This window comes from Coregonus clupeaformis, chromosome 40, assembly GCF_020615455.1.
Source record: "Coregonus clupeaformis isolate EN_2021a chromosome 40, ASM2061545v1, whole genome shotgun sequence".
Classification (NCBI taxonomy): domain Eukaryota; kingdom Metazoa; phylum Chordata; class Actinopteri; order Salmoniformes; family Salmonidae; genus Coregonus; species Coregonus clupeaformis.
In genome coordinates this window covers 20,790,703-21,079,060 of record NC_059231.1, presented here as the reverse complement: position 1 = coordinate 21,079,060, position 288,358 = coordinate 20,790,703, and the positions used below count along the sequence as shown (strand labels likewise).

General features: G+C 44.6%; 6 protein-coding genes across 8 annotated transcripts in view; 3 read left to right on the top strand and 3 right to left on the bottom strand.

Annotated features, from left to right (window-relative positions):
- Nucleotides 1-63,718, top strand: part of LOC121554949 (calcium/calmodulin-dependent 3',5'-cyclic nucleotide phosphodiesterase 1A-like) — a 97,354-nt gene extending 33,636 nt beyond the window's left edge. For both annotated transcript variants that reach the window (XM_041868657.2, XM_041868658.2), the window contains 14 exons: nt 46,778-46,891; nt 51,270-51,452; nt 53,200-53,266; nt 53,848-53,964; nt 56,833-56,973; nt 57,087-57,187; nt 58,648-58,773; nt 60,751-60,852; nt 61,284-61,404; nt 61,688-61,769; nt 62,033-62,153; nt 62,496-62,689; nt 62,829-63,101; nt 63,514-63,718. In XM_041868657.2, the coding sequence (XP_041724591.2) occupies nt 46,778-46,891; nt 51,270-51,452; nt 53,200-53,266; nt 53,848-53,964; nt 56,833-56,973; nt 57,087-57,187; nt 58,648-58,773; nt 60,751-60,852; nt 61,284-61,404; nt 61,688-61,769; nt 62,033-62,153; nt 62,496-62,689; nt 62,829-63,101; nt 63,514-63,569 (1,798 nt within the window). In that variant the 3' untranslated portion in view covers nt 63,570-63,718. The remainder of the gene's footprint in view (nt 1-46,777; nt 46,892-51,269; nt 51,453-53,199; nt 53,267-53,847; nt 53,965-56,832; nt 56,974-57,086; nt 57,188-58,647; nt 58,774-60,750; nt 60,853-61,283; nt 61,405-61,687; nt 61,770-62,032; nt 62,154-62,495; nt 62,690-62,828; nt 63,102-63,513) is intronic.
- Nucleotides 63,719-64,012: 294 nt separating this feature from the next.
- Nucleotides 64,013-86,895, bottom strand: LOC121554950 (protein phosphatase 1 regulatory subunit 1A). The gene is made up of 6 exons (XM_041868660.2): nt 86,445-86,895; nt 85,617-85,683; nt 75,853-75,884; nt 75,434-75,500; nt 74,449-74,637; nt 64,013-64,962 (listed from the first exon to the last, which is right to left on the bottom strand). The coding sequence occupies exons 1-6, from the start codon at nt 86,523-86,525 to the stop codon at nt 64,823-64,825; spliced, it is 576 nt and encodes a 191-aa protein (XP_041724594.1). The 5' UTR covers nt 86,526-86,895; the 3' UTR covers nt 64,013-64,822.
- Nucleotides 86,896-92,789: 5,894 nt separating this feature from the next.
- LOC121554819 (protein ITPRID2) lies at nt 92,790-135,639 on the bottom strand. Of its 2 annotated transcripts, none has more exons than XM_041868503.2 (18): nt 135,522-135,639; nt 116,153-116,427; nt 115,832-115,874; nt 112,749-112,798; nt 112,016-112,069; nt 109,497-109,539; nt 109,244-109,342; nt 108,716-108,924; nt 105,235-105,917; nt 104,368-104,422; nt 98,847-100,807; nt 98,550-98,624; nt 98,309-98,436; nt 98,055-98,199; nt 97,710-97,775; nt 96,948-97,400; nt 94,608-94,727; nt 92,790-94,479 (listed from the first exon to the last, which is right to left on the bottom strand). In XM_041868503.2, the coding sequence occupies exons 2-17, from the start codon at nt 116,358-116,360 to the stop codon at nt 94,620-94,622; spliced, it is 4,380 nt and encodes a 1,459-aa protein (XP_041724437.2). In that variant the 5' UTR covers nt 116,361-116,427; nt 135,522-135,639; the 3' UTR covers nt 92,790-94,479; nt 94,608-94,619. The 2 variants fall into 2 exon arrangements, with proteins under 2 accessions (XP_041724437.2, XP_041724438.2); XM_041868504.2 differs by lacking the exon at nt 135,522-135,639 and adding an exon at nt 116,909-117,006.
- Nucleotides 135,640-145,649: 10,010 nt separating this feature from the next.
- LOC121555064 (neurogenic differentiation factor 1-like) lies at nt 145,650-148,744 on the top strand. Its single transcript, XM_041868840.1, has 2 exons — nt 145,650-145,822; nt 146,474-148,744. Exon 2 carries the CDS (start codon nt 146,483-146,485, stop codon nt 147,548-147,550), a length of 1,068 nt encoding a protein of 355 aa, XP_041724774.1. The 5' UTR covers nt 145,650-145,822; nt 146,474-146,482; the 3' UTR covers nt 147,551-148,744.
- Nucleotides 148,745-154,566: 5,822 nt separating this feature from the next.
- cerkl (ceramide kinase-like) lies at nt 154,567-223,922 on the top strand. Its single transcript, XM_041868913.2, has 13 exons — nt 154,567-155,122; nt 165,547-165,780; nt 186,528-186,659; nt 193,869-193,932; nt 210,665-210,807; nt 215,279-215,353; nt 218,205-218,382; nt 218,797-218,865; nt 219,119-219,144; nt 219,252-219,360; nt 221,319-221,415; nt 222,622-222,821; nt 223,300-223,922. Exons 1-13 carry the CDS (start codon nt 154,780-154,782, stop codon nt 223,379-223,381), a joined length of 1,752 nt encoding a protein of 583 aa, XP_041724847.1. The 5' UTR covers nt 154,567-154,779; the 3' UTR covers nt 223,382-223,922.
- On the bottom strand, nt 223,719-258,844 carry LOC121555107 (integrin alpha-4). Its single transcript, XM_041868911.2, has 28 exons — nt 258,043-258,844; nt 257,570-257,685; nt 257,188-257,282; nt 255,222-255,351; nt 254,558-254,625; nt 253,948-254,077; nt 252,331-252,416; nt 251,343-251,405; nt 248,936-249,073; nt 247,514-247,622; nt 246,764-246,858; nt 245,187-245,277; nt 243,844-243,889; nt 243,328-243,482; nt 242,356-242,510; nt 237,131-237,283; nt 236,579-236,655; nt 235,363-235,513; nt 235,067-235,165; nt 233,785-233,861; nt 231,400-231,489; nt 231,204-231,291; nt 230,799-230,906; nt 230,167-230,292; nt 229,748-229,873; nt 229,523-229,621; nt 225,843-225,962; nt 223,719-225,713 (listed from the first exon to the last, which is right to left on the bottom strand). Exons 1-28 carry the CDS (start codon nt 258,216-258,218, stop codon nt 225,621-225,623), a joined length of 3,060 nt encoding a protein of 1,019 aa, XP_041724845.1. The 5' UTR covers nt 258,219-258,844; the 3' UTR covers nt 223,719-225,620.
- Between the last annotated feature and the right edge of the window lie 29,514 nt (nt 258,845-288,358).

Here is a 288,358-nt window from a genome sequence, read left to right as displayed (position 1 = left end):
CTAGTAGGCTCACGGCTTGCTATGGTGTTGTGAATGGGGCTAGAGGAAGGGCTTGAACCGCGTGCTTCGGCTGAAAGGATCGCAGGTTCAATCCCAGTGCTAGACACACGTTTTATTTTTTCTGTTTGAACCTTATCCCAAACCTTAATCCTTACCTTAACCAGTCGGAATTAATGCCTACACTTAACCATCAAGTTGTTTATGCATAAGCGTAATTTTTTTTCTGTTTTAACAACCTTAACCCTGACATGGGGGTGAAGTGCTGCTGGAGTGCAGAAGAGCGGCGCTCCATCACTTTTTTCAATTTGAGAATACACAGAGCTGGTAAAACAATTTATGGAAAATTAATTTGGATAAATTCTATTTAATTATCACAAAAATTCCATGAAATACGATAGAATGACAAGCCAAATAAATATGTATAGCAGCCTAGCCCTAGAGGGTAAATGGTGCTTTCTTAGCTGTTTTCTCTCTGGCATAAAAAAGCTTGATTTTATGGCTATTTTAAAATGGATTTCCTGCAATTCTATGTAATAATGATTTATGTTCACTACTTGGTCAATTGATTTGATAGCATGTTTAATCTATGCAAATTAATTTTATGAATTGAAAGTTCACCTCTCCGGTTTCTTTTATTCTGTAATAGGGAATATTGTAGCCATGTATTCAAGCTAACCAAATCAACGTTTATTTATGATACAGCGTGTAAGCTCCAAAATACAATAAAATACCTAACTCGCAATAAAGGTGTCTTCACAAACAGTGCAATGACATTCATCTAGATGTATGTATTTACATTTAGGTTATAGCCTACAAATAGCTATACCATGTAGTCGTAGGTCTATTAGGCTATAGGCTACTGCTAATTATTGTTGTTTGTTCCTAGACTGGCCGAATGGCAGAGCTATCCTTCCGCTATCCTTCAGCACCACAAGTTGGTTCAACTTCTTTAACATCAGTGTGCGATCATGGCGCTGTCCTTTCAGCACCACGAAGGGCACTCCAATCGCTTAAAATGACATCTCATCAAGATCTGTTGCCTATGCCTAATAGTCCTACCCATCACTTATTATTATTATTATTATTATTATTATTATTACAAATAGAAGATTATCACTTCTCACAATGGTGCTCCTTCAGTAAAGTTAGATCAAAGCTGAATCAATGTCTCACAAGATCACATAATGATTCATTAGCATTTTACATAACAGAAACAAATATAATACCATAGCATAGTAGGACTATAACATTACTGTTACACCGGAAACCCCTCCTCATTTCTAATGAGATTTTAGGATGAAGCTGAATAGTAATAATATATATATCATGCACCAAAACTCAACAGAGTTGAAAACAAACAGATTGAAACAAAATATAAGAAAGGCTAATAGTTCGTTAACACCATCTGCTCTAATTCGCTCACGAAACAGTAATTCAAGAGATCAATCAAATGATTGGCATGAAGATTCAGTTTGGACGTTTCACCGGTACAACGTGAAGAATTATCATTCACCACTGAAAGTGATGATGGCCTATTTTGAAATGAGGTAACCTATGCCTAACTTGGTGTTTGAGGGTATTAAAAATATAACATTTTGTTTAGACAATATGTATGGGCATAGGCAGAATCATTTTATGCATATTCTATAATTATAGACTATTCAGTTGGCTACATCTGTCGGTACAAACTTTGATTGAATAAATTATGATGTCAGTAACTAGTTTCCATCCAATTTGCGACAGACTTTCTTGCATATACATTAAATTCCCATGTACGGAATGAAAAATACAAGTTAAATGGGTTTCCATCGCATTTCCAACTCTACTGATGGTTTTATCACAAACACTGTTGCGTCATATAGCAAATGTGCCCACTCCGGTCTTGGCACATGCACTCTAGCCAACAGCTCCCAGGCATAGTGCGGGATGGCTACTTACATTATGAGATTATTATGGATAAGAGCGATATTATTTGTCAAACGGCAACCAAGCATCGATCATCATGTCACCAGAATAAGACCCTCGATATGTATTGGAGAGGAGCACCAAGCTCAGCACCTTGCACATTCACCACCCTGTGAAGTTCATCATCATTTTTTTCATCTGTAGCCTAATAAACTGCATGCTTACCCGAGTCGTAGTGGGAGGACCACACAACATATCATCGTGTGACTAAAAGTCTACTTCGATATGAGTTTATTATGTCAATATTTGCGCATAAAGGTGTTTCCACCACCATTTCTCGCATAATTATAGACACAAAAAGATCCGACCATGTCGAACGAACAAATTGTCTATTGGCATTTACACTGAACAAAAATATAAATGCAACATGCAACAATTTCAAAGATTTTACTCAGTTACAGTTCATAGAAAGAAATCAGTCAATTGAAATAAATGCATTAGGCCCTAATTTATAGATTTCACATAACTGGGAATACAGATATGCATCAGTTGGTCACAGATACCTTAAAAAAAAGGGTAGGGAAGTGGATCAGAAAACCAGTCAGTGGTGGGACCCCCATTTTCCTGATGTAGCTTGACACATCTCCTTCGCATAGATTTGATCATGTTGTTGATTGTGGCCTGTGGAATGTTGTCCCACTCCTATTCAAGGGCAGTGTGAAGTTGTTGGATATTGGAGGGAACTGGAACACACTGTCGTACACATCAATCCAGAGCATCCCAAACATGCTCAGTGGGAAGAACTGGGACATTTTCAGCTTCCAGGAATTGTGTACAGATCCTTGCAACATGGGGCCGTGCATTATCATGCTGAAACATGAGGTAATGACGGCAGATAAATGGCACGACAATGGGCCTCAGGATCTCATCATGGTATCTCTGTGCATTCAAATTACCATCGATAAAATGCAGTTGTGTTCGTTGTCCGTAGCTTAGGCCAGCCCATACCATAACCCCACTGCCACCATGGGGCACTCTGTTCACAACGTTGACATCAGCAAACCACTCTCCCACACAACGTCATACACTCTGTCTGCTATCTGCCCGGTACAGTTGAAACCGGGATTCATCCGTGAAGAGCACCCTTCTCCAGCGTGCCAGTGGCCATCGAAGGTGAGCATTTGCTCACTGAAGTCTGTTACGATGCCGAACTGCAGTCAGGTCAAGACCCCGGTGAGGACGACGAGCACGTAGATGAGCTTCCCTTAAACAGTTTCTGACAGTTTGTACAGAAGTTCTTTGGTTGTGCAAACCCATAGTTTCATCAACTGTCCGGGTGGTTGGTCTCAGACGATCCCGCAGGTGAAGAAGCCGGATGTGGAGGTCCTGGGTTGGCGTGGTTACAAGTGGTCTGCGGTTGTGAGGCCAGTTGGACGTACTGCCAAATTCTCTATAACAACGTTGGAGGCGGCTTATGGTAGAGAAATGAACATTAAATTATCTGGCAACAGCTCTGGTGGACATTCCTGCAGTCAGCATGTCAGTTGCACGCCCCCTCAAAACTTGACACATCTGTGGCATTGCGTTGTGTGACAAAACTGCACATTTGAGAGGCCTTTTATTGTCCCCAGCACAAGCTGCACCTGTGTAATGATCATGCTGTTTAATCAGCATCTTGATATGCCACACCTGTCAGGTGGATGGATTATCTTGGCAAAGGAGAAATGCTCATTAACAGGGATGTAAACAAACTTGTGGACAAAATGAGAGAAAAAAGCTTTTTGTGCATAAGGAAACTTTCTGGGATCTTTTATTTCAGCTCATGAAACATGGGACCAACACTTTACATGTTGTGTTTATATTTTTGTTCAGTGTATAAAATGATATCTGCATCAGCCCGGTCATGACTGTTTTCTTGTGTCAGGTAAATCATCCGCATGAAATAGTTGGATGGAAACGTGGTAATTTACATTTTGTTTTTGCGCTCCCTCACCTTAAAAAATAGCATTACACCACTGCCCTACTTTCACTTCACCCAAACATTCAGTGCCTTCAGAAAGTATTCACACCCCTTGACTTTTTCCACATTTTGTTGTGTTACAGCCTGAATTTAACATGGATTAAATGGAAATGGTGTGTCACTGGCCTACACACAATACACCATATTTTCAAAGTGGAATTATGTTTTTCGAAATGTTTACAAATTAATAAAAAATTAAAAGCTAAAATGTCTTGACTAAACAAGTATTCAATGCCTTGTTTATGGCAAGCATAAATAAGATCAGGATTAAAAATGTGCTTAACAAGTCACATAATAAGTTGCATGGACTTGCTCTGTGTGCAATAATAGTGTTTAACACTTTGGATGGTGTATCAATAAACCCAGTCACTACCAACATACAGGTGTCCTTCCTAACTCAGTTGCCGGAGAGGAAAGAAACCGCTCAGGAATTTCACCATGAAGTCAATGATGACTTTAAAACAGTTACAGAGTTTAATGGCTGTGATAGGAGGAAACTGAGGATGGATCATCAACATTGTAGGTACTCCACAATACTAACCTAATTGACAGAGTGAAAAGAAGGAAGCTTGTACAGAATACAAATATTCTAAAACATGCATCCTGTTTGCAACAAGGCACTAAAGTAATACTGCAAAAATTGTGGCAAAGCAATTAACTTTTTGTCCTGAATGCAAAGTGTTATGTTTCGGGGAAATCCAATATAACAAATTACTGAGGACCACTCTCCACATTTTCAAGGATAGTGGTGGCTGCATCATGTTATGGGTATGCTTGTAATCCTTGAGGATTGGATTTTCAGGATTAAAATAAATGGAATGGTGCTAAGCACAGGCAAAATCCTAGAGGAAAACCTGGGAGATTAATTCCGCAGGACAATATCATAAAACACAAGGCCAAATCTACACTGGAGTTGCTTATCAAGAAGACAGTGTATGTTCCTGAGTGGCCGAGTTAGAGATTTGACTTAAATCTGCTTGAAAATCTATGGAAATACCTGAAAATGGTTGTATAGCAATGAGCAACAACCAATTTGACAGAGCTAAAAATATATATATATAAACAGTGGGGAGAACAAGTATTTGATATACTGCCAATTTTGCAGGTTTTCCTACTTACAAAGCATGTAGAGGTCTGTAATTTTTATCATAGGTACACATCAACTGTGAGAGACGGAATCTAAAACAAAAATCCAGAAAATCACATTGTATGATTTTTAAGTAATTAATTTGCATTTTATTGCATGACATAAGTATTGGATCACCTACCAACCAGTAAGAATTCCGGCTCTCACAGAACTGTTCATTTTTCTTTAAGAACCCTCCTGTTCTCCACTCATTACCTGCATTAACTGCACCTGTTTGAACTTGTTACCTGTATAAAAGACACCTGTCCACACATTCAATCAAACAGACTCCAACCTCTCCACAATGGCCAAGACCAGAGAGCTGTGTAAGGACATCAGGGATAAAATTGTAGACCTGCACAAGGCTGGGATGAGCTACAGGACAATAGGCAAGCAGCTTGGTGAGAAGGCAACAACTGTTGGCGCAATTATTAGAAAATGGAAGAAGTTCAAGATGACGGTCAATCACCCTCGGTCTGGGGCTCCATGCAAGATCTCACCTCGTGGGGCATCAATGATCATGAGGAAGGTGAGGGATCAGCCCAGAACTACACGGCAGGACCTGGTCAATGACCTGAAGAGAGCTGGGACCACAGTCTCAAAGAAAACCATTAGTAACACACTACGCCGTCATGGATTAAAATCCTACAGCGCACGCAAGGTCCCCCTGCTCAAGCCAGCGCATGTCCAGGCCCATCTGAAGTTTGCCAATGACCATCTGGATGATCCAGAGGAGGAATGGCAGAAGGTCATGTGGTCTGATGAGACAAAAATAGAGCTTTTTGGTCTAAACTCCACTCGCCGTGTTTGGAGGAAGAAGAAGGATGAGTACAACCTCAAGAACAACATCCCAACCGTGAAGCATGGAGGTGGAAACATAATTCTTTGGGGATGCTTTTCTGCAAAGGGGACAGGACGACTGCAGCGTATTGAGGGGAGGATGGATGGGGCCATGTATCGCGAGATCTTGGCCAACAACCTCCTTCCCTCAGTAAGAGCATTGAAGATGGGTCGTGGCTGGTTCTTCCAGCATGACAATGACCCGAAACACACAGCCAGGGCAACTAAGGAGTGGCTCCATAAGAAGCATCTTAAGGTCCTGGAGTGGCCTAGCCAGTCTCCAGAGCTGAACCCAATAGAAAATCTTTGGAGGGAGCTGAAAGTCCGTATTGCCCAGCGACAGCCCCGAAACCTGAAGGATCTGGAGAAGGTCTGTATGGAGGAGTGGGCCAAAATCCCTGCTGCAGTGTGTGCAAACCTGGTCAAGACCTACAGGAAACGTATGATCTCTGTAATTGCAAACAAAGGTTTCTGTACCAAATATTAAGTTCTGCTTTTCTGATGTATCAAATACTTATGTCATGCAATAAAATGCAAATTAATTACTTAAAAATCATACAATGTGATTTTCTGGATTTTTGTTCTAGATTCCGTCTCTCACAGTTGAAGTGTACCTATGATAAAAATTACAGACCTCCTACATGCTTTGTAAGTAGGAAAACCTGCAAAATCGGCAGTGTATCAAATACTTGTTCTCCCCACTGTATATATTGTACAATCCAGGTGTGCAAAGCTCTTAGAGACTTACCCATAATTACTCACAGCTGTAATCGCTGCCAAAGGTGATTCTAACATGTATTGACTCAGGGGTTTGAATACTTATGTAAATAAATTTTTTCTGTATTTCATTTTCAATAAATTTGCTAACATTTCTAAAACCATGTTTTCACTTTGTTATTATGGGGTATTGTGTGTAGATGGGTGAGACAAAACATATATTTAATCCATTTGAATTCAGGCTGTAACACAACAAAATGTGGAATAAATCAAGGGGTATGAATACTTTCTGAAGGCACTGTACATTTATCCCCCCTCGGACAAACATTGAATACTTCAAATCAAATCAAATCAAATTGTATTGGTCACATGCGCCGAATACAACAGGTGCAGACATTACAGTGAAATGCTTACTTACAGCCCTTAACCAACAGTGCATTTATTTTAAACAAAAAAAGTAAGAATAAAACAACAACAAAAAAAGTGTTGAGAAAAAAAGAGCAGAAGTAAAATAAAGTGACAGTAGGGAGGCTATATATACAGGGGGGTACCGTTGCAGAGTCAATGTGCGGGGGGCACCGACTAGTTGAGGTAGTTGAGGTAATATGTACATGTGGGTAGAGTTAAAGTGACTATGCATAAATACTTAACAGAGTAGCAGCAGCGTAAAAAGGATGGGGTGGGGGCAGTGCAAATAGTCCGGGTAGCCATGATTAGCTGTTCAGGAGTCTTATGGCTTGGGGGTAGAAGCTGTTGAGAAGTCTTTTGGACCTAGACTTGGCACTCCGGTACCGCTTGCCGTGCGGTAGCAGAGAGAACACTCTATGACTAGGGTGGCTGGAGTCTTTGACAATTTTGAGGGCCTTCCTCTGACACCGCCTGGTATAGAGGTCCTGGATGGCAGGAAGCTTTGCCCCAGTGATGTACTGGGCCGTACGCACTACCCTCTGTAGTGCCTTGCGGTCGGAGGCCAGGCAGTTGCCATACCAGGCGGTGATGCAACCAGTCAGGATGCTCTCGATGGTGCAGCTGTATAATTTTTTGAGGATCTGAGGACCCATGCCAAATCTTTTTAGTCTCCTGAGGGGGAATAGGCTTTGTCGTGCCCTCTTCACGACTGTCTTGGTGTGTTTGGACCATGATAGTTCGTTGGTGATGTGGACACCAAGGAACTTGAAGCTCTCAACCTGTTCCACTACAGCCCCGTCGATGAGAATGGGGGCGTGCTCAGTCCTCTTTTTTTTCCTGTAGTCCACAATCATCTCCTTTGTCTTGGTCACGTTGAGGGAGAGGTTGTTGTCCTGGCACCACACGGCCAGATCTCTGACCTCCTCCCTATAGGCTGTCTCATCGTTGTCGGTGATCAGGCCTACCACTGTTGTGTCGTCGGCAAACTTAATGATGGTGTTGGAGTCGTGCCTGGCCATGCAGTCATGGGTGAACAGAGAGTACAGGAGGGGACTGAGCACGCACCCCTGAGGGGCCCCGTGTTGAGGATCAGTGTGGCAGATGTGTTGTTACCTACCCTTACCACCTGGGGGCGGCCCGTCAGGAAGTCCAGGATCCAGTTGCAGAGGGAGGTGTTTAGTCCCAGGATCCTTAGCTTAGTGATGAGCTTAGAGGGCACTATGGTGTTGAATGCTGAGCTGTAGTCAATGAATAGCATTCTCACGTAGGTGTTCCTCTTGTCCAGGTGGGAAAGGGCAGTGTGGAGTGCGATAGAGATTGCATCATCTGTGGATCTGTTGGGGCGGTATGCAAATTGGAGTGGGTCTAGGGTTTCTGGGATTATGCTGTTGATGTGAGCCATGACCAGTCTTTCAAAGCACTTCATGGCTACAGACGTCAGTGCTATGGGTCGGTAGTCATTTAGGCAGGTTATCTTAGAGTTCTTGGGCACGGGGACTATGGTGGTCTGCTTGAAACATGTTGGTATTACAGACTCAGTCAGGGACATGTTGAAAATGTCAGTGAAGACACTTGCCAGTTGGTCAGCACATGCTCGGAGTACACGTCCTGGTAATCCGTCTGGCCCTGCGGCCTTGTGAATGTTGACCTGCTTAAAAGTCTTACTCACATCGGCTACGGAGAGCGTGATCACATAGTCATCCGGAACAGCTGGTGCTCTCATGCATGCTTCAGTGTTGCTTGCCTCGAAGCGAGCATAGAAGTGGTTTAGCTCGTCTGGTAGGCTTGTGTCACTGGGCAGCTCGCGGCTGTGCTTCCCTTTGTAGTCTGTAATAGTTTTCAAGCCCTGCCACATCCGACGAGCGTCAGAGCCAGTGTAGTATGATTCAATCTTAGAGCTGTATTGACTCTTTGCCTGTTTGATGGTTCGTCGGAGGGCATAGCGGGATTTCTTATAAGCGTCCGGGTTAGAGTCCCGTTCCTTGAAAGCGGCAGCTCTACCCTTTAGCTCAGTGCGGATGTTTCCTGTAATCCATGGCTTCTGGTTGGGGTATGTACGTACGGTCACTGTGGGGACGACATCATCGATGCACTTATTGATGAAGCCAGTGACTGATGTGGTGTACTCCTCAATGCTGTCTGAAGAATCCCGGAACATGTTCCAGTCTGTGCTAGCAAAACAGTCCTGTAGCTTAGCATCTGCGTCATCTGACCACTTTTTTATTAACCGAATCACTGGTGCTTAATTAAGACTGAGATCTTGTTGCTCTCTGCTCTCACAGTCACCCAAGGCACATCAATATTTAGCAGCCACTTCACTTCATAAACTGCTGTTTTAAAGATGTGTTAAAGCACTTGTTTCTCAGGGGTAGGAAGTGTTCTCACATTGTTGAGAATGAATCTGCACTGAGTCTGACAGTCTGAAATTCCCAAGTCCATCTACTTTACGTCATGGACTGTATAGACAAATTATTATCATTTTCCAACAATGCAGTTCAAGAAATAGAGCTAAGAAAATCTTTACTAAATAAACTAAAGTAAAAAAAAAAAAAAAAAAGTAACACAATAAAATAACAATAACGTGGCTATATACAGGGGGTACCGGTACCGAGTCAATGTGCGGGGGTACAGGTTAGTGAAGGTAATTTGTACATGTAGGTAGGGGTAAAGTGACTATACATAGATAATAAACAGCGAGTAGCAGCAGTGTAAAAACAAAAGTGTGTGTGGGGAGGGGGGGTCAATGTAAATAGTCCTGGTGGCCATTTGATTAATTGTTCAGCAGTCTTATGGCTTGGTGATAGAAGCTGTTAAGGAGCCTTTTGGACCTAGACTTGGCGCTCCGGTACCGCTTGCCATGCGGTAGAAGAGAGAACAGTCTATGACTTGGGTGACTGGAGTCTTTGACAGTTTTTTGGCCTTTACTCTGACACCGCCTAGTAATTAGGTCCTGGATGGCAGGAGGCTTGGCCCCAGTGATGTACTGGGCCGTACACACTACCCTCTGTAGCGCCTTACGGTCGGATGCCGAGTAGTTGCCATACCAGGTGGGGATGCAACCGGTCAGGATGCTCTCGATGGTGCAGCTGTGGACACCAAGGAACTTGAAATCTCGACCCACTCCACTACAGCCCCGTTGATGTGAATGGTTGCGTGTTCGGCCCTCCTTTTCCTGTAGTCCACAATCAGCTCCTTTGTCTTGCTCACATTGAGGGAGAGGTTGTTTTCCTGGCACCATACTGCCAGGTCTCTGACCTCCTCCCTATAGGCTGTCTCATCGTTGTCGGTGATCAGGCATACCGCTGTTGTGTCGTCAGCAAACTTAATAATGGTGTTGGAGTCGTGCTTGGCCACGCAGTCGTGGGTGAACAAGAGGTACAGGAGGGGACTAAGCACGCACCCCTGGGGGGCCCCCGTGTTGAGGATCAGCGTGGCAGATGTGTTGTTGCCTACCCTTACCACCTGGGGGCGTCCCGTCAGGAAGTCCAGGATCCAGTTGCAGAGGGAGGTGTTTAGTCCCAGGGTCCTTAGCTTAGTGATGAGCTTTGTGGGCACTATGGTGTTGAATGCTGAGCTTTAGTCAATGAACTGCATTCTCACATAGGTGTTCCTTTTGTCCAGGTGGGAAAGGGCAGTGTGGAGTGCGATTGCGTCATCTGTGGATCTGTTGAGGCGGTATGCAAATTAGAGTGTGTCTAGGGTTTCCGGGATGATGGTGTTGATGTGAGCCATGACCAGCCTTTCAAAGCACTTCATGGCTACCGACGTGAGTGCTATGGGGCGGTAGTCATTTAGGCAGGTTACCATCGCTTTCTTGGGCACAGGGACTATGGTGGTCTGCTTCAAACATGTAGGTATTACAGACTCGGTCAGGGAGAGGTTAAAAATGTCAGTGAAGACACTTGTCAGTTGGTCCGTGCATGCTCGGAGTTCACGTCCTGGTAATCCGTCTGGCCCTGTGGCCTTGTGAATGTTGACCTGTTTAAATGTCTTGCTCACATTGGCTACGGAGAGCTTGATCACACAGTCGTCTGGAACAGCTGGTGCTCTCATGCATGCTTCAGTGTTGCTTGTCTCGAAGTGAGCATAAAATAAATGTAGCTCATCTGGTAGGCTTGCATCACTTAGCAGCTCGCGGCTGGGTTTCCCTTTGTAGTCCATAATAGTTTGCAAACCCTGCCACATCCGACGAGCGTCAGAGCCGGTGTAGTAGGATTCAATCTTAGTCCTGTATTGACGCTTTGCCTGTTTGATGGTTTGTCTGAGGGCATAGCGGGATTTCTTATAAGTGTCCGGATTAGTGTCCCGCTCCTTGAAAGCGGCAGCTCTAGCCTTTAGCTCGGTGCGGATGTTGCCTGTAATCCATGGCTTCTGGTTGGGATATGTACGTACAGTCATTGTAGGGATGACGTCGTCGATGCACTTATTGATGAAGCCGGTGACTGAGGTGGTATACTCCTCAATGCCATTGGATGAATCCCGGAACAAATTCCAGTCTGTGCTAGCAAAACAGTCCTGTAGCATAGCATCCGGGTCATCTGACCACTTCCGTATTGAGCAAGTCACTGGTACTTCCTGCTTTAGTGGTGGCTGCATCATGTTATGGGTATGCTTGTAAGCGTTAAGGTCTGGGGAGTTTTTCAGGATAAAAAATAAACGGAGTGGAGCTAAGCACTGGAAAAATCCTAGAGGAAAACCTGGTTCAGTCTGCTTTCTACCAGACACTGGGAGATTAATTCAGCTTTCAGCAGGACAATAACCTAAAACACAAGGCCAAATATACATTTGAGTTGCTTACCAAGACGACATTAAATGTTCCTTAAATGGGCTTAAATCTATGGCAAGACTTGAAAATGGCTGTCTAGCAATGATCAACAACCAACTTGACAGAGCTTGAAGAATTTGATAAAGAATAATGTGCAAATATTGTACAGTCCAGGTTTGCAAAGCTCTGAGGCTTACCTAGAAAGACTCACAGCTGTAATTGTAGTGTGTCATTTCAATCATTTGTGCGGTATTAAAAAAGATTCAGTCATGTAAAATGATGTAGAATTGCATGAAATGCGTTTATAAAAAGGCCACATTTTCCTGGACCCTAGGCTACAAAACAAATCCCTATGTGTGCAACTTCTGCAAGCTTCTCTACACTACTGCTCTATGCCACTACACAAAAGCGATGATAATGTATCCAATGCTTTATTATAAAGGAGATTTGCTTTTCATGTGTTCCGGTACCTCAGAGCCCCCCAGGTCACCCCCCTATCGCGCTCACATTTTGTTCTGGCATCGCCCGATTTTTCAAATTAAGCACTGGTTGCAACTGTAAAACAACATTAATAATTTTATTGAATTACTCTAACTTTGTTATGAGTTCCTTCATTTAGCCAGGGACAGAGCAGAGACTGCTATAATTCTTTGTAGATTTTAGCTAAGACAAAGAACGAACAGTTTCCTTCTATGGTTAGAAAAGTTCAGGCTCCAGTTTTCATGGTTTATTTCTGTACTAAAACTAGCACGCATGAAGCACATGTTGCTTGGCTATTGTATAACAGAAAACAGCTGACTGGTTGTCATTAGGCCTTTTGTATCATCTGGGTTTGAAGCAAAGCACCAAAGTATATTGGGTAATTCTTTTTATCATGTCATAACGGCAACTTCTGACCTTGTACTTTTATTGCCAGCTGTGAGTTTCTGTATGATTTGTTTGGTGTAACTCCTGGACTCTTGGAAAGCTGATCTATATGGTTTGTTTGGTGTAACTCCTGGACTCTTGAAAAGCTGATCTGTATGGTTTGTTTGGTATAAATCCTGGACTCTTGGACAGCTGATCTGTATGGTTTGTTGTAGCTGCACTGCACCATTGGGAATGATAAGAACTTCTGACATGCTTTGTTTCGTATTAATATTCCCCCTATTTAAAGTAGTGATGTATGCTGTGGCTGTGGCATTGCATGCCAAATAATATCCACATAAATTAACTTCCCTGTCTGTCTCAATGTGCTACAGTCGGACCAATTAGGAGATGTGTGTGTGGTGTTATGATATAATTCACATCAGCTGTCAGGACTACAGATGGTTATGATCAGAGAGAGAGTGAGAGGCCTCTGACAATTCCCCTAGAAAGAGCATCATCTGTTTTTCATATGGCCGTATATGTGTGTGTGTGTGTGTGTCAACTCTGAAACCATTGACCTTATGGCCTGCTCTTCAACTTACAGTACAGCACTCAGAATAGTCATCTGCTATGATGGGAGTATGGGGAACTGCTGGTTGTGTGTGGGTGGTTGACGTGTGATACTGTGGTGACGTGGGACTTGTGTCAAGCTTCACAGTAGGTTATTCCTCTCTCAGATGGTACAGTACACTTCTCCTGTTAGTCTTTCAAGTCCTCACAGTCAATGTTTGTCTTAATATTTTTCACATCCCATTATATCAAGTGTATTTGTTTATTTCCAGTAAAGTGTATGGAGTCTTAGCCCTCCTATCACATGTAGAACAGAAGGATGATAACACAACGGGAGGGGAGAGAACTAGTGATGTTATGTTTGATACCGGAGGTCCGGGGCATGCATTGAAATCGCTAAGCAGTTTACTTCAAAGCATTGTGCCGATGCCCGTATCAGAAGCACGTGATCAATGACGTCCAAATCTTTGTTTCGTCGAACAACCACCTGATTGGTTTGGTATTGGTTTTGGTACAAGACAAAAAGGCTGCGCAGCGCACGTGCAACGGTGTGTGAGGACGTGATCTATAATAATTTGGCTGCTCTAAATTCTTTTGACCAGCAGGTGCCACTAGTGTACACTGAATTGATCAAAGACTTGAGTAATTAACCTATTTTGGACACAATTGACTGGAAAGCCTCAATGCTTCAGGAAGCTTCGTTTACCCATCACCAGGGAGAGCAGGATGTGAACAGAGGTGAGGGAGTAGGAGGGGATTTATTCTTCATTAACCTCCTGTCTCCTGACTACATGCTCTCTGTTGCCTTGTGATCAGAGCCATGCATGGTTCTCTCTCTCAGACATCGCTATACACACTAATAAATGTTTTTCATACAAATCAAATCAAATCAAATTGTATTGGCCACATGTGCCGAATACAACAGATGCAGACATTACAGTGAAATGCTTACTTACAGCCCTTAACCAACAGTGCATTTATTTTTAATAAAAAAAAGTAGAATAAAACAACAAAAAAGTGTTGAGAAAAAAAGAGCAGAAATAAAATAACAGTAGGGAGGCTATATATACAGGGGGGTACCGGTGCAGAGTCAATGTGCGGGGGCACCGGCTAGTTGAGGTAGTTGAAGTAATATGTACATGTGGGTAGAGTTAAAGTGACTATGCATAAATAATTAACAGTGTAGCAGCAGCGTAAAAAGATGGGGTGGGGGGGCAGTGCAAATAGTCCGGGTAGCCATGATTAGCTATTCAAGAGTCTTATGGCTTGGGGGTAGAAGCTGTTGAGAAGTGTCCGGTACCGCTTGCCGTGCGGTAGCAGAGAGAACAGTCTATGACTAGGGTGGCTGGAGTCTTTGACAATTTTGAGTGGTCTGCTATGGTGGTCTGCTTGAAATATTACAGACTCAGTCAGGGACATGTTGAAAATGTCAGTGAAGACACTTGCCAGTTGGTCAGCACATGCTCGGAGTACACGTCCTGGTAATCCGTCTGGCCCTGCGGCCTTGTGAATGTTGACCTGCTTAAAAGTCTTACTCACATCGGCTACGGAGAGCGTGATCACATAGTTATCCGAAACAGCTGGTGCTCTCATGCATGCTTCAGTGTTGCTTGCCTCGAAGCGAGCATAGAAGTGGTTTAGCTCGTCTGGAAGTCTTGTGTCACTGGGCAGCTCGCGGCTGTGCTTCCCTTTGTAGTCTGTAATAGTTTTCAAGCCCTGCCACATCCGACGAGCGTCAGAGCCAGTGTAGTACGATTCAATCTTAGTCCTGTATTGACTCTTTGCCTGTTTGATGGTTCGTCGGAGGGCATAGCGGGATTTTTTATAAGCGTCCGGGTTAGAGTCCCGCTCCTTGAAAGCGGCAGCTCTACCCTTTAGCTCAGTGCGGATGTTTCCTGTAATCCATGGCTTCTGGTTGGGGTATGTACGTACGGTCACTGTGGGGACGACATCATCGATGCACTTATTGATGAAGCCAGTGACTGATGTGGTGTACTCCTCAATGCTATCTGAAGAATCCCGGAACATGTTCCAGTCTGTGCTAGCAAAACAGTCCTGTAGCTTAGCATCTGCGTCATCTGACCACTTTTTTATTAACCTAGTCATTGGTGCTTCCTGCTTTAGTTTTTGCTTATAAGCAGGAATCAGGAGGATAGAGTTATGGTCAGATTTGCCAAATGGAGGTCGAGGGAGAGCTTTGTATGCATCTCTGTGTGTGGAGTAAAGGTGGTCTAGAGTTTTTTTTCCTCTGGTTGCACATTTAACATGCTGGTAGAAATTAGGTAGAACGGATTTAAGTTTCCCTGCATTAAAGTCCCCGGCCACTAGGAGCGCTGCCTCTGGATGAGCGTTTTCCTGTTGACTGATGGCCTTTATACAGCTCATTCAGTGCAATCTTAATGCCAGCATTGGTTTGTGGTGGTAAATAGACAGCTATGAAAAATATAGATGAAAACTCTCTTGGTAAATAGTGTGGTCTACAGCTTATCATAAGATACTCTACCTCAGGCGAGCAAAACCTCGAGACTTCCTTAGTATTTGATTTTGTGCACCAGCTGTTGTTTACAAATATACACAGACCGCCACCCCTTGTCTTACCGGAGTCAGCCGTTCTATCCTGCCGATGTAGCGTATAGCCCGCTAGCTGTATGAAATCCATGTCGTCGTTCAGCCACGACTCGGTGAAACATAAGATATTACAGTTTTTAATGTCCCGTTGGTAGGATAACCGTAATCTTAGATCATCCAATTTATTCTCCAATGATTGAAGATTGGCTAATAGGATTGATGGGAGCAGCAGTTTACTCACTCGCCGTCGGATCCTTACAAGGCACCCCGACCTACGTCCACGATATCTCCGTCTCTTCCTCATGCGAATGACGGGGATTTGGGCCTTGTAGGTGTCTGTAGGATATCCTTCGCGGCCGCCTCGTTGAAGAAAAAATCTTCGTCCAATACGAGGTGAGTAATCACTGTCCTGATATCCAGAAGCTCTTTTTGGTTATAAGAGACGATGGCAGAAACATTATGTACAAAATAAATTACAAATAACGTGGAAAAACACACATTATAGTACAATTGGTTAGAGGGCTGTAAAACGGCAGCCATCTTCTCCGGCGCCATCATCAGTGCCAAATAAGGGTTCTTTAGCTTGTACAAAAGCCGAAGAACATAGGCACATCCAGGTACTTTTTGCAGGTGCTGGTGTTATAGGTGAACTCATGAAAAATAAAAAGGAAAACGCTGCACACTGCTGCTCATGCTCCCAGGTGATTTCAACCGTTAGGTCTTCATCAGGCATCCATATCCCAGATGGAGGTGGAAGGTCGTGTATATGGGGGCAATGCTTAGGGACATTACTTCCGGAAATAGGAAGTAAAAAGATATACTACAGGTTCAATGTATCGAAATATAGTATATACACAATATTCAATTATTGTAAAGAAAAAAACGTCACAATAGTTTGGACATTTTGGAACTATGAAAACGGTTTTATGTCGAATTCCTCATTAACCATAGCAGATCCCTTTTTGGTGCCATATAGAACACTTTTTTAAAGGTTTTATAACGAATCATGATCATAAGGTTCTAAATGGATCCTTGATGATGCTATAAAGAACCCTTTCCTAAGGTTCTACAAAGAACCATTAAAAAAAGGTTATATAATGATGCGGTAAAGAGGTCAATCGAACTCGATCAAAACAATGGAATTGCCATGGAAACGCGTGGGGGAAGGGGCCATGGGGGAAAGAAAGCGAGTCTCCCCATTGCCCCCCAGCAAAATGAGTCTACATGTAGGCTAATGTTTATATGTGTATTTCACACTATGTTGAGGTATAATGTATAATGCTTGTACATTATACCTCAACATAGGGACTAAAAAGGGACAACTTCTAAATGTTATGGCAGCGAAAACAGCCAAAAATATCTAAATCGGACTTAAGTAACCACATTGTGGGCCTGTTACAATACATCTTAGTCATTTAGCAGACGCTCTTATCCAGAGCGACTTACAGTTTTAGTGAGTGCATACATTTTTCATACTGGCCCCCCCCGTGGGAATCGAACCCACAACCCTGGCGTTGCGAGCGCCATCCTCTACCAACTTAGCTACAGGAGGCCAATACATAAATCATGATGGATTTGACAAATATACACAATGTTAGAACAGATTTGTTGAATGTACGCCTATCTGGTGAATGGAACATCTGCGTTCCATTGACTCCTTTACCACATCTATGGCACCAAAAAGGGTTCTGCTATGGTTACAACCTTTTTTGGCGCTATATAGAACCCTTTTTATTGGTTCTTTAAAGAACCATTCTCAATCACAAAGGTTCTACAAAGAACCTTTTGAAGAACCATACAGGGTTTTGTCTTCTAGTTAGGGACGGATCGAAATGTACAGAATGGTTACCTGGAGGAATATGGGGGAGGGTCATGCTTTTTTAATATCAGTCAAGGGGAGGCTTTAGTATAAAAAATTAAAAAATCTAGTCCAGGGGAAGGTCATGTAATTTGTAATTGATGAAATTTCAATATTCCTCAGTGTTTTAAATTAGTTGCTTATTAGGCTATACAGTGAGCTCCAGAAGTATTGGGACAGTGGCAGTTTTGTTGTTGTTTTGGCTCTGTACTGCAGCACTTTGGATTTGAAATGATACAATGATTATGAGGTTAAAGTGCAGACTGACAGCTTTATTTGAGGGTTATGTTCATCCATATTGGTTGAACAGTTTAGAAATTACAGCACTTTTTGTACATAGCTCTTCATTTTAGGGACCAAAAGTATTGGGACAAAAAGTTAAGTATTCGGTTCTATATTCATAGCATGCAATGACTACATCAAGCTTGTGACTTTACACATTTGTTGGATGCATTTGCTGTTTGTTTTTGTTGTGTTTCAGATTATTTTGTGACCAATAGAAATGAATGGTAAATAATGTATTGTGTCATTGGAGTCACTTTTATTGTAAATAAGAATAGAATATGTTTATTCTACAGTAATGTGGATGCTACCATGATTATGGATAATCCTGAATGAATCGTGAATAATGATGAGTAAGAAAGTTACAGAGGCATAAATATCATACCCCCCCAAAATGCAAACCCCTGTTATTGTGATAGTTTAGCATGTCTTGGGGGTATGATATTTGTGCGCAGACTAGACTATAGCCTAAGTTCTGTTCAGTTTGAGAAGGAGAGCACGAAGATGAGAAAGAGGACCGGAGGTCAACTTTGATAATTGATTTGATTAAAAACAATATGTTTCCTGCCCTGATGTATTTATCAGAGTTATTGACCTCACAATAAGCCAGATTCAAGTAACTTACATTGTGGTGCTGAAACTTGAAGCAGCAGCCGCAGCACAATCAATCGGAAATGGAAAGCTCATGGTGCTGAAAGTAGGCAAATTCAAGTAGGCATAATTAATTTAAACCGTCTTCATTTTAATTAGACTTGACTAACAACAAGAGGGCTTTGTGTTAGAGCGTATTTCTTCCTATTTAAGAAATAAGAGGTAGGCCTACCTGTTTGACAGACGAAATTAGGCTATAGGCTGCTACAGTGGGGGAAAAAAGTATTTAGTCAGCCACCAATTGTGCAAGTTCTCCCACTTAAAAAGATGAGAGAGGCCTGTAATTTTCATCATAGGTACACGTCAACTATGACAGACAAAATGAGAAAAAAAATCCAGAAAATCACATTGTAGGATTTTTAATGAATTTATTTGCAAATTATGGTGGAAAATAAGTATTTGGTCAATAACAAAAGTTTCTCAATACTTTGTTATATATCCTTTGTTGGCAATGACACAGGTCAAACGTTTTCTGTAAGTCTTCACAAGGTTTTCACACACTGTTGCTGGTATTTTGGCCCATTCCTCCATGCAGATCTCCTCTAGAGCAGTGATGTTTTGGGGCTGTCGCTGGGCAACACAGACTTTCAACTCCCTCCAAAGATGTTCTATGGGGTTGAGATCTGGAGACTGGCTAGGCCACTCCAGGACCTTGAAATGCTTCTTACGAAGCCACTCCTTCGTTGCCCGGGCAGTGTGTTTGGGATCATTGTCATGCTGAAAGACCCAGCCACGTTTCATCTTCAATGCCCTTGCTGATGGAAGGAGGTTTTCACTCAAAATCTCACGATACATGGCCCCATTCATTCTTTCCTTTCTTTCCTTTATTCGTCCTGGTCCCTTTGCAGAAAAACAGCCCCAAAGCATGATGTTTCCACCCCCATGCTTCACAGTAGGTATGGTGTTCTTTGGATGCAACTCAGCATTCTTTGTCCTCCAAACACGACGAGTTGAGTTTTTACCAAAAAGTTCTATTTTGGTTTCATCTGACCATATGACATTCTCCCAATCCTCTTCTGGATCATCCAAATGCACTCTAGCAAACTTCAGACGGGCCTGGACATGTACTGGCTTAAGCAGGGGGACACGTCTGGCACTGCAGGATTTGAGTCCCTGGCGGCGTAGTGTGTTACTGATGGTAGGCTTTGTTACTTTGGTCCCAGCTCTCTGCAGGTCATTCACTAGGTCCCCCGTGTGGTTCTGGGATTTTTGCTCACCGTTCTTGTGATCATTTTGACCCCACGGGGTGAGATCTTGCGTGGAGCCCCAGATTGAGGGAGATTGTCAGTGGTCTTGTATGTCTTCCATTTCCTAATAATTGCTCCCACAGTTGATTTCTTCAAACCAAGCTGCTTACCTATTGCAGATTCAGTCTTCCCAGCCTGGTGCAGGTCTACAATTTTGTTTCTGGTGTCCTTTGACAGCTCTTTGGTCTTGGCCATAGTGGAGTTTGGAGTGTGACTGTTTGAGGTTGTGGACAGGTGTATTTTATACTGATAACAAGTTCAAACAGGTGCCATTAATACAGGTAATGAGTGGAGGACAGAGGAGCCTCTTAAAGAAGAAGTTACAGGTCTGTGAGAGCCAGAAATCTTGCTTGTTTGTAGGTGACCAAATACTTATTTTCCACCATAATTTGCAAATAAATTCATAAAAAATCCTACAATGTGATTTTCTAGAAAAAAAAATCTCAATTTGTCTGTCATAGTTGACGTGTACCTATGATGAAAATTACAGGCCTCTCTCATCTTTTTAAGTGGGAGAACTTGCACAATTGGTGGCTGACTAAATACTTTTTTCCCCCACTGTATATCCATAGATTTCCTCCACCCACCATGCACTCTTTAAATAGGTTACCCGCGTGTCAGTGAAGGGCTGTTAAGTTAAAACCAAGACTTGAATTGAAGGGGTATGAGAGGGTATGCCATAGGCCTACCTTTTATTAAAGAAAATGTCAAAAAGCACAGGCCTAGCCCTTGTTAGCTTAAGATTTTGAAGAAAATTAAACTTATTTGATTATATAAAGTGATCTATAACAGCGCTTTGGTCCGCAATGCTTTATGCTAGAAACAAGCTGTAAAATACCCGGGAAAGACATGACTGCGATACATATTTTTATATCGTTGTTTAGTTTCTTTGACATTCAGATGCTGACTTTGCATGGGAAGTAATCTAATTCTGTCACTGTCAATTGATGAAGCTATTCACTTTCTGTACAATAGAAGATGTTTAAACCCAGACAGCTTTTAAAGAAACACTTGTGACCTGCGCTCATTGGGTTAAGTCACGGAAGAAGAGTAGCCAGCAGTTAAAGCTTACATTTTTCTGGGGGTGGAAAGGTAGGCCTAACTTTTGAAAGTACCATGATGCTCAGATTCCAAATGACATCTCAGATTTAATTATTTGGAAACAGGGACAGTTTAGTTGCTAACAAGACACACTGATTTGGCATTGGAGAAATATAATAAGATGAACACATAGGTCTATCTCTCAATAAGATGAACACATAGGTCTATCTCTCAATAAGATGAACACATACAGTGGGGAGAACAAGTATTTGATACACTGCCGATTTTGCAGGTTTTCCTACTTACAAAGCATGTAGAGGTCTGTAATTTGTATCATAGGTACACTTCAACTGTGAGAGACGGAATCTAAAAAATAAAAAAAAATCCAGAAAATCACATTGTATGATTTTTAAGTAATTAATTTTGCATTTTATTGCATGACATACAGTGAGGGAAAAAAGTATTTGATCCCCTGCTGATTTTGTACGTTTGCCCACTGACAAAGAAATGATCAGTCTATAATTTTAATGGTAGGTTTATTTGAACAGTGAGAGACAGAATAACAACAAAAAAATCCAGAAAAACGCATGTCAAAATTGTTATAAATTGATTTGCATTTTAATGAGGGAAATAAGTATTTGACCCCCTCTCAATCAGAAAGATTTATGGCTCCCAGGTGTCTTTTATACAGGTAACGAGCTGAGATTAGGAGAACACTCTTAAAGGGAGTGCTCCTAATCTCAGCTTGTTACCTGTATAAAAGACACCTGTCCACAGAAGCAATCAATCAATCAGATTACAAACTCTCCACCATGGCCAAGACCAAAGAGCTCTCCAAGGATGTCAGGGACAAGATTGTAGACCTACACAAGGCTGGAATGGGCTACAAGACCATCGCCAAGCAGCTTGGTGAGAAGGTGACAACAGTTGGTGCGATTATTCGCAAATGGAAGAAACACAAAAGAACTGTCAATCTCCCTCGGCCTGGGGCTCCATGCAAGATCTCACCTCGTGGAGTTGCAATGATCATGAGAACGGTGAGGAATCAGCCCAGAACTACACGGGAGGATCTTGTCAATGATCTCAAGGCAGCTGGGACCATAGTCACCAAGAAAACAATTGGTAACACACTACGCCGTGAAGGACTGAAATCCTGCAGCGCCTGCAAGGTCCCCCTGCTCAAGAAAGCACATATACAGGGCAGTCTGAAGTTTGCAAATGAACATCTGAATGATTCAGAGGAGAACTGGGTGAAAGTGTTGTGGTCAGATGAGACCAAAATCGAGCTCTTTGGCATCAACTCAACTCGCCGTGTTTGGAGGAGGAGGAATGCTGCCTATGACCCCAAGAACACCATCCCCACCGTCAAACATGGAGGTGGAAACATTATGCTTTGGGGGTGTTTTTCTGCTAAGGGGACAGGACAACTTCACCGCATCAAAGGGACGATGGACGGGGCCATGTACTGTCAAATGTTGGGTGAGAACCTCCTTCCCTCAGCCAGGGCATTGAAAATGGGTCGTGGATGGGTATTCCAGCATGACAATGACCCAAAACACATGGCCAAGGCAACAAAGGAGTGGCTCAAGAAGAAGCACATTAATGTCCTGGAGTGGCCTAGCCAGTCTCCAGACCTTAATCCCATAGAAAATCTGTGGAGGGAGCTGAAGGTTCGAGTTGCCAAACGCCAACCTCGAAACCTTAATGACTTGGAGAATATCTGCAAAGAGGAGTGGGACAAAATTCCTCCTGAGATGTGTGCAAACCTGGTGGCTAACTACAAGAAACGTCTGACCTCTGTGATTGCCAACAAGGGTTTTGCCACCAAGTACTAAGTCATGTTTTGCAGAGGGGTCAAATACTTATTTCCCTCATTAAAATGCAAATCAATTTATAACATTTTTGACATGCGTTTTTCTGGATTTTTTTGTTGTTATTCTGTCTCTCACTGTTCAAATAAACCTACCATTAAAATTATAGACTGATCATTTCTTTGTCAGTGGGCAAACGTACAAAGTCAGCAGGGGATCAAATACTTTTTTCCCTCACTGTAAGTATTTGATCACCTACCAATGGCCAAGACCAGAGAGCTGTGTAAGGACATCAGGGATAAAATTGTAGACCTGCACAAGGCTGGGATGGGCTACAGGACAATAGGCAAGGTGAGAAGGCAACAACTGTTGGCGCAATTATTAGAAAATGGAAGAAGTTCAAGTTGACGGTCAATTACCCTCGGTCTGGGGCTCCATGCAAGATCTCACCTCGTGGGGCATCAATGATCATGAGGAACGTGAGGGATCAGCCCAGAACTACACGGCAGGACCTGGTCAATGACCTGAAGAGAGCTGGGACCACAGTCTCAAAGAAAACCATTAGTAACACACTATGCCGTCATGGATTAAAATCCTGCAGCGCACACAAGGTCCCCCTGCTCAAGCCAGCGCATGTCCAGGCCCGTCTGAAGTTTGCCAATGACCATCTGGATGATCCAGAGGAGGAATGGGAGAAGGTCATGTGGTCTGATGAGACAAAAATAGAGCTTTTTGGTCTAAACTCCACTCGCCGTGTTTGGAGGAAGAAGGATGAGTACAACCCCAAGAACACCATCCCAACCGTGAAGCATGGAGGTGGAAACATCATTCTTTGGGGATGCTTTTCTGCAAAGGGGACAGGACGACTGCAGCGTATTGAGGGGAGGATGGATGGGGCCATGTATTGCGAGATCTTAGCCATCAACCTCCTTCCCTCAGTAAGAGCATTGAAGATGGGTCGTGGCTGGGTCTTCCAGCATGACAACGACCCGAAACACACAGCCAGGGCAACTAAAGAGTGGCTCCGTAAGAAGCATCTCAAGGTCCTGGAGTGGCCTAGCCAGTCTCCAGACCTGAACCCAATAGAAAATCTTTGGAGGGAGCTGAAAGTCCGTATTGCCCAGCGACAGCCCCGAAACCTGAAGGATCTGGAGAAGGTCTGTATGGAGGAGTGGGCCAAAATCCCTGCTGCAGTTTGTGCAAACCTGCTCAAGACCTACAGGAATCGTATGATCTCTGTAATTGCAAACAAAGGTTTCTGTACCAAATATTAAGTTCTGCTTTTCTGATGTATCAAATACTTATGTCATGCAATAAAATGCAAATTAATTACTTAAAAATCACACAATGTGATTTTCTGGATTTTTTTTTTTTTAGATTCCGCCTCTCACAGTTGAAGTGTATTTATGGTCAAAATTACAGACCTCTACATGCTTTGTAAGTAGGAAAACCTGCAAAATCGGCAGTGTATCAAATACTTGTTCTCCCCACTGTAGGTATATCTCTCAATAAGATGAACACAGGTCTATTTCTCAATAAGATGAACACATAGGTCTATCTCTCAATAAGATGAACACATAGGTATATCTCTCAATAAGATGAACACAGGTCTATCTCTCAATAAGATGAACACATAGTACATATTTAAAAAACATTCCGCTATTATGTAAAATTACGTAGAATTGCATGACATTTTTAAAAAATGCATTTTTTTTCTTGGACCTGCAAATAAGATGATAGATTCATGCAATGCTTTCATTATAAATGAGCTCTTTCCACCCGTCCTCTTGTCCACTAACCCACAACCTTCTGGTCACTAGTTTTTTTTTCAAGCGAAGGCAATCCATTTTAATTTCAGAGATCTGATTTTCTCCATGTAGCCCTTATTATAAATATCATTCACTCCATTAGCTATATTATATTGTTAATTTCATAGGTGTTATTATTGTGTTAATTGACGAGTTGAATCAGGCGAGCTACCTCTGGAACACCTGGGGGTCCCTGAGAAGAGAATTGAGAACCACTGATTTAGTCAACAGTTCTCAATTGACACAAGGCCTTACTCGAGTCTTTCACAAGACACCATCACTGACCATAGTCATATATATATATAACATGTAATAGCATAACACAACTGATTAGATTAACTGGAATGACATTTACAGTTGCACATAAAGAGCTGTGTGCAAACCAAGTGTAACGATCCCGGCAGTCTGAGTCGGGTCCTGTCTGGTGACTAGTTTTTCCTGTTCGTGATCTCCAGTTTCCCGAGGGTTCGGGAACGCTCCGGGGAGCTCTCTTGTTTTCCGCACCTGCATCCCATCAGCAATCTGCACACCTGGTCCTGATCATCACCCTTCTTAGGCTCTGGCCAAACATCCAGTTCCTGCCGGATCGTTAGCCATGAACAGTAGGTTTATCAGAGTATCAGTCCTAGAGCTTCTAGCGTTAGTTTTGTTGTTTTGTACCTTGTTGGTTTATTGTTGACTTACCTCCGTTTTTGTTCCATCTCCAGTCACTCGTCCGAACCCTCACCCTACCTCTGCCTGATGGTCGGCGGCTGCCGAGCCATCATTGGACCAACAACTGCACCCTCAACAACTCATCCACGCCGCCCGCTCTGTTCCCTGGATTATCCTGCACCTTTGTTGAATCTGTAATAAACCCTCACCTTCGTTCAACTCTCCTTGTCCTGGTCTGCTTCTGGGTTCTGTCTGAGGGAACCGTGACAGAACGATCCGGCCAGTAATGAACCCAGCGGACCTGGACTCTGTTCGCCATGCCATTACCCATCAGGAGAAGATGTTGGGCCATCATAGCACGGTACTACAGGAGATCGCGTTGTCAGTTCGGAACCTTTCTACCGGTCTGACGGAGGTCCAGAACCAACGCAAGTTTCCGGTGGAGGATCCACTACCGGTTTCACCCATCTCGCCTGCCGCTTCTGGAGCTGTGTCCTTCCGTGAGCCCGAGGTTCCGACGCCGGATAGATATGAGGGGAGCTGGGAAGATGCCGTTCCTTCCTTATGCAGTGTGGATTAGTGTTCGATCTACAGCCCTACTCTTATGCCACAGACAAGGCTAGGATAGCCTTTGTGATTGCGTTGCTGCGTGGTCGAGCGCTGGAGTGGGCTTCAGCCGTTTGGGAACGACAAGACCCCTGCATGGCTTCATACCAGGGGTTCACGGCCGAGATGAGGAAGCTCTTCGACCATTCCGTCCGAGGAAGGGACGCAGCTAGGCGCCTGTTTTCGCTTCACCAAGGAACTCGCAGCGTGGCCGACTTCGTGATCGAGTTCAAGACGTTGGCGGTGGAGAGTGGGTGGAACGAGGAGTCTCTGCAAGCGGCCTTTTACCAGGGTCTGTCGGAGCAGCTCAAGGATGAGTTGATCTCCTATCCGGAGCCTAGTGACCTGGACAGCTTGGTAGCCTTGTCTATTCGGGTGGATAATCGAGTCCGAGAGCGAAGGAGGGAGAAGCAATGGGGTCCGTCCAATCGATCAGCTTCTCAGTTCCCAGTCGGGTCGGGTGGTGGACCAGAACACGTCGATCATTCTCCACCACAATGGATTAGTGGAGAGGTCCTCTCTCCCGATTCTGAACCCATGCAAGTGGGGCGGCACGGGTTAACCAAGGAGGAGCGTCAACATAGACGTAAGACCAACTGCTGCCTCTACTGTGGTAGCTCGGGACATTACATCTCCACTTGTTCCCGGCGGTCGTCAAACTGCCCGGCTCGCTAAAGTTGGGAGGACTTTTAGCGAGCCAGTTTCAACCTCTCAGTACCTCTGTCAGACCCCGTTTCCCGGCTACCCTTGTGAACAGGAATCAGAGCTTAGCGCTTAACGCTTTTATCGATTCAGGTGCCGATGGAAGCTTTCTTGATGCCGAGTTGGTGGAACAGCTGGGGCTTTCCAAGGAGCAATTGCCGGAAGCCATTGAAGCGACCACTCTGAACGGCAGTAGTCTGGCACGTATCACGATGAGGACTGAACCGGTTAAGATGCGGTTGTCGGGGAATCATTCTGAGATGATTTCATTCTTCATTCTGCCGTCTTCCCATGTTCCTCTGGTCCTTGGATACCCCTGGCTGAAGGAACACAATCCCACGTTCGATTGGGTGACGGGCAAGGTAACGAGTTGGAGCCTTGATTGTCATGCTAACTGTCTCAAGACTGCCTGCCCCCATTCGGTTCCCAGTCAGGTGATTGAGGCTAAACCCCCAGATTTGTCCCTGGTTCCCGAGACATATCACGATTTGGGGGAAGTTTTCAGTAAGCAGAAGGCTCTGTCACTCCCTCCCCACCGACCATATGATTGTGCCATCAACCTGGTTCCTGGAGCTGTCTACCCCAAGGGAAGGTTATACAGTATCTCCCGACCTGAACGTGAGGCGTTGGAGACCTACATCAAGGAGTCCCTAGCTGCTGGTCTCGTTCGTCCCTCGTCATCACCCCCTGGGGGCAGGATTCTTCTTTGTGGGTAAGAAGGATGGCTCTCTTCGACCGTGTATTGATTATCGGGGGTTGAATGACATCACGGTCAAGAACAAGTATCCCCTGCCCTTGATGAGTTCTGCCTTCGACTCCTTACAGGGTGCTACGGTGTTCACCAAGCTAGACCTACGCAATGCGTATCACCTGGTCCGGATCAGAGAGGGGGACGAGTGGTTGACGGGTTTCAATACACCGATGGGTCACTCGAGTATCAGGTGATGCCGTTTGGACTGACCAATGCTCCAGCGGTATTCCAGAGTATGGTGAACGACGTCCTGAGAGATATGATCGGTCTCTTTGTGTTTGTTTACCTGGATGACATTCTGATCTTCTCGAAGGAACCTTCCGACCACGTCCAGCATGTCCGGCAGGTTCTGCAGCGATTGTTGGAGAATCGCCTGTTCGTGAAGGCCGAGAAGTGCGAGTTTCACGCCCACACGACATCCTTTCTCGGGTACATCATCTCCAGGGGAGAGATTAGGATGGACCAGGAGAAGGTTAGAGCGGTTCTGGAATGGGCCCAGCCCGGCACGAGATTGCAGCTCCAGAGATTTTTGGGGTTTGCGAATTTCTACCGCAGATTCATCCGGGATTACAGCCGTGTGGCCGCTCCATTAACTGCCTTGACTTCCAGTATCAGGACCTTCAAGTGGAATCCGGAGGCGGATCGAGCGTTTCTGGATTTGAAGAGGCGATTCACCAACGCACCGATTCTCTCTCAACCGGACACGGCCCGTCAGTTCGTCGTTGAAGTGGGACGCGTCTGATGTGGGAGTTGGCGCCATCCTGTCGCAGCGATGCTCCACGGACAGTAAACTCCATCCCTGCGCCTACTACTCGTCGCCTTTCGCCTGCGGAGAGGAATTACGATGTGGGTAACCGGGAGCTTCTCGCGGTGAAACTTGCCTTGGAGGAGTGGCGCCACTGGTTGGAGGGGGCGGAGCAACCGTTTATTGTCTGGACTGACCACAAGAATCTTGCTTACGTGCAATCGGCTAAACGTCTCAACTCCCGGCCAGGCCAGGTGGGCGTTGTTTTTCGGACGATTCAAGTTTGTCCTGACGTTCCGACCTGGATCTAAGAACGGCAAGGCGGACGCCTTGTCCCGGATGTTCTCCAAGACGGAGGAGAGTGGGTCCAAGACCGAGACAATTCTCCCCCGGAACTGCGTCGTGGGAGCAGTTATGTGGAAGATTGAGGAGGAGGTGCTGGCGGCCCTTCGGACTCAGCCCGGTCCCGGTAACGGTCCACCCGGGTCGGTTGTTTGTGCCTGAGTCGGTTCGTCCTGCTGTCCTCAAATGGTCCCACGCCAGTAAGATGGCTTGTCACCCTGGCGTGGCTCGGACAATGGCGTTTCTTCGCAGACGTTTTTGGTGGCCTGCCATGGCCGAGGATACTCGGGGTTTTGTTGCTGCCTGTCCAGTGTGTGCGCAGAATAAGAGTACCAATCGGCCCAGCTCTGGACTACTTCACCCCCTTCCTATTCCCCGGCGACCATGGTCGCATCTGGCCCTGGACTTCGTCACTGGGTTGCCCGCTTCTGAGGGGAACACGGTCGTTCTGACTATCGTGGACAGATTCAGCAAGTTCGCCCACTTTGTGCCTATTGCTAAGCTTCCCTCTGCCTCGGAGACGTCCGAGATCCTGGTGAGGGAGGTTTTCAGGGTCCACGGTTTGCCCAGTGATATCGTTTCCGACCGTGGCCCTCAGTTTACCTCTGCTGTCTGGAAGTCCTTCTGTTTGGCCATTGGAGCTACAGTCAGTCTCACATCTGGTTTTCACCCCCAATCCAATGGTCAGGCGGAGAGAGCCAACCAGAAGATGGAATCCACGCTACGCTGTCTGGTCTCTTCCAACCCCACCTCCTGGGTCTCTCAGTTGCCTTGGGTTGAGTATGCCCACAATACTCTCCCCTACATCTGCCACTGGGATGTCTCCCTTCCAGTGCCTGTATGGCTACCAACCTCCCTTGTTCCCTTCTCAGGAGAAGGAGCTCTCAGTGCCTTCTGTTCAGGCCCATATTCGTCGCTGCCACCGGACCTGGCATCGGGCCAGAAAGGCACTCCTTAGAGTTTCGGACCGGTATCAGCTCCAGGCGAATCGTCGCCGGATCCCCGCTCCCACCTACACCATCGGAGATAGGGTCTGGTTGGCCACACGGGATCTTCCTTTACGGACTGAGTCTAGGAAGTTGTTACCGAAGTTCATTGGTCCGTTTGTGGTGGAGAAGGTGATCAATCCAGTGGCAGTTCGACTCAAACTACCGAGGACGCTCAGAGTCCATCCCACCTTTCATGTCTCCTGCCTCAAGCCTGTCTTCCTCAGTCCTCTGTTGCCTCCTCCGCCTCCTCCTCCTCCTCCTCGGATGATCGGAGGTGGTCCTGCCTACACGGTGCGTCGCATCATGGATTCCAGACGGCGGGGCCGGGGTTTCCAGTATCTCGTGGACTGGGAGGGGTATGGTCCTGAAGAGAGGAGTTGGATTCCGCGGCGACAGGTCCTAGATGCTGACCTCATCAGTGATTTCTACCGCCTCCATCCTGGCGCTCCGGGAGGTCCGCCCGGTGGCGTCTGTCGGAGGGGGGTACTGTAACGATCCCGGCAGTCTGAGTCGGGTCCTGTCTGGTGACTAGTTTTTCCTGTTCGTGATCTCCAGTTTCCCGAGGGTTCGGGAACGCTCCGGGGAGCTCTCTTGTTTTCCGCACCTGCATCCCATCAGCAATCTGCACACCTGGTCCTGATCATCACCCTTCTTAGGCTCTGGCCAAACATCCAGTTCCTGCCGGATCGTTAGCCATGAACAGTAGGTTTATCAGAGTATCAGTCCTAGAGCTTCTAGCGTTAGTTTTGTTGTTTTGTACCTTGTTGGTTTATTGTTGACTTACCTCCGTTTTTGTTCCATCTCCAGTCACTCGTCCGGAACCCTCACCCTACCTCTGCCTGATGGTCGGCGGCTGCCGAGCCATCATTGGACCAACAACTGCACCCTCAACAACTCATCCACGCCGCCCGCTCTGTTCCCTGGATTATCCTGCACCTTTGTTGAATCTGTAATAAACCCTCACCTTCGTTCAACTCTCCTTGTCCTGGTCTGCTTCTGGGTTCTGTCTGAGGGAACCGTGACACCAAGCCCCCAAATATTCTAATGAGCCTCCGCACCTACATTTTAATTATCACTAAAAACCCTTTTGTGAACTGCAAAGAACCATTGAAGGGCTCAAAGGGTTATTTGAGTCAGTATTGTTCCACATAGAACCATCCCCATTCCCAAAGAATCCTTGAGGGACAATGTAGTGCATTGTCTTCCGACAGATGGCATCATTCTAACCCAATGCGTTACACCTGGCATAGAGTCTGTCCTTGCAATATCATGACGCTTCATCAATGTGCAATCGAGGTCTAACTGTTAAATATAAATGGACTGATTTCCCTCCCACCACCCTGTCTCTTCATAGAGAAGATGTGCTTACAGCACATCACTCTATGATTTATCATGCAGCACCGAGGAGACTCATGTAATTAACCTCCTCTCAGCACTGCTGTAGCTTCATTTCTCTTGTTTATCACACCATGCTCACTTCAAGAGTGAGAGCTGTGCCTGTTTTCCCCTCAGTTGAATCTAGCATTTTGGACTAATTTGTCACACCATTCCCAGGACAACTAATACATCACCATCCACCAGAGAAGGTGGAACCAGGGATGGTGGAACTACGGAACCTTTGTTGGCCCTGTGAGAAGCTGAAATCTCTGCAGACTAGTAGGGTGAGATGTCCAACAGAGATACTGTTCAGAGTGAAGGATTGTGCGTGTGTGTGTGTGTCTGTTCTTCCAAACAAGGATTACAAAAAGACCTAAGAAACCCATTTAGGGACCACGCTAGAGGATTTTAAGTGGGAACCCAAGATGCCAGTTTACAATCGAGAATCAACCAGCAACTCATTATATGGGTGATATGATCTACAGTGAAGTTATGAAGTCTGGCGAGCCAGAGAAAAAGACCTGTTTGTTTAGTTAGAACTGCCAGGCTCCCACTACACTACAGTGATGTCTGCCTTGAACAGACCCAGTGTCAGTGGAGGCCTGCAGATCTGTAGAAAGCAGAGAGCAGGCCAGGCTCAGACCAGTGCTAACATAACACAGCGAGGGCCCGTTCTCACCAAGTGTGTTTATAGGCCAGTGAATGGCCGGTTTTTAAGAGCTTGAGAATCTGAACTGGAACGCCACGAGTACTGGAATTATTCACGTCTCAGAATGAGAGAACCTTGAATGGTAAGCCAGTTGTAAAACTCACAAGCTTGTTTCCCTTACAAAGTTGTTTTCACAGAGAGAAAAGGTCAATATTGCACAATCAGCAAAAACATTCCAAAGTTGAATGTATTTGGTTTTTATTCTGTTTTTTTAATGGATCAACACATTAAATGACACATTGAGTCATTTTCTGTCTTGGTAATGGCCAGTATCAGAAAGGGATGTAATTGTTATTGCCATCAATCAATCAATCAATCAAATGTATTTATAAAGCCCTTTTTACATCAGCAGATGTCACAAAGTGCTATACAGAAACCCAGCCTAAAACCCCAAACAGAAAGCAATGCAGATGTAGAAGCACGGTGGCTAGGAAAAACTCCCTAGAAAGGCAGAAACCTAGGAAGAAACCTAGAGAGGAACCAGGCTCTGAGGGGTGGCCAGTCCCCTTCTGGCTGTGCCGGGTGGAGGTTATAACAGTACATGGCCATTAAGGCCAGATTTTTCTCCAAGATGTTCATAGATGACCAGCAGGGTCAAATAATAATCACACTGGTTGCAATAGGTCAGTACATCAGGAGTAAATGTCACTTGGCTTTTCATAGCCAGGCATTTAGAAGTTGAAATAGCAGGTGCGGTAGAGAGAGAGAGTTGAAAACAGCAGGTCTGGGACAAGGTAGCACGTCCGGTGAACAGGTCAGGGTTCCATAGCTGCAGGCAGAACAGTTGAAACTGGAGCAGCAGCAAGACCAGGTGGACTGGGGACAGCAAGGAGTCATCAGGCCAGGTAGTCCTGAGTCATGGTCCTAGGGCTCAGGTCCTCCGGGAGGGGAGAGAGAGAGAATTAGAGGGAGCATACTTAAATTCACACAGGACACCAGATAAGACAGGAGAATAACACCAGATATACCAGACTGACCCTAGCCCCCCGGCACATAGACTATTGCAGCATAGATACTGGAGGCTGAGACAGGGGGGGTCGTAAGACACTGTGGCCCCGTCCGACGATACCCCCGGACAGGGCCAACCAGGCAGGATATAACCACACCCACTTTGCCAAAGCACAGCCCCCACACCACCAGAGGGATATCAACAGACCACCAACCTACTACCCTGAGACAAGGATGAGTACAGCCCACGAAGAGCTCCTCCACTGCACGAGCCCGAGGGGGCGACAAACCGGACAGGAAGATCACGTCAGTGACTCAACCCACTCAAGTGACGCACCCCTCCTAGGGACGGCATGGAAAGCACCAGTAAGCCAGTGACTCAGCCCCCTTAATAGGGTCAGAGGCAGAGAATCCCAATGGAGAGACGGGAACCGGCCAGGCAGAGACAGCAAGGGCGATTTGTCGCTCAAGTGCCTTTCCGTTAAACTTCGCACCCCTGGGCCAGACTATACTCAATCATAAGACATACTGAAGAGATGAGTCTTCAGTAAAGACTTAAAGGTCGAGACCGAGTCTGCGTCTCTCACATGGATAGGCAGACCATTCCATAACAATTGAGCTCTATAGGAGAAAGCCTTGCCTCCAACTGTTCGGTTAGTTATTCTAGGAACAATAAGGAGGCCTGTGTCTTGTGACCGTAGCGTACGTGTAGGTATGTACGGCAGGACCAAATCGGAGAGATAAGTAGGAGCAAGTCCATGTAATGCTTTGTAAGTTAGCAGTAAAACCTTGAAATCAGCCCTAGCCTTATCAGTAATATGATCAGATCTTTTGGTTCTAGTCAAGATTCTAGCAGCCGTGTTTAGCACTAACTGAAGTTTATTTAGTGCTTTATCCGGGTAGCCGGAGAGTAGAGCATTGCAGTATTCTAATATAGAAGTGACAAAAGCATGGATTAGCTTTTCTGCATCATTTTTGGACAAAAAGTTTCAGATTTTTGCAATGTTACGAAGATGGAAAAAAGCTGTCCTTGAAATATTCTTGATATGTTCGTCAAAAGAGAGCTCAAGGTCCAGAGTAACGCCGAGGTCCTTCACAGTTTTTTTTTTAGACGACTGTACAACCATCAAGATTAATTGTCAGATCAAACAGAAGATCTCTTTGTTTCTTGGGACCTAGAACTAGCATCTCTGTTTTGTCAGAGTTTAAAAGAGAAAAATGTTCCGCCATCCACTTCCTTATGTCTGAAACACAGGCTTCCAGTGTAGGCAATTTTGGGGCTTCACCATGTTTCATCGAAATGTACAGCTGTGTGTCGTCCACATAGCAATGAAAGTTAACATTGCGTTTCCGAATGACATCACCAAGAGGTAAAATATATAGTGAAAACAATAGTGGTCCTAAAACGGAACCTAGAGGAACACCGAAACTAACAATTGATTTGTCAGAGGACAAACCATCTACAGAGACAAACTGATATCTTTCCGACCGATAAGATCTAAACCAGGCAAGAACTTGTCCGTGTAGACCAATTTAAGGTTTCCAATCTCTCCAAAAGAATGTGGTGATCGATGGTGTCAAAGCAGCACTAAGGTCTAGGAGCACGAGGACAGATGCAGAGCCTTGGTCTGACGCCATTAAAATATAATTTACCACCTTCACGAGTGCAGTCTCAGTGCTATGATGGGGTCTAAAACCAGACGGAAGCTTTTTGTATACATTATTTGTCTTCATGAAGACAGTGCATTGCTGCACAACAGCTTTTTGAAAAAAAATTGAGAGGAATGGGAGATTTGATATAGGCCAATCGTTTTTTTTACATTTTCTGGGTCAAGGTTTGGCTTTTTCAAGAGAGGCTTTATTTCTGCCACTTTTAGTGAGTTTGGTACACATCCAGTGGATAGGGAGCCATTTATTATGTTCAATATAGGAGGGCCAAGCACAGGAAGTAGCTCTTTCAGTAGTTTAGTTGGAATAGGGTCCAGTATGCAGCTTGAAGGTTTAGAGGACATGACTATTTTCATGAATGTGTCAAGAGATATAGGATTTAAAAACTTGAGTGTCTCCATTGATCCTAGTTCCTGGCAGTTTTGTGCAGACTCAGGACAGCTGAGCTTTGGAGAAATACGCAGATTCAAAGAGGAGTCTGTAATTTGCTTTCTAATGATCTGTGAGACCATGTTGATTACAATCTGAAAGCATGGGAAGTAGTTTATTGAGGAGCCATTAAAGACAACAACCCAAACACAGTGGGCCCTGGTCAAAAGTAGTGCACTAAATAGGGAATAGGGTGCCATTTGGGACACAGGCAGGATTTCTTGGCAACATGAAAAGCATTCTTGTTTGGCCTCTGTATGCCTGATGCACCACCAGGGTACAGACCTGTTTATGTGTCTAGATACAGTGGCTTGCGAAAGTATTCACCCCCCTTGGCATTTTTCCTATTTTGTTGCCTTACAACCTGGAATTTAAATGGATTTCTGGGGGGGTTGTATCATTTGATTTACACAACATGCCTACCACTTTGAAGATGCAAAATAGTTTTGTTTGTTAAACAAACAAGAAATAAGACAAAAAAACAGAAAACTTGAGCATGCATAACTATTCACCCCCCCCCAAAGTCAATACTTTGTAGAGCCACCTTTTGCAGAAATTACAGCTGCAAGTCTCTTGGGGTATGTCTCTATAAGCTTGGCACATCTAGCCACTGGGGTTTTTGTCCATTATTCAAGGCAAAACTGCTCCAGCTCCTTCAAGTTGGTTGGGTTCCACTGGTGTACAGCAATCTTTAAGTCATACCACAGATTCTCAATTGATTGAGGTCTGGGCTTTGACTAGGCCATTCCAAGACATTTAAATGTTTCCCCTTAAGCCACTCGAGTGTTGCTTAAGCAGTATGCTTAGGGTCATTGTCCTGCTGGAAGGTGAACCTCCGTCCCAGTCTCAAATCTCTGGAAGACTGAAACAGGTTTCCCTCAAGAATTTCCCTGTATTTAGTGCCATCCATCATTCCTTCAATTCTGACCAGTTTCCCAGTCCCTGCCGATGAAAAACATCCCCACAGCATGATGCTGCCACCACCATGGTTCACTGTGGGGATGGTGTTCTCGGGGTGATGAGAGGTGTTGGGTTTGCGCCAGACATAGCGTTTTCCTTGATGGCCAAAAAGCTAAATTTTAGTCTCATCTGACCAGAGTACCTTCTTCCATATGTTTGGGGAGTCTCACACGTCTTTTGGCGAACACCAAACGTGTTTGCTTATTTCTTTTTTTAAACAATGGCTTTTTTCTTGCCACTCTTCCGTAAAGCCCAGCTCTGTGGAGTGTATGGCTTAAAGTGGTCCTATGGACAGATACTCTAATCTCCGCTGTGGAGCTTTGCAGCTCCTTCAGGGTTTGTTGCCTCTGATTAATGCCCTCCTTGCCTGCTACGTGGGTTTTGGTGGGCGGCCCTCTCTTGGCAGGTTTGTTGCGGTGCCATATTCTTTCAATTTTTTAATAATGGATTTAATGGCGTGCCATGTGATGTTCAAAGTTTCTGATATTTTTTTATAACCCAACCGTGATCTGTACTTCTCCACAACTTTGTCCCTGACCTGTTTGGAGAGCTCCTTGGTCTTCATGGTGCCGCTTGCTTGGTGGTGCCCCTTGCTTAGTGGTGTTGCAAACTCTGGGGCCTTTCAGAACAGATGTGTATATATACTGAGATCATGTGACAGATCATGTGACACTTAGATTGCACACAGGTGGACTATATTTAACTAATTATGTGACTTCTGAAGGTAATTGGTTGCACCAGATCTTATTTAGGGGCTTCATAGCAAAGGGGGTGAATAAATATGCACGCACCACTTTTCCGATATTTATTTTTTAGAAATTTTTTAAACAAGTTAATTTTTTCATTTCACTTCACACCAATTTGGACTATTTGGTGTATTGCCATTACATGAAATCCAAATAAAAACCAATTTAAATTACAGGTTGTAATGCAACAAAATAGGAAAAACGCGAAGGGGGATGAATACTTTTGCAAGGCACTGTAAATGATGAACAAAACCAGTCTAGTTCACAGTCAGATAACATGCTGCCAATAGCCTGGCCCCTTTTTCTTTTTTCATACTTGAAAGGGAATCTTTTATTTCCAGAGAGGTAATCATCCTCCGCTGTTTCTTGGAAATGGGCCATTATCGGGTCGCAAAGTAGCCCTCTGGGTGCCATCTTTAGGGGTGAGGAATGTTGGATCAGACTGTCTGAGAGGTTGGCAGAGCAGGCAGCAGAGCAGAGCAGGGTGCTCCAGCCCCAGCCCCAGCCCTGTCACCGTGCCCTCTGGGGCCCCAGCCCTGTCACCATGCCCTCTCGGGCCCCAGCACTGTCACCATGTCCTCTGGGGCCCTAGGGACGGCAGTAGCCCCCTCCAAGTAGAAGGGCACAGCTAACTCATGGGAAAATGCTCTCTCGTAAACCCCTTTTCAATGTCACCACCACTCCCAGCACCAGCACCACCCCTCCCCCCGTTGAACTGCTCCTGTTACCATCACTTCATTCGTTTTCACTGGAGGAAATGGAGCCACATTCTCTATCAAAAGGCCTGATGTTATCCAATGACTGTATAAATAAGGGGTGTCATCTGATAGGCAGAACTCTCTGTAGAGTGTAGATTCTATACTATGTAAAGGCTGGCCAGTCCCGGTTGTTTTGAATGAGGCTGGAGGTAATGTGTCCCTAAGGAGGGAGTCCAAAAGCAGATATCTCCACTCAAGTCGATCCTGGTAGTTTTGAGTCTTTCACCCATGTGTCCTGCCACCTGGAGCATTAAGGCTAGAGGTAGTGTGTCCCTGAGGAGGGACGTCCCAGAACAGGGATCTTCACTCTGGGGCTAGGTCTGACATGTCCAGTCGGATGCAGCTAAAATCAGACATCCCCTCCCCCCTTTGGGTTGTGAAGGCAGTATAGTTTCACATAATACCTATTTTAACTGACCCTGGCTCATTTGAACTTGGTCCATTTTCATTCTTTAAAAACCCCACACAGGTCCCCTGCCTTCACAACCCAAAGGGGGGAGGGGATGTCTGATTTTAGCTGCATCCGACTGGACATGTCAGACCTAGCCCCAGAGTGGAGATCCCTGTTCTGGGACGCCCTCCTCAGGGACACACTACCTCAAGCCTCAATGCTCCAGGTTGCAGGACACCTGGGTGAAAGACTCAAAACTACCAGGATCGACTTGAGTGGAGATTTGACCAGGGCCCATAGGGCTGTGGTTAAGTGTAGTGCATTATGTAGGGAATATGGTGTCATTTGGGATGGACCCTATCTGAGTGTTTAAAAAAATCAGACTGTACTGCGTCATCTGAGAGACTTCCAAATGTCCTAAGCTCTCCCTTCCAAATGTCAAACAAAGATTGCCAGAGCTCATGTGAACTCAGATAAGCAACCCAGTTGTTGAGAAAGATATGACTTATACAACTGAACTTGCTGTAACATGCATTTGACCTGTCTTTAGTCCCTTAATCTCAATACTGCTGCTACTTATGTGGTGTTTCAGCTATTGATATACTGCCACTTTCGTCCGAATCTTATGTCAATATGCCAACATATAGGCTACCGAAACATGCTGAAGTCTCATGAAAGCGAGAATAATTTTAGTTTACTACTTCCAAAGGCAAGGTTGTGTTATTGTGACCCAGATAGATCCACCAATCAGGGCCTCTATGTATATGTACAGTACCAGTCAAAAGTTTGGACACACCTACTCATTCAAGGGTTTTTCTTTATTTTTACGATTTTTTACATTGTAGAATAATAGTGAAGACATCAAAACTATGAAATAACACATATGGAATCATGTAGTAACCAAAAAAGTGTTAAACAAATGACAATATATTTTATATTTGATATTCTTCAAACAGCCACCCTTTGCCTTGATGACAGCTTTGCACACGCTTGGCATTCTCTCAACCAGGAATGCATTTCAATTAACAGGTGTGCCTTGTTAAAAGTTAATTTGTGGAATTTCTTTCCTTCTTAATGCGTTTGAGCCAATCAGTTGTGTTGTGAAAAAGTAGGGGGGGTATACAGAAGATAGCCCTATTTGGTAAAAGACCAAGTTCATATTATGGCAAGAACAGCTCAAATAAGCAAAGAGAAAAAACATGAAAAAAAATTACTTTAAGACATGAAGGTCAGTCAATACTGAACATTTCAAGAACTTTGAAAGTTTCTTCAAGTGCAGTCGCAGAAACCATCAAACGCTATGATGAAACGGGCTCTCATGAGGACCGCCACAGGAATGGAAGACCCAGAGTTACCTCTGCTGCAGAGGATAAGTTCATTAGAGTTACCAGCCTCAGAAATTGCAGCCCAAATAAATGCTTCACAGAGTTCAAGTAGCAGACACATCTATAATAATAATAATATAATATGCCATTTAGCAGACGCTTTTATCCAAAGCGACTTACAGTCATGTGTGCATACATTTTTACATATGGGTGGTCCCGGGGATCGAACCCACTACCCTGGCGTTACAAGCGCCATGCTCTACCAGCTGAGCTACAGAGGAGTATGCATCTCAACATCAACTGTTCAGAGGGGACTGTGTGAATCAGGCCTTCATGGTCGAATTGCTGCAAAGAGACCACTACTAAAGGACACCAATAAGAAGAAGAGACCTGCTTGGGCCAAGAAACACAAGCAATGGACATTAGACCGGTGGAAATTTGTCCTTTGGTCTGGAGTCCAAATTTGAGATTTTTGGTTAAAACCGCTGTGTCTTTGTGAGACGCAGTGTGGGTGACCGGATTATCTCCGCATGTGTAGTTCCCACCATGAAGCATGGAGGAGGAGGTGTTATGGTGTGGGGGTGCTTTGCTGGTGACACTGTCTGTGATTTATTTAGAATTCAAGGCACACGTAACCAGCATGGCTACCACAGCATTCTGCGGCGATACGCCATCCCATCTGGTTTGGGCTTAGTGGGACTATCATTTGTTTTTCAACAGGACAATGACCCAACACACCTCCAGGCTATTTTACCAAGAAGGAGAGTGATGCAGTGCTGCATCAGATGACCTGGCCTCCACAATCCCCCGACCTCAACCCAATTGAGATGGTTTGGGATGAGTCGGACGGCAGAGTGAAGGAAAAGCAGCCAACAAGTGCTCAGCATATGTGGGAACTCCTTCAAGACTGTTGGAAAAGCATTCCAGGTGTAGCTGGTTGAGAGAATGCCAAGAGTGTACAAAGCTGTCATCAAGGCAATTTCATAGTTTTGATGTCTTCACTATTATTATACAATGTAGAAAATTGTAAAAATAAAGAAAATCCCTTGAATGAGTAGGTGTGTCCAAACATTTGACTGGTACTGTGTCTGCTGTGTGATTGGTCTGGTCCAGTGTGTGTGAGATGGAAGCCATCAGGCCAGTGCCATGGAGCGTGACAGAGGAAAAGGTCATATGATTGATAAAGCTACGGATTGAAACACTGTGGGTGGGAACAGCCCTGTTGTTACTCCCCAACCCATTACCCATGAACTATTTCTGTGGTTTCAAACTGTGGCCTAAACGCGGTGTTTGTGACCTATTCACAAAGAGTTTCCAAGTAGGTGTGCTGAAATAGGAGCAGTTTGGCCTTTAAATCATAATAAGTAAGATTACATGGACAGGGGGGACCTGCCCTAGATCAGCACTCCTACTCTGAGACATTTTGAATACAAAAAGGTCTGTGGGAGCCTGCTGCTGCTGAGTGTCTGTGTGATAAGTGAGCTGGGGAGGCGGTAGTTTTTAGGGGCTGTTGCCAACTCTCACCCTGGCTGCATCTCACTTTCATCCTAAGTGTACCAGATACACTATATCAGTCTAAATATCACAGTACACTCTTAGAAAAAAGGGTTCCAAAAGGGTTATTTGCGGAGGGATTTGGTTCTACCAAGAACCGTTTTGATCTGAAGAACCCTTTTTGGAAGACAGGTTTTTTCTAAGGCAAAGGGTTCTACCTAGAACCTTTAACATCTTAAGAACCGTTTTCGGAAGAAAGGTTTCTTTGATGATTATTTGGAAGGCAAGAAGGGTTCTACGTAGAACCATATATCATATTTCCCAGCATGCGCTATTGCAGGGTCATTTTCAGAATTGTTTGTTTTAATATCTGTGTTTTTGCATTGATTGGTTAATAAATGTTATGCTACACAAAGATAAATAGCATAACATTTTCTAAACTAATCCAATAATTTAGTAGTTGGACTTATTGCACCCGTTACTGAGATGGTTGTTCCAGTTTAGATGATTGAGGTAGTCTCAGTATTCATTTTTCCCTACCCTGGCAGTCATTCTGAATGCAGGTTGCGGGTGATTAAAAAATTCCACTTGTTGGATATCGTAACTCATTGCAAGCTAGTATAATGTGACTTGCAGGCCTGACGTGGCCTGTACACCAGGAGTTTCCCAACACCACTGTGTTAGGATATACAGTTGAAGTCGGAAGTTTACATACACCTTAGCCAAATACATTTAAACACAGTTTTTTTTTTTTTTTCCTGTCTTAGGTCAGTTAGGATCACCACTTTATTTTAAGAATAAAAAAATAAATAAAAAATCTTTCATCACATTCCCAGTGGGTCAGAAGTTTACATACACTCAATTAGTATTTGGTAGCATTGCCTTTCAATTGTTTAACTTGGGTCAAACTCTTCGGGTAGCCTTCCACAAGCTTCCCACAATAAGTTGGGTGAATTTTGGCCCATTCCTCCTGACAGAGCTGGTGTATTTTATTTTCTATAGGATTGAGGTCAGGGCTTTGTGATGGCCACTCCAATACCTTGACTTTGTTGTCCTTAAGACATTTTGGCACAACTTTGGAAGTATGCTTGGGGTCATTGTCCATTTGGAAGACCCATTTGCGACCAAGCTTTAACTTCCTGACTGATGTCTTGAGATGTTGCTTCAATATATTCACATAATTTTCCTTCCTCATGATGCCATCTATTTTGTGAAGTGCACCAGTCCCTCCTGCAGCAAAGCACCCCCACAGGATGATGCTGCCACCCCCGTGCTTCACGGTTGGGATGGTGTTCTTCGGCTTGAAAGCATCCCCTTTTTTCTCCAAACATAACGATGGTCATTATGGCCAAACAGTTATATTTTTCTTTCATCAAACCATAGGACATTTCTCCAAAAAGTACGATCTTTGTCCCTATGTGCAGCTGCAAACCGTAATCTGTCTTTTTTATGGTGGTTTTGGAGCAGTGGCTTCTTCCTTGCTGAGCGGCCTTTCAGGTTATGTCGATATAGGACTCGTTTTACTGTGGATATAGATACTTTTGTACCTGTTTCCTCCAGCATCTTCACAAGGTCCTTTGCTGTTGTTCTGGAATTGATTTGCACTTTTCGCACCAAAGTACGTTCATCTCTAGGAGACAGAACGCGTCTCTTTCCTGAGCTGTAATACGGCTGTGTGGTCCCATGGTGTTTGTACAGATGAACGTGGTACCTTCAGGCATTTGAAAATTGCTCCCAAGGATGAACCAGACTTGTGGAGGTCTATAGGGCGGCAGGTAGCTTAGTGGGTAAGAGTGTAGTGCCAGTAACCGAAAGGTCGCTGGTTCCAATCCCCGAGCCGACTAGGTGAAAAATCTGTCGATGTGCCCTTAAGCAAGGCACTTAACCCTAATTGCTCATGTAAGTCGCTCTGGATAAGAGCGTCTGCTAAAATGTACAATTATTTTTCTGAGGTCTTGGCTGATTTCTTTTGATTTTCCCATGATGTCAAGCAAAGAGGCACCGAGTTTGAAGGTAGGCCTTGAAATAGATTCACAGGTACACCTGCAATTGACTCAAATGATGTCAATTAGCCTATCAGAAGCTTCTAAAGCATGACATAATTTTCTGGAATTTTCCAAGCTGTTTAAAGGCACAGCGTATATAAACTTAGTGTATATAAACTTCTGACCCACTGGAATTGTGATACAGTGAATTATAAGTGAAATAATCTGTCTGTAAACAATTGTTGGAAAAATTACTTGTGTCATGCACAAAGTAGATGTCCTAACCGACTTGCCAAAACTATAGTTTGTTAACAAGAAATTTGTGGAGTGGTTGAAAAACAAGTTTTAATGTCTCCAACCTAAGTGTATGTAAACTTCCAACTTCAACTATAACTAGGCCCTCAAAGTAAGGCCTTATGATATACTGTATGTAATGTATTGTCATAAAGAAATACATTTTAAAGGATAATAAGGCTGGTGGAACTGTTCATAGAGGGTTCTAGGAAGAACTCTCCAAAGATAAGAGTCCTGGGTAGAATCTTTCATAGAGGGTTCTAAACAGAACCCTTTGTAGATGGTTCTAGGTAGAACCATATACAGGGGGTTCTATGAAGAACCCTACATAGAGGGTTATAGGTAGAACCCTCTGCAAAGGGTTCTATCTATCAACAAAAAGGGTTCCCCTATCGGACAAACCGATGAACCCTAGATGGTTCTACTTAGCACCTTTTTTTCTAAGAGTGTAGATGTAATAACACAGGCAGTTGACAATGTGGAAGAGATAGCTCTCTGCAGCTTGATTATGCAAGGCAAATGTTTACTTTAGGCATCCTCACTAGAGTCATGTATTGAAATATTTTGATATTACAGACCATTATTAGGTGCAACAGGTGTCACTATTATTTACGATCTCCAACACATCAATGTAGGCTGAGCCTCTCGTAGGTGTTTGTCTTGTTTTAGACTACAGAACAAGCCAGTGCTGGGGCTGGCAGTTTGACAATGGTAGTCAGTCAGAGCTTCAATTAAATCTCAACATAATAGAACAGTGTAGGCTTGGCACTTGGCTCACTCATCTACATTGGCAGAGTGGTATCCTACAGTTCCCCCTTTGAAGACATAAGAAGAAGGAAGGACTAAAAAGAAGGAAGGAAGAAGAAGGACTAGAAAAGGAAAATAAGCCGGCAGTAAAGGCAGGATGAAGTCCAAGGCTTATCACAGTCTCTCCACTACATGTAGGGTACATTCTGCTCACTTTGTACCAGAGATGGTGTTCCCCTGCCCACGTTGTAGGCAGAAACATGGGTTGTTTTCTGTACTATTTTGTGTGTGTGTGTTTTCTGTACAGTATTCTGGCTTTCAGTCAGTTGATCCTGTTGCTCAATACTTTTAACAGCTTGTGTTTTAGGATGATGTGTTATTATAAACCACATGTCTATTGGTTCTGAATCCTCCACTATTATTCACATAATAACAGAGTCCTTAAAACAGACTGGAAGGAGTTGATTTGATCTCAGATTGAAAACAGATAGGGTATGGTGATGCTCCTCTTATGGGATGTTAGGTTGTGTCCCAAATGGCAGCCTATTCCCTATACAGTGCACTATATGGGGAGTAGGGTGCCATTTGGGACATACCCTAAGTCATTTTGCTGAGGGTTGGTTTGTTGGTTAGTTGTGGGTCTGAGTTTTGGAGACTGTGTGTGCCCAATGAGGCGAGGCATGGCTCTGTGTCAATCCCCTGTTGTTTTTAATGAGGCACTAGTCCCGTGGTAAATATTTAAAGATGTATGCGAGCAGAACCAAAGGCTTCACAGACGCCACTCTCTTTCTGGGCTTTGTTGATCAGACGGTCGGCGGAGTTCAATGGTGCTAGTTCTTTGGATGGTTTCACACACACACACTGGGAGAGACACACACACAGGCAGACACACACACACCAGCCCAGATATTTTCTGCTGTGGCTGGATGAGTGATCCTGACTGTTCTTCCTACTTACAGTAAATACACTTTCCCTCTCTGCCTTCTGTGCCTTTGCAGTTCATGAATAAAAAAACAGATATTAGTTTAGTCCTTGAAATACTGCAGGATTATGAGAACTGCTTCCCTTGCAGAACGTTAATGGCAGTTTCAAGGACATTGGCTTTGTGTGTTTTCTCTAAAATGTCAGTGTACATACTGAAAGATTTAGTTGTTGGCCTTGCATTGTAAAGTTAGACAATGTGATTCTGTGCTGAACCATCTAAAATAGAATGATTTGATTGGATTATGTGGTAGAGTATTCATTATTATCAAATGTCTGTCATGGCTGACCTGTTTTACTACTGCTGCTGTCTGCACAATATAACAGATAAATGACTGTAATATTTATACTGTCTCAAATTCACACCATTGGTCTTTTACCTAACCCAGTGTCTGTCACGATCGTCATAATGAGTAGACCAAGGCGCAGCGTGATATGCGTACATCTTCTTTAATAGAGTACTAGCAACACGATACAAAATACAAAACAACAAAACGAAACGTGAAGTCCTCGGTCATGAACACAAACCAACACGGAACAAGATCCCACAAAACACAAGTGCACAACAGGCTGCCTAAGAATGGTTCCCAATCAGAGACAACAAGCAACAGCTGATTCTCGTTGCCTCTGATTGAGAACCACCCCGGCCAACTTAGAAAACACATGAACTAGAAACAGAACATAGAACACAAAACATAGACCCTACACACCCTGGCTCAACATATAAGAGTCCCCAGAGCCAGGGCGTGACAGTACCCAACAGGGGAGGGGCCGGGTGGGCATTCCGCCTCGGAGGCGGATCCGGCTCCGGGCGTGACCACCACCCTCTAACAACCCCCCCGTAGCGCCCCTGGTCTGGTCCCGCTGACTGGAGCTGGACTGGACATCGGTGGAGCGGATTGCTTAGGCTCCGGTGTGGAGCAGCTGACCGGTACCTGACCAGGCACCGGTGAAACAGGCACGGGCTGTGCCGGACTGACGACGCGCACCACAGGCTTGGTGCGGGGAGCAGGGACGGGCCGGACCGGGCTGGCAACGCGCACCACAGGCTTGGTGCGGGGAGCAGGAATGGGACGGACCGGGCTGACGAAGCGCACCACTGGCTTGGTGCGGGGAGCAGGAACAGGCCGGGCCGGGCTGACGACGCGCACCATTTGCTTGGTGCGGGGAGCAGGAATGGGCCGGACCGGGCTGACGAAGCGCACCACTGGCTTGGTGCGGGGAGCAGGAACAGGCCGGGCTGACGACGCGCACCATAGGCTTGGTGCGGGGAGCAGGAACAGGCCGGGCCGGGTTGGCGACGCGCACCATTGGCTTGGTGCGGGGAGCAGGAACGGGCCGGGCCGGGCTGGCGACGCGCACCTTTGGCTTGGTGCGGGGAGCAGGAATGGGCCGGGCCGGGCTGGCGACGCGCACCATTGGCTTGGTGCGAGGGGCAGGAACAGGCCGGACCGGGCTGGCGACGCGCACCATTGGCTTGGTGCGAGGGGCAGGAACAGGCCGGGCCGGGCTGGCGACGCGCACCATTGGCTTGGTGCGAGGGGCAGGAACAGGCCGGGCCGGGCTGGCGACGCGCACCATTGGCTTGGTGCGGGGGGCAGGAACAGGCCGGACCGGGCTGGCGACGCGCACCACAGGCTTGGTGCGAGGGGCAGGAACAGGCCGGGCCGGGCTAGCGACGCGCACCACAGGCTTGGTGCGAGGGGCAGGAACAGGCCGGGCCGGGCTGGGAACACACACCACTGGCCTTGTGTGGGGATCAGGAACGGGCCGGACCGGACTGGTAACGCACCTCTACCTCTCGCCGTGCCTCTACACTCTCCTTCCCTCTACTGACCAATGGCCCCCGTAACCTGGTGGCCTTCTCTCCTCGTCCACAAACTCGCCCTTTATCTGCCTCCAGCAGCCCCGTCGTCCATGCCGTGTGCCCCCCCAAAAAATATTATTGGGGGTGCCTCTTGCCTGTCCGACGACGGCCCGGTTGGCGCCGCTTCTCCTCTCCTGCCTGGGTCTCCCCCTTCATCGCCCTCCGGTAACGGACGGCCTCCTCCTCCGTGATCTGCCCCCAACCGAGGAGGACATCCACTAACGTTACCTCCGGCGTTTGCTCCTGGACACGCTGCTTGGTCCTGTATGGGTGGGATCTTCTGTCACGATCGTCATAATGAGTAGACCAAGGCGCAGCGTGATATGCGTACATCTTCTTTAATAGAGTACTAGCAACACGATACAAAATACAAAACAACAAAACGAAACGTGAAGTCCTCGGTCATGAACACAAACCAACACGGAACAAGATCCCACAAAACACAAGTGCACAACAGGCTGCCTAAGAATGGTTCCCAATCAGAGACAACAAGCAACAGCTGATTCTCGTTGCCTCTGATTGAGAACCACCCCGGCCAACCTAGAAAACACATGAACTAGAAACAGAACATAGAACACAAAACATAGACCCTACACACCCTGGCTCAACATATAAGAGTCCCCAGAGCCAGGGCGTGACAGTGTCATATAGGCTAGTATTAAAGCCGACTGTCAGTTGATATAGAATCTGATGTAGGCCTATAGAATAAGTGGACTATTTGACACATAATGTAATGGCACTATTGAGTTGTATTGACATACTCTTCTCCATACTGTACGTATTATCCAGTGTTCATCAGCTCATATATGAAGATGAAATGTGAATCCACCTTGCTCTTTGCAGATTGAGATGCCTGGTGAAGCAGCTGGACAAGGGAGAAGTGAACGTGGTGGACCTGAGGAAGAATATAGAGTATGCAGCCTCTGTTCTAGAGGCAGTCTATATCGATGAAACCAGGTGGGTGCATTTCAATTAAATTCCATTCCATGCATGACTACATCAAGTATATTGCACTCTCTGCACCGCTGAAGGTACAGGAAAGAACTGCGCAAATACAACTCACACTATTATTATTATTATTATTATTATTTATTATTATTAATTATTATGAAGTTACAGGAAAGAACGGCACTAATACAACTCTCAGAAAATGTGTGCGTGCGCGCGCATATGTGTGGTGAAGGCAGAGACAGGGAGAGAACGTCGGGGGGGAACGTCTGTCTTCAAAAGGGATGAAAGATAAACTGAAAGGAGAGCTGATCCACTCCCTGCTTTACTTCTTCAACTCCATATGTGAAGCTTTCCATCTCTCCATGGAGGAGACTATTAAACTCGATTCTAACTGAGCCCCACCCCCCTCAGTCTGGGCTGTTGTGGCTGTAGTTGTTGATGCAGACTGCAGTGTGTCAGCTCAGCTGTGCTCTCCAACGATACGCAGGTGTTTGCATAGCCTGTAGACTGATTGCATGCAGGCATGTTAACAGAGCTCATGTTCAACATCTCTCTCTCTCTACTTCTGTCTTTCTCTCTCTTACCCCCTCTCTCTTTCTACCTCTGTCTTTCTTACTTTCCCTCCCTCTCTCTCTCTCTCTGTCTCTCTCTCTCTACCTCTGTCTTTCTCTTGCTCGCCCTCTCTCTTTCCCTCTCTCTCTCTCTCTCTCTCTCTCTACCTCTTTAGTCTTTCTCTCGCTCGCTCTCTCTCTCTCTCCCTCTCTGTCTTTCTCTCGCTCGCCCTCTCTCTCTCTCTCTCTCCCTCTCTGTCTTTCCCTCGCTCGCCCTCTCTCTCTCTCTCTCTCTCTCTCTGAGGCCCCAAGTCTATCTCCCTCACTTTAGTATTCATTAACAAGGCTTTGGTCCTCAGTGCTAGAACTCTCTTCAATCACCACAATACAAGGCATGTTTGCCAGAAAGCACTGCTACAGTCCCAGAAGATTGATCCAAACAAAATAATGAAGTCGTTCTTTGTGTGCATCCCAAATGACGTTTACTCTTTTTCTTTTTTACAGTCGCTCAGTTTTACAATTTCAGAATAATTACTTGCAGAAGGAAGTCCTGTCCTGCACCCGTATCACCATTCTATACACCTCATTTCCTTACATTAGCATCTAATCTAATGTTGGCACTATAATCACATCATGAAAAATATCTGCCTCTCTTTTCCTTCATTGGCCACATTTTCATGAAGACTGAAGATCTGTTTTCCGGTTAATAAATGGCTATTTTCCTCAGTAAAACAAGATGACTCACTGTGAGAAAGGAAGAAGGGAAACAAAACAAACTGCAGTGGAAAGAGAACCTGTCAGTTAACACTTCATTCAGTTAGAACTCCATTCAGCCTTCAGAAAGACATTTACTGGAGATCACATAGCTCCATACCAGGACAGGTAAACAGACATTTACAAGACCCAATATACCTGGCCTCTCAACTCATTACATTACAGTCACCAATGGAAAAACATTAACATATTTTAAGGCGTGTCTTGTAAGAGGCTATATTTGTTGCACCCATGAGTGAGAATGCTGTATTCCCCACAGAATACGGTAATATACTGTATTTTAGGAATTCTACAAACCTTTTCCTAAAACTCTACAGTAACTTACTGGCCAATTGTTGCCAGTAAGTGACTGTAATTAAGATTATAGTACCATACTGCAGTTTTGGAGGGCCAAAAACCTTTTGAACACTAGTGGGTGCATGGTATTGTTGTTTCTCACTCATTAACATATTTTGAGGTGTGTCTTGTAAGAGGCTATATTTTTAGCAGCCATTAGTTAAGAGTCCTGTATCAATTTATGTGATATGTGGTGGTAGTTCCATAACAATTAAATGTATATAGGGAACAGATCAGACTGGTAGTGGGTCTTAATTGGTTTTAATGTTTGAATATTTACCCCTATCCATTTGATCTGTTTTGCCCTGTAATCGTCCAGTTTAGAAGTCTTTGTTTAGGCCTCTAGAAGTGCAAGTGATATAAAACACCTAGTATTTATTAATATCCAAATGCCTACAGACAACCTGCTTTCTCTAATCCCTTGTAATTACAGTAAAATAATGTATAAATAATTTTCTTACAGTTTAGTAGTCACTTTTACTGTATTGAACTGTGTTTCATTCCTCTGGCGTCAAGTTACCATGAATATCTCAGTATTGTATTGGCACCATCCAGTGATGGTCAGAGATATCATAAGATATCTTGTTGTAATTACAATTATTTTGAAGACCAATGTATCCTTTGCTACAACAACATTTTCAGTAATAGTTACAGAATGTTTTTACTTGCTTTGACTATGATGTTTTTTTTTAATCAACCTTGGTTGAATGCACTGACTGTAAGTTGATAAGGACAAGAGCTCCCGCTAAATGACCTAAATGGTAATGAATATGGTACAGATTGGTTTCCCACACCCTAAGGTGTAAAACAAGGAGACGCCTTATCACTGACTCTGTTATGTTTATTCATGATTTGGCAAAAGACATCAAATCAAACTGTATTGGTCATACGCGCCGAATACAACAGGTGTAGACTTTACAGTGAAATGCTTACTTACGAGCCCATTGCCAACAGTGCAGAGTTAAAAAGTAAGACAAAAAGGAAATAGTAACACAATAAAAACAATAACGAGGCTATATACAAGGAGTACCAGTACCGAGTCAATGTGCAGGGGTACAAGGTAGTTGAGGGAATTGAGGTAATATATTATGTACAGTGCATTCGGAAAGTATTCAAACCCCTTGACTTTTTCCACATTTTGTTACGTTATAGCCTTATTGTAAAATAGATTAAATAAAACATTTTCCCCATCAATCTACACACAATACCCCATAATGACAAAGCGAAAATAATTTATTACAGATAAAAAACTGAAATACCTTATTTACATAAGTATTCAGAGCCTTTGCCATGAGACTCTAAATTTAGCTCAGGTGCATCCTGTTTCCACTGATCATCCTTGAGATGTTTCTACAACTTGGTAAATTCAATTGATTGGACATGATTTGGAAAGGCACAAACCTGTCTATACAAGGTCCCACAGTTGACACTGCATGTCAAAGCAAAAACCAAGCCATGAGGTCGAAGGAATTGTCCGTAGCGCTCCGAGGCAGGATTGTGTCGAGGTTGTGTTTTTGGCAGCATTGAAGGTCCCCAAGAACACAGTGGCTTCCATCATTCTTAAAGTTTGGAACCACCAAGACTCGTCCTAGAGCTGGCTGCCCGGCCAAACTGAGCAATCGGGGGGAGAAGGGCCTTGGTCAGGGAGGTGACCAAGAACCCGATGGTCACGCTGACAGAGCTCCAGTGTCCTTCTGTGGAGATAGGATAACCTTCCAGAAGGACAACCAAACTCTGCATTCCACAGTAAGAACATCATACCAAAGGTCAAGCATGGTAGTGGTGGTGTGATGGTTTGGGGATGCTTTGCTGCCTCAGGACCTGGACGACTTGCCTTAATAGAAGGAACCATGAATTCTGCTCTGTATCAGAGAATTCTACAGGAGAATGTCAGACCATCCGTCTGTGAGCTGAAGCTGAAGCGCAGCTGGGTCATGCAGCAAGACAATGATCCAAAACACACAATCAAGTCTACATGAAAATTGCTCAAAAGCAACAAATTGGATGTTTTGGAATGGCCTAGTCAAAGTCCAGACCTAATCCCAATTGAGATGTTGTGGCAGGACTTGAAACGAGCAGTTCATGCTTGAAAACCCACACGTCATTGAGTTAAAGCAGTTCTGCATGGAAGAGTGGGCCAAAATTCCTCCACAGCGACGTGAGAGACTGATCAACAACTACAGGAAGCATTTGGTTGGAGACATTGCAGCTAAAGGTGGCACAACCAGTTATTGAGTGTAAGGGGGCAATTACTTTTTCACACAGGGGAATTGGGTGTTGCATAACTTTGTTTATGAAATAAATATGTAATTGTTGTGTTATTTGTTCACTTATGTTCCCTTTATCTAATATTAGGTTTTGGTTGAAGGTCTGATAACATTCAGTATCACAAATATGCAAAAGTAGAGAAAATTAGAAAGGGGGCAAATACTTTTTCATAGCACTGTATGTATACAGATTGTGTGTAGGTCAGTCTCACACTGTAATCTTCTCTTTGTGCCAGACCGGTTCAAACGCCTTCCGTTTAATTTTTCTGGATTTATTTGTATTATTTTTACTGCTCTCTAGGGTTATTATTATTGCTTGGATAACCTTATTTACTATTATGTATTGCTTTCTTTTCATTCTTTATGAGGTATAGGATAGTATGGTGCTGGTACATTTGTGTAACGTGTTCCAAGTGCCCTGGAGTGTGACTCTGTCCCTTGATGTCCCCCTCCCAGACGTCTTCTGGACACTGAGGATGAGCTCAGTGACATCCAGGCGGACTCTGTGCCCATGGAGGTGCGTGATTGGCTGGCCTCGACCTTCACCAGGAAGATGGGTGTGGTCAGGAGGCGACCCGAGGAGAAACCACGATTCAGGAGCATCGTCCATGCCGTGCAGGCTGGCATCTTCGTCGAGAGGTACACACACATGTTTGTTTTACTGTCCTTGTGGGGACGAAATAATTGATTCCCATTCAAAATCCTGTTTTCCTTAACTTAACCTTAAACCCCATAAACCTACTGTAACTTGTAGCCCTAATAGTAACTCTAACCCCTAAGCCTAAAATAGCCCTTTTCCTTGTTTTACTATTCCTTGTGGGGACTTCTGGTCCCCACAAGGATAGTAAAACCAAACACACACACAAACACACGCTCTCTTCTTCGTTGAGAGGTTGTACTTTCATGAGGCATGGGAAAATAAACCTATAAGAGAATTACAGTAGGATATTTATATTGATAAGTATACAGAGACATGTAAGTACAGATAAGTACAAAAACAACATACCATCAAACCATCAACACTTTATTAGAAGCTCCTATGAATTGCTTCAGAGGTAGTGTTGTTTCTTAAAAGGAAAACACAACTGTCATTCTGCCTTTTAACAGAAAATGGTTATTATTAAAAACCTGCTTATTTCCACTAAGTGGGCACAAACATAAATGGTGGCTTTTAGCTGTAGTGTTGCTCTTAGAAGGAAAGAATAACTGACATTCTGCCAGTCAATAGATATGGACATTAGTGAAATGTGCATACTCTTTCTTGAGCATAACTGCCTACTTACAGTGGGCACCAACATGAATATATAAACATAATATTCAGCAAAGTGTCTCAATCTCCTTAAGAGCTGCTGCTAGGGCCTGTGTCTCACTCTTATTCCCATGGCAACTACCAGGCTATTTCAATGTGCCATAGACACCTGTTGGAAACAATCCTCTATCTTTATCTCCTGGAGCTGAATATTACAAAATGAAAGCCACAATGCAGGTATTTGAGATTTCATGCTCGGTTCGACAGTTGGAATTTGTATTTCTTAGTTTATTTCTCAAATTAGTCAAACTTAATAGGTTAATGCTTAATGCGTTTTGATGGTTTCTTCTTTAGTGGCCAACAGTATAATTTGAGTTATAAAATGTGTGTTGTAATTCCATATGTTAAGAATGTTGTAAGATCTGTCCGTCAGACAGTATGGTCTCTTCAGCCCAGATTCTCCTGTGAAAAACAGGTCTATGATTTCAAAAATTCTCAGAGAAGAGGAGAGAGGAGAATACAGTCAATACCCAGCATGCCAGATTCCTCTTCTTCTTCTTTATTATGAACTACACGTAGGTTGAGTTCCAAATTGTACCCTGTTCCCTATATAGTGCACTACTTTTGACCAAGGCCCATAGAGAATAAGGTGCCATTTGGGACACAACCCTCTTCTCTTTAATTAGCTTGGCTGGGTTCAGACATGTCGCACCTTTCTTTGTTGCTGTTTCCAAAGCCCAAATACAGTCTTTCTTTGGCGTTATTTAACAGCCCTGTCTCATCCCTCCTCCTCACCCCTTTCAACACTTTAGATTTTTAAAATGTAACTACTGTTGATCCCACCGTTACTGGTTATTGTTGAAAACTGAGGTATTGTGGCTTTATGAGACTGTAGCATTTTTATACCGTAATGGGTAGTATACAATTGAAATCATCAGCCATTGTTTGTTGTCCCTGTGTGTACAGTTTTCTATGTATACAAAGTAAATGTATAGGAGCTGCCACAGCAGGCAAAACTGACTGAAATGAAATATTTACAACCACTAATCATTCGAACATTGTTTCAACCCGATTTGCCCGCTGGGCATATTGCAGTTCTATTGTCTAACCACCTAATGATTGTGTATCTGTCTTCAGGATGTACAGACGGACGTCTAACATGGCTGGGCTGACGTACCCTCCAGCTGCCATCACTACTCTGAAGGTGCTTGATTCATCATATTACCATTATTATGCCTACTATACCGCAGGGGTAGGCAAGCCGATTTTTGTCAGAGCAGATGGTCGGGGGCTGAAGTATAATTCTAATCACATTTTGTACACTACAAATTTACCATGAGTAAGCCCAAGAAGAGATTGAATTTTTAAATAACAATCATTTCATACCTTGATTACATTGAGACATGATCACGTCTTTCACTTTATATGTGGGCATATTTGGGAACAGATTTCCTCAATTACAATGATTTTAGCTGAATTCCTGGTGATTTTATATAATTTTTTGAGATGGGAATGATGACATTTTAAAACATTACAGGGATAATAAACTGTGTCATATCATTCATAATGATTACAGAATACAGGCTTTATTACAGCTGTACAAGATGTACCTGACTTTACAGCTGTTTAGACTTTATCATAACATCATCCTATTCTGACATCCATAGAGATGATGTCAGAATGTGTTATTGTGTATAAGTAATATGTTTTATTTTATAGAACCCAATGTGTGTTCTATTTAATTATTTGCTGTCATCATCCCTGACATCATCTGATTGTTTACAGGATGTAGATAACTGGTCCTTTGATGTGTTTGCGCTCCACGAGGCCAGCAGTGAACACGCATTAAAGTTCCTGGTGTACGAACTCCTCACCCGCTATGATCTGATCAATCGCTTCAGGGTTAGTCTCTCTTCAGTCTCTCTCTTGAACGTTAACATCAGGGTGTGTGTGTGTGTGAGTGCATCTATCTGTGTGTGTGTGAGCGATTGAACCGAGGTTTTGTAAACTTTTAAACCAGTAATTCTGAAAGTAGCGCTCAAGAGCCAAAAAGGGTCCCTGAAATGTGGGTATGTGCATGTGTCTGTTTGTGCATGCATGTGTGAGTGTGTTGGTATCGTGTGTGTGTGTGTGTGTTTGTGAGTGCATGCGTGCGTTGGTATCGTGTGTGCGTGTGTGTGTTTGTGAGTGCATGCGTGCGTTGGTATCGTGTGTGTGTGCATGTCTCTCTCAGTCCTCTGTTCTACACCACAGGCCTCTGGGTGCCTCATGAAGACATGGTTTAACACTCCAACCTGACACTGTTCTGTTCTCTGTTCTCATCTCTGTTTGGTTTTAGATGAGAGATTGTACATGTCCTCTGTTAGATGAGTGGTGAGAATATCACCAACACTAACTGTTACTGTGCTTTGATCCCAATGTGAGGATGATCTTTTAATATGATCATATGGTTGGACTTTACTTGAACCCTCTTTCATAACGGCTACATAACACTACATAAACCTACATGACACTACATGACATAACTAAGAGCAGGGCCCAGAACACACAGCAGGGCCTGAGACACACAGTAATCTTATGTAGCCGTAATGTGTTACAGATCATACAACAGTGGCCCTCTATTCCAAGTCATATTGTTTGTAGCCCCACCTTCCAAGTGAATCCATCAATACCCGATCAAGACATATTTACATCTCTGTCACTTCAGCCCTGTCACCTACAGATAGTCACCTATAGATAGGTCATGTTGCACTGCTCAGACGTTGCTAGCATCAAACAATAGTTAATCGACTGTGCCGTCGAGCACCAGATTGCTATAACATATGATGTGGTTAGCTGATACGTAAAATACCTATCCAGGTGTTGTAAGATCTGGCATGTGTCAGCTACGTCTGAGCAGGGGAACAGGACCATTGTCACCCATATATAGTCACCTATAGATAGTCACCTATAGATAGTCACCCATATATAGTCACCTATAGATAGTCACCTATAGATAGTCACCTACAGATAGTCACCTATAGATAGTCACCTATAGATAGTCACCTACAGATAGTCACCTATAGATAGTCACCTACAGATAGTCACCTATATATAGTCACCTATAGATAGTCACCTATAGATAGTCACCTATAGATAGTCACCTACAGATAGTCACCTACTGTATATATATATATATATATATATATATATATATATATATTCACTTACTGTATATATAGTCATCCATATATAGTCACCTACAGATAGTCACCTATAGATAGTCACCTACAGATAGTAACCTACAGATAGTCACCTATAGATAGTCACCTACAGATAGTAACCTACAGATAGTCACCAAATATAGTAACCTACAGATAGTAACCTACAGATAGTCACCTATATATTGTCACCTACAGATAGTCACCTACAGATAGTCACCTACAGATAGTCACCTATAGATAGTCACCTATAGATAGTCACCTACAGATAGTCACCTACAGATAGTCACCTATAGATAGTCACCTATAGATAGTCACCTACAGATAGTCACGTGTGGGTTGTGTACTTCACAGCCATACTGTCATACTGTTCCTAGAATTCAATGTGACAGTTAGGCTTTAAATGGACATTAAAATATCTGGAGGAGCTCAGCTCTTTCATTGTGAATGTGAACGTGTGTAATGCATGATGCTCATATTTGGATTTAGGAAGAGTAGTGTTCTGGGCCATGCTCTGCTCTTAGTCTGATTAAACAATAGGAGTTAAGCTTGCACACAAGCAACAGTACATGTACACGAAGCCCCCACACGTGTATCTCTTTATCTCTCCAGCTTCATTGTAGGAAAGATAACTCCAGCACACATAACAATTTGGACAATAAACAATGTGCAGATGTAATCCAATATATTGCAGGAGTGTGCAGAAGTTATCTTTTCTGTAATGAAGTCTGCTCTGGGGATGTAATTCCCTGCACTATAAATTTGAAAAGTATAGTGATGTGTGTGATAACATTTCACTTCTGTCGCTCCAGTTGCCTGGAACTCACTGTGTTAGTGGTTGTCTGTGGTGAAACTGGCCCTCCCTGACCCAGCACGGAGCCCTTCACCTTCCTGTTGTTCATCTAGCTGAAACTTTGAGCTCTGGCTTCAGTTTCTGTCTTTTTAAAATGGTGATCTTTGATTAAAAGGCAGAACATACTTGATTTTTGAAATAATTTTTGGGGGGAGTGTGTCCCATCCTTATCATTTATCAGGCAGGCCTAACCTCCCTGTTCTTCCCCAGATTCCAGTGTCATCTCTGGTGTATTAACCTCCCTGTTCTAACCCAGATCCCAGTGTCATCTCTGGTGTCTTAACCCCCCTGTTCTAACCCAGATACCAGTGTCATCTCTGGTGTCTTAACCCCCCTGTTCTAACCCAGATACCAGTGTCATCTCTGGTGTCTTAACCTCCCTGTTCTTCACCAGATTCCAGTGTCATCTCTAGTGTCTTAACCTCCCTGTTCTAACCCAGATACCAGTGTCATCTCTGGTGTCTTAACCCCCCTGTTCTAACCCAGATACCAGTGTAATCTCTGGTGTCTTAACCTCCCTGTTCTTCACCAGATTCCAGTGTCATCTCTAGTGTCTTAACCTCCCTGTTCTAACCCAGATACCAGTGTCATCTCTGGTGTCTTAACCTCCCTGTTCTAACCCAGATACCAGTGTCATCTCTGGTGTCTTAACCTCCCTGTTCTAACCCAGATACCAGTGTCATCTCTGGTGTCTTAACCTCCCCTGTTCTAACCCAGATACCAGTGTCATCTCTGGTGTCATTCGTAGAGGCTCTAGAGGTAGGCTACAGCAAACACAGAAACCCCTACCACAACCTGATCCACGCTGCTGACGTCACACAGACAGCACACTATCTGATGCTCCACACTGGCATTATGGTGAGTCTCTCACACACACACGTTTGTGCAATGAATTGTCCCCCAGCAACATAGACAGATCAAAGGACAGGTTCTGATTGTGTTTCTTGTTACAATCTCTCTCTCACTCACAGCACTGGCTCACTGAACTGGACATCCTAGCCATGGTGTTTGCTGCAGCTATCCATGACTTTGAACACACTGGGACAACCAACAACTTTCACATTCAGACCAGGTGTGTGTGTCCGTATTCTACTGTCAGTAGATCTTTTCATTCCTGAAGTTTGACACAACAACCCTTAGCTAATGCTGACCAGACCACACGCGCGCATGTTGATTTTGTCTACCCACACCAGACGCGATCAGGACACACACTTTGAAATATCAAAACAAACTCTGAACCAACTATATTAACTTCGGGATAGGTCGAAAACCATTAAACATGTATGGCAATTTAGCTAGCTAGCTTGCTGTTGCTAGCTAATTTGTCCTGGGATATAAACATTGGGTTGTTATTTTACCTGAAATGCGCAAGGTCCTCTACTCTGACAATTAATCCACAGATAAAAGGATAAACCGAGTGAGTTTCTAGTTCTCTCCTCCTTCAGGCTTCTTCTTCTTCTTTGGAATTTATATGGCAGTTGGCAACCAACTTTATGGTGCATTACTACAACCAACTGGACTGGAGCGTAGACATCAGTTCATCTTTCAATCACCCACGTGGGTAGATGCTCCTAAAAACCAATGAGGAGATGGGAGAGGCAGGACTTGCAGCGTGTTGAGCGTCACAAATAGAACTGAGTTCTATTTTAGCGCCTGGCCACGCAGACGCTCGTTGACGCACATGAACAGTGTGGGTGCAATAATTGAATAACATGTATGTGTACATTTATTTTGCAACACGAGCGGTGTGGTCAGCATGTTAACTACTGTACCACTGGTGATCGACCTTATAGACTGAGTGATAACTCAACAATAATTATTTATTGTAATTTCCATTCATTCCATTTGATTCCATCCTACCAATACCAATGTTAAACTGAAGATGTCCCTGTATTGTACTTTTAGTACATCACTTGCCTCCCAGACAGACAGACAGACTCTGTATTGCTCTGACCCTGACTAATGAATGCCAATGGTAAAGGCACCCATTTAAAGAATCCATTAAAGTGAAGTGTACAATAAGAATACTCAATATTGCAGCATTGACCTCAGTGATAAGGGATAGCAACAAAAGAGAGAGTGAGCGTGAGCGTGAAAGAGAGAGAGAGCGATTAAACCCTTCATTTAGTTTAAACCTCTGCATGGCTTTCTAGTCTAATAACAATTGATCAGAAAGGCCTCTGGTGTGTTAGACGTGAGGGTTGTTGTGTGGTGAGATGGAAAATGAAGGTATTGTTCAAACTCCCCCTCTGTGATTATGTGTTCTAATCTCCAGACTGAAATGAGGTTTCTCAACAGGAAAATCTGGAATTCTCAAATCGCTACCATCTCAAATCGCTACCATCGCTATCGTATCATAATCACTATCGTCATTTCAAACCTGGTTGGAATTAAAGTCGCTTCAACCTGGGTACTGTTTCCATACAAGTTGGCTACCTGGTAAAGTAATCCAGCCTGGGAAGCCCCATGTGGCACAATGAATAATCACACCTTCTCTTCCCTTTCTTCTGCTCCTTCTCTTCCTCTATCCAGGTCAGAGGTGGCCATCCTGTACAACGACCGGTCAGTCCTGGAGAACCACCATGTCAGTGCTGCCTACAGACTTATGCAAGAAGATGAGATGAACATACTGGTCAACCTGTCAAAAGATGACTGGCGGTGAGTTAAGAAAGACTGCTCACATCCTCAGTCTTTGGGGTTTTAGGCTGGGTTTCTGTACTTTGTGACAACTGCTGATGTAAAAAGGGCTTTATAAAATGCATTTGATTAATTGATTGAGATCAACACTTCAAAGAACACAGGGGCTAGAACTGTAACATAACCTGGATACTTAGCCTTGATTCTAGGTTTGGATACGAATGTAGTGTGGTGTATGTCAATGCAAGACTATTATAAAACCTGGATGATAGATAGAATATGTCACATTCAATCAAACTACATGATCAAAAGTATGTGTACACCTGCTCATCGAACATCTAATTCCAAAATCATGGGCATTAATATGGAGTTGGTCCCCCTTTTGCTGCTATAACAGCCTCCACTCTTCTGGGAAGGCTTTCCACTAGATGTTGGAACATTGCTGCGGGGACTTGCTTCCATTCAGCCACAAGAACATTAGTGAGGTCAGGCACCGCTGTTGAGCGATTAGGCCTGGCTCGCAGTTGGCGTTCCAATTCATCCCAAAGGTGTTCAATGGGGTTGAGGTCAGGGCTCTGTGCAGGCCAGTCAAGATCTCGACAAACCATTTCTGTATGGACCTCACTTTGTGCACGGGGCATTGTCATGCTGCAACAGGGAAGGGCCTTCCCCAAACTGTTGCCACAAAGTTAGAAGCACAGAATTGACTAGAATGTCATTGTATGCTGTAGCGTTAAGATTTTCCTTCGCTGGAACTATGGCACCTAGCCTGAACCATGAAAAACAACCCCAGACCATTATTCCTCCTCCACCAAACTTTACAGTTGGCACAATGCATTCGAGCAGGTAGCGTTCTCCTGGCATCCGTCAAACCCAGATTCGTCCATCGAACTGCCAGATGGTGAAGCGTGATTCACTGCTCCAGAGTCCAATGGGGCGAGCTTTACACCACTCCAGCCAACGCTTGGCATTCACATGGTGATCTTAGGCTTGTGTACGGCTGCTCGGCCATGGAAACCCATTTCATGAAGCTCCCAACGAGCAGTTCTTGTGCTGACGTTGCTTCCAGAGGCCGTTTGGAACTCGGTAGTGAATGTTGCAACCGAGACAGACGATTTTTACGCACTACACGCTTCAGCACTCAGTGGTCCCGTTCTGTGAGCTTGTGTGGCCTACCACTTTGCGTCTGAGCCATTGTTGCGCCTAGACGTTTCCACTTCACAATAACAGCACTTACAGTTGACCGGGGCAGCTCTAGCAGGGCAGAAATTTGACGAACTGACTTGTTGGAAAGGGAGCATCCTATGACGGTGCCACGTTGAAAGTCACTGAGCTCTTCAGTAACGCCATTCTAATGCCAATGTTTCTATGGAGATTGCATGGCTGTGTGCTCGATTTTATACACCTGTCAGCAGCGGGTGTGGCTGAAATAGCCGAATTCACTCATTTGAAGGGGTGTCCACATACTTTTGGTCATGTAATGTATGACCTTTATATGGCACATCTGCCCTGGCCGACTCAGCAAGTAGAGCTCTTGAGGGAGTTATAGGAAAAACAAAAACACTCAAAGATATTGGTTATGCCAGCCTAAAACCCCAAAGAGCAAGCGATGCAGATGTATAAGCACGGTGGCTAGGAAAAACTCCCTAGAAATACAGGAACCTAGGAAGAAACCTGGAGAGAAACCAGGCTCTGAGGGGTGGTTAGTCATCTTCCGGCTGTGATTCAGTGATTATGGAAAGTCCCACAGCTCACCCCGATCAGTAGGTACTGTATGAAAATGATATGCTAATGACTGAGGTTTGTCGGAAGAAGCGGTGCAAGACATCACACTGTGTTCTTGTCCTGGAGAATGCAAGAACAGCTGGAGTGGAGGCTAGGTGGAAACTGACCCTGTTCTCCTGTGTGTGTTTCCAGAGAGCTACGGATCCTGTTGATTGAGTACAGACATGTCCTGCCATTTTTCTTTAACCTAACTCTAACCTGTCTGTCTGTCAGAGAACTGCGGACCCTGGTGATTGAGATGGTGATGAGTACAGACATGTCCTGCCATTTCCAGCAGATCAAAACCATGAGGAATGCCCTGCAGCAGCCCGAGGGGTGAGTGGACTGTCTCAGGACCCTGACCTATGACCCCTGAACCCTTAGCCCTGACCCCTAAACCCTAACCTCTAACCCCAGCTCTCTGGACCATGCCTTTCATCTCAATCCTTTATGTGTCCCTGTATGATGTCCCTGTGAGTGTGTGTGTGTGTCCCTGTATGATGTCCCTGTGTGTGTGTGTGTGTGTGTGTGTGTGTGTGTGTGTGTGTGTGTGTGTGTGTGTGTGTGTGTGTGTGTGTGTGTGCGCGCGTCTGTCTGTCTGTCTTGAGTGTATCTGATGTACTGTTGTCTGTGTGGTTGATTGACAGAGTAGACCAGGCTAAAGCCCTACTGTATCTCTGATGCTGTCTGTCTGTCTGTCTGTCTGTCTGTCTTAGTGTATCAGTGTCTCAGTATTTGTGTTAGCTGATCTACTGTTGTTTCTACAGAGTAGACAAGGCTAAAGCCCTGTCTCTGATGCTGCATGCAGCTGACATCAGCCACCCAGCCAAGGCCTGGAAGCTGCACTACCGATGGACACAGGCCCTGATGGAGGAGTTCTTCAGACAGGTACAGTACAAACATAGTCCTACCTTACAGTCCCTGACAGATACTATGGGAGAGGGAAACTTGACCACTGTATTATGGATGTATCCCACTTCTGACACCTGTATTGCTAAGGATATGGGATACCATTCCAATAGCTTTAGGAATATATTCACTTGGATCAACTGGATATGTTACACAGAGCACTATGGGTATTGTAGTGAATCATGTTACATTATACAGTAGAGCCGCTCCTGCCCTTCTGCATTGATATGGTTATGAAGGCTGGTATTGTTGTTTCTTACAGGGCGATAAGGAGGTTGAGTTAGGGCTGCCATTCTCTCCTCTGTGTGATCGAAAAACGACCATGATTGCCCAGTCACAAATAGGTGAGCGTCACACCCTATTATTGTCCTCCCTGTGAGCTGTTTCATATAGCTCTGATGGGTTTGTGTCCTCAGACAGTCCATAGCTCAAATGCGCCGCCATGTGGACATTTGAGAAACTATCAGATATTTTTCCCTTGCTACGATAAAGCATGGGAATCTTCACTGTCTGTCATCATAAATTACATTTGCTGTAACATCACAGACAGTTTTTTCTCCTGTTTCTCTGAAAAGTACAATCATCAGTTTCTCTGTCTGTCTCCCAGGGTTCATTGACTTCATAGTAGAACCCACGTTCTCTGTGTTGGTGGACACGACAGAGAAGATCATTACACCTCTCATAGAGGATACCTTAAAGTCACACGACACTGGCGTCCGCAGGTCAAGGTGAGACACATTCCCAATATTATAAACTCTGGAAAATCACAGTTTTCGCAGCTTACAGTTTTCCCAGTTTAGCATGTCTGATGTATTCAAAATGCCTACCAGTATCACCAGTACCACTCACACTCAGAATTTCTCTATCTTCTATATCTATGGTCGATCTAAGCTGTGGAATAAGCAACCAAGTATAACTCCAGTGTTTTCTGTTCTATACAATATGTCCATATTAGGACAGCCTCACAAAGACTTGGTGTCAGAGTCATTCTGACTTACGGCGTCAACATATATTTGACAGAATGGACGTAATTTGACAGAGTTTCTGTTTTATGTTGCTTGTTGGTTCAGTTTGACAGGTAGTGGGTCGGTGACGGTGGTGGAGTCAGTCCAGAGACACAGTGGTCGAGGGTCCAGCCAGGGGGTTGACCAGGGGCTCACTACAGACTATAGCCTGACTGGCATCGACCTGAAACGGGTCAGACACACACTGGCAGAGGTCATCCAACACAACAAAGACCGATGGAAGGAGCTCTCTGTACAAGGTATAGTTGTCTTGTTGTTGTTGTTGTTGTTATTGTTGCTCTTCTTCTTCAGTCACCTGAATACCTATCCTTCTTTCAGTGTACTATGACATGACATTACATGTTCATTCCCTTTGCTTGTGTTATCTCGTTTCCTCAGAGTTGGCGAGGAAAGAGCGAGCTGAGTTGACTCCTGACCCAGAGGAGGAGTCCCTGATGAACACAGAGGTTACGTTGACTCACACCAGGCCTGAGAGACACAGCCAGGAGCTCCAATCAGAGCCATTCAATGAACTGATGAACAACACAAACAATAACTCTTCCCAGGAGGACTCAGAGCTGGACCACAGTCCTCACAGACCTCTGTCCATGTCTGAGGATAAAGAGACAACATCACCTGGTTCCATCTCTCCTGAACACCTACCATGGAACGGTAGGAATGTTAGCTAACGATATGATACGGTATAATATGATATGATACAATATGATATCATATGATACTATATACGATATGATATACGACACAATATACGATAGAATGTACAATACAACAATGCAACATAATGTAGTGGAATGTAACATAACGCAACACAACAAAATGCAATACAATACAACACAATACAAAACAGCACAATAGCACAGTGAAACCAACAGTCATGCCTTTTAACTATGCTGTTGTCCTGTCAGTAGGCTATAGCTATGTGGTATTTTTCTCGTCTCTATAATTGTATTGTCAGTCACGGCCATCTGTAACCAAATGTCGAAGAGATAGCTGCAGAGTGGAGGGTTGTCAAGGTTACAACTGAGTGATGCTGTGTTGTCATGGTAACTGTTGTTGCTTGCAGGAGAAGGCCCTGGGCCAGTCCTTGAGGAGGGGGAGGAGTCTCTTCAGAGCCCTTGATTTTGATAGGCTACCCAACAACGCTGCCACTTCCTGATTCAATAGGCATTATATTTGTTTGTTTTGTTTTTTTATTGTAAATTTGTTCTGATTGATTTTATTGTTATTTATTAAAGATAGGGGTCTTCATGCTCCACTTTGCACCGCAAGTAGTTTTTGTCTATTTTCATTCTGTCTTTATGAACTTCCTTCTCTTTCAGATGGGTCTGCACAGTACACACTCACTATATTAGACTGCAAGCGTGAGAATAGGACAATCACGATAGTGTTCTCTGTTGATCTCATGAGACACACATTTTACTCGAGGTAATATTGGTACGTTGGCCACTAATGTGCCTTAATATTACCCACTTGGGAGTGCTGTTGCATTCCTTTCCCCTTGTAATGCTGTTTACATACAGTTACACTCCCTTTATTGACACAAGAAATACACTGACTACATGTATGGGTAAAATGTTTTATTTTTTGTTATGGAATCTTCACATAATTAATTTGCTGAGATAACAATTAGCCTACTAAAATAATGCTGCTTGCCATTCAGAAGAGAGGGTTTGGCAATAGGTGTTATATTAAGTGTCCATGAGGCTTTAGAAATGACATTTGTTTGTCATTTTTATACAATAATGAAGGATGAAGAAACATACAGGTTTCGCCAAGTGTTGATAAAATGAGTAACTTTATTAGGACTTAAGACAACCCAGAACTCCAGAGAAGCCCCTTGTTTGCAGGACGTCTTTGTTCGTACCTCAGAGTCCTGTAGTACACAAGTCTGTTACACTGTATGTACAAAAGCCCAGTTTCAGTATAAAATATTACAAAAATATATGTGAAATATCAGATATCAGCAAGTGTTTTTACATTATGAGATGACAATGTGAGAAGCCCAAAATATAAGAAAATAAAAACTAAAATCTGTATATTTCCAGTGAACGTTCACTGCATATCAGTCAGTATTGCTGTTTATGTTCCCCACATATACTCTCTTATTACAATATCTAACGATAATCAACCATACATAACCATACATAACCAAGACTTAAAAGAAGAGTTTGAGATGCAGTGCAGAGAAATTAAATTGTCCTTTCTTGACCTCAACAATGAAGGCTGAATAAAATGGATTATCAGATTAGAAATGATAACCTGATCAAGTTTAGCTCAATTTCTAACCAAGAGTTCTTAACCCAGTCATGTGTATGAACTTTGAACCATCAGAAACATGGTTCTACAGTTTGTGTTCCTCTTCACTTTGGATCCTAGTTATTCTGCTTGTCTTCCTCCTCCTCCTCTTCCTCCTCTTTCTCTTTCTCCTCCTCCTCTTCCTCCTCCCCCTCCTCTTTCTCTTCCTCCTCCTCAGGGAAGGATACTTTTGATTTGCTCTTGAGCAGCTTGACCCCTGGGAATTGGACAGACAGAGTGCTGGAGGGTCATGGGTAATGTGGCAGACTTTGTGTCTGCAGTCACATCAGAGAGATCAATAAGAAACACCCTCAGTATGTTCTAACAGCTACTAGCTCTTCACACTGTGCCATGATCTACAAGTCTAAACTACCATAATAGCTGTCTGTGGAGTCCCCTTGCTGTCAAAGGGTGAAATTACATGTCCGTCAGTGTTGGGGCTGTAGTGAGGACTGGTAAGTGTTTCAGAGGATGATGCTGTGTTGTTGTGGGTAAGCATGATGCTGTTTGTGTCAGCATAGAGGTCAACTGTCATCTGTCCTGTGACCAGACCATCTGTTAGTTCAGGTTACCAGAGTGCTCCCTGCTGCTACAATCAACAGCTCATGTTTCAGAGAGCTTTTCTCACTCAGTGAAGACCACTCTTATGACTCAATATTCTTTCTGACTCATATCCGCTGACTACAATCTACATCAGTGGTGTAGTGGAGGGTAAACGCAAGTAAACACAGTTAAGAGACCTTTTTCTTCACGGAAAAAGCATTGAAAATATAGGGAGCGTTGCTTTTTTCATTGCGACCGGTGATTAGAGTTTACCCACCCCAATACATCACTGATCAACATCAACACACAAGCCGCTGTCTCAAGAAAATACAGTACATAGTGTGTGACTCACTAGACTTGTGTCACACCCTGGCTCTGGGACTCTATTTGTTGAGCCAGGGTGTGTTTATTCTATGTGTTATATTTCTTTGTTGGGGGTTCTAGTTTGTCATTTTCTATGTTGGCCTGAGTGACTCCCAATCAGAGGCAACGAGTGTCAGCTGTTTGCTGGTTGTCTCTGATTGGGAGCCATATTTAAACTGTCGGTTTTCCTTTGTGTTTTGTGGGTTCTTGTTTCTAGTTGGTTGTGTTTAACCGTGTACTGTCACGTTACCGTCTTTTGTTGTTTTGATCACGTTTCGCTAATAAATGAGTATGTTTGCCTGCAACGCTGCGCCTTGGTCTACTCCTTACCCTGACGGTCGTGACAGAAGAACCCACCATAAAAGGACCAAGCAGCGTGTCCAGGAGCAGGCAGACTGGACATGGGAGGAAGCGCCAGGTAAAGAGATGGAGAGGTTGGCGATGGCCCAGGTAGGCAAATCGTGGTCCTGGTAGGACATGCTCGGGGGCAAGGGACCTTGGGGTAGGATTAAGGCCCTGGCGAGAGAGGAGCAGCGGCGTCAGCAGTGTCATCGTCGGAAGGACGAGAGGCAACCCCAAAAAAAATTTATGGGGGGCACACGGCATGGGCGGCTGGGCAGCAGGAGGCTGCCACAGGGCGATTTGGAGAGGAGGCCACCGGGTTTGGGGGGCCAGAAGGCAGGTTGGCGGAGCCTGGATGGAGAGCGGAACCAACTTCCCGTGCTCAGGCATGGCAGCATGGGACGGGGCAGGTTCTGCGGTATGCGGAGCGGCGTACTGTGCCACGAGTGGTCCGGCATAGTCCTGTACGTCCTGTGCGAGCACCCGCACGTGTCGTGCGAAGGTGGGTATGCAGCCAGGACGGAGTGTGCCGGCTCAACGCTCGTGGTCTCCAATGCCTCTCCGCGGTCCCGGATATCCTGCTCCAGTGTCACGTGCTGTTATGCCAGTACGGGTACACAGCCCTGTACGTCCTGTGCGGATGCCACACACAGAGTGTGTGAGGGTAGGCATTCAGCCAGGACGGGTGGTGGCCGCTCTTCACTCCAGGTCTCCTATCCGTCTCCACAGCCCGGTTCGGCCTGTCCCTGCTCCACGCACCAAGCCTACGGTGTGCGTCGCCAGCCCAGCCCGGCCTGTCCATGCTCCAAGCACCAAGCCTACGGGGTGCGTCGCCAGCCCAGCCCGGCCTGTCCCTGCTCCACGCACCAAGCCTACGGTGTGCGTCGCCAGCCCGGCCCGGCCTGTTCCTGCCACTCGCACCAAACCTACGGTGCGCGTCGCCAGCCCGGCCCGGCCTGTTCCTGCCACTCGCACCAAGCCAGGGGTGCGAGTCGCCAGCCCGGCCCGGCCTGTTCCTGCCACTCGCACCAAGCCAGGGGTGCGAGTCGCCAGCCCGGCCCGGCCTGTTCCTGCCACTCGCACCAAGCCAGGGGTGCGAGTCGTCAGCCTGGTCCAGCCTGTTCCTGCCACTCGCACCAAGCCAGGGGTGCGAGTCGTCAGCCTGGTCCAGAACGTTCCTGCTACTCGCACCAAGCCAGGGGTGCGAGTCGTCAGCCTGGTCCAGCCCGTTCCTGCTACTCGCACCAAGCCAGGGGAGCGAGTCGTCAGTCCGGTGAGGCCCGTTCCGGCTCCACGCACCAAGCCAGGGGTGCGAGTCGTCAGTCCGGTGAGGCCCGTTCCGGCTCCACGCACAAAGCCAGGGGTGCGAGTCGTCAGCCCGGTCCGGCCAGTTGCTACTCCACGCACCAAGCCAGGGGTGCGCATCGTCAGCCCGGTCCGGTCCATTCCTGCTCCACGCACCAAGCCAGGGGTGTGTACCGTCAGCCCGGTTCGGCCAGGTGCTACTCCACGCACCAAGCCAGGGGTGCGCATCGTCAGCCCGGTCCGGTCCGTTCCTGCTCCACGCACCAAGCCAGGGGTGCGTGTCGTCAGTCCGGCTCCGGCCAGCGGGGCTAGACCGGACCAGGGGCGCTATGGGGGTTGATTGGAGGGTGGTGGGCAAGGCCGGAGCCAGAACCGCCGCCGAGGAGGTATGCCCACCCAGCCCTCCCCTGTTTAGCTCTTATTGAGGCGCGGTCGCAGTCCGCGCCTTTAGGGGAGTACTGTCACACCCTGGCTCTGGGACTCTATTTGTTGAGCCAGGGTGTGTTTATTCTATGTGTTATATTTCTTTGTTGGGGGTTCTAGTTTGTCATTTTCTATGTTGGCCTGAGTGACTCCCAATCAGAGGCAACGAGTGTCAGCTGTTTGCTGGTTGTCTCTGATTGGGAGCCATATTTAAACTGTCGGTTTTCCTTTGTGTTTTGTGGGTTCTTGTTTCTAGTTGGTTGTGTTTAACCGTGTACTGTCACGTTACCGTCTTTTGTTGTTTTGATCACGTTTCGCTAATAAATGAGTATGTTTGCCTGCAACGCTGCGCCTTGGTCTACTCCTTACCCTGACGGTCGTGACAACTTGACAATATGAACTCGTTCACCCACACCTCCTAAACAACAGTGGTGAGCTACATCTGTTGCTAAGCATTTTACAAATAAAACAACATTGTCTTTTCATGCCTACTTGACTAGAGGACTGGCCTGGTCCTAGATCGTTGAGGTGTTCAGGTGGCAAGGCAGCACATAGGCCCAGATTCCGACTCCCAGTTAAGCACACCGTAAATGGAACGTTATTCCCTTTTTATGGCTTTTCATTCTATGTGTATTCTGACCTTGAATTTAAGCATGAGAATAGCATGAGATTCACCCACTATTCGTTTGAGGTGGAGCTCGAATAAATGAAGGTGGAGGTGTGTCTACAGCAGTGAAGGCTGGTGGGGGGAGCTATAGGAGGATGGGCTCATTGTAATGTCTGGATTTGAATAAATGGGAAGGTATCAAACATGAAACTCATGTTTGACTCCGTTCCATTTATGTCATTCCAGCCATTACACTAAGCATGTCCTCCTATAGCTCCTCCAACCAGCCAACTCTGGTCTACAGATGAGCCATATTCTGTCCTTGACTTACAGTGCCTTCGGAAAGTATTCAGACCCCTTGACGTTTTCCACATTTTGTTACGTTACAGCCTTATTCTAAAATTGATTAAATATGTGTGTTTTTTTCCCCAGCAATCTACACACAATAACCCATAATGACAAAGTGACAAAAAAGGTTTTTAGAAATGTTTGCAAATGTATTAACTTGAAAACAGAAATACCTTATTTACATAAGTATTCAGACCCTTTGCTATGAGACTCGAAATTGAGCTCAGGTGCATCCTGTTTCCATTGATCACTTCATTGGAGTCCACCTGTGGTAAATTCAATTGATTGGACATTATTTGAAAAGGCACACACCTGTCTATATATGGTTGACAGTGCATGTCAGAGCAAAAACCAAGCCATGAGGTCGAAGGAATTGTCCGTAGAGCTCCGAGACAGGATTGTGTTGAGCCACAGATCTGGGGAAGGGTACCAAAAAAGTTCTGCAGCATTGAAGTTCCCCAAGAACACAGAGGCCTCCATCATTCTTAAAGTTTGGAACCACCAAGACTCTTCCTAGAGCTGGCTGCCCGGCCAAACTGAGCAATCGGGGGAGAAGGGAGTTGGTCAGGGAGGTGACCAAGAACCCAATGGTCATTCTGACAGAGCTCTAGAGTTCCTCTGTGGAGATGGGAGAACCTTCCAGAAGGACAACCATCTCTGCAGCACTCCACCAATCAGGCCTTTATGGTAGAGTGGCCAGACGGAAGCCACTCCTCAGTAAAAGGCACATGACAGCCCACTTGGAGTTTGCCAAAAGGCACTTAAAGACTCTCAGACCATGAGAAACAAGATTCTCTGGTCTGATGAAACCAAGATTGAACTCTTTGGCCTGAATGCCAAGCGTCACGTCTGGAGGAAACCTGGCACCATCCCTACGGCGAAGCATGGGGGTGGCAGCATAATGGTGTGGGGATGTTTTTCAGTGGCAGGGACTGGGAGACTAGCTAGTATCGAGGCAAAGATGAACTGAGCTAAGTACAGAGAAATCCTTGATGAAAACCTGCTCCAGAGCACTCAGGACCTCAGACTGGGGCGAAGGTTCACCTTCCAACAGTACAACGACCCTAAGCACACAGCCAAGACAACGCAGGAGTGGCTTTGGGACAAGTGTCTGAATGTCCTTGAGTGGCCCAGCCAGAGCCCAGACTTGAACCCAATCAAACATCTCTGGAGAAACCTGAAAATAGCTGTGCAGCAACGCTCCCCATCCAACCTGACAGTACTTGAGAGGTTCTGCAGAGAAGAATGGGAGAAACGGCCTGTGAGGAGTGCTACGCAAACAAGCATAACACAGCATTAAAAAAACGGAAGTCAGGGAAACCGGAAAGAGGTATCCTGCACGTTTCCAAGTTAAAAGTCTCCATTCTCTATTACTCCTCAGTTGAGTTTACTTCACATTTAGGTAGCTAATGTAATGGATTTGTTTGCCAGCGCAAGTCTAGATAGCACTAGCTGTATTATGTCTACAACAGTGCAGTTTCAGTCCGCTAGGTGTATCTCTACAGCATGGGCGTATCTCTGGGTGACGTGGACATCCCCATGCATGCACCTTATCAAAATATGACTAATTCAATATTACATCATCCCATTCTCTGGGCTCTGTCTGCAATCTTAACCAGTAGTACATACCAGGAATAATGAAACATAGAATAATAATAGATGTTTGGTGAATCTATGAATTATGTATGAACACTGGAGTCTGCCACTCAAAATATTTTTTAGAGAATATTTTAATTTTTGATTTTGATTTTTGATTTCACCTTTATTTAACCAGGTAAGCCAGTTGAGAACAAGTTCTCATTTACAACTGCGACCTGGCCAAGATAAAGCAAAGCAGTGTGATAAAAACAACAACACAGAGTTACATATGGGGTAAACAAAACATAAAGTCCAAAATACAAAAAGAAAATATATATACAGTGTGTGCGAATGTAGTAAGTTATGGAGGTAAGGCAATAAATAGGCCATAGTGCAAAATAGTTACAATTTCGTATTAACACTGGAATGATTGATGTGCAAAAGATGATGCGCAAATAGATATACTGGGGTGCAAATTAGCAAAATAAATAACAATATGGGGATGAGGTAGTTGGGTGGGCTAATTTCAGAATGGCTGTGTACAGGTGCAGTGATTGGTAAGCTGCTCTGACAACTGATGCTTAAATTTAGTGAGGGAGATAAGAGTCTCCAGCTTCAGAGATTTTTGCAGTTTGTTCCAGTCATTGGCAGCAGAGAACTGGAAGGAATGGCGGCCAAAGGAGGTGTTGGCTTTGGGGGTGACCAGTGAGATATACCTGCTGGAGCGCAGACTACGGGTGGGTGTTGCTATGGTGACCAGTGAGCTATGGTAAGACAGGGATTTGCCTAGCAGTAATTTATAGATGACCTGGAGCCAGTGGGTTTGGTGACAAATATGTGGTGAGGGCCAGCCATCAAGAGCGTACAGGTCACAATGGTGGGTAGTATATGGGGCTTTGGTGACAAAACGGATGGCACTGTGATAGACTACATCCAATTTGCTGATTAGAGTGTTGGAGGCTATTTTGTATATGACATAGCCAAAGTCAAGGATCGGTAGGATAGTCAGTTTTAGTTTTACGAGGGCATGTTTGGCAGCATGAGTGAACGAGGCTTTGTTGCGAAATAGGAAGCCGATTCTAGATCTAACTTTTGATTGGAGATGCTTAATGGGAGTCTGGAAGGAGAGTTTACAGTCTAACCAGACACCTAGGTATTTGTAGTTGTCCACATACTCTAGGTCAGACCCGCCGAGAGTAGTGATTCTAGTCAGGTGGGCGGGTGCAAGCAGCGTTCGGTTGAAGAGCATGCATTTAGTTTTACTAGTGTTTAAGAGCAGTTGGAGGCTACGGAAAGAGTGTTGTATGGCGTTGAAGCTCGTTTGGAGGTTTGTTAACACTGTGTCCAATGAAGGGCCAGATGTATACAAAATGGTGTCGTCCGCATAGAGGTGGATCTGAGAGTCACCAGCAGCAAGAGCAACATCATTGATATACACAGAGAATAGTCGGCCCGAGAATTGAACCATGTGGCACCCCCATAGAGATGGCCAGAGGTCCAGACAACAGGCCCTCCGATTTGACACATTGAACTCTATCTGAGAAGTAGTTGGTGAACCAGTCGAGGCAGTCATTTGAGAAACCAAGGCTATTTAGTCTGCCAATAAGAATGCGGTGGTTGACAGAGTCGAAAGCCTTGGCCAGGTCGATGAAGACGGCTGCGCAGTACTGTCTTTTATCGATCGCGGTTATAATATCATTTAGGACCTTGAGCGTGGCTGAGGTGCACCCATGACCAGCTCGGAAACCGGATTGCATAGCGGAGAAGGTACGGTGGGATTCGAAATGGTCGGTGATCTGTTTGTTAACTTGGCTTTCAAATACTTTCGAAAAGGCAGGGCAGGATGGATATAGGTCTGTAACAGTTTGGATCTAGAGTGTCACCCCCTTTGAAGAGGGGGATGACCACGGCAGCTTTCCAATCTCTGGGGATCTCAGACATTACGAAAGAGAGGTTGAACAGGCTAGAAATAGGGTTTGCGACAATTTCGGCGGATAATGTTAGAAAGAAAGGGTCCAGATTGTCTAGCCCAGCTGATTTGTAGGGGTCCAGAATTTTCAGCTCTTTCAGAACATCAGCTGTCTGAATTTGTGTGAAGGAGAAGCGGGGGGGGGCATGGGCAAGTTGTAGCGGAGGGTGCAGAGCTGGTGGACAGGGTAGTGGTAGCCAGGTGGAAAGCATGGCCAGCCGTAGCAAAATGCTTGTTGAAATTCTTGATTATTGTAGATTTATCGGTGGTGACAGTGTTTCCTAGCCTCAGTGCAGTGGGCAGTTGGGAGGAGGTGCTCATATTTTCCATGGACTTTACAGTGTCCCAAAACTTTTTGGAGTTAGTGCTACAGGATGCAAATTTCTGTTTGAAAAAGCTAGCCTTTGCTTTCCTAACTGATTGTGTATATTGGTTCCTGACTTCCCTGAAAAGTTTCATATCGTGGGGGCTGTTCGATGCTAATGCAGTACGCCACAGGATGTTTTTGTGCTGGTCAAGGGCAGTCAAGTCTGAGGAGAACCAGGAGCTATATCTGTTGATATTGATATTTATTTCATCCCTCAAAATCTTGCCAAAGCATATTCTGCAGGGTGGGTTAATATGAATTTATATGAATCTGAACATGAACATATGGACTTTGAAATGAACAAGGGAGAGGTTAAACGTAGGCTAAGTCTGGCATAAGCTTATTGCCACACTTTACAATAACTCTGTTGCAGTGGTCTTAGGTAGTCTCCGTATAGGCTATTCCCTCCATCGCGACACTGCTGCCCAGTTGAAGAGCTTGTGATCTCCATACGCCTTCGGAAAAGCACCGCTCAGCCTCAGAAGATGCCCTTCTGGAGGCATGCATGCAGCCATAGGCCTACATTAGGGTATAATGACTATTTGCCTACTAGCCAAATAAATTGCAGAGCAGGCATGATGCGTGCAACTCGTCATTTCAACATATTTGAACATTTAATTCATCCTTCAGTCAGTCAGTATGTCATCCATTCAGTCATTTGTCTGAGTTGCAATAGGAACTAAATCAAAGAGAATAGAACAATCTTATCCAGTTGTATATTGAAATCCATGTGTGTATTCAAAATTATCTAAATTCTCCACAGTTCTTTAGCCTATCACTTTATTAATTCAAAGTTTAATTTAGGCCTATCCAAATAAAAAATAGGCCTTCAACTTGTAGGCATTGCAATTTAGGCTATCATTTTGGGTACTAGTGTCTTGCGGAATAATTTTAGAACTCTATTTGTGTTTTATAACTATTTTTATTATAGGTCTCCCCTTAAAAAGAGACCCTAACTCACAGGCCTCTAAATATAGTCTCTAAATAAAATTTTTACAAAATATTTGAAGAAGCACAGGCAGTGGCTGATAGGGAAAGCAGATCTGGCTATAGATAGTCTTGACCATTTGGGACCCCTCGGCTATTTCGCTCAGGACAGGTTATAGCCAAGACTTAATCAATATTTTGTTTTGTCTCATTTATTGATATGGATATAGCCTCTGCGTGATGGGGTTGTGCAATGCAAATGCTTATAACAAGCCTACATACAGAGTGGAATTCACTAATACAACAGTCAAAATGCCTAATATAAGGATTCATTAGGTTACATGATCACCACAGTAGCCCCACGCGGCTATAAAAATAAATTATGCAATTATATGGTAATTAAATAACACAACAGCATGGCATATTTAGATAGCGGAATAGGCCTAAATCATAAATACTTTATATTTTGCAGCTCAGGCAGTTATTCTAGACAAGGCTCTTCTGTATCTTTATCATTCTCACACAAGTCATTTGCTGAAGGCCCAAGCCTATACTACACCATCTACTGGTATAACGTCGTTATTGAATGCAGTTCTAAAACAAGCTCTAGACTTTTATTTTGTAAATGAAACCGGAAGCTGCAAAGCAACTATAACGTCTGGGCTAGAGTTGCTTGACTGACTAGCTAACTTCGACTAGCTACATTCGGTTCATGTCCTTTGCAGATGCCACATTACTGCCAAAAGTTTGTACATATAAAAAAAGATATGTAACCGAGTAAAGTGTGATGTAAAGTAACATAGGTTTACGTTTTATTTCACGCATGGCTTTTCTTACGATGCTAACAATTTACATACGATCCTAACGATATGTACGTTCAACCTTTTGGCAGCTATCTCGCTCCATAGGTGTGGAGTGGTGATGGCCCTACCTGGAGTCAAGGGAGGCTGGTGTTGGTAGGGGGTGTCTTTGCGCCTCGGTGTGTCTGCCAGTCGTGGCAGGTCCTCTGATAGCTCCTCTGCTAGGGCCAGTGTGTCTGTGTGGGACTGGGGTAGTCTGCTAGGAGGCAGGCTATCTCTGTCCTCACCGTGGCCTCTACAGCAGTCTGTGGGCTCTCTGCCTGTGGAGGACACACACAGTACATTATAGACGCCCAATGAACAGAATTATAATGGTGTACTTCACTTAATTTGTACGGAAATTGGTCTCCTACTCTGCTCTTAACCATTGTGTTTTCTATTTTTTTAGAGATTTTTTTTGGGAACACAGAATGTTGTTTTGTGTTTCCATAATTGCATTAATTACCAGTATAATCTGTAGCACTATGCCTTCCAGCCATGTACAAAACTGGACAGATTATTTTACTGGACCATATTCAGCATGCAACTAAATTCAAGGCCATCCAGCCTGAGGTGTTCGGCCATGTTGGATATATTCTAATCCACACACTAATTAACAAGCCAGGTTTGTGAAGAACATTGATTATTTCAGCAATATTTGTTGTGGTATAAAATTGGACCATAAATAGGCTGCTGTGCTCAAATTAGTTGTTATCCTCTGTCCATATTGTCCTTGTTGCACTGTCTGAATAACGACTATCTATTTTAGAGACATGCAGTAGGATGGTGTACCTCTCTCTTTGCACTGTCTATCACTGCAGCTAAAGTAGGATTGTGTAGCTTCCCTGGTCAGTCAATCAATATCTAATGTAGATGTACAGTGCTACCTCCTGTATGAGTCCGCATTTGACTAGCTCTGTCACACACTTCAGGAGTCTCTGTGTAGATATAATGCTGACTACAGACGTTTCATCAGTGTTTCCTACACTCTCCAGAATAAAAGGGAGAGTATGAACCAATCGCACTTACATCCCCTCATGTTATGGCAGTTTGTGTGAACAAGGTACTGTACTGTACCTTTCATGGTGGGTGGAGTGTAGACGCTATGTTTCCTCTGAGCAGGAGACGACTCTGCACTCTGGACCTGGTGGTGTAGAGGGATGAAGGGATGGAGGGAGAAGGGAGAAGGTGTAGAGGAGGAATGGTGCGGGTGGAAAATAACAGCATGAGAACCAACAAGGCAGAGCCAGAGATCCCATTTCACTGACGCTATTTCAGGAATCCAGGCCATCTCAGGTAATCAATGACAACTGCATCAGAAATGCCTCCTGAATCATAGACAACAGCTAGGGATAAGGTTTTTGCAATCTGGCTATACTGTCCATATCCAAACATGCAACATTTAAATAAAAGTTGATTTCATAGGAAATTATATTTGTGACTTGACATTAATTTTAAACAGAGCAGCCGGGTGAGAGTGAGTGTGTGTAACCTACCTCTCCTTGATGACTCGTCATCTGCTTGTCATCTGTGGGAGAGAAAAGCAGACAGTTAGTGATGTGCTGACTCCAGGCTATCTGTGTGTTGAGGCTCTGCACACACACACACACACACAGCGTGTTGCGTTTCTTATGGCCCGTTGTATGTGACATGATTGATTATAGACTAAGACCCTTGGAGAGAGATGGAGAGAGATGGAGAGAGATAAGATGGTCACCATGAGGCTGATAATTTATGGTTCAGTGTCCAGATCACTGCTGACTTCAGGCTCTGGTGACTCATCCACTCTATTCCTCTCCACCTCCATTGACATTTCTCTGAATTGAAATTGATCTGAGATCTCCAGCAAGCAGAGGGTGATTCATAGGGTGTCATTGAGACAGTTCTGATGATGGGTTTTATCACCATGAACATGAAAGCTGGAACTTAAAATCAATAACTAACCAGTGGTGTAAAGTACTTAAGTAAAAATACTTTAAAGTACTACTTAGGTAGTTTTTTGGGGTATCTGTACTCTACTTTACTATTTATATTTTTGACAACTTTTACTTTTACTTCACTACATTCCTAAAGAAAATATTGTACTTTTTACTCCATACATTTTCCCTGACAACCCAAAATACTCGTTACATTTTGAATGCTTAGCAGGACAGTTCAATGGTGAAATTCACGCACTTATCAAGAGAACAATCAATCAATCAATTTTATTTTATATAGCCCTTCTTACATCAGCTAATATCTCGAAGTGCTTTACAGAAACCCAGCCTAAAACCCCAAACAGCTAGTAATGCAGGTGTAGAAGCACGGTGGCTAGGAAAAACTCCCTAGAAAGGCCAAAACCTAGGGGTGGCCAGTCCTCTTCTGGCTGTGCCGGGTGGAGATTATAACAGAACCATGCCAAGATGTTCAAAAATGTTCATAAGTGACAAGCATGGTCAAATAATAATCAGGAATAAATCTCAGTTGGCTTTTCATAGCCGATCATTAAGAGTTGAAAACAGCAGGTCTGGGACAGGTAGGGGTTCCATAACCGCAGGCAGAACAGTTGAAACTGGAATAGCAGCAAGGCCAGGCGGACTGGGGACAGCAAGGAGTCACCACGGCCGGTAGTCCCGACGTATGGTCCTAGGGCTCAGGTCTCTCAGTTGGCTTTTCATAGCCGATCATTAAGAGTTGAAAACAGCAGGTCTGGGACAGGTAGGGGTTTCGTAACCGCAGGCAGAACAGTTGAAACTGGAATAGCAGCAAGGCCAGGCGGACTAGGGACAGCAAGGTGTCAGCATGCCCGGTAGTCCTGACGTATGGTCCTAGGGCTCAGGTTCTCAGAGAGAAAGAGAGAACGAGAGAATTAGAGAGAGCATACTTAAATTCACACAGGACACTGGATAAGACAGGAGAAGTACTCCAGGTATAACCAACTAACCCCAGCCCCCCGACACATAAACTACTGCAGCATAAATACTGGAGGCTGAGACAGGAGCGGTCCGGAGACACTGTGGCCCCATCCGAAGAAACCCCGGACAGGGCCAAACAGGAAGGATATAACCCCACCCACTCTGCCAAAGCACAGCCCCGCACCACCAGAGGGATATCCTCAACCACCAACTTACAATCCTGAGACAAGGCCGAGTATAGCCCACAGAGGTCTCCACCACAGCACAAACCAAGGGGGGCGCCAACTCCAGACAGGAAGATCACGTCAGTAACTCAACCCACTCAAGTGACGCACCCCTCCTAGGGACGGCATGAAAGAGGACCAGCAAGCCAGTGACTCAGCCCCTGTAACAGGGTTAGAGGCAGAGAACCCCAGTGGAGAGAGGGGAACCGGCCTGGCAGAGACAGCAAGGGCTGTTCGTTGCTCCAGAGCCTTTCCGTTCACCTTCACACTCCTGGGCCAGACCACACTCAATCATATGACCTACTGAAGAGATAAGTCTTCAGTAAAGACTTAAAGGTTGAGACCGAGTCTGCGTCTCTCACATGGGTAGGCAAACTGTTCCATAAAAATGGAGATCTATAGGAGAAAGCCCTGCCTCCCGCTGTTTGCTTAGAAATTCTAGGGACAATTAGGAGGCCTGCGTCTTGTGACCGTAGCGTACGTATTGGTATGTACGGCAGGACCAACTCGGAAAGATAGGTAGGAGCAAGCCCATGTAACGCTTTATAGGTTAACAGTAAAACCTTGAAATCAGAACACATGGTCAACCCTATTGCCTATGGTCCGGCGGACTCACTAAACACAAATGCATCTTTAGTAAATAATGTCTGAGTGTTGGAATGTGCCCCTGGCTATCTGTAAAAAAAATATGTTTTAAATGTTCCGCTATTCCGCTATCTAAATATAAAGGAATTTGAAATGATTTATACTTTTACTTCTACTTTTGATACTTAAGTATATTTTAGCAATTACATTTACTTTTGATGCTTAAGTATATTTAAAACCAAATACTTTTAGACTTTTACTCAAGTAGTATTTTACTGGGTCACTTTTACTTGAGTAACTTTCTATTAAGGTATCTATACTTTTACTCAAGTATGACAATTGGGTACTTTTTCCACAACTGTAACTAACTGACCATTTTGTTGAATAAACAACACTGGACCATTGACAAAACCTTCTAGCCTATGTTTGCTGAGGTGAACACAAGGTCATGGACAGCACAAACATTTGAAACACACATGACCACGTTTATAAATGAATTGGACTGCATCACAGACAAGCCTATGAAGTTACAATTACCTTCAGAAGTCACATAATTAGTTAAATAAAGTCCACCTGTGTGCAATCTAAGTGTCACATGATCAGTCACATGATCTCACTATATATACACCTGTTCTGAAAGGCCCCAGAATCTGCAACACCACTAAGCAAGGGGCACCACCAAGCAAGCGACACCATGAAGACCAAGGAGCTCTCCAAACAGGTCAGGGACAAAGTTGTGGAGAAGTACAGATCAGGGATGGGTTATAAAAAAACATCAGAAACTTTGAACATCCCACGGAGCACCATTAAATCCATTATAAAAAAATTGAAAGAATATGGCACCACAACAAACCTGCCAAGAGAGGGTCGCCCACCAAAACTCACGGACCAGGCAAGGAGGGCATTAATCAGAGAGGCAACAAAGAGACCAAAGATAGCCCTGAAGGAGCTGCAAAGCTCCACAGCGGAGATTGGAGTATCTGTCCATAGGACCACTTTAAGCCGTACACTCCACAGAGCTGGGCTTTACGGAAGAGTGGCCAGAAAAAAAGCCATTGCTTAAAGAAAAAAATAAGCAAACACGTTTGGTGTTCGCCAAAAGACATGTGGGAGACTCCCCAAACATATAGATGAAGGTACTCTGTTCAGATGAGACTAAAATTGAGCTTTTCGGCCATCAAGGAAAATGCTATGTCTGGCGCAAACCCAACACCTCTTATCACCCCGAGACCACCATCCCCACAGTGAAGCATGGTGATGGCAGCATCATGCTGTGGGGATGTTTGTCATTGGCAGGGACTGGGAAACTGGTCAGAATTGAAGGAATGATGGGTGGCACTAAATACAGGGAAATTCTTGAGGGAAACCTGTTTCAGTCTTCGAGAGATTTGAGACTGGGACAGAGGTTCACCTTCCAGCAGGACAATGACCCTAAGCATACTGCTAAAGCAATACTTTAGTGGTTTAAGGGGAAACATTTAATTGTCTTGGAATGGCCTAGTCAAAGCCCAGACCTTAATCCAATTGAGAATCTGTGGTATGACTTAAAGATTGCTGTACACCAGCAGAACCCATCCAACTTGAAGGAGCTGGAGCCGTTTTGCCTTGAAGAACGGGAAAAAATCCCAGTGGCTAGATGTGCTAAGCTTATTGAGACATACCCCAAGAGACTTGCAGCTGTAATTGCTGCAAAAGGTGGCTCTACAAAGTATTGACTTTGGGGGGGTGAATAGTTATGCACGCTCAAGGTTTCTGTTTTTTTTAAATGTTGCATCTTCAAAGTGGTAGGCATGTTGTGTAAATCAAATGATACAAACCCCCCAAAAATCAATTTTTATTCCAGGTTGTAAGGCAACAAAATAGGAAAAATGCCAAGGGGGTGAATAATTTCGCAAGCCACTACAGGTGGATAGAGGGATGGAGGAAAGGAGAGATGCAGGGATAGAACCAGGCTCATGAAGGGAACAGAACTGTCCCATTGGCAGCAGTTACCTAAGTGTGCCATAAAACACAGACCTGGAACTAAGGAGGAAGAAATCCATGGATAAAAAGAAAGACAACCTGGGTCTGTGATGCAACACACACACACACCGATGCCATTCTGACAATGTAACGCCTCTAATCTGGCTCCTGGATGCAGGGCCCGAGCCTGGCTTCTGTCAGACTATTTCATTGCCACCCAGTAGATTTGTGTTAGATGGTTTGTCACTGAGACAGTAGCGTCCCAAATGGCACCCTATTTCCTATGAAGTGCACTACTTTTGACCAGAGCCCATAGGGTCAAAGGTAGTGCACTATATAGGACCCTCAAACTCAACTCTGGAACTCGAAGCCAGTTCCACTGCTTTTTTAAATTGTTCTCCTCTAATCAGGGACTGATTTAGATGGGACACCAGGTGGGTGCAATTAATTATCACGTAGAACAGAAAACCAGCAGGCTCCAGACCTCGAAGGGTAAGAGTTGAATACCCTCTGATATAGGGAATAGGGTGACATTTGTGACGCAGACAAGAACACCCCCTACTCTCTGCCAGGAACTCTCTCTGAGGAGAATATGGGCCAGCACACCCTCCATCAATTAACAGTACCAACCCTTTCCCTTTCTCAGTACAATGGGGTAGAAACAACCTGTACATTTACTGTACATGCACGCACAGCTTTTCTATCAGCTTTGAAGTGTAAAACATACACCAGTGTTTTATTACAGACAGCTCATGTACTCTCTGTTACAGACACATCTCTTGTTTGGTCCTTCTAGTCTCTTCTCACTGTCTCAGGGTCATCCACAGCTGTGCCTGGGGGGCTTTCTTTGACACAGATCCTCCAGTCTTACTCTATGGTGACCTTTCCAAAAGTAGTGGGGAGGACCAGAGTGTGGACAAGGCAGCTTGTTTTGCTGTGACTGTGCTGCAGTCTGCTAGGGTATGGGCTGTGACTGTGGCTAGGTAGCAGGCTGTGCTGGAGGCTGAGATGTAAGCTGTGGCTGTGCCACAGGGAAGGTATTTGTGCTGATGTCACATCGTGACCCTCTATCCTTCATCACACACACAATGTTCTGGATTTCTCACTCAAGGTTAGATTCCACTCTCACTGTTTCAGGATGACGCAACACATACACAACATTCACCTTGCTGTGCACAGGCTTGCCTTTCTTTTTGACACTCTTCTGGTTACTCCCATTCACTAGGGCTGACAACACCCTCCATCTATCCTTCTATTAACCTCCATCCATCCTTCTATCAACCTCCATCCATCCTTCTATCAACCTCCATCCATCCTTCTATCAACCTCTATCCATCCTTTCTCACTCAAGGTTAGATTCCACTCTCACTGTTTCAGGATGACGCGACACAGACACAACATTCACCTTACTGTGCACAGGCTTCCCTTTCTTTTTGACACTCTTCTGGTTACTCCCATTCACTAGGGCTGACAACACCCTCCATCTATCCTTCTATTAACCTCCATCTATCCTTCTATTAACCTCCATCCATCCTTCTATCAACCTCCATCCATCCTTCTATCAACCTCTATCCATCCTTCTATCAACCTCTATCCATCCTTCTATCAACCTCTATCCATCCTTCTATCAAACTCTATCCATCCTTCTATCAACCTCTATCCATCCTTCTATCAACCTCTATCCATCCTTCTATCAACCTCTATCCATCCTTCTATCAACCTCTATCCATCCTTCTATCAACCTCTATCCATCCTTCTATCAACCTCCATCCATCCTTCTATCAACCTCCATCCATCCTTCTATCAACCTCCAATCAACCTCTATCCATCCTTCTATCAACCTCCATCCATCCTATCAACCTCCATCCATCCTTCTATCAACCTCTATCCAGCTCTTCATTAAATATCAACAGACGGATCTGAAGTCGGAAGTTTACATACACCTTAGCCAAATACATTTAAACTCAGTTTTCCACAATTCCTGACATTTAATCCTAGTAAAAAATCCCTGTCTTAGGTCAATTAGGATCACCACTTTATTTTAAGAATGTGAAATGTCAGAATAATAGTAGAGAGAATGATTTATTTCAGCTTGTATTTCTTTCATCACATTCCCAGTGGGTCAGAAGTTTATATACACTCAATTAGTATTTGGTAGCATTGCCTTTAAATTGTTTAACTTGTGTCAAACATTTCGGGTAGCCTTCCACAAGCTTCCCACAATAAGTTGGGTGAATTTTGGCCCATTCCTCCTGACAGAGCTGGTGTAACTGAGGTTAGTAGGCCTCTATAGGATTGAGGTCAGGGCTTTGTGATGGCCACTCCAATACCTTGACTTTGTTGTCCTTAAGCCATTTTGCCACAACTGGAAGTATGCTTGGGGTCATTGTCCATAATTATTTTTTTGTCATTTAGCAGACGCTCTTATCCAGAGTGACTTACAGTTAGTGAGTGCATACATGTTTTTCATTTGTTTTTTCATCCATTTGGAAGACCCATTTGCGACCAAGCTTTAACTTCCTGACTGACGTCTTGAGATGTTGCTTCAATATATCCAAACAGTTATATTTTTGATTAATCAGACCAGAGGACATTTCTCCAAAAAGTACGATATTTGTCCCCATGTGCAGTTGCAAACCGTAGTCTGGCTTTTGTATGGCAGTTTTGGAGCAGTGGCTTCTTCCTTGCTGAGCGACCTTTCAGGTTATGTCGATATAGGACTCATTTTACTGTGGATATAGATACTTTTGTACCTGTTTCCTCCAGCATCTTCACAAGGTCCTTTGCTGTTGTTCTGGGATTGATTTGAACTTTTCGCACCAAAGTACGTTCATCTCTAGAAGACAGAACGCATCTCCTTCCTGAACGGTATGACGGCTGCGTGGTCCCATGGTGTTTATACTTGCGTACTAATGTTTGTACAGATGAACGTCGTACCTTCAGGCATTTGGAAATTGCTCCCAAGGATGAACCAGACTTGTGGATGTCTACCATTTTTTTTCTGAGGTCTTGGCTGATTTCTTTTGATTTTCACAGGATGTCAAGCAAAGAGGCACTGAGTTTGAAGGTAGGCCTTGAAATACATCCACAGGTACACCTCCAATTGACTAAAATTATGTCAATTAGCCTATCAGAAGCTTCTAAAGCCATGACATCATTTTCTGGAATTTTCCAAGCTGTTTAAAGGCACCGTCAACTTAGTGTATGTAAACTTCTGACACACTGGAATTGTGACACAGTGAATTATAAGTGAAATAATCTGTCTGTAAACAATTGTAGGAACAATTACTTGTGTCATGCACAAAGTAGATGTCCTAACCGACTTGCCAAAACTATAGTTTGTTAACAAGACATTTGTGGAGTGGTTGAAAAACGAGTTTTAATAACTCCAACCTAAGTGTATGTACACTTCCGACTACAACTGTACATAATGAGATTGAGCCAAAAAGTCTTCATTCTTCTCTTTAGATGTAAAACTCCAGTAAGTTGGGATATACAGTGGGGGGAAAAAGTATTTAGTCAGCCACCAATTGTGCAAGTTCTCCCACTTAAAAAGATGAGAGAGGCCTGTCATTTTCATCATAGGTACACGTCAACTATGACAGACAAATTGAGGGGAAAAAAATCCAGAAAATCACATTGTAGGATTTTTAATGAATTTATTTGCAAATTATGGTGGAAAATAAGTATTTGGTCACCTACAAACAAGCAAGATTCCTGGCTCTCACAGACCTGTAACTTCTTCTTTAAGAGGCTCCTCTGTCCTCTACTCATTACCTGTATTAATGGCACCTGTTTGAACTTGTTATCAGTATAAAAGACACCTGTCCACAACCTCAAACAGTCACACTCCAAACTCCACTATGGCCAAAACCAAAGAGCTGTCAAAGGACACCAGAAACAAAATTGTAGACCTGCACCAGGCTGGGAAGACTGCATCTGCAATAGGTAAGCAGCTTGGTTTGAAGAAATCAACTGTGGGAGCAATTATTAGGATGGAAGACATACAAGACCACTGATAATCTCCCTCGATCTGGGGCTCCACACAAGATCTCACCCCGTGGGGTCAAAATGATCACAAGTGCGGTGAGCAAAAATCCCAGAACCACACGGGGGGACCTAGTGAATGACCTGCAGAGAGCGGGGACCAAAGTAACAAAGCCTACCATCAGTAACACACTACGCCGCCAGGGACTCAAATCCTGCAGTGCCAGACGTGTCCCCTTGCTTAAGCCAGTACATGTCCAGGCCCGTCTGAAGTTTGCTAGAGCGCATTTGGATGATCCAGAAGAGGATTGGGAGAATGTCATATGGTCAGATGAAACCAAAATATAACTTTTTGGTAAAAACTCAACTTGTCGTGTTTGGAGGACAAAGAATGCTGAGTTGCATCCAAAGAACACCATACCTACTGTGAAGCATGGGGGTGGAAACATCATGCTTTGGGGCTGTTTTTCTGCAAAGGGACCAGGACGACTGATCCGTGTAAAGGAAAGAATGAATGGGGCCATGTATCGTGAGATTTTGAGTGAAAACCTCCTTCCATCAGCAAGGGCATTGAATAATAATATGCCATTTAGCAGACGCTTTTATCCAAAGCGACTTACAGTCATGCGTGCATACATTTTTGTGCATGGGTGGTCCCGGGGATCGAACCCACTACCTTGGCGTTACAAGCGCCGTGCTCTACCAGCTGAGCTACAGAGGACCACATTGAAGATGAAATGTGGCTGGGTCTTTCAGCATGACAATGATCCCAAACACACCGCCCGGGCAACGAAGGAGTGGCTTCGTAAGAAGCATTTCAAGGTCCTGGAGTGGCCTAGCCAGTCTCCAGATCTCAACCCCATAGAAAATCTTTGGAGGGAGTTGAAAGTCCGTGTTGCCCAGCGACAGCCCCAAAACATCACTGCTCTAGAGGAGATCTGCATGGAGGAATGGGCCAAAATACCAGCAACAGTGTGTGAAAACCTTGTGAAGACTTACAGAAAACGTTTGACCTGTGTCATTGCCAACAAAGGGTATATAACAAAGTATTGAGAAACTTTTGTTATTGACCAAATACTTATTTTCCACCATAATTTGCAAATAAATTCATATAAAATCCTACAATGTGATTTTCTGGATTTTTTTTCCTCATTTTGTCTGTCATAGTTGACGTGTACCTATGATGAACATTACAGGCCTCTCTCATCTTTTTAAGTGGGAGAACTTGCACAATTGGTGGCTGACTAAATACTTTTTTCCCCCACTGTATACATAAACTAAACCTCTCTAAACTCAAATGAACCTCTACTGGAGCATAATAAGCTCAATATCAGTAGCCTAGAGCATAACAAAAAACAAAACAATTGTCACATGAAGACACACATAACTTCCATGACAGTTTGCGAGTCATGCGGAGTGAAGCTTGACAAATGGCTTCAACATTCTGGTCACAAATTCCATTTCAATACAGGAAATAACAGAAATTCCATTGCTTTTCAATGAGGAAAATTACAATTGGGATTGGAATTTCAGTTTATTTCCTGAATTGAATGACTTTAAATGGAATTGACCCCAACCCCTGTTCCTCACTCAGTAGCAGTGTCTTACCTGCTGCAGTTAGGTCTGGTGGAAGATAGATGACATGGGTAGCTGGTGTAGGTCTCCTCTTACGGATCTGTTAGGCAGAGACAGGACAGGTCGGGATAGGACAGGACGGAATAGGACAGGAAAGAGAGACAGGACGGGATAGGACAGGACGGGACAGGACAGGCCAGGAAAGAGAGACAGGACAGGACAGGACAGGGAAAAGAGGTGTTCAAGTGTGGCGCTGAGGATAACTGGAGACAGACAACAAGCACCAGTCATCCAGTAGCCTATGATACAGACTTGCTGTGTGTGCATGTTTTACCATGTGGTAGAGTAGAGTTTAGTGTCAATACAATCAATGACCTAGGTTCGGAGAGGGGTGGGTGTGGAGGTGGTGGTGGGCAGCGGGAGAGGTTGGCCAAAGCTTTGGATGAAGCTATCTTTCTAAAATCACAATAGTGACACGTAAGGATACAATCTAAATAGTTACGTTTTTTCCCAATTAATATTCACTCAAAGCACTGAGAAGTTGTAATAACATCTAGGCAACTAAGATTGTGACAAATAAATCCATAAAGTGTAGGGGGGAGAAAAATCCTTCACTCATCTTTCAAGGAGTTCATGATTGTCCATGTCAAAAAAACAGATTTTCCACACAGGCATAATATGATCAAAGTAAAACGTATTCTGCCAGTCAGTCTCAAGAGGAGCTAGCTCTTCACAGCCCCCACTCCTTCAGCAAGCCCACCATCACATTAACCTCAAATTACCATCCCATTACCATGTCATAATGGTAATAACATTTATTACCATATCATCATCATGTCGAAACTGAATGTTTTTACTCACATGCTCCGATGCCTGAGGGTCCAGCTGTCTCTGAAACATAGGCACAGAAAACTGGATCTTCTTAGGACTGTTGGGCTCCATGTTGGGCTCCGTGTTTTCAGTGGAAAGAGAGAGAAGGAAGGAAAGAAAGAAAGAGGAAGAGAGGGGACTGCGTTGGGAGAAGCTGCACACAGCAGCAGCCTCTCTTCTCTTCTCTTCTGTTCCTTCCCCTTCCTTATGAGCCCTGGGATAGCTTTACTGGACAGCCCTGCCTGACTCCCCCCTGCCCCCGTCCGAGAGAGAGAGAGACACAGAGAGAAAGAGAGAGGGAGGGACAGACAGAGACAGAGCGATAGAGATGCACTCCACAACCTCACATACTCCTCTAGTGTCAGTTCACTACCTCAGCAGTCTCCCTTCCCCCAGCTGGGTCGAGTGCTCTCTCTCTGTATCATGACACCTCTGCCCAAAGTGCAATATAAGCCCCCGGAGGGACAAGGCTGGTGCAATGTTAATTATTGATAACCCAAGTTCAGGAAGTCACTGGCCTCTTCACCCCCCTCTCTCTCCCCAGGGGAGGGGACTGAAAAATGATGTATGCTCAAACTGGTCATGTTTCATAGTTGCAAAACCCTTGAGTAACACAAGACAACACTCAAAACTCATGCCTGTACATGCAGACTGCTGACTGTGGTCTGAACTCAGCAGTTCTCTCTTAGCTCAGTAAGACTCACAATCCAAGAGAATGTTATGTATTGTTTGCCTTGGATTCCAATATTCCTCTAGCCTGATATAAATCAAATGTACAAAGATAAATAAAAACACAATAAATAAATTAAACATTTGGGGGATGATGTAATAGTCTGCAAGGACTGACCAACACTTTTCCATTTCAGTGAGGTGACAAAACCACAACAACATACTGACATGCCGTCAGTCCTCAATGAGGACTTTGATAGATGACCCGTAAATTACCAATTTCTCTCATTCTGGCATGTCTAGGAATGTTCACACAAAGTCCTCTAGTTCTCAAGGAGTCAATGTGCTGTCCACAGTAAAACCATATAAACCATATAAAGGAAAGCTCTGGAGAAAATTAATAACCTCAGCAACACAGACCTGTTATTTATACCTCGCCAAGTCAGACAGTAACACACAAACAGGCCAACACTGGACCACAGTCTCAGCCTGTCACAAATGGCACCCTATTCCCTATATAGTGCACTACTTTCACCACAGTCCTGGTCAAAAGTAGTGCACTATATAGGGAATAGGGAGCCATTTGGGATGCAAATCTCAGTGCCACATGTTGGGACAGTCTGTTTCTGTCAATTGAGCCCATTTACGCTCTGAGGTCATTCTGAGCCTCTAAACACCTAATACCTCTGGAGGAAATGCCAGAGAATTAAAGGCAGGGGCTGGAGGTGTGGAGCAGGCCGGGCTGGAGGTGTGGAGCAGGCCGGACGGGCGGCTCTGGGTGCCACAGGGGCTGGAGGTGTGGAGCAGGCCGGACGGGCGGCTCTGGGTGCCACTGCAGTTCAGCATAAAGGGGGAAAGTGATGTTATCAGTTGCATGTTAGTCTGAGCTTGACCATAAATAAGTACAGATTATCTACAGGTATGCAGTAAGTCCAAAAAAATATTGATATACACTGCTCAAAAAAATAAAGGGAACACTAAAATTACACATCCTAGATCTGAATGAATGAAATAATCTTATTAAATACTTTTTTCTTTACATAGTTGAATGTGCTGACAACAAAATCACACAAAAATTATCAATGGAAATCAAATGTATCAACCCATGGAGGTCTGGATTTGGAGTCACCCTCAAAATTAAAGTGGAAAACCACACTACAGGCTGATCCAACTTTGATGTAATGTCCTTAAAACAAGTCAAAATGAGGCTCAGTAGTGTGTGTGGCCTCCACGTGCCTGTATGACCTCCCTACAATGCCTAGGCATGCTCCTGATGAGGTGGCGGATGGTCTCCTGAGGGATCTCCTCCCAGACCTGGACTAAAGCACCCGCCAACTCCTGGACAGTCTGTGGTGCAACGTGGCGTTGGTGGATGGAGCGAGACATGATGTCCCAGATGTGCTCAATTGGATTCAGGTCTGGGGAAAGGGCGGGCCAGTCCATAGCATCAATGCCTTCCTCTTGCAGGAACTGCTGACACACTCCAGCCACATGAGGTCTAGCATTGTCTTGCATTAGGAGGAACCCAGGGCCAACCGCACCAGCATATGGTCTCACAAGGGGTCTGAGGATCTCATCTCGGTACCTAATGGCAGTCAGGCTACCTCTGGCGAGCACATGGAGGGCGGTGCGGCCCCCCAAAGAAATGCCACCCCACACCGTGACTGACCCACCGCCAAACCGGTCATGCTGGAGGATGTTGCAGGCAGCAGAACGTTCTCCACGGCGTCTCCAGACTCTGTCACGTCTGTCACATGTGCTCAGTGTGAACCTGCTTTCATCTGTGAAGAGCACAGGGCGCCAGTGGCGAATTTGCCAATCTTGGTGTTCTCTGGCAAATGCCAAACGTCCTGCACGGTGTTGGGCTGTAAGCACAACCCCCACCTGTGGACGTCGGGCCCTCATACCACCCTCATGGAGTCTGTTTCTGACCGTTTGAGCAGACACATGCACATTTGTGGCCTGCTGGAGGTCATTTTGCAGGGCTCTGGTAGTGCTCCTCCTGCTCCTCCTTGCACAAAGGCGGAGGTAGCAGTGCTGCTGCTGGGTTGTTGCCCTCCTACGGCCTCCTCCACGTCTCCTGATGTACTGGCCTGTCTCCTGGTATCGCCTCCATGCTCCGGACACTACGCTGACAGACACAGCAAACCTTCTTGCCACAGCTCGCATTGATGTGCCATCCTGGATGAGCTGCACTACCTGAGCCACTTGTGTGGGTTGTAGACTCCGTCTCATGCTACCACTAGAGTGAAAGCACCGCCAGCATTCAAAAGTGACCAAAACATCAGCCAGGAAGCATAGGAACTGAGAAGTGGTCTGTGGTCACCACCTGCAAAACCAGTCCTTTATTGGGGGTGTCTTGCTAATTGCCTATAATTTCCACCTGTTGTCTATTCCATTTGCACAACAGCATGTGAAATTGATTGTCAATCAGTGTTGCTTCCTAAGTGGACAGTTTGATTTCACAGAAGTGTGATTGACTTGGAGTTACATTGTGTTGTTTAAGTGTTCCCTTTATTTTTTTGAGCAGTGTATGTTACATACAACAGATGGGTGCAGTGAAATGGGTTGTTTTGCAGGGTCAGCCATAGTAGTACATCGACAGATTTTTCACCTTGTTGACCCAGGTATTCGAACTAGCAACATTTCGGTTACTGGCCCAACAATAACCGCTAGGCTGTCCAGACTGGATATAACATAGGATCGTTGCGTCATCTGCACGTTAGGCTGTGGCTGTGCTTACTAAGTACATAGATTACATGCATTCAGTACTAGTGCCTACACCATAGAGATATCCATACATCATTGGTAAACACCGGAAACATCCAGTCTAGGTGTGTTGAGTCATCCGCTATCATTGGGAAGCTCTCCAGATTAACAAAACATGAATCAGTGTCTCTCCTTCACTGGACCTAGCCAGGACAACAAGTCTTTACTAACACACTGGCCTCCTTGTGTGTGTTTGGATGTAGGAGAGGGTGTGAGATGAGAGAGAGAGAGAGAGAGAGAGAGAGAGAGAGAGAGAGAGAGAGAGAATGAACTTGGAGAAGAGTCCCCTAAGTAAGCTTGTCCTGGGGCTCTGTTCACAAACACAAACAGACCCCACACAGCCCCAGGACAACAACAACAACAACACAATTAGACCCAACCAAATCATGAGAAAACTAAAAGAGAATTACTTGACACATTGGAAATAACAAACAAAAAAACAGAGCAAACTAGAATGCTATTTGGCCCTAAACAGAGAGTACACAGTGGCAGAATACCTGACCACTGTGACTGACCCAAACTTAAGGAAAGCTTTGACTATGTACAGACTCAGTGAGCATAGCCTTGCTATTGAGAAAGGCCGCCGTAGGCAGACCTGGCTCTCAAGAGAAGACAGGCTATGTGCACACTGCCCACAAAATGAGGTGGAAACTGAGCTGCACTTCCTAACCTCTTGCCAAATGTATGACCATATTAGAGACACATATTTCCCTCAGATTACAGCGATCCACAAAGAATTCGAAAACAAACCCAATTTTGATAAACTCCCTTATCTACTGGGTGAAAAACCAGTGTGCCATCACAGCTGCAAGATTTGTGACCTGTTGCCACAAGAAAAGGGCAACCAGTGAAGAACAAACACCATTGTAAATACAACCCATACTTATGTTTATTTATTTTCCCATTTGTACTTTAACTATTTGCACATTGTTACAACACTGTATATATACATAATGACATTTGAAATGTCTTTATTCTTTTGAAACTTCTGAGTGTAATGTTTACTGTTAATATTTATTGTTTATTTCACTTTTGTTTACTATCTACTTCACTTGCTTTGGCAATGTTAACACACGTTTCCCATGCCAATAAAGCCCTTAAATTGAATTGAAATTGAGAGAGAGAGAGTCACTGATGGAACAGAGGGCATACAGGTCCATTACTTCCACCGCTCTGTCACACAAGACCATGTTGGATGTGGAAAATCACACTGTTTTTTGTTACCCAGGTAAACAAGAATGCAGGAGGTTGTTCAGAATTAATCTGTACCTAGAAAATCAGTGTCCTTGTCAAGGAGGGTGCATTACATTTGGAAAATAGTGGTGAAATAAAAAAAGAGCTTTGGAAAAGAGGGGTTTTGATGTACTTGTACTATCTATTGAGAAACGTCATTGAATCCCTTAATGGAATGTGTATGTAAACTTCCAACGACCACCTCTTATCAGCGGTTCATTCTCCTCTGTTCAGACCTCTCATTCTAGAACCACTGGTACAATAGCCTGGTCCCCTGTATCAAATCCCAGAACACCTATTTTTACCCACAACCCACCTGACAGCCCTACAATATGCCCTCTCTTGCACAGAGCCAGCTTACCATGGTGATCACAGGTTACATTGGATTTCTCTGCTATCAAATTAAAGTGGTTTTATTTTCAGTCAAACAAGAATTTCTGAGATGGACGCTGAACAGAGGAGCGCACTATGAAAACAATGCTATCAACTCAGCATTAGTGTAGCCTAACTGAAACAGTGGCTTTATATACACTGCTCAAAAAAATTAAGGGAACACTTAAACAACACAATGTAACTCCAAGTCAATCACACTTCTGTGAAATCAAACTGTCCACTTAGGAAGCAACACTGATTGACAAATTTCACATGCTGTTGTGCAAATGGAATAGAAAACAGGTGGAAATTATAGGCAATTAGCAAGACACCGCCAATAAAGAAGTGGTTCTGCAGGTGGTGACCACAGACCACTTCTCAGTTCCTATGCTTCCTGGCTGATGTTTTGGTCACTTTTGAATGCTGGTGGTGCTTTCACTCTAGTGGTAGCATGAGACGGAGTCTACACCCACACAAGTGGCTCAGGTAGTGCAGCTCATCCAGGATGGCACATCAATGCGAGCTGTGGCAAGAAGGTTTGCTGTGTCTGTCAGCGTAGTGTCCAGAGCATGGAGGCGCTACCAGGAGACAGGCCAGTACATCAGGAGATGTGGAAGAGGCCGTAGGAGGGCAACAACCCAGCAGCAGGACCTTTGATGCTATGGACTGGCCCGCCCGTTCCCCAGACCTGAATCCAATTGAGAACATCTGGGACATCATGTCTCGCTCCATCCACCAACGCCACGTTGCACCACAGACTGTCCAGGAGTTGGCGGATGCTTTAGTCCAGGTCTGGGAGGAGATCCCTCAGGAGACCATCCGCCACCTCATCAAGAGCATGCCCAGGCGTTGTAGGGAGGTCATACAGGCACGTGGAGGCCACACACACTACTGAGACTCATTTTGACTTGTTTTAAGGACATTACATCAAAGTTGGATCAGCCTGTAGTGTGGTTTTCTACTTTAACTTTGAGGGTGACTCCAAATCCAGACCTCCATGGGTTGATAAATTTGATTTCCATTGATCATTTTTGTGTGATTTTGTTGTCAGCACATTCAACTATGTAAAGAAAAAAGTATTTAATAAGATTATTTCATTCATTCAGATCTAGGATGTGTTGTTTAAGTGTTCCCTTTATTTTTTTGAGCAGTGTATTTGGCTCTATACATTTTCTATATTTGGAAACGTCCCATGCTTTCAAAATACCTTTTAGAATCCCAATCCCAGATGCAATCTGCTGAAAAGCTATTTAAAAACAAAAATACACCACAAATAAAACCACTCCAAATCTATTGAAAATAAATACATCTTTATTATTTGCTATAGAGATCATCCCTCATGCATCCCAAGACAAAGGTAAACACCACCAAAATCCCATTAAAAATATGCTCTCCATTAGTAGGAAGTAGCCACATATGAAAATAAGTCAGTTAGTAACAATAAATCATTTTGGAATACAATATAATTAAACATCTGTGGTAAAATAAATGTCTGTGTTTCATCTGATAATTACAAATACAGCAGGAAAATACGTCATAATCCTCACATTTGAAATATAATATACTTATAAATACACAATGATTCTGTCCATAAGTATGAGAGTGAACAATAGGCTCTATTGATAGTTCTACCAGAGTCTATCAGATGAGATAGACGGTTCATTCTACTCTCCAGTTCAAGACAGCAGTCTGTCTCTTATCTCTCTTTCCTCATTCCTTTAAAGAAAATATACCAGGACAAATACATTTAGTGGTTTTAACATCTGTTTAAAGATAAGAAATACAGTTAGGAATGTGAAAGTTTTTTTGTTTGTTTTTCACGTGAGACAGTTCTCTAACAAAAATGCGTACATCTGGGTCGGATTCATTAACCACCAAACGGAGGAAAATGGACTGAAACAGGGAGAGACTAACTGGACTTATTGGTCCAATAAGAAACACTTTCATTCCATTGAAAAATGCTTTAAAATGTTTTCCATTGTTACCCTAATGAACACGACCAAGGACAAAAGTGTGGAATTAATATAATGCATACCCTTATCTTCAAGTGGTGTGTTTCAAAAACAGTAGTTTCTACTATTGATATTTTCAAGTTCAGAGACAGTGAAATGTATTGCACAGTTAGTTAGTTCCAGACCTGGGTTCAAATACTTTATCTGAGCATGCCTGAATTAATTAACTAATAGAATAGTCCCAAAACAGTAAACCCTGCCCATCTGACACTCCAGGCAGGCAAGAGCAAACGCTTAAAGTATTTCAAAGATTTCAAATAGTATTTGAACCCAGGTCTAGTTCATTCCTCATAGAGGTTGCATTAGTAGAGGGCATGGTCATTTACAGCAGACACTAAACTCCCATACAACCATTATCATCATCTACCAGGCCTTAAGTCTCTTCAACCTTGGTCACCTTTCACCTTCAGAACAAGACATGCACTCTGACCCACATCTACATGCTTAAATACAACCCATACACAATGTCAGGATCATAGCATAGGCCTAACGTAACATAACGTCACAGGCAACCAGGGTGGAATTGGAAAAAAGTCATAGAATTAACCTTAAACACATTTCTACATGTCTAAATTATTTCATTTTGGGTTAACGTTCCCATGCCCCTCCCCCCCTGTTTTTTTTTTTACAACAGATAATTACAGTCTACAGCTAAATAAACACAAAGTAGCATTCTGTGTTTGAAATAGGACCGTTAAGACAGAAGAGTTCACTATAAAAGCAAATATACAGCATAATGTGTCTCCCAGGTCACCAGGCATACGGGTGTTAAGGCACCAGCCACCGTCACACTCTGAAGTAGAAACCATAAAAATATTATTAGATTTCTATGGTAGAAACACAGTGTTAACGTATCTGCCATTATCTCTGGAAATAGTAGAAACAGTGTTAAGGGGTTTTTGGGCTGTTCAGTGCATGGCTTCACCAGTGTTCAGTTTGGGTAGACTTCACCAGGCCTCATCAGTGTTCAACTGCAGGGGAAAACAACAACATCCTTATAGAAATAGAGACACCAGCCAAGGGCTATAGGTTGAATCAGAACAGGTCGATCCGGCTCGAAGGACCGATTTATACAACTAATGAATTAATGATATAGGACCTGTCGTCATGTTCACAGGGGATATTCTCTGGTCGACACAGGTGATCGTCGTGGAGATACGGCAGCTAGGAGCTCGTTGACTATCTCCTGTCGGATCTCATCAGCTAGACTCTCTTTAATCTAAAGTGGGGAGAGAAGGTACAGAGACGGAACGATGTTCAAACACACAAATACTATGTTCACTCAAAATACAATTCAAGGAAACTAGAGAAAAGTCAATTTCCTGTAGGTTCGATATATTAACAAACAATTTTTTAAAAAGTTTTTATTTAACCGGGTAAGCCAGTTGAGAACAAGTTCTCATTTACAACTGTGACCTGGCCAAGATAAAGCAAAGCAAAGCAATAAAAACAACAGAGTTACATATGGGGTAAACAAAACATAAAGTCAAAAATACAACAGAAAATATATATACAGTGTGTGCAAATGTAGCAAATTATGGAGGTAAGGCAATAAATAGGCTATAGTGCAAAATAATTACAATTAGTATTAACACTGGAATGATAGATGTGCAAGAGATTATGTGCAAATAGAGATACTGGGGTGCAAATGAGCAAAATAAATAACAATATGGGGATGAGGTAGTTGGGCGGGCTAATTACAGATGGGCTGTGTACAGGTGCAGTGATCGGTAAGGTGCTCTGACAACTGATGCTTAAAGTTAGTGAGGGAAATAAGAGTCTCCAGCTTCAGAGATTTTTGCAATTCGTTCCAGTCATTGGCAGCAGAGAACTGGAAGGAATGGCGGCCAAAGGAGTTGTTGGCTTTGGGGATGACCAGTGAGATATACCTGCTGGAGCGCATACTACGGGTGGGTGTTGCTATGGTGACCAATGAGCTAAGATAAGGCGGGGATTTGCCTAGCAGTGATTTATAGATGGCCTGGAGCCAGTGGGTTTGGCGACGAATATGTGGTGAGGACCAGCCAACAAGAGCGTACAGGTCACAGTGGTGGGTAGTATATGGGGCTTTGGTGACAAAACGGATGGCACTGTGATAGACTACATCCAATTTGCTGATTAGAGTGTTGGAGGCTATTTTGTAAATGACGTCGCCGAAGTCAAGGATCGGTAGGATAGTCAGTTTTACGAGGGCATGTTTGGCAGCATGAGTGAAGGAGGCTTTGTTGCGAAATAGGAAGCCGATTCTAGATTTTACTTTGGATTGGAGATTCTTTATGTGAGTCTGGAAGGAGAGTTTACAGTCTAACCAGACACCTAGGTATTTGTAGTTGTCCACATTCTCTAGGTCAGACCCGTCGAGAGTAGTGATTCTAGTCGGGTGGGCGGGTGCCAGCAGCGTTCGATTGAAGAGCATGCATTTAGTTTTACTAGTGTTTAAGAGCAGTTGGAGGCTACTGAAGGAGTGTTGTATGGTATTGAAGCTCGTTTGGAGGTTTGTTAACACAGTGTCCAATGAAGGGCCAGATGTATACAAAATGGTGTCGTCTGCGTAGAGGTGGATCTGAGAGTCACCAGCAGCAAGAGCGACATCATTGATATACACGGAGAAAAGAGTCGGCCCAAGAATTAAACCCTGTGGCACCCCTATAGAGACTGCCATAGGTCCAGACAACAGGCCCTCCGATTTGACACATTGAACTCTATCTGAGAAGTAGTTGGTGAACCAGGCGAGGCAGTCATTTGAGAAACCAAGGCTATTTAGTCTGCCAATAAGAATGCGGTGGTTGACAGAGTCGAAAGCCTTGGCCAGGTCGATGAAGACGGCTGCACAGTACTGTCTATTATCGATCGTGGTTATAATATCGTTTAGGACCTTGAGTGTGGCCGGGGTGCACCCATGACCAGCTCGGAAACCACCGGAAGGTACGGATGTAATGGAACACTGCGCTATTTATTACATTTCTATCTGCAATGTTCTGAAAGTTTCACCTCACTGAATACTAGGAACAGAAAGAGGTGTCAAACAGAGAAAGAACATCTCTCATCCCTCAGAAGTACTGGGACCATGCCAGACAGCGACATCAGGCCACATTGCTAAGATGTAGTCCTAAGACGTATCCAACAGGATTCAAATGTTCCTAATGGGTTCCAAGTTTCCTTTTGGACCTTCAAAATGTGCTCCATTTGTCCCCTGCCAAGCTCTTAAATCAGACCAGTGAATTATTTTTCATGAGCGGAACAGTCTGTCAATAGCTACGTAATCACCTCGTCTGTCAGCAGAAAACATGACGTTTCTATCCATATCGGCCAAGGACATAATAAAACATGTCTTGGGCATTTGGGCAATATTGGCATTCCCTATTCAACTTCAAACAAATATTGTCAAGGTCAATTTGGGAAGTTCAGCTAAGGACACTTCTTAATGTTCTCTACTAACCTCCTTGATGAGCTGCTGTAGATGGGGGTTGTCTGCTCTTCCTCCTCCTAGTCCTCCTCCTCTCTCTCTGCCACTCTCCTCCAGTAGGTGGGGGTCTACAGCTACTCTCCCTCCTCCAACAACCTCCTCTCCTCCGGCTCTGTCTTCAGGACCTTGCACTGGCAGTGCCTGGTCTGAGGACTGGGGGACCCCTGTGGCAGCACCAGGCCGTGGAGGGGGTGCCGGGGTGAGGGAGACGGAAGCCCGGTACATCCCTGTCTTCTGGGGACCTGGGAGGGACAGCTCCGGGGTGTGGGAGGGGCCAGGGTGACATCCAGAGGACATCATTGGACTAGCTGACCTGGAGGAGCGGCCTGAGCTGGGGGTGGGGGCCATGCTAGCTCTGCCCTCTGCCCCGCCCTCGTAGCCCAGCTCTGTCTGCAGGTACAGCTGCTCCCTCAGCAGGTCCGACATCTGGAGGGAGAAACCACACAAACCACAACATACATGTCTCACAGTGAGGAAAGAGAAGTGTAACATTTTACATTTTAGTCATTTAGCAGACGCTCTTATCCAGAGCGTTAGTGAGTGCATACATTTTCATACTGGTCCCCCGTGGCAAACGAACCCACAACCCTGGCGTTGCAAGCGCCATGCTCTACCAACTGAGCTACACGGGACTAACAATAGTAGAACCATACAATTAGAATAACTAGAACAGACATTCCTTTTCAAGAGGAATGACCTAGAAAAGAACAGCCCAGAGTCAATGCAGGTACTTACCGGCTCCATAGCTCTCAGAGCAGAACTGTTAGACAGGCTGTCCATGCTGTGACCTCTCATCATACCCTACAGGAGAAAAGAGAGAGAAATATCGACAACACTAATGTTACATTACAGGAGAGGAGGGGTCGGTGATGATAGGTGGCTAAACTACAAACACAAGAGTAGTGACGTACATGTAGCCTGATGTCATGTAACATGATAAGAACACAGAACTGGTGCCACGGGCAAACGGAGTCATGACAAACCATTTATCAAACAGGTTTAGGAGTCACGAGAGAAAGATGATATCCGTCTGTGTGTGTGTGTTTGTCTGCGTTTCCAGATGTAGTTCCAGGTACTGACCATGCGGTGGCGGTAGAGGCTGTGGTGGCTGGCAGAGCGGAGCTGTTCGTTCAGGGTCAGCAGCCGATCCTCCAGCTGGAGCTCTAGTTCCTGCAGCTCCTGTCTCACTTCAGAACGTAGACCCTGCAGCTGCTCCGCCTCCCGCCTGGCAACCACAAACAGAGAGAGACCACTGTTAACACTGTCTGCCTGTCTGCCTATCACAGACTACCTCAACATCCGTGTCCTCGCCAGCGTGAGGGCCTCTAGCCTACCTCTCGTCGTGACTGAGGTGCTGGTAGACTAACGCCTGTTGTTTAATCAGGGACAGTTCCAGATCCATCATCTGGGTCCGGAACACATTTAGACTCCTCCTCTTAGCCTGCAGCTCCTGGAGAGAAGTCTGAGGGGATGCAGAAGATTACTTTATTGTCTATAGTCACAGAGACACAGATATTTGTCTTGGTAATCATTCATTTAATTTGTTTAAGAGTGGCAGTTCAGGTGAGTGTATACCTCAAACAGTGGCTGGGCAGGTCTCTGTGGGTTGAACACGTCTGAGGGAGTGTCTGCTCCACGTTCTGATGAATTCTTGAGGGCAGAGAAACCACAGATAAAATACTTAGTCACTGATAAACAAACTGTGTTGCAAACGTCTGTTTGCATTATGGGTGGGATGGAAAGTGAAACAGGAGAAGCTTAATCATTATAGGGCTCATGTCAGAAAGTAAACTAAGAGACTAGTTAAAACTGCAAAGAGTCTTGCAAAAAGTTGTATAACACCTCTATCATTTGTGGTTATTTTTGTCTCACCTGAGCTAAGTTCTGCACAGTTCCTCTGATGTCGTGAAGGACCCTTCTCAGTTGCATCTCAGTGGTAGACAGGGCTGGGGGAAGATGGGAGGCTGTAGCCATAGGGTCATGGGGGTAGGGGATTGGAGGGTGGTGGCCCAAGTATGGAGTACTGTATGGTCCTCCATAGGGGGCAGTAGAGAGATGTGGAGGCAGGTTGGAAGGTGTGTGTGACGGGTTCGAGTAAGCACTATGAGCAGTATAAGGATTGTTGCTGTGTAGGTCGTCGTAGGACCCACTATAGGGGTTACCGTTGTAGTTATGGTAAGTTGAACTGAAGGGGGCACTATGGGGCGGGGTGTTACAGGAGGAGCTGTACGGGGAATAGGGGAAGTGTGTGCCATGTGGGAAGTTGTGTGGAAGGGTGTTACCCATGTTGTTGGTGTAAGGAGCACTATAGGGAGGACGGTTAGGGGCCATATGATGGGGTAAGGTGGGAGCTGTGTGCAGGGGAAGGTTAGGTACACTACCGTATGGATGGGTAGGGAGGCTATGGAGGGTGTGGTGGTGGTGGGTGGAGGGGTGATACTGGAGCAGGTTGGGGACACTGCCATGGGGCAGAGTCAGGTTGTACTGGGCTGGGTTAGGGGTGTTGTGCTGAGCAAGGTTGTGTTGAGTAAGGATAGGTTTATTGTGTTGGGCTAGGTAGTGCTGTGTTAGGTTGGAGTTAGGGTTGCTGTGCTGAGTGAGGTTAGGGTTATTGAAGTGGGCCAGGTTACGTTGGGTGAGGTTAGGTACGCTACAGGTGCTCCAGGCACGGTGATGCTCCCCCAGAGGCCTCTCTCCCCACTCAGGAGGGGGGCTGTGGCTGTGCAGTGAGATGGTTGAGCGGGTCAGGTGGCGAGGGATGGCCAGGGGGTAAGGGGGCACCCTGCCTTGAAGATTTCTCAGCTCACCATCTCTTTGTAGCCCGGGGCCATGTGATAGCTCGGTCCCTCTGTTGATAATCAAGGTAGAGCGACAGCTGTCTCTCTTCTGACCCTCATCCTCCACAACCTCCTCCTCTTCCACAATGGACCCCTCCTCCTCCTCCTCCTCCTCCTCCTCTTCTGGGGTGTATCGGTAGGAGAAGGCTGGCTGGGTGCAGTGCCTGACTGTACCCTGGCCAAACTGGATCCTGACAGAGGAGACCACACGGGAGGGGCTGAGGAGGGAGGTAGGCAGGGATCGGGACCTCGTCAGGGGGGCTCTTCTCCTGAACAGATCCCTGGCTGTCAACTTCCCCTCCATCCGGTGACCCTGGAGGCCTGAGGACGAGGCCCTCTGCTGGGCCCTGTGAAGGGCCCCTTGGACTCTGGCTGAGGCACCTAGGCTAGGGCAGCTGGGGCTAGGGCTGGGTGGTCTGGCTTCCATCTCCACCCTGTCAGGCACACCCTCCCTGGCTGGGGCACCAGAGGAGCTGCAGTCTGGGGCCGGGACGGAGCCATGGTCTTCTGTAGAACCAGGATCAGCCTCTACGTTAGTCTCAGCAGTACGGTAAGTCTCAGGAGTTGACTGAGGAGTCTCAGAGGCAGGAACAGAAGCAGCTTCCTCAGCAGTGCTATGCTTCTGGTCTTGGGCTACCTCTCGGTCTCCTTGTTTAGGTAACTGATGGGTGGTGTACTGTGGCACCTCCTGTTGCTCCTCTGCTCCATTAGGGCTACTGCTCCTCCTCCCGTCCTCCATGAGGTGTTTCTGTGGGACGGAGGGCGTCTGCGCCACCTCCTCCTCCTGCTCATCCTCCCCATGCAGCCTCTCAAAGGCAGGGTGTTCCAGGGCTAGAGGAGTGGTCATCTCCCCAGCGTGGGACGTCACTGTGGTCTCACTGTCACAGCTGTCAGAGCTCTCCTGTACCTTTAGATAGTTAGCTGAGCTGTCAGTAGAAGGGTCCTCTGCAAAGCCACTACTGTCTGACTGCTGGCTGCCTGTTCTTAGTAGTTGATCTGTAATGGACAGAGGGAGAGAGACAGAAAGTGAGAGAGAAAGACAGAGAGAGGAAGATGTCAGAGTGTAAGAAGGACCATCAATCTGGGTTTAAACAAAACAAATAATTAAACATTTCACATTGTAGAGTCAAACATGTGTTCCATCAGTATCTTTGCAACACAGTGAGATAACACACTTTCCTCTATAAAACTTGTATTATACACAAATTTGAAAAAGTTCCCCACCAGAGGGCAGACTTGATCAGCTCCATGTCAAATCAAATCTTATATGTCACATGCGCCGAATACAACAGGTAGACCTTACCTTGAAATGCTTACTTACAAGCCCTTAACCAACAACGCAGTTACGAAAAATAAGAGTTAAGAAAATATTTACTAAATAAACTAAAGTTAAAAAAACAAACAAAAACAGCAACAATAAAATAACAATAACGAGGCTATATAAAAGGGGGTACCGGTACCGAGTCAATGTGCGGGGGTACAGGTTAGTCTAGGTAATATGTACCTGTATGTAGGGGTAAAGTGACTATGCATAGATAATAAACAGCAAGTAGCAGCAGGGGAGGGGGTCAATGCAAATAGTCCGGGTAGCCATTTGATTAGCTGTTCAGCAGTCATATGGCTTCTATTGGCGTAGAAACTGTTAAGAAGCCTTTTGGACCTAGACTTGGCGCTCCAGTACCGCTTGCCGTGCGGTAGCAGAGAGAACAGTCTATGACTAGGGTGGCTGGAGTCTTTGGTAATTTTTATAGCCTTCATCTGACACCGCCTGGTGTAGAGGTCCTGGATGGCAGGAAGCTTGGCCCCAGTGATGTACTGGGCCGTACGCACTACCCTCTGTAGCACCTTGCGGTCGGAGACCGAGCAGTTGCCATACCAGGTGGTGATGCAACCAGTCAGGATGCTCTCGATGGTGCAGCTATATAACTTTTTGAGGATCTGAGGACCCATGCCAAATCTTTTCAGTCTCCTGCAGGGGAATAGGCGTTGTCGTGCCCTCTTCACGACTGTCTTGGTGTGTTTGGACCATGATAGTTTGTTGGTGATGTGGACACCAAGGAACTTGACTGCTCCACTACAGCCCCGTCAATGAGAATGGGGGTGTGCTCAGCCCTCCTTTTCCTGTAGTCCATGATCATCTCCTTTGTCTTGATCACGTTGAGGGAGAGGTTGTTGTCCTGGCACCACACTACCAGGTCTCTGACCTCCTCCCTATAGGCTGTCTCATCGTTGTCGGTGATCAGGCCTACCACCGTTGTGTCATCGGCAAACTTGATGGTGTTGGAGTCGTGCTTGGCCACGCAGTTATGGGTGAACAGGGAGTACAGGACGGAAACTAAGCACGCACTCCTGAGGGGCCCCCGTGTTGAGGATCAGCGTGGCAGATGTGTTGTTGCCTACCCTTACCACCTGGGGGCGGCCCGTCAGGAAGTCCAGGATCCAGTTGCAGAGGGAGGTGTTTAGTCCCAGGGTCCTTAGCTTAGTGATGAGCGTTAAGGGCACTATGGAGTTGAACGCTGAACTGTAGTCAATGAACAGCATTCTCACGTAGGTGTTCCTTTTGTCCAGGTGGGAAAGGGCAGTGTTGAGTGCAATAGAGATTGCATCATCTGTGGATCTGTTGGGGTGGAATGCAAATTGGAGTGGGTCTAGGGTTTCTGGGATAATGGTGTTGATCCATGACCAGCCTTTCAAAGCACTTCATGGCTACAGATGTGAGTACTACGGGTCGGTAGTCATTTAGGCAGATTACCTTGGTGTTCTTGGGCACAGGGACTATGGTGGTCTGCTTGAAACATGTAGGTATTAGACTCGGCCAGGGACAGGTTGAAAATGTCAGTGAAGACACTTGCCAGTTGGTCACCGCATGCTCGGAGTACAAGTCCTGGTAATCCGTCTGGCCCTGCGGCCTTGTGAATGTTGACCTGTTTAAAAGGTCTTACTCACATCGGCTACGGCGAGTGTGATCACAGAGTCATCAGGAACAGCTGGTGCTCTCATGCATGCTTCAGTGTTGCTTGCCTTGAAGTGCGCATAGAAGTCATTTAGCTCGTCTGGTAGGCTCGTGTCACTGGGCAGCTCGCAGCTGGGCTTCCCTATGTAGTCCGTAACAGTTTGCAAGCCCTGCCACATCCGACGAGCGTCAAAGCCGGTGTAGTAGGATTCAATCTTAGTCCTGTATTGACTCTTTGCCTGTTTGATGGTTCGTCGGAAGGCATAGCGGGATTTCTTATAAGCGTCCGGGTTAGAGTCCCACTCCTTGAAAGCGGCAGCTCTACCCTGTAGCTCAGTGCGGATGTTGACAGTAATTCATGGTTTCTGGTTGGAGTATGTACGTACGGTCACTGTGGGGATGACATCATCGATGCACTTACTGATGAAGCCGGTGACTGAGGTGGTGTACTCCTCAATGCCATCGGATGAATCCCGGAACATATTCCAGTCTGTGCTAGCAAAACAGTCCTGTAGCTTAGCATCTGCGTCATCTGACCACTTCCGTATTGAGCGAGTCACTGGTACTTCCTGCTTTAGTTTTTGCTTGTAAGCAGGAATAAGGAGGATAGAATTATGGTCAGATTTGCCAAATGGAGGGCGAGGGAGAGCTTTGTAAGCATATCTGTGTGTGGAGTAAAGGTGGTCTAGAGTTTTATTTCCCCTCTGGTTGCACATGCTGGTAGAAATTAGGTTAAATGGATTTAAGTTTCCCTGCATTAAAGTCCCCGGCCACTAGGCACGCCGCCTCTGGATGAGCATTGTCTTGTTTGCTTATGGCATACAGCTCGTTGAATGCGGTCTTAGTGCCAGCATCGGTTTGTGGTGGTGAATAGACAGCTACAAAAAATATAGATGAAAACGCTTGGTAAATAGTGTGGTCTGGAGTATAGTGATTCCCTAAAGAGCACACCCCTGAGGCTCTATGTTCTAATAGATTATCATGGTCAGTCGGAAAAGAAATATGCTTAGTTGTTATTCAAGGTTTTTATCTACAAACGGCCCTCTGTTTTAGATGGGTCACTCACTTTTAATGGATTGTCATGGGTCCATGTGTTCTAAGTACCAATGTTCTTAGAAATAAAAGCTAAATTAAACATAATTCAATCACCATACTCAAGATGCATCCCTAAATATCTTCCCTGACTTCACTAATCTAAAACTTATGCTACAATTAGTTATCGGTAGACAAAACTGGACAGGATAGTGTCTTTTTTTCTATAAGGCTTTTTTAGTCTAAAAGGCCACTATGGAACATTTCATCAGAGTACACTCAAGTTAGAAAATTACCTTAGGTATTTAATTACCTGCCATAAGTCACAAAATGTTATTGAATATTTGAGAGATGGGTGATTATGACAAGTTAACTAATTCTACTGACGAAGCAGAGAACATATTTTTTTTAATGTAACAACGTGATTTTTCATATTAGTGGATATCCACTATGGAAAGGTCAGTAACACTTTACATCCAGTTAAAAAGGTATAATGCTTTATGATTTGTTATAAGCATGTATGAGCCTCTATACTGTGTTACAAGGCATATAATATGCAGGCCAGACTCACCTCTGCCAGCTCTAGAGCTGCTGTGTGTCCCAGCCTCATCCTCATTACTCTGAACCTGAAAGATAGACAGAGACACAGTGACAGAGACAGAAAGAAAACAAAGATAGAAAAAAACTTTGGGGCAATTTCTACACTATTATTTTTTAGATGAATTCCAACAGGTCGCAATGATTTTAAACAAGTCATATTTTAAACTTGAAGAGTGAGCTGTGCCTTTTTTCCCCCTAAGGGCATTTCTACACTGACACACTTCTGATACATACACCCCCTTCCAGTTATCGTAACTATAACAACCCTGTTCTGTAAGATCTGGAGAGAGGAAGGGGGAAAACTGCCAATCAAGCCACAATAATAACTTACCCTACAGGGTCCTCCATATGCTCTCTCTTACAGTTCTAACTTATTTATAAGCTGGAGTTCGTGTCCTTCGCTTTTCTCACAATATCTGCTAGGACAGCTAAAACCAGGATTGTGGGAAACTCACCAGTCTGAGAACCAAGAGATGAAAGCTAAGAAAACACAACTTTGTATTGAACTGAGGGCAGTACTACGATCAGAATTGAACCCCCTTCTCAAACCCTGTAAGCAACCCCAAACAAAACAAAACAAAACTTCCATTGAACTGAGAGGGCAGTATAACTAAGCTCAGCCAAGAATGTAACCACTCTCCTCAACCCTGTGTTTGTGCGGACGATCCTACCTCCATCTCAAACTGGGAGGACAATACTGCTAAGCCTAGAATTGAACCCCCTCTCCCCAACCTTCTTTGTGCAGTCAAAACTTATACTGAACTGGAAGAGCAGGAGAACAGTACAACTAAGCCAAGAATTGAACCCCACCTCAACCCTTGTGTGAGTATGGCCCTACCTCTTCCATCTCAAAGGAGTCCTTGGTCTGTGTGCGGAGGTGGGCGATGTGAGGGTTGGGCAGCAGGCTGTAGTTCGGTTCCTTGTCTGGCGTTGATGTGATTGCTCGCTGTCCCTTCAGTTGGATGTCCTGGTGCTCCTTCTCCAAGTCGGCCTCGTTGGACAGGCTCAACTCACCCTCCTGGGTCAATGCTTGGCCATCTCCATTCACTCCAGGGTGGTCTCCATTCACTCCAGGGTGGTCTCCGTTGACGCTCAGGGGGGCCTCAGTGCTGCCTCCAGATTGGCTCTCCTCAGTCACCGTGGCCAGAGATGGAGAGTCCTTCTTCCTAAAGGCCTTCTGCTTGAGCTCACCCTTGTGGTCGGAGTCAGTTATGACGGCGCTGTCCCCTGTACCTGGATTCACATGGTCTTCCAGTTTCTCTGTAGTAGACAGGGCTGTGATTTTAGGAGAGCCCCCCTCCCCCAACCCACCCAGCAGGTTGTGTTTAGTGATTGTCTTCTTCAGGATCTTGGCTGCGTTCAGGGCTGAGTTGTTCCTCTTCAGAGGAGAAGGAGGGACAATGGTGAGGGGTTCCCCATCCAGGCTGCAGATCTTCTGGACGGACTGGCCGGAGACCTGGGAGTAGAGATGGAAGAACTCGTTCGCCACAGTGGTCAGGACCTCGATCTGACGGAAACGACCTTTGGGGGGAAATAAAGAGAGGAAACTAGAATTAAAACACAACCTTTGGGGAAAGAATAAGACTTGATAAACTTGATAAAGAGGAAACTAAGAATGTGAAAATAGCAACAATGGCCTGCTGAGTCTTTTGACCAAAGGCTCTAGCTAGCTAGTCCCCAGAACACCTGGGAATATTTCCCCTCTTATTCAGCCATCATCATGGGTGTAGTTAGTTTGGAAGATGATGAAAGCAAAAGCTGCATCCTGCCGTTAAGACCAACTCCATGGGCTCAGATAGGCATGTCACAGGGCAACCATAATTCCCATGATCTTTCATCGCAGTGACATTCAAGAGAATAAACCTACCCACTTTTACAGTGTCATAAATGACATAACACAACATTCCGAGTGACTAAGTACGTCAGTCACCATGATATGTATCCCCTCCACATGCATGTAAGCGATTAATATACTTCTACAAGTCAGTAACCAATACTTCCTCTGGCCATTATCTCTCTGAGCCCAGAACCCAGTCTCTTCCTGATTCCTGACCACAGCTGACTCCGCAGAATAAGACCACAGAAGAAGACAGATATAGGAAGTGAAAACTTCACAAGGCCTTTATATTTATTATGAGAGCGACACATCCCTTTTAGCTGCTCACAGTCAGAACCCCAGGCACGCTCTCAGGAAGAGAAAACAGGACTTACATAAGAAAAATCAACATGACATTGAAGAGAAGAGGAGGAGGGAAGGGCTCCACAGCTGTTCCAGGGCTTTGAGCTACTAACTGCAGTACATTCTGGAACATCACTGAAACAGACAGCAGCATGGAAATTCTAAATTCCAGAGCCTGAACCTTGCTCACTGATCTATGATCCCTAGAACCCTTAGAAGTTCCGACTCCTAAATCCCTGCAAAGTTGCCTGTGCTCAGTGTGCTTTAAGTCAAGTCAGTCCACTGTTATGAAACAAAGAGCAGGACCTCCAGTTAGTGGTGGGGCTGCTGCAGCTCAACAACAACTCAAAAGGTAGACAAAAACTCCTAAACATTAACTTAAAGGAGGGGTGAAACTTCAAAAGGGATTGAAGAGACAGATACTCATCCCCCCTTTTAACATCTAATCTAGACCAGATGAAGATGAAACTGACTCGAGAGCTGCTACAACAACAGTGCTTACTGGGCCTCAGTCCAACAGTTTAAAGACAACACAAAAGAGTGCTGTTACAAGGCTGAGGCCACTCCCTCTCTGTCCCCCTCCTGTTCCTCTCTGGCTGGTCAGCCAGGCTGCAGAGCGGCTGCTTTGTCCCCCACTCAGATCTCTCACACTCACACACACACACACACACACAGCTCGGTCTCCGACAGCAAGAGTTATGCTAATATGGGCTAATAAAGAGTAAAGCGGTCGGTGCATGGTGCTGTGTGCTCTGGCAGACTGAACAGACCAAGGCCCAATGTGTGTGAGGCCCGATGTGAGCAGAATACAGAGAAGAATCAGGTCCTCCTATCCATCTCTCTCAGGGGGTGTGCTAAATGGCACCCTATTCCCTATATAGTGCACTACTTTGGTGCACCCTGTCTCTCTCACTGCCGCTCTGCTCACCACACTGTTTGCCCAATAGAAGACAAAGGCTTCCTTGTGCTGCGGCTCTGTTCACCCAGCTGCACTGGAATGGGCCCTCACTCTCTCCATCTCAGCTTCCAGCCCAGGCCCCCAGATCTACATGTACTTGTTTGGCAGACAGAAGCTAAATCTGCCAAAAGGAAGAAGAGAAGAACAAGAAATCTACCCACAATGCAATGGCTCGGTGGGAACGGAACCCATTGACTGATGGTGTGCCATTCATTATTACACCACCTACAAAGCTACCAGACTACCCCTACATGTAACTAGGGCTGGGAATTGCCAGGGACCTCACTATACGATATTATCACCATACTTAGGTGCCGATACGATACGTGTTGCTTTTCTCGATTCTATATGTAATGCTATTCGATACTACGATTTTATTGCGATTTGATGTTCCAAACATATTGCTCACTATAGGTCTGAGAAAGTTTTGATCAGTCATGGAAAAAAGTGCCGAAAACATTTTGGCTCACTATTTAAAAAAGGTGGAGAACAAGCTGCAGGATAAAAAATACCAGAGTTTTGGCGTAGGTACAGCAGACTAGCACTAGCTAATGCTACCTAGAAATTGTAGTTTTTTAAAATTACAAATCGATACTTGGAGTCAAAGTATTGATATATTATCGTCCAAAATAATATTGCGATATGTAACCGTATACATTTTTCCCCCATCACTATCCCTACCTCACCACCACATCCCAACAATCCATTCCAACCATAACCCACCCCACCCCACCCCTACCACCCATCATGCATTACACCACCTACCATCACCACCACACCACCGTACCCAACCCCCCGCTGCGCCGCCCTCCAGATGACACTCATCACCACCACACCACCGTACCCATCCCCTCGCTGCGTCGCCCTCCAGATGACACTCATCACCACAACTCATTCTTTCCATATTCCTTCATCACTACCTGTTGGTCTGCATGTACATACATGCCAGGACATGGCTGTCTGTCGGACCATTTTATGGCAGCGAACAGCAATATGATCAGTGTTTTCAGGCCATACAGTGTTTTCACAGCTCGAAGAAAGAGGGGAAGGGAAAAAAAGAGACAGAAAGAAAGCAAGAGAACGAAAACGAGAGACAAAGAAAGAGACGACGGAAGAGAAACCGACAGAAAGAGAGGAAGAGATCAAGCGTATGAAAAAATGTGAGGTAAAGAAAGATTGTACTTGTCAGGGCATAGTTGGGGTTCTCCATCTCCATGCGTTGTAGCTGTGCTCCCAGATAGACCTTGATGTCAATGCCCTTAGCGCCGGAGGAGCTGTTGAAGAAGCGCGGGGGGATCTTAGAGGCGATGTCCGGCTCCTCCTGGCCGAACCCCAGATTATACAGGATCTCTTCTGGATCCTCTTCATACAGGTCCAACAACTCAGACACACTGGATAGAATAGAACACACAAACAAACGCATAGCTAAGTATTACAGGTATCCAAGTACGAAAGCATACATAAAGGCATTATACAGCAAATTATGTAGCTAGTGTGGTTAAGTCAAATGAAAAACCTGAGCTTAAACAGAGTACCTCAAACTCAGAACATTTTGGCTAACGTCAGCCCCAATATTGTATTAAACTTGATCTATTATATATGTCTGCTGTTCGGTCTTTCTTGGGACCTGACCTGAAATTTCCCAGTTACAGGGATTGTCATCCCCAATCCACAGCTCTTGGCTCAGGGCCTGTCTACCTGTCTGCTCACCTGGACACAGTGGTGCTGCTCTTCCCTGATCCTGTTGAGTTCATACTCCTGCCTTTCTGCCGGAACTGGCTCCTCTTGTCCTTCGCAGGCATTCCATAGCTGAAGAGCAGAGTGGGCATGCAGTGATCAGTACACTAGTCACACCACAGCCACAGGCAGTAAGACTACTGCATAAGACTGAACTGAGGGGGTGAGGACTGAGGGGGTGAGGAGTGGCCAATAGCATAAAGGGGGGTCTCACAGTCTCACTTACCAGGGTGTCTCTGCTTTGGCACTGTTGGGCTGAAGGTGGTTGGCTGCAGGGAGGTTAAAGAGAAAGAGAGAGAGGGGAGGGAGAAGGAAAGATGGGAAAGAGGGGGGAAGGAGGAAGATCGAGTTGAATACAGGTGCTTTGGTAAACTGACTATATACAGTAATTGCTGATTCCCTCATTTCTCTTCAAAGTCCATCTGTCAAAATCAATCTATTTACACTGTCGAAAATACGGCTATAAAAGCATCAAATGTTTACCTTTGTAAAAAAGAAAATCAAGGACTTGCGATTAAGGACAACAGAATGATTTGCTTTTGCAGAAAATAACAAAAGCCTCAGACAGCGAGGAACATAATGACAGAATTATGGTTTGAGTACAGTAGAGACAGAGAGAGTCCTCCTGAAGTTTGGACTGGCCTCATTTGTCAGGAGAAAATCCTGCTCTCAGTCTGATGGCTTCTTCCAGGTTATCTTAGTGACACAAAGAATGCAAACTGAGGACTAGGCAATCCCCAGAAGCCTTAGTGTGGAGACCAGAGCTGGGATCAAACACTATTCAAAATCATTTCAAATACTTTATTTGTGCTTGGTTGAGCTTGCTTGGCTTGATGGACCAATAGAATCGTCCCCACAACTGTAAACCCCGCCCATCTGGCACTCCAGGCAGGCTAGATCAAACGCTGACAGTATTTAAACGATTTCTAATAGTACTTGAACCCAGGTCTGGTGAAGACAGAGACCAGAGAGTACACATTGTCTGTCAACTGCCTGAAACTGAACAAACTCAATCAGCCTAACTGGTTCTTCAGCCTCAAAGAGCAGGATAATCATCAAAGTATGCTTTTCCATTGAATGACTATTGTTGTGCGTGTTAGCCTGTTAACAGTAAGTTGTTGCCACTCACTGAACGAGTGGATTGGAGCCAGAAGGAAGGAGGACCCTCATACAGGTGCCTGTTGAGACTTGTAGCATGACATGGACACAATGGAAGATTGATCTCAGGTATGACTAGGTCCCTTTGCTTTGCTTCACTGTGTTGTACGTCCCAAATGGCACCCTATTCCCTACATAGTGCACTAGTTTTGACCAGACACCTATATAGGGAATAGGGTGCCATTTGGGACGCAACCTGAGACTAAGCAGGTCAGAACAGACCATAACAGGAGCCAACCCCAACACAACACACTAGCTACCACCCACCGTCTCTGGTCTGCACAAACACAATAGTAATGTGTGGTGTGCAACCATCCGGGCAAGTACAAAACCTGACTGACCCCATCTCTCAAAGAGACCAACAACAAACAGTAGCACATTAGGGTGCATACATCACTACAGCTGTTCAATGGAAGAATGAGAAATATGTAGTTTAGTCACAGCTTTGACAGCACCAAGCATGCACTACCATCAATGAGCCTCGACGCCATTCCATACAGGTCTGATTGTATGTATCAAATAATCTATTTAGCAAGTATAACTGTCCTCTCTATCCACATTTCGAAGGGACGAACACAAAAACACTTCCTATGAACAACGTGGCGCAAATGACCACACCTGGGCTCAAATACTACTACTGAAATCATTTCAAATACTTTAGCTGGCTTGACTGAGCTCGCTTGGCGCAATGGAACCAATGGAATTGTAGCAAAAGCACAAACTCATCTGGCACTCCAGGCGGCTAAAGCAAACGCTACAAGTATTTGAAAGATTTGAAATACTATTTGAACCCAGGTCTGCAAGTGACACAACAGGACATTGCTCTATACATGGTAAGCCTAAAACTATGTGAAGAGGGAAGTGTTGAGAGGAACAGACTAGACAGTTCTCATGGGGGAGTAGAGAATACCTATAGAGCAGGGCCAGAGGACAGTAAAACTAATTTATGTAATGTATGTTCCTATTTAGATCTGAGACAGTTTAAACTGAGATAGATCCACTCTCCCCTTCACTCCTCCACCAACAGGCAGGTCACTCAGCGGGTGAAATGAGAGATAGATACGCTATCTGATCACACACCGCTCTCCTTTCCTTTCCTTTGGACTGGGAAACCTTGTCATGTGCCCGTCCGCTCGTAAAGAGCAGTATCAGCAGGGTGTACTCCCATGGAACTAATGCAGCTTTACTAAAAACTAAAGAGCCAAAGCACTCCAACAAGAAGCTTCCAGCTCATCATTGTTTGGCCACACAGATTTCTAGGCCGTGCCTCAAATGGCACCCTATTGCCTATATAGAGCACTACTTTTGACCAGGACCCAGACAGAAGTGCACTATATAGGGATTAGGGTGCCATTTGGGACTCAGCCCTAGTCTCTCTCAAGACAGCTCATAAGCATTGTAAAACTGCCGTAGCAGTGGTGTGATCCTAGGTCCTATTGCTCTAGTGACACACAGAGACACACACACAGAGACACACACACAGAGACACACACACAGAGACACACACACAGAGACACACACACAGAGACACACACACACACAGAGAGTGACACACAGAGAGAGACACACAAGAGTCTAGTCACCCACCCTCAGCTCCCAGAGACAAGTCATCTTCAAAGCTGCATCCATTCTTCATCACTCCTGTGAAGTACAGAGAAGACCTTTCATTAAGCCCTCAGACAGCACTTGTACCCTACAATAGACTAAATAACTATTCACAAACAAAACCCTGCACATGCCTGTAAAACAGAATGAGCATGGTTAACTGAACACATTTTAAACAGAGTAGCCTACTACAGAGAGACGCTTCAAACCATGACAAATATTTACAGTTGGTTAGGACAAATATTTACCGTCAAGTACTTTCATGGCTGGTTGGTAAGTGTTACCTACTGTAGATAGCCATTGATCAAAGAGCACCAGCTGCCCATGTAGTTTCACATTACCAGGAAGACGTTAAAGCAAATGCAGGGAATCCAAATGTTATTATTTTTAGCTCAGGACACTCGTATCGTGCCTGGCTCTGTTTCTGACTTCGATTTAGAAGGACAATAAGATGACCTGAGCGACAGAGTTGGAGAACGCTCCCAACTGGTAACTGGTGTGTGGGTGGATGTGTAAAGGAGCCGGCTACAGTACACTCCAAAGTTCACTAGGGCTGCAAGGTGTGGTGAGAAGGTGAGTTGCGGAATACTCAAAAATCACCCCCTTGACCCACACACCATCTCCACAGATATACTAACACACATTCTCTTTTTCCATTTGAGAGTTACAGTTGTATAGCATATGACTGGTGTTATAGTAGAGGAGGGAAATTCACCCTTGGACTGAGTGCTGCTCTGCTCATCCAGAGACGCCCCAAGAGGAGTCCTGTGAAGAGACACAGACACACACTGTTAGAGACACCACAGTGTCGGTCTACAACAGAGACACACAGACATACACTGTTAAGACACCAGTGTCTACAACACAGAAACATATACAAACACTACAACTATTTCTTCTTATTATTATTTGTCAACTAACCATATAAGCATGATCAATATACTATATATATCCACAGATACAGTAGTACTATACAGCTACTGTATCATGCAAATCTTGTTAGTCGTTATATGCTCCCACTCACAGAACAGTAACACAGCCTCCAGTCTCCACTGTTAGTTTCATCTTCCTGTACACTAAGTCAAGTCTGGCTGAGCATTGTGAGAAAAAACAGCAAGTCAAACACACGGCTCTAGTCTAAGGGCTAATAATAGCAACATTGCACGTTACACAACATCCCTAATACTGCTCCGTGACGCTCCTAGCTCCCTACCTCACCTCTCGGTCAATACATCAAACATCTTCATATGGTCACTCTCCCAGACCTAATCAGGCCTATATGCTTTCTGATGTATCCTACTGTACTCTAATCTAACTATACTTCTACACTGAGTGAGTCAGACCTACTCAAGTCTATATGCTTTCTGCTCATGTAACATCTAGGGCAGGGACGATACCAGTATCACAATATTTTTTCCATGGCAAAAATGACAACACGACGCAGATCAAACTCTTTGGTCCTTTAAAAACCTGCTGTATGTAAAATAGTGTGATAAAGCTTGGAAAATAAATACATGTGACTCTGGATGACAACATAATGATGTTTGTGTCCAACATTAGGGCTGTTTTCCTGAAGTTAAAATCTGCTTTGGGTTTAGTTTCCTTTTCACAATACTAATGAGTATCGCGATGCTGGTTTCACCCTAGCACTAGTAACATCTAGGTTAACTGCATGGAACACCTGTCTGTAGGCCTACAGTGCCTTGCAAAAGTATTTCATCCCCCTTGGAGTTTTTCCTATTTTGTTGCATTACAACCTGTAATTTAAATGGATTTTTATGTGGATTTAATATAATGGACATACACAAAACAGTCCAAATTGGTGAAGTGAAATGAAAAAAAAGAACTTGTTAAAAAGAAATCTACAAAATAAAAAACGGAAAAGTGGTGCATGCATATGTATTCACCCCCTTTGCTATGAAGCCCCTAAATAAGATTTGGTGCAACCAATTACCTTCAGAAGTCTCATATTTAGTTAAATAAAGTCCACCTGTGTGCAATCTAAGTGTCACATGATCTCAGTATATATACACCTGTTCTGAAAGGCCCCAGAGTCTGCAACACCACTAAGCAAGGGGCACCACCAAGCAAGCTGCACCATGAAGACCAAGGAGCTCTCCAAACAGGGACAAAGTTGTGGAGAAGTACAGATCAGGGTTGGGTTATTAAAAAATGGAAAGAATATGGCACCACAACAAACCTGCAAGAGAGGGCCGCCCACCAAAACTCACGGACCAGGCAAGAAGGGCATTAATCAGAGAGGCAACAAAGAGACCAAAGATAACCCTGAAGGAGCTGCAAAGCTCCACAGTGGAGATTGGAGTATCTGTCCATAGGACCACTTTAAGCCGTACACTCCACAGAGCTGGGATTTACGGAAGAGTGGCCAGAAAAAATCCATTGCTTAAAGAAAAAAATAAGCAAACACATTCGCCAAAAGGCATGTGGGAGACTCCCCAAACACATGGAAGAAGGTACTCTGGTCAGATGAGACTAAAATTGAGCTTTTTGGCCATCAAGAAAAACACTATGTCGGGCGCAAACCCAACACCTGGATGGCGCTAAATACAGGGAAATTCTTGAGGGAAACCTGTTTCAGTCTTCCAGAGATTTGAGACTGGGATGGAAGTTCACCTTCCAGCAGGACAATGATCCTAAGCATACTGCTAAAGCAACATTTGAGCGGTTTAAGGGGAAACATTTAAATGTCTTGGAATGGCCTAGTCAAAGGCCAGACCTCAATCCAATTGAGAATCTGTGGTTTGACTTAAAGATTGCTGTACACCAGTGGAACCCATCCAACTTGAAGGAGCTGGAGCAGTTTTGCTGTGAAGAATGGGCAAATATCCCAGTGGCTAGGTGTGCCAAGCTTATAGAGACATACCCCAAGAGACTTGCAGCTGTAATTGCTGCAAAAGGTGGCTCTACAAAGTATTTACTTTGGGGGGGTGAATAGTTATGCACGCTCAAGTTCTGTTTTTTTGTCATATTTCTTGTTTGTTTCACCCAAAAAAATATTTTGCATCTTCAAAGTGGTAGGCATGTTGTGTAAATCAAATGATACAAACCCCTCAAAAAATCTATTTTAATTCCAGGTTGTAAGACAACAAAATAGGAAAAATGCCAAGGGGGTGAATACTTTCGCAAGCCACTGTATACCAGCGCCTGCCATATGACATGAAGATTTCATAAAAGGACATTATTATTGACATTGTGTAAAACACTCATGATCAACATCATGCGACTTTCTGTTTGCTCTTTCACTCAGTCTTGCTCACGTACATGGGTTTTTGTGGGATTTTTAACCATCTAGAATATGACTCGATAAACAGATTCTAAGTTCCAAGGTAATGTTTGTTTAATCAGCTTGTGCAGTAAAGTACAGCGAGACCAGACCAGTTGCTGATAACATAGGCCCTGGAGTAACGGAAACACTTCCCAAAGACATAGATAGCAGCATAAAGCACACGCCTTTCACAAAGCAAATATAACATGTCTGACAAGGAGAGAGCTGGACCACAATAGTTTACAAATACAAGGAAACACAATACATGGTTGTCATGCTGCTCTTTCTTTGTCACTATTAAGGGCTTTACCAGGGCCCTGTCTTACGTGTTCATTAGACATCAAACTGAAGAAAACGGATTGAAACAAAGAGGGACTACCTTGACTTGTCCATTAAGAAACACTCATTTTCGCTTTCTGTTGCACAACATTTTACAACGTTGTCCATTGTGTGCCCTAATGTTAATTTACATGTCAATGTAGAGGTTTCCTTATAACACAACATTACTATACCTGCAGTCCTTGAGCCAGCTCGCAATCTTGTTAGGGAAGCGCCCTGAGTGAAAAAAAACAGAGCAATTCAAAGCCATGTACAATGCCTATAACTATTCTACAATGTCCATAACCATTACAACTGGATTCAAAAATCTAAATAAACGGTTTGCTGTTGCAGGATTTAATTCCTTTTTGGGCTAGTTAATAATAGAGCAATAAGACCTTAAAGTAGGCTTATTGTTCTATCATGACTTCCATGCAGCTGTTTATCAAGCCATCAAAAACCCAAACAATCATTATTTCTGCCTGCTGCTCCCTCTGTAGCTCTTCCCAACGTACCTGGCTCCTCGGCCGGGGCCGTCTTCTCCTCCATGGTGGGCTCTGGGGACACCGTCTCCTCGCTGCAACCCTCCTGATCCTGGGTGTCCTGGCTCTCAGAGGGGCCCTGCCAGGAGTCTCTGCTCTGGGCCCAGGCCATCCTCTTCATGGTCGCTGCCTTCCATGGGTGATCTCTGCTGGGGCTCGCAGAAGTCTCACACTGCTCCATGGTCCTCTCCTGGATCCACTCCTCCTCTTCTCCACAGGCTGGGTTGCTACAGCGATGGGCAAGTCACCTGCAGTGGAGAGGAGGGGTGTCATGAGACTAAATGGAAGCCAAGCCTCCTCTTTAGTAATTTATGATTAGTTTAGTACATTGTTTAGTACGGTTCTCTAAATGTGCTACGTTACATCACACCACACTGGGAGGGTGCACACAAACACAGACATGTGCAGGCACAGTCACTCCAAGCAAACACACAGACACACACTCGGACACACATCATTTAATTCTAGAAGGAAAGCTCTGCAAACCTGGCAGGGCCTGAAATATAACATCATACTGCATGATAACCAATAATCCAATAACTGAATTGACTTTGTATTATATAACAACTTGTTATTTTCCTAACAAGATTACACACAATGTTTCTTTACATAACTTAGATGGCTAAACGAATTATGACCAGAACACCAAACAAATAAATGTGGTAACCTCTGCAAGAACAAGAAGCAAGACAACAAAACAATCTGCATGAAACGAGACACTAATAATACCTGGTGGGGATTCCTCCTTCCTCCAGAATTATTATCCTAAGAATCCTAAGAATACTTCCAAAGCAGTCTGAAATGTCACTTAAAAGTAGTGCCTACCCAGCCAGGCAGAGATATGGGACAGAGGGCAGGCAGTAAGGATGGATGGATGAGTACAGAAAGAAGCTACGGAGAGCTAGAAGTCCAACTGACAACAACTGGAGCAGGAAATGTCTGTTTAGTTAAAAGATTACGAGTCGTTTCCTGTTGTGGATCAGCTCTTTTCTGAAGGGAGGGATAGAGAGATAGACAGAGGGAGGGATGGATGGAGTTATTATCTCACTGGAGTATAGAAGCCAAACCTCGATGGACGAATGAAGGAGGCTATTATTAGGTTACTTCTATTTCCAGAGTAATCATCGGAAATAAGGAATGTGACTAAACACAGAGGACCACTCTGCTTTCCAAACAAACCAATGGCAGCGACGGCTAGCTATAGATGTGTGGGAATCTAAAAAGGGGTCAAAATACAATAAACAAATAGGCTTGCCTCTTTCAATGAAGTACAGTGATACATCTTGATGACACAGGTGTAGATCAACTTAAAACATGGGGTTTTCTGATGTCAAACAGTGCATCATCTGAGAATGTGTCACGAAAGAAAGAAAGAAAGAAAGAAAGAAAGAAAGAAAGAAAGAAAGAAAGAAAGAAAGAAAGAAAGAAAGAAAGAAAGAAAGAAAGAAAGAAAGAAAGAAAGAAAGAAAGAAAGAAAGAAAGAAAGAAAGAAAGAAAGAAAGAAAGAAAGAAAGAAAGAAAGAAAGAAAGAAAGAAAGAAAGAAAGAAAGAAAGAAAGAAAGAAAGAAAGAAAGAAAGAAAGAAAGAAAGAAAGAAAGAAAGAAAGAAAGAAAGAAAGAAAGAAAGAAAGAAAGAAAGAAAGAAAGAAAGAGAAAGAAAGAAAGAAAGAAAGAAAGAAAGAAAGAAAGAAAGAAAGAAAGAAAGAAAGAAAGAAAGAAAGAAAGAAAGAAAGAAAGAAAGAAAGAAAGAAAGAAAGAAAGAAAGAAAGAAAGAAAGAAAGAAAGAAAGAAAGAAAGAAAGAAAGAAAGAAAGAAAGAAAGAAAGAAAGAAAGAAAGAAAGAAAGAAAGAAAGAAAGAAAGAAAGAAAGAAAGAAAGAAAGAGAAAGAAAGAAAGAAAGAAAGAAAGAAAGAAAGAAAGAAAGAAAGAAAGAAAGAAAGAAAGAAAGAAAGAAAGAAAGAAAGAAAGAAAGAAAGAAAGAAAGAAAGAAAGAAAGAAAGAAAGAAAGAAAGAAAGAAAGAAAGAAAGAAAGAAAGAAAGAAAGAAAGAAAGAAAGAAAGAAAGAAAGAAAGAAAGAAAGAAAGAAAGAAAGAAAGAAAGAAAGAAAGAAAGAAAGAAAGAAAGAAAGAAAGAAAGAAAGAAAGAAAGAAAGAAAGAAAGAAAGAAAGAAAGAAAGAAAGAAAGAAAGAAAGAAAGAAAGAAAGAAAGAAAGAAAGAAAGAAAGAAAGAAAGAAAGAAAGAAAGAAAGAAAGAAAGAAAGAAAGAAAGAAAGAAAGAAAGAAAGAAAGAAAGAAAGAAAGAAAGAAAGAAAGAAAGAAAAAGAAAGAAAGAAAGAAAGAAAGAAAGAAAGAAAGAAAGAAAGAAAGAAAGAAAGAAAGAAAGAAAGAAAGAAAGAAAGAAAGAAAGAAAGAAAGAAAGAAAGAAAGAAAGAAAGAAAGAAAGAAAGAAAGAAAGAAAGAAAGAAAGAAAGAAAGAAAGAAAGAAAGAAAGAAAGAGAAAGAAAGAAAGAAAGAAAGAAAGAAAGAAAGAAAGAAAGAAAGAAAGAAAGAAAGAAAGAAAGAAAGAAAGAAAGAAAGAAAGAAAGAAAGAAAGAAAGAAAGGAAAGAAAGAAAGAAAGAAAGAAAGAAAGAAAGAAAGAAAGAAAGAAAGAAAGAAAGAAAGAAAGAAAGAAAGAAAGAAAGAAAGAAAGAAAGAAAGAAAGAAAGAAAGAAAGAAAGAAAGAAAGAAAGAAAGAAAGAAAGAAAGAAAGAAAGAAAGAAAGAAAGAAAGAAAGAAAGAAAGAAAGAAAGAAAGAAAGAAAGAAAGAAAGAAAGAAAGAAAGAAAAGAAAGTCATGGCACTGACATACAGTGGTGTCCTGTCCATAGGGTCCATCTGTCTCGCCCTCTGACTCTCTCACACACACACACAACAGAGAGAGAGAGAGAGAGAGAGAGAGAGAGAGAGACACACACACACACCTGTTCTTCCTGTCCCACTGAAAAGAAGAGCCGAAAAATACACAGATGCAGAGTCTCATATGCAGACAAGATGTTGGATAAACAAGTGTGTGAGAAAGAAGGAAAGAGAGAGATTAGTGTAACGTGAGTGGTCGCTTTATTATAGCAGCTGTGTTGATAATCACTCTTTGCACTTATAGGCCTATCCACTGGATCAGACACTCAAACTGACTAACAACGCCTTGTATGCATCCCAAATGCCACCCTATTCCCTACATAGTGCACTACTTTTGACCAGAGCTCTATGGGCCCTGGTCAAAATAATGCACTTTTGACCAGAGCTCTATGGGCCCTGGTCAAAATAATGCACTATGTAGGGAATATGGTGCCATTTGGGACATAACCCTTACCTGGAGCTAAGAAACTAGATATTACATATCAGGGTGTGCTAGGCCAGGCCTTTTGAAGCTGTCGTCTGCAGTCCTTAACTCCTTATAAATATTTTTAAATGCTGATACTGCAGAACAATAGTGGACTGCTGTACGGAGTACGGACTCTTTCCTTTCCCTGTCTGAAAGGCAGCCAAACCAAGCACAGCACAGAGAGACTAGACGGGAAACGTTAGCTTAGCAACAATGACCATGGCAAACACCTGGGCTGGAGCTGGAAGTCAAGGACACAGAGAACAGAACAGCTGGAGTTCAGTGTGAGTGTTTGTGAGCGTGCTACAAAACTGTGTGTCTATGTCTGTGTGTGAGTCTGTATCCTACACCACAGCACGTCTCTGCTGCTCCAGCTTGGTCAGAATAAACACTAGTCTGCTGTTATCTTGCCTATTAACATCAAACTCCCTCAAGACCAAACATGTTGTAAAGAGGATATCTACATTTAGGTCCCAGTCTGCACCCCCCTACACACATCAGCCCCTCTCCCCTCTGAACCCCTAACCCCTTTCAACAGAACTACGGATGTCTCAGTTCCCACATCATGGGCCAAATGTGACCCATCATCTGTCCGCCCGTCCGTCCATCGTGATGTGACGGCCACCACGTCCCAAACACCCAAGCTGCTGAACAGCAACAAAGATAGACAAATAAACCGCACTGTTGGATACAAACACACACCAGGGTCGTGTTCAGTAGGCACAAATGGAAATGCTCTGAAACTGAGTGAAGCAGAGAGGTCCTAACTGAATATAGGCGCAAGGTAGCTTAGTGGTTAGAGCGTTGGGCCAGTAATTGAAAGGTTGCTGGTTCGAATACCCGAGCTAACAAGGTGGAAAATCTGTATTGTGTCCTTGAGCGAGGCACTTAACCCTAATTTGTTCCACCTAGTAATTTGTACTACTCTGGCTGACCCTGTAAAACAACACATTTCACTGCACCTATCCGATGCATGTGGGAATAAAAATATTTATGAACTTGTCCATTAAGAAACATTTGTTTCAGTGTTCCGTTGCAAAATAAAATGCTACGGTGAGCCATAATGAACACGACCCAAGCATCAACTCCTGAGTGCCGACACAAAACAAAGCACTTGTTAGTAAGAACTCCACTTAGCCAACAGGTAGTTTAACATGTAAACTGTGTTAAGTCCTCATAGGAGCAAACATCCTGAAAGAACATCCTGAGCTAAACGTACAACTTAGGAGAGTGTAGGCCTACATAAGTTATTTAATAGTTCTTCCAACCACTTGGTTTGTGTGTGTGTGTTGGTTAACTTGAAAGCAAAAAATACAAATGATGTTTTATCGGCAAATAAAATGATCTGTCTAGCTTCTCAAGGATCTTGCCTCTAGGGACAAAATACTATGTTGTTGTCCTTCTTTCCCATCTATCGGTTATGACCTTTTAAAAGAAACATAGCACAGTAGCACTAATATGATGTTTTTTAAAGCAGTGTCAAAATGGCTACTCAAAATGGGTCTACCACAGTATCGAATCTTACTATAGGTCAATCTTAACCTACAAATAAAAGGTTAAAAAAGAAAATATAGGCTACTTCTTGTGGAAAAATAGGCATGCTATACAGTGGGCTCCAAAATGACTGGCAACGCACAAACAATACTTTAAAAAAATATAAACAATATAATTATAGATATAAACTCAAAATACCAACATGAGAAATAGTGTACTTTATTAATGTTTCAATGGAACCAACCAAAACCATACAATTATTTAATAAAAAATTAATTTCACCAAAATCAAGGTTTCATAATTATTGCCACTCCTCATTTAGTACTTAGTGCAACCACCTCTAGCAAGGATAACAACATGGAGTCTTTTCCTGTAATGTTTGACAAGGTTAAGGAATACATTTGGAGGGATTTTGGACCATTCCTCTTCACAGATTCTTTCAAGATCCTTCACATTCTTGGGTTTGTGCTTATCAACTGCCCTCTTCAACTCAGCCCACAGATTTTCGATTGGATTGAGGTCCGGCGACTGAGATGGCCATGACATAACATAGATTTTGTTGTCACAGAACCATTTGTGTGTGGATCTTGAGGTATGTTTTGGGTCATTGTCTTGTTGGAAAGTCCACCTACGGCCAAGTCCCAGCCTTCTGGCAGAGGCAACTAGATTGTCAGCCAAAATTGACTGATACTTAGTGGAATTCATTATGCCATCAATCTTAACCAGTGTCCCTGGACCTCTGGAATTAAAACAGCCCCAAAACATTACTGACCACCATATTTCACCGTGGGTATGAGGTGCCTCTCCTTGTATGCATCTCTGTTTCGACGCCAAACATGCCGATGCTGTATCTGACCAAAACGTTCAATTTTGGTCTCATCTGACCAGAGCACCTTCTTCCAGTCATAATTTAGATGACGTTTGGCAAACTCCAAGCGCTTGCGTCTGTGTCTTGGGGTTAGAAAGGGCTTTCTTCTGGCAACCCTTCCAAAGAACCTGTGGTTGTGGAGGTGGCGTCTGATGGTGTTTTTTGAAACCTGGTGACCCCAAGACGCCACCAAGGCCTGCAATTCTTTCACAGTGATTCTTCAGGATTTTGTTGCTTCTCTCACCATCCTCCTCCCTATCATGGGGGGCAAATGCATTTGCGTCCTCTACCGATTAGGTTTTCAACTGTTCCATATCTTATAAATAAAAAATTGTATAATTGCCCTGACAGTGCTCAGTGGTATATTCAATCATTTGTGGCTCTTCTTGTAGCCATTACCAGATTTATGAAGGTCTACGACCACTAATCTTCTCCTTTCCCCCTTCTGATAACCAGGTGGCGAATCGCATCTCTGCATGTCTGGCAGACATATCAGTGTGGATGACGGATCACCACCTCAAGCTGAACCTCGGCAAGACGGAGCTGCTCTTCCTCCCGGGGAAGGACTGCCCGTTCCATGATCTCGCCATCACGGTTGACAACTCCGTTGTGTCCTCCTCCCAGAGTGCGAAGAGCCTTGGCGTGACCCTGGACAACACCCTGTCGTTCTCCGCTAACATCAAGGCGGTGACCCGATCCTGTAGGTTCATGCTCTACAACATTCGGAGAGTACGACCCTGCCTTACACAGGAAGCGGCACAGGTCCTAATCCAGGCACTTGTCATCTCCCGTCTGGATTACTGCAACTCGCTGTTGGCTGGGCTCCCTGCCTGTGCCATTAAACCCCTACAACTCATCCAGAATGCCGCAGCCCGTCTGGTGTTCAACCTTCCCAAGTTCTCCCACGTCACCCCGCTCCTCCGCACACTCCACTGGCTTCCAATTGAAGCTCGCATCTGCTACAAGACCATGGTGCTTGCCTACAGAGCTGTGAGGGGAACGGCACCTCCGTACCTTCAGGCTCTGATCAGTCCCTACACCCAAACGAGGGCATTGCGTTCATCCACATCTGGCCTGCTGGCCCCCCTATCTCTGCGGAAGCACAGTTCCCGCTCAGCCCAGTCAAAACTGTTCGCTGCTCTGGCACCCCAATGGTGGAACAAACTCCCTCACGACGCTAGGACAGCGGAGTCACTCACCACCATCCGGAGACACTTGAAACCCCACCTCTTTAAGGAATACCTGGGATAGGATAAAGTAATCCTTCTACCCCCCCTTACCCCCAAAAAACATATTGTAAAGTGGTTATCCCACTGGCTATAAGGTGAATGGACCAATTTGTAAGTCGCTCTGGATAAGAGCGTCTGCTAAATGACGTAAATGTAAATCTGTCTCATTTGACCTGCCAGTTCTTTTGTTTTCTTCATTGTGTTGGATGACAAAGGGATATTGCATGCATGTTACCTCATTTTTATACCCTAGTGAAACATAAAGTGATGTAATGGCTCAATATAGTTCCTTAAGACTTAGATAAACTTAAATAAGTGGAATTTAATTCCTGGTTTAATTTTGGTAGATGTTATTTACAATAATCTTGAAGGGCACCATTTATTGTGAAACCTTGATTTGGAGGACACAGATTTTTTATTAAATCAATAAAATGATTTTGGTGGGTTCCATTGGAACATTAATATAGTACAGTATTTCTCACATGTTGTTATTTTGAGTTTCTCTCTATAATTTTTTTTTTTTTTTAAAGTATTGTTTGTGCATTGCCAGTCAGGGGTGCCAGTAATTTTGGAGCCCACTGTTTGTGTGCCAACAATGGCCTTTCATATGTCAAACTTATTTCATGAAGTTCAGTTCAAAGTTCAACAAATCCAAACATTCTGTGGTCAATTATGACACAGCCTGCATCCCAAATGACACCCTATTCCCTACACATTGAACTACTTTTGACCAGACCCCTATGGACCCTGGTCAAAAGTAGTGCACTATATAGAGAGAAGAGGTTCTGAGCCACACCTGCTTTGTCTAGAACGGTAACAGAACACCTCGGCCTCCAGCCACCTCACTGCTTCTTCACACACGTACACAGCCTCCTGACCTTTTCTTCTGACAAAAGTGTCTTCCACTGCAGCACACTTACTGACACAAATACCCTCCATTCTCTATTGTGATATTGTTTCAGAGAGCAGGGTAGCGCAGGGCGTCGACCTGCATCAGTGGAGGGCTGAGGTGGGTCACCTTCCTGTGCCATTTCTCTTTGTTCCCCAGGGAGTCTAGGGAACCAGCCCAAGGCCCTTTGAAACCACCAGGTACTAAGGACTGGAGATATGGAGCTAAACTACCAACTCAATAACATGACGGAATAGGTAGCCTGTGATGTAGGCCAAAAAATTAAAAATGACCCAACAATCAAAGATGACCAGCTGTTGCTGTCATGTTTCCTTGTTTGGAAATCATACAATCCACAATCACTGGAATCAGAGACAAATGGGAAATTGAATTTATGTACCCTTATTCAGTGCATTTGAAGTTATAGACGATTACATTTACAGTGCCATTATTGCAGCTTTTGTGTAAAATGCACATTAAATCCAAATAAACTTGAAACTTGGATGCAAGTCCTGAAGAAAATCCAATACTTATATGCCCTTTGAGGTCATAAAAAGTTTAAAGATTGAAGTAGGGCTGGGCGATATGGCCCAAATATCATATCACAGTATTTAAAAAAAAATGTGGACAGTATGACAGTATTTTATGTCCGTGACACATGGTCCTTTCACTGTGTTGCGCAAAGTGTCAGATTTGAACTATCTTATTGAAACCCCTGGTCATAGGAAGTCCTCTAAATGATGCCATGTGAACCTGTTAAAATGTTATCACTCCCGTGATCTAAGCAAAGTGGAAGGCACTCCAGCGGTGAGGTCAGCGTTGACTGCTGCTCCAGTCACTACATCTTGTGGCTTTAACTTTGTGGAGGGGGGAGAAGAGGAGGTAGTTAGGGTTTCGGATGAGGTCTTACAAGGTCGGTTGAAAAATTCCCAGACTTTGCAAAACCTTGGGGTTTTGGTAGATCATTTAGACTCTGAGAAACGTGAGAAATTGGTAGCTCATTAGAAGCTACCCTGTTTTGTTTTCTGACACTATCAAAAACCCATTTAATTGAGCATGACATAGATATCGGAGATGCTAAGCCTATTAAACAGAGATTTTATCGTATATCTCAGGAGAAGAGACTGCAGTTGGAAACAGAGGTGCAGTATATGTTGGACAATGGTTTTGCGGAGCCATGTTGTTCAAATTGGGCTTCACCCTGTCTTCTGGTCAAGAAGTCTGATTCCACTTTTAGACCTTGCACTGATTATAGAAAAGTTAACAATGTTACTAAAGCAGACCTTTACCCTCTTCCTAGGATGGAGGACTGTATTGAACAAGTTGGGTCGGCAAAGTATGTTAGCAAATTTGATCTCTTAAAGGGATATTGGCAAGTACCCCTTACCAAAAGAGCTTGTGAGATTGCTGCCTTTATAACTCCATCTGGTTTGTTCTCTTATACAGTGATGCCTTTCGGCTTGCGGAATGCTCCAGCCACCTTCCAGAGGCTGATGAATCGGGTGGTCTCAGGTCTGGAAGGGTGTGCCGTGTATTTGGATGACGTGATCGTATACTCAGACTCTTGGGAGGAGCATGTCTGTAGAGTGCAAGCCCTGTTCGAAAGACTGGGGTGGGCCAGGTTGACTATCAATTTGGCAAAGTGTGAGTTTGCTAAAGCTACAGTCACATACCTAGGCAAGGTTGTGGGTCAGGGTGTTGTCTGTCCTGTGGAAGCCAAGGTTCAGGCTGTGAAGCAGTTCCCACATCCCTCCACAAAGAAAGAACTGATGCGCTTCCTGGGAATGGCGGGGTACTACCGTGCTTTCTGTAAAAACGTTTTGGTAGTAGTGTCCCCCCTGACCAATCTGTTGAAGGCCAAGGCTGAATTTATCTGGTCCACCCAGTGTCAAGAGGCATTTGATGCAGTTAAGGCTATTTTGTGTTTGGCACCCGTGTTGGCAGCACCAAATTTTGGGAAACCTTTCAAATTGCAGGTAGATGCCAGTCAAATTGGGTGCTGGGGCTGTGCTTCTCCAGGAAAATGACGACAATGTTGAGTGTCCAGTCAGTGTCTTTTCCCGGAAATGTAATAAGTATCAGCAAAACTATTCTGTAATTGAAAAGGAGGCTTTAGGTCTCATTTGGGCTTTACCGCACTTCGAGGTCTATGTTGGTTTTTGTTTAACCCCTGTAACTGTGTTTACTGACCACAACCCACTTATTTTTCTGAAGTCCCTGCAAAATCCAAACCAGCGCCTGATGCGTTGGGCTTTGTTCTTGCAACCATTCAACCTCGATATTAGACATATTAGTGGTAAGGATAATATCATTGCTTATGCTCTGTCCCGTGCTCCTTTAGCCTAGTTTGTATTTTCTCTCTGCTGACCCCTGCGGGCTGTCTGCGCCTTTTTTCTCTTAAATTGCTCCCCAGGTACCAGGGCTGCTGAGTTTGAGGACAGACATTCAGCTAGGGGACACGGGGCTACTGTTGGAAGCCGGGACTGGGTATCCGTTTTTTTTTTTTGGGAGGAATTTTGGATTGTTTTAAATATGTTGGGTCGTAATTTGGGTTGAGGGTGGGACCCTCATTTTAAGGAGGGGGTGTCACGGCCCCTCCTCTGCAGTGCAGGGGCGGTTCCTCCTGCAGGCAGAGGAGGGTCGTTAGTGATTGGAGTTGGTGTGATTGGAGCCACCTGGGCTCAGGGTATTTAAAACTGCTTCACTAACCCCCCTCTCTCTCTCTCCCTGCTCCTCCAGGTATGATCCTGTTTGGTTTGTTCCTTTGTAGGTTTACCTAGTTTCCACTCAGTCATGTTCACACACACACAGATTCATGCATCCATGCACCTTACCTACACTCTACATTATGACATTTCCACACCTCTTTCTTTGTTTAAAGTTAATAGTTTTTGGTTTACAATAAAGAACCTTTTGATTGGCCTATACCTGTTGTTCATGTCCCCTCATTTTTGCCACAGGCTATGAGCCGGCCTGTGACACATGACAACGAATGAAAACGCCAGGGAAGAGTTATTGTTGACAAGTGTTTCCTAGGGGACCCTATAATCTTTGGCTACATTGAATGTTCTCTTAGCTACTTCATGTAGCTAACATATTCATGCTTCGTGTATTCCTCTTTGATATAGACAATACTGTTGCACAAACAATATGCTGATTTAGGTCTAAACCATCACTGGTATTATCAGGCTGTATAGCTAATTACATTTGCTCTGACTGAGTACATTTATTAGCTAGCTAGAGATTAGCATTAGCGGCTAACAAGATTTAGGCCCAACTTGCTAAGAAAAGACAAACTAGGTGTTCGCAGATGTAAGAAAACACAAACGAATAGTGTAATTATAGAACGCTAGTGGATTTAAATTAAGAAGCAAAGTGAAAACAGCATCGTTGTCATCAACATTGTTGCATGTGCTGCATTGACCATGCAGACTGAACACAAGTGTCTCGTGGTGGAGGAAGAACAAACGCGCGCCTTGAGTGACAGGGGGCGGGGCTAGGTCTGTGTGGAAAGCGGCATGGAGAGAGTAGAGAGAGATGACTCAAGTAGGGAAGTAAACTATAAAAATGGACGTTACACACGGCGTATCCCATTTAACAAACCAAACATTCAAATACCGTTATAGAAGGTAAAGTAAAAACCCAAACCGGTCCATGCATCAATACCGGTATATCGTAAAATACGGTATAATGCCCAGCCCTATAATAAAGCTGAAGAAATATGTAGCTTAGGTCCCTAACGAACCTGAATGATCCACCTTCTAAGTCAAGAAGAGTCTCAAACTCTCACTAAATATTATAACCTGGAAATGTCCATCTAAATAAATCAAATATGTAAAAGACTGCACTTTATTTAGGAACATTTTTACCCATTGCTTATGATAGCATCCATCAGCACTTTCAGTGTTTTAGTGAAGCTCCCATTCCGACAGGGTAGAGTTTAGGCCTATGTTTCCGCTTCAATTTAAACAGAGCGTCGTCGTGGCGATGTGAAGTTAAGATAAATCTAAGATAAATCTTGAGGAAGATCAAACTGTGCTTGACCTCAAGAGGCTCCAGGACTGACATGGCGGAAGCACTCTCCAGTGAGTGAGTGTGAGAGTGAGTGTGAGAGTGGTTGTGACATTGTATTAACATGTGGTTACATAGTACCTTAGTAATTGTATTTTAATGTAAAGTGGTACCCATGAGGATTGTTTAACATGATTTTGCATGAGTTTCATTCATGACTGTCAATGAGCTGCAGGCTATTTGTTAGGCCCTAGGCCTAGATCATGATAATCACAAGGTAAAAGAGAAGACTGTAATAAACTGTTCAGTTCCTCTCTGGCTGTTTGCTTTCCTCATTGTTCCTGCTCACTGGCAAACTTTGTATGCTGAACATGCTGTTATAGGAACAAGAACAGGAGAACAGGGGTAGGGGGAGCTCTGCAATACAGGAGAACAGGGGTAGGGGGAGCTCTGCAATACAGGAGAACAGGGGTAGGGGGAGCTCTGCAATACAGGAGAACAGGGGTAGGGGGAGCTCTGCAATACAGGAGAACAGGGGTAGGGGGAGCTCTGCAATACAAGAGAACAGGGGTAGGGGGGGGGCTCTGCAATACACCAGCCAGTAACACACAAGGACACACAAACCTTTAGAGCCATCCTACTACAACTTCAGGCTTTATAACATGTTTTAGAAGCAAAGTCAACTCACCATATGCAAGACAGACTGGAGAGGTCAGGGGTTAGGCTAGTTAGGACTTTATGGCCCAAATCCTAATCCACAGATCACATGCTTCATACAATAGCCATGAATAACCATCTAAAACTACAAAGGCTATCTATGAGGCGGTCACATATCACTGTCTGGCAAAACAGTATTATGACTCAGGCCTAATTAGATTTCAGTGATTTTGTCATTTATCTAACACTTTAATTACTTTGATCTTACCATTAATTAGATCTACATTAATCTCTCGTGAGCTTTGCCTAATGCTCACAAATGCACCATAAAGCTTGGACCTGCAGACAGACATGAGACTCGATTGAGGAGAGGGAGTCTGGAGTCACATGAGACTAACAGTGCTTCTTGGAAAAACATATTGGAATTCAAACTGACCAGCTCCACAATCTGCAGCACATTCATTTTTCAGCACTTCCTTTATCCAAGCCCCCTGCAGGGCACTTCCACAATGAGAGGAGTGGCAGCTAGCTATAGCTTTAGGACTGGATAGGCTGACTGCCACTTTGCCAAAAACAGTCTGGGAACATTGTCCTCTGTGCTGTGTTCACCTCCTGAGGCTGTCTCCCTGCCTGCCTGCCTGTTTGCCTGTCCACATGCCAGCCTGTTTGCCTGTCCACATGCCTGCCTGTTTGCCTGTCCACATGCCTGCCTGTTTGCCTGTCCACATGCCTGCCTGTTTGCCTGTCCACATGCCTGCCTGTTTGCCTGTCCACATGCCTGCCTGTTTGCCTGTCCACATGCCTGCCTGTTTGCCTGTCCACATGCCTGCCTGTTTGCCTGTCCACATGCCTGCCTGTTTGCCTGTCCACATGCCTGCCTGTTTGCCTGTCCACATGCCTGCCTGTTTGCCTGGAAAGCAAAGCTACACCACCAGCCAAGAACACAGCAACATAACATGTACCGTCCAGCAGCATTATCATATCGCAAATCATTAACCCCAACAAGGTCAGCGTTGCCCTGGGCTTCCGTTTGCCTAGTGTGAAACAAACATATGGAGCGAGAAAGAGAAAGAGGCTAGAGAGAGAGAGATGGGCAGAGAGGTAGTAGAGGTAGAGAGAGAGAGAGATGGGCAGAGAGGTAGTAGAGGTAGAGAGAGAGATGGGCAGAGAGGTAGTAGAGGTAGAGAGAGAGATGGGCAGAGAGGTAGTAGAGGTAGAGAGAGAGAGATGGGCAGAGAGGTAGTAGAGGTAGAGAGAGAGAGATGGGCAGAGAGGTAGTAGAGGTAGAGAGAGAGATGGGCAGAGAGGTAGTAGAGGTAGAGAGAGAGAGAGATGGGCAGAGAGGTAGTAGAGGCAGAGAGAGAGAGAGATGGGCAGAGAGGTAGTAGAGGTAGAGAGAGAGAGATGGGCAGAGAGGTAGTAGAGGTAGAGAGCTGCAGCAATGAAATAAACCTGGCAGAGGATTGTTACATTAGTGGCTTAATTTTCATATTCCAGCTGAGAACGATAAGTTAAAGTTGTTTTTGACAAAAATTAAAACGTGTCAGTTTGTCACTTTCACAAGGTTGTAGTAATAACATGTTCAACTACTTAAGACATTGGCTCAAATCTAGGTTGCGCCTTTAGGATTTCAAGAAAATGAACAACTATGGAATAATTTTTCACTTCTCAAACCCCGGCCTGGTCTGCTTGGTCTGTTCCCGGAAGTCTTGCGATGTTGCGCCTCTGGGTTTAGAAACTCTGTGGTAGTACTGTAAGAGATTTGCTGGCTACATTTTACAGTGATCGCATAAAGTATTTTCATAAGACAAACATGGCTCTGAATAATATGGTGTAAAGTTACTCCTTGGCTGTTTGACATCTTGCTGATACTGCCTGCAAAAAATCATGGTTATGAAATTGGGACGAGAAGGCAAAACCACACTGCTTAGGCCTTAGCCTGCTACAGTACACCTGCAAATACTTAGCTAGATGAATCAAAATAGAGGCTTACTGGCAATGGCAATTATGATGTTCTATCACAAAAACATGATTACAAGATTCAGGATTCTCCCTCAAAGTCTCTCCTAAAGGACTGCATGACAGGAAGAAATCAACAGTATGGAAGGTTGAAGTTTTATACATCTGGAAATCACAAACATAGCTCCCCAGCATCCCACACTACTCCCCAGATGTCACGTTGGTATTGACCCCGTTTCTCTCCCCCTCACATGGTTACAGTAAATGGGAGCTATTCTGTTTGTGGGACTCAAGCCAACTTCATTTCCTGTGTCCAGACAGAGCAGAGCCCCAAGACCTTCACATTGCACTGAGAAAACGCGCGCACAAGCGCGTGCACACACCCCCTCCCCGTCACCCTTCAGCAGTGTTGTTTCTGTGCTACGTGACTACAAGGACCTGAAGCAGGCCAGACAAACAAACCATGGAGAACAAACTGTGATGTTGATAAGAACGTGTTGTACATTGGTTCATGTGCTGACTGACTTGATACATCGGTTTACAGATTGGGCCTTTTCACACGCCACGCCGGCTGAGATCATTCTCTCACAGCAGCGTGTGCATGGGAGGACAGGATCAGATACAGAACCAGCAGTCAACTTTACATCACAACCCCATAGACCAGTCATCCTCAAGGCCTAGTCCTTAACAAACACATACTTCATAGGTTATTACTGTCCCCCAATAACTTCTAAATACCTGGGCCCGGTTTCCCGATAGTGATGGAACTTATGCTTAGGTTTTAACGATGCATCTTTCTTACAACGGCCAAAGATGTAACATGCGTTTCCCAAAACACCACGCAGAGAGCGAATGGTCGCTACGTGCGTCATTGGAGCATGTGTGGATACTGATAGGCTCGAAAGAATGAGAGCACTGCTCTCGGATCAGCTTTCTCCTTTCAACTCTTTCCTTAACATTATAATTATTTCATAATACTGACGACGGGTCAGCTCCTAGAGAGATATTACCGCATACGGCTGCAAATATTCTGGCGGCTTATTCTAATGCTTACCCAATAAAAATGCGTACATGTTAGGCTACACATCATGAAATATATTGAGACAAATTACAGCCAGTAGCCTACAAGTTGCAAAATAGAACTCAATTGATTGAACATGAAACATATTTCAATATGATTGAAATAGCCCTATAGCCCACTGTTTATATTTTAAATGCAGTCATCTCGGCTTTCATTTGAAGGATATTTTTGTATACATCGCTTGTTTGTATCAACTGCAAATACATTGGAAATGTTGTATTTGCAGTAAACTTTGGTCTGAATTTATCGGTGGCCACAGAGAGGCGGATAAACCATGTGATTCTATGTTTAGCTGAGATGTGTATAAAGTGGCAGAGCAGAGCAGAAAAGCTTCTAAAGACACACTTAGCTGTTCTTAGCTGTTAGATTACCAGCGTTATCAAGTGCAACGTTAATAACGATGGTTTTGGGAAACAGCTCGGAGATTTAACGATGTTCCTACGAAGGTTCTAACGATGAGCTTAGCCTTAAGATGCTTTTATGAAACCGGGAAATGGAAATATGTAATAAAGTGCTAACGAACCCCCTAGTCCTGCTCTACAAGGCGAATGCGAGTCGTAATCACTCAGTCAGATTGTGCAAGGAAATCCAGGCTACTCTATATGGTTTGTACTGTACCACTCTGAACATCAGGAATGCTTGCAGCTGAAAGCTTATGTAATTCTACATCATGGCTCTGGTTCTGAACCAGCTGTGCTTCGTGCCAAAATAAATTATTAAACTACAAAAGCGCAATTCCACGATAATGCCAAACAAAAAACATTGATTTCAAAGTTTAACAAACCATACAACTATATGCACAAGGACTAGCCTACTTTTAAGAATTTACACTGAACATTTTTCAAAAACACATTAACTGGAAGAACTGTGCAGATGCAAAGTTTGGTAACAGAATTTCTGTAAAATCTCCATCAGTTTTTAATGTGATCACGTTTTTCAAAATCTCTTAAAGGAAAATCCACTCAAAAGATCTTGGTATTTTTTTTTTCATTAGTCAGTAGTCAAGTTTTCAAGATATTGGACTTTCAAGAAGCAAACTGTCACCGACTATATCATCATGATGCTGCTATCCAAAGTGAAACCAACTTTGCCACAGTTGCACACCAGCGGCCTGAAGCTAATTGGCTAAATAATTTGGCTAATTCTTCCCAACTGCGAACACACATCAAACCACACCCCGAAACCAACTCACGTTTGAATTCAGTCATGGCCGCTAGCATTTATTAATGAACCAAATCTCAAATGAGGCCAATACTTTCTGGTAGAACCCTTTACCATCTGTTTGACAAGAAATCTAAGTGTTTGCTTATTCCTAATTTTAAGGATGGAGAATGGTTGAAAAATGTATATATGCCTTCATTTCTCAAAAATATAGACTTGACACCCAATTTGACATGCTCCTATGAACTTCACATGTTGATGCTAATGAGTCTTTTACATGGAAATGACCAAAAATAGATAGAAAGTGCATGACTAATTCAATCAAAATATGGCATGCCTTTGAAATTAACGCCATGAAATGTCTTTAAAAGGCTTCCGAGTTGTTTTATTTTACATGTCCCTAATTCTTCAGGCATGAGTCATTCAGTCGGGGGCCTTCTCCTAGAATAATAACAGAGTATTTCTGACATGCAGGCCGGTCTGTTCTTTTTCCTTAACTCTCTCCTGTAGTTTTAGAGGTATCAGCTACTGGCAACTCTTTCACAAGTCTGGTAGAAATGTAGTCAATGCTCTCAATGCAGACACGCATCCTGTGATAGTGTACTTAGTGGAGCCACCTGTGTTAGTTCTGCAAACACTCACTTATCAGCCCAGGTGTGGCACACCCACCTGAATGACGTCATCTACAAAAACACAGGCCACGTCCCAAATGCCACCCTATTCCCTATATAGTGCACTACTTTTGACCAGGGCCCATAGGGCTCTGGTCAAAGGTATTGCACTATGTAGGGTATCGGGTGGCATTTGGGATGCACACACACACACACACACACACACACACACCACGAAGCATGTGACCCCAAGCCAGATAGGTAGCTAGTTTGCTCAAGGTGGAATGTCTGTGCCCTACTTTTTAATATGTAAGATAAAAACCAACACAGCGGGAGAGAGTAAAGGGCCCCTAGCCACTGTATAGCTAGCATATACTTCTACCAACTGGTTTTCACTAAATGTGATCTTATGTTGTGATGTCTATTGCTGGTCCTATATCTTAGTTTCAAGTTCTATTGTTTTAGTCCTTGTTGCATTCTTTACTATGCTGTGTATCTTGTAAAGTACTAGGCCACTAGCTACCTTTTCATTCTTGGTTAGTGTTTTTTGCCCTTATTTATTGAAGCCTTTTTTTAATGGTTACTCACAATGTAGAGATTTGTGATGTATGTCAATTAAAATAACTCTACAAATGAAATGTATTATTATTTATATGGTATAGGCTGGCCTCTGAAGAGATGACAGACCTCCCCTGTGCAATACCTGGATTCAGAGAAGCACGTTAGCACAGGTGAGAATACCAGACACCAGTTCTGTCTGTCTGTCTATGGCCCCAAATACTGTCTATGTGTCCGGCTGGCCTCTCAGGAGACTGCAGACCTCCTTATTGCAATTCCTGGTTTTCAAGGAAGCACGTAACTACACAAAGCAAAACCTTTATCTTGTACATGTAAAAACACTTTGTGAACGTTTCCTCATACAGGCATCTAACATTAACATAAATGTCATCTAAGTTACTTCAAGGATGGGCCTCTCAGATGTACAGTAACCTGTAACACACTGAATACCAGACATGAGTTCTAAGTCCTGTTTCTCCTGTATGAATAGAATATGTACAACGTGCTTTATCTGGAAGTGCTGAATCTCTAAGTCTATCTCGTTTATCAATATTATGCAAATGCATTGGCTATTTATACACACATTTGTTGGCTGAGTTTTTTTCTCTCCCACATCTATTCATGAACAGAACATGTTGGGAAATATAGTTATTGAAAAGCAGGCTGAGTAGAGGGATTGTTACTGCAACTTCTAACCTGTTTAAAGGTGATGTGGACAGTATTTAAAAACACAACCTAAATACACAGCGAAATTAAAGCATATAGGAGGTATGTTTACTCATTGCCTGGAAAACCAACGTTGAATTGCATAGAATTCTATGAAATGGGCGTTTGAATCAGGAAAGTTTCCTTTCACGACCTCTACAAGCTAGAGTGTTTAATAAAATGATATGTGGAGGTCGTGAGAGGAAACTTTCCTGATTCAAACGCTAATTTCTGCCCGACGTAGAATTCAACGAAATTCAACGTCGGGTCCAGGCAAGTTTACTCATTGCATGTTTATAATGTGTCCCATGAGGGGGCGTATGGGACAAGTAACATTGGAAAGGAGATAGGCCTATTGATTTAACTACTATAAAACAGTAGGCTACTTTGCTGATATGTCCCAGCCTCCAGGGATTGAAAAATAAAGCCTATATTGGGAACACGTCTAGTCTCCCACCTGAAATGTTTTGCCTTCTATCCTAAATTACTTATCCAAAGGCTATTCGTAACATAGCCTACACTGCCTGACATGCTATGTAATTACATGTTGTGCCTTACATTACCCATGTTAACTTCCACTTGATATAAAAGTCGCAAATTTGTTTCCCAAAAATTACTTGGGATAAAAACGATGAGGATTGAAATCGGTGACAAGTGAGGTCCATGTGAATTGCATCAGGCAAAGTGCGCCACAGTAAAAGTTTGGCATCAGATTTTTAAATATCCTCGTATGTTGTTTCCATAAAAACATAAACACTTACCATTGTGATGCGGGTTGGAAAGGAGTTTGAAGCGTTGAAAAGCAGCTCCGTTGAAATGGAATCTGACAAACTTTGCCGAACTTCATTTACGAAGAAAAACTAGTCTTCCGCTTCCGGAGTGAATAAAGTAACATGACAAGGGCGGGCAGCGAGTATGTCTTCATAACTAGGATGAGATGACGTCTTCCACAAGGATATTCTGTGACCTGCTGGTGGCATACGCGTAGTGCAAACATCAGTGAAATACTGTAGGCGCCTAGTAATAGTAAATTACAGTATTAGTGAAACATTTGATTGTATTTGAACTTCCTCGGAGCAGGTCCTGACAATATAATAGATAGAATAGGCCTAGAGTAGATAGAATAGAATGGAATAACTTTATATTCCCCAGATTGTAGGATCCATTTTGTCCTACGTATGTTGTTGTTTTGTTTTGTAGACTATAGTTAGTCTGTCTTTGTATATTCTACTTAATTTGTACACTAGACACAGGGATTTTCAAACCTCTCCCCTGGGGGCCACCAGCCATTCCATGAATTTGAACTATTTCAGATTAAATTAGTCAACTAATCATGATTTTACCTATTCCTGATTCAACTTGTCAACTACTCATCAAGCCCTTGCATAGATAAATCCGGTGAGCTAGTTCAGAGCAACAACACAATTGTGAAACGTTGGGGGTCCAGAGGAGAGGTTTGAAAACTGCATTAGAGGGCACTATATGTTGGGTCATGGGTCACTGGTCACGTGAATTTAGGCGTTTGGCACACAGGTGACCTGGAAGTAGGGAAGCAGTTTTTTGTTTGTTCAGAAATTCAGAATCAAAATGTAATTTCTTATCGTCCGTGCTCACCGTTTACACCTTGTAACTATGATATGCATGTTTTCATATTTTCTGCTAATAAATTGGCAAATGTATGGACATTTGAAATCCCACCTGCCCTAATGGCTATTTCACCCCAAGGCTCGATCCTAGGCCCCACGCTCTTCTCAATTTACATCAACAACATAGCTCAGGCAGTAAGAAGCTCTCTCATCCATTTATATGCAGATGATACAGTCTTATACACAGCTGGCCCCTTCCCGGATTTTGTGTTAAACGCTCTACAGCAAAGCTTTCTTAGTGTCCAACAAGCTTTCTCTGCCCTTAATCTTGTTCTGAACACCTCCAAAACAAAGGTCATGTGGTTTGGTAAGAAGAATGCCCCTCTCCCAACTGCCGTGATTACTACCTCTGAGGGTTTAGAGCTTGGGGTAGTCACCTCATACAAGTACTTGGGAGTATGGCTAGACGGTACACTGTCCTTCTCTCTGCACATATCAAAGCTGCAGGCTAAGGTTAAATCTAGACTTGGTTTCCTCTATCGTAATCGCTCCTCTTTCACCCCAGCTGCCAAACTAACCCTGATTCAGATGACCATCCTACCCATGCTAGATTACGGAGACGTAATTTATAGATCGGCAGGTAAGGGTGCTCTCGAGCGGCTAGATGTTCTTTACCATTCGGCCATCAGATTTGCCACCAATGCTCCTTATAGAACACATCACTGCACTCTATACTCCTCTGTAAACTGGTCATCTCTGTATACCCTTCGCAAGACCCACTGGTTGATGCTTATTTATAAAACCCTCTTAGGCCTCACTCCCCCTATCTGAGATACCTACTGCATCCCTCATCCTCCACATACAACACCTGTTCTGCCAGTCACATTCTGTTAAAGGTCCCCAAAGCACACACATCCCTGGGTCGCTCCTCTTTTCAGTTTGCTGCAGCTAACGACTGGAACGAGCTGCAAAAAACACTCAAACTGGACAGTTTTATCTCCATCTCTTCATTCAAAGACTCAATCATGGACACTCTTACTGACAGTTGTGGTTGCTTCGCGTGATGTATTGCCTTCTTGCCTTTGTGCTGTTGTCTGCCCAATAATGTTTGTACCATGTTTTTGGCTGCTACCATGTTGTGCTGCTGCCATGTTGTGTTGCTACCAAGTTGTTGTCATGTGGTGTTGCTACCATGATGTGTTGTCATGTGTTGCTGCCATGCTATGTTGTTGTCTTAGGTCTCTCTTTATGTAGTGTTGTGGTGTCTCTCTTGTTGTGATGTGTGTTTTGTCCTATATTTTTATTTTTAATCCCGGCCCCTTCCCCGCAGGAGGCCTTTTGCCTTTTGGTAGGCCGTCATTGTAAATAAGAGTTTGTTCTTAACTGTCTTGCCTAGTTAAATAAAGGTTAAATAAATAAAACATATATCAGGAACTTTTGACTAGGTAAGCCACTTTTGACTAGGTTAGGCCTACTCTATTGCAGAAGCTTTTTTACTTTTTTAGGTGTTCATCGTTTTAACAACTGTGAAAGTACAACTTTATGGCAAAGTTGAAAGATTAAAAGTATAATATAAGCTCCTCTGCTGCCGCCGACGTAATGTTTCATATCCACCACAAGACGACGCCATTGTATCTCCTTATGCAACCGCAGCATCCTTCCAAAAAAAGAAAACCTTTAGGAAGGAAAGAACATGTATTGCTCTGTTGTGCGAAATACATACATCTGACAGTGTGCCTGTGCGCGTGTCAGTAACTGTGACGTCACGGTTTCCCTCACCCGCGCCAAACTAAAATCTTATGGACCCATATTATGCGTTTCCGTCCTTAACGAATAAACAATGACATTTCATAATTTCATCACATATTCGAGTGGCACCTGTGTTTCTTAACTACAAAAACAAAAGTTACGATGACCTTTTATTGTCTTATTCGAAGAACGTAGTAAAACAGATCGGGAAAGATGTAATTATGATATATGGGTGACTGTTATCTGTGTTTTAATAGAACAACAAGACATACAATTAAAGTTTCCAACATTTTACAACATTGATTCCCTGAACATTATTATTGCCTTAGGAAGAGGTGCGTTATTGCCTTAAAATAATTGATTTCTAAAAAAATTCCCCAAACGTTTATTGGACATCATTCTGAGTCCCCTACAAATTCCAATAGTTTTATACTATTTTAATTTGTATTATTAATAGCCTAGTACGTTTTATTATATTACAACTGTGTAGGCCTAATATGCTAATATTTCTATTACGACATAGTAATAATACTAACATTATTATGATGATTATTTATTGTTATTATTAGGATATTGGTGTTATTATTAATATAATACATTTCCCTAATAAGCTATATAGGTAATGTGCACTCCATAGGGGGTTCAGGCAGGCACGTTCATGCAGCAGTTGGTCACCTGCAATATGAAACCCCCGGAAGTGTTCTTAGCATATTATTGAAACCAAAATCCATCCCGCCACAGCTGGGTCCCGAGCCAGAATATTACTGCATGCATCCCAAATGGAACCCTATTCCCTACATAGTGCACTACTTTTGACCAAAGCCCTATATGCTCACTGGTCACAAATAGTGCACTAAATAGGGAATAGGGTGTCATTTGGGACATATTCACTGTCTGCACCTTCCAGCGTGATTTATTACACGCCAATACCAAACAACTAATCAGTGGTCTAACTAATTAATGCACATTTGCATTTTTGCATAAGCAATTAGTGCGATGAAAGTGCAATGAAATGCTAAGAGGAATTAATTCAATCTAAGCGTCTATTCAAGCAGAAGGGCATTGGTGGAAGACTTGGAGTAGGGACTCAGGATGGTTTCCCTGCTCTGAGACAAGGCCGGGCGGGGTTCTGATTAGTGAATGGAAGGTCAGATCCTCATGTTCAAATAGCTACAATGGGTTTAGGTTATGTTTGCAACCAAACACCGAGTTGAACACAATGCGTGTTCTCTCTGGTGAGACGGAATAAGGATTCGTTAAGCTATGCTATGAGATCACTAGGAAAACGGCTTCTTGACGGATTTTGACACAATATAAACTTGGTTTATATTTTTGCATTTAATATTTGGTTTTAAGAGCAAACAATGAAGTATCATATTATTGAGCACATAATACATTAATAATATTTGCAAAAAAGACAACACTATTACAATATGGCTATAATATGAAGGAATTGGTTGAATTAGCACAAGCTTTTATTTGTGTCTGAAAACGCTTGGCAAATTTGTTTAGCTAAGCTTTATGTTTAACAGATAGCCTGGTCTTACTTAGGGCCGGAAAAAATGGCCTTTTCTAAAATAATATCCTGCAATTCTACGTAATTTTACATGACTGTAGACATTTCAATAATATATTTTTTATACCACACAAAATAACAAGCTGCTCTGACATTGACATACTGAGATCAATAAAACGAACGACCCATGTCTTCGATGCAACCAATAGCATAGGCCAATGAAAAGAGTGGCTACACAGATCTTAGGCCTACAATATGAGGAGGAGATAATCGTCCACCAACTTTCCAGTGGCACTCACTTATTATACACATTTTTTTTTCCCGCAATTGTATTTTGAAATACTGCAAAATACCTTTTAGCTGCTGACTGCTGTTCATTGACAGCCACATTGACAGAAGCAACAACTCAACAATCAGCTGTTTGATATTTGCAGCGCGGACTGACCAATTGCGCGATTCCCAACTGTATGCCTATGCGCTCATAAAGTGACAAAACACGATCTACAGCAATACATTTTTAAAATAAGCTATTAATCCTCTGTGGCTAAATTATGCTCTCTGGTGTAGTATTTTCAATTATTTCATTTATTTCTGTAGAGACAGGAGTAATGATATAATTTGGCAAAAGTATTTAAATTTATCTGCAGCACTTACAGCGCTGCTTCCTGCGGTGCTATTTTTTCTTCCATGCGCTGTGCTCTCCCTAAGGCCAAATAATCAACACTTCTTATTATTAATTCAATGGATTGTGGCCAGTAACCCAATATGAGATTATTGTGTAGGTAGGCCTATTGTTACAATAATATTTAAAGTAATCTATCAGCAAGTAGCCTAGCCTACAATTACAAGAGAATACATTCAGTAAATCAATGAAGCCAATAGGCTAGTGGTTTCAGCTAGATTGTTTTTGAAACGATGTAGGCCTTATGACCTTTTTAACCAATAAGAAAATATGTCAAATGACTTGAATAGCCTATAGGAAATGTGTAAAATGGGTATTCGCATCAGTAGACTAAGTGACCGAAATGCATCTGAAAAGTATTGGAAAGTTCAGGAAAACATCAGGGAAGCTCATCAGGTAGGCTATAGGCCTAATGTGTGTAGAGAAGATCTGCATTGCTTTCAGCTGCTAGACTAATGATCATCAGCACTCACCTCCACTTAGCTAACATTTCCCAGCATAATTGTAACTAAATATCCAAATGGAGATTCAGTGAAAACAAAAATCTGACCAAGGCTTGTCTCAAAGCAGCAATGATGCTGTCCCAATCAAAACGGAGCTGGAATTATCAGTTGACCACATATCATGGCAATTGCTTTACATTTATAATAACCAGTGGTGTAGTTCTATCTTTTTAGGTAGCCTACCAGAGCACAATTTTGTATTATTATTACATCATAATTTCTGAATGAAAGTTGGTACCTACATGTAGCCTATTGTAGGCTATACAATCATTGTAGAATAAACATACAATAGGCCTACATCATCCAAATTGCACGATTCCCTATGTCTACACATAAGTGGCTCAATGAAAATGTTATATTTTTAAAATCCTAAATCACCAAATTAGGCCTACCTCATTATAAATTAGGCCGCCATCACTGTCAATCGTGAATGATCATTCTTCACGTTTTACAGGTGAAATGCTGCATGCATGCCAACCATTTGATCTCAATCAGTTTTATGTGAATATGCATTTCGATCTTCTTGAATTATGTAGGCTAAGTAGCCTAACTAATGTTTAATCCAATTTTAGAACAGATGGAGTTAAACACAGCCACCTGTATTTTTTTTAATTCAAAGCATTTTTTAAGCCTATGGCACCTGCTGTTGAGTTCTGTCCACATGAGAAAAAAATGCAACATTTCAGCACAATCATCCTAAATTGTCATAAGAAATTACCTGGTGTTTTTGGTATAAGAGTAGCCTAACATTATCTATGCTATTATATTCGGTTTGTTATGTAGAATACTAATTAATCATTAAGTGATCTTGCAAGACATAGCACCATTCTGAGAAATGGCGGAGCGTGGAAGTGGCACTGCACCCCTGATTATAATCGTTGGGTGACTTCGTGAGTTTCAGCTCTAACCACAGCTTAAGCTGCGCATTCAGTTGACCGCATTTTTAGCGGATTCAAATAACCAACAGGGGGACAGGACCGAGTTTGGGAAACCCTGCTTTGAGTGCTGTGGGCGGTGTTGAAAATCTCAACCGTCTGCTACCACAGTTTACATGGTAACATAAATATTTAGTCTGGGAAACTGTAGAATGGACCTTGTTCTAGCAGGGTACTTTCGACCAACACAACTTGACCTGGTTTTATGAAAGGATCAAGATAAGGTGTTCCCTGCTTCTCTCTCAGGCAGTACTTCGAGGCGACCAGGTTCTGTGGCCACTTCAATGTTACCTAGCTATCACCAAGCGGGCCCGTGCTCTGCGCTGCTGCTCAGCTGGGCCATTTTAACAGACGCTGTTAAATATAGACCCACGCGGATGATTCAGAGCAGAGCAAAGTGTGAACTTGGGGTGTTTTTCTTGGGGTGTCAGACACTATATAATTGAAATGTAGAAAAATAACTTTAGGCATTTTGATGGATATTGTTGCCACCCATAGCATTGAACGCAAGGGAAGCCAGAGCATTTGGCCTCCCTTGATATATATTTTTTAAATAACATAATAGCCAATCAGCATTGACCTAAAGTGAGTGAGCTCAACTGTGAATGGTCCTGGTGTACCAGTTTGGATTTGGCCTCACTCCTATCAAATCGCATTGAGAGCATATGTCATTGACAGAAAACACTTGAATTGTTGCATCTTGTTGTCCTCCAAGTCTAGCTGGCTAGCTAAAATTGTCCCTTTCCTAAATTCGCCATGGATGGAAATAGGGATTTGGACTTAATTCTCTGTACTGGACAATGATTTCACTGGACAGAGGTTGCTCTCTGGTTTTGTGATGAAACAAAGGTGTGGTTGAATTTATTCTGCCACTGTGTCTTCTTATTGTCTCGGCCTTTAGGCCTATATCACAGTCGCAAGGCATATGAACTAACAGGTCATAGAGCAAACAACTCAATTATCACAACACATATGTTATAAAATGGCTTTTATGTCTGGCTTCCCCAGTGATTTTACCCACGCACCGTTACTGCAACAATGTCATACTCTTTTGAACCAGACAGCATCAGAAAGATGGCCTACGCATACAGAGACAGAGGGGCGTTGTTTCGCTCGCTCTGATGCTTTCCCGGTGCGATACAGTACATTCAGCCTCTTGTGAATTGAAGGAAAATTATGAACACAGAGAGACGAAATACCTATTATTTGATGTTTTTTCTTTTTTTCTTGGTAAATTTTTTGGGGAAGCCTGGCTTCCCTTGGCAACCATGAATACACGCTATTAGCATATTTTTCATTTGCAAGTTAAAATTTTTGTGATGGTTCATCATTTAGGCAAAATGGTTTTACTTTAGGCCTTTTGTTTGGCATAAAGAAGGGACTTATTTTAGCAATTATCAATAAGCATGCCTTGGCTACTGTAGGCTATATATATATACTGAACAAAAATATAAACGCAACATGCAACAATTTCAACAATTTTACTAAGTAACAGTTCATATAAGGAAATCAGTCAATTGAAATAAATAAATTAGGCCCTAATCTATGGATTTTACAAGACTGGGCAGGGGCGCAGAAATGGGTGGGCCTGGGAGGGCATAGGCCCACCCACTGGGGTGCCAGGCCCAGCCATTCAGAATACGTTTTTCCCCACAAAAGGGCTTTATTACAGACATAAGTACTCGTCAGTTTCATCAGCTGTCTGGTGGCTGGTCTCAGATGATCCAGCAGGTGAAGAAGGCGAATGTGGAGATAATAATAATAATCATAATAATAATAATAATAATAATAATAATAATAATAATAATAATAATAATAATAGGATCCTGGGCTGGCGTGGTTACACGTGGTTACACGTGGTCTGTAGTTGTGAGGCCGGAAGAGACGTACTGCCAAATTTTCTAAAATGAGGTCGAAGGTGGCTTATGGTAGAGAAATGAACATCCAATTCTCTGGCAACAGCTCTGGTGGACATTCCTGCAGTTAGCATGCCAATTGCACACTCCCTCAAATCTTGAGACATCTGTGGCATTGTATTGTGTGACAAAACTGCACATTTTAGAGTGGCCTTTTATTGTCTCCAGCACAAGGTGCACCTGTGTAATGATCATTCTGTTTAATCAGCTTTTTGATAAGCCACACCTGTCAGGTGGATGGTTTATCTTGGCAAAGGTGAAATGCTCACTAATAGGGTTGTAAACAAATTTGTTCGCAAAATTGGAGAGAAATAAGCTTTTTGTGCGTATGGAACATTTCTGGTATCTTTTATTTCAGCTCATGAAACATGGGACCAACACTTTACATATTGTGTTTATATTTTTGTTCAGTATAAATAGGTTTCTTTAAAGGGACTTATAAATGAATGATATGTACCCATTGATTCTTGAAGAATATAACTTATAAATGCTTCATAAGCTTAGTTAAACTGTCCTACAGCATCAGAACCCAAAATATAAGCTTGTTTTGCTCCAATGTTTGTAAACAAAGTAAATGTAAACAAATACTGTACAGCCTAAAAACATGGTTAAAACTTTAATTTTGATACCATGGATGGTCAGTCCCTTCATCCATAGTTCTGTCTATGAATTTGAGAGTGGTACATTTCTGCAGCCCCATCCCTCAGCTTTTTACCGAAACAAGGGTAGGTAGAAGCTTTGTTATTGTTTCTGCTGCTGATTGCTGCTTTAAAGATATTGATAATTCATCCCTAACAATGTGCTTATGGTTGCATTTCCATGTGACCAAATGCAAGTAACCAATCATTCTATTCTCAAGATATGGTCGTTTTTAGACTATAAAGTTACTCATTTTGTGAATGACCAGACAGTCCATATGGTTTTAGTTTGGGTAGCAGATTATGTCATTTTCATTATATGGACACATTTTATAGTCCCGCTCTATAACTATCCTGCTTAAATATTCATGATTTGTCTCGTGCTTCAGTTCTGTCTTGATTGTCTGTTGTTACTCCCACTTGTTACGCTGTCTTTCTGTCCAACGGCCAACACGTCGATTTTTTGTGGCATTATATTGAACAGAAGACAGCAGATTTTGGACGTTGGATCAGGGTAGTGAGCTGTGAAACAGACTTTTGTTAGTGCGCGTGCGACTCGCGTGCCGACCAGCAGATTGAAAAGAGGGGGAGACTCCAGGCTCATTACTTCAGCAGCTCAGTCCAGACATTACAACCACTGTTGCCAATCAACATCACGCACTGCTAGAGATGGGGGACAATAACACTTCAACTATTGCAGATAAACACTGATGCAGGCAGCACTGAGCAAAAAAAAAAAAAGTAATGCAGTTGTAATTACAATGTTGCATAGCATATAATTTTATTAGGTCTTCTCCATGGATAGCCTACTTTTATTAGAAAAAATGTCTCACAGCATTATCATTTGCTGAAAAATATATGAAGGGCCAGTATGGGGCCTTTACGGCCAGCAAGGGCCTTATTTTTGCCTTGGTGTCTTGGCGTGTTTATTGGGCAATGTAAGGTGTGTTCAATATCCCCAAAGTATTCTAATGTGCAAAGCTACAGTATTCTATCATGAGATTTATGATTAATAACATCATAATCAAAACATTTGAAAGAGGACACACGTGGGGAATGGGTTGGGATTGAGTATTAGTAGTGATTGAATATGTCCTATGCTCGAAAGGGTTAATCCATCCTGCGGGTCCACACAGATCCACGGAGTCCCTAACTGGCGACAGATGGCCACTTTCTTTTGGCCACAAAGGAGTGGAATACAGACCGCTGGCGAATACAAATGGGACCATGTCACGTGATGCTTGGGGCCGTTTTTGCTTGACGTAGATGGACCATATGGCGCGTGCCGAGAGTAAGGCCATGGGTGGGTGGAGCCTGTTCCTGCCAGTCATTGGGTGAAGCGATGGTAATGGTTTAGGGATACAGCCATAGCGACTTATAGGTTCATCTCTCTCTCTCCCAGTCCCTCGCAGCATCAGCAGCAGCACTTTATAACACGAGCATCCGTCGGCGCAGCCACATTACAGTCCATTCACCGGACCTCACACTTCAGGAGGGGCATGCCAGAGTCATAACAAGATCATTCTGCAAAACATAGGCATGTATTTATCAATCTTATAATGAAATAACTTATTTTTGCAAATGTTTTGGGTGAAAGGAATTGCACGGAGAGTGTATGCTGTGATTTGTCTGTTACATTGCCATAAAGCAGGCTACAGTTATTCAGCAGTTAAAGGTTTTCTGAACAAGCTTGAATGATTAATTGATACAAACCTGCTCAGATGATAGGTGGTGTGACCATTTGTCACCTGTTACAAAAAGGAAACAGGGATTCAGATATTCTGATTGAACTCAGCAATGACATTTCAGATGTTTCAACGTACTGGAGATTTAAAAATAAGTAATTGACAATAATTTTGATCAAATTGACTTGTTATGTCAAGCTATTAGGTGATAATTGAATAATTGATGTATTATGCTTCTATGTTTTTGGTTTATCCTGACCACAAATGAATGTTCTACATTTTGTTCTCAAATTCTTATGATATTTATGATATATAATCATCGGTATTGCAAAAGTAATATTGGTTCTGATACCAAAAAATGTTTTGGTTTGACTTAGATTAGTAGCCTAAATGAGTAGCCTAATGCACCTGTTCCAAAACGAACTCTTGCTGAATAGGCTATTAGTCAAGTACCAAATTATGTCCTAAGTGGGTCTGCTCACGGTTGTCTTTTTTATTGACAGATTTCCAATATGACTAAGTCCTACACGGAACAGACCATGATGTCATCAGACCCCCAGGATTCTGCGACCTGGACTGACGAGTGTCAGCGCTCCCAGGACGAACAGGATATGGAGAAGAAAAACGGCGCGCTTGAATCCATGCACGAGGGCCTCAATGATGACGACGAAGATGGGTTAAACAGACTGGATGAGGATGATGATGAGGAGGAGGAAGATGAGGAAGAGGAAGGCGACGATCAAAAGCCTAAACGTCGTGGACCAAAAAAGAAGAAAATGACAAAAGCCAGGATGCAGAGATTTAAGATGAGGCGCCACAAGGCGAACGCGCGCGAAAGGAATCGTATGCACGGACTCAACGACGCGCTCGAGAGTTTGCGTAAAGTTGTGCCATGTTACTCCAAAACCCAAAAGCTCTCAAAAATCGAGACTCTGCGACTGGCTAAAAACTACATCTGGGCCCTGTCAGAGATCCTGCGGTCAGGGAAGAGCCCAGACATCATGTCATTTGTCCAGGCCTTGTGTAAGGGCTTGTCTCAGCCCACTACTAACCTAGTGGCAGGCTGTCTCCAGCTCAACCCCAGAACTTTCCTCCCGGAGCAGACACAGGAGATACCATCTCATATGCAACCAGCAAGTGCTTCCTTCGCCGCGCATCCCTACTCCTACCAGACCCCGGGTCTGCCAAGCCCTCCATATGGTACAATGGACAGCTCCCACGTATTCCACGTCAAGCCCCATTCATACGGAAGCGCGCTGGAGCCATTCTTTGAGACCGCGCTGCCGCTTACAGACTGCGCTAGTCCATCATTCGACGGACCCTTAAGCCCACCACTGAGTGTCAACGGGAACTTTTCCTTCAAACACGAGCCTTCGTCAGAGTTCGAAAAGAACTACGCCTTTACCATGCACTACCAGGCTGCTGCAGGACTGACAGGTCCACAGGGACACGCGCCCCTTTACGCGAGCTCTACGCAGCGGTGTGAGATACCGATGGAAAACATTATGTCGTACGAAGGACACACTCATCACGAGAGAGTCATGAATGCTCAGCTTAACGCTATATTTCATGAATCGTGAATACATTGAACGTGCATCAAAGACTGATAAGCGTGCGTCATGATATGGTATCCTCTGGCCACTGATGCAAAAGAGCAATTATAATCCGCTTGTATGTATTTATTGTTGTTACAGCATTTAGAAGTGTGGATGCATATGCATATTCTTTTTCACCTTATGTATTGTATTCTATATCGCTTCTACATTATGGTACAGCTCACACTGTGGAAATAGTGGTGACCATACTGAGAACGTGTTGATTATCCATGTTACAAAATCACAAGCAATAATTTGGAAAACTATGCAATTTATAAACGAATACTTGGGCCAATAAAAAACATAATAATACATATTTCTATATTTTTCAACCTGCATTTTACAACTGATCTATCTATCCTATCCTGAATTATTTTGTTGTGATTCTGCAAATTTTTATTTTTTATAAAGTCTATGTCCTATTTCATTTCACGTAACTCCGTGTTATGTTCTATAAAATAGTTATGTCATGTTTATATGATACAACCGTTTTATGAAAGATCGTTATCTATACAGAGGCAAGTGCTTATACTCTGTTGCCTTAGCGATTATATACTGCAATTCATGCAACATTGCACAATGTTGAACATTTATTTTCCCGAAAAACATAGCCTATCTAGGCTACTTAAAAATCAGGAATGCTATATCGCTGAATAGGTGGACAATACATAGGGGCTACTTACTTGCAAAGTAGCCTAAATACTTTGATTGTGTATGAAACGCTTAACTATCACCTGGAAATACTCCTTTTATAAAACGAAGTACTTATTATTTCATATAAAAAATGTACATTGACCGTGCGCCATACTCCATGCGAAATCATCTGCAGCGCATTTTGGAACAAACCAGGCACCATCTCATTGTGCCATTGCATGCATGTGCAAATCAGAGAAGAAGAGCCATTTGCAGCATTTGATGCTCAAATTCAATGCGTGCTGTATATTGTTTGTAAACATTTTACAATGTAGGATGGTGTTAGGGCCCATTAGAGGACTGGGTGCCATTTAATTACTCATTATATATTCGTTATTTAGCATATCATTTATTTTAAAGTTTAAAGGTTTAACTCTCTCCCATTGTGATTCAAGTGTACATAATTGCTTTGTGATAAATGTATAATGTATATCTCATGAGGAGCACTCAATTATTTATATAATAAAGTGAATGAGTAGCCTACAATTTCTATCATTATTGTCTGTTAACCTACCAACATCTCTATTATAGGTTAATAATCCAATTGTAACAAGTATAAAACGAGAAAAAAATAACATCTAAAGTAAATGTACAACTTGAACTGTCAAACCACATGTTTTTAAGGCAAAACTAAGTAAGATTTTGCAATGGTTTAAAGTCCCTCAGCCTGCATGGTTGCAAAATAACCTTGACTTCTATTGGGATAGTCCTTTTGGTGTGGCAAATCATCCGAGACAATCTCGATTATTGTTTTTCATGCATCACTATTAAGCACAATGGATAGTGAACATTTATTTGCCCATGTGGAAACTATATTATTATCTTCTACAATATTGTCCTTTAAGATTGTTTGCTTAAAATCTTAATAGATTAGTAAAATTACAAAGCAGCTTAATATGAGTGAAAATGAGCGTGCACTCCCCTCTATAAAATGTAGGCAGGCCTAAAGGCTGAAGGACAAAATGAGCGTGCACTCCCCTCTATAAAATGTAGGCAGGCCTAAAGGCTGAAGGACAAAATGAGCGTGCACTCCCCTCTATAAAATGTAGGCAGGCCTAAAGGCTGAAGGACAAAATGAGCGTGCACTCCCCTCTATAAAATGTAGGCAGGCCTAAAGGCTGAAGGACAAAATGAGCGTGCACTCCCCTCTATAAAATGTAGGCAGGCCTAAAGGCTGAAGGACAAAATGAGCGTGCACTCCCCTCTATAAAATGTAGGCAGGCCTAAAGGCTGAAGGACAAAATGAGCGTGCACTCCCCTCTATAAAATGTAGGCAGGCCCTAAAGGCTGAAGGACAAAATGAGCGTGCACTCCCCTCTATAAAATGTAGGCAGGCCTAAAGGCTGAAGGACAAAATGAGCGTGCACTCCCCTCTATAAAATGTAGGCAGGCCTAAAGGCTGAAGGACAAAATGAGCGTGCACTCCCCTCTATAAAATGTAGGCAGGCCTAAAGGCTGAAGGACAAAATGAGCGTTTTTCCTGCCATGCCACGGGTAGCTGCAGTCAGTCAAGGGGAATTTACATGCCACCATGGCTAAGTCCCAAATGCCACCATGGCTAAGTCCCAAATGGCACCCTACTACTTTGGACTAGAGCACCATGAGTCCTGGTCAAAAGTAGTACACGATATAAGTACCATTTGGGACTCACATCATCTTGTATGCAAACCGAGCGAGGCACAGATGTTACTTCTGCAGGGGAGGTTTTTAATTTATGAAAATGATCTTGTCCATGCATAAACACTTACTGGCTGCATATATAACCCAACACTTCTATCATAAGGGAAAACCCCAGCCAGCGAGCTAGTCAGCCAACATCAATATGGTAGGCATATTCTGCATGGTGCTATATATTCCCTGTTGAAGTTGAATGAATACCAATTAGTGATCTATTGTATCTGTCCTTCCTCAATACTATACCAGCACCACCGTTCAATTGGCATGGGTAAACCAGTGGACTAATTTAATGACTAAATCTTAGATGAAAGTAAACCCTCACTGCATGCCCAACAAATTACCGAAATATGCAATCCTGAAATCCGTATCCCATATCCTCTTTCAACGGGTCTCCAAAATACTTATTTATAATTTCATACATGCACACAGTTTTGTTATTTTGAGAGCTTTACCCTGGCCCAATCAAATCACAGGGAACTTGCATCCCTCAGTGTCATCTGAAACGTTATAAATGGATGTGCAGGGTTCCTGTGTTAAATCAGGAACTGTCCATGGTGCTGGGAAGGATATTGTTGCCTCAGCTGCCCTGTCTAGGCCTATACCTTTATTGCTCAGTATATAACAGCATATTCCATTGAATGTAAGAACTATATAAAGGCCACGGTTCTATATTAAGTCATAAACCCTGATAATAAAATAGAGGTAAACGCAATGTCATAATAGACCTCAGGATAGGCTCAAAAATATAAACCATAGCCTAGCTGTGCATAACTTAAACTTTACGCATACACAATTTGGATACGGATATAGCCTATTGAAAGACCAGGTTTATAATTACATTTACACTTTAACCATATAATATAGTTGATAGAAAGTCATGGTCACTAATAACTGTAGGTTACACCATGCATAATCATTATACTACACTCTGAAAGATGTTGTGTTGTTTGGTTGACCCAACTGCTGGGTTGCAGGCGTTGGATCACTTAGTTGGGTTGTTTTCTTTTAAAAGAGCAAAGTTGGATTGTTAATGCTGGGTTATTTGGTGCTGGGTTATTGAAATATGACCCAGCTGATCAGATCAGAAGACTGGAGGCATAGTTAAGTAGGGGCATGGCTTTCAGATAGTTCATTTTAGCCGTCCATGTTCATCTGTTCTGTTGTATAGTTATCATATGTTAAGGTTGAACATTTTAAATTTTTGTAGCTTCAATGAGGCTTACAGAAGTGTATGAGTTCCCTAAAGCCTGCAAATCCCATTGTTGGGATAGACACCACTTTATTATAATATGTAATAAATAATCTTAATATTCTAGAAGAATGTGTAAAATGCAAAAACAATTAAGGTTAACTTAACATGATGAACAGGAATGGCATTTACTCTGGCAGGTAACCAATAAGAGCTATCTGAATGCCACGCCCCTAATAAGACACGCCTCCTGAAAATAACCTAAGGATTACATTTAAAAAAGTCCCAGCTGCTAGGTCAACCCAGCATGAGAGTAAAAAATATCCAACTAATGGTTAAATTAACCCATGTTTGGGTAATCCCAACAACCCAACATGTTGGGTTATTCACGCAACCCAACTGGCTGGGTCAAAATAATCCAGTGTGTGTTCTGTCCAATATTTACCCAGCACTGGGTTACCAAAAAACCCAAACTGGGTTGTTTTTAATCCAGCATTTTTAAGAGTGTAACATACTTCAATATAGAAAAATAAAAGTATTTTTATTTTGAACTTTTATTATGTTCAGTTTAATGTTTTACAGTGAACTATCCCTAATAGACTCCATGATAATACATTTTTGCTTAACATTTTAATAAAGGCTACAACAGTCAACCTTGTGTCAAACAAAACTACACAACAAAAATATAAACGCAACATGCAGCAATTTCTAAGATTTTACTGAATTACAGTTCTTATAAGGAAATCAGTCAATTTAAATAAATACATTAGGCCTTAATCTATGGATTTTACATGACTGGGAATACAGCCCCATTCTCATCGATGGGGCTGTAGTGGAACAGGTTGAGAGCTTCAAGTTCCTTGGTGTCCACATCACCAACAAACTATCATGGTCCAAACACACCAAGACAGTCGTGAAGAGGGCACGACAAAGCCTATTCCCCCTCAGGAGACTGAAAATATTTGGCATGGGTCCTCAGATCCTCAAAAAGTTATACAGCTGCACCATCGAGAGCATCCTGACTGGTTGCATCACCCCCTGGTATGGCAACTGCTCGGCCTCCGACCGCAAGGCACTATAGAGGGTAGTGGGTACGGCCCAGTACATCACTGGGGCCAAGCTTCCTGCCATCAAGGACCTCTATACCAGGCGGTGTCAGAGGAAGGCCCTAAAAATTCTCTAAAACGACGTTGGAGGCGGCTTATGGTAGAGAAATGAACATTTAATTATCTGGCAACAGCTCTGGTGGACATTCCTGCAGTCAGCATGCCAATCCCTCAAAACTTGAGACATCTGTGGCATTGTGTTGTGGGACAAAGCTGCTCATTTTAGAGTGGCCTTTTATTGCCCCTAGCACAAGGTGCACCTGTGTAATGATCATGCTGTTTAATCAGCTTCTTGATATGCCACACCTGTCAGGTGGATGGACTTTCTTGGCAAAGGAGAAATGCTCACTAACAGGGATGTAAACACATTTGTGCACAACATTAGATAAATAATATTTTTGTGCATATGAACATTTCTGGGATATTTTATTTCAGCTCATGAAACATGGGACCAACACTTTACATGTTGCGTTTATATTTTTGTTCAGTACCTACAGTGAGGGAAAAAAGTATTTGATCCCCTGCTGATTTTGTACGTTTGCCCACTGACAAAGAAATGGTCAGTCTATAATTTTAATGGTAGGTTTATTTGAACAGTGAGAGACAGAATAACAACAAAAAAATCCAGAAAAACGCATGTCAAAAATGTTATAAATTGATTTGCATTTTAATGAGGGAAATAAGTATTTGACCCCCTCTCAATCAGAAAGATTTCTGGCTCCCAGGTGTCATTTATACAGGTAATGAGCTGAGATTAGGAGCGCACTCTTAAAGGGAGTGCTCCTAATCTCAGCTTGTTACCTGTATAAAAGACACCTGTCCACAGAAGCAATCAATCAATCAGATTCCAAACTCTCCACCATGGCCAAGACCAAAGAGTTCTCCAAGGATCTCAGGGACAAGATTGTAGACCTACACAAGGCTGGAATGGGCTACAAGACCATCGCCAAGCAGCTTGGTGAGAAGGTGACAACAGTTGGTGCGATTATTCGCAAATAGAAGAAACACAAAAGACTGTCAGTTTCCCTCGGCCTGGGGCTCCATGCAAGATCTCACCTCGTGGAGTTGCAATGATCATGAGAATGGTGAGGAATCAGCCCAGAACTACACGGGAGGATCTTGTCAATGATCTCAAGGCAGCTGGGATCATAGTCACCAAGAAAACAATTGGTAACATACTACGCCGTGAAGGACTGAAATCCTGCAGCGCCCGCAAGGTCCCCCTGCTCAAGAAAGCACATATACAGGGCCGTCTGAAGTTTGCCAATGAACATCTGAATGATTCAGAGGAGAACTGGGTGAAAGTGTTGTGGTCAGATGAGACCAAAATCGAGCTCTTTGGCATCAACTCATTATGCTTTGGGGGTGTTTTTCTGCTAAGGGGACAGGACAACTTCACCGCATCAAAGGGACGATGGACGGGGCCATGTACCGTCAAATCTTGGGTGAGAACCTCCTTCCCTCAGCCAGGGCATTGAAAATGGGTTGTGGATGGGTATTCCAGCATGACAATGACCCAAAACACACGGCCAAGGCAACAAAGAAGTCGCTCAAGAAGCAGCACATTAAGGTCCTGGAGTGGCCTAGCCAGTCTCCAGACCTTAATTCCATAGAAAATCTGTGGAGAGAGCTGAAGGTTCGAGTTGCCAAACGTCAGTCTCGAAACCTTAATGACTTGGAGAAGATCTGCAAAGAGGAGTGGAACAAAATCCCTCCTGAGATGTGTGCAAACCTGGTGGCCAACTACAAGAAACGTCTGACCTCTGTGATTGCCAACAAGGGTTTTGCCACCAAGTACTAAGTCATGTTTTGCAGAGGGGCAGTGGCGGTTCTAGACACATTTTACTAGGGGGGCCAAGGAGGGGCCAGTGTTTAATCAGGGGGGCACACATAAAAAAACTGGCAACACATGATATTCAAAGATTATAAACTTTATTTTACTTTAAAATCATATGACATTTATTACCTGTATAAAAGACAACTGGGAGCCAGAAATCTTTCTGATTGAGAGGGGTCAAATACTTATTTCCCTCATTAAAATGCAAATCAATTGATAACATTTTTGACATGCGTTTTTTTGGATTTTTTGTTTGTTATTCTGTCTCTCAATGTTCAAATAAACCTACAATTAAAATTATAGACTGAGCATGTCTTTGTCAGTGGGCAAACGTACAAAATCAGCAGGGGATCAAATACTTTTTTCCCTCACTGTATAGGTTCACAGCTTCTTATACTGATGTAAGGCTCTATCCTTAATACACGTAGTAATTATTTATTATTTGTCAATGTAGCAAAGTAATCTTGGTCTCATATGATATAATCCATAACATGCAAGTGAGCAACTTTAAGAAATAAACTCTGTACATGCAGGCGCATGACCGGGAGGGACCGCCACTCCACGGGGCGCGCGAGGCCGAGGGGGACGTTTCAACAGGCGGACCTGCCATAATAACCTTACCGTCGCGGGCACGCGCCCATGCAGCAACCCAGTAAATAGCCTACAAGACACCATTCCGAAAATTTGACTTTACTGTTATCGTATTTAAATCATGTTTGAATCCCCTCGAAAATCAAATGCACGGAACGCTTGGTCAGAGAGCCAGGAGGAGTTGAGCGAGGCGGAACCGGTGTCGACCGTGAGTAAAGGAAACCGTGGGAAGAAGAAGAAAAAGAGAAGCCAACCACAACAAACCGAGAAACGCTCGGTCTCAGTTTCCCAGTTTTGCGCGGAGGATTCGTTTGATAGGGAGGATGAACAGTCAGAGAAACGGTACACCGATTACGACGAGCCGATAGTGAGAGGGATATTTCAAATAGGGAAGAAGAGTCACGACGTCCTTCTGACATCGATGAGGGTTACATGGAGTCCTATTCAGCCAGAGACCCCTACAGGTGAGCTCACTGTGCCAGACTGCTGGAGTGTTGGTTTCTTCTGCCAGTGATGCAGCCGACTGTAGCACTAGCATACAGCGGGGAGTTGTTTCATAAACCATAATATTTTAACATGAAAACACAGGTGTTCATTTTTCACAGCTTTAGTGAAACAGAATGTTAATGCATTCGAGAAATTCTCATGAAGTGACAATGTCAGAATAAACTGGATGGACGTGTTTCATGTAGCTGTAGGTTAGTTACAAGATTAACCCTTGATTCAGTAGCTGACCCGAGAACATTAGCAACATCAATGACAGCCTATCAAGCGCAAGTCATGACGTAGTGCATACCCTACTTGGCTGAGGGGTCAACAATAACGTTTAAAGAAGGCTTATTAAGCTATTGGATGGCTCAGCTCTACAAGTGGTAGAATATAATATAAAATTATGTATTTAGGCCTACAGCAACATACCACAACACAAAGTAGCCTAGTGTTTCTTCCAGCATAATATGCCTGCCTATAACGCCCATGATATCACTCTCACTTCAAGGTAGAAGACCATTAAGAGAGCCTCATTATCCTACAGCAGGGGCTGGCCATTGACTGTGCTCTTCCATTAATGTCACTGTTGACAAGGAGGGATGAAATAGATTTAGACTGCTCTTTGACATAGCTTGACAACTAAAGAAACAGAAGTTTTCAACAATAAAGTTTTGAATATTGATAGGTAGGCTAAGTGACTACAATAGATTAGCAACAGTTAATAGGCCTAGGCCTACATGAAATGTTGTAAACAAATACTGTATGTGTAGGCCTACAGAAATATACCTTGTTTAATAACAAAGTTTATTATACATTTATTGTTTTCATCAATATTGAATTCTCTGAGCTGTTTGCATAGATAAAAAGAGATAAAAACACTGAAATAAATGACTAAAAGAGAGAAAGTACCTGTTGCCAGAAAGTCATGTGTAACAGATGTGTTGGTAATAGACTCCGTCTCCGACCAGCCGGCCAGCCGACCGTTCTGAACACCTAAAGCATGGCATCTGGCGCTACTGTGGACAGTTAGCCTGCCCCCAAATGGCACCCATTTCCCTACATTGTCCACTACTTTTGACCAGGGCCCATAGGGCTTCTGTCAAAAGTAGTGTACTGGGTAGAGAATAGGGTACCATTTGGGATGCACAGTTAGAACATTTCCAAGTAAATGATACTAGCACATCGCCATCTGCATGTCCACATTGAAGGATGGATACATGGGACATCGTGATCATCATGGGGTGGTTTAGGAGGCCCCACTTGGCTACATTTTTAACATCCTAAATTTAAATGTATTGTTATTTTTTAATGTACAAATATAGATGAACACTTTTATTCCATCACTTTTATTTTATTTTTAAGATTTACAATTTTACTCCAAGTTGAATTATATGGAGATTTACCTCAACACTCTTCATACAAAGATTACTTTTCATACTTTTAATTTTCACTTTTTTTTTCTTCACTTTTCATGATAATCAATTAAAATTGTATTTGTTTCTCATGTCCAGGCAGACTTCATAAAACTTATCAAAAGCATCCAGAATGGTTGATCATGAGTTGAAAAATGTCCATCAAACATCTGAAACATATTAGAGAGTTTGCAGTAGACATTCATCTCTTTATGTTGATGTTGTTGTTGATGTTGTTTTGTACAGTGTAGATCTCATGCCCCAAATAATCAATTGCCTAGTGAAAGCGAGAGCAGGCTTAATTTAGCTTAAGCTTTAGAGGCAATACTTTTTGGTTATGCGTGATCCAAGCTAATGTTATTAAGGCAGCACTCTCATTACCCAGAAAGCATCAGTCTAATAACCCCCTATGGTCGCTACCAAATTGCCAGAAAAACACAGGCACACGTCTGATTCTCTGGAAGTTCTCGATTTGACGGGTTCTGTCCGGGATAGCATATCCTAACAGTGGTCTTAATCATCACATGAAATACGACTTACAGTTGCCAAATATCTGACATGCTGAAGTTACCCTAATGTTCAAAGATATACAATGTTATGGAGTTTTTGATTGACAGAAAATAATGTTATGTTATTATTGATGAATAGGTAATAACAGGTAATAATGAGGTAGGCTACTGTCTATTGAATTAGATACTGTTCTGAATTAATGCACATATTATATAGCGTGGCAAAACATTTAGCAGTAAATATTCTGCTGTTCTATCACGCATGCAATGACGTCCGAGAAGAAAAAAACTGCCTTCGATGTTTGCAGTAACTTCTTTGTTGTTGTAATATCCAAAATAGACGTGGCAGTTTCACCATCTTTAATAGACAAGTATCACCCCATTTCTTATACTGCATGCATCAACTCACCACAGACAGATAATATTCACAGTGAATTCTAATTCAATGTAAACCTACTGAAGTGTTGTGTTTTCCCAGAGGCTCTTACAGATGTAGATCTTCATTTGAGCCAGTTTGCTACAGCAGCAAAATAATCCTGCAGCAACAGGAAATGTGAATTATTATGTGGATTATAATTAATGGACATTTTTGGAGGGGTTGAACATATTTTTGTTATTGCAAATCAAGTCTGACATTTTAAGGTGAAAATGATAAACTTTAGAAGCACTGACTGATGTTATCTGTGTGATGTACTGTATGAGTTCACGCCTCCAAATCAAATTGTACTTGTCACATGCTTCGTAAACTACATGTGTAGACTAACAACAATGCAGAGTTAAAGATAAAATAAAAATAGAAATAGTGACACAATGAATAAATACACAGTGAATAACAATAACGAGTAAAAATAACATGGCTATATACACTGAGTGTACAAAATATTAGGGTTAGGGTTAAACATTAGGCTTACCTTCCTAATATTGAGTTGCACCCCCTTTTGCCCTCAGAACAGCCTTAATTCGTCGGGACATGGACTCTACAAGGTGTCGAAAGCGTTCCACAGGGATGCTAGCCCATGTTGACTCCAATGCTTCCCACAGTTGTGTCAAGTTGGCTGGATGTCCTTTGGGTGGTGGACCATTCTTGATACAAACGGGAAGTTGTTGAGCGTGAAAAACCCAGCAGCGTTGCAGTTCTTGACACAAACCGGTGCGCCTGGCACCTACTACCATACCCGTTCAAAGGCACTTAAATATTTATTCTTGCCCCTTCACCCTCTGAATGGCAAACATACACAATCCATGTCCCAATTGTCTTAATATTTAAAAAATCCTTCTTTAACCTGTCTCCTCCCCTTCATCTACACTGATTGAAGTGGATTTAACTAGTGACATCAATAAGGGATCATAGCTTTCACCTGTATTCACCAGGTCAGTCTATGTCATGGAAAGAGCAGGTGTTCCTAATGTTTTGTACACTTAGTGTACATAGCTATATGTATATGCATGTAGCCTAACGGTTAGAGCGTTGGGCCAGTAACTGAAAGGTTGCTGGTTGGAATACCTGAGCTGACAAGGTGAATAATTTGTTGATGGGCCCTTGAGCAAGGTACTTAACCCTAATTTGCTCCAGGGGCGCCGTACTACTATGGCAGACCCCCCTTTTCACTGCACCTATCTGGTGTATGTGACAATAAAACCTATTTTTTAATAGTACCAGCACCGAGTCGATGTGCAGGGGTACGAGTTAATTGAGGTAGCTATGTACATAATGGTAGGGGTAAAGTGACAAGGCAACAAGATAGATAATAGACAGTGGCAGCAGCGTACAGGACAGTCAAAGAGGACAGTAAAGGTTGTATTATGTTTAGGCTGCTGTATGTTACAAAGCCCTGGTTACAGCAGAGACTAAATAGCATGTAAAAGATGACACTTCATTTCTCAAATGCCTCTTATTACATGATAGGCACCTGAGGAAACAAGATCGACTCACAATTTCAAAAACAAAATCACAATTTAGATTGACACACATAGCATTTGATTTCTAAATGCAATTTTATTTTATACGATGTAATAAATTTTTATTTCACTCTGGCCTAGATAACTTTTGATCAGCATCAGTTCCTAAGAGAGGGATATGATTTCTCTGGCCAGTCCACTTGTGGGTAGTCAGATGTATAAATAACCTGTCGTCCCCAAAACTCTGAGACAGTTCTCGGCTCATCAGACCCTCAGTCCCCACTACTGGTCAGCCCGGTCAGCCTAGTCCCAGTTGTCTGAGTTTAATTACCCCACAGAGGTTTTTGGTCCTATTTGGTATTGTCTAAAGAAAGTCACATTTGTCTCTAGAACAGTCCTGTTTGAAAGATGAAAATGTATTATGGATTAGAATCTATGCAGTATTTCTAAACTTGAAAAACAATGAGGAGAATTGGGATTTCAGTTTACTTCCTGAATAAACAACTCCAATCCCTTCTTTTAACACCAATATAACACTATGCAACATGACCATGTGCAGGCTACATGGAGGTTGAAATATGAGCATGTGTAGACTACATACATGTTCTGTGACCAAAGTTGTGGACATCTTCAAAAAGCCTTTGTCTTTCATCTCTAGTTTAGGATTGACAGGGAAACCCAACCCCATGCTGAGGCCCTATAGTTGTGTCTGCTAATGTCTTTGACTCGGGATGTAGATCTGACATACAGTGAGGGAAAAAAGTATTTGATCCCCTGCAGATTTTGTACGTTTGCCCACTGACAAAGAAATGATCAGTCTATAATTTTAATGGTAGGTTTATTTGAACAGTGAGAGACAGAATAACAACAACAAAATCCAGAAAAACGCATGTCAAAAATGTTATAAATTGATTTGCATTTTAATGAGGGAAATAAGTATTAGACCCCCTCTCAATCAGAAAGATTTCTGACTCCCAGTTGTCTTTTATACAGGTAACGAGCTGAGATTAGGAGCACACTCTTAAAGGGAGTGCTCCTAATCTCAGCTTGTTACCTGTATAAAAGACACCTGTCCACAGAAGCAATCAATCAATCAGATTCCAAACTCTCCACCATGGCCAAGACCAAAGAGCTCTCCAAGGATGTCAGGGACAAGATTGTAGACCTACACAAGGCTGGAATGGGCTACAAGACCATCGCCAAGCAGCTTGGTGAGAAGGTGACAACAGTTGGTGCGATTATTCGCAAATGGAAGAAACACAAAATAACTGTCAATCTCCCTCGGCCTGGGGCTCCATGCAAGATCTCACCTTGTGGAGTTGCAATGATCATGAGAATGGTGAGGAATCAGCCCAGAACTACACGGGAGGATCTTGTCAATGATCTCAAGGCAGCTGGGACCATAGTCACCAAGAAAACAATTGGTAACACACTACGCCATGAAGGACTGAAATCCTGCAGCGCTCGCAAGGTCCCCCTGCTTAAGAAAGCACATATACATGCCCGTCTGAAGTTTGTCAATGAACATCTGTATGATTCAGAGGAGAACTGGGTGAAAGTGTTGTGGTCAGATGAGACCAAAATGGAGCTCTTTGGCATCAACTTAACTCGCCGTGTTTGGAGGAGGAATGCTGCCTATGACCCCAAGAACACCATCCCCACCGTCAAACATGGAGGTGGAAACATTATGCTTTGGGGGTGTTTTTCTGCTAAGGGGACAGGACAACTTCACCGCATCAAAGGGATGATGGACGGGGCCATGTACCGTCAAATCTTGGGTGAGAACCTCCTTCCCTCAGCCAGGGCATTGAAAATGGGTCGTGGATGGGTATTCCAGCATGACAATGACCCAAAACACACGGCCAAGGCAACAAAGGAGTGGCTCAAGAAGAAGCACATTAAGGTCCTGGAGTGGCCTAGCCAGTCTCCAGACCTTAATCCCATAGAAAATCTGTGGAGGGAGCTGAAGGTTCGAGTTGCCAAACATCAGTCTCGAAACCTTAATGACTTGGAGAAGATCTGCAAAGAGGAGTGGGACAAAATCCCTCCTGAGATGTGTGCAAACCTGGTGGCCAACTACAAGAAACGTCTGACCTCTGTGATTGCCAACAAGGGTTTTGTCACCAAGTACTAAGTCATGTTTTGCAGAGGGGTCAAATACTTATTTCCCTCATTAAAATGCAAATCAATTGATAACATTTTTGACATGCGTTTTTCTGGATTTCTTTGTTGTTATTCTGTCTCGCACTGTTCAAATAAACCTACCATTAAAATTATAGACTGATCATTTCTTTGTCAGTGGGCAAACGTACAAAGTCAGCAGGGGATCAAATACTTTTTTCCCTCACTGTATATGTGCTCCAAGCCACACAGCAGAGGCTATGTCTATCCGTAAATTCAGCCCATACGTTGTGGGTCACGGCTGTATAAGGGCCAGATCAATACAACACGTAGTTGACAGACAGGGCCATATAACATGGAGCCTCTCCTCTCTAGTGTCTGACAATATATATATTAAATGTCCACTATGTCTCCAGAGATCTTATCTGATAGATAGATAAACCTGTGGGGTCTCTCACTGCTCTAATGGATTTACATTTTAATCCTGAGCACATTTTGGGAATACTCAAACCTTAACAGGTAGTGCTGATAGCAGCCATTCAATTTGTGATATAATTCAGTATAGTCATATTATCGTGATGAAAAGTTGGCTGTCATCATGCCTTAAATCTGAACAAAAAATACAATAAAAAATAATAATGTGACATTGATGGAATTCTTTCGGAGGCTAAAATATTTTAAAAAACAAACATTTTAGTCATTTAGCAGACGCTTTTATCCAGAGCGACTTACAGTTAGTGAGTGCATACATTTTCATACTGGCCCCCGTGGGAATCGAACCCACAACCCTGGCGTTGCAAGCACCATGCTCTACCAACTGAGCTACACGGGGCCCTAATGTGGGCCCGCAAGGCTCCATACAACGGCCTCACTTGTTCCTGATATATGTTAATATTTGTTTTTCCCCAAAAGGAATCTTATCAACTCAATCAAACATTGACAGGCACACTGGTCCATATAAATACTGTAGAATTAGAACAGTTCTGATATATCTTATATCTCTAAACACTTCTCTCCAGGCTGGCTTGTGTCTTTCTCTGTCGAACATGATTCTAATTTGAAACGACGGGTACAGCCCTTCATTTGGGGCACAGTGAGGAGCTCTTGAAAACTTTATTGCTGCCAGATGGAGACAAGCTTCCTCTCAGCACTGCTCCTGCTTGCAGCAGACAGGGGGCAAAGTATATCATGTACTGTAAATAATGTATTGTTAATGTATGGACAAAACGCATCAATTCAAAACCCATTTTCAAGCATGCATTTAATCTGATATCAAGAAATGACTCGGTTTTCAACGGTTTTGGCTATATTACAAAGATGATGGGAATATTCTCAGATATGCCTTTTATTTATCAATCTGTACATTACAGTAGATGTGTAAATAGGAATCTCTGTTGGGTTCTTCTTCATTCAATGTGTTAATGTGTGATCAACAACAACGGCTACATCTGAAACGAGACAGAGCAGTTTAATCTAAGGAGAATAACAACATTTAGAGATAACGATGTCTTAGTTATCGCTAAAACATGTTGTTATTCTCCTCCGATTAAACTGCTCTGTCTCGTTTCAGATGTAGCTGTTGTTGTTTTGTATAGTAGAGTGCTCTGAGTCCCAGATGAGTCTGACGTTTTTGTGTTGTTGTGTTGACAAGTGTCCAAGCATAGCCAGTCTGTGCCAGGTCAGTGTAGCGCTCCTCTTTGCCCCCATGTTGTGTGGGCCATGTGGTTCACAGTGTGGCGCCTAGGATCATATTTTCCACCTGTGCCTTCAGTGGCCTGCCTGCGCGTCCACACACACACACACACACACACACACACACACACACACACACACACACACACACACATATATACACACACACACACACACACACACACATACATACACAGTGAAACCCAATATTTACATTTTTATATTGCTGTTTTGAAGCCCCCAGGAAGCAAACAGAGCAGACGACAGTGTCTGTTTGTTCCCTTTGTGCAATTAGACTGTGACACTGTCAGTCCCAAATGGCATCCTATTCCCTATTTAGTGCACTATTTAGAGCCCATTGGGCTCTGGTCTAAAGTAGTTTACTATATAGGGAATAGGGTGCCGTTTGGGATGCATCCACTGTCTATCTGTCCCTCTTGTAATATGGAGGGGTCACACACATTCTGAACCCTCACTGTGGTTACTGTACTCACTGTACCGTTCAGCTAATTAACTTCGACTGTCATAAATTGTGGAGCAAATATGACTAGAAATTAGTCCTCTCAATCTGTCACTTACTCTTCCAACAATCACACATATAGTGTTGACTCGGCTGATGAAACTACAGGATAGTATTTTCTGGCAAATGCAGTCCATCAATGTATATATATATATAAAAAAATCAATCAAAGCATTTCTACACACACACACCTGCCTAACACCAATGTCTCAGGTGTTACTGAGTGAACAGCACAGGTTGTAACATAATGACTAGTTGTTGATAGTAGTGAGTAATCCTTTGTAATTTCTGCCCCAAAATCTAGTTTCTAGAGAGAGAGAGATTTTGTTTTTATTTTCAGTAGTGATGCAGCTACTTCTATCACAATCACTTAAAATAGATTAAACCTGAATTTTTTAAAAGCATTTAAAAATATTCCCATCCTCTATAGTCTAGAACAGTACATGACATATTATTGAATTGTAATTTAATGCCATGACTTTGAATTGATGAAGGATGATCAGTTAAGGACTATGTTTGCGTCCCATACAAACCAAATCCACCCTTAACTCTTCCTAATTAGTTTCACAGATTTCAGATTCAGACAGGACAGGGCGCCAGCACCAGCTTACTGTAATGTTGGAGGGGAGAGGGGGTAGTTTTGGGACCGGGGGGGAAATCATAGTCCTAACCCTCCCGCTCCCCCCTTTCCCAAAACTATTCACCTACCCCTCTACCCCACTTCTCTCAGTGTCTTTTTCCCCTGTAAGTATATCACTGTTGTTAACACAGCCATGTTTGTCATTGGTCCCTGTCTACAGCCAGCTCTCTCTGTCAGTCGGGGGAGATTATCTTTATTCCTTCTAATTAAATTGACTTGGTTCTTTCTGCAGCCGCCAACAATAGAGCGAGACGGAGAAGTTAGATAAACAGAATGATATTGAGGAGTTAGAGGAGGAGAAGAAGCCTGAGCATAGCAGACCTGGGTTAAAATAGGCTACCATATGAAATCATTTCAACAAGTACTTTATACACTGAGTGTACAAAACATTAAAAACACCTTCCTAATATTGAGTTGCACCCCCCTCTTTTGCCCTCAGAACAGCCTCAATTCGTCGGGACATGGACTCTACAAGGTGTCGAAAGGTTTTCCACAGCGATGCTAGCCCATGTTGACTCCAATGCTTCTCACAGTTGTGTCAAGTTGGCTGGATGTCCTTTGGGTGGTGGACCATTCTTGATACACACGGGAAGCTGTTGAGCGTGAAAAACCCAGCAGTGTTCAGTTCTTGACACAAACCGGTGCGCCTGGCACCTACAACCATACCCCGTTCAAAGGCACTTTAATATTTTGTCTTGCCCATTTACCCTCTGAATGGCACACATACACAATCTATGTCTCAATTGTCTCAAGGCTTAAAAATCCTTCTTTAACCTGTCTCCTCCCCTTCATCTACACTGATTGAAGTGGATTTAAGAAGTGACATCAATAAGGGATCATAGCTTTCACCTGGTCAGTCTATGTCATGGAAAGAGCAGGTGTTCTTAATGTTTTGTACACATTGTATGTGCTTTCATTGAACTTGCCTGGCGTAATAGAGCCAATAGAATAGTCCCACAACTGCAAACCCTGCCCATCTGGCACTTCAGGCAGGCTAGAGCAAATGGTCATGGTATTTGAAAGATTTCAAATAGTATTCGAACCCAAGTCTGGAAGAAGCCTGAACACCAGGAACAGATTGTGGCTGCCGGGGTGTCCCGCTCTTCCCTGCTCTGTTCAGTAATGTGAGTGGATAGATGGTAGTTCATGTTCTGAAACACTGTCTGAGGAGCAGGCTAGGGCCAGGGCTAGGGATTTTCCTAATGAAGAAAGGGTTTCACATGAGGGGAGACGGACTCATTTAGAGAAGAGAGGGAATCAGTCAGGACAGGTCAGCCTTCTTGGACAAAGATCTCAGAGCTGTTAAATTGCAGTTGTGTCTGATTGTCCTCAGCAGGAGCGCCACAGAGAATTTGACACTAAAGAGTCCTGTGATGTCACGCTCTCTGTCAACATATTAGGAGAAGAACTTAAACACTTAACTTTTAAACCTCTGGATAAGAGCTTCTGCTAAAATGTAAATGTAAACCTATTATCTCTCAGAACTAGGCAAAGTTCAATCGGAGACTGAGGCGTAAAGAGTACATGGAGCTGAAGGATGTTTGTTCCTTAACTTTTATATACGCTGCCTGTAGCGTATAATATCATCTGTCTCTCTGTGTTCCAGGTCAGTCGGAAACTCTGAGGAGGACAGAGTATGTGGAGCTGAAGGATGTGTTTGGGGTGAAGGTAAAGAGACGTCGTTCTGCGGGCCAGGAGACAGGGGGCACTCTCCTGGGCATCACTCTGTTCCAGTGTAAGAAGAAGGGACCCAAGCTGAAGGACCATGCCATTCACTTCAACAACATGAGCGTGGACCACTGTGAGATCTGGTTCAAAAAAATTAAAGAGATACTCAGTGGTAAGTGTCAGTGTCCTTCACAAAAAAATACTTTAAACACATAGGACTGGTTTCTCTGACAAAGATTAAGCCTAGTTCTAGACTCAATGGTGATTCTGCTTTTTAGTCTAAGGCTTAATCTGGGTCTGGTAAGCCCTACAGTATTTGGTATGACTGAGTAAAAAAGAAAGAAAAGAGAACATAATATAATGTCATAAAATATAATGTCATAAAATGTAGTGACATATTACCAGACGGGATAAGCTCCCATGTGTTCCCAGCATAGAGATTACATGCTCAGGTTAACACCTCCCAACAATTGCTCACTTTATATCATACTAACAAACAAGAGGATTGGAAAGGGTTCTTAAGATATTGTTGACGAAACCTCTTGTCATTTATGAGATACTTCTTCTAAAAAGGATGGAACCATTCCAACAGCAGTTAGTAGTTACAGTGGCACCAGAACGAGCATTATATCTGAATATTAGTTAAATATAAGGCTTAGATTGGCACCCCCACCACCACCCCTATGTGGTTATTGGCTCTGTGAGTGTCTCCAGGAAGAGACCCCCCATGATGGGGACACCTGTCTCTGAGGGCCATGCTGGGCTGCCCTGGTCCTGACAGCCTGTCTCCCTGTCTCCCCCCGTCAGCTCTGTAGAACGACAGATAATTACTAACTACAGGGTGGCCACCATCAACCTGTTCTTCAGGCCCTTGTGGTCAACACCTCCTCATCCCTCATTCCACCCTCCCTCCTCCTCTCTCCTACCCTCCTCCTCCTCATCCACTACTCCTCCTACCGCCTCATCTCCTCCTCTCCCACCCTACTCCTCCTCTCTCCCACCCTACTCCTTCTCTATCCCTCCCTCCTCCTCCTCTCCCATTCTCCTCATCCTCTTCCTCCTCTCCAGGCAATGGCATGGCCATCACACAAAAAAGTGGCCATATCCAACTCCTCTCAATGAATCTACTACATGCTGCCTTCTCAGACATAATATCCTTGACAATCTAATATCCACCCCAGACATTTAGCCTAATAGACAGTGTGTGCATAGAATGTATGTTGGAGTCTGACTCTTTCTGTAAGTGAGAAACCTGGTTTAGAGATAGCCCTACCAGGTGCAGCTTAGACAAGCTAGACAGCCCCAGTTAGTGACACTGTCAGTCTGTGCATAATGCTGTGTTAACACAGTTCAGTAATCCCTGTAATGTTCGTAGCTAACAGCAGCAGTCGGCTAATACAACGTGATGATGTAACACCAATACTCAGTAGGTGCATTAGTCATCTGAGATTAAAGAGGATTTTTGTTCTGTTAGCTCAATCTAGCCGGCATTACACCATCTCTCCTTTCACAGGCCTGTCTGCTTCTCTCTGTGAAGCTCTGTTCCGTCTTCCCTGTTCTGTTCTGTTCCTCAGGCAAACCAAGGATTCGTCCCAAATGGCACCCTATTCCCTATATAGTTCACTACTTTTGACTAGAAGCCCATGGGCCCAGGTCAAAAGTAGTGCACTACAGTACGTATGGAAAGGGTTCCATTTGGGATGCAGTACAACTGTGGCACAGCCAACTTTTAAAGCTGTACCTCCCTCAGCCTCAGGAGGATCCGAATCCTTGGCTAAATCCCAAATGGCACCCTATTCCCTACATAGTGAACTACTTTAGACCAAGGTCATGTAGGGAATAGGGTGCCATTTGGGATGCAGACCTTTGGTTTTTGTGTGAGAGGGCTGCGAGAACTTTAACATGAATTGATTTACATAATTAAAACAACATGCCTGGAGGCAGCCTACAGGACACTGAATAGGCTTATAAAAAAAACTATAAAATAAAAATATTCTAGATTGTCTACTATTAAAAACAACAATTTGATATTAGCTGGCATTTTTTGGTTAGGAATATGCAGAATAGATCATCTTATGAAACTAAGCCTGGGCTCGTATTATAAAAGCGTCATTGTACAGAATCGTTTTCACCATATCTATTTCCAATTTTACTTTTGATGTAAGACAGCGGCAGTGTATTTGCACTACTAAAGTATATATTAAATGATATCAACAAGAGACATTGGTTGTTGGGAGGCAGGTAGCCTAGCGGTTAGAGCGTTGGGCCAGTAACCAAAAGGTCGCTGGTTTGAATACCCTAGCCGACAAGGTGCAAAATCTGTTGATTTGCCCATGAGCAAGGCACTTAACCCTAATTTGCTCCAGGGGCACCGTACTACTATGACTGACCCTGTAAAACAACACATTTCACTGCACCTATCCGGTGTATTTGACAATACATATATTTTTATGGTCAAACCCACATCTCATTACACTCAGGTGCTAAGTGAATATGGTACTTAGGTGCTGAGTGAATATGGTACTTAGGTGCTGAGTGAATATTGTTAAACCTGACAAAGATCCACTGTGGCTCGAAACATTGTCGCTATTAAAGAGTGGTATTAGAAGCATAATGCAGAGGCCTTAGCCTTCACCTGGCGCAATGAGGCCTAAGTAAGTACGGAAGTAAATTAGGAGCATAACATACCTTTTTGTCCTTATCAACAAGAGATATATCATCTTATATAAGATTCAGTAATAGCCATCAACTACGTGAATCATTCATATATTCATATAGGCTCTATACAAAGAGTTAAAACATAAAGGGTTAAAAAAAGATCCTCTCCATTCTGTTGTTAAACAACTTAGCTAGGGTGTTTTATGTAGCTCTTACACTACATCTTATCAATAGACTTATTTCAATGCACATATGAATTCAGTTTAGAGGACAATGGCCAGTGGATCAACTGGGATGACCTTTTAGTTGAACTCTGAGCTTTTTCCCTTCTCTCTCTTTTTGTCCTCTCCTCGCTCTCTCTTTTCTTCCTCCTGAGGGCCTTTAGCGGCAACAACAATAAAGTTCAACTTGATGCAGGAGTGTGACCATCCACTTTGACAAGAGCACCAAGGCCACATTATCTGTCCGGAGAGGGGAGACGGCCTGGTGGCTATGCAGGCCTGGTTGGTCTGATTGACCTGCCCAATAGACGGACCACTAATCTGTGAATGAAAGGAGGCTTTAAAAATGCCATGGAGGCGATTGTAGGTCTAAACAGTGTCGCTTGCTCGCACAAGGCCAAGGATATCAGAAAGACACAGACATCCTGCCTTGTACAGGTGTTGCCATTGTTAGCTCTGGCCTCTTGCACACGTTGGTCTGTCTGTGACCGGGCTGGAGACATTATCAGACGACTGATGGCTGGTTTAATCTGGTGGCTGACACCCTCAGCTGGACCACGCCAACTCATGTGTCAGACCACATCACATGGCTTGTCACTGCGATGGCCACAGTACTGGCCAAGGCAATGTCCCCATTTGATTTCCAGCATTCAGAATCCATTTATAGGAAAGGAGAGAGAGTGGTTAATAAAAAAGGCAAGGAGGGAGACGGGGTTTTAGAGTAACGCCTTTTGTGTTTAACTGTCAGCTGGGACACTCCCTCCATTGTGCGACGTTATTAGAGGCTCCCTGGGAAACTAGGGTGCAGAGATTCACCGTTCCCTCTGTAACAGGTGAGAGCTCCTGCATGCCACAGTTTATATTCCGCAGCACCACTGACTTAACAACAGCTTCACAATAAAACAAGATACATCATCCCCAGAGAGAGAGAGAGAGAGAGAGAGAGAGAGAGAGAGAGAGAGAGAGAGAGAGAGAGAGAGAGAGAGAGAGAGAGAGAGAGAGAGAGAGAGAGAGAGAGAGAGAGAGAGAGAGAGAGAGAGAGAGAGAGAGAGAGAGAGAGAGAGAGAGAGAGAGAGAGAGAGAGAGAGAGAGAGAGAGAGAGAGAGAGAGAGAGAGAGCGCGCACGAGCAGGGGGGAGAGAGAGAGAGAGAGAGAGCGAGCGAGCAGGGGGGAGAGAGAGAGAGAGAGAGAGAGAGCGAGCGAGCGAGCAGGGGGGAGAGAGGCCAGGGGGGAGGTAAGGGGAGAGAGAGCGACAGAGAGAATGAGAGAGAGAATGAGAGAGAGAGAGATGCCTACAGGGTGCACTGTGTACCATTGTGCGAGGCTGTCCAGGTATCATTTTAACAGGCAGTCATGTGTGCTAAGCGTCAAAGCGACATGTGGCCCAAAGTTCTGCATTTCTCTCCCAGATGGATTATCTTGGCAAAGGAGAAATGCTCACTAACAGGGATGTAAACAAATTTGTGCACAAAATTTGAGAGAAATAAGCTTTTTGTGCATATGGAACATTTCTGGGATATTTTATTTCAGCTCACAAAACATGGGACCAACACTTTACATGTTGGGTTTATATTTTTGTTCAGTATAAAAGCTATATGGCAGATAACTTAACCTGTTTATAAGAGTCCAGCATGTAGTCATATCCTGTGAATGATATTGCTCTGCCTGTGTTGTGCTGTGCCTGCTGGAGGAGTGTATTAAGGACTTTACCCTGGTCCCTGCCTGCTAGCTGACTGGAGGAGTGTATTACGTTACCCTGGTCCCTGCCTGCTAGCTGACTGGAGGAGTGTATTACGTTACCCTGGTCCCTGCCTGCTAGCTGACTGGAGGAGTGTATTACGTTACCCTGGTCCCTGCCTGCTAGCAGACTGGAGGAGTGTATTACGTTACCCTGGTCCCTGCCTGCTAGCTGACTGGAGGAGTGTATTACGTTACCCTGGTCCCTGCCTGCTAGCTGACTGGAGGAGTGTATTACATTACCCTGGTCCCTGCCTGCTAGCTGACTGGAGGAGTGTGTTACGTTACCCTGGTCCCTGCCTGCTAGCTGACTGGAGGAGTATATTAAGGACATTACCCTGGTCCCTGCCTGCTAGCTGACTGGAGGAGTGTGTTACGTTACCCTGGTCCCTGCCTGCTAGCTGACTGGAGGAGTGTGTTACGTTACCCTGGTCCCTGCCTACTAGCTGACTGGAGGAGTGTATTAAGGACATTACCCTGGTCCCTGCCTGCTAGCTGACTGGAGGAGTGTGTTACGTTACCCTGGTCCCTGCCTGCTAGCTGACTGGAGGAGTGTATTACGTTACCCTGGTTCCTGCCTGCTAGCTGACTGGAGGAGTGTGTTACGTTACCCTGGTCCATGCCTGCTAGCTGACTGGAGGAGTGTATTACGTTACCCTGGTCCCTGCCTGCTAGCTGACTGGAGGAGTATATTAAGGACATTACCCTGGTCCCTGCCTGCTAGCTGACTGGAGGAGTGTATTACGTTACCCTGGTCCCTGCCTGCTAGCTGACTGGAGGAGTATATTAAGGACTTTACCCTGGTCCCTGCCTGCTAGCTGACTGGAGGAGTGTATTACGTTACCCTGGTCCCTGCCTGCTAGCTGACTGGAGGAGTGTGTTACGTTACCCTGGTCCCTGCTTGCTAGCTGACTGGAGGAGTATATTAAGGACATTACCCTGGTCCCTGCCTGCTAGCTGACTGGAGGAGTGTGTTACGTTACCCTGGTCCCTGCCTGCTAGCTGACTGGAGGAGTGTATTAAGGACATTACCCTGGTCCCTGCCTGCTAGCTGACTGGAGGAGTGTGTTACGTTACCCTGGTCCCTGCCTGCTAGCTGACTGGAGGAATGTGTTACGTTACCCTGGTCCCTGCCTGCTAGCTGACTGGAGGAGTGTGTTACGTTACCCTGGTCCCTGCCTGCTAGCTGACTGGAGGAGTGTATTAAGGACATTATCCTGGTCCCTGCCTGCTAGCTGACTGGAGGAGTGTGTTACGTTACCCTGGTCCCTGCCTGCTAGCTGACTGGAGGAGTGTGTTACGTTACCCTGGTCCATGCCTGCTAGCTGACTGGAGGAGTGTATTACGTTACCCTGGTCCCTGCCTGCTAGCTGACTGGAGGAGTGTGTTACGTTACCCTGGTCCCCTGCCTGCTAGCTGACTGGAGGAGTGTATTACGTTACCCTGGTCCCTGCCTGCTAGCTGACTGGAGGAGTGTGTTACGCTACCCTGGTCTCTGCCTGCTAGCTGACTGGAGGAGTGTGTTACGTTACCCTGGTCCCTGCCTGCTAGCTGACTGGAGGAGTGTATTAAGGACATTACCCTGGTCCCTGCCTGCTAGCTGACTGGAGGAGTGTGTTACGTTACCCTGGTCCAAGCCTGCTAGCTGACTGGAGGAGTGTGTTACGTTACCCTGGTCCATGCCTGCTAGCTGACTGGAGGAGTGTGTTACGTTACCCTGGTCCCTGCCTGCTAGCTGACTGGAGGAGTATATTAAGGACATTACCCTGGTCCCTGCCTGCTAGCTGACTGGAGGAGTGTGTTACATTACCCTGGTCCCTGCCTGCTAGCTGACTGGAGGAGTGTGTTACGTTACCCTGGTCCCTGCCTGCTAGCTGACTGGAGGAGTGTGTTACGTTACCCTGGTCCCTGCCTGCTAGCTGACTGGAGGAGTGTATTACGCTACCCTGGTCCCTGCCTGCTAGCTGACTGGAGGAGTGTGTTACGTTACCCTGGTCCCTGCCTGCTAGCTGACTGGAGGAGTGTGTTACGTTACCCTGGTCCATGCCTACTAGCTGACTGGAGGAGTGTAATACGTTACCCTGGTCCCTGCCTGCTAGCTGACTGGAGGAGTGTATTACGTTACCCTGGTCCCTGCCTGCTAGCTGACTGGAGGAGTATATTAAGGACATTACCCTGGTCCCTGTCTGCTAGCTGACTGGAGGAGTGTATTACGTTACCCTGGTCCCTGCCTGCTAGCTGACTGGAGGAGTATATTAAGGACATTACCCTGGTCCCTGCCTGCTAGCTGACTGAAGGAGTGTATTACGTTACCCTGGTCCCTGCCTGCTAGCTGACTGGAGGAGTATATTAAGGACATTACCCTGGTCCCTGCCTGCTAGCTGACTGGAGGAGTGTGTTACGCTACCCTGGTCCCTGCCTGCTAGCTGACTGGAGGAGTGTGTTACGTTACCCTGGTCCATGCCTGCTAGCTGACTGGAGGAGTGTGTTACGTTACCCTGGTCCATGCCTGCTAGCTGACTGGAGGAGTGTGTTACGTTACCCTGGTCCCTGCCTGCTAGCTGACTGGAGGAGTGTATTAAGGACATTATCCTGGTCCCTGCCTGCTAGCTGACTGGAGGAGTGTGTTACGTTACCCTGGTCCCTGCCTGCTAGCTGACTGGAGGAGTGTGTTACGTTACCCTGGTCCATGCCTGCTAGCTGACTGGAGGAGTGTATTACGTTACCCTGGTCCCTGCCTGCTAGCTGACTGGAGGAGTGTGTTACGTTACCCTGGTCCCTGCCTGCTAGCTGACTGGAGGAGTGTATTACGTTACCCTGGTCCCTGCCTGCTAGCTGACTGGAGGAGTGTGTTACGCTACCCTGGTCTCTGCCTGCTAGCTGACTGGAGGAGTGTGTTACGTTACCCTGGTCCCTGCCTGCTAGCTGACTGGAGGAGTGTATTAAGGACATTACCCTGGTCCCTGCCTGCTAGCTGACTGGAGGAGTGTGTTACGTTACCCTGGTCCAAGCCTGCTAGCTGACTGGAGGAGTGTGTTACGTTACCCTGGTCCATGCCTGCTAGCTGACTGGAGGAGTGTGTTACGTTACCCTGGTCCCTGCCTGCTAGCTGACTGGAGGAGTATATTAAGGACATTACCCTGGTCCCTGCCTGCTAGCTGACTGGAGGAGTGTGTTACATTACCCTGGTCCCTGCCTGCTAGCTGACTGGAGGAGTGTGTTACGTTACCCTGGTCCCTGCCTGCTAGCTGACTGGAGGAGTGTGTTACGTTACCCTGGTCCCTGCCTGCTAGCTGACTGGAGGAGTGTATTACGCTACCCTGGTCCCTGCCTGCTAGCTGACTGGAGGAGTGTGTTACGTTACCCTGGTCCCTGCCTGCTAGCTGACTGGAGGAGTGTGTTACGTTACCCTGGTCCATGCCTACTAGCTGACTGGAGGAGTGTAATACGTTACCCTGGTCCCTGCCTGCTAGCTGACTGGAGGAGTGTATTACGTTACCCTGGTCCCTGCCTGCTAGCTGACTGGAGGAGTATATTAAGGACATTACCCTGGTCCCTGTCTGCTAGCTGACTGGAGGAGTGTATTACGTTACCCTGGTCCCTGCCTGCTAGCTGACTGGAGGAGTATATTAAGGACATTACCCTGGTCCCTGCCTGCTAGCTGACTGAAGGAGTGTATTACGTTACCCTGGTCCCTGCCTGCTAGCTGACTGGAGGAGTATATTAAGGACATTACCCTGGTCCCTGCCTGCTAGCTGACTGGAGGAGTGTGTTACGCTACCCTGGTCCCTGCCTGCTAGCTGACTGGAGGAGTGTGTTACGTTACCCTGGTCCATGCCTGCTAGCTGACTGGAGGAGTGTGTTACGTTACCCTGGTCCATGCCTGCTAGCTGACTGGAGGAGTGTATTACGTTACCCTGGTCCCTGCCTGCTAGCTGACTGGAGGAGTGTGTTACGTTACCCTGGTCCCTGCCTGCTAGCTGACTGGAGGAGTGTATTACGTTACCCTGGTCCCTGCCTGCTAGCTGACTGGAATAGTATATTAAGGACATTACCCTGGTCCCTGCCTGCTAGCTGACTGGAGGAGTGTATTACGTTACCCTGGTCCCTGCCTGCTAGCTGACTGGAGGAGTATATTAAGGACATTACCCTGGTCCCTGCCTGCTAGCTGACTGGAGGAGTGTATTACGTTACCCTGGTCCCTGCCTGCTAGCTGACTGGAGGAGTGTATTACGTTACCCTGGTCCCTGCCTGCTAGCTGACTGGAGGAGTATATTAAGGACATTACCCTGGTCCCTGCCTGCTAGCTGACTGGAGGAGTATATTAAGGACATTACCCTGGTCCATGCCTGGTAGCTGACTGGAGGAGTGTGTTACGTTACCCTGGTCCCTGCCTGCTAGCTGACTGGAGGAGTATATTAAGGACATTACCCTGGTCCCTGCCTGCTAGCTGACTGGATGAGTGTAGAATGTTACACATTAACAGCCTTTCCATTAAGTCACCCTGTGTATCCATGGAGACACCACCTTCTCTCCAGCTCCTCTGAACAGATAGCAGTCCCTCGCTCAACTTAGCTTAGTCCACCATGTTTTCTGTTTTTTGTCTTTGTAAACTTAGTTTGGTGAGGTGGAGAAAACTTCCCACAGGGCGAGTCAAGTGAATTAGTTAGAGAGAAAGTAGATTGTGTGGATGTACTGTATGAATGAGTGGGTGAATGAACCAGTAAAGGATGGAGGTGTTGTGGTGATGGATAAAGGAGTTAGTGATTGAGTGTTTTAATTTAATCATGGGAGGCAGTAATTAAGTTAGATGAGTAGGATAGTATTTAAGTGAGTCACTGAATGACCATGTGAGTTACATCAAGGGAGAGCGTGAGTGAATAGGAGTTTGTGTGTGTCTGTGTGTGCCTGTGTGTGCCTGTGTGTGTGTGTGCCTGTGTGTGCCTGTGTGTGCCTGTGTGTGCCTGTGTGTGCCTGTGTGTGTCTGTGTGTGTCTGTGTGTGCCTGTGTGTGCCTGTGTGTGCCTGTGTGTGTCGGTGTGTGTCTGTGCTTCAATGTGTGTGTGTTCTCTCATCATGGGAGAGCGGCAGTGTGTGTGTGTGTGTTAATAGCCGTCTGCTCCTGTCTCTCTCTGTGGAGGATGAAACAGAGCGTAGCAGATGCTCTACTCTGTACCAAAGGTATCATAGACATACAGTATTACTTTCAATGGAAGGAGTACCAGTTCTGTCTCAGTGTATTCCCCACAGACTGTCTGCCTGTCTGCCTGCCTGCCTTTCTGTCTGTCTGTCTGTCTGTCTGTCTGTCTGTCTGTCTGTCTGTCTGTCTGTCTGTCACACCAAACCCTGTTATCAGTCATTGTTGAAGCACAGAACATATGTCGCTGTCTGACACACTGCATTTCTAAAAGAAAACACACCAACAATATAACACAGGTTCATCACCTACAGTGAAAACACACCAGCAATATAACACAGGTTCATCACCTACAGTGAAAACACACCAGCAATATAACACAGGTTCATCACCTACAGTGAAAACACACCAGCAATATAACACAGGTTCATCACCTACAGTGAAAACACACCAGCAATATAACACAGGTTCATCACCTACAGTGAAAACACACCAGCAATATAACACAGGTTCATCACCTACAGTGAAAACACACCAGCAATATAACACAGGTTCATCACCTACAGTGAAAACACACCAGCAATATAACACAGGTTCATCACCTACAGTGAAAACACATATGATACTGTGAATCTCTTCACTGAACTTGTTTTATTTTGGCTAATATTGTGGTTTATAGTGTACTTAGTGCTGATACATATTCACAAAGTTGATAATGTTAACCTTTTGTGAAAGGAACCAGAGACACATTCCCATAGGTGTTTTGGGATTATTTAAGGATTTCCCAATACAGTATCTCCCAAATTTGGGAGATTAACCCAAATCACACGCAGATAGCATTTGCTGTTATAATCACAACACAGTTTTTATATTCACAACATAGTTGTTACAGTTCTGTCTTCTGTGAATAAATCCTGATGAAATGTTACTGTCAATCTGGGAGATCTGTGAATGACATCCCTCTGTTAAAAGCAATACAGACTATACACACAGCCCAAATAATCCCAAATATCTAGTCCATTTATCCAGCATGAAGGGAGTATTGGGTTGGGTTGGGGGGCAGAGCACATATGGGAGGGGGGGGGTTGTATGTACATGTGAGCGTGTGTATGAGTGTGTGTATCTGTATGAGTGTGTGTATCTGTATGAGTGTGTGTATCTGTATGAGTGTGTGTATTGGGATCCAGAGCCTTAGCCCGGTGATCCCCCAGCTTGAGGGGGAAATCTGGAGATGGCCGGGTGGGGAGGGGACTGGGGGCACCCCCATCGCTAATGCGTTCTAATGCCAGCTCCTGACACAGCGGCAGATGCTCCCGGTTTGGCAGGGCATCTGAGGATCTGAATAAGGGTCTGGTTGTTGGGTTCGCCCCCCCTCCCGTATGGAGGCTACGCCACAAGAAGGAGCACAAGATGGGGACAAGACGAGTCCAGCCTAGATGACTCAGTACTCTGTTAGCCTGGTCCCAGATCTGTTTGTGCTGTCTTGCCTACACCTATGGTCATCTAAATCCCTCTTCCTCTCCTGGCTCCAACAGAAGAGATCCAGGACCCAGCCATATGAGGCCCTGACCTTCCCCACACCCAGGCCTCCCAGCTCAGGCTCAGCCAAGACGGTCGTTTACCACCCACCCACCCAGCCAGCCAGCCAGCCAGCCAGTCTGTCAGGGATTTTCAGCGGGGGAAAAATAAGACATCTGTTCCTAAAGGATTAGCAAATATTTGGTGCCCTTCTGAAAGCCTATCTGTGTGTGTCTGAGTATTGTCATTGGAGTAGTCACTGAGCTGTATATGTGCCTTAGAGCTCTCTCTCTCTCTCTCTCTCTCTCTCTCTCTCTCTCTCTCTCTCTCTCTCTCCTCTTTCTATCTCTCTGGTGAACCTTCACCCTCCCAGTGTTTTTAAACTCATTAAATGGGAGACTAGCAGTCAAATGAAAAGAATCGGGACAACACTGATAGAACAGGAGGCTGAGGCGGCTGAGTAATTGGCCTCAGCTGTAATAGCCATAGCTTGCGTTCCAAATGGCACCCTATTTCCTATATAGCACACTACTTTTGACCAGAGTCCTATGGGACCTGGTCAAAAGTAGTGCACTATATAGGGAGTAGGGTGCCATTTGGGACAGAACGATATATTTCCCATCATATCCCCATTGTGATCGTTAGCCCACCAGAGGGGAGGAGGCTCTTAGTCTTCCTGGTACTGGATGGACAGAAGCTTTATTTTCCAACAGAATCAATGAGAAACCTGACCTCAGCTCCAGGTAATTTACTGGTGATTATGGGAAAAGTAGTCCCTGGTGACTTGGGGTTGTCTCCAGGGGTAGAGAGAAGCCCTTAGCAGGTCTAAGCAGATGCTCTGGTGACTGAGTCTCGACCACAGCCACAGGAGCCACCCTCCTCTCCTCCTGGTTCTGTCTGTCTGCACTTAGTGGGGCTGGTGGTCCGACAGATGTAGTCACTGTGTTGGGTGACCTGAGTGAATGTGTGTGTGTGTGTTGGGTGACATTAGGCCAGCAGTATGGTCCTCAGGGGTAAATCAGCATTAAACCCATGAGTCAGAAACTGAAGATATTATAATCGGATGGAAACTGATGATCTCATGTTGTTGTCCACAAGTGGCTGCAACATCACACTCTAATCGCACATACAGTAATTCAGTCAATGTATTCAGTCAATGTAGCACCATCATTGGTTACGTCAGTTAAGCTCCCACGATGACCAGTTTTCCACGTCATGTTAGCAACTCGTAGGATAACTCATATAAGCTTTGTATTTGTAAGGCTGATTACTAGGATTTTCAGGGATCAATTGAAAACCATAGCTTGCAAGTCTTTTTCATCTAGCAGGAAGTAGGTGGTAAATGGGCATATTGATGTATTTTTTGGTGTACTGAAGTGACCCAATAAATCCATGTTGCTGTTGTGTGTGTTATCCAGTGTTGATGGTTAACATTTCCTCGCCTCATGGGGAGAGAGAGGACTTAGTTAAACCCTGATTGAAGAGAAAGATCCCTCCCCAGCCTGGCTCCCCTGCCAGCCATGTTGCTATGGTACATAATCCTTTGTGTAGTCTGAAGCCTGTAGGAAAGCTCTACTGAGGACTGGACTGAAACATAGCCTAATTCTCTGCATCATATGAAGACTCAGGTTTCATGTTGTTTTAGAAAGCAGAAGGCCAAACAGATTTACAGTCATAGGGTTCCAATTACCTAATGTCAGGAGTTGCTATGGTAGGTGTGGTGTGGAATCAGGCGCAGGAGGCAGAAGTAAAGTCCAACAAAAATACTTTAGTAGATATCACAATAAATATCCAAAACCAGCCCGGAGGCGAGAAAAGCGCGCACAGGCGTATACAAACGGGCGCAATCAACAAGTGCGTAATCTACTCCTAAAACACAACCAAGGAGGAAAGCACAAAATAGCGCACCAAAATACATGCAGCGCAGCAACACGACATGGAACAATTACACACAACACCTAACTAACAACAAGGAAACTAAATAGGGTGCTAATTGAGACATAACACAAAACAGGTGTGACAAACAGACAAAACCAATCAAACAAGAAACATAGAGCGGTGGCAGCTAGTACTCCGGAGACGACGACCGCCGAAACCTGCCCGAACAAGGAGGAGGGGCCGCCTCGGCCGAAACCGTGACAGTACCCCCCCCTTGACGCGCGGCTCCAGCCGTGCGCCGCCCCCGGCCTCGGGGACGACCAGGAGGACGCGGAGCAGGGCGCGTAGGATGACCCCGATGGAATTCGGTCAGCAGGGACGGATCCAGAATGTCCCTCCTCGGCACCCAGCACCGCTCCTCCGGACCGTACCCCTCCCACTCCACGAGATATTGGAGACCGGCGTCTCGAATCCAGGATGGTCCGAACAGTGTACGCCGGAGCCCCCTCGATGTCCAACGGGGGCGGAGGAGTCTCCTCAATCTCAAAGTCCTGGAGTGGACCAGCTACCACCGGCCTGAGGAGAGACACATGGAACGAGGGGTTAATATTCTTGTAATCAATGGGCAGTTGTAACCTGTAACACACCTCGTTCAATCTCCTCAGGACTTTAAAAGGCCCCACAAACCGCCGACCCAGCTTCCGGCAGGGCAGGCGGAGGGGCAGGTTTCTGGTTGAGAGCCAGACTCGATCTCCAGGTGCGTACACTGGCCCCTCACTGCGGTGTAGGTCGGCGCTCGTCTTCTGTCGACGGATGGCTCGCTGCAGATGGACGTGTGCAGCGTTCCACGTCTCCTCCGAGCGCCGCACCCACTCATCCACAGCAGGGGCCTCGATCTGGCTCTCATGCCAAGGTGCCAGAACCGGCTGGTACCCTAACACACACCGGAAAGGGATTAGTCTCGTGGAGGAGTGGCGGAGAGAGTTCTGTGCCATCTCGGCCCAGGGCACATATCTCGCCCACTCCTCCGGCCGGCCCTGACAATATGACCTCAGAAACCTACCCACATCCTGGTTGACTCGTTCGACCTGCCCATTACTCTCCGGGTGGTAACCCGAGGTAAGGCTCACCGAGACCCCCAACCGTTCCATAAAGGCTCTCCAGACTCTGGAGGTAAACTGGGGGCCTCGATCGGACACTATATCCTCGGGTACCCCGTAATGCCGGAAGACGTGAGTAAATAGAGCCTCAGCGGTCTGTAGGGCAGTAGGAAGACCCGGCATGGGAAGGAGACGACAGGCCTTCGAGAACCGATCCACAACGACCAGGATGGTGGTATTCCCTTGTGAGGAGGGAAGGTCGGTAACAAAATCCACCGAGAGGTGAGACCAGGGTCGTTGTGGAACGGGCAGGGGTTGTAATTTACCCCTGGGCAAGTGTCTGGGCGCCTTACACTGGGCACACACTGAGCAGGAGGAGACATAAACCCTCACATCCCTGGCTAACGTTGGCCACCAGTACTTCGTACTAAGGCAGTGCACTGTCCGGCCAATACCTGGATGTCCAGAGGAGGGGGACGTGTGAGCCCAATAAATCAGCCGATCCCGGACCTCGGCGCGGGGACGTACGTCCGACCCACCGGACACTGTGGAGGGCTAGGGTCGGTGCGTAATGCCCGCTCGATCTCCGCATCGACCTCCCACACCACCGGTGCCACCAGACAAGACTCCGGTAGTATGGGAATGGGCTCCACGCACCTCTCCTCCGTGTCATACCGCCGGGACAGGGCATCTGCCTTCCCGTTCTGGGACCCAGGGATGTAAGTGATCTTGAACACAAACCGGGCGAGAAACATAGTCCATCGAGCCTGGCGAGGATTCAGTCTCCTAGCTGCCCGAATGTATTCCAGGTTACGGTGGTCGGTCAGAATGAGGAAAGGGTGCTGAGCCCCCTCAAGCCAATGCCTCCACACCTTTAGGGCCTGTACTACGGCTAACAGCTCCCTGTCCCCTACGTCATAATTCCGCTCCGCCGGACTGAGCTTCTTAGAATAAAAAGCACAGGGGCGGAGCTTAGGTGGTGTGCCGGACCGTTGTGAAAGAACTGCCCCGATACCGGCCTCAGACGCGTCCACCTCTACTTGGAAGGGTAAAGTGGGATCCGGGTGCGCCAGCACTGGAGCCGAGGTAAACAGGTCCTTCAGTCTCCCAAAGGCCCTGTCCGCCTCAGCCGACCACTGCAAGCGCACCGGACCCCCCTTAAGAAGAGACGTTATGGGAGCTGCCACCTGTCCAAAACCCCGGATAAACCTTCGGTAGTAATTCGCAAAACCCAAGAACCGCTGCACCTCTTTAACCGTAGTTGGGGTTTGCCAATTACGCACGGGCGGACACTCGGTCCACCTCCATTCTCACCCCTGACGCAGACAACTGGTAACCCAAAAGGAGACTGACTCCTGAAAGAACAGACATTTCTCGGCTTTGACATACAGGTCATGCTCCAACAGTCTCCTCAATACCCTGCGCACCAGGGCTACATGCTCGGCCCGAGTAGAACTGTACACAAGAATATCATCTATGTACACCACTACTCCCTGCGCCTGCATGTCCCGGAAAATCTCATCTACAAACGATTGGAAGACTGATGGAGCATTCATTAACCCATATGGCATGACGAGATACTCGTAATGGCCGGAGGTAGTACTAAATGCTGTCCTCCACTCATCGCCCTCCCTAATGCGCACCAAGTTATATGCGCTCCTGAGGTCCAATTTTGTGAAGAACCGTGCCCCGTGTAATGACTCCGTCATGGTCGCAATCAGCGGGAGTGGATAACTATATTTCACAGTCACCTGATTGAGACCGCGGTAATCAATACACGGACGCAAACCTCCATCCTTTTTCTTCACAAAAAAGAAGCTCGAGGACGCGGGAGAAGTGGAGGGCCGTATGTATCCCTGTCTCAGAGACTCGGCAATGTAAGTCTCCATTGCCCTTTTCTCCTCCTGTGACAAAGGATACACATGGCTCCGCGGGAGCGCAGCTCCTGTCTGGAGGTCTATCGCACAATCCCCCTGTCTATGAGGTGGCAACCTTGCCGCTCTGGTCTTACTAAACACAAGTGCCAAATCCTCATACTCAGGCGGAATGTGCAGTGCTGGCATCTGGTTCGGGCTCTCCACCGAGGTCGCCCCTACGGAAACACCCAGACATAGCCCCTCACACTGAGCAGACCACCCTTTAAGAGCCTTCTCTCGCCACGAAATCGTAGGATCATGGGTAATCAACCAGGGAAGCCCCAGTACCACCGGATACGCAGGAGAGTCGATCAGATAGAGTTGAATCGTCTCCTCATGACCCCCCTGCGTCATCATCCTAAGTGGCGCCGTGACCTCCCTAATTAACCCAGATCCTAACGGACGACTATCTAAGGCTTGTACAGGGAAGGGTTTATCGACTGGAAGGAGGGGAATCCCTAACTTAACACAGAATTTACGATCTACAAAATTCCCAGCTGCGCCTGAATCGACTAGCGCCTTATGCTGGGAACGAGGTGCAACCTGTGGGAAACAAACAGGTAATGTAATGTGTACGACAGAAAGCTCTGGGTAAGTAGGGCGCCTACTCACCTGGGAGGACTCCCCAATGTGTGACCTGCCATCTCCCTCACCAGGGGACCCTCCCCAGCACCTAGCCGCGGTGTGCCCTCCGCGGCCACAGTTGGTGCAGGAGACTGCCCCCCTCGGGTTCCTTCCTCTCTTCCCTCTAGCGCCAGCACCTCCAAGCTCCATCGGGCTCTGCTCGGAGGCGCTGGAGGGTGGAATGGGAGGCCCCCACCTGGGACGTCCGCGGGTCGCGAGCAGGGTGTCCAGCCGAATGGCCATGTCCACCAGCTGGTCAAATGTTAGTGTAGTATCCCTGCACGCTAACTCTCTGCGGACGTCCTCCCGAAGGCTACATCTAAAGTGGTCTATTTCCACCCTGCATCGGCCGCTAGAGTCCGGAACTCCAGCGCAAACTCTTGAGCGCTCCTCATCCCCTGTCGGAGGTGGAATAGACGCTCCCCCGCCGCCTTCCCTTCTGGTGGATGGTCGAAGACAGCACGGAAGCGGCGGGAGAACTCCGCATAGGTGACTGTGGCGGCGTCTATTCCCCTCCATTCGGCGTTGGCCCACTCCAACGCCTTGCCGGTGAGACAGGAGATGAGGGCGGAAACGCTCGTATCCCGAGGGCGCCGGGTGTATGGTGGCAAGGTAGAGTTCCACTTGTAATAGGAACCCCTGACACCCGGCAGCGGTGCCGTCGTACGCCCTCGGGAGCGAGAGCCGAATCCCACTGGGTTCCGGTAGTTGGACGGGCGGGCTGTCCGATGGTGATGGTGCGATAGGTGGGGGTGTGGGTACCCCGCTGGTTTCCCATCGATGGAGGGTGTTCATTACGCGGTCCAAGGCGTGCCCGATCTGGTTGATTCGATCCTCTTGACCGCGAAGACGCTCCTCCATGATGTCGGTGGGTGCTCCTGCTGATTCCATATGTGGTGTGTAATTCTGTCAGGAGTTGCTATGGTAGGTGTGGTGTGGAATCAGGCGCAGGAGGCAGAAGTAAAGTCCAACAAAAATACTTTAGTAGATATCACAATAAATATCCAAAACCAGCCCGGAGGCGAGAAAAGCGCACACAGGCGTATACAAACGGGCGCAATCAACAAGTGCGTAATCTACTCCTAAAACACAACCAAGGAGGAAAGCACAAAATAGCGCACCAAAATACATGCAGCGCAGCAACACGACATGGAACAATTACACACAACACCTAACTAACAACAAGGAAACTAAATAGGGTGCTAATTGAGACATAACACAAAACAGGTGTGACAAACAGACAAAACCAATCAAACAAGAAACATAGAGCGGTGGCAGCTAGTACTCCGGAGACGACGACCGCCGAAACCTGCCCGAACAAGGAGGAGGGGCCGCCTCGGCCGAAACCGTGACACCTAATTAGGTTTCCAATGACCTATGGTCACTTACAGTATAATAAATGTTGTGATCCACAATATGGTGTTTACTTAAAAAACAGCACAATAATGGACAATGTAGTGTTCATGTTGCCAATGATCTAATAAATAGACCTAGCTGTAAGACTCATATATGGTTAAAGTGTCTATTTCGATATGATATGGAAAGCAGAGTGTTTTTTCCATCCATCCATCCATCCATCCATCCATCCATCCATCCATCCATCCATCCATCCCTCCCAGACAAAGTGTGGCTTAGTGTGTGTCTGTTGTCTCATCCCCTCTGTGAGGCTGTGGGCTGTGTGGAGTAAGCTGGGTGGATGATGATGAACTCCCGTGGCTCCCCTGGCCTCCTCCTAACCCTCCTGAGCTTCCTCGGCTGAGCCTCCTGATCCTCCCCCTGGCCTACCCTGTTCCTCCTGAGCACCAGCCACAGCCCCAACCCAGGCAGCAGTGACAGCATCATTTCTGCACCTGCTCCCAGCGTCAGGGCCTCAGAACCCAGGAGGAGTGGGAGAGAATCGAGAGACCGGAGAGTCACAGTGGGCCTGGAGGTCATAGGGGGAGGGTAGAGAGATAGGAGTGTCACAGTGGGCCTGGAGGTCATAGGGGGAGGATAGAGAGATAGGAGTGTCACAGTGGGCCTGGAGGTCATAGGGGGAGGATAGAGAGATAGGAGTGTCACAGTGGGCCTGGAGGTCATAGGGGGAGGATAGAGAGATAGGAGTGTCACAGTGGGCCTGGAGGTCATAGGGGGAGGATAGAGAGATAGGAGTGTCACAGTGGGCCTGGAGGTCATAGGGGGAGGATAGAGAGATAGGAGTGTCACAGTGGGCCTGGAGGTCATAGGGGGAGGATAGAGAGATGGGAGTGTCACAGTGGGCCTGGAGGTCATAGGGGGAGGATAGAGAGATAGGAGTGTCACAGTGGGCCTGGAGGTCATAGGGGGAGGATAGAGAGATAGGAGTGTCACAGTGGGCCTGGAGGTCATAGGGGGAGGATAGAGAGATAGGAGTGTCACAGTGGGCCTGGAGGTCATAGGGGGAGGATAGAGAGATAGGAGTGTCACAGTGGGCCTGGAGGTCATAGGGGGAGGATAGAGAGATGGGAGTGTCACAGTGGGCCTGGAGGTCATAGGGGGAGGGTAGAGAGATGGGAGTGTCACAGTGGGCCTGGAGGTCATAGGGGGAGGGTAGAGAGATAGGAGAGCAGGGCAGGAAGGCCCAGTGGGCCTGGAGATGTGGTCCTGCTCTCTAGTCTCATCTGTCTATCCTCTAGAGAGACTGGAGGGAGCAGGATGGGGTCACATCTCCAGGCCTGCTGTACCTTCCTGAGCTTCTCCACTCTGTTCCTCTCCTCTTCCGGTCCCCCATGACCCCATCGCTCCCTGGGACCCGGATGTTGGTCACCTCTGTCTGCACCTCTTCCTTGATCGTTGCTCGTTCCTTTCCTTTTGAACCTGTGACCCCGGGTGCTCCCCCGAAACCCCAGCGATCACAATGTAATATAAGAACGGATAGCTGGGCGGCTGGCTGAGGGTAGGGGTCCGGGGTCAGAGTTGGGCTCTGTCAGAGCAGAGGCTGAGGCTCAGGCTGGGGCTCAGGGGCCATAGGGCTCATTAGCGGGTCGAGGTCAGGACCTTCAGGGACCAACCACCAGGGATTAGAGTAATGAGGGGGATAATGGAGTCCATGAGGGGGATGAGGGGTTCAGCGTGCTGCCTCTCCCTATCGATCCCTGGGTTCCCACCAGGCTCCAGGAAGGCCAGGAGGGAACACTCCCTAATTCCGCCTAATTCTGATCCAGTGTGGAAGCTCAGTAGCTCAGTGGCTGGGTGCTTAGTGGAGGGCAGGGGGGAGAGAGAGGGGACAGGGGGAGCACAGAGAGGGAGAGGGCAGTGGGAGAGAGATAGAGAGAGCGCAAGGGGGAGCACAGAGAGGGCGGGAGAGAGAGAGAGGGCGGGGAGAGAGAGAGAGGGCAGGGGGAGCACAGAGAGAGGGCAAGGGGGAGCACAGAGAGAGGGCGGGGGAGAGAGAGAGGGCGGGGGACAGAGAGAGAGAGAGAGAGAGAGAGAGAGAGAGAGAGAGAGAGAGAGAGAGAGAGAGAGAGAGAGAGAGAGAGAGAGAGAGAGAGAGAGAGAGAGAGAGAGAGAGAGAGAGAGAGAGAGAGAGAGAGAGAGAGAGAGAGAGAGAGAGAGAGAGAGAGAGAGAGAGAGAGAGAGAGAGAGAGAGAGAGAGAGAGAGAGAGAGAGCAGGGGGGAGAGAGGCCAGGGGTGAGGTAAGGGGAGAGAGAGCGACAGAGAGAATGAGAGAGAGAGAGATGCCTACAGGGTATCTGTCTTTATTCATGGCTTCCCCTGTCTCCCTCAGCTCAGTGTCCCTGGCTGCAGTTCAGGCTGTGTAAGCGAGAGCCTCAACCCTCCTGACCTTTAGAAGTGAAGCAGACTCAACTCACTCTTTGTTCTGGTGATTTTACAGCAGGTGTCTCAGACCAATGCTTAATAAACAGTGATACAACTAATCACGTCTAGGAGGGATGGCTGCTTTCACTGACTAACAGATGTGCTTGACCTGGACCGGAAAACCCAGTGAAGCAGAAGTTTACATCTTTGTTTGCCCTTTTTAATTCTCTTCTCCTCTGCCTCTGTTTTTCCTGGCTCTTTTGGGGTCTAGACCAGTACTTTATACTGTGATATAAATTAGCTTTATCAATACATTTGATTGAGTGATTGATTGATTCTGCTCTTGTCTTGCAGGTTTCCAGAACAGGCCCAAGTCCCTGAAGGTGTTTGTGAACCCTGCCAGTCATAAGAAAGAGGCGTACCAGATCTACAGAGATGATGTGGCACCACTCTTTCAGCTAGCAGACATCAAGGCTGATGTGACCAGTAAGTGTCCCATGACAATGTTATGTCAGGTGTGTGGTCCTGTGTGGCTCATTTGGTAAGATTGTGGCACTCTATCACATACACATATTGTACAAACAATTACGCTCTCACTGCTTTTTTTAAGGCCGGGATTCAATTTGTAGTGCAGCGTGCTGGACAGCCGACAATTCGGCTTTTAAAGGCATTTTCCCCGAAGTTCGTGCAGATCGCATTCACAGTAAAATATTGATAAAAACGTCTGCTAAAGTGGCATATCTCATTAGACTGGTGTGTGGGCTGGGCATAACTGTACATCTGACCAGAGATGGTCTTTGTCCGTTGGTGTACTGTGTGGTTTCCCTGCCCTGAGACAGTTATTCCTGGGATAGGTGCATTCATGTTCTGCCCTCATGCTTTACCCACTCATATCACTCACTCTTCAGCGCTTCACTATCACATCAACACCATGCTGTCCACCAGGGTCAATCCCATTTTGATTCCATTAATTCAATTTCCTGAATTGACTTATTAACTGAATTAAATGAAATTGACCCCCACCCTGCTGTCCACCAATATGCTTCTCATGTATGTTGTTTGTGTGTAGCCTATGTGTGTGTGTGTGCACGTGTGTGTGTGTGTGTGTGTGTGTGTGTGTGTGTGTGTGTGTGTGTGTGTGTGTGTGTGTGTGTGTGTGTGTGTGTGCAGAGCAGCATCTGTAGTACTCTGGTGGATGTGCGTGCGGAGGGTCTCTTAAAGTGCATCTCACACGTAATGACAGGAGCAGTCTCTCCTCTCCTCTCCTCTCCTCTCCTCTCCTCTCCTCTCCTCTCCTCTCCTCTCCTCTCCTCTCCTCTCCTCTCCTCTCCTCTCCTCTCCTCTCCTCTCCTCTCCTCTCCTCTCCTCTCCTCTCCTCTCCTCTCCTCTCCTCACTGAGTAACCTGACCTAGGGGGAGGGGATAGACCCATCTGTTCATCCCCCCTCCTCCTCCTCTCCTCCTCTCCTCCGCCCCCTCCTCCTCTCCTCCTCCCCCTCCGCCTCTCCTCCTCCCCCCCTCCTCTCCTCCTCTCCTCCACCCCCTCCACCTCACCTCCTCCACTCCTCCTCTCCTCCACCCCTCCTCCCTCCTCTCCTCCTCCCCTCCCCCTCTCCTCCTCTCCTCCTCCCTCTCCCCCCCCTCTCCTCCTCCCCTCCTCCTCTCCTCCTCCTCCTCCTCCTCACACACACATGTGAAGATGCGCATGTACACACACAAACACACACAGCCCAACACCAGCTCTGTGTACGGACATCTCCTTCTCTTCTCCAGGAGGGGGTGTCCCAGTCATCCCACCAATCTGTGCTCTAATAAATGCTGCTACCATTGTGGGTGTCCGTGCGTGCGTGCGTACATACGTTAATAAATCCTGCTACCATTGTGGGTGTCCGTGCGTGCGTACGTTAATAAATGCTGCTACCATTGTGGGTGTCCGTGCGTGCGTACATACGTTAATAAATCCTGCTACCATTGTGGGTGTCCGTAGCGTGCGTGCGTTAATAAATGCTGCTACCATTGTGGGTGTCCGTGCGTGCGTACATACGTTAATAAATGCTGCTACCATTGTGGGTGTCCGTGCGTGCGTACGTTAATAAATGCTGCTACCATTGTGGGTGTCCGTGCGTACGTACGTTAATAAATGCTGCTACCATTGTGGGTGTCCGTGCGTGCGTACGTTAATAAATGCTGCTACCATTGTGGGTGTCCGTGCGTGCGTACATACGTTAATAAATCCTGCTACCATTGTGGGTGTCCGTGCGTGCGTACGTTAATAAATGCTGCTACCATTGTGGGTGTCCGTGCGTGCGTACGTTAATAAATGCTGCTACCATTGTGGGTGTCCGTGCGTGCGTACATACGTTAATAAATCCTGCTACCATTGTGGGTGTCCGTGCGTGCGTACATACGTTAATAAATCCTGCTACCATTGTGGGTGTCCGTGCGTGCGTACATACGTTAATAAATGCTGCTACCATTGTGGGTGTCCGTGCGTACGTACGTTAATAAATGCTGCTACCATTGTGGGTGTCCGTGCGTGCGTACGTTAATAAATGCTGCTACCATTGTGGGTGTCCGTGCGTACGTACGTTAATAAATGCTGCTACCTGATTCCAGAGGCTTCCAGAAGCCATTTAAACAGTAATATAATCTGTTAACGTCCCAAATTGCATCCTATTCCCTATATAGTACACTACTTTTGACCAGTGCACATAGGGCTCTGGTTAAAAGTAGTGCACTATGTATGGAATATATTTCCATTTGGGATGCAGACCCTTTTTCTTGATGATGTGTCCCACCCGGGGGAGTGGGGTGGGGGGTGGACGAGGAGGCATTAAAACACACTTTACCTAATATAAATTAAATGTCTAATTCTGGGCCTGCAGTGGCCAGGGACCAACTGGGTTTGATGATGTTATTATGCCGCTGAATTGGGAAGGTGACAAATGGATCAGCGATTTATTTTAACTACTGAATGATAATGTCGTTATCACAATATAATGACAGTCAGGTGGGAGTACAGATGGGAGTACATGTTGCAGTTGTGCATCCTGATGTACTATGCTGACTGCTCCCATTTGTATTATTTGTAAATATATTCTGTTAATAGTTCACTAAAGTGTATTGCAACGTACTGGCCGCCTCCTTGTCTTCTTTCTGAGGAGTACAGATGTCAAATTCAGTCATGTGACTGAGATATGCAAATTCTTCTTCTATGCTGATTTTTCAGTGTACAGGCTAGCTTCTGAATAGCAGGAGATGTTACTAATTTTGCAGTGTATGTACACAACATACTGTACATCAACATCATCTTGATGTGACAATACAACCAAATCCCCTGGTACCAGAGACTGGGACAGGACCAGGACATCCCCTTGTACCAGAGACTGAGACAGGACCAGGACATCACCTGGTACCAGAGATGGGGACAGGACATCCCCTGGTACCAGAGACAGGGACAGGGACCAGGACATCCCCTGGTACCAGAGACGGGGACAGGGCCAGGACATCCCCTGGTACCAGAGATGGGGACAGGGCCAGGACATCCCCTGGTACCAGGGAATGGGACAGGGACCAGGACATCCCCTGGTACCAGAGACGGGGAAGGGACCATGACATCCGCTGGTACCAGAGATGGGGAAAGGGACCAGGACATCCCCTGGTACCACAGACGGGAACAGGGACCAGGACATCCCCTGGTACCAGAGACGGGGACAGGGACCTGGACATCCCCTGGTACCAGAGACGGGGACAGGGACCAGGACATCCCCTGGTACCAGAGACTGGGCGAGGGACCAGGACATCCCCTGTTACCAGAGATGGGGACAGGGACCTGGACATCCCTTGGTACCAGAGGCGGGAACAGGGACAAGGACATTCCCTGGTACCAGAGATGGGGACAGGGCCAGGACATCCTCTGGTACCAGAGGCGTTGACAGGGACCAGGACATCCAGGCATGAAATACTCATGTGGTCCTGCTGATAATAATGATGCACATTCTCACACAACAATACTCATCTGCAAGTGTCACATCAGTCGTGGTGGAGCCTGTGATGTGTGTGTGTGATGGGTCAGTACAGCTGGGACTAACCCGCTCCGAAGGAGAGGTGGTGCCCCAGAAATGCTAAGTGGGGCACGGACATGTGATGCCATCTGCGGTATGGCACCCCGTTCCCCATATTCACTATTTACTGGCATCTGAGTGTGTGTGGTGGGGAGGGGGGTTTGTGCGTGTGTGTGTTTGCCACGGTGGGCTAGCCGATGCATAGTGACAGTTACCTAGTCTCTAGAGATTCAGGAACGTGGGTTCTCCTCTCCTCCCCATGGCGTGCCACCCTCTCCCCCCGTCTCCTTCACTAGCCACAACCCTGTCAACCTCTCTCTCTCTTCCCCCTGTCTCCTTCACTAGCCTCCTCCCTGTGAATCTCTCCACTAACCCTGTCAACCTCTCTCTCCCCCCTGCCTCCTCCACTAACCACATCCCTGTCAACCTCTCTCCCCCCTGTCTCCTTCACTAGCCACCAACCTGTCAACGTCTCTCTTCCCTGTGTCCTTCACTGGCCACCTCCATGTCAACCTCTCTCCCCCCTGTCTCCTTCACTAGCCACCACCCTGTCAACCTCTCTCCCCTCTGTCTCCTTCACTAGCCACCACCCTGTCAACCTCTCTCCCCCTGTCTCCTTCACTAGCCACCTTCCTGTCTACCTCTCCCCCCTGTCTCCTTCACTAGCCACCAACCTGTCAACGTCTCTCTTCCCTGTGTCCTTCACTGGCCACCTCCATGTCAACCTCTCTTCCCCCTGTCTCCTTCACTAGCCACCACCCTGTCAACCTCTCTCCCCCCTGTCTCCTCCACTAGCCACCACCCTGTCAACCTCTCTCCCCCCTGTCTCCTTCACTGGCCACCACCCTGTCAACCTCTCTCCCCCCATCTCCTTCACTGGCCACCATCCTGTCAACCTCTCTCTCCCCTGTCTCCTCCACTAGCCACCACCCTGTCAACCTCTCTCCCCCCTGTCTCCTTCACTGGCCACCACCCTGTCAACCTCTCTCCCCCCTGTCTCCTTCACTGGCCACCACCCTGTCAACGTCTCTCCCCCCTGTCTCCTCCACTAGCCACCACCCTGTCAACCTCTCTCCCCCCTGTCTCCTTCACTAGCCACCACCCTGTCAACCTCTCTCCCCTGTCTCCTTCACTAGCCACCACCCTGTCAACCTCTCTCCCCTGTCTCCTTCACTAGCCACCACCCTGTCAACCTCTCTCCCCTGTCTCCTTCACTAGCCACCACCCTGTCAACCTCTCTCCCCCTGTCTCCTTCACTAGCCACCACCCTGTCAACCTCTCTCCCCTGTCTCCTTCACTAGCCACCACCCTGTCAACCTCTCTCCCCTGTCTCCTTCACTAGCCACCACCCTGTCAACCTCTCTCTCCCCTGTCTCCTTCACTAGCCACCACCCTGTCAACCTCTCTCCCCTGTCTCCTTCACTAGCCACCACCCTGTCAACCTCTCTCCCCCCTGTCTCCTCCACTAGCCACCACCCTGTCAACCTCTCTCCCCCCTGTCTCCTTCACTAGCCACCACCCTGTCAACCTCTCTCTCCCCTGTCTCCTTCACTGGCCACCATCCTGTCAACCTCTCTCCCCCCTGTCTCCTTCACTAGCCACCACCCTGTCAACCTCTCTCTCCCCTGTCTCCTTCACTGGCCACCATCCTGTCAACCTCTCTCCCCCCTGTCTCCTTCACTAGCCACCACCCTGTCAACCTCTCTCTCCCTTTGTCGCCGGTGTTTGGCTGATAAGCCCACATCCCAATGTATCGGCTCAGCCATCTGCTGTTGTGTATTTCCATCATAGTAATCTGTCCTTCCTATATCCTTCCCCCCCAAAAAACCTTTGACCTCTCTCTGCCTGGACAAATTCTGCCCTACACTGCAACTGATTTAGGATTTAGAATGACACACCAACTACACTAATACGTAGTACATATAACTACATACAGTGCCTTCAGAAAGTATTCAGACTCATTTACTTTTTGTTACGTTACAGCCTTATTCTAAAATTGATATTTTTTAAGGCACACACCTGTCTATATAAGGCCTCACAGTTGACAATGCATGTCAAAGCAAAAACCAAGCCATTATGTCGAAGGAATTGTCTGTAGAGCTCCGAGACAGGATTGTGTAGAGGCACAGATCTGGGGAAGGCTGCCAAAAATGTCTGCAGCATTGAAGGTCCCCAAGAAAACAGTGGCCTCCATCATTCTTAAATGGAAGAAGTTTGGAACCACCAAGACTCTTCCTAGAGCTGGCCGCCCTGCCAAACTGAGCAATCGGGGGAGAAGGCCCTTGGTCAGGGAGGTGACCAAGAACCCAATGGTCACTCTGACAGAGCTCTAGAGTTCCTCTGTGGAGATGGGAGAACCTTCCAGAAGGACAACCATCTCTGCAGCACTCCACCAATCAGGCCTTTATGGTAGAGTGGCCAGACGGAAGCCACTCTTCAGTAAAAGGCACATGACAGCTCGCTTAGAGTTTGCCAAAAGGCACCTAAATACTCTCAGATCATGAGAAACAAGATTCTCTGGTCTGGTGAAACCAAGATTGAACTCTTTGGCCTGAATGCCAAGCGTCACATCTGGAGGAAACCTGGCACCATCCCTACGGTGAAGCATGGTGTTGGCAGCATCATGCTGTGGGGATGTTTTTCAGCGGGAGGGACTGGGAAACTAGTCAGGATAGAGGGAAAGATGAACCGAGCAAAGTACAGAGAGATCCTTGATGAAAACCTGCTCCAGAGCACTCAGGACCTCAGACTGGGGCGAAGGTTCACCTTCCAACAGGACAACGACCCTAAGCACACAGCCAAGACAACGCAGGAGTGGCTTCGGGACAAGTCTCTGAATGTCCTTGAGTGGCCCAGCCAGAGACCCAACTTGAACCGGATCGAACATCTCTGGAGAGACCTGAAAATAGCTGTGCAGCGACGCTCCCCATCCAACCTGACAGAGGTTGAGAGGATCTGCAGAGAAGAATGGGAGAAACTCCCCAAATACAGGTGTGCCAAGCTTGTAGCGTCATACCCAAGAAGACTCGAGGCTGTAATCGCTGCCAAAGGTGCTTCAACAAAGTACTGAGTAAAGGGTCTGAATACTTATGTAAATGTAATATTTCAGTTTTTTTTATTTTTATAAATTAGCTAACATTTCTAAAAACCTGTTTTTGCTTTGTCATTATGGGGTATTGTGTGTAGATTGATGAGGGAAAAAACAATTTAATAATTTTTAGAATAAGGCTGTAACGTAACAAAATGTGGAAAAAGTCAAGGGGTCTGAATACTTTCTGAATGCACTGTATAATATGTAGTAGTGTAGTATACACTAGTAATATGTAGTGTTATAGCCAGACAATGAACATGAGTAGTGGCATTGCTGACCGTGTTTTGCGTAAGTGAGAGGAGCATTAACACCCAGGAGCCAGCCTCTTTGTACTGCTTCTATTTTCTTGATTAAAAATGCAAACAGCATGCAAGTATAAATTCTGCTTCACAGACACCACCATATGTTCATCACAGCCACGTGCCAAACTAACATTGGATAGAGTTACTAAAAGCAATTTTTTTGTGCCAGCCCTTCGATTTCGTCTCTCCTTCATTAACACATTAACTATTTATTTTCTCTTGTCTTTTTCTCTTCACAGTCACTGAAAGAAAGGGCCACGCTCTCTCCATTCTGAAAGAATCCAACTTGGACGGATATGACGGGTAGGTTTGCTTGCCATACAATCTGTTAGATGGTCCGTATAAATCCTCTCCAAAAAGTGATATCAGACAGAAAGAAAATGAACCAATACACTGATCTGAGCCAGTGCTCCCAGTACGGGAATGCAGCCGCAGCAGCCTGATATATCAAATCTAAGGCAATCTCTTTATTCATTTTTTAATTCAGGGGTTAGCTAGGTATACAAAAACATCACTTTGATATGGGCTTGTGTAATCAGCATGGTGAGATTCTAATTAAAATGGGGTGCCACTTTAGGAGAATAGACAGATTATGTTCCGTCTATTCTCCTAAAGTGGCATTTAGCTGTAATAAATAAAGGGGAGGGAGAGAGGGAGGGAGGGAGGGAGGGAGAGAGGGAGAGAGGGAGAGAGGGAGAGAGAGAGAGAGAGAGAGAGAGAGAGAGAGAGAGAGAGAGAGAGAGAGAGAGAGAGAGAGAGAGAGAGAGAGAGAGAGAGAGAGAGAGAGAGAGAGAGAGAGAGAGAGAGAGAGAGAGAGAGACAACCCAACCAAATCATCATCAACAAAAAGAGAATTACTTGACACATTGGGAAAAAAAATATAATTTAACTGAGCAAACTAGAATGCTATTTGGCTCTAAACAGAGAGTACACAGTGGCAGAATACCTGACCACAGTGACTGACCCAAACTTAAGGAAAGCTTTGACTATGTACAGACTCAGTGAGCATGGCCTTGCTATTGAGAAAGGCCGCCGTAGGCAGACCTGGCTTTCAAGAGAAGACAGGCTATGTGCACACTGCCCACAAAATGAGGTGGAAACTGAGCTGCACTTCCTATCCTCCTGCCAAATGTATGACCATATTAGAGACACATATTTCCCTCAGATTACACATATCCATCCACAAAGAATTCGAAAACAAACCCAATTTTGATAAACTCCCTTATCTACTGGGTGAAAAACCACAGTGTGCCATCACAGCAGCAAGATTTGTGACCTGTTGCCACAAGAAAAGGGCAACCAGTGAAGAACAAACACCATTGTAAATACAAATCATATTTATATATATATATAATATGACATTTGAAATGTCTTTATTATTTTGGAACTTCTGAGTGTAATGTTTACTATTAATATTTATAGTTTATTTCACTTTTGTTTACTATCTACTTCACTTGCTTTGGCAATGTTAACATACGTTTCCCATGCCAATAAAGCCCTTAAATTGAATTGGAGAGAGAGAGAAAGAGAGAGAGAAAGAGAGAGAGAGAGGAGAGAGGAGAGAGGAGAGCGAGAGAGAGAGAGAGGAGAGAGAGAGAGGAGAGAGAGAGAGAGAGAGCGAGAGAGGAGAGAGAGAGAGAGAGAGAGAGAGAGATAATACTTTGATTAGAACAGTGTGCCGTGAGACCAAGTCGCCCCGCCGAGGTGTGGTAGTCCTCTCCGGTGGGCACGGCAGGTAGCACTTTAATTGCTTGTTCTGGAAGCCGTGATGAAGTACCTTCCGTCCAGCCAACTGCTGGTGTGTGAGTGTGTGCGTTTTACACCACACTGCCACACCATAGCTCCCGTGTGTCTGCATTACAGTCACAATTAGATTCTCTTAGGTAGCTCCGGCCTCCTGGTAAACCAGGGTTGCTGCATTGGTGTCGCTCAGAGAGAGGGGTAGAGGAGAGGGGTGGAGGAGAGGGAGGGCAGGGAGGGGTGGAGGGGAGAGAGTGGTAGGGGAGAGGGGGGTGGAGGGGAATGGGGTGGAGGGGAGAGAGGGGTAGGGAGAGAGGGGTGGAGGGGAGAGAGGGGTAGAGGAGCGAGGGTAGAGGAGAGAGGGGTGGGGGAGAGAGGGGTAGGGGAGAGAGGGGGTGGAGGGGAGAGAGGGGTAGAGGAGCGAGGGGTAGAGGAGAGAGGGGTGGAGGGGAGAGAGGGGTAGAGGAGAGAGGGGTGGAAGGGAGAGAGGGGTTGGAGGGGAGAGAGTGGTAGAGGAGATAGGGGTGGAGGGGAGAGAGGGTGGAGGGTGGAGGGGAGAGAGGGGTAGAGGAGAGAGGGGTGGAGGGGAGAGAGGGGTGGAAGAGAGAGGGGTGGAGGGTAGAGAGGGGTGGAGGGGAGAGAGGGGTGGAGGGGAGAAGGAAAGGAAAGGGGGATACCTAGTCAGCTGCACAACTTAATGCATTCAGCTGAAATGTGTCTTCCGCATTTAACCCAACCCCTCTGAATCCACATTTAATCCAACCCCTCTGGGGTAGGGGAGAGAGGGGGAGAGAGGGGTAGAGGAGAGAGGGGGAGGGGACAGAGAGGTAGAGGAGAGAGGGGTAGAGGAGAGAGGGGGAGGGGACAGAGAGGTAGAGGAGAGAGGGGTAGAGGAGAGAGGGGTAGAGGAGAGAGGGGTAGAGGAGAGAGGGGGAGAGGACAGAGAGGTAGAGGAGAGAGGGGTAGAGGAGAGAGGGGTAGAGGAGAGAGGGGGAGAGGACAGAGAGGTAGAGGAGAGAGGGGTAGAGGAGAGAGGGGTAGAGGAGAGAGGGGGAGAGGACAGAGAGGTAGGGGAGAGAGGGGTAGAGGAGAGAGGGGGAGAGTTCAGAGCGGTAGGGGAGAGAGGGGAGAGAGGGGGAGAGGGAGAGGGGTAGGAGAGACGGGGAGAGACGGGGAATGACGGGGAGAGGGGGTAGAGGAGAGAGGGTGGGGAAGGAGGAGGTAGGTAGGCAGGGGAGGGAGGGAGGGAGGTAGGCAGGGGAGGTAGGCAGGGGAGGTAGGGAGGTAGGCGGGGGAGGGAGGGAGGTAGGCAGGGGAGGGAGGCAGGGGAGGTAGGGAGGTAGGCGGGGGAGGGAGGGAGGGAAGTAGGCAGGGGAGGGGGCAGGGGAGGGAGAGGGGAAGGAGGGAGGTAGGCAGGGGAGGTAGGCAGGGGAGGGAGAAGGGAAGGAGGGAGGGAGGTCTGGCTCCTGCTCTGCTAGGCAGGTCTGATATGAGGGACAGATGGAGCAGGTGAGAAGGATGACTGGTGGAACAGTTGAGCTCAGGATCCTGCTGTCTGTCCTACTCTCACAACCTCATTACTGTGGCCCACATATATTAGACAACCAATATTTCAGCAGACATTATAAGAAAAAGGTTTACTTTGTACTGTAGGTTGTTATGTTTGGATTTATGGTCGATGTTCAGAGTCAGACATGTTATACTCCTCTTATCAACATTTTAATCATCACCTATACCTCAGCAGGCATTATATAGAAAAAGGTATACTGTTTAATGTTTGACTGTTCAGGTGGATTTGTGGTCAATATTCAGACATATGTCATACTCCTCTTAGGGACAGATGGACATTTACTGGGGGTTAGGGGTGGTCCAAAGTAGGGGAGGGTTGTCAAACTTTCTTTTTTTTGCTTTGGGGAGGGTTGTGTGTTTTGTTAGGGGGCACAGGGGAGGGTTGTGTGTTTTGTTAGGGGGCACAAGGGAGGGTTGTGTGTTTTGTTAAGGGGCACAGGGGAGGGTATTGTGTTTTTTCCCTGGTTCACTCTTCTGCTCATATTTTCCCTATAAACAATGGCTTGACTTACTTTTGATATTACCCTAATACAGTTTAGAAACATTTGTGAAGGTTTGGTATGGTGTGGCTATTATTAAGCTTTAGGTATTGCAGGCCTATGATCTGAAGGCAGTGCACCCCAGCGCTCCAACTGACTCCCACAGTTGATCTTGAGGTGAGCAAGACTGTTTCAGGCCTACCAGAGTTACTCCTATAATATAATGCTTATCTTTATACAAAATATTAGGATATAACATTTACGAATTACCCTCCTTCTGTATGTCTATATCTGTATAGCAGACGCAGTAGCCATCTGACATAAAGAAATGGATGTCGGTGTCGTAGCATGCCACGGGTATATCTCTATCTCTCTGGGCTTAGGCCTAAACCTCTCTTCCTTTATATAGGCTATATATTAATGAATTAAAATATTAATATCACACAGTGGACACCTAAACCTATAGGCCTTTGCATGCAATGCCCTGATACATTTAGTGCTCAGATCTCTGACAGCTGAACCTTGAGGTGGACAATTATTGTTTTAGGAAAGTAGCCTAAAACCTTTGATTATGCCTGCACATCATGGTTCACCAGCAGCCCCAAACATCTAAAGAATAAGCTACCAGCCAAACAAGCTTGTAAGAATTGTACTTAAACTCCCCCTCATACTCATCTGGAGGTTGAGCATTTTTTCATCTCTAATTGTATATGTATTTATGTAATGTGTCTGTATCTATGTAATGTGTCTGTATCTCTGTAATATGTCTGTATCTATGTAATGTGTCTGTATCTATGTAATCAAATCAAATCAAATTGTATTGGTCACATGCGCCGAATACAACAGGTGCAGACATTACAGTGAAATGCTTACTTACAGCCCTTAACCAACAGTGCATTTATTTTTAACAAAAAAAGTGTTGAGAAAAAAAAGAGCAGAAGTAAAATAAAGTAACAGTAGGGAGGCTATATATACAGGGGGGTACCGTTGCAGAGTCAATGTGCGGGGGCACCGGCTAGTTGAGGTAGTTGAGGTAATATGTACATGTGGGTAGAGTTAAAGTGACTATGCATAAATAATTAACAGAGTAGCAGCAGCGTAAAAAGGATGGGGTGGGGGGTCAGTGCAAATAGTCCAGGTAGCCATGATTAGCTGTTCAGGAGTCTTATGGCTTGGGGGTAGAAGCTGTTGAGAAGTCTTTTGGACCTAGACTTGGCACTCCGGTACCGCTTGCCGTGCGGTAGCAGAGAGAACAGTCTATGACTAGGGTGGCTGGAGTCTTTGACAATTTTGAGGACCTTCCTCTGACACCGCCTGGTATAGAGGTCCTGGATGGCAGGAAGCTTGGCCCCAGTGCTGTACTGGGCCGTACGCACTACCCTCTGTAGTGCCTTGCGGTCGGAGGCCAAGCAGTTGCCATACCAGGCGGTGATGCAACCAGTCAGGATGCTCTCGATGGTGCAGCTGTAGAATTTTTTGAGGATCTGAGGACCCATGCCAAATCTTTTCAGTCTCCTGAGGGGAAATAGGCTTTGTCGTGCCCTCTTCACGACTGTCTTGGTGTGTTTAGACCATGATAGTTCGTTGGTGATGTGGACACCAAGGAACTTGAAGCTCTCAACCTGTTCCACTACAGCCCCGTCGATGAGAATGGGGGCGTGCTCAGTCCTCTTTTTTTTCCTGTAGTCCACAATCATCTCCTTTGTCTTGGTCACGTTGAGGGAGAGGTTGTTGTCCTGGCACCACACGGCCAGGTCTCTGACCTCCTCCCTATAGGCTGTCTAATCGTTGTCGGTGATCAGGCCTACCACTGTTGTGTCGTCGGCAAACTTAATGATGGTGTTGGAGTCGTGTAATGTGTATCTATGTAATGTGTCTGTATCTCTGTAATGTGTCTGTATCTATGTAATGTGTCTGTATCTATGTAATGTGTCTGTATCTATATAATGTGTCTGTATCTATGTAATGTGTCTGTATCTCTGTAATGTGTCTGTATCTATGTAATGTGTCTGTATCTCTAATGTGTCTGTATCTCTGTAATGTGTCTGTATCGCTGTAATGTGTCTGTATCTATGTAATGTGTCTGTATCTATGTAATGTGTCTGTATCTCTGTAATGTGTCTGTATCTATGTAATGTGTCTGTATCTATGTAATGTGTCTGTATCTATGTAATGTGTCTGTATCTATGTAATGTGTCTGTATCTATGTAATGTGTCTGTATCTCTGTAATGTGTCTGTATCTATGTAATGTGTCTGTATCTCTGTAATGTGTCTGTATCTATGTAATGTGTCTGTATCTATGTAATGTGTCTGTATCTCTAATGTGTCTGTATCTCTGTAATGTGTCTGTATCTCTGTAATGTGTCTGTATCTATGTAATGTGTCTGTATCTATGTAATGTGTCTGTATTTATGTAATGTGTCTGTATCTATGTAATGTGTCTGTATCTCTGTAATGTGTCTGTATTTATGTAATGTGTCTGTATCTATGTAATGTGTCTGTATCTCTGTAATGTGTCTGTATCTATGTAATGTGTCTGTATCTCTAATGTGTCTGTATCTCTGTAATGTGTCTGTATCTCTGTAATGTGTCTGTATCTATGTAATGAGTCTGTATCTCTGTAATGTGTCTGTATCTATGTAATGTGTCTGTATCTCTGTAATGTGTCTGTATCTCTGTAATGTGTCTGTATCTATGTAATGAGTCTGTATCTCTGTAATGTGTCTGTATCTATGTAATGTGTCTGTATCTATGTAATGTGTCTGTATCTATGTAATGTGTCTGTATCTCTGTAATGTGTCTGTATCTCTGTAATGTGTCTGTATCTATGTAATATGTCTGTATCTATGTAATGTGTCTGTATTTATGTAATGTGTCTGTATCTCTGTAATGTGTCTGTATCTATGTAATGTGTCTGTATCTCTGTAATGTGTCTGTATCTCTGTAATGTGTCTGTATCTATGTAATGTGTCTGTATCTCTGTAATGTGTCTGTATCTATGTAATGTGTCTGTATATATGTAATGTGTCTGTATCTATGTAATGTGTCTGTATCTCTGTAATGTGTCTGTATCTATGTAATGTGTCTGTATCTATGTAATGTGTCTGTATCTATGTAATGTGTCTGTATCTCTAATGTGTCTGTATCTCTGTAATGTGTCTGTATCTATGTAATGTGTCTGTATCTATGTAATGTGTCTGTATCTATGTAATGTGTCTGTATCTCTAATGTGTCTGTATCTCTAATGTGTCTGTATCTCTGTAATGTGTCTGTATCTATGTAATGTGTCTGTATCTATGTAATGTGTCTGTATCTCTAATGTGTCTGTATCTCTGTAATATGTCTGTATTTCTGTAATGTGTCTGTATCTATGTAATGAGTCTGTATCTATGTAATGTGTCTGTATCTATGTAATGTGTCTGTATTTATGTAATGTGTCTGTATCTATGTAATGTGTCTGTATCTATGTAATGTGTCTGTATCTATGTAATGTGTCTGTATCTATAATGTGTCTGTATCTCTGTAATGTGTCTGTATCTCTGTAATGTGTCTGTATCTATGTAATGAGTCTGTATCTCTGTAATGTGTCTGTATCTATGTAATGTGTCTGTATCTATGTAATGTGTCTGTATCTCTAATGTGTCTGTATCTCTAATGTGTCTGTATCTCTGTAATGTGTCTGTATCGTTGTAATGTGTCTGTATCTATGTAATGTGTCTGTATCTCTGTAATGTGTCTGTATCTATGTAATGTGTCTGTATCTATGTAATGTGTCTGTATCTATGTAATGTGTCTGTATTTATGTAATGTGTCTGTATCTATGTAATATGTCTGTATCTATGTAATGTGTCTGTATCTATGTAATGTGTCTGTATCTCTAATGTGTCTGTATCTCTGTAATGTGTCTGTATCTCTGTAATGTGTCTGTATCTATGTAATGTGTCTGTATTTATGTAATGTGTCTGTATCTATGTAATGTGTCTGTATCTATATAATGTGTCTGTATCTATGTAATGTATCTGTATCTCTAATGTGTCTGTATCGCTGTAATGTGTCTGTATCTCTGTAATGTGTCTGTATCTATGTAATGTGTCTGTATCTATGTAATGTGTCTGTATCTCTGTAATGTGTCTGTATCTATGTAATGTGTCTGTATCTCTGTAATGTGTCTGTATCTATATAATGTGTCTGTATCTATGTAATTGTAATTGTATTTCTGTAAAAAATAGGAACCACAATGGAAATAAGTCCCCGACTTTATTGTCCAATCCTGCTCACTTTAAAATATCTTTGTGTATATATTTATATATATTTTTCGGACAAATAAAATCAATCAATCCAAACTGTGCAGCGGCCATTTGATGAATGGAATCTGTTACAAAACACCAAAAAGTGTAATGACATTTGGAGATTGTCGAGCCAAGCCTTCGATACTGGGTAAGCCTACAAGTTAGGGAGGGATGGACAGTTGAAGTCGGAAGTTTACAGAGGCTTACTTAGGTTGGAGTCATTAAAACTGCACATGGGGACAAAGATCGTACTTTTTAGAGAAATGTCCTCTGGTCTGATGAAACAAAAATAGAACTGTTTGGCCATAATAACCATCGTTATGTTTGGAGGATAAAGGGGGAGCTTGCAAGCCGAAGAACATAATCCCAACCATGAAGCACAGGGGTGGCAGCATCATGCTGTGGGGGTGCTTTGCTGCAGGAGGGACTGGTGCACTTCACAAAATAGATGGCATCATGAGGAAGGAAAATGATGTGGATATTGAAGCACATCTCAAGACAACAGTCAGGAAGTTAAAGCTTGGTCGCAAATGGGTCTTCCAAATGGACAATGACCCCAAGCATACTTCCAAAGTTGTGGCAAAATGGCTTAAGGACAACAAAGTCAAGGTATTGGAGTGGCCATCACAAAGCCCTGACCTCAATCCTATAGAACATTTGTGGGTAGAACTGAAAAAGCATGTGCGAGCAAGGAGGCCTCGTGTAGCTCAGTTGGTAGAGCATGGCACTTGCAACACCAGGGTTGTGGGTTCGATTCCCTCGGGGGGCCAGAATGGAAAAAGAATGTATGCACTAACTGTAAGTCGCTCTGGATAAGAGCGTCTGCTAAATGACGTAAAATGTAAACCTGACTCAGTTACGCCAGCTCTGGCAGGAGGAATGGGTCAAAATTCACCCAACTTTTTGTGGGAAGCTTGTGGAAGGCTACCCGAAACGTTTGACCCTAGTTAAACAATTTAAAGACAATGCTACCAAATACTAATTGAGTGTATGTAAACTTCTGACTCTCTGGGAATTATGAAAGAAATAAAAGCTGAAATAAATCATTCTCTCTACTCTTATTCTGACATTTCACATTCTTAAAATAAAGTGGTGATCCTAACTGACCTAAGACAGGGAATTATTACTATGATTAAATGTCAGGAATTGTGAAAAACTGAGTTTAAATGTATTTGGCTAAGGTGTATGTAAACTTCCAACTTCAACTGTATTTTCTGTTTGTCGAGCTTGACATAGTCTATTTGTTGTGGTGTTGAAAACGCAAACCATGATATTGAAGCGCCCGAAGTCGGTATGCTTTGTTTATTGGTTGTGTGGTGCATTGGCACAGAAACCTGTTGGTGGAAAATTCATTGCATATATTTTATAGAATAATACATATGGCATCAAAATGTAGAAAATCTGATTTCCCCCTAGCTGATCATTGTCTGCAGCCGGCTCTGATTGTAGTGTAATGAAACAGGCAGGGAGAGTGAGCTCGTCTGTGGTGGTCGGCGAACCCTCAACCTTCTGGCCCGTAGCCCTGCTTGGCATCCACTGTGCTACAAAAGCATGCTGAAGTGCTTTTTTTTTTCTTGACACCTTGAGTTGGACCAGCCCCTCCCCCCCTAGTAAATGTTTATATTTTTTGGCATGGCGCAATCACTGGGTAATCCATGAAGATTCAAGCTAAGCTACTTAACCCAATATAGCCTTGTTTGGTTGGATAATCTTTAAGCAGGGAAGCTGTGGTAATACTGATACAAGTGTCATGTAATGTCAGATTTATTTGCAATATCACTCAAACTAGTCAGAGACAGGGCTCATAACATGCACTTCATGTCACAACCTGATTGTACTGAATGAACACAAGGCTTATTTCACACAATATTTGTAAGTTATTGGATGTCCGTTTCTATGGAGGTGGCTTTCAAAAAGTTGTTGTTAGAGCTCTGTTCTATTTTGGCTAGAGAGGAATTGTGCTTAGCTAAATAGGAAGCTTTCACAGACTGTGTGCAAGACATATCAAAGAGGGGAAGACAGTTTCCCACTGAGGACTAGGTGTTATAGAGTAGTCCAATTTAGGAGAAGCTTTCTGTGTGGAAGAAATATTCCCCATAGAGGATGAGGTGTTATAGATACAGGGTCCTTCACAGTGGTCTTATTCTAGATCATTTCCTATTTTCTTGTCAACACCATGTTTAATTAACCCCAGAAGACTGAGAAGTGTTGAGAAGGTATAAAACACTAATCACACATTTCTTCATTAATAGACCGTAACTCATTAATTATTTCCTCTATAATATACAGGAGCTGTTCTCTGCATTTAATGAAACTAGTCAATTTTTACTTGTTTTTCCACTAAGTCATGCCGTGTGAGACAGTGTGACAGCCCCAGTCCCTGTTACATGGGATATGACCCAAATTGTACACTTTTCCCTTTATAGTGCACTACTTTTGACCAGGGCCCATATGGCTCTGGTCAAAAGTAGTGCATTATAAACGGAATAGGGTGCCATTTGGGATGGAACCATGGAATCATAGAGTGTGTAACAAAATAGGAATGTCAAAGACATGGTGGCACTACCGTAGGCTGCTGCTACATGTGCAATTATTTCCAGATCACACATTAATGTTAATTATCAGCACCTCAAATTAAAGCCTTGTATTTATCCACAAATCTTTACTGCGGTATACAGCTTTTATTACTGCCTTTCTGATTGGGGGTGATGGATAGGATGAGGAGTGTTCAGTTGAGTGCCTGTGTTCTTTAATAGAGGGATGTGTTGCCAGTGTATAACCAGGCAGTGGCAGAACATTAGGCAGAGCGTAAAGGAGAATAATGTGCCATTATAAAGCATTGGAACATGACGCAGAACTTGTTCAGGTCAAAGCCTTGCTCCTCTATAATGCCTCATAGCCTAGCTATATAACCTGACTATATAACCTGTATATAACCTAACCTGACTCTGTCATACACTGTGAAGTGGGCCTCATCAGCTCAGCATATGAAAGCCTAATTCCTGTCTGCTGTTGAATCATGTTTTTTTTTTTCAGTGAGTGAAACATAGAAACCTTGAATCTAACAATCTATCCAAGGAATCCTAGAATTTTACAAAATGTAGTGCTGACATTTATGTACAAATTGCTTCGTTTTATTACTTAGCACTACTTAGTAAACTACAGCTCAATATCAAAACCTTACTAACAGGCATATAATCCAACGGAGGGGCCAATAAAATACTAAAATACAATTTTACACAGTAAAATCACCCTTTAATTACAACTAGCCATGAATTGGAGGCTAAACTAATCTTTTTAGAAACGGTAACATAAGGTATTGTTCAAAAGCATTTCTGAAATGAACTATAATAAGCTTTCCTCCTCAGTCAGTGTTCATTTATTAGTAATGTGCTTATATGAGCTTAGTAGGCTCAGACTCAGCCAATTTTAATGAATTATTTTGCAGCAGGCAGATGACAGATTGCAACCAATTCCTTAAAAAAACAAAAAAAACATTCAATTTGCCAATTTGAATGCTGCATCCATAACATATTCTGACTGTTTAATACATTTAATGAGAATTATCTTTTCAAATTATCGAAATAGATTTGACTAATATACTAGATAGGTCTAGGTCAACCAGTATTGTAATAATAAAATGAAATAAAATTGTATTGGTCACATGCGCCGAATACAACAGGTGTATACTTTACAGTGAAACTTACGAGCCCATTCCCAGCAATGCGGAGTTAAAAAGTAAGACAAATATTTGCTAAATAAAAAAGGAAATAGTAACACAATAAAAACAATAATGAGGCTATATACAAAGAGTACCTGTACTTTGCCAATGTGCAGGGGTACAAGGTACAGTAGTTGAGGTAATTGAGGTAAGACAGTATGTACATGTAGGTAGGGTTAAAAGTGACTAGGCAATCAGGATATATAATAAACAGAGTAGCAGCAGCGTATGTGAAGAGTGTGGAAGTCTGTCTATGTGTGAGTGTGTGGCGGCAATATGCATGTGTGTGTGTTTTGTGTGTGTGAGCATATGTAGTGTGTGTGTGTGTGTGTGTGTGTGTGTGTTTTAGAGTGTCAGTGTAGTATGTGTGAGTGCGTGGTAGAGTCTAGTGAGTGTGCATAGAGTCAGTGCAAAACAATTAGGATAAATAAATAATAAAGGGAGGCAATGTAAATAGTCCAGGTATCCATTTGGTTAACTGTTCAGCATACTTATTGCTTGGGGGTAGAAGCTGTTCAGGAGCCTTCACGACTGCGTTGGTGTTTTTGGACCATGATAGGTCCTTAGCGATGTGCACACGAGGAACTTGACACTCTTGACCTGCTTCACTACAGCCCTGTCGATGTGAATGGGGGCATGTTTTGCCCTCCGTTTCCTGTAGTCCACGATAAGATACTTTGCCTTGCCCACATTGAGGGAGAGGTTCTTGTCCTGGCACCACACTGCCAGGTCTCTGACCTCCTCCCTATAGGCTGTCTCATCATTGTCAGTGATCAGGCCTACCACCATCGTGTCATCGGCAAACTTAATGATGGTGTTGGAGTCTTGCACAGCCACACAGTCGTGGGTGAACAGGGAGTACAGGAAGGGACTGAGCACGCACCCCTGAGGGGCCCCCGTGTTGAGGGTCAGTGTGGCGGATGTGTTGTTGCCTACCCTCACCACCTGGGGGTGGCCCGTCAGGAAGTCCAGGATCCAGTTGCTGAGGGAGGTGTTCAGTTCCAGGGTCCTTAGCTTAGTGGTGAGCTTGGGGGGCACTATGGTGTTGAACGCTGAGCTGTAGTCAATGAACAGCAATCTCACATAGGTGTTCCTTTTGTCCAGGTGGGAAAGGGTAGTGTGGAGTGCAATAGAGATTGTGTCATCTGTGGATCTATTTGGGCGGTATGCAAATTGGAGTGGGTCCAGGGTTTTTTGGATGATCGGGTTGATGTGATGCAATGCAAATAGTCTGGGTAGCCATTTGATTAGATGTTCAGGAGTCTTATGGCTTGGGGGTAGAAGCTGTTTAGAAGCCTCTTGGACCTAGACTTGGCGCTCCTGTACCGCTTGCCGTGCGGTAGCAGAGAGAACAGTCTATGACTAGGGTGGCTGGAGTCTTTGACAATTTTTAGGACCTTCCTCTGACACCACCTGGTATAGAGGTCCTGGATGGCAGGAAGCTTGGCCCCAGTGATGTACTGCGCCTTTACGCACAACCCTCTGTAGTGCCTTGTGGTCGGAGGCAGAGCAGTTGCCATACCAGGCAGTGATGCAACCAGTCAGGATGCTCTCGATGGTGCAGCTGTAGAACTTTTTGAGGATCTGAGGACCCATGCCAAATCTTTAGGGGGAATAGGTTTTGTCATGCCCTCTTCACGGCTGTCTTGATGTGCTTGGACCATGTTAGTTTGTTGGTGATGTGGACACCAAGGAACTTGAAGCTCTCAACCTGCTCCACTACAGCCCCGTCGATGAGAATATAGTATGCTTCTCGGAGTCATGGCTGAACAAGGACATTGAAACCTGTCTAGTATTACAGACTAGACAGGTTACCTTAGCGTTCCTGGGCAAAGGGACTATGGTGGTTTGCTTGAAACATGTAGGTATTACAGACTAGGTCAGGGAGAGGTTGAAAATTTCAGTGAAGACACTTGCCAGCTGGTCATCGCATGCTCTGAGTATGCGTCCTTGTAATCCATCTGGCCCTGCGGCCTTATGAATGTTTACCTGTTTAAAGGTCTTACACATATCGGCTACGGAGAGCGTGATCATACAGTCATCCGGAACAGCTAGTGCTCTCATGCATGGTTCAGTGTTGCTTGCCTCGAAGCGAGTATAGATGGCATTTAGCTCGTCTGCTAGGTTTGCATCACTGGGCAGCTCTCGGCCGGGTTTCCCTTTGTAATCTGTGATAGTTTGCAAGCCCTGCCACATCCGATGAGCATCAGAGCTGTTGTAGTAGGATCCGAACTTAGTCCTGTATTGACACTTTGCATGTTTGATGGTTTGTCGGAGGGCGTAGCGGGATTTCTTATAAGCGTCTGGATCCCGCTCCTTGAAAACGGCAGCTCTTACCTTTAGCTCAGTGCGGATGTTGCCTGTAAAAACAGATTTCAGTTTCCCTGCATTCAAATCACTGGCCACTAGGAGCGCCGCCTTTGGATGATCATTTTCTTGTTTGCTTATGGCTCTATACATCTCGTTGAGTGCGGTCTTAGTGCCAGCATCGGTTTCTGGAGGTAAATAGACAGTTAGGAAAATACAGATGAAAACTCTCTCGGTAAATAGTATGGTCTACAGATTATCATGAGGTATTCTAACTCAGGCGAGCAGAACCTCGAGACTTCCTTAATATTAGAGGTTTATTTATTGTTTACACAAATTATTCAAGGGTCGCTTTGTTATTTTATTTTTAAACTAAAATGCTTGATTGCATTTAAAATCATGAATGACTGGTATGCTGTGTGATGACATGAACTATTGAATGATTGATTGATACAGTAGCCTATATAAGTATGGAAATATAGGCCTAAGTAAGGTACAGTATTAAAACTAAGGCCAACAACTCGATGGTGGTTATACAAGGCTGCTATACTAAGCCTACTAATGATAATGACATTTCTTATTATTATAATGAGGATCATAATAATAATATTAATAATAACAATAAGAAGGAGATCAAGAAAAAGGAGGGTTATTATTATTATTGTAAATATAATTTTTCTGACAATTTGGAACAGTTTAAACAGCATTAAATGAATTATAAATGATACCAGAGAGGCTGTTCTAACGGGGGAAAAAGTGTAAAGCCTTTATTACAGCATAGCAAAGATAAAAAACAGCCCAATTAGTGAAATAGTTTATCAGACATGTGGTTGCGTGAGGCTTGGTGCTCCCGGAATCAGTAGGCTATTAAACAAACACTCAAACAGACAACAGAAGCAGGATCTGTATTTTTTTCTGTAGATATATATGGTTGATTTATAAAGCCAGGAACATTCAACAGTTAGGCTATTGATTATATACCTAATTAAGTTGGGGGTTCTTCCTCACTTTTCTTCGACAATAAAGCAAGGGCTGTTTTCTCGTCTCCTCATTCTGCTGCTGCCTCCGCCACATTGTTATCAACACCAATATGCTGGTTAACGTTGCTTTTATGCACATAGCAACATGGTCTAGGAAAAGGCGCCAGTTCAACAGCGCACTGGTGTGTTTCAGAACCGCGGACAGCGACCACTGTCCAATTTTTATTAGTGTTGCACCATTGTTCTTACATAATATAACCATATACAATTTCAGTAGCACATGTCTTAGAGTGATGGACTGTGCCATCCCCACGGCCTCCACAATGGATCAGTCCACTCAGATAGGCGTGAATCAGACCGATGTCTTGTCCTGTTATTAACTCGCCGCCGTAGTCTCAGTGCCGGCCTCTATAGCTCTGTCTTCTCCTTCTACAAGTGTCGGGGATTTGGGCCTGATCCGGGATAATCAATATGTCTTTTGCCTCTGACTCATTGAAGTAGAAGTCCTCATCCAAATGGAGGTTAGTGATAGCTGTTCTGATGTTCAGGAGCTCTTTTCGGTTATAGGAAACGATGGGGGAACCATTCTGTACAAAATAAGTTATGATTAGCGGCAAAAAAGACACAAAATAGCACAATTGGTCGGGAGCCTGTAAAATGGCCGCTTTCCAAAGCAGCTCCATTCTCATTCATTCATAATGATGAGTGTAGACAGTAGGTGTGTGTGTGTGTGTGTGTGTGTGTGTGTGGGTGTGTGTGTGTGTGTGCGCGCGCATCTGTATGTCTGTGTGCACATTTATGTGTGTGTGTGCGTGTGCGTTCTTGCGTGTGTATGTGTCTATCTGGCCATGACCTGTATTTCACACGCCTTCTCTGTTTAGTCAGGTGATTAATATGACTGATTTATCATGCTATGTCAGTATGTCATGTTTACCTAGTGATCAGTGATCAGCTACATAGGCTGAGGGAGCAAGTCCTTACTCATGCATTTACCCTGAGCTGTTTCATGGTATTGGCTGTGTGTGTTGCAGTGTGTTGCTGTGTGTATAACCCTGTACTTTATCCTCGACGGTGATGTGTGTCGGTGAAGACTGCTCAGTGCACACTAAAACCAAATGGTTCTATATAGTGCCAAATAAGGGTTCTTTGGCTTGTAACCATAGCATAACCATTTTATGCGCTATATGGAACCCTTTTAATTTAAATAACCATGCTCATAAGGTTCTAAATGGAACATGTATGGTGCTGTAGAGAACCTTTCCTAAGGTTCTATAAAGAACATTGAAAAAAAAGTAATATATAGTACCATCAAAAATTTTCCGCTATGGTTACAACCCTTTTTGGGGCTATATAGAACCCTTTTTTATGGTTCATTATAGAACCTTTATGGAGAATGGCTCTATAAAGAACCTTTCTAAATCTCAAAGGTTCTTTGTAGAACCATACAGGGTTTTTTATATTCTGGTGTTATATTGTTAAAATTCCATAGGTTTTATTATTGTGTTTATTAACAAGTTGAATCAAGTGTATTAGCTCTGGAACGGCTGGGGTTCCCAGAGGAGAGATTTGAGATCTACTGACTTAGTCATCCATTATCAATTGACACAAGGCCATAAATGAGTCTTTCACAATGCACCTTCATTGGCCATATTCATATATAACATGTTCTAGCATAACACAACAGATTAGATTAACAGGAATGACACTCACTCACGGTTGCACAATAAGAGCTGTCAACAAACCACACCCCAAAATATTATAATGATCCGCTGTCCCTACATTTTAATTATCACTAAAAGAAATGCAAAGATCCATTGACGGCTTAAAGGGTTCTCAGTATGGTTCCACATAGAGCCATCACCCTTCCCAAAGAACCCTTGAGATTTTTTTTGGGGTGTGGCGATTTGTGTGTGCTGTTTCTCATGTATGTGTGTGTGTGTTTTCCCCAGGGTTGTGGTTGTCGGTGGGGACGGCTCGGTGGCCGAGGTGGCCCACGGGCTGTTGCTCCGTGCCCAGATGGATGCAGGCAGGGACACAGACTCCATGTTCACGCCTGTCCGAGCAACACTTCCTCTAGGGCTAATACCAGCAGGTGAAGAGCAAGGGTGGTGGCGCACCCACACACACACACACACACACACACACACACACACACACACACACACACACACACATACACACACACATACACACTCACACACACACACACACACACACACATACACATACACATACACATACACATACACACACACACACACACACACACACACCAGCAGGTGAGGAGCAAGGGTGGTGGCGCACCCATACACACACACACACACACACACACACACTCACACACACACACACACACACACACACATACACACACACACCAGCAGGTGAGGAGCAAGGGTGGCTTGAGCGCTCTCCTCTGCAGCTGTTTTCAATCCTCCCCCAATATTTAGAACAGCTTTTCTCCGGGTGATGAGATGACCCTGTAGTTTATGAAGAGTACATCTGCTATTACAACACCATATTGGTTTGAGTGGTTTTAGTTTGAATGTTACTACACACCATCAGGCCATAGAGGTCAGGGTGGTTCTAAATGTTTTCTTGAAGCATAGCTGACAGAGGATTGTCACATTTCAGCGCTGTAATATTGTGCTTACAGATCTAAGTGATTTCTTAGCCAATCAAAACTTCTCCAGAACCATGTAATTGACAAACATCACAATATTGTCCAATATCAAGGACATTTCCATAGCGAGAGGGATTTCCTCTTCTGTTGAAAACAAACTGGTCGTTCAAGCAAATGTATAATTTTATATTTGGTTTAATTTGGTTTGATTGCACTGGGAGCTAATTGCCGTCTATTTGAGACGGAACAACAATTATACAGCATTCTATTGCACTTTAAAATTGTGAACATTGGCGGTCTATCAACCATCGTAAATGCATGTGGCTCAGACATTAGCTGATTGGATGGTTATAAAGAGCTCATCACTCCCATTATTAGTGGATTAAACCCTCATAGCCACACACACACACACACACACACACACACCATAAATTACCCTACACACCACAGCCAGCAGCGAGGGTATCAACAATGGTGGCGTGGGCCAGTTTGGCTTTTTAAGCCAACAGTTTGACCTTCATGCGTCATTCTAGGCTGTGGTGGTAAAATTGAGTGCTGTTGTTAGCAGCCAAGGATGGAAGCCCTCCAACTCTGCACCCGCTGCAAATTGGACGCTCAGAAGTCACTGTATCGCTTCATTAGTGTGTTTCCCAATGGAGTATTTGTAAAGAGTTTCCCGTCACAAACAGGAGAGCGAGGAGAGATAGGCACCCTAGGAGGAATAGATACCGCTGTACAGGACTAGGTCACTCCTGAGACTGAGGAGGGATGTGATCATATCTCTTTTGTTGAAGGAAGTAATAAACAATCTCCACAGCAGCCCTGGGTTCAAATACTGTTTAGGGGATTTCAGTTACTTTCAAAGTCATTTGGTTAGTAAGTCTTTTGATATGTTTTATTTGAAAACACAAGTAGTTGAACATTGGAATGTAGTTGGAAATACACTTGGAAAGTATTGAAAAAGCAGTTGATTCGGGCCCCATTATTAGAAAATACTCAAATACACAGAAAACAAGTATTTAAATAACAAATACTCAAATTCACATGTATTTGAACCCAGATCTGCTCCACAGTTTAGCAACATTACACCATTTGAACTTAAATGATAGGTGGTATTATGGTACTGTCAAAGTAAACAATTATATCCATAGTCTCAACAATATCCATATCTATTATATATCTCACAATTCTTGCATTTAATGCATTTGTTTGTTTTCTGAGATTTGAAAGTTGAGCTAACTAATTGCTATTGCCGTCATAGTTAAAACGTTTACATCGTAAAAAATATTATCCAATCATCACATAATCTTACTTAAGAAACAGTATCAGTAGTGTTACACAGAGGATTACAAGTATATTTCATTTAGAAAAAGGCCAATTAAACGCACTGAGCATGCTAATCAAGAAACCATTTCTAATTTATACATACATATTATACAGCTGTTTGGTATGTGTAGCATATAAACAACAGGATTCAAATTAATTGGACCGGTTTAAAGGGTTTCAGGGGGACTGTTAATTTCTTTGATATTCCAGACAAACAACCAAAATGTTGGTGCCGTTAGTTTTCCCTTCCAGGGTCTCTCTCTCTCTCTCTCTCTCTCTCTCTCTCTCTCTTTCTCTCTCTCTCTCTGGCTCTCTCTCTCTGACTCTCTCTCTCGCTCTCTTATTCTCTCTCTCTCTCTGAGACATGCTTGACTAGACTAGCATCACATTCATCTGCCGGCCGGGATGAGGAGACATTAACGGGCTTATGAATATTCATGATGTCTGCTTAATTAAGTTAATTGTTCTGCAGAAGTGCCTCGCACACTTCCAAGGACATTTTCTTTCTCTCTCTCTCCCTCTCTCGCTGGCTCTCTCTCTTCCTCTTTCTCTCTCTTTATTTGCTCTCTCTGTCTCTCTATTTCTCTCTCTCTCTTCCACTCCTCCTCCTGCATGCTAGCTCTCTTCATCTGTAATGCTGTTGTGTGTATGGGTGATGTACAGTGTTCACATGGAGATGCTAACATTGTTGGCGCAGTATGAAGAAGTGTGTGTGCCTTTTGAGAAGAGGTCATTAATGATGGTAAATGATGGAATTACCATCGCTGGTGATAATGTGAGCACCACACACAACAATGGCTAGGAACAATAGATGCTAAAACAACTGATGATGGAAAATACTACATTATCATCTACACTAGTTCCATTGTAGTATTGGGGAAATCTCAGGTGGCATTTATCTACACTGTAGATATATTGAATTATAAGGGACAATAGAGTAAAGAGGATATTAATCACACTATGCAAATGATTAGTTAATGCATAATAAGCAATTACAATGCTTATCCTCTCGAAACATTTAGAAATGTATTAGCTACTTGAAGTATCTTAATTACACTTACATTTCAATGTATTTCTTAAATTCAATTCTATGACTAATCAACATTCTGTATTTTTGATGAATGAAAATATTCCTGAAATTTCCTTCATCCACCTTATCAAATGTAATGTAATGTTATGTAATAACAGCAATGAAGATGCAGGGTCTGGAGAGGGGTTGGTTTATGGGGGGAGTCTATAACATAAGCAGAAACTTGGGAGGTCTATCTCTCTGTAGCCGATCTGTCTGAGTATGACTCCTGTATGTGTTCCGTGGTATCCACGCCACCATGTCAGAGGAGAGGCGGGAAAGGTCAGTTTCTCACCCAGCCTGTCTGTCTACAGACCTACTCATTTACAGACATCAGTTGTTATATCCTGTTAATCTGAGCAAACAACATGGCAGATAGCAGCATGAAAGGAAATGCCTACTCACCAGGTGACAGACAACCTGCTCTCTCTCTCTCTCTCTCTCTCTCTCTCTCTCTCTCTCTCTCTCTCTCTCTCTCTCTCTCTCTCTCTCTCTCTCTCTCTCTCTCTCTCTCTCTCTCTCTCGCTGCTCTCGATCTCTGCTCTCGATCTCCATCTCTTTCTCTCTCGATCTCTTTCTCTCTCTATCTCTCTCTCTCTCTCTCTCTCTCCTCTCTTCTTTCTCTCTCTCTCTCTCTCTCTCTCTCTCTCTCGCTGCTCTCGATCTCTGCTCTCTCTCTCTCCATCTTTCCTTCTCTCTCTCTCTCTCTCTCACTCTCTCTCTCTCTCTCTCTCTCTCTCTCTCTCTCGCTGCTCTCGATCTCTGCTCTCGATCTCCATCTCTTTCTCTCTCGATCTCTTTCTTTCTCTCTCTCTCTCTCTCTCTCTCTCTCTCTCTCTCTCTCTCTCTCTCTCTCTCTCTCTCTCTCTCTCTCTCTCTCTCTCTCTCTCTCTCGCTGCTCTCGATCTCTGCTCTCGATCTCCATCTCTTTCTCTCTCGATCTCTTTCTTTCTCTCTCTCTCTCTCTCTCTCTCTCTCTCTCTCTCTCTCTCTCTCTCTCTCTCTCTCTCTCTCTCTCTCTCTCTCTCTCTCTCTCTCATACTCTCTGTCTCTGTTTCTTTCTCTCTCTCTCGCTCGCTCTCTCGCTCTCCTCATCCTGTGTGTTTGTCTATGTCTGTAATCAGTACAAACACACTGACACCTGTTTTATCCCGGCCACCGCTGCCCGCAAGGTGAACTCGACCTAGTTGGCACCAGACAATATTACGTTTAATGAATGCCCTCTAACAAAGTGCACATTTAGTTCATTATTAACCCTACCTCATCCACAGACAGTGAGATACATTGTGTTTGCATAGGTTTCCTCGTCTTTTGTATCACTGTGAATCGTGATAGCTTGCCACAATCAGGTGGCTTACCTCTGCAATAATATGGTCAGCCATTATAGGTTTGGGAAATCTGAGAATGTATATACTGTAAGTGAATGAAAATAGCCAAACTACCTGGATGGTAAAGACATTCCCCTTTGAGAACGACCTGTTGTTTGATGACTGTATAATTTGTATGGCATTCCACTGACGTTGTTCTCCGTCTCTTTCTCTCCAGGCTCCACTGACATGGTGGCATGTTCTGTCCATGGCATACGGCATCCTGTTACTGCTGCAATGCACATCATCATGGGTACTTGTTCTCCTGTATTATCCCATTTCAGCTGTAGACATCACTACGATACTACTGATTATAGAGCTGCAATGGAACAGCCTGGCGGGTAGGAGCGTTGGGCCAGTAACCGAAAGGTTGCTGGATCGAATCCCCGAGCTGACAAGGTAAAAATATGTCATTCTGCCCCTGAGCAAGGCAGTTACCCCACTGTTCCCCTGGCGCAAGACGTGGATGTCGAATTAAGGCAGCCCTCCGCACCTCTCTGATTCAGAGGTGTTGGGTTAAATGTGGAAGACACATTTCAGTTGAATGCATTCAGTTGTACAACTGACTAGGTATCCCCCTTTCCCTAATGGAGCTCAAATAATATACACTGACTAGATTAATATGTAAATGTTATGCATATTTACTTTACAAGTCCACCGAGTTGTGTGTGTGTGTGTGTGTGTGTGTGTGTGTGTGTGTGTGTGTGTGTGTGTGTGTGTGTGTGTGTGTGTGTGTGTGTGTGTGTGTGTGTGTGTGTGTGGTGTGTGTGTGTGTGTGCGTGCGTGCGGCGTGCGTGCGTGCGTGCGTGCGTGCGTGCGTGCGTGCGTGCGTGCGTGCGTGCGTGCGTGCGTGCGTGCGTGAGTGAGTGTGTGCGTTTGCTCGTGTCGGTGTGCGTGTGTGTGTGTGTGTGCGTGCTTTCGTGTGTGATCCACACACAGGGTATCAGTTTCAGTATTATAAGGTTCTCTTCTGCCACAATAGAATGATAGGTGAGGAACTAGTGGTTGGTGCAATCTGGTGCTTAAAGTCCTTAATTAGCTCCATAAAGTCCTTAATTAGCTCCATAAAGTCCTTAATTAGCTCCATAGCTGCCATTGTGGGATGTGGGAGGCTATGAGCAGAGCTGCTGGTATTGTCTTCTAGATCTAGTTAACAGGTCCCTGGAAGAATGAACAGTCCCTGGAGAACGACGGGGAACGGCTGTCATCCTGTCCCTCACACGTTCTTTGTTTTTTCTCATATGATTAGATAGGGCTTTCTCACACTCGCTGAGTCTCTTGTGACAGACTTAACATAAACGTTAACAAATCTAGTAGCTGGCTTGGGCAGGTGATATTTGGTTCTGGAGTTCAGAGATTACAAGCACCTAAAACCATAAGCACTCTCGCACTCTCTCTCACACACACACACACACACACACTCACACACACCTATACTATACGTCTGTTGGCTGGTCTGCTGGTCCACAACCGACTGCAGTGATCTGCTTTTTACCTCAGTCCTGCATAAATGCAGCGAGGCTATCGTCTGATGTCTGTCTATCTGTCTGTCTGTCTCTGTGTCTGTCTCTGTGTCTGTCTGTCTGTCTGTCTGTCTGTCTGTCTGTCTGTCTGTCTGTCGAGGGAGTTGGAAGTTCCTGGTAGTGAACTGTCTGGCCTGTTGTGTTGTCGGTGCTGTGTGAGCCTCTCCTGGGCTTAGCCTGACAGACAAGAGGATTGGGCTTGTGTCAAGAGATTACACATAGTAGCAGGGCTTGGAAAACATGACACACAAAATATAATTTGTAGATTTCTCTTGTCATGGTTAAGGTAGAGACTCAACCTCTCCAAAGTCATAGAACAATAGAAAATAATCACCAAAAAATTGCCCTCTTTTTGTGGACATTCGAGCAATACATGTCTTGCATTAGCTGTATTCATGTTATAAACGCAGTACAATGTATAATAAAATCAGTTCGAAATGTAATGAAAAAATAGCATCTATCCCATGCAGAAAATTGTGTGTACAGTACAAATGGTAATCCTATTGAAACAATCACTCATGCTACAATAGACTTCCATTATAAACCCAATGCTGACCTCAACTAAACAAGATAACCCTACATTAAATCCTCTGTCTTACGTTATGGGCCATATGGTGCTGTAATCCATAACACTGAGCTAGGTGAGACTTCTAGCAACACCCAGGCCATGCAGTTCAGTCGGTGCAGTTCAGTCCAGTTCTGTCAGCGGTTATGTAGATGGATGATTGGTTTTGTGTTCACATTCTTGTACACATAGAATAGCATGTACACTGTGAGAATATTTCATACAATTCACACTTTATTCTGAATTAACAATATGGAGCAGCATTAGATAATTAATTTGTCAACAGTTTATCTCCCTGTCTAAGCATCTTATTCAGGGAATGCAAACAAACAACATTTCCTAAGTAGTCTTTTTGACATGACTGAACCCTACCTCCTTCCAAAAAACTGTCAAATCTCGCCTGATTAGAAATGAACACACAGACAAATGTTTTTCTTTTTAAGATATGTCCTTTTGGCTTGGAGGCAAACTCATGTAAACAACAACACAGAACACCTGACACCAACAGGGCATGGTGATGCTTATTTACGACAGGCCGATATAGGGCTTGTTGGTTTTCTAATTAAGCAATATTTACGCATGTGAATAAGGCCAACTGGCAGGATGTTTTAGACCTTCATGAATATTCATGAGGTATGGGATTGGGGAGCCATATATGGGCGAGACAGAAAGAGGTCAGGAATGTGTATAGGCCAATTGGATGGGAACCTGTGTCTGTACCATTAGAAGCCTATATTGCCACAAGAGCTATGACTATGACATAGTCCGATATAATGGAAGTTATTAACCAGAGGTAAATAATTGGCCATTTTGATGCTGGACTAAATGTAGGCCTACCGCTGAAATGAAAGAATGCCATACACATAGTAATTCTATCTCTGACAGAGAACACATCATCCAGTAAAAGCATGTCATTCAAGCTGAAGCATCGTGATGCCAACTTCATACTGTACAATCATTGATATCTGTGATATCTATACTTCTGCCCTCTTTTTTTCCAATCTGTGTCTCTCCAGGCCACCATCAGGAGGTAGATGTGTGTAGTTTCAGTTGTCTGAGTCGCCTCCTGCGTTTCGGCTTCTCTGCCATGTTTGGTTTCGGCGGGCGGACGCTGGCCTTGGCAGAGAGGCATCGCTGGATGCCACCCGGGCAGAGACGGGAGTTTGCAGTGATCAAAACGCTGGCAAACCTGAAGTAAGACAGTCTCTCTAGACAGTCACATGCAAAGACACACATGCATAGTGTGCACACACACACACACGCACACACACACAAAAACACACATCACACCATTTCCCTCATAAAGTGTGGCCTAATCCTACAGGGAAAGAGACTTGCCAGCCTGCTAGCTAGGGTTTCCTTCTGAACAGTCTCTTTATCACACATTAATCTGTCTCTAGGGAACCATCCCTCCTCTTCTCCAATCCAGCCATCTGAAGCCTGCTCTCTCTCTTCTCTTCTCTTCTCTCTCTTCTCCTCTGTATTCTTCTCCTTCTCCCTCCCTCCCTCCCTCCCTCCCTCCCTCCCTCCCTCCCTCCCTCCCTCCCTTCCCCTCCCTCCCTCTCTCTCTCTCTCTCTCTCTCTCTGTATGGTTATGTCTGATTGCAGGCCTGAAGACTGTGAGTTGTCCTATCTTCCTGTGAAGAAGGTCCAGACTGAAACACTGGATTCAGTAAAGTAAGTGACAGAAGACTGTCTGATGATTAGACTCTGCAGTCCAAGTTTGATAGTATTTAGCTGTGTGAATTTGATTTGAAACAGGCCTCTGTGGGCTTAATTGGTCATTGGAAGAAAACCAAAATGCCTCCGATGTAGAAGATCAACCGACTGAATATGGGGGGAGATTCTCACACAAAAAGACAAAAGACAAAATGATGCATCAGAAAACGAATTGCAAAACTTTATACAACCATTTTTTTGTTTGTTGCAGAAATGAGTCCTTAAAAGACGACATAGGTGAGTTTGTCATGGATGATGTTTAGCAATGTGAACTTTTCTATATATCATCTTCTAGTTTAACTCTCTCCTCACTAAAACTTCTCCCCCTCCTTGATCTTCTCTAGAAGAGGAAGAGTCATGGACGACCACCCGGGGTCTGTTCCTCAACGTCAGCATCATGGCCATCCCCTGTCTCTGCTCCATGGCCCCAAGGGGCCTGGCCCCTAACACCAGGTATGTGAGTCTCTCTCTCTTTTTCTTTCAAACTTATACACAAAACAACAGCGATGTCGAGGTCTTCTAAAAATAAAACATGTTAAAATAAGCAAATGAGGAATCTGGGTCTCTCTGATCACAACCACCTCCTGCATATGACTGCAATACATGCAAACCTGCATCAATGCCTACATGTGCGTGAGTGCATGCAAACCTGCATCAATGCCTACATGTGCGCGAGTGCATGCAAACCTGCATCAATGCCTACATGTGCGTGAGTGCATGCGAGCCTGCATCTGTGTCTAGTATGTGCGTGTGGTTGACTGAGCAATGTGCATGATCTAAGTCCTGGACCAGTGAGAATGGCTTGATGATTCCGAGCTGCCATGCCATGCTGTGTTAGGTGTGTGTGAGTAAATAAAGCCAATGAGTGAACTGGGTCAGTGTGTCTGTGGTATCTCAGTAGACATGGAGCCCAGCCTCCCAGCCCGGCCATTGCCATACAGGGGCCATACAAGCCAGTTCCAGGTAATCCTCTGGGATTGAGATCAGACTACGGAGGTCAAAGGCTTCTAACTGTACTAATCAGCACATAATTACTCTGATTAAAGGGAGTGGCAGAGTTTATTAAAGGGAGTGGCAGAGCTTATTAAAGGGAGTGGCAGAGCTTATTAAAGGGAGTGGCAGAGAGGGAGGACTTAAAGACCAGAGCATCTGTGGGCACTGCAGGACCAGGATTTATAGGTCGCTTAGACAAATGGTATCCTATTCCCTACATTCTTAGAATTACTGGTGACTTGAGGAACCCTGGAGATCCTCAAGGAACTTCTAGATTTCGTCAAGGAACCATTGCTAGGCAATGGTTCATATTTGCACCTTTGGTTAGTGGAGGGGTTCTTGGAGGAAACTTTTATGTTTCAATGTAGCATCGGATTCCTGGAGGAACCCTGGACTGGAAGCATGGCTTAGTAGGGGCGTGCCTTTTATATAGATATTTTTAGGCCACCCGTGGGGCTAAATGTCATTCCTGTTCATCTGTTCTGTTGTAGGTTGAACTCTGACAGTTTTGTAGCTTCAATGAGGCTTACAGAGGTGTATGAGTTCTTCAAGAGCCTTTGCAAAAGTTGGAATAGTTACCGCTTTACTACTATATGTAATCAGTAATGTTAGTCTTATTGATATTATACTATAATATGCATAAATATTCAAGGAACATTCAAAGTTGCAGTGTACAAACTGAACATGATGAACAGGAATGTAATTTACTCTAACAGGTGGACAAAAAGAACCAGCTCAATGCCACGCCTCCAATAAGCCACACCTCTAATCTTCTGATAAGCTGACACCTCTACAATATATTATTCAAAAGGTTCAAAATTGAACCTCTCCAATCACAAAAAGGTTCTGGTTTGAACCTTTACATAGGGGTTCCTCAAAGGCCCTTTTCAGAGGGGTTTCTCAAGGAACCTTTTTGGACTGGAAAGGTTCCCCATGTGGCAATTTTTAGAACCCCAAAAGGTTCTTCTAGGCTCCTGTATAGTGCACTACTTTTGTATTTTTGTTCAAAATAGTGCACTACTTAGGGAATAGGGTGCCATTTGAGACAGCCGCAGTCTGAGTCTGGCCTCAGTAATGATGTAGCATGTGGGAGAGCAACAGGCCTCACACAGTGAAGTGGAACCACACTGCTTATTATAGCATCATCAACCTTAACTACACAAGGAACAGTAGTGTTTGTAGATATGTAATATTAGCTGACACGTTTACAATAACACATACAGTAGTAGGTGTAAGTAGAACTAATGAATACCACTCTCTGTTCTGTTCCTGACATTCTCTATTCTACTGCATGGTGACAGATGACAGGAAGAATATAGGATTTGTTGCTTTATCAACCTGTTTGGATTGCATTGGCCACAGTAATGTAGTATACATATGAACAGATTTTTAAAAATGAATCTCTCTCTCTCTGTAAGGCTGAACAATGGCAGCATGGCCCTGATCACAGCAGCAAACACGTCCAGGTCAGAGTTTATCAAACACCTGAAGAGATACAACAGTGTAAACAATCAGGTGAGGTCACCAGGGTAGCCCTTCCTTCCTTACACACTCACCCACACACACCCAAATGCAAGCACGTACTTACGCACTTACACACGCAGGCGTATATGCAAACACACACACACACACACACACACACAGAGGAAATCCTGCAGTCACTAATGGAGTTAGCTTCCCTAAGAGTTTAAGTGGAATTAGCATACTGTCAAGTCAAATTAATCACTGATTGTCAGATTTCCCTAAAACACTTTTCAGGCTTATATAGATTAGTCCATTTCAGAGGCCAGCAGCCCGTCTGTCCTCTTTTTTTTTTTTTTTTTTACATCCAACACAATCTAATCTAAGCCTGTTTGTTAACCTACATTCTAAATAAACAGTTGGAGGTATAGGGTACTGTATGGCAGGCTACTGGGTGACTGTGTGACTGGGCAGGGATCACTCACAGTGGGTGGAAGTCTACCTGAGGACTGATACAAACATATTGCTTTAGTGTACTGTCATAATGTTCAGACAAATAGTTAGAGAGGACTTCATCATTTCAATGCTGTCCATCTGGGAGCAGTTCTGACTAATGTTTATGTTATTGGGCCATTTCCCATGAAAACAACAGGAAGTTGAAATTATTAAATTATGACTCAGACAAACAAACAGCCCAGTCTATTTATAGTCTGACTTCTATTGAAAAAAAAACGGTATTTGATTTGAACGATGTCTGGGAAACAAAGTCTGCAAAACAACATCCCACAAAGCGGATGGGAAGTCAGAATACATAAACCAGTTGTGGTTGGAAATGTTCCACTATCATATATAGACCCTGTACTCCATGCATTCCCTGTTTACTTCATTAACAAAAGATATGCTGTGTCGTTCATATGTACTATGTTCATGGTTACGGTGGCTTAACTGAACTGAACTGTTGTCGAGGACAGGATGAAACCTTGGTGACCAGGGTCATAGACGGTGTCATTGCTGTGTAGGGAATTGTCTTGTCTGGGACATGTATGTAGCCTGCTGCTGTGCATCACTGCCCCCTAGTGGTTGGAGTTGCAACTGACTGAGACAATGGTCTTGTTCTCTCAGTCCTTCTTTCCTCTGTTCCTCGCCTCCCTCTCAGAGCTTATTGGAGGTCCTAGGAAGGGATGTTGGATCCTCCTTGTATACAATTGGACAATAATATAATATTCTTCTTCTCCTCCTCCTCGTCCTCCTCCTCTCCAGTTCAGTTTCTCCTTCGTGGAGACGCAGACAGTGTGGGCTGTGAGGCTCCGCCCCTGCTCTCAGAGCAGCTGGTCTGATGACATCGCTGAGGACAACAGAGAGTATGACTTTAAGAACACGCCCATCATCTCCTCCGAGGGGGCCTACCCCTGGAACGTAGACGGAGACCTACTGGAGGCGCCCTCAGAGCTGCTCATCAGGTACAGCCCAAAGCCCCATAGCACCTGCACTGATAAACCTCATACATTAGGGGTTGTATTCATTTTCATAAAGCGTATCAGAGTAGAAGTGCTGATCTTAAACGTGATCCTAGATCAGCAGCCCTACTCTGAGACGCTTTGTGAACACTAGTCGACATAGTAGGTATAACTCCATCCTTTAGCTAGACCTTCAACCTGGATACAAACCCTGTCTCAAATAACATGTTACCAAGGCAGTGACCTACCGCTGCTCACTAAGTATAGCCCTACCTGTAATCTCATGATCATATTACTCTGGGTTCAATTTACACTCCTCAAAGAGAGTTCTTAGAGGTCATGTTCAGTATAATTTAACCATTAGTCTTTTTTCGATCATATATTTTAATTTAAAACTGCTTCACTGAAGTAGAAGAAAGTTAGTAGTACAGATATGGGACATTTAAAACCTCTTCAACGGATTGATTTGTTTCACCACCAGGTTACATCCCCAACTCCTGACCCTGTTTGGAGTGGACATCGAGGAGGCAGAGGAGGCACACATCAAGTGCAGCTGCATTTAACACTGTATGTAGAGCGGAATCGATACCATTTAAAGCTGTGTAAAGGGTGGAGGAGTCTATACACATACCAACCTCCACTGGCATTGCCACAGAATGTACCATACAGTCTTTCCTACTGTGCTTTACAAGAAACTGTCTTCAGTGTATAGACTGTCTACAGTTTAAACTGTCTACTAGAGAGGAGTCTTTACACACAACCTAAAACTGTATGTATGTAGGGGTTGTCTATACCCACAACCTCCATTTGCACTATCACTGAATGTTACCTACAGGCTTTACTACTGTGCATCTTTGAATGTTAGACGTCAAATAACCAAATGGAGGACTGACAGGCACATTAAATAGAAAAGTTGATTTATATTAAAGCAAAGACAACATAATAATACATTCCAGTGCAGAATTACATAAATTATCAGACCAAAGCGAAATGTGTTGACAAACAAAATGTTATCTGTCCATTTTTACATGCCACACATTTATTTATCAAAAATAAAAAATAATTTCATTTTATAGAAATGTGGAATGTGCCCCCTTTATTTTTGACAAAACTGACAACTTGGTCAGGAAAGGTTGACTCCCTGAAAATTCAAGCAGTAAAAACATGTTACTCTTTCGCATACATCACCATCATCATAGCCTACCATCTCTCCAAAACCGGAATGTTCCAATCCCTTACAGCTACAGTAAGAACACAGAATCCATTCAATCCAAAGATTCCAACACGAATCCAAAGGACTGAAAATGTTCCAAAAGGTAAGGCCAGTGTTCCGTGTGTTCCATTTGAGTCATTTCTGAAGAACAAGCTCTTTCATTTTTCATTTCTGACTGTGTTGGAAACTTCTGCTGGCATGGTGTATGAGTTGCTGTCAGACGCACGCACACACACACGAAAACGCATACACGCAAACACACGTATGCACACCTACACAGGGTGCTGTCCCCTTGAGGAGTGGCATGTGTCATTCAGTGAGTGAGTCAGTGAATTGCTGCAATGAGTGACCTCAAACAGTCTCCTTTTTTCACTACACCCAACAGCCACCTTTTTTCACTGATGACACTTCACTGGCCTCCTCATCCTTCTGTTGCCTTCAGTTCTATATATAACCTTAAACCTTATGTCCCATTCACTTCATAAGATGGTGAGCAAAAATAAAAACCTAAGAATGAAAACCTATGCAGGATGCAGGATGCAGGTACTGGTGTGCAGCTGCTGAACTGAGAAAAACCCGGAGGTCTTACAGGTCTGCTACACTGGACATGTAACTTTTGCAGAGTGTGAGATGCTCCTATTCATTTCTATGAAACACGGGTTTAAGCAGTATGGCTCCGCAGAGGCTCACGCTGGGTCTCACAGATCAACCAGAACAAATGTTCCTTCTTTCAATCTTATGGTTTCTCAATGTAGTGACACTAGTTTCACAATACATGTGTGACTTTGTGACAGTTTGTGGCTGTTTCCCCTCCCAGCCCATAACGATAAAAAATAAAATTTCATTTAATAACTGTGATAAAGAAAGGTCCTCTTGATATATCTATATACACAGTATATACACACCTATTGTGGATAGATTTGTCATATAGATGTGTATATATCGTTATATACAGATAGACTTCCTATCCATAAAGAAAAGCTTCAGCAGTGCATTCATTCATTTTTTGTACAGCAGACACAATCAATATGTGCGACCGAATCTAAGTAGTCAGGTATGTGAGAATGTTTAGCAACGGAAAATTAGCGGTCCTTAATTAATGGACAGGCACAGAAAGTCCCTGTTTCACTCTGTTTTGGAGCGTTTTCTTCTGTTTCATGCCTATTGAACAAGACCATGGAATGTTCCGTCTTCATATCCTGAGATCTTGGTGGGGAATAAAAACAGGAATGATAGGCCTGTTCTTGTGAGGCCACATAGCCCATGTTCTAATGTACATTGCATGTACGCAGTCCAATGATCTATAGTCTCACTGCACCAAGGCCAGAGGTAAAGTGCAATACATTTGTCTCGCTGACAACAAAGTTTAAGTTCTTCCTCTTGCATGTTTTAGAGAAATGACATCCTTTCTTTTGTTGATTCCTAGATTCTTAGCCACAACAGTTTGAATGGTCCCGCAGTTCTTTCCCTTGGGTTTGGATGATTTTAATCAAAATGTGCCTTTTACTAGAAAAGCTGTTCCACAGCAGTTAGTCCATGTTGTAGTATAGAACCATTCTGTATTAGGACACAGTTGGTTTGTCTCACTCTTAGGATGTACTCTCAGTCTTCTCACTCTTTGGTACATAGTCCCAGCTATCCCTCCTGATCTCCTCCTTAAACTGCCTCTTAAAGAAACCAGCCTGCGAATGAAAGAACAAGGTTCAGTTTCAGATGAGGAGAGGGAAAATAATGCTTTGCTTCTTTTGCAGTGTGTTTGTATGCCGTTTTGTGTGTAGTGTAAAAGCTAAAGCTGAAGGTGTCGTCCTGACCTTCCAGAGGGCGAAGATGAGCAGGGTCAGGATCAGGAGCCCCACCAGTAGACTCCCTACAATGATGAACACCTCCACTGCTGCCTGAGGCTTCTGGTTGAAGTGGGCCTCCAACACAACCTGGAACATCAGAATTAAACAGAACATTAATACAGTGCACTAGTATTACATTGTACATCTATGACCTGGAACATCAGACAAGGTTGGAAATGTCCTGTCATTTCCACCACTGTCCTACTATGGACACTGTAGATTCCAGCGTTTTATAATAGTAAGGCACTCAGAGGTTACACAGGCAATTTCCTGACACTTCTTAACCCTACCAGGACATTTGTATTTGTATTTATTATGGATCCCCATGGGGTCCAGCAAAATTAAGGCAGTTATACAATTTTAAAAACATTTCAATACATTCACAACAGATTTCACCACACATTAAGTGTGTGCCCTCAGGCCACTACTCTACTACCACATATCTACAACACAAAATCCATGTGTATGTGTGTGTATAGTGCATATGTTATCGTGTGTGTGTATGCATGTGTCTGTGCCTGTGTTTGTGTCTGTTCACAGTCCCAGCTGTTCCATAAGGTGTATTTTTATCTGTTTTTTAAATCTAATTGTACTGCTTGCATGAGTTACTTGATGTGGAATAGAGTTCCATGTAGTCATGGCTCTATGTAGTACTGTGCGCCTCCCATAGTCTGATCTGGACTTGGGGACTGTGAAGAGACCTCTGGTGGCATGTCTTGTGGGGTATGCATGGATGTCCAGACAGCTCGGTGCATTCAACATGTCAATACCTCTCACAAATACAAGTAATGATGAAGTCAATCTCTCCTCCACTTTGAGCCAGGAGAGATTGACATGCAAATTATTAATGTTAGCTCTCTGTGTACATCCAAGGGCCAGCCGTGCTGCCCTGTTCTGAGCCAATTGCAATTTTCCCAAGTCCCTCTTTGTGGCACCTGACCACACGACTGAACAGTAGTCCAGGTGCGACAAAACTAGGGCCTGTAGGACCTGCCTTGTTGATAGTGCTGTTAAGAAGGCAGAGCAACACTTTATTATGGTCAGACTTCTCCCCATCTTAGCTACTGTTGTATCAATATGTTTTGACCATGACAGTTTACAATTCAGGGTTACTCCAAGCAGTTTAGTCACCTCAACTTGCTCAATTTCCACATTATTCATTACAAGATTTAGTTGAGGTTTAGGGTTTAGTGAATGATTTGTCCCAAATACAATGCTTTTAGTTTTTGAAATATTTATGACTAACTTATTCCTTGCCACCCATTCTGAAACTAACTGCAGCTCTTTGTTAAGTGTTGCAGTCATTTCAGTCACTGTAGTAGCTGACGTGAATAGTGTTGAGTCATCCGCATACAGTGGGGAAAAAAAGTATTTAGTCAGCCACCAATTGTGCAAGTTCTCCCACTTAAAAAGATGAGAGAGGCCTGTAATTTTCATCATAGGTACACGTCAACTATGACAGACAAAATGAGAAAAAAAATCCAGAAAATCACATTGTAGGATTTTTAATGAATTTATTGGCATATGATGGTGGAAAATAAGTATTTGGTCAATAACAAAAGTTTCTCAATACTTTGTTATATACCCTTTGTTGGCAATGACACAGGTCAAACGTTTTCTGTAAGTCTTCACAAGGTTTTCACACACTGTTGCTGGTATTTTGGCCCATTCCTCCATGCAGATCTCCTCTAGAGCAGTGATGTTTTGGGGCTGTCGCTGGGCAACACAGACTTTCAACTCCCCTACAAAGATTTTCTATGGGGTTGAGATCTGGAGACTGGCTAGGCCACTCCAGGACCTTGAAATGCTTCTTACGAAGCCACTCCTTCGTTGCCCGGGCGGTGTGTTTGGGATCATTGTCATGCTGAAAGACCCAGCCACGTTTCATCTTCAATGCCCTTGCTGATGGAAGGAGGGTTTCACTCAAAATCTCACGATACATGGCCCCATTCATTCTTTCCTTTACACGGATCAGTCGTCCTGGTCCCTTTGCAGAAAAACAGCCCCAAAGCATGATGTTTCCAACCCCATGCTTCACAGTAGGTATGGTGTTCTTTGGATGCAACTCAGCATTCTTTGTCCTCCAAACATGACGAGTTGAGTTTTTACCAAAAAGTTATATTTTGGTTTCATCTGACCATATGACATTCTCCCAATCCTCTTCTGGATCATCCAAATGCACTTCAGACGGGCCTGGACATGTACTGGCTTAAGCAGGGGGACACGTCTCGCACTGCAGGATTTGAGTCCCTGGCGGCGTAGTGTGTTACTGATGGTTGGCTTTGTTACTTTGGTCCCAGCTCTCTGCAGGTCATTCACTAGGTCCCCCCGTGTGGTTCTGGGATTTTTGCTCACCGTTCTTGTGATCATTTTGACCCCACGGGGTGAGATCTTGCGTGGAGCCCCAGATCGAGGGAGATTATCAGTGGTCTTGTATGTCTTCCATTTCCTAATAATTGCTCCACAGTTGATTTCTTCAAACCAAGCTGCTTACCTATTGCAGATTCAGTCTTCCCAGCCTGGTGCAGGTCTACAATTTTGTTTTTGGTGTCCTTTGACAGCTCTTTGGTCTTGGCCATTGTGAAGTTTGGAGTGTGACTGTTTGAGGTTGTGGACAGGTGTATTTTATACTGATAACAAGTTCAAACAGGTGCCATTAATACAGGTAACGAGTGGAGGACAGAGGAGCCTCTGAAAGAAGAAGTTACAGGTCTGTGAGAGCCAGATATCTTGCTTGTTTGTAGGTGACCAAATACTTATTTTCCACCATAATTTGCAAATAAATTCATAAAAAATCCTACAATGGGATTTTCTGGATTTTTTTTCCTCAATTTGTCTGTCATAGTTGACGTGTACCTATGATGAAAATTACAGGCCTCTCTCATCTTTTTAAGTGGGAGAACTTGCACATTTGGTGGCTGACTAAATACTTTTTTTCCCCACTGTACATAGACACACTGGCTTTACTCAAAGCCAGTGGCATGTCATTAGTAAAGATTGAAAAAAGTAAGGGGCCTAGACAGCTGCCCTGGGGAATTCCTGATTCTACCTGGATTATGTTGGTGAGGCTTCCTTACTTGGATGTGTAGTGTCAGTGTTTGTTGCTGGCATGTCATGCCTAAATTTGCTAATCTTGCCAATGAAAAAATCATAAGTAGGCAATATCAGTGGGTTTTGTGATGAATGAGCGATCTGATTCAATGAATGATGGAGCTGAGTTTGCCTTTTTGCCCAACATTTAATTTAAGGTGCTCCAAAGCTTTTTACTATCATTCTTGATATCATTTATCTTTGTTTCATAGTATAGTTTATTCTTCTTTTTATTCAGTTTAGTCACATGATTTCTCAATTTGCAGTACGTTTGCCAATCAGTTGTGCTGCTAGACTTATTTGCCATACCTTTTGCCTCATCACTCTCAACCATAACATTGTTCAATTCCTCATCAATCCAAGCGGATTTAACAGTTTTTACTGGAAAAACAATTTTAGTAACTGGAATAAGCAATTTCATAAATGTGTCAAGTGCATGGACTTGGACTTGACATGGACTTGAGTGATCTCCATTGTGGAACAGTGACATGGTATCCTCCAAAAGATTACTGTATAAGGCCAATGTATCACTACCCTATAGGTCTATCATATCTTACCTGAGCGATAGGGATCTGCTGTAATAGGATGGTATGAGGGTCCTCCCTTGGTGATGTGATGATGCCAGTACTCTCTATCAGCATCACTCCATGACGACCCTGAGGAGAGGGAGGGGAAGATTAGATTTGATTACATTAGAACACTTTAATATCCTCAATGAAGAAATTCTGACTCCTGTTGCCATTTTAAAAGATTTGAAAGTGTAGCATTAGTGAAGTGTTTACCGGTGAGAGTTGTAGAACGGTGGGGTTCAGCTTCACTTCCATGTGAATGGTGGCTTCTTTCCCAATGTCCATGTCTCCTAGTCTACACTCCAGAATCAGGCACAGGTCGTCTCCGTGAGCACAGAACTATGGAGAGAAACAACACTATTGTGATTTCATTTTAAAACATCAACATCAGTGGAATACGGCACTGCTACATAATAGGGTTAGGGCCAATTCCATTTCAAGTCAGTCAACTCAGGAAGTAAACTAAAATTCAAATTTTCCTCATTGAAAAGATGAGAGGAAAATTAGAAGTAGAATTCCAATTAATTAACTTTCTGAAATGACTGCATCAATATGGAATTGACCTGCTACAAAAAACCCTGCTACATACTGTAACTATATACATTATAGGAGTAGGAGAGGGGGGTATCTACCATTTTGCGTTTGCTGGTTTTGGAGAAGAAGAAGACCAGTTCCTTGATTAAAGACGATCGTGGCACCTCACAATCATCTTCTACTGTGATAGAGCCGTTTTTAATGGAGCATTCTCCAAGAGAGGTCTAACAGATGAGGAAAGAAAATAAGTTAGATATTGGTCATTATAAACAGGGTGGTTCGAGCCCTGAATGCTGATTAGCTGAAAGCCATGGTATATTTAAGCAATAATGCCCGAGGGGGTGTGGTATATGGCCAATATACCACGGCTAAGGGCTGTTCTTTTGCACGGCGCGACACGGAGTGCCTGGACACTGCCCTTAGTCGAGGTATATTGGCCATATATCACAAACCCCCGAGGTGCCTTATTGCTATTATAAACTGTTTACCAACGTAATTAGAGCAGTAAAAATATGTGTTTTGTCATACCCGTGGTATACGGTCTGATATACCATGGCTGTCAGCCAATTAGCATTCAGGGCTCAAACAACCCATGTGTATGACAAGAAATTACTATTTAATGGTCTAATTACGTTGGTAACCAGTTTATAATAGCAATAAGGCACCTCAGGGTATGGCCAATATACCACGGCTAAGGGCTGTATGTTTCATCAATCAGTCACACACTTACCTGAAAATCTACAATGTGGAGTAATCTGTATGGATACGGTGATAGTATCTTGGGAATATCAATCTCAACTTTTGTGTTGAGAGATTTGCTTGGACCGATATTGACAACCTGTCAAGGCACACAGATACAATATGTCAGTATAAAGTCAGTCAGTCATTCAAATACTCCAACTAGGCTGTAGTGATTACATCAGTTTCTGTTATAAAACAATGTTATATTGTATCTCTACGGTGGTCCTCTGTAGCTCAGCTGGTAGAGCACGGCGCTTGTAACGCCAAGGTAGTGGGTTCGATCCCCGGGACCACCCCATACACAAAAAATGTATGCACGCATGACTGTAAGTCGCTTTGGATAAAAGCGTCTGCTAAATGGCATATTATTTATTTATTTATTTACAGTACATACCTTGTAAGTGTAGTTGAATGTCTCTGTGTAGCAATCAACTGGAGTAGGCTCCTGGTCACCAAATACAAAGGATGTTGGAGTCACAAACCTGCAAGGGAGAGCACTAATTAGCTTATGAAGTACAAGAAGAAATGTTTATATATACTGTCAATGAAGAATGAAGAACTGTCTTTGTTACTGTAAATAAATGTCTTACCCATGGACGCTGACATCCACGCCATATCTCAATGGTAACATCAGAGTGGCTGAGTTGTCATGCAGAAGATCCACATTTTCATAATTGTCTCTAGAAAAGACAATGTCAGAATAAAATAAGAAATTATCTATTTGGATTACATTTCATATTAATCAATTTGATATATTGAAAAACAAAACATGACAATGTATCTTGCACTTAAGCACAGCCAATGCCATTATACTGTTAAAGGAATTCAACTCAAAGCCAAAGAATTTCCAAACATCATACGTTGCAGAACTTCACATTCCAAGTATTTCTCACGGTGAGGGGCCAAAGCATACCTTCACACATTACATGATACTTGAAGATGGTTTTCAGAGGTGTCATGCCCACAGGGGCACAAGGGCACATGCCCCCTCAGATCTGTCCTGTTTTTAAAATGTTAAGATGTTAAAGTAATGACTAAACTTATTTATAAAAGGATTTGTCAGTGGTATTTTGTGGAGGGGGCACACTGACTGGACCAGGCAAAGAGTACCCCCCTAGTAAGTGGTTCATTCCAAGGTCCAGCATGGAGCAAAGACATACATGCACACAGTGTTGCCAGTGGAGGAGGAGAGTATCACACACAGCGTTTGATTTCATTTTAGCTGCCGGTGATGGGCAGGACTCACAGGAGGTATGTTTGTAAATGAATTTGATCAAGCTATGTAGCCTATTGATTCCTTCTTGATGAATAAATAAAAATAAAATGTCCCAATCTCATAACTAGCTACCAAGCCATTTCAGGCTGTCAATCAAGTTAGAGTAGCTAGTCTAACTATCTTAGCTGGCATGCCTGCTGGCAAGGTTGCTAGACTTTAGAAAATAATAAAATTGCTTTATTAATTATTGGGTTATGATACTATATACCAATGTGGCAGTTGTACTAAACCCCTAAGGCATAAAGGTTCTTAAAAAATCAATGTGCCTCATTAAATAAAATGACAATTGAACAGGGAAAGAAGTATGCTTAGATAACCTATGCAGAAAAATATACATATTTTTGACATAAAACTAGGCATAATGATTATGGCTCTAGATTGCAGGAAAAGGCTGTTTCAGCTGTTTGAAAATTACGAAATTCTCTGACCACCCCTGACCCTCCGTCCCCCCTTCCACTCACACGTACTTCAAGCCCCCTCTAAAATAATGGGTGCATGACGCCCCTGGTGGTTTTATTACAGCTACAGATCTAATTCACATGTTGGTAAGTCGTCCATTTCAAAATATGTATGAAGACAGGTAGTAACTTCATATGTATGGTCTTTGAATAAAACTCAAGGAATATCTCCAGTTAAGTGTTACCAGAAATGAACATGGAGTGTTTTAGAGTGTTCTGGAACAGTCAAACATTCCAAAGCCTTTCTTTACCCAAACGACAAAACATGCGCCGGAAGTTCTTCTCAATCACACAACTATGAAACAACTACAGGAGGAAACCAAAAGAGGGAACCTGCAGCACCCTCTGATTGGAATGATTCAGCTTACTGGGGATGTGCTTCCTGTTCTCCTAGCAACAGAACAAACACATACACTGAGTGTACAAAACATTAGGAACACCTTTCTAATATTTAGTTCTACCCCTTTTGCCCTCAGAACAGCCTCAATTCGTCGGGGCATGGACAAGGTGTCGAAAGCGTTCCACAGGGATGCTGGCCCATGTTGACTCCAATGCTTCCCACAGTTGTGTCAAATTGGCTGAATGTCCTTTGGGTGGTGGACCATTCTTGATACACACAGGAAACCCAGCAGCATTGCAGTTCTTGACACACTCAAACCGGTGTGCCTGGCACCTACTATCATACCCTGTTCAAAGACACTTAAATATTTTGTCTTGCCCATTCAACCTCTGAATGGCACATATACACAATCCATGTCTCAATTGTCTCAAGGCTTGAAAATAATTTTTTTACCTGCATTGATTGAAGTGGATTGAAAAGGTGACATCAATAAGGGATCATAGCTTTCACCTGGATTCACCTGGTCAGTCTATGTCATGGAAAGAGCAGGTGTTCCTAATGTTTTGTACACTCAGTGTCTCATTGGGCTGTTTTACGATCCGCTGTTTGCCTGTTTGGTTTAATAAGCCTGGCCAGTAGCAAGACGTCACCGACGGTGTAACAAGACGGCAGTTTAAAAAACGTGCCATTCGATTATTTCATGTCTTTTGGAGAAAGATTGCTTTCGGGGGTTAGGGGGTCTGTGCTAAGGTCAGAAGTAGTGTAAGCAGATCTGGTTACTTGCAAATGTCATAAAATAAAGATTATGACAAAGACCTAGGGTCAAAACATTGCACTCAATAACACTGCAGGCGGATTCAGTGTGCAGGTATCTATCTTTCTTTTATGGGTCTGTACTTACCCACTAGTGTTGATGGAGATGCTAATGTCACCAGCACTGCTACTCTGGTTTACATCCAACAGAAAGCTGATGTTCACCTGCAGAAAATACAGAAATTCTGATTAGCTATCAAGCAAGACATTACCCTTTTAAACAGTAGTTTATAAACGCTGCCTTTAAAACAGCAGCAGCATTGGCAGCAAACAGAAGATATGGGTCTGGATCCCCACTGGGCACACACTGGTTGAATCAACGTTGTTTCCACGCCATTTCAGTAAAATTATGTTGAACCAACATGGAATAGACATTGAACAGGGCAATCTGATTACAAAAAAAACTGTAATCAGTTAGTTACCTTACCAGCAAAAATATTGCAATCAGATTACAGATACTTTTTTAAAAACTTGATGATTGTTTCTTGGGTTACTTTTAAATACACCTTTCTGTTTTCTCAATGACATTCAATTCAGCATTGAAAAAAGGTGCAAGTTTAAGTTTGTTTCACCTGATCGAGTCTGACCACAAGTCAGAGACCACTATGATGACACACTAAATGCGTTTCATAGGTCCTTTTGGTCTTCTAATGCCTCTTAAGGGGACGGTAATCTAAAAGTAACTGAAAGTAATCAGATTACGTTACTGAGTTTGGGTAATCCAAAAGTTACGTTACTGATTACAATTTTGGACAAGTAACTAGTAACTGTAACAGATTACATTAAGAAAGTAACCTTCCCAACCATGACGTTGAATTGATGTCTGTGCCCAGTGGGGTAATTAGTTAAAGTATCCAGTGAAAGTATCCAGACCCAGATTAATAGAGTAAAATTTGAGTAACATGGGAGTAAAATTTGAGTAATGTTGGAGTAACCTTGGAGTAATGTTAGAGTAGCATTAGTGTAAGGTTGGAGTAACATTAGAGTACGGCTGGAGGAACATTAGAGTAAGGTTGGAGTAACATTAGAGTAAGGCTGGAGTAACATTAGAGTAAGGTTGGAGTAACATTAGAGTAAGGTTGGAGTAACATTAGAGTAAGGCTAGAGTAACAGAGTAAGGCTGGAGTAACATTAGAGTAAGGCTGGAGTAACATTAGAGTAAGGTTGGAGTAACATTAGAGTAAGGCTGGAGTAACAGAGTAAGGCTGGAGTAACATTAGAGTAAGGTTGGAGTAACATTATACTAAGGCTGGAGTAACATTAGAGTAAGGCTGGAGTAACATTAGAGTAAGGTTGGAGTAACATTAGAGTAAGGCTGGAGTAACATTAGAGTAAGTTTTGAGTATGTTTGAGTGTTGTGCCTACAGTACCTTGGCTCCAGAGCTGAAGTACAGGTTCCCAACACTGCAGTCCATTCCTACTATTGTCTTGTTCTCCTCTGAAATGTCACAGCTCACATACTTCTCCTCCTGAAAATAATAACAGATAATGGGATTGTGTGTGTAATTTATTTCAATCCAAGAGCGCATAGATTCTTCTGCTTTTTCACAGGATTTTGCGTGTTTCTTAGAATTGCAGTGCAACATCGTCTAAATTACATTGGTGAGCATGTGAGAAATGTAATAACTGCTACTTTGGGTAATCAATAAATCAATCAAACACATACTGCATCAAGCACTTTGATGTACTGCAGGTTGGAGGGGAAATTTAGCTGGAGCCTGGGGAGGAAGGCATCATCTCCAGCGTTCACCAGGGTTGTGTTTAACATGATGGTCTTCCCATTACCCAATGCAAAGTACGGCATGTTGTTGTGTTTCCTGCAAGAATAACAGTTTTAGGGGCTGGATTGAATAGAGCCCTATGTATAAAACTGGAAGGCTGTCGCCTCATACCTGTGACTACAGCACATCTGTGCTACAACCCCAATCAACAAAATAACATCTTATTTCATACTTTGATTGACTTAAATCATACAACTTTCCATAAAGTGCCAGAATCATGGTTTCAGAGGAGAGCAGACTAAACAGTCACAGTTAGGGAAACATCAGAATGTACCCGTTATGCAGAGTCGTGTTGATTTCATGGCTTTACAGCAAGGACTTAGTCACTCTACACCTTAGGGAGGGGAACTGAACTGGCACTGAGACAAGCGTCTCAAATGACACCCTATTCCCTACAAAGTGCATTACTTTTATAAAAGCAGCACACACGTAGGGATTAGGGTGCCATTTGGGACATAGCCCTAGACAAGCTGCACTGTTAGGGGAAGAGGCTATGCATAATCAGCTTTTCAAAGAAGCCCTGTGTGTCCAATATGGGGAGGGAAAAGGCATTTTAAAATGACTAATGTCCATGTTGAAGAATTGGCTGCTTTGTGGGTAAATTGGTCTCAAGGTGTGTGTGGGGTGGGGGGAGGTGTGTGTGCGTACGTTTTCATGACACAAACAACGAGGGGCTCACAAGCCTGATGCTTCTCATCTAACTGAGCAAGGTGAGACACACACACACCTCTGCCTCATGAATAATCACAGAATGTATTATTCCCTGGGAGCAACAGAAATTAGCCTGCCAGTTAAGCGTTTAAGGGGAAATGACCATGAATAAACATGTACATCAATCGCCCCTTAATGAAGTGAACTGGAGAGTATTGACATCATGGGGCACTACAGTCAACACCTGATCTAATCCTATGAAGGTTGTTTTCCACATAAATAATGTTTGTTTTGGTGCTGTAATGAATTTGTAAAGTAAACCTTTCAAAAGCTCAGTTTTGTCCACAGCAGAGATGAGAAATAAAAAGTAAAAGCTTCAAGACAAAAGCTTGTATTACAAAGAAAACACCAACATATTATAATTGAACATGTATGCTAAATGCTACTTACTGTGGTAAGACCAGGTAAGCAGAGACCTGCAGATTTGTTGAACAGTTGGCCAAAGAACAGTACCGAGCAAACTCCGTCTGGAGAAGAAAGGTTAGTGTTAGATCATGATGCCGTCACTGAAAATACAGTAATGTATCCTCTACTATACAGTACCTACCATACATGAATGTAAGTGGAGAACTCTACACTCTTAGAAAAAAGGGTTCCAAAAGGCTTCTTCGGCTGTCCCCATAGGAGAACCCTGTTTGGTTCCAGGCAGAACCTTTTTGGGTTCCATATAAAACCCTCTGTGAAAAGGATTCTACAAGGAACCCAAAAGTTTTCCTGGAACCTTTTAGGTTCTACATAGCACCTTTTTTTCTATGAGTGTAGCATCGGTTCCCTGGGCATAGATTAAGCCTAGTACCTGGACTAAAGAGCAATTTCAATGCAGGGAGATTCTCCATTGAGCATGATTTTTAATTCCAGGATTAAGCTGAATTTATGTCTCCAAAATTGGTCCTATTCTCCTAACCATGCATCGATGTGAGTGGAGAGCTGTAAGATAATCACCTTATTGGCCACCAGGTTGCTGTGCCCCCCTCTCTGCTGCAGGATGGGTTTCAGGGCTGGGAAAGTTCTGGATCCCCAGTTACGAACAGTGTGCTCTCTGAGGGCGTACGTCACCTCAAAATGGATGGGCGTGAAGATATCCCGGACATCTTTCTAAAAAGGAAAGAGGTACAGAGAATGGAAGCGTTAATTTACTGTACATACAACCTTGGGAAGAGGGGAGCTTCTGGCTTGACTGTGCTAATTCACTGTTCTGGGGTAAGTTATTGTGGGGGCCTGTCTGTGCTCTGGCACAATGTTACAGTGTCCTGTGCGGTCTGTCCCACTAAAAGAGCTGCAGATGTCCCACTGCAAGGAGCCTCTGCTCTCCTCTGCCACACCTGCCTTTAGCTCAAGGGACATTCTGAGATACAGTTTTTATTCAAGACATAAAATATATATTACTAGCTGTTGCTGCTACATTTTTGCAAAGTGTTCTAAGTTATAATGTTATGATAGAGAAAAAGAACTGCTAAACATTTCTATGACTGAATTATTGAATACATTGTAAAATAAAGCATGGTATCTATAGAACAAGATACTTGAATGGCTCCTATGTCCCACCCTCTCTTCTTTTATCAGTGAGCAGACATAGTACCTATAAACCAGTGCTTAATTTGCAATGCGTGCAAAGCTTTCTCCACTCTGTGAGGTTTGGTTTAACCACAAACCGAGTAACTGTATGGTGGTGTTCTCTCTCAATGTAAAACCCCATTCACCAGAGCCCATCATTAACATACAGGAGCTTGGCAACACAGCGCTGATAATACATACTGACTCGTGTGTACTGTACAGTATGTGGGTGGTAAAATAAACCTAAAAAAAATCTAACCCTTACATAAGAATTACTCTATATCAAACCTTTAAGGTGCATACAGTATGAGAGTAAAATACAGCAAAAGCCCCTGAGCCAGTATCAGCCTCATTATATCCCCATGTGACCTCAGTCATAGTCACATTCCCCTACCAGTCCCCTGTACTACTATACTGCCACATCTGCTGTTTATAACATTCATTACTGCCATTACCCATTAATTAAACTTTTAAAATAACTCAAATGTACAGTGGGGAAATTTTTTTTTTGTCAGCCACCAATTGTGCATGTTCTCCCACTTAAAAAGATGAGAGGCCTGTAATTTTCATCATAGGTACACGTCAACTATGACAGACAAATTGAGAATTTCTTTTCCAGAAAATCACATTGTAGGATTTTTAATGAATTTATTTGCAAATTATGGTGGAAAATAAGTATTTGGTCACCTACAAACAAGCAAGATTTCTGGCTCTCACAGACCTGTAACTTCTTCTTTAAGAGGCTCCTCTGTCCTCCACTCATTACCTGTATTAATGGCACCTGTTTGAACTTGTTATCAGTATAAAAGACACCTGTCCACAACCTCAAACAGTCACACTCCAAACTCCACTATGGCCAAGACCAAAGAGCTGTCAAAGGACACCAGAAACAAAATTGTAGACCTGCACCAGCCTGGGAAGACTGAATCTGCAATAGGTAAGCAGCTTGGTTTGAAGAAATCAACTGTGGGAACAATTATTAGGAAATGGAAGACATACAAGACCACTGATAATCTCCCTCGATCTGGGCTCCACGTAAGATCTCACCCCGTTGGGTCAAAATGATCACAAGAACGGTGAGCAAAAATCCCAGAACCACACGGGGGGACCTAGTGAATGACCTGCAGAGAGCTGGGACCAAAGTAACAAAGCCTACCATCAGTAACACACTACGCCGCCAGGGACTCAAATCCTGCAGTGCCAGATGTGTCCCCCTGCTTAAGCCAGTACATGTCCAGGCCCGTCTGAAGTTTGCTAGAGTGCATTTGGATGATCCAGAAGAGGATTGGGAGAATGTCATATGGTCAGATGAAACCAAAATAGAACTCTTTGGTAAAAACTCAACTCGTCGTGTTTGGAGGACAAAGAACACCATACCTACTGTGAAGCATGGGGGTGGAAACATCATGCTTTGGGGCTGTTTTTCTGCAAAGAGACCAGGACGCCTGATCTGTGTAAAGGAAAGAATGAATGGGGCCATGTATCGTGAGATTTTGAGTGAAAACCTCCTTCCATCAGCAAGGGCATTGAAGATTAAACGTGGCTGGGTCTTTCAGCATGACAATGATCCCAAACACACCGCCCGGGCAACGAAGAAGTGGCTTCGTAAGAAGCATTTCAAGGTCCTGGAGTGGCCTAGCCAGTCTCCAGATCTCAACCCCATAGAAAATCTTTGGAGAGAGTTGAAAGTCCGTGTTGCCCAGCGACAGCCCCAAAACATCACTGCTCTAGAGGAGATCTGCATGGAGGAATGGGCCAAAATACCAGCAACAGTGTGTGAAAACCTTGTGAAGACTTACAGAAAACGTTTGACCTGTGTCATTGCCAACAAAGGGTATATAACAAAGTATTGAGAAACTTTTGTTATTGACCAAATACTTATTTTCCACCATAATTTGCAAATAAATTCATTAAAAATCCTACAATGTGATTTTCTGGATTTGTTTTTCTCATTTTGTCTGTCATAGTTGACGTGTACCTATGATGAAAATTACAGGCCACTCTCATCTTTTTAAGTGGGAGAACTTGCACAATTGGTGGCTGACTAAATACTTTTTTCCCCACTGTACATTCACACAAACACATACACACGCAAGTGCGCGCACAAGCAAGCAAGCATGCACACACACACATACACACACCCTTGTTGGGATTTCCTCTGACAGATAATGACACTGGTTTATGGTCTCCAATAACTCCATCTCTTGCTATTAATAAGAACAACCCAGTATTGTTCAGCTCAAAGAGAGACTTGAGAGTCATCCATTAATTAGTGAGTGGGTTTAAACATGAGCTAGTTTAGATGGCCCTGATTAGAAGAGAGAATGAGGGAAGAGTCAGGAGGGGCCCCACCAAACACCTGGAACATCACACACACAAATGCACACTGTGGCGGCAGGTAGCCTGGCGCGTATGAGCTGACAAGGTAAAAATCTTTCGTTCTGCCTCTGAGCAAGGCAGTTAACCAACTGTTCCCCGGGCACCGATGAAGTGGATGTCGGTTAAGGCAGCCCCCCGCACCTCTCTGATTCAGAGGGGTTGGGTTAAATGCGGAAGACACATTTCAGTTGAATGCATTCAGTTGTACAACTGACTAGGTATCCCCCCCCCCAGAGTCAATACATGTTAGAAACACCTTTGGTAGTGATTACAGCTGTGAATCTTTTGGGGTAAGTCTCTAAGAGCTTTCCACACCGGAGTTGTGCAATATTTGCCCATTATTCTTTTTTAAATTCTTCAAGCTCTGTGAAGTTGGTTGTTGATCATTGCTAGACAGCCAAGCATATTTAAGTCAAAACTGTAAGTAGGCCATTCAGGAACATTCAATGTAGTCTTGGTAAGCAATGCTAGTGTAGATTTGGCCTTGTGTTTTAAGTTTATTTTCCTGCTGAAAGTTGCATTAGTCTCTCAGTGTCTATTGGAAAGCAGACTTAACCAGGTTTTCCTCTAGGATTTTACCTGTGCTTAGCTAAATTCCCTTTCTTTTTATCCTGAAAAACTCCCCAGTCCTTGCCGACGACAAGCATACCCATAACATGATGCAGCCACCACCGTGCTTGAAAATATGGAGAGTGGTACCCACTGATGTGTTGTGTTGGATTTGCCACAAATAAAACACTTTGTATTTAGGACAACAATTATATATATATTTTTTGCAGTATTACATTAGTGCCTTGTTGCAAATAGGATGCATGTTTAGGTTAGTATTTTGGAGTAACTACAATGTTGTTGATCCATCCTCAGTTGTCTCTTATCACAGCCATTAAACTCTGTAACTATTTTAAAATCACCATTGGCCTCATGGTGAAATCCCTGTTTTTTCCTGGTTTTCTTTCACTCCGGCAACTCAGTTCGGAAGGAGGTCTGTATCTTTGTAGTGATTGGGTGTATTGATACGCCATACAAAGTGTAATTAATAACTGCACCATGCTCAAAGGGATATTCAATGTCTTTATGTTTTTAACGTTTTTTTATCTACCAATCGGTGATCTTTGTGGTTGAATCTGTGCTTGAAATTCACTACTTGACTGAGGGACCTTACACAGATGGGGTAGTCATTCAAAAATCATGTTAACCACTATTATTGCACTCAGAGCGAGTCCATGCAACTTATTATATGATTTGTTAAGCAAATGTTTACTGCTGAACTTATTTAGGATTGCCATAACAAAGGGGTTGAATACTTTTTGACTCAAGACATGTCAGCATTTCATTTTAAATTAATTTGTAAACATTTCTAAAAACAAAATTCCACTTTGACATTATAATATAATAATAATAAGCCATTTAGCAGACGCTTTTATCCAAAGCGACTTAGTCATGTGTGCATACATTTTTACGTATACATTATGGGGTATTATGTGTAGATCAGTGACACAAAATCTAAATGTAATCAATTTTATATTCAGGCTGTCACACAATGAAATGGGGAAAAAGTCAAGGGGTGTGAATACTTTTGAAGGCACTGTATCTACCCAACTGATGGTCCATCCTGATAGTAAGCCAATGATTTGTTGTCTAAAAGGTAAAGCAGGTCTATGACCATCAGACCCTGCCTGATGTTCCTCTACTCCGCTGACTCATAGTTATTTGATGTCTATCAGCATGCTGACCTGGCCTGAAGTCAGTTCTTTGATGTCTGGCCACAGCATGTTGTCATGCATGAAGTCCTATACTAATTGACTTTGAGTCAGTGACTCCACACCACAGTCGAAACTGACTTGAAGTACAATTTTTTAAGCAGCATGATACCATGTAGTCAGTCCAATACTGACTGACTGACTCTGAGTCAGTGATTGTAGTGTCTGCTGTGTTAACAGCTGTTGACCTTGCTCCGACTCAGATGTATTTAAATCTAGCTTTAAACTGACTTAAGGTCAGTTCTTTGATGTCTGGCGGAAGCATGACACCATATAGTCAGTCCTATAATAACTGACTCAGTCAGTGTTGTAGTGTCTGTGGTGGTTTTTATTTAACCTTTATTTAAATAGGAAGTCCAATTGAGGTCTGAAGACCTCTTTCCTAAGGAAGACCTGGAAACACCTCTCAGTGGTTACAGCTGTTGACCTCTCAACCCCTAACCTTTGAACTCTAAACCCTGACCTCTGACTCACCCTCATGAAGGCCTGGTGGGTGACGCAGGTCAGCTGGTCGTGTCTGGCCTTGACTTGCCCTGTCGTAGCGTTGGACGTCCCGTTGCCGTGGAAATGGAAGCGGGAGGGGAAAGACTCCTTGTGGTGCGTGTCGGCTGTCAGGTTATACTGCAGCTCTATGGTAGAGGAAGGAAGGAAGGAAGGAAGGAAGGAAGGAAGGAAGGAAGGAAGGAAGGAAGGAAGGAAGGAAGGAAGGTAACAGTATTTCGTTTCAGAGAGCACCCAGAGTTCGTATAAACCAGGGCCCCAGACATACATCGACCTAGACCCAACCTCACCCCAGCATCAACCCTGGCCCCAGCGTCAGCCCCAGCCTCAAACCCAGTCCCAGACCCAACCTCAACCTCAGTCCCATACTCAACCCCAGCCCCAGTCCCAGACTCAACCCCAGCCCCAGCCCCAGTCCCAGACTCAACCCCAGCCCCAGTCCCACCCCCAGTTTATCTATCAGGACAGGGCTGGGCCAGAGCCTTAATGGCTGTAACGGACACTTTCACCAAAGGAATGCTCTGCATTCTTTCAGATGGGGTTAACATACTGGACCAACTGCCCCAGGCCTCAGGGACTAGTGATAATATGGAGAGACTTTCAGAGATAAGGAAACAGAATATGGTTGTCTCGGACACAACAGTGTTTTCTGTCAACCTGTCCAGGGCAGGGGCTTTCATCACTATTTCCTAAGAGACACAAGAGACTAGACTTTGTACATTATACCATTTTACTCATACAAACTAGTATCATAATTATGCTTGCAGTACTATAGCACGGTTGAGAAATGTGTTTTTGGTCACTATTAAGTACACACACTAGAACCAAAACTGGCTTTTGTTTGTTAGTGCCACTGCTGTGTATATAACCTTCACTAATGTAACGATTAACACAGTGCAAATAGACAGGTTGGTTTCGCAGGGCTAAGAGGGAGGGTCTGCTCACCTATGAGTCCGTTGTAGCGTCGAGCACGGACCCTGAAGCAGACTGTAGCGTTGATGCAGACAGCAGGAAGACCGTTGTCAGAACACAGAGCTACAGAGCGGTTCACACTGACAGGCAGGGGCATGGAGGCCTCAACCACTACCACCGGACGAGTCCTGTTGGAGGGCAACGACAACATATCAACATAAATAACAACACATCAACACAGTAACCAATGCACATGGATATCTACGATATTGTGGCTCTATGGGCCAGAAGGCCAAAAAAGATTCAAAACATACCAAAACGTAATACAGAAGGCTTAAAATATGGTACATATATGGACCAGAACAGGTGCGAATTAGGTCAAAATCGAAAAATCTAAACCAGTTAAAGTAAAATAAAAAGTTCACCCCTATGAGTGAAAGTTTACCCTTTAACCTACATCTATGTGACATGTAACAATGCAGGAATTCCTGCTAATAGATCAGTTATCTTGTGGATGTGTTTGACATTTCTCCATGTTCAGGGTCTTACCTCAGAACCACAGCGGAGTCCGAGAGGAAGGCCCCTACAGCAATGTCTGTGGGTTAGAGAAGACGATATCTTGAACACGCAATTTCCTGCCATATTCTATCTGTAAACCTCTCATTCCTGCTGTACCCACAAGACTATCTAGACTTGTTAAAAGCAGTAACACAGTTTGTTCATCAGTTTAGAACAGCTGGTAAACTTCAGTCTCATTTGTCATTCATTCAGTCATTCATTTATTCAGTCCACATCAGCCTGCAGACAAAATGTATGCACCCTGTTGACTCCAGTAGTTACTAAGCATGCCAATCACTTTAACAGGCTTTTCATAGGGAGGATATCTCAGTATAATCTGTAACAGTGCAATATTAAACTGGCAATCTTGTTTGGGGCATTTCCTATGTTTATTTGGCCAATTAATGCAACTCTTATCCCAGAGCAGCGTACTGTAACAATTATCAGTAATGTACTCCCTAATACAAATCCAATAATTTCGACTCAACATCTCAGACTTTTTCTACAATTCCTGTTTTAACTTCTAACAAGATATCAACTGTACTCAACTGATGTGTTTTGTTTTGAGATAAGTATGTAACTCTTGCCTTACGAATAAATCTATAGAAACAACAACTAACACATACAACACAATTTTTTTTTAACGTTTTTTGGAGACAGACAGTACACAATACTTTAACAATGTACTAGTTGAGAGGATGGCCAAACTAAAGAGTTGACTAACAGAGAAGTCTAAGAGCCTCTCTCTGTCAGTGAGTCTACAGGATATCCTGTTTAGTTTACTGAGTACGACTTGTGGAAGATGAGAAGAATTGAGAGAGCAGACAGCCATCTGACCACCTAGTGATAGAAAACCCCCTCATAAACATGTTTACATTTGAGTCATTTAGCAGACGCTCTTATCCAGAGCGACTTACAGTTAGTTAGTGCACACATTTTCATACTTCTTTCATACTGGCCCCCCGTGGGAAATGAACCCACAACCCTGGCGCTGCAAGCGCCATGCTCTACCAACTGCGCTACACGGGGCCCATAAACCCAGGATATTCCCACCGCCCAATTTTCTCTGGGTAGCAACACATATTTACGCATACCCACCCGCATGCATACACGCACACATATTTCCCCATCCCGTCCTCAGTTCTGTTTCCAACACTGCCATGTTTTGTGTTTTGACGACCTTACTAATTTAAGACACAGCATGTGTGACATCATAGCAGGACATTACAGTGTGTTCTGTTCTAGTCAGCAGTAAAGAAACAGAGACAGACTCAAACATTGTACTGGGGGGAAGTACTCTACACAACGGTGACAGTCAGGAAAGGGAACGCTACCTTGGTAACCGTTTCCGTCAACATCGATGCCTCCGGAAACTGACTGGCCGAACATCTTTAACTCATTACCCAGAAGAGACCCGGTGATCCTCTGATGATGAAACAAGAACAGCTTGATTATTCATACAGCTAACAACCCTCTGTACTGTACACACGTTATACACTATTGTACTCATATGCACTATACACACGTACACATGGATTACACATGGATTTTGTGTTGTAGATATGTGGTAGTAGAGTAGTGGCCTGAGGGCACACACTTAATGTGTTGTGAAATCTGTTGTGAAATGTAATGTAATGTTTTTTTAATTGTATATAACTGCCTTAATTTTGCTGGACCCCAGGAAGCGTAGCTGCTGTCTTGGCAACAGCTAATGGGGATCCATAATAAATATAAATACACTTCTTTCCCCCCCCTAACAATAGAGCTTTCTATGACTATAAAATGCAAGCTGTACAGTCGACATTTCAACTTCTTTTTTCCCCCTAATACATGGATCTTTGAAATGCAAGCAATGTAATATCTCTATATTTGGATACACAGTAACTGCATTTTCTCTAAGAGGTTGTACTGCACATTGACAGAAATCTATTTACATATTCAGTATAAATTGAGTTATCTTCATGGTATGTCTCATGCTCAGACAGAGAAAAGCAGGGGACCAAACAGTTTTAGAGAATTGCAGCAATTCAGAGTCAGGAACTCCCTTCTGACTGTCTGAGAGCACACAGAAAAAAACAAAGGAGCATCTGTCACAGTAGGATGGGGGAGAGCACTGGTCAGGGGGAGGAAGACCAGGACCCCCCTCCTTCCTTCCTTCCTTCCTTCCTTCCTTCCTTCCTTCCTTCCTTCCTTCCTTCCTTCCTTCCTTCCTTCCTTCCTTCCTTCCTTCCTTCCTTCCTTCCTCCCTCCCTCCCTCCTTCCTTCCTTCCTTCCTTCCTTCCTTCCTTCCTTCCTTCCTTCCTTCCTCCCTCCCTCCTTCCTTCCTTCCTTCCTTCCTTCCTTCCTTCCTTCCTTCCTTCCTTCCTTCCTTCCTTCCTTCCCTCCCTCCCTCCCTCCCTGTAGGATGGGGGAGAGCACTGGTAGGGGAGAAACAGACCCCTTCCTTCCTTCCTTCCTTCCTTCCTTCCTTCCTTCCTTCCTTCCTCCCTCCCTCCTCTCCTCCCTCCTTCCTTCCTTCCTTCCTTCCTTCCTTCCTTCCTTCCTTCCTCCCTCCCTCCCTCCCTCCTTCCTTCCTTCCTCTCTCCTCCCTCCCTCCCTCCCTCCCTCCCTCCCTCCCTCCTCCTTCCTTCCTTCCTCCCCTCCCTCCCTCCTTCCTTCCCTCCCTCACTCCTTCCCTCTCTTCTTCCCCTTCTTTCTTTCCTCCCAGTAATCTCCTGGCCCTAATAATTGGTCAGAGAAGTGAGAACCTGACCCCCTCCTTCCCTCCCTTCAATCCCTGACATCCCTACTCCCTCCCTCCCTAATATTTATTTCCTTCCTTCTTGCCTCCCTTCTTTCCTCCCAGTAATCTCCTGTCCCTGAAGCCTGCAGACAAACAGCAGCTGTGACATAGCCATAGCTGTGTACATACTTGAGAGTAGGTCTGTGAGATCCCTGTCTTCCTCCCATTGTAGATATATATAGCCCCACGCAGCTCTTCCTCCTGCGGAGCCCCCACCGCCACATCTGGAACATATTTACAGTCAGTCAGTCAGGGGTTAACTTAGGATGCATCTCAAATGGCACCCTATTCCCTAGTAGCACACTATATATAGAGAATAGGGTGCTTTTTTGGACACACACTTAGGTTAACTTACAGGTTTACAGGGACATAATGCATAATGACCTAAATAACACCAGGCAGGCCAGGCACTCCTCTCAGACTGGCTGCAAGTGCTCTAACCTATGGCTAGTCTACACTGACGCCTGGGACACTGTGTGTGTGTGTGTGTGTGTGTGTGTGTGTGTGTGTGTGTGTGTGTGTGTGTGTGTGTGTGTTAAGGAACGGGCAATTAGGCTGGTGTAAGTGGCAGTTGGAAGTGCGTTGAGGCCCTCTGATCAGCTATGGGGATGTAGTTAGCTGGTTGGTGTGTGGTGTTGCTCAGTGTGGAGCGTGGCTGTTATATGGTGTATATCTCTGTACCGCCAGTTACCCAACAGTACCACTTACTCTAGTCTAGTTTCTCCTGAGGAAGATTGCTAATGCATTTAACTAAAACATGGGGAGATTTGCTTGTGCAACAATAAGCACCCAATGCTTAGAACACCACCTACTTGGAATATCACATCATTACCATTTCAATTGTTATGCATCTTTGCTAAAATAATGATTAAAACTCACCAGGAAAGCCATCGTCATCAATATCTCCCAGATCTGTTATGGTCTCCCCAAATCTGGCAGCATACGACTTGCTTCCAGCCAACTGAAACTCTGCTTCCTTCATATTAGCCTGAGAAAAAAAATATGTAGAAAAAAATACATGTAATTTACTGATGTAGATATATGGGGGAAGCAGCTAGCTAAGCTTTTGTGTAATTGCAGTTATTTAGTCATTAGGTTGGTAATGAAGTTAGTCATGTCATTCAGAGTTGCCTGGTCCTTAGTGGAACAATGTAAATGTGGCAGATATCCTCTGGTTTAGTGTTCCGTAATACAAACTCATCAGTCATAGAAACAGTCCTCAGGTCCTGCTATCATTATGCTGGGTTGTTTTAGATCATCTGCCAGTGCAATATAGTATCTCCAGCCTCTTCTTTAATAAGAAATGACAATGAAAGACAAATATATTTACTTCATGAGCATATGCTTTTCTATAGTAAGTATCTGATTGTTCTGAAAGCTGAATAGGTAGTCTTGATGTTACTAGACAGTTATAAGAGCAACTTAATGTAAAGTGATACCATTATTGGTATTGAAAAGTGTTTGTTATAACAATGCACACCACCAGTATTGTATGAGATGCTTAACTATCATATTATAGGAACTACAGGGTTAAGTTGTGATGGTAAGAGTATGTGTGATATGTGAGGTGAGGAAGTATCTGTTGGTGTTGTTCTGTTATAACAAGTATTTGAGATATCTGCCAAATTGTTAATGAGGGTGTACTTTATTTATTATTAGTTATTATTATTATTATTACTTTGAATATCACACATACGTGTTTATGGAGACACAACATATTATAGAGCAGCCTCCAAGTAGCACCAGTTAGCACAGTGTCACAAAGTTAGCACATGTTTACAGGCCGAAGCTTTCATTTGTTGACATTCAATCTATTAATAAACTGAATTTAAGGCAATTTTCAGGGACAGTGTTCCCTATAACAGCCTCGCAAAGTTTATAGTAAACATTTCAATAGGTAATGGGCCATCAAATTACTTTAGAACCAAGGCAATTTGCGAAACACAATAACTGCACACTAATGTTTTCATGATAGGGGTGAAAGAAAGGTTGTCTCTCTCACAATTTGTTTTTTCCTCGATTACTCGCATCCGCTCTCCTTGCCTCCTTCTCAAGCCACATTGGAGGAGAAGTTCCAAGGTCCCTCCCCTTTGACCTTCTCCTCCAATGAGTTTTGAGAAGGCAAGAAGAGGAATCAGGGAAATCAAGGTTGTCTGTTGTGTACTGTATTTTTTATGTGGAGGGTGTTGTGTTGATTATGATACTTTTAAGTATCTTGCCTTTCTTAATTTCCTTGAGGGGATACATATAAAGTTGTATTGAATTGAAGGAAAAACGAATATGAAAGATCCCAGTACTTACAGCTCCTTGGTTGATGTAGACATGGACTCGTCCCTCCTCTCTCATGGTGCTGTACATGGGAGCTCCTACCAGTAGATCAGACAGGCCATCTCCATTCAGGTCCACGGCACACACACTGGCACCAAAATATGAGCCCAGCTACAGTATAGGAAAACAGGTTTTATGTCTATATAGTCAATTACATCAACCAAATGTATTTTTAAAGCCATTTTAACATCAGCAGTTGTCACAAAGTGTTTTTGCTGTGAGGAGGTATGATCTAGTTCTGTGTCAAAATCAAGACATTAAGAACTGAGACATTAAAGACTGGTTTCCCAGACACAGACACTGGCGCAGTGGTCTAAGGCACTGCATCGCAGTGCTAGCTGTGCCACTAGAGATCCTGGTTCGAATCCAGGCTCTGTCGTAGCTGACCGGGAGACCCATGGGGCGGCGCACAATTGGCCCAGGGTAGGGGAGGGAATGGCCGGCAGGGATGTACAGTGAGGGAAAAAAGTATTTGATCCCCTGCTGATTTTGTACGTTTGCCCACTGACAAAGAAATGATCAGTCTATAATTTTAATGGTAGGTTTATTTGAACAGTGAGAGACAGAATAACAAAAAAAAAATCCAGGAAAACGCATGTCAAAAATGTTATAAATTGATTTGCATTTTAATGAGGGAAATAAGTATTTGACCCCCTCTCAATCAGAAAGATTTCCGGCTCCCAGGTGTCTTTTATATAGGTAACGAGCTGAGATTAGGAGCACACTCTTAAAAGGAGTGCTCCTAATCTCAGCTTGTTACCTGTATAAAAGACACCTGTCCACAGAAGCAATCAATCAATCAGATTCCAAACTCTCCACCATGGCCAAGACCAAAGAGCTCTCCAAGGATGTCAGGGACAAGAGACAAGCAGCTTGGTGAGAAGGTGACAACAGTTGGTGCGATTATTCACAAATGGAAGAAACACAAAAGACTGTCAATTTCCCTCGGCCTGGGGCTCCATGCAAGATCTCACCTCGTGGAGTTGCAATGATCATGAGAACGGTGAGGAATCAGCCCAGAACTACACGGGAGGATCTTGTCAATGATCTCAAGGCAGCTGGGACCATAGTCACCAAGAAAACAATTGGTAACACACTATGCCGTGAAGGACTGAAATCCTGAAATCCTGCAGCGCCCGCAAGGTCCCCCTGCTCAAGAAAGCACATATACAGGGCCGTCTGAAGTTTGCAAATTAACATCTGAATGATTCAGAGGAGAACTGGGTGAAAGTGTTGTGGTCAGATGAGACCAAAATCGAGCTCTTTCGCATCAATTCAACTCGCCATGTTTGGAGGAGGAGGAATGCTGCCTATAACCCCAAGAACACCATCCCCACTGTCAAACATGGAGGTGGAAACATTCTACTTTGGGGGTGTTTTTCTGCTAAGGGGACAGGACAACTTCACCGCATCAAAGGGACGATGGACGGGGTCATGTACCGTCAAATCTTGGGTGAGAACCTCCTTCCCTCAGCCAGGGCATTGAAAATGGGTCGTGGATGGGTATTCCAGCATGACAATGACCCAAAACACACGGCCAAGGCAACAAAGGAGTGGCTCTAGAAGAGGCACATTAAGGTCCTGGAGTGGCCTAGCCAGTCTCCAGACCATAATCCCATAGAAAATCTGTGGAGGGAGCTGAAGGTTCGAATTGCCAAACGTCAGCCTCGAACCCTTAATGACTTGGAGAAGATGTGCAAAGAGGAGTGGAACAAAATCCCTCCTGAGATGTGTGCAAACCTGGTGGCCAACTACAAGAAACGTCTGACCTCTGTGATTGCCAACAAGGGGTTTGCCACCAAGTACTAAGTCATGTTTTGCAGAGGGGTCAAATACTTATTTCCCTCATTAAAATGCAAATCAATTTATAACATTTTTGACATGCGTTCTTCTGGATTTTGTTGTTGTTATTCTGTCTCTCACTGTTCAAATAAACCTACCATTAAAATTATAGACGGATCATGTCTTTGTCAGTGGGCAAACGTACAAAATCAGCAGGGGATCAAATACTTTTTTCCCTCACTGTAGCTCAGTTGGTAGAGCATGGCATTTGCAACGCCAGGGTTGTGGGTTCGATTCCCACGGGGGGCCAGTATGAAAAAAAAATAAAGAATGTATGCACTCACTAACTGTAAGTCGCTCTGGATAAGAGTGTCTGCTAAATGACTAAAATGTAAACCTCGTCCTAGACTAAAGAGCATGTCCAATGGAGATTGGTCCCGTGTGGCTCAGTTGGTTGAGCAAGGTGCTTACAATGCCAGGGTTCCCAAGGGGGACCAGTACGGGGGAAAATATATGCACTCACTAATGTAAGTCGCTCTGGATAAGAGCGTCTGCTAAATGACTAAATTGTAAAAGATATCTGGCTACTAATTTTCACCTTGCTTCCCTTGACTTCACTGATGATCTTCAGCATGTTTTCTTCAGCTCTGAATAGGTAGGCCTGGAGAAGTGGAGAGAAAACACCTGGTCAGATCAGGACTTAAAGCCAACTAAGGATGAGTACACAGGTGGAGAAATGCATACAGTACTTAGATTGTATCACAATACCCACACAGACATCATCTGCTTTCTACTTATGAAATATATTTCATCTGTCATCTTAACACTCCTGTGGGGGATGCATTTGGTAAGGCCATTAAGAACTGCCAACTTGTACATCCCCCCCAAAAGAAACGATTCCTCCATAAAATGTGCACTGAATTGCCTCATGACATAATGATTCCCCACTTCCTCTTTCTGCAGAGATACATTTATATAAGTTTAGCAGACATACCAACTTATACAGTAAGTATAGCAGAAGCAGAGGTAACTATATGTCATCAATCTATCGCTCATATACAGTTACCTGCCCACATAGTATCTACCTTGATTGAATGCAGTGACTGTATGTCGCTCTGGAAAAAGAGCTTCTACTAAATTACTTAAATGTAAATATATTTACAACCAAATCCTTTCAGCTATTTCTGCCTTAGTGCCATCAATCAACAGAGGGCCTATCACCACAAGATCTTACAACAGTAATAGACAGACCAGAGCAGCTAACACAACACATGGTGTGTGTCCCCCAAATGGCACCCCCATAGGGCTCTGGTCAAAAGTAGTACACTATAGGGAATAGGGTGCCATTTGGGACACAGCCATGGTCTTTTCAGCAACACATACATTTCACCAGCAGAAGGAGGAATGCCCGATGCATCATATATTTTGCATCCGTCTGGATGGTGATTTAAACACACATACTGCATTGTACTTACCACTTTATTACCCCCTGCTTAGTGTTGGTACTGTGCATCCTGTCTACAGGCAGGTGATGGAGTGATGGGGACGAGGGTAAAAGGAAAAACAGGAATTGAATGAACTCTTACTTTACCAGTCTGCCTGTGTTGGGGCGCACCTCCAACGATCTCTGTGGAGTCAGGGTGAAAGAAGTGGCCAGCGCCAACCGAGTAGCCTGTTGATGAAATGAAGGATCATAACGTTAGTACAACACCAGTACAACATTAGTACAACTTTAATACAGTGGGGGAAGAAAGTATTTAGTCAGCCACCAATTGTGCAAGTTCTCCCACTTAAAAAGATGAGAGAGGCCTGTAATTTTCATCATAGGTACACGTCAACTATGACAGACAAATTGAGAAGAAAAAAATCCAGAAAATCACATTGTAGGATTTTTAATGAATTTATTTGCAAATTATGGTGGAAAATAAGTATTTGGTCACCTACAAACAAGCAAGATTTCTGGCTCTCACAGACCTGTAACTTCTTCTTTAAGAGGCTCCTCTGTCCTCCACTCGTTACCTGTATTAATGGCACCTGTTTGAACTTGTTATCAGTATAAAAGACACCTGTCCACAACCTCAAACAGTCACACTCCAAACTCCACTATGGCCAAGACCAAAGAGCTGTCAAAGGACACCAGAAACAAAATTGTAGACCTGCACCAGGCTGGGAAGACTGAATCTGCAATATGTAAGCAGCTTGGTTTGAAGAAATCAACTGTGGGAGCAATTATTAGGAAATGGAAGACATACAAGACCACTGATAATCTCCCTCGATCTGGGGCTCCACGCAAGATCTCACCCTGTGGGGTCAAAATGATTTTTGGAGGGAGTTGATCTTTGGAGGGAGTTGAAAGTCTGTGTTGCCCAGCGACAGCCCTAAAACATCACTGCTCTAGAGGAGATCTGCATGGAGGAATGGGCCAAAATACCAGCAACAGTGTGTGAAAACCTTGTGAAGACTTACAGAAAAAGTTTGACCTTTGTCATTGCCAACAAAGGGTATATAACAAAGTATTGAGAAACTTTTGTTATTGACCAAATACTTATTTTCCACCATAATTTGCAAATAAATTCATAAAAAATCCTACTATGTCTGTCATAGTTGACGTGTACCTATGATGAAAATTACAGGCCTCTCTCATCTTTTTAAGTGGGAGAACTTGCACAATTGGTGGCTGACTAAATACTTTTTTCCCCCACTGTATAAGAGATAAGAGCAACAAGCCACACTGTGACTGGCTTGATGAGCGAACAACATTACTTTGATATGAGTTTTAAAACTGGCTACATGTGAGGTATTTCCATGCATAAAAGCATGTTTGAAAAAGGCGATTTTTGTAGTCGCTACTTCGGTTAAAAACACTGATGTGGATACCCTTGACAGAGAGACAACATCATTATTTGCAGTAACTACAATTGAGCAAATATTGAGCAATAGCGTATGTGTGTGTGCAACAGTGTGTGTATGCACCTGACAATCAGCTTCCTGTTCACACACACAGAGCATGTTCTCTCAACACACAAGCACACACAAAAAGCATGCTTCCTCTTCAAATTCCATTACGTTACACTTCACCAACTTACAGCCTCAGCAGAAAAACAAATGAGACGTGTGACAACAAGACAAGTCCTTCTGATTGTCTCCAACCATATTATTATTAATGTAATGAATGTGCCATATGTTGTATTACAGATACGTACCCAGGTAACTGCCATAGAGGACAGTGCTGTCGTCATCCACATAGGCAGACAGGACCCTGCTGGAGGTGTTGTAGACCAGGACAGACCCAGTCCAGTACGATGTCCCAGGGGCTCCCATTATTATCAAGTCCTGAAGAAAAACAACACAAAACATACATTATAGAATGGCAGTTTGTGATGTATGTTTGTGATTTACTGGATGTGCATTGAAGTTTGTGAATTATGTGTATTACCAGCATAGGCTTCACATAAACTAAAGCAGGGATCATCAACTAGATTCAGCCGCGGGCCAATTTTTTCTTGAGCGGAGTGTCGCGGGGCCGGAACATAAATACAAATCATTTGTAGACTGCAAATTGACCGCAAGAAGCCCAAACATATATAATGTTTAAAACATCATCATTTCAAACCTTGCTTACATTTGTATATGATCACGTGTCTCTCTATTATGCATGGGAATACTTGGATCACTTGGAGCTGATTTCCTGGTGTTTCTACAGTATTCTACAGCGTTGCTCTTTAAACTTTGGGGGCCAAATTTGGCCCGAAGGCTGCCAGTTGAGGAACCCTGAACTATAGGTCTAAAAATAATATCTAGATTAATTAATACCTCAGTCAGAAAGTTGGATATTCCTGCTTGGCATGATCCGTAGTCTTCACCAAACTTCCGTTGATGATCTGGAAAGAGACACATGTAATTTCATTTAGACAAATAGATCAAGCAAACTTAGTGTAAACAAGCTCTCAGTGCAGGTTAACTACAGGAGTGGCCTTGGTCATGGTGAGAATAAAAACATATGGATTACTCCTGTTTCTCCTTGGTTATTGACTGATTGATATGCTTGTGTATAGGCCACAATGGTAGGCCTGTAGCTAATGGGTTAGGCTACTTTTCTGTGAGTATCTAGCTAATCTCTGTAAAATTAAAACATGCAGACTGCATACTCCCAATCATCTGTGAAGAAGCAATGTTTCAGCACTATGTGCCTTCTTCGGGGTACATTTACATTTTAATCATCTTATCCAGAGCGACTTACAGTTAGTGAGTGCATACATATATATATTTTTTTTCATACTGGCCCCCCGTGGGAATTGAACCCACAACCCTGGCGTTGCAAACGCCATGCTCTACCAACTGAGCTACATCCCTGCCGGCCATTCCCTCCCCTACCCTGGACGACGCTGGGCCAATTGTGCGCCGCCCCATGGGTCTAGAAAAGTCTCACAACAATTAGAAGGTAGTTTTCCAGGTACTAAACAGAAAGACGGTGTACCTTTATAGCATGGGATAAGTGGTTGAGACTGTTTGAGGTCAGCTTCGTATCTGTAGCAGACACCATGAGGCAGCTTGTTCTGGTTGTCATTCCTGGAATAGAACACGTTCTTCCAACGATGCCCACATGCCTGAGGAACGAGAAGCAGCACAGATGTTTTGGATTAAATGCAACTGTTTCAGAGGAGGAATGGAGCAACAATGGAATAAGCTACACACAAAACATGTCAACTCTGTGGTTCTTCTAACGAGTGACATAATGCAAGCCCTCTCCAGCAGCTACACTATATGACCAAAAGTATGTGGACATCTGCTCGTCGAACAAATCATTCCAAAATCATGGGCATTAATATGGAGTTGGTCCCCCCTTTGCTGCTATAACAGTCTCCACTCTTCTGGGAAGGCTTTCCACTAGATGTTGGAACATTGCTGCGGGGACTTGCTTCCATTCAGCCACAAGAGCATTAGTGAGGTCGGGCATTGATGTTGGGCGATTAGGCCTGACTCGCAGTCGCCGTTCCAATTCATCCCAAAGGTGTTTGATGGGGTTGAGGTCAGGGCTCTGTGCAGGCCAGTCAAGTTCTTCCACACCGATCTCGACAAACCATTTCTGTATGGAACTCGCTTTGTGCACGGGGGTATTGTCATGCTGAAACAGGAAAGGGCCTTCTCCAAACTGTTGCCACAAAGTTGGAAGCACAGAATCGTCTAGAATGTAATTGTATGCTGTAGTGTTAAGATTTCCATAATAATAATAATAATAATATGCCATTTAGCAGACGCTTTTATCCAAAGTGACTTACAGTCGTGCGTGCATTCATTTTTGTGTCCATGAAACTCAGGGGCCTAGCTCGAACCATGAAAAACTGCCCCAGACCATTATTCCTCCTCCACCGAACTTTACAGTTGGCACTATGCATTCAGGTAGGTAGTGTTCTCCTGGCATCCGCCAAACCCAGATTCGTCAGTCGGACTGCCAGATGGTGAAGCGTGATTCATCACTCCAGAGAACGTGTTTCCACTGCTCCAGAGTAAAATGGCGGCGAGCTTTACACCACTCCAGCCGACGCTTGGCATTGCGCATGGTGATTTTAGGCTTGTGTGCGGCTGCTCTTTCATGGAAACCCATTTCATGAAGCTCCCAACGAACAGTTCTTGTGCTGATGTTGCTTCCTGTCAGTAATGAGTGTTGCAGCCGAGGACAGACGATTTTTATGAGATACGCGCTTCAGCACTTGGTGGTCCCTTCTGTGAGCTTGTGTGGCTTACCATTTCGCGGCTGAGCCATTGTTGCTCCTAGACATTTCCACTTCACAATAACAGCACTTACAGTTGACTGGGGCTGCTCTAGCAGGGCAGACATTTGATGAACTGACTTGTTGGAAAGGTGGCATCCTATGATGGTGCCACGTTGAAAGTCACTGAGCTCTTCAGTAAGGTCAGTCTACTGACAATGTGTGCTCGATTTTATACACCTGTCAGCAACAGATGTGGCTGAAATAGTCGAATCCACTAATTTAAAGGGGTGTCCACATACTTTTGAATATATATAGTGTAGTTTCCAAAATAACGTTCACCAACAATAGACTACAGGGCTAAACAAAACATGTACATTTTGTGGGTTTTCTAACTAGTGACAGAGTAATATGGGCTCATTTGATATGTCTGATAGGGTTGGAAATTATGCTAGCCTTGTTTCTAGTTTAAACAAAGTTCACCAATACAAGATGTTGCCATCCCATTATTTAGGTCTCAGAATGGGCACAAAGACCGTATTTCACTGTACTGTTACATATCAATACATGGCCATCACTGGACTATTGAGAATGGGTTGTAACATTTGTGTACCCCTACTCTGACTAATTGACATACCAATACATGGCCATCACTGTAAAACAATTTGTGATAGCTGCTGATGTAAAAAGGGCTTTATAAATCAATTTGATTGATTGAGTGACTTAACATACCAATACATGGCCATCACTGGGCTGTCTAGACAGGCTGACTCCGAGCCACTGGTTGTCACTCTCAGAGAAGCAAGTCTTCCCACAACTGTCCACACCTGTAGTGCACACACGCGCACACACGCACACACCACATGTAGAGAAAGAGAGAGGGAGAACAAGAGCAAGATATGAGAAGTTGCCATGACCAGTAATATTGCCTTATAAACGCTTCGATTAAAACATGAAGAAAAGGTTTATGCTTTCTTATAATCCAATGTCAGTGAACAAATACCCCAAACCACTTTTGTCAAATAAACAGAACCACTTCATTTTTAACATAGAGGTCGCACAGATTCTTTCTTTGTAAAGTTGAGTGGATATGCAATACATCAATAATACAAACCTGTTGATATTTGCTGACATTCTCTAATGCCTGAGATGCTGCACTTATAAATTGCTCCTGGTTTTTTAAGGGATGGATCGAAAGTTGAATTCGCAACTGGAGCTCCGATTAATAACCTATAACAGACAATTATGGAAATCATCATCAGCCAACCATTCACTAACGTTACAGTTTTACACACATCAATATCCCAACTGTGGGATATAAAAATATATATATATTTCATACTCCAAAAGTTGTCAAAGGGCAACTGGACAGCCTAAAAGGGCGGTTTCTGGTCAAAATGGTCCTTGTGTTCATAGACTTCCTAATTAACACTTATCACACAGTTTCAATTTGAAGAACCACTACACGATCCTCCAGGAACCTTTTTTTTTTTTTAGTATAATAAATGTGTGTAGCCTATTCAGTGAGTGTTTTATGACTAACGTAAAAAAGAAAAGAAAAGCCAACTAAATGTTTTAACCACTTACCATGTGTTTTGCTTGTTCTTATGTAACAATACAGAATATCCAAATAAAGATCCATTTGGGCCTCTAAAACTAACGGGATGGTCTACGTCCAGATTGTAACAGTCAGTGAGACTACAGCACCAAGCGAGAAGAACGCTCCAACAGCAATAAATAATACCCGGCTTCTTTCGCTCCATTTTTGTAATAAAACACAAACTTTTCCAACACGAAGAGACTTCAGTTGATGGCAGCTGGAAACAAAAGAAAGGTCAAACTTTTCGATTATTCAAAGTCAGGAAAACAGAGAAAAGTTGTACATCACGATAACAACTTTAGAATGGCAGTTGAATAGAGACTGAGCGTTCAACTCTTGTTGCCTGCGTCGGTAGGTCTGTCAGTGCGCGACCTTACATCAGGCTCATGGCTAAATTCCGTGACGTGAAGTTCTCAGCTTTGAACCTCTGGCGAGCGGCGGGCGCATGCTGCTCCCCAAACTCATAGCCCGACCCTCCAACCCGCGATGAACCCTCCTACGCACACACCAGTAAAACTAAGAGAGAGAGATGTGTACCCTGGAATTAACAGTACAACTCAGTGAAAAGTTTCAGAACGGCTTGAATCAAATCCACACACACAGTTAACTGCCAAAATGAAGGAAATAGCAACATAAAGTGTCTTAATAGGGCGTTGGGCCACCGCGAGCCGCCAGAACAGCTTCAATGCGCCTTGGCATGGATTCTACAAATGTCTGGAACTATACTTGCGGGATGCAACACAATTCTTCCACAAGAAATTCCATAATTTGGTGTTTTGTTGATGGTGGTGGAAAACTCTGTCTCAGGCGCTGCTCCAGAATCTCCCATAAGTGTTCAATTGGGTTGAGATCTGGTGACTGACTGACTGACTGAAGCAGACACACACACGCCTGCATTGTTGGGAAGGGCCATAACTAAGTATTTTACTGTTGTTTACGAAGCATGTGACAAATACAATTTGATTGGATTTCATGAAGTTCATTCAGAAGGAATGGAATTAGGCAATTTATATGTTATTTTAAGAAGCAAATTAAAATGGACCATGATTGAGTGTCAGGAAACAGGGAATGTTATCCTACAGGGCAAGACCGTGGGGAATGTCTGTCTGTCGACGGTATTTTCCCATATTGGTCCGTTTGGAACATGATGTGAATTTAAGTTAATGACCTGCTGAGTAATTTGGGAGGAATTTAGCATCTGTCAGGATTTTTTTCTTTTCTTTTCGGTTTCCATTAATTTCTGTACATCATTATTTGCAGTAACTACAAACAAATATTGAGCAACTGTGTGTGTGTGTTTGCTTTGTGCGCTAATAATCTCCTGCAAACAAACAGGTATTATTCCCACGGTGTAGCCCTAAATAAATCATGCAGAGCCAGTGCTGGTCTTACCAGTGGTCTGCTGGGACAATTGCCTGCTCAGTTATTTTAGGTGGAGGGTAGAGGGAGGGTTTGTCCACTTGGCTGAATGGTGGTGGTTAAAACAAGTGTTTTGTGAGAGAGACTACACACAACATAGCAAATATTCGGTGTTATGCTCTTGGGCTTATCATGTGGTGTTCTTCCAACAGAAGTAATGGAAAACAGCAAATAAAGTAAAGAGAAGAAAAGAGAAAGGAAGGAGGTAGCAGGTCTAAGTGTCCAAATCTAATGTAATGGAACTTGATTAGTCTCTGATTGCCAATTATGCTAGAGACTTCATGTTCCACCAAGTGTTGTGTTCAGACCACCTAAAGCGAGACCGAGTCAAGACTGGAGCAAATCGAGTCTGAGTCAAGACCAAGACTGGAGGGGGGGGACCGAGTCAAGACCAAGACCGGGAGGGGGGCGAGAGGTGAGAGTCTGAGTCAAGACCATGATTGTAATTGTGTCAGATCGCTACCATAATAACAGCAAAAAAATTACAGTACTTCTGTGTTAATATTTCAGAAGAATATATGGAATCATGCTGTGGACAAAGAGAGAGCTACTCTACAAATTATAAAACTAGTCTAAACCAAAGGCTTAGACTCAAGAGGCAGTTCATCAGCTGTTTTGAATTCTGCACTGCACTACCAGTTTGCTTTCAACCAAATCTTCCTCACCTGCCACCTCCACGAATAGTGAATACACATCGGCATTCATAACATATAATGTAATAAAGCACTTCTCTGTCTTTCCAAAGACGTACTTAACATTTCACATTCATGACTGTCTCATGACTGAGATAAAGTAATGTCTTTCAGCCCAACTGACATGTCCTTATTTGGTGTGTGATTTTTGGAATGCCTTGTGAACAATCTGCCACTGATTTAGACTAATTCAGGCTGGAGTAATGATCCTAGTAGTACAGTGACAACATGAGCTGGTATTACTCAGTTCAAACATCTGGAATTAATGTGAGGCTCCTGAACCCTCAATCCCCCCCTCTCTCTCTCTCTCTCTCTCGCTTGCTCTCTCTCAATTCTATTTCAATTTAAGGGGCTTTATTGGCATGGGAAACATATGGTTACATTGCCAAAGCAAGTTAAATACAGTGGGGAAAAAAAGTATTTAGTCAGCCACCAATTGTGCAAGTTCTCCCACTTAAAAAGATGAGAGAGGCCTGTAATTTTCATCATAGGTACACGTCAACTATGACAGACAAATTGAGAAAAGAAAATCCATAAAAACACATTGTAGGATTTTTAATGAATTTATTTGCAAATTATGGTGGAAAATAAGTATTTGGTCACCTACAAACAAGCAAGATTTCTGGCTCTCACAGACCTGTAACTTCTTCTTTAAGAGGCTCCTCTGTCTTCCACTCGTTACCTGTATTAATGGCACCTGTTTGAACTTGTTATCAGTATAAAAGACACCTGTCCACAACCTCAAACAGTCACACTCCAAACTCCACTATGGCCAAGTCCAAAGAGCTGTCAAAGGACACCAGAAACAAAATTGTAGACCTGCACCAGGCTGGGAAGACTGAATCTGCAATAGGTAAGCAGCTTGGTTTGAAGAAATTAACTGTGGGAGCAATTATTAGGAAATGGAAGACATACAAGACCACTGATAATCTCCCTTGATCTGGGGCTCCACGCAAGATCTCACCCCGTGGGGTCAAAATGATCACAAGAACGGTGAGCAAAAATCCCAGAACCACACGGGGGGACCTAGTGAATGACCTGCAGAGAGCTGGGACCAAAGTAACAAAGCCTACCATCAGTAACACACTACGCCGCCAGGGACTCAAATCCTGCAGTGCAAGACGTGTCCCCCTGCTTAAGCCAGTACATGCCCAGGCCCGTCTGAAGTTTGCTAGAGTGCATTTGGATGATCCAGAAGAGGATTGGGAGAATGTCATATGGTCAGATGAAACCAAAATATAACTTTTTGGTCAAAACTCAACTCGTCGTGTTTGGAGGACATAGAATGCTGAGTTGCATCCAAAGAACACCATACCTACTGTGAAGCATGGGGGTGGAAACATCATGCTTTGGGGCTGTTTTTCTGCAAAGGGACCAGGACGACTGATCCGTGTAAAGGAAAGAATGAATGGGGATATGTATCGTGAGATTTTGAGTGAAAACCTCCTTCCATCAGCAAGGGCATTGAAGATGAAACGTGGCTGGGTCTTTCAGCATGACAATGATAATAATAATATGCCATTTAGCAGACACTTTTATCCAAAGCGACTTAAAGTCATGCGTGCATACATTTTTTGTGTATGGGTGGTCCCGGGGATCGAACCCACTACCTTGGTGTTACAAGCGCCGTGCTCTACCAGCTGAGCTACAGAGGACCACATGATCACAAACACACCGCCCGGGCAACGAAGGAGTGACTTCGTAAGAAGCATTTCAAGGTCCTGGAGTGGCCTAGCCAGTCTCCAGATCTCAACCCCATAGAAAATCTTTGGAGGGAGTTGAAAGTCCGTGTTGCCCAGCGACAGCCCCAAAACATCACTGCTCTAGAGGAGATCTGCATGGAGGAATGGGCCAAAATACCAGCAACAGTGTGTGAAAACCTTGTGAAGAATTACAGAAAACGTTTGACCTGTGTCATTGCCAACAAAGGGTATATAACAAAGTATTGAGAATCTTTTGTTATTGACCAAATACTTATTTTCCACCATAATTTGCAAATAAATTCATTAAAAATCTTACAATGTGATTTTTTCTGGATTTTCTTTTCTCATTTTGTCTGTCATAGTTGACGTGTACCTATGATGAAAATTACAGGCCTCTCTCATCTTTTTAAGTGGGAGAACTTGCACAATTGGTGGCTGACTAAATACTTTTTTTCCCCACTGTAGATAATAAACAAAAGTGAAATAAACACTAAGAAATGTACAGTAAACATTACACTCACAAAAGTTCCAAAATAATACATGTGTCATATTATGTCTATATGCAGTGCTGTAATGATGTGCAAATATTTAAAGTACAAAAGGGAAAATAAATAAACATAACTATAGGTTGTATTTACAATCGTGTTTGTTCTTCACTGGTTGCCCTTTTCTTGTGGCAACAGGTCACAAATCTTGCTGCTGTGATTGCACACTGTGGTATTTCATCCAATAGACATGGGAGTTTATCAAAATTGGATTTGTTTTCGAATTCTTTGTGGGTCTGGGTAATCTGAGGGAAATATGTGTCTTTAATATGGTCATACATTTGGCAGGAAGTTAGGAAGTGCAGCTCAGTTACCACCTCATTTTGTGGGCAGTGTGCACATAGCCTGTCTTCTCTTGAGAGCCAGTTCTTGCTTCGGCGGCCTTTCTCAATAGTAAGGCTATGCTCACTGAGTCTGTATATAGTCTAAAGATTTTGGGTCAGTCACAGTGGTCAGGTATTCTGCCACTGTGTACTTTTTGTTTAGGGCCAAATAGCATTCTAGTTTGCTCTGTTTTGTTGTAAATTATTTCCAATGTGTCAAGTAATTATATTTTTGTTTTCTCATGATTTGGTTGGGTCTAATTGTGTTGTTGTCCTGGGGATCTGTGGGGTCTGTTTGTGTTTGTGAACAGAGCCCCAGGACCAGCTTGCTAATGGGGCTCTTCTCCAGGTTCATTTCTCTGTAGGTGATGGCTTTGTTATGGAAGGTTTGGGAATCGCTTCCTTTAAGGTGGTTGTAGAATTTAACTATTTTCTGGATTTTGTTAATTAGCGGGTATCGGCCTAATTCTGCTCTGCATGCATTATTCAGTGTTTTACGTTGTACACTGAGAATATTTTTTGCTGAATTCTGCATGCTCAATTTGGTGTTTGCCCCATTTTGTGAATTCTTTGTTGGTTAGTGGACCCCAGACCTCACAACCATAAAGGGCAATGGGTTCTATAACTGATTCAAATATTTTTAGCCAGATCCTAATTGGTATGTCAAATTTTATGTTCCTTTTGATGGCATAGAAGGCCCTTCTTGCCTTGTCTCTCAGATCGTTCACATCTTTGTGGAAGTTACCTGTGGCGTTGATGTTTAGGCCGAGGTATGTATCGTTTTTTGTGTGCTCTAGGGCAGCGGTGTCTAGATGGATTGCCTGGTATGGCAACTGCTTGGCCTCCGACCGCAAGGCACTACAGAGGGTAGTGCGTACGGCCCAGTACATCACTGGGGCCAAGCTTCCTGCCATCCAGGACCTCTATACCAGGCGGTGTCAGAGGAAGGCCCTCAAAATTGTCAAAGACTCCAGCCACCCTAGTCATAGACTGTTCTCTCTGCTACCGCACGGCAAGCGGTACCGGAGTGCCATGTCTAGGTCCAAAAGACTTCTCAACAGCTTCTACCCCCAAGCCATAAGACTCCTGAATAGCTAATCATGGCTACCCAGACTATTTGCACTGCCCCCCCATGTTTTTACGCTGCTGCTACTCTGTTAATTATTTATGCATAGTCACTTTAACTCTACCCACATGTACATATTACTTCAACTACCTCAACTAGCCGGTGCCCTCACACATTGACTCTGCACCGGAATCCCCCTGTACATATAGCCTCCCTACTGTAATTTTATTTTACTTCTGCTCTTTTTTTCTCAACACTTTTTAGTTGTTGTTTTATTCTACTTTTTTATTTAAAATAAATGCACTGTTGGTTAAGGGCTGTAAGTAAGCATTTCACTGTAATGTCTGCACCTGTTGTATTCGGCCCATGTGGCCAATAAAATTTGATTTGATTTGATGTAGTAACCAAAAAAAGTGTTAAACAAACCAAAATATATTTTATATTTGAGATTCTTCAAATAGCCACCCTTTGCCTTAATGACAGCTTTGTACACGCTTGGCATTCTCTCAACCAGCTTCACCTGGAATGCTTTTCCAACAGTCTTGAAGAAGTTCCCACATATGCTGAGCACTTGTTGGCTGTTTTTCCTTCACTCTGCAGTCCAAACGTTTTACTTGTAGTGTATTTTGAAGAGAGTGGGGCTTAAGCTGCATCCCTGTCTCACCCCCCAGCTCTGTGGAAAGAAATGTGTGTGTTTTTTGCAATTTTAACCGCACACTTGATGTTTATATACATGGATTTTATAATGTCGTATGTTTTCCCCCCAACACCACTTTCCATCAATTTGTATAGCAGGCCCTCATGCCAAATTGAGTCGAAAGCTTTTTTGAAATCAACAAAGCATGAGAAGACTTTGCCTTTGTTTTGTTTTGTTTGTCAATTAGGGTGTGCAGGGTGAATACGTGGTCTGTCGTATGGTAATTTGGTATAAAGCCAATTTGACATTTGCTCAGTACAATGTTTTCACTGAGGAAATGTATGAGTCTGCTGTTAATGGTAATTCAGAGGATTTTCCCAAGGTTGCTGTTGACGCATATCTCACTGTAGTTATCGGGGTCAAATTTGTCTCCACTGTTGTGGATTGGGGTGATCAGTCCTTGCTTCCAAATATTGGGAACTATGCCAGAGCTGAGGATGATGTTAAAGAGTTTAAGTATAGCCAATTGGAATTTGTGGTCTGTATATTTTATCATTTAATTTAGGATACCATCAACCCCACAGGCCTTTTTGGGTTGGAGGGTTTGTATTTTGTCCTGTAGTTCATTCAATGTACACCAGTGTGTTTTGGTAGTCTTTAATAGTTGATTCTAAGATTTGTATTTGATCATGTATATGTTTTTGCTGTTTGTTCTTTGTTATAGGGCCAAAAAGATTGGAGAAGTGTTTTACCCATACATATCCATTTTGGATAGATAACTCTTCGTGTTGTTGTTTGTTTAGTTTTCCAATTTTCCCAGAAGTGGTTCGATTCTATGGATTCTTCAAATACATTGAGCTGATTTCTGATGTGCTGTTCCTTCTTTTTCCGTAGTGTATTTCTGTATTGTTTTAGTGATTCACCATAGTGAAGGCGTAGGCTCAGGTTTTCTGGGTCTCTATGTTTTTGGTTGGATAGGTTTCTCAATTTCTTTCTTAGGTTTTTGCTTTCTTCATCAAACCATTTGTCATTGTTGTTAATTTTCTTAGGTTGTCTGCTTGACATTTTTAGATTTCATAGGGAAGCTGAGAGGTCACATATACTGTTTAGGTTTTCTACTGCCAAGTTTACACCTTCACTATTACAGTGAAACATTTTGTCCAGGAAATTGTCTAGAAGGTACTGAATTTGTTGTTACCTAATAGTTTTTTGGTAGATTTCCACACTACTTTCCTTCCATCAATAGCATTTCTTAATATTATTCAGTTCCTTTGGCTTTGATGCCTCATGATTGAGCATAGCTCTGTCAAGTTGAGTGTGATTTTGCTGTGATCTGATAGGGGTGTCAGTGGACTGACTGTGAACGCTCTATGAGACTCTGGGTTGAGGTCAGTGATAAATTAGTCTACAGTACTACTACCAAGACATGAGCTATATGTGTACCTACCGTAGGAGTCCCCTCGAAGCCTACCATTGACCATGTACATACCCAGCGTGCGACAGAGCTGCAGGAGCTGTGACCCTTTTTTGTTGGTTATGTTGTCGTAGTTGTGTCTAGGGGGGCATATGGGGGAGGGAATGCTGTCACCTCCAGGTAGGTGTTGTCCCCCTGTGTGCTGAGGGTGTCAGGTTCTTGTCCAGTTCTGGCATTTAGGTCGCCACAGACTAGTACATGTCCCTGGGCCTGGAAATTGTTGATTCCCCTCTAGGATGGAGAAGCTGTCATCGTTAAAGTATGGAGATTCTAGTGGGGGGATATTGGTAGCACACATGAGGATATTTTTCTCTGTTGAGATAATTTCCTATTAATTTCTAGCCAGATGTAAAATGTTACGGTTTTGACTCATTTAATGGAGCGGGTTAGGTCTGCTCTATACCAAATTATCATACCCCCTGAGTCTCTTCCCTGTTTCACACCTGGTTGTTTGGTGGATGGGACTACCAGCTCTCTGTAACCTAGAGGGCAACCAGTGGGTCCGTCTCCTTTATACCATGTTTCTTGTAGGATGACAATGTCTGTATTTCCAATTTCTTTGATGAAGTCTGGGTTCCTGCTCTTCAGGCCAAAGGCAGATGACCTCAGACTTTGTATATTCCAGGATGAGATAGTAAAAGCTTTGTGTTCCATAGTGTCTAGTGTTGTTTTTGTGTGGTTTAGGCCCGGACCATCACAGTAGGTGTGAGCAGAGCATGTTGAGCATCTGATACATACCACTTAGGTCGCAGGATGTTGCTTTGGTGGGTGTAATAGTGGGGGTTGGACCTGTTGCTCTGCTCACGGCCTGGGCATATGTCCTGCTGTCATGTTGAGGTCCTTTCCGCAGGGGGCATGGGGTGGGCAGAAGGGGCATAGGTCTGATATGGGGGGGCCTATATAGGGTGTGGTCAGGGTTTGCTTGGGCTGGTCTTAGCTGGTTGGGGTGTGGCTGGTGATGCTGTGGTCTGGGTGTAGGTCCTCTTGACGTGGGTTCTCTCGCTGCAGGTCCTTTAGGAGGGGGTCTTGCAGGTCTGGGAGGGTGTCTCGCTGGTCTGGGCGGGGTGTCAGTTGCTCTGTTGCTCCTGTGTGAGGTGCTGGGTCTACGGTTGAGGGTGACTTCCTTCAGGGTCCTGGCATAAGTTGGGATTGCTGCCTTGTAGAGGTCGTCAAGGCTGTTCAAGTCCAGGGTGGAGTGGTTGGCCAGGTAGACATTATGTTTTGAGGTACAGTCTCGCGAAATGCTTGCATTCACCCGCTGTATAGGGCAGGGTGAAAGTATTTTCGTGATAGCAGGGTGGAGTAACCATTTGTGCGTTGGGGAAAGTGGAAGAAGCTTTTTCAATCTCTCCCTTGAGTGCTGTGGTCACCCTTTCCTGCTGTGGCCTCAGGTCATTTGTGCCTGTGTGAATTATGATGTGGCTGGGGGACCCTAGTCTGTCCTCTGCCAACAGCTCCAGTGCATGCCTAGTGTTTGGGCACCAGAGTTTAGCCACTTTGTGTTTGGGAAAAAGTTTATCCTCTTGAATGTATTTGCCATTTGAGTCAATGAGGAGCACAGTCTCTGGCTTTTGTGTGTACTCAGTGGATGTGTGGGGGTTGTCAAGAGGGCTATCAGGGGGGCTGTTATGAGGGGGTGGTGGGTCCTATGTTGTCTGTCCCATTGTGGTGTTGAGGTTGTGGTCCGGGTCTGAGGTGGGCTGTTTGGCTGGCTTCTGTGGGGGAGTGTCCTGCTCTCTGTCACACCTCAGCTTTCTGACCTCCTCCTTCAGTGCCACGTGTGCCTCTGTAAGTTCTCTCACCTCAGTCCGTAGAGCAGCCAGCTCTCTCAGACAGCCGTCCATCTCCACCTTCTGCCCTCCGGGTCTTGTTGGGGGGGGGGTGTTGTTGTGCTGGTCTGTAGGTTTGTTCTGTCTGGATTGTGTGGACTAGCTCTCTGAGCTTCACCATGTCTCTCTCCAGCTCTGTGAATTTATCCCTCTCAATGATGGAGGAGCAGTGCAGTTGTGGGACCTGGGTGTGTTCAGTGCTGGTCGGGGTGACTATCCTCGTCTTCAGGACAGTTTGAAGAGGTGTGATCAGACTCACTCAGGATTGGGGAGTCGTCACAGAGAGAGAGCTTTTCCTGCTGTGCTTTCTCTTTGATCCCGTAAAAGTCCTGCTGGAACTGCATGAGGATGCCCTGCCTCATTACTGTCCCAGACTTATACACATTGACAAAAGTTGTTTCAATTTCCTCAATGTCTAGTATTCTGAGTTTCCACCCTGGGCCAATACCTCTCTCTTGACATAGGGGTAGAGTGCTCTTATAGCACTGTGCCATGCCAGGGGACGGTCTGTGTGGAAAATGAAGTTGCTTACGTTCCCCTCTTTGTAGCAGTCAGCAAATAGTGTCTCTGGATTGTCCTTGAGGAGCTTTTTTTGTAATTATTCCATGCAGTGTTATTTTTTATATCCATGGGGTACTTTATTGTAATGACCTCTACACAGGGATAAGTAATGTAAGTAACAACATTCGGAGAGTACGACCCTGCCTTACACAGGAAGCGGCACAGGTCCTAATCCAGGCACTTGTCATCTCCCGTCTGGACTACTGCAACTCGCTGTTGGCTGGCCTCCCTGCCTGTGCCATTAAACCCCTACAACTCATCCAGAATGCCGCAGCCCGTCTGGTGTTCAACCTTCCCAAGTTCTCTCACGTCACCCCCCTCCTCCGCACACTCCACTGGCTTCCAGTTGAAGCTCGCATCCGCTACAAGACCATGGTGCTTGCCTATGGAGCAGTGAGGGGAACGGCACCTCTGTACCTTCAGGCTCTGATCAGTCCCTACACCCAAACGAGGGCATTGCGCTCATCCACCTCCGGCCTGCTGGCTCCCCTTCCTCTGCGGAAGCATAGCTCCCGCTCAGCCCAGTCAAAACTGTTCGCTGCTCTGGCACCCCAATGGTGGAACAAGCTCCCTCACGACGCCAGGACAGCGGAGTCACTCACCACCTTCCGGAGACACTTGAAACCCCACCTCTTTAAGGAATACCTGGGATAGGATAAAGTAATCCTTCTAACCCCCCCCCCCAAATTGTAAAGTGGTTATCCCACTGCCTATAGGGTGAACGCACCAATTTGTGAGTCGCTCTGGCTAAGAGCGTCTGCTAAATGACGTTAATGTGCCCTTGAGCAAGGCACTTAACCCTAATTGCTCCTGTAAGTCGCTCTGGATAAGAGCGTCTGCTAAATGACTAAAATGTAAATGTAAATGTAATGGGGGCTTCAAAGGCCTCTGCATTTGGGTGGGGTGGGGGGGCTGTGGAACTCTCCTGCCATTGTTAGGCTCAAGAGTTTTCACACCTCTAACTTCACACTTCCGTGCTAATTGAAGTTGCAGCCAGTTCAGGTCAGTTCTGTCCTAGCAGCTTGGTAGTTTAGTAGCTTTATTTATTAAAAATTACATTGAGCTTGTTGTCTTTTACTTTTTGGCATCAGAAGTAGGTTCAGACTGAACTCAGTTTTGTGTTGGATGGTATTTCCAGGTTCCGCAGTGTTTCTTCTGCAGGTTTTGGTTTGTTAGAAGTTTTTTTCTTGATAGACCTTGGGGTAATATTCCATTCAGGTAATTTTGTCAAAAATCAAGGTTTTAAGTATGGAATTTTGATTTGGATTGAAGGTTTTGATGTTCAGGTTAGTATCCTACATAAATCCTTGCAAAAAAATTCAAGTTTATCTTAATTTATCTAACTCAAATTATATCTTGTTGCAGAAGAACTCAGGAGCTCTTTCTTTCTATATAATTTCAATTCAATTTTAAATTTAAGGGCTTTATTGGCATGGGAAACGTATGTTAAAATTGCCAAAGCAAGTGAAGTAGATAGTGAACAAAAGTGAAATAACAAATAAATATCAACAGTAAACATTACACTTAGAAGTTCCAAAAGAAAAAGACATTTCAATGTCATATTATGTATGTATATATATATATATATATATATATATATATATATATATATATAATCAGTGTTGTAACAATGTGCAAATACAGTGGGGGAAAAAAGTATTTAGTCAGCCACCAATTGTGCAAGTTCTCCCACTTAAAAAGATGAGAGAGGCCTGTAATTTTCATCATAGGTACACGTCAACTATGACAGGCAAATTGAGAAAAAAAAATCAAGAAAATCACATTGTAGGATTTTTTATGATTTTTTTTTGCAAATTATGGTGGAAAATAAGTATTTGGTCACCTACAAACAAGCAAGATTTCTGGCTCTCACAGACCTGTGACTTCTTCTTTAAGAGGCTCCTCTGTCCTCCACTCGTTACCTGTATTAATGGCACCTGTTTGAACTTGTTATCAGTATAAAAGACACCTGTCCACAACCTCAAACAGTCACACTCCAAACTCCACTATGGCCAAGACCAAAGAGCTGTCAAAGGACACCAGAAACAAAATTGTAGACCTGCGCCAGGCTGGGAAGACTGAATCTGCAATAGGTAAGCAGCTTGGTTTGAAGAAATCAACTGTGGGAGCAATTATTAGGAAAAGGAAGACATACAAGACCACTGATAATCTCCCTCGATCTGGGGATCCACGCAAGATCTCACCCCGTGGGGTCAAAATTATTACAAGAACGGTGAGCAAAAATCCCAGAACCACACAGGGTGACCTAGTGAATGACCTGCAGAGAGCTGGGACCAAAGTAACAAAGCCTACCATCAGTAACACACTACGCTGCCAGGGACTCAAATCCTGCAGTGCCAGACGTGTCCCCCTGCTTAAGCCAGTACATGTCCAGGCCCGTCTGAAGTTTGCTAGAGTGCATTTGGATGATCCAGAAGAGGATTGGGAGAATGTCATATGGTCAGATGAAACCAAAATAGAACTTTTTGGTCAAAACTCAGCTCGTCGTGTTTGGAGGACAAAGAATGCTGAGTTGCATCCGAAGAACACCATACCTACTGTGAAGCATGGGGGTGGAAACATCATGCTTTGGGGCTGTTTTTCTGCAAAGGGACCAGGACGACTGATCCGTGTAAAGGAAAGAATGAATGGGGCTATGTATCGTGAGATTTTGAGTGAAAACCTCCTTCCATCAGCAAGGGCATTGAAGATGAAACGTGGCTGGGTCTTTCAGCATGACAATAATTCCAAACACACCGCCCGGGCAACGAAGGAGTGGCTTCGTAAGAAGCATTTCAAGGTCCTGGAGTGGCCTAGCCAGTCTCCAGATCTCAACCCCATAGAAAATCTTTAGAGGGAGTTGAAAGTCCGTGTTGCCCAGCGACAGCCCCAAAACATCACTGCTCTAGAGGAGATCTGCATGGAGGAATGGGCCAAAATACCAGCAACAGTGTGTGAAAACCTTGTGAAGACTTACAGAAAACGTTTGACCTGTGTCATTGCCAACAAATGGTATACTGCAAAGTATTGAGAAACTTTTGTTATTGACCAAATACTTATTTTCCACCATAATTTGCAAATAAATTCATAAAAAATCCTACAATGTGATTTTCTGGATTTTTTTTCTCATTTTGTCTGTCATAGTTGACGTGTACCTATGATGAAAATTACAGGCCTCTCTCATCTTTTTAAGTGGGAGAACTTGCACAATTGGTGGCTGACTAAATACTTTTTTCCCCCACTGTAGTTAAAGTACAAATGGGAAAAATAAATAAACATAACTATGGGTTGTATTTACAATTGTGTTTTTTCTTCTCTGGTTGCCCTTTTCTTGTGGCAACAGGTCACAAATCTTGCTGCTGTGATGGCACACTGTGGTATTTCACCCAGTAGATAAGGGAGTTTATCAAAATTGGGTTTGTTTTCAAATTCTTTGTGGATCTGTTGGAAATATGTGTCTCTAATATGGTCATACATTTGGCAGGAGGTTAGGAAGTGCAGCTCAGTGTCCACCTCATTTTGTGTGAATAGGATATAAATATAAAATATATTTTGATTTGTTTAACACTCCTATTGTCACGACTGTCTGTGAGAAGCGGTAAACGAAGTCAGGCGCAGGACACAGAACTCTCGGATACGTACTTTTAATACGAAAAGGATCAAAAAGGACACAGAAAATAACTCCACGCAGGGAGGAAATAACCCGCTCACAAAATAGACAACCGTGAAGGGGAAAACAATTTCACACAAAGTACAGATGAGAGACAGGGGTAATTATAAGGGAAACAATTAACATAATGACGAACAGGTGTAAACAATACAGACAAAACTAAACAAACACCGATAACATCGAACGGCAGTAGCTAGTACTCCGGGGACGACGAACGCCGAAGCCTGCCCGAGCAAGGAGGAGGAGCAGCCTCGGCAGAATCCGTGACAGAACCCCCCCCTTGACGTGCGGCTCCAGCCGTGCGCCGACCCCGACCTCAGGGACGTTCAGGAGGACGCGGAGCAGGGCGAGTTGGGTGACTCCGGTGGAACTCTGTCAACAGGGAGGGATCTAGGATGTCCCTCCTAGGGACCCAGCACCGTTCCTCCGGACCGTACCCCTCCCACTCCACGAGATACTGCAGACCCCCCATCCGACGCCTTAAATCCACAATGAAACGGACTGAGTACGCCGGAGCCCCTTCGATGTCTAGTGGGGGCGGAGGGGCCTCTCGTACCTCATTCTCCTGGAGTGGACCAGCTACCACCGGCCTGAGGAGAGACACATGGAACGAGGGGTTAATGCGATAATTAACAGGCAGCTGTAACCTATAACATACCTCGTTCAATCTCCTCAGGACTTTAAATGGCCCCACAAACCGCCGGCACAGCTTCCGGCAGGGCAGGTGAAGGGGCAGGTTTCTGGTCGAGAGCCAGACCCGATCTCCCGGTGCATAAACTGGACCCTCACTGCGGTGGCGATCGGCGCTCGCCTTTTGCCGTCTGATGGCCCACTGCAGATGGACGTGCGCAGCGTTCCATGTCTCCTCTGAGCGCCGAAACCATTCATCCACCGCAGCTCCAACAGTCTACCCAGCACCCGGCGTACCAGGGAAACATGCTCGGTACGTGTAGCGGAGTATATCAGAATGTCATCAATATACACCACTACCCCCTGTCCATGCAAATCCCGGAAAATCTCGTCTACAAATGATTGGAAGACTGAATGAGCATTCATTAGACCGTATGGCATGACGAGGTACTCATAGTGACCCGAGGTGGTACTGAAGGCTGTTTTCCACTCATCTCCCTCCCGAATGCGCACCAGGTTGTAAGCGCTCCTGAGACGCCCCGTGTAATGACTCCGTCATACTAGCAATCAGAGGGAGAGGATAGCTGTATTTAATAGTGATCTGATTGAGACCACGGTAATCAATACACGGGCGTAAACCCCCATCCTTCTTCTTCACAAAAAAGAAACTTGAGGACGCAGGAGAAGTGGAAGGCTGTATGTATCCCTGTCTCAAGGATTCGGCGACGTATGTCTCCATAGCAGCCGTCTCCTCCTGAGACAGAGGATACACATGGCTGCGAGGGAGCGCCGCGCCAACCTGGAGGTCTATCGCACATCCCCCTGTCGATGAGGTGGTAATTGAGTCGCCTTCTTCTTACAGAAGGCGCTTGCCAAATCGGCATACTCAGGAGGAATGTGCATTGTGGGCAATTGGTTCGGACTCTCCACCGTCGTTGCCCCTACGGAAACACCTACACACCGCCCCACACACTGATCAGACCATCCCTTGAGAGCCCTCTGCTGCCATGAAATGTTGGGGTCATGAGATATTAACCAGGGAAGTCCCAACACCACTGGAAACGCAGGTGAGTCAATTAAATACAACTGTATAGTCTCCTCATGACCCTTCTGCGTTTTCATCTTCAGTGGCGCTGTGACCTCCCTAATCAATCCCGACCCCAAAGGCCGGCTATCTAGGGCATGGATAGGGAAGGGCACATCGACTGGTAATATAGGGATCCCTAACTTATATGAGAAATGGCGATCGATAAAATTCCCAGCTGCGCCTGAATCGACTAGCGCCTTATGCTGGGAGTAAGAAGAAACTTCTGGAAACATCACTTGGATACACATATGAACAGCAGAGAGCTCTGGGTGTTGGGACCTTACTCACCAGGAATGACTCATCAGTGCGCTGCCTGCTGCCTCGAATCCGAGGAGACCCTCCCCAGCACCGAACCGCCGTGTGTCCTCGGCGGCCACAGTTGGTGCAGGGGACAGCCTCCTTCCTGGCCTCCCTACTACCAGCACCCCCGAGCTCCATAGGGCTCGGCTCGGAGGTGCTGGGGGATGGAATGGACGGCCCCAGCGCTGGACGTCCGCGGGTAGCCAACAGGGTATCCAAGCGAATCGACATGTCCACCAGCTGATCGAAGCTTAGGTTGGTGTCCCTGCAGGCCAGCTCTCGACGAACGTCCTCCCTCAGGCTGCATCTGTAGTGGTCGATGAGGGCCCTCTCATTCCATCCCGAATTGGCAGCCAGAGTCCGGAAGTCCAGTGCGAATTCCTGCGCGCTCCTCCTCCCCTGTCTGAGGTGGAATAGACGCTCACCCGCTGCCTTCCCCTCCGGGGGATGATCGAACACTGCCTTGAAGCGGCGGGTGACCTCCGCATAGTTCACAGTAGCGGCGTCTATCCCTCCCCACTCGGCGTTGGCCCACTCCAATGCCTTGCCGGACAGACAGGAGATGAGGGCGGACACGCTCTCGTATCCCGAGGGTGCCGGGTGAATGGTTGCCAGGTAAAGTTCCACCTGGAGCAGGAAACCCTGACACCCGGCTGCGGTGCCATCATAAGCCCTCGGGAGCGAGAGCCGAATCCCACTGGACTCCGGATGTGAGACGATAGGAGTAGCCGATGGTATCGTTGGAGGAGGTGTGGGCAAACCTCCTCTCTCCCATCGTCCCAAAGTGTTCATAACGTTATCCATAGCGGCACCAAGATTTTGGAGCATCGCTGCCTGTTGTAGGACGCGCTCCTCCAGTTGGTGCAGTCGCTCCTGCTGACTCCACGGTAAGGTGTGTGATTCTGTCACGACTGTCTGTGAGAAGCGGTAAACGAAGTCAGGCGCAGGACACAGAACTCTTGGATACGTACTTTTAATATGAAAAGGATCCAAAAGGACACAGAAAATAACTCCACGCAGGGAGGAAATAACCCGCTCACAAAATAGACAACCGTGAATGTCAGGGATGCTGATGTGGATGTGGTGGTGAAGTCAAGCGCAGGACACAGAGGATAAGTCAAGACGACTTTACTGATGAACTCGATAATACGCAAAAATAAACGGCCTCGAAACACTAGAGGCGAACAAGATACGCGGGTGCGTAAAACAACAAATGAAGCCAAGGTTCCAAACCAGTACGCATATGACAAGCAGACAATAACACACAAAATGCAAACATAACACAGGGGAACTTATAGGAGACATAATCAAGACAGAATACGAGACAGGTGCACCAACTAGACATGACCAAACAAACATCGAAAACATCAAGCAGTAGTAGCTAGTACTCCGGGGACGACGAACGCCGAAGCCTGCCCGAGCAAGGAGGAGGAGCAGCCTCGGCGGTCTCCGTGACAGTACACCCCCCTTGACGCGCGGCTCCAGCCGTGCGCCGACCCCGGCCTCGGGGACGGCCAGGAGGACGCGGAGCAGGGCGCGTAGGATGACTCCGGTGGAACTCCGTCAGGAGGGAGGGATCTAAAATGTCCCTCCTAGGCACCCAGCACCGTTCCTCCGGTCCGTACCCCTCCCACTCCACGAGATACTGCAGACCCCCATCCGGCGTCTCGAATCCACGATGGACCGGACTGAGTACGCCGGAGCCCCCTCGATGTCCAGTGGGGGCGGAGGAGTCTCTCATATCTCACTGTCCTGGAGTGGACCAGCTACCACCGGCCTGAGGAGAGACACATGGAACGAGGGGTTAATGCGATAATCATTAGGCAGTTGTAACGTGTAACAAACCTCGTTCAATCTCCTCAGGACTTTAAATGGCCCCACAAACCGCCGATCCAGCTTCCGGCAGGGCAGGCGAAGGGGCAGGTTTCGAGTCGAGAGCCAGACTCGATCTCCAGGTGCGTACACTGGACCCTCACTGCGGTGGAGATCGGCGCTCGCCTTCTGCCTACGGATAGCCCGCTGCATATGTACATGCGCAGCGTTCCACGTCTCCTCCGAGCGCCGAAACCACTCATCCACCGCAGGAGCCTCAATCTGGCTCTGATGCCATGGTGCCAGAACCGGCTGATACCCCAACACACACTGGAAAGGGGTCAGATTAGTAGAGGAATGGCGAAGAGAGTTCTGGGCAATCTCCGTCCAGGGGATATACCCCGACCACTCCTCCTGCCGGTCCTGGCAATATGATCTCAGAAACCTACCCACATCCTGGTTCACTCTCTCCACCTGCCCATTACTCTCAGGGTGGAAACCCGAGGTAAGGCAAACCGAGACCCCCAAGCGTTCCATGAACGCCCTCCAGATTCTAGAGGTGAATTGGGGACCCCGATCAGACAATATATCCTCGGGTACCCCGTAGTGCCGGAAGACGTGGGTAAACAAAGCCTCAGCAGTCTGTAGGGCAGTAGGGAGACCCGGCATTGGGATGAGACAACAGGCTTTAGAGAACCGATCCACAACGACCAGAATGGTGGTAGTCCCCTGGGAGGGGGGAAGGTCCGTGACAAAGTCTACCGAGAGGTGAGACCACGGCCGTTGTGGAACGGGTAGGGGTTGTAACTTCCCCCTGGGCAGGTGTCTAGGCGCCTTACACTGAGCGCACACCGAGCAGGAGGAGACATAAACCCTCACGTCCTTAGCCAATGTTGGCCACCAGTACTTTTCACTAAGGCAGTGCACTGTCCGGCCGATACCAGGGTGTCCAGAGGAGGGTGACGTATGAGCCCAATATATGAGACGATCACGAATCTCGAGCGGAACGTAAGTCCGCCCCACTGGACACTCTGGAGGAGTAGGGTCGGTGCGTAACGCCTGCTCGATCTCCGCATCGACCTCCCACACCACCGGTGCCACCAGACAAGACTCCGGCAGTATGGTCGTGGGCTCAATGGACCTCTCCTCTGCGTCATATCGCCGGGACAGGGCGTCTGCCTTACCGTTCTGGGACCCTGGGATGTAAGTGAGCTTAAACACAAACCGGGCCAGAAACATGGTCCACCTAGCCTGACGAGGGTTCAGTCTCCTAGCTGCCCGGATGTACTCCAGGTTACGATGGTCAGTCAGAATGAGAAAAGGGTGTTGAGCCCCCTCAAGCCAATGCCTCCACACCTTTAGGGCTTGAACCACGGCAAGCAGCTCCCTGTCCCCCACGTCATAATTACGTTTCGCCGGGCTGAGCTTCTTAGAGTAAAAAGCGCAGGGCCGGAGTTTAGGGGGCGTGCCTGAGCGTTGAGACAGTACAGCCCCAATACCGGCCTCTGACGCGTCCACCTCCACCTGGAACGCTAAAGCGGGATCCGGATGCGCCAGCACCGGAGCAGAGGTGAACAGGTCCTTCAGTTTACCAAACGCCCTGTCCGCCTCAGCTGACCACTGCAAACGCACCGGGCCCCCCTTCAGCAGGGAGGTGATGGGAGCTGCCACCTGTCCAAAACCCCGGATGAACCTCCGGTAGTAATTGGCAAAACCCAAAAACCGCTGCACTTCCTTAACCGTGGTTGGAGTCTGCCAATTACGCACGGCTGAAATGCGGTCAATCTCAATCTCCACCCCTGACGCGGACAATCGATGGCCCAGGAAGGAGATGGACTCTACGTGACAGTGAAGGGGAAAACAATCACACACAAAGTACAGATGAGAGACAGGGGTAATTATAAGGGAAACAATTAATATAATGACGAACAGGTGTAAACAATACAGACAAAACTAAACAAACACCGATAACATCGAACGGCAGTAGCTAGTATTCCGGGGACGACGAACGCCAAAGCCTGCCCGAGCAAGGAGGAGGAGCAGCCTCGGCAGAATCCGTGACACCTTTGGCTACTCCATGATTCCGTATGTGTTATTTCATAGTTTTGATGTCTTCACTATTATTCGACAATGTAGAAAATAGCAGAAATAAAGAAAAACCCTGGAATGAGTAGGTGTGTCCAAATGTTTGACTGGTACTGTATATATATATGTTTTTTTTTTCAGGGGGTGCTGCAGCACCCTCAGCACCCCTACTTCCTCCCTCTCTCCCCCATCTCTCTCTCTCTTTTTATATTTGTGCATGTGTGTGATGACTTTGCATGTCTTTCTCCTCCCTTATTCCCATCACCATGACTTAATATTCTCTGAAGTTTCCTGATTACCGTTGAAGTCATAAACAAAACAAAAGCCTTGTTACATCCTCTGTCCTCAGTATTGGGCAAACCTTCCTAAGGATCTCCTCCAGGACTCCTCTGTAACTCTGTAGAGGAAATGTCATCATGTAAACAAACAATGGATCCCACTGTATAGTTTCTCTAGTCAGAGGTAATTGAGTTGTTTTGTGGAAAGGGACAAGTGAGGGACAAAAGTTCACGTGTGGCCAGCCCATGGATGTTCTAATGCATTGTGGATGGAGCATATGACTGGGATAGGAGTGGGACAGGGAGGGATTTATATTGCACAGCAGCTTGGAATAGCTGATTCATAATCTTTTCCAGCAGGCCAGAAGGCCGATAGACAGTGTTTGCATCCCAAATGGCACCCGATTCCTTATAAAGTGCACTACTTTTGACATCTGGTCAAAAGTAGTGGACTAAATAGGGAATAGGGTGGAGGAGGCCCCCTCCCAGGGGCCTCCTCTGCAAGGCTATCTCTGTCGTAACATCCTTAACATGGCTGTTTGGTGTGTGTGTGTGTATGTGTGTGTGTGACCCGCTCCGCCTGCCCTGGGGTCAGGGCTTTCCAGAGAAGACCTTTCTGTACACCACACACACACGCACGCACACACAAACACACACACACACCCCGTCTAACACGGCCCAGATTGGATCGTTGTTTCAGCCCTACAGCACCAGGCTTCCCCAGTCATTTCATAAAAGCAGTTTTACGACAGTCCTGGCAACTGGAGAGATACATCCCTGTTCCCTCATTCAGGGATTACGAATTAATAAACAAATGACACACATGTCTGTGTTTAAACATTTAACCTAACTGTCTATGTTGTCTGTGTCCAGATATCCAGCTCCCTCAGCTGTCTACTTTATCTTATCTCATGTGCCAATGTGCCAGTGTCAGAACGCTGCGTGTGGATGTGGTGCAGGGAATCAAGCGCAGGAACAAGGGTGTTCGTCAACAGACTTTAGTAAATCCAAACAGGAATAAGTCGCCAACCCAACCGGGTGGCACGAACAATTACGCACAACAACAACAGTGCGAAAACAAGAAAAAAGCGCACGCAGTGCGAACTCTCAAATACAACGATATGAGAGAGGAAACTCCTCAATGGCAACAGCTGACAATAATAATCACACATAACACCTGACCCAACACACGATAACTAAATAGGAAACAAAATCAAACACTAACAAGGGACAGGTGTACAACTAGACAAAACCAAACAAACATGAAACATCGAACGGTGGCAGCTAGTACTCCGGGGACGACGACCGCCGAAGCCTGCCCGAACAAGGAGAAGGAGCAACCTCGGCCGAAACCGTGACAGTACCCCCCCCTTGACGCGCGGCTCCAGCCGTGCGCCGATCCCGGCCTCGGGGACGACCAGGACGACGCGGAGCAGGGCGCGTAGAATGACCCCGATGGAACTCGGTCAGCAGGGACAGGTCTAATATGTCCCTCCTCGGCACCCAGCACCGCTCCTCCGGGCCGTACCCCTCCCACTCCACGAGATATTGGAGACCCCCCATCCGGCGTCTCGAATCAAGGATGGACCTCACAGTGTGCGCCGGAGCCCCCTCGATGTCCAACGGGGCGGAGGAATCTCCTCTATCTCATAATCCTGGAGTGGACCAGCTACCACCGGCCTGAGGAGAGACACATGAAACGAGGGGTTAATATTCCTGTAATCAATAGGCAGTTCTAACCTGTAACACACCTCGTTCAACCTCCTCAGGACTTTAAATGGCCCCCACAAACCGCCGACCCAGCTTCCGGCAGGGCAGGCGGAGGGGCAGGTTTCTGGTCGAGAGCCAGACTCGATCTCCAGGTGCGTACACAGGCCCCTCACTGCGGTGGAGATCGGCGCTCGTCTTATGCCGACGGATGGCCCGCTGCAGATGAACGTGGGCAGCGTTCCACGTCTCCTCCGAGCGCCGCACCCACTCATCCACCGCAGGGGCCTCGATCTGGCTCTCGTGCCAAGGTGCCAGAACCGGCTGGTACCCTAACACACACTGGAAAGGGGTTAGTTGGGTGGAGGAGTGGCGGAGAGAGTTCTGTGAGAGAGTTCTGTGCCATCTCGGCCCACGGAACGTATCTCGCCCACTCCTCCGGCCGGTCCTGGCAATAAGACCTCAGAAACCTCCCCACATCCTGGTTGACACGTTCAACCTGCCCATTACTCTCCGGGTGGTAACCCGAGGTAAGGCTCACCGAAACCCCCAACCGTTCCATAAACGCTCTCCACACTCTGGAGGTGAACTGGGGGCCTCGATCAGACACTATATCCTCGGGTACCCCGTAATGCCGGAAGACATGGGTAAACAGAGCCTCAGCGGTCTGTAGGGCAGTAGGTAGACCCGGCATGGGTAGGAGACGACAGGCCTTCGAGAACCGATCCACAACGACCAGGATGGTAGTATTCCCCTGTGAGAGGGGAAGGTCTGTAACAAAATCCACCGAGAGGTGGGACCAGGGTCGTTATGGGAACGGGCAGGGGTTGTAGCTTACCCCTGGGCAAATGTCTGGGCGCCTTACACTGGGCACACACCGAACAGGAGGAGACATAAATCCTCACATCCCTGGCTAACGTTGGCCACCAGTACTTAGTGCTAAGGCAGTGAACTGTCCGGCCGATACCTGGATGTCCAGAGGAGGGGGACGTATGAGCCCAATAAATGAGGCGATCGCGTACCTCGAGCGGAACGTACGTCCGACCCACAGGACACTGGGGAGGACTTGGGTCGGTACGTAATGCCAGCTCGATCTCGGCATCGACCTCCCATACCACCGGTGCAACCAGACACGACTTCGGTAGTATGGGAGTGGGCTCAACGGACCTCTCCTCCGTGTCATATCGCCGAGACAGGGCATCTGCCTTCCCGTTCTGGGACCCAGGGATGTAAGTGATTTTAAACACAAACCGGGCTAGAAACATAGTCCAGCGGGCCTGGCGAGGATTCAGTCTCCTAGCTGCCCGGATGTATTCCAGGTTACGGTGGTCAGTTAGAATGAGGAAAGGGTGTTGAGCCCCCTCAAGCCAATGCCTCCACACCTTTAGGGCCTGTACCACGGCTAACAGCTCCCTGTCCCCTACGTCATAATTCCGCTCCGCCGGACTGAGCTTCTTAGAATAAAAAGCACAGGGGCGGAGTTTAGGTGGTGTGCCAGACCGTTGTGAGAGAACGGCCCCAATACCAGCCTCGGACGCGTCTACCTCTACCTGGAACGGTAAAGCGGGATCCGGATGCGCCAACACCGGCGCTGAGGTAAACAGGTCCTTCAGTCTCCCAAAAGCCCTGTCCGCCTCAGCTGACCACTGCAAGCGCACCGGACCCCCTTCAACAGAGACGTAATGGGAGCTGCCACCTGTCCAAAACCCCGGATAAACCTCCGGTAATAATTCGCAAAGCCCAAGAACTGTTGCACCTCTTTCACAGTGGTTGGGGTTTGCCAATTACGCACAGCTGACACCCGGTCAACCTCCATCTTCACCCCTGACGCAGACAATTGATAACCCAAAAAGGAGACCGACTTCTGAAAGAACAGACATTTCTCTGCCTTGACATATAGGTCATGCTCCAACAGCCTCCTCAACACTCGGCGCACCAGGGCTACATGCTCAGCTCGGGTAGAACTGTACACCAGAATATCGTCTATGTACACGACTACTCCCTGCCCCTGCATGTCCCGGAAAATCTCATCTACAAAGGATTGGAAGACTGAGGGAGCATTCATTAACCCATATGGCATGACGAGATACTCGTAATGACCGGAGGTCGTGCTAAATGCTGTCTTCCATTCATCGCCCTCTCTAATGCGCACCAAGTTATATGCGCTCCTAAGATCCAATTTTGTGAAGAACTGAGCACCGTGTAATGACTCCGTCATAGTCGCAATCAGAGGAAGTGGATAGCTGTACTTCACTGTAATCTGATTGAGACCGCGGTAATCAATACACGGGCGCAGACCTCCATCCTTTTTCTTCACAAAAAAGAAACTTGAGGAAGCGGGTGAAGTGGAGGCCCGTATGTATCCCTGTCTCAGAGACTCGGCGATGTAAGTTTCCATTGCCTTCCTCTCCTCTTGGGACAAGGGATACACATGGCTCCGCGGGAGGGCTGCTCCTGACTGGAGATCTATCGCACAATCCCCCTGTCTATGAGGCGGCAGCTGCGCCGCCCTAGTCTTACTGAACACAAGTTTCAAATCCTCATACTCAGGGGGAATCTGCAGTGCTGGCATTAGATTCGGACTCTCCACCGAGGTCGCCCCTATGGAAACACCCAGACACCGCCCCACACACTGAGTAGACCACCCTGTAAGAGCTTTCTCTCGCCACGAAATAGTAGGGTCATGGGTAATTAACCAGGAAGCCCCAGCACCACCGGATACGCAGGAGAGTCAATCAGATAGAGCTGAATCGTCTCCTCATGACCCCCCCTGCGTCACCATCTTAAGAGGCGCTGTGACCTCCCTAATCAACCCAGATCCTAACGGACGGCTATCTAGGCGTGTACAGGGAAAGGCTTATCAACGGGACGGAGGGGAATCCCTAACTTTACACAGAACTGGCGATCTACAAAATTCCCAGCTGCGCCTGAATCTACCAGCGCCTTATGCTGGGAACGAGGTGCAACCTGTGGAAAACAAACAGGCAAGGTTAGGTGAACGACAGAAAGCTCTGGGTAAGTAGGGCGCCTACTCACCTGGGAGGACTCCCCAATGCCTGGCCTGACCTCACCTCCACCAGGGGACCTTCCCCAACACCTAGCCGCGGTGTGTCCTCCACGGCCACAGTTGGTGCAGGGAACGGCCCCCCTCGGGTTCCTACTCCTCCGTTCCCTAGCGCCAGCACCTCCGAGCTCCATAGGGCTCGGCTCGGAGGTGCTGGAAGGTGGAATGGGCAACCCCCCACCCGGGACGTCCCACGGGTAGCGAGCAGGGTGTCCAACCGAATGGCCATGTCGACCAGTTGGTCAAACGACAACGTGGTATCCCTGCACGCCAACTCTCTCTGGACGTCCCTCCCGGAGGCTGCAGCGGAAGTGGTCTATGAGGGCCCGCTCATTCCACCCTGCATCTGCCGCTAGGGTCCGGAACTCCAACGCAAAAGCCTGTGCGCTCCTCATCCCCTGTCGGAGGTAGAACAGACGCTCCCCGCCGCCTTCCCCTCCGGTGGATGGTCAAACACGGCACGGAAGCGGCGGGAGAACTCCGCATAGGTAACAGTAGCGGCGTCTATTCTCCTCCATTCGGCGTTGGCCCACTCCAACGCCTTGCCGGTGAGACAGGAGATGAGGGCGGAGACGCTCTCGTGTCCCGAGGGAGCCGGGTGTACGGTGGCGAGGTAGAGCTCCACTTGCAGCAAGAACCCTTGACACCCGGCAGCGGAGCCGTCGTACGCCCTCGGGAGGGAGAGCCGAATCCCGCTGAGTTCCGGAAGGGGGACAGGAGGACTGACCGATGGGGATGGTCCGGTAGGTGGGGGCGTGGGTACCCCGCTGCTTTCCCATCGGTAGAGAGTGTTCATCACCCGATCCAGGGCGTGACCGATCTGGTTGATCCTGTCCTCCTGCCCACGAAGACGGTCTTCCATAATGTCCGTTGGCGCGGCTGCTCCTGCTGATTCCATAGTGTGATGTGTGATTCTGTCAGAACGCTGCGTGTGGATGTGGTGCAGGGAATCAAGCGCAGGAACAAGGGTGTTCGTCAACAGACTTTAGTAAATCCAAACAGGAATAAGTCGCCAACCCAACCGGGTGGCACGAACAATTACGCACAACAACAACAGTGCGAAAACAAGAAAAAAGCGCACGCAGTGCGAACTCTCAAATACAACGATATGAGAGAGGAAACTCCTCAATGGCAACAGCTGACAATAATAATCACACATAACACCTGACCCAACACACGATAACTAAATAGGAAACAAAATCAAACACTAACAAGGGACAGGTGTACAACTAGACAAAACCAAACAAACATGAAACATCGAACGGTGGCAGCTAGTACTCCGGGGACGACGACCGCCGAAGCCTGCCCGAACAAGGAGAAGGAGCAGCCTCGGCCGAAACCGTGACAGCCAGCTACTGCCAGGGAGTTAAAGGGATCTGTTTAAAGCACCAAGCACAGGAAGCATAAAGGTCACTTACATCTTTCCTGAAGAAAGAAAAATCTAAAAAAAATGTATCCGGAAGAAAAAAGATAATTCACAGTTTATGTACCCTTTACAGTATATCCATGTGAGGTTATTTTCTAAAGCTTGGATGTTTAATGTGGTCTCTGTCTGGTTATCTGAGGTATTTTAATACATGTAGTAAACTGTTATACCTATGGCGCTATGGCACATAATGGCAGGGTGGGGATCTTCCCTTCTGAACACTGATGATGACCTAGAATCACTGTGACATTCCTGATACTGTGGGAGGTGGAACAATATCAGGGCTATGTTCATTAGGGTATGCAATGGAAAATGATTATGAGCATTTCTTGTTGGCAAGTTCAGGTAGTCCCTCCTGGTTTCAGTCTATTTTCTTCTGTTTAGTTCCTAATTATCATGATCCAGGTAATAAATAGCTGAACGGTCATTAGTTGAACATCTTACCTCTGTGTATGCCATAGCAGGATGTGGTTAATCTACTCTATGGGGTATGTACCCTACTACGTCATGCCACCACCACCCACGCATCTTTGGCCCAACGTTTTATCGCTACCCTTTTAAAGGAGCTAAATTAGAGGGAGCTCCTGAAGCGCTCTCTCTCTCTCTTACAGTAGTTTGCAATGACTGAGGTCATGAGAATGCCTGTGTTGGCATTACGTAGTGGCTGGTGAATGCAAACCAAGTCTCTCCATGCCATGGTCTCAATAGGTAGGTGAACTCATTATATTCAGTGGGGAAAAAAGTATTTAGTCAGCCACCAATTGTGCAAGTTCTCCCACTTAAAAAGATGAGAGAGGCCTGTAATTTTCATCATAGGTACACGTCAACTATGACAGACAAATTGAGATTTTCTTTTCCAGAAAATCACATTGTAGGATTTTTAATGAATTTATTTGCTAATTTTGGTGGAAAATAAGTATTTGGTCACCTACAAACAAGCAAGATTTCTGGCTCTCACAGACCTGTAACTTCTTCTTTAAGAGGCTCCTCTGTCCTCCACTCGTTACCTGTATTAATGGCACCTGTTTGAACTTGTTATCAGTATAAAAGACACCTGTCCACAAACTCAAACAGTCACACTCCAAACTCCACTATGGCCAAGACCAAAGAGCTGTCAAAGGACACCAGAAACAAAATTGTAGACCTGCACCAGGCTGGGAAGACTGAATCTGCAATAGGTAAGCAGCTTGGTTTGAAGAAATCAACTGTGGGAGCAATTTTTAGGAAATGGAAGACATACAAGACCACTGATAATCTCCCTCGATCTGGGGCTCCACGCAAGATCTCACCCCGTGGGGTCAAAATGATCTCAAGAACGGTGAGCAAAAATCCCAGAACCACACGGGGGGACCTAGTGAATGACCTGCAGAGAGCTGGGACCAAAGTAACAAAGCCTACCATCAGTAACACACTACGCCGCCAGGGACTCAAATCCTGCAGTGCCAGACGTGTCCCCCTGCTTAAGCCAGTACATGTCCAGGCCCGTCTGAAGTTTGCTAGAGTGCATTTGGATGATCCAGAAGAGGATTGGGAGAATGTCATATGGTCAGATGAAACCAAAATATAACTTTTTTGAAGTTTGCTAGAGTGCATTTGGATGATCCAGAAAAGGATTGGGAGAATGTCATATGGTCAGATGAAACCAAAATATAACTTTTTGGTCAAAACTCAACTCGTCGTGTTTGGAGGACAAAGAATGCTGAGTTGCATCCAAAGAACACCATACCTACTGTGAAGCATGGGGGTGGAAACATCATGCTTTGGGGCTGTTTTTCTGCAAAGGGACCAGGACGACTGATCCGTGTAAAGGAAAGAATGAATGGGGCCATGTATCGTGAGATTTTGAGTGAAAACCTCCTTCCATCAGCAAGGGCATTGAAGATGAAACGTGGCTGGGTCTTTCAGCATGACAATAATCCCAAACACACCGCCCGGGCAACGAAGGAGTGGCTTCGTAAGAAGCATTTCAAGGTCCTGGAGTGGCCTAGCCAGTCTCCAGATCTCAACCCCATAGAAAATCTTTGGAGGGAGTTGAAAGTCCGTGTTGCCCAGCGACAGCCCCAAAACATCACTGCTCTAGAGGAGATCTGCATGGAGGAATGGGCCAAAATACCAGCAACAGTGTGTGAAAACCTTGTGAAGACTTACAGAAAACGTTTGACCTGTGTCATTGCCAACAAAGGGTATATAACAAAGTATTGAGAAACGTTTGTTATTGACCAAATACTTATTTTCCACCATAATTTGCAAATAAATTCATTAAAAATCCTACAATGTGATTTTATGGATTTTCATTTCTCAATTTGTCTGTCATAGTTGACGTGTACCTATGATGAAAATTACAGGCCTCTCTCATCTTTTTAAGTGGGAGAACTTGCACAATTGGTGGCTGACTAAATACTTTTTTTCCCCACTGTAGCCTGTGTCCCAGACCCACTGTAAACCATTATACCCAGACATTGTATGCCACTGTAAACCATTAGCAAGGGGAAATATTAAGTGTTGCTTCAAAACTACAAAAACAAATTCCACACTGAGTGTAACACGTGGCATGTCTTGTATTAGATACTTTTGGGAAAAGGTACCACTCATTACACCAGCCTTGTATTACCACTGTAAACTGTTAGTATGATGGTATCATTCTTACAGGCAAAATATTATTAAGTGTTCCCTTAGGAGATACTGTAATAATAAAAAAACAACAAAACATGATTATATACCTTTTGAAACGCACACAAAAAACGTAACAGGGAAAGAAAACATGATAAAGAGAATGCTTGGCTGGTTGTATTTCTGTGTGACCACCCTGTGTGAAACATTCCATTGATTTAAAACATATGAAGAGTTTATTTCCAAAACGCTATATCCCCCAAAAAATCACATTTGTGTTTTTTCACCAGAAATGATTGCCTATGGGTACATTCATGTGTGTGTGTAAAATATGAAGCTAATTTACCAACATTTTTGAAAATGGATATATAGCGTTTTGGAAAGAAGCTCTTCATATTTCCTGTTATCCCTCTGTTTACTTTGAATTAGACAACCCCTCATCACAAACATCAGTTTCTCCCATCAAAGGAAGCCATGAAATCCCAATGTTTGTGTGGATAAAGCTAAGAAAATAAGAACGATCCCTAATTCAATATGTTCCTCTCCTCCTCCCCTGGGCTCCATCCACATGGTTGTCAGAGGCCCTCGTGTCTATTCGAGACACACACACACACACACACACACACACACACACACACACACACACACACACACACACACACACACACACACACACACTACACTCCCCCTGAGCTCGATGCACAAGGTTGTGAGAGGCCCTAGTGTCTCTCAGGAGAACCATGATGAGCTGCCTGCGAATTGCACCCAGGGCAGCAGCTCATGACAGACCCCAGCTGTGGCCAAGGCATGCACTGCTCCCACAGGACCCACTACAAATCTTCTAATGGTGCTCTTCAATGGGCCAGGAGGAGAGGGGGTAGAGGCAGGGAGGGGTATGGAGGGGTGGTTCTGCCTCATTGGCAGGCGATGCACTACCTTGTTCCGGGGTTTGTATGAAGAGCTACTCCTTAAGAGTAAATACATGATGGAACTAGGGGGGTTCAAAGATAGAGCACTGTCCTGGTCTTTATTGGGGCTGTATATTGGTGTGAAGAAGAAGAAGATCTCCAAAAAGAAGCAAACACAGAGGTTGATGGTGTTCCAACTAGAATGAGAATCCCCCTTACGGAAAACCACATGATATCACATGATTTCACATGTGACATTTCCACATTTTGCACATGGGAAACCATGTGTTTTTGAAACATGTGACGATGTGGATTTTCACATGTGCAAGCAGTAGAATCGGATTTAAAAAACAGGTAAAAATATGCCTTATGGAACAGTGGGGACTGTGAAGAGACACACACAGGCACAGACACAAATACACATGATAAGACACGTACTCTACACACACGTGCACATGGATGTTGTATTGTAAATAT

Coding starts and splice junctions, on each gene's coding strand:
- LOC121554950 (XM_041868660.2), bottom strand. CDS start 86,525: ATGGAGCCCAACAGTCCTAAGAAGATCCAGTTTTCTGTGCCTATGTTT. Junction 75,501..75,852: donor TGACGAGTCATCAAGGAGAG/GTAGGTTACACA, acceptor CTACACCACCAG/GTCCAGAGTGCAGAGTCGTC. Junction 74,638..75,433: donor CACTCCACCCACCATGAAAG/GTACAGTACAGT, acceptor TGTCCTCCACAG/GCAGAGAGCCCACAGACTGC.
- LOC121554819 (XM_041868503.2), bottom strand. CDS start 116,360: ATGGAGCAGTGTGAGACTTCTGCGAGCCCCAGCAGAGATCACCCATGG. Junction 115,875..116,152: donor GGCCCCGGCCGAGGAGCCAG/GTACGTTGGGAA, acceptor TTTTTCACTCAG/GGCGCTTCCCTAACAAGATT. Junction 109,540..112,015: donor CTTGTCTCTGGGAGCTGAGG/GTGGGTGACTAG, acceptor ACCTCCCTGCAG/CCAACCACCTTCAGCCCAAC.
- LOC121555064 (XM_041868840.1), top strand. CDS start 146,483: ATGACTAAGTCCTACACGGAACAGACCATGATGTCATCAGACCCCCAG.
- cerkl (XM_041868913.2), top strand. CDS start 154,780: ATGTTTGAATCCCCTCGAAAATCAAATGCACGGAACGCTTGGTCAGAG. Junction 210,808..215,278: donor TCTAGGGCTAATACCAGCAG/GTGAAGAGCAAG, acceptor CTTTCTCTCCAG/GCTCCACTGACATGGTGGCA. Junction 219,145..219,251: donor GTCCTTAAAAGACGACATAG/GTGAGTTTGTCA, acceptor GATCTTCTCTAG/AAGAGGAAGAGTCATGGACG.
- LOC121555107 (XM_041868911.2), bottom strand. CDS start 258,218: ATGGAGCGAAAGAAGCCGGGTATTATTTATTGCTGTTGGAGCGTTCTT. Junction 254,626..255,221: donor ACTTATCCCATGCTATAAAG/GTACACCGTCTT, acceptor GTCTCTTTCCAG/ATCATCAACGGAAGTTTGGT. Junction 242,511..243,327: donor ACGCTACAACGGACTCATAG/GTGAGCAGACCC, acceptor CCTCTACCATAG/AGCTGCAGTATAACCTGACA.